General features: G+C 46.0%; 2 protein-coding genes and 1 long non-coding RNA gene across 4 annotated transcripts; 2 read left to right on the forward strand and 1 right to left on the reverse strand.

The window, feature by feature from the left end:
- Nucleotides 1–100,276: 100,276 nt before the first annotated feature.
- LOC109251984 (uncharacterized) lies at nt 100,277–127,093 on the reverse strand. 2 transcript variants are annotated; one of them, XR_002073808.2, is made up of 3 exons: nt 126,998–127,093; nt 118,014–118,120; nt 100,277–101,235 (listed from the first exon to the last, which is right to left on the reverse strand). It is a non-coding gene; the product is annotated as an uncharacterized LOC109251984 (long non-coding RNA). The 2 variants fall into 2 exon arrangements; XR_002073807.2 differs by lacking the exon at nt 100,277–101,235 and having other exon boundaries at nt 116,768–118,120.
- A 60-nt stretch (nt 127,094–127,153) lies between these two features.
- Nucleotides 127,154–135,101, forward strand: LHX1 (LIM homeobox 1). The gene is made up of 5 exons (XM_019424039.2): nt 127,154–128,784; nt 130,735–130,961; nt 131,056–131,333; nt 132,688–132,853; nt 133,171–135,101. Exons 1-5 carry the CDS (start codon nt 128,615–128,617, stop codon nt 133,548–133,550), a joined length of 1,221 nt encoding a protein of 406 aa, XP_019279584.1. The 5' UTR covers nt 127,154–128,614; the 3' UTR covers nt 133,551–135,101.
- Nucleotides 135,102–139,508: 4,407 nt separating this feature from the next.
- AATF (apoptosis antagonizing transcription factor) lies at nt 139,509–243,317 on the forward strand. Its single transcript, XM_019424038.2, has 12 exons — nt 139,509–139,777; nt 140,729–140,920; nt 143,954–144,391; nt 144,846–144,983; nt 177,861–177,975; nt 179,618–179,819; nt 180,409–180,573; nt 182,072–182,155; nt 208,397–208,464; nt 210,310–210,390; nt 218,030–218,101; nt 242,977–243,317. Exons 1-12 carry the CDS (start codon nt 139,687–139,689, stop codon nt 243,038–243,040), a joined length of 1,710 nt encoding a protein of 569 aa, XP_019279583.1. The 5' UTR covers nt 139,509–139,686; the 3' UTR covers nt 243,041–243,317.
- The last annotated feature ends 476 nt before the right edge of the window (nt 243,318–243,793 follow it).

A 243,793-nucleotide genomic window follows, 5' to 3' on the forward strand; every position in this document is an offset into this window, starting at 1 on the left:
CACCTTCTGACTTGTGTTTCTGTGCATATTATCTCCTGCCCTGGACCATGAGCTCCTCAAGTTGTATCTCATTTAGTCCCTCTGGCCCAACCTCACCACCTGAGGAAGGAAGCTCCCTCACCACTTACTTAATGTGGACTTTGAAAGGGCTTTGTTTCTCCTTGCCTAGAATGGACTCCCTTTGATTCCTTGGATGAATTCCCTGGAGGAAGGTAGAGAGACTGAAAACCACAGTGGAAGGAAATGGCCACTAACGCTGACTGATAACAGTCCTGGCGTTGCTCTGGACTGGCCTCATTGGCCAAAATCCCCTGGTGAACACGGCAGACCCTGGGATGGAGCAGGATGCCTATAATAGAAGTGAAGGAAGACAGATTAGGGGCTATTCTTCTGGCTTTAACTTGTGTGGGCTTGCTGGGTTCCTTTAGTTCCATGTTAACCCTTCATCACACACCATATATGTGTGTTAGAACTCTTGGTTGCCAGTAACAGAAAGACCTCCTTAAACTGGCTTCAGAAAATGGGGAGTTATTGGCTCTCATAATGGAATAGAATTTAGGTATAGGTCTGGCATTAGGTGCAGTTTGACCCAGGGCCCAAGTGACATCACCAGAATCCATCTCTCAGTCCGGTTGCCCATGGTTGTCTCCATTCTTCAGCTCCATAAGGTGGTAGAAATAGCTGTTCTGCACTAGGACAGATACCAACCCACTAGAGTGGAAAAGAGAGAACTTCCCTTTCCCAGAAGCCCCCACATTTCATCGGCTCTGATTCGTTTATATGCTCATCCTTGAGTCAGTCACTGTGGCTGGAGGTAAGGGTGAGGAGACGCAAAGATTAAATTAATCCAGAGCCCATTCTTGAAGCTTGGGGTGATACAGTCTCATCAAACCACCCAGGGGATAGGGAAGAAGTAATGACCCAAAGAGAATTTGGGCTTTGGTTTGAGAAGGGGCAGCCACCAGCAGTGTCCCCCACCATCTCCTGCAGCAGAGACTAATCCCCCTCCTCAGTCACTCATTGGTTGTGGGCTGCCCAGGCATGTGTAATCTCTCAGGGGAGGCAGCTCTCATTTGCCAACGGTGATGCTCCAGAGATGGGGGCAGCTAAGAGCTATTAGCACCTAGAACTCATAGCAGCCAAGAGGATTTAGGCATAGTGTCCACTACAGGTTCCTTGCCTTGACCTTCAGACTGAATACTTAGTCCCGTTTCCTTGGCAATGACCTGACTCCCTCAGTGCCCCCCCTCCCAGGCTAAATCACCTTTATACTCCTCTGGTTACTTATAAATGCCTCTCTAAGTTGGCGGGCTCTAAGGGCCTCCTACTTTTGACACTGCCCCTCCAGGTGGCCCATGTTCCCACCTGGCCCCTGGATCAAGAACCAACCAGAGATAGCTGCTCCACATTGGGATGGCCCTGCTGCGGAAGCAATATTTATAAGGGTCACAGTCCCTGGCCTCCTGGTTTTCTCTGCCTCTCTCCTCCCTAATCTGCCCTTCATGTACTTCTTCAGCATTGAGATTCCTAGGATATCTCCTGCCCCCTTCCAATAGATGCATTTGAACCTGTGTCCAGGATGGACAATTCTGTCGGCCCTTCTGTTCCCAGCCCTGGTTTCTTTGTTAGGCAGCTGATCCCCTCTGACAAGAGCAGTTAAAGTTAACAGTCTTGCCAGGCACCAACTGCTTCTGAAGGGCTTATACTGTGCCTTGTTTGGAGACTTTGCTTACCTTGTTTTAAGGGTGGCCACCCTACATACTTAAAGGAGAGACAACAAAGGTTTGGAGACATACAACAAAGGGTTAATGCTGTAATATACAAAAAGGTTTTTTATAAATCAATAACAAAATATTTGAATGCTGCAATTAAAAAATTGGTCAAAGGGCTTGAACAGGCAATATTACAAAAGAGGAAGTAGAAGTAGTCAAAATGCATATGAGAAGGTGCTTGACCTCACTTGGAATCAAAGAAATTCAAATTAAAGCAGCAGTGAGGAATCACTTTTTTCCACTTTTCCAATTGGCAAATATCCCAATAAAGGTGTAGTGAAATGGCCATCCTCATGCCCCATCGATGAGACAATAGGAGTATATAGAGATACATTTCTGGAAGGCAATTTAGATGCCCTTGGCAAGCCTTAAAAATGTTCATAACCTTAGAACCCACAATTAGACTTCTTGGAATTTATCCTAAGGAAATACTGGAAGATGTGCCCGAGGATGTATGTGCAGTGATGTTTATCTCACACTGTTCATAATAGCAAAAAAAGGGGGGGGGGATTACATAACGATCCACCAATACAGAATTAATTGAATCAATTATGGTTCGTCATATAATGGAATCTCATGCAGCTATTAAAAATGATGGCAGACATCTGTGTCCACTGATATCAAAAGAGCCCCATTATCCATTAAATTTAAAAAAGTTACGAAATATCATGTAGAATGTGCTTAATGCTGAATTTTATGCCTACATGTGTACATAGTCCCAGGAAGGTGTCTGGAAGGATGTTCACCAGTTACTGGGCAGTAGGAATAGTGGGTTCTGTGGTTTGTGCCTTTGGGTAACCAGTGACCCACTGGGCTTGCCGCTCACCCCTCTTCTCATTCTGGTGGAATTGATTCACCCTAAGTTCTGAATGACTAGCTATGCTCCTTGTATAGGATCAAGGGGATTAACCACAGGGACCCAAACCAACGTGGATTATTCTGGAGCTCCTGAGAAAACACCAATTACATAATAAAACCTACTGGTATAAAACAACATGCATTTTATAACACATTCTTTTGTTAGGAATTTGGAGAGTGCACAACTGGAACCGCTCCTCTGTGCTCCCACAAAGTCTGCTCCCTCAGCTGGGAAGTTGTAGGTGACTTGAACAGCTGGAGTCATTTGGAGAGTTCTTCACTTACAGGTCTGACTCCTGGGATGACGTGAAGTCTGGGATTAGCTGGAAGTGTTGACCAGAGCACCTACTTGTGGGCTGCACATGGCTTGGGCTTTTCACAGCATGGCAGCCAGGTTCCAAGGGGGAATGTCTTCAAGAACGGAGAATCTAGAGAGTATTTCAAGTGATGAAGGCAAAAGCTATAAAGCTGCTTCTGACTTAGCCTCAGAAACCATATTGGCGTCATTTCTGTCACATTCTATTGGTTACAAGGGAGTCATTAAAGCCAGCTCAGAACCATAGGGGAGGGGCATTAGACTCCACCTCTTGATGGGAAAGTGCAAGGTCACATTGCAGAAGGGCATGTGAGATAGGAAACATTGTGGCCTCCTATGGAAAAGACAATCTGCCATAGACAGTCTTTCTTCTCCGCTGGACTCAAAGCTGAGAAATGTGAGATTTGGAATAGTTGCAGCCACCTTGGAACCATAAAGAGGAAGCCTGTGTATAAAGGCAGCTTGGAGGAGAGCCAAAGGATGCAGGGGAACAAAAAGGGGGGGGGGGGGAGAGAGAGAGAGAGAGAGAGAGAAGGTCCAGAGGTCATCATCTGAAGCCAGCCCCACCCCTGACTCCTTAGCCCCTGGAGCCAATAATCGCCTTATGCTTAAGCCAGTTTGAGCTGGGTTTTCTATCTCTTGTAGAAGAATAGTCCTAATCAATACAAGGGGATTTTACAAGAATCTTACTCTCTTTTTTATACTTTTCCACATTGCTTGAATTTTCTACAGTGAGTCTGTTACATTTTCAGTGTTTTTAAAAACTTTAAGCAGCCATTTGTGAGTCACCGATAGCAATAACCATGACTTTAGTAACCTCATATTTTGATCAATCTGGAAACTAAAGTCCTTTGCCTACCATTATCTTTTGTTTGTCAGAACGCAGTATCCACACTCCTGTCCCAGCATCCCCCACTAATTCCTAAGTTTGCTTTATGCTTCAAGTTCCTTCCAGCTAGTCTATTCAATACAGCCAGCTGGTGGGAAGGGTCCTGGCACAGAATAGTTCCTGGCCCCCAGAAGCCCTTGGTCTAGGCAGGAGATACATGATTCTGATCAAGGGCCTTAGGTGTTAAAATGGAAGTATAATGTGCTGTGGAAAGATATGGAGAAAGAGACAAAAATCTCCCTAGAATGGAGATAAAGGGGGCATTTCAGGCAGAGGGACCAGCTTAAGCAAAGGCCTGGTAGTGAGACCATACAGGATGTATGGTTACCATAATATAGAACAAGTGATTGCAAAATAGGGAGATGATAGGATGAGGTGGGGCTTTAACCTGAAGATAATGGGGAGCCACTGGAGGGATTCAAACAGAGAAGTATCATGATCAGATTTTGAGTTTGGAAGTTATTTCTGATGATGGTATAGATGATGGTTGGGAGAGACATGAGACCAGGTAAGCAGCTGCTGTAGTAGTCCAAGCGATCAATAGTGAGGGCCTATGTTGCCTTGCATTTATGTAGCTACTCTGTCCAAGTCTTACCCAAGAGTAGGCTTTCCTCACTGTTTATATCCAGCGCCCATGCTTGGGGAGAGAGGTCATTCTGGTATTTTCCAGAGGCATGCTCTCCACTTGGTCAGAGACCCTGTCCTGCCAGGACCCCTTCTTCGGTTTCCCGACTATACTCAGATCCTGGCTCTAGTCAGGGTATGTGGGAGGCAGGGGGGTGTCCATATCTACCCTCATTCAACCCACCTGACTGCCGAATACCCAGACTGGAAGCAAGTCTTCAAATAATAACAGCTAAAATAATAATAATAAATCAAGAACAGCCATCATATGCTGCAAGATGGTATAAACGCCTGACATGGATTATCCCGTGTAATATTCTCAACAGCCCTGTGAGGCAGATTCCATTGCTGTGTCCACATCACAGATGAGAAAACTGAAATCTCTGAGGCATTACTGTAAGAGCCACTTGCTCTGGAGGCTCCCACACAAATTTGGTCTCCCACAGAGCATTACCCAAAGATTCCACCCCCAACAGCTAGGAGGTCCTTGGTCTTTACAGCCGGAATGCAGCGGCTTGCTTTCTATTGCTGCCCATCTGTCCAAATTCAGCAAGGATGTTCCTTATTCTAGGAAGCCCAACCACTTCACCCCCCATCACCACCCCCAGCTGGGGGCAGGTTTCCTATTTCCTGTCCTCCTTGCCCCAGCATTCACTTCACTGACCATCATGGTTGCTTGGCTATACTAGAGGCCAGCTTCCCAGGGTTAAGCAGGCAGCTCTCACTCACCCTGGGGTCCTGGCCCCAGCACAGAGCAGGCTTGCAGTAAGAGGTCAGATGTCGTGGTGAGGGGTAGGAGCCTCCCTGCTTCCTCACCTGCTGTGGGACCTTCTGGCTCTCCAGAGGGTTGGGCTACCTCCCTAGACTCCCCTGAAACCTGCGTCTGCTGCTGCATGGAGGTCTCCCCCAAGTTGTGTGTCTCTAGTCATTGCTACCACCGCCCCCCACCCCTGCCTTCACTTTTGCAAATAAGGATCCAGTTTCAAAGACTGATGATGTCTGAATGAGGAGGAGTGGGTGCTGGCTCAGACTCCTAGACCAGGGTGAGGACAGAAAGAAGGTGAGGGATGATATGGGCACCGAGCTGGAGGCAGATGACCAAGCCAGAGAGCCAAGTGCCCCCACTGGAGTCGGGACACTTAGAGATGAGGGAGTTGGAACAGCCTCAACAGACAAAATGGAGCAGTTGTGGACGGGTGGTGGCCTGTGGTACTTACGTGCAATAGCTGATCTAATCACTGGTTCGTTCTCTGGGAAGCTTTTTGCAGCATTTTAGCACAGAAAAGTGCTGCCTTTCTTTTGTGGCTCGAGCTGCTATTTAAGAAAGAAAAAAAATCGATATGCCTTCTCTGCCTTTCAGTCTTTTCCCCCCAAAAGGTGTTTCTTTGGGGAAGGGGTAGGGGGGTGGCGAGAAGCGTTTTTGTCATTCATAAGCTGTGGTGACAAATCCTTGACATCATTCGCAGTTCCTATCGATCAGCTCCATCCGCGGCACCAGAGGACAAATAGAAATCATTTGTCTGTCTTGGCTCCCAAACAGCCGGAGACAAAGGGCTCCGCGGCAATCAGCAGCTGGAGGTATTAGCAGTGGGTCAAGTTCGGAGGTCAGAGGTCAAACAGGTTGTCATCAGTTTCTCACAGCTATCAGAGCAAGGGCAGGGGAGGGGGCAAGTAAAACCCACCAACAACACAGCTGGTTCTTATTAGCCAAATCCTGCCTGCCTGTAAAGAGAGACAGGCCAGCCGGGTCCACACCCACCCCAGGGACACCCTGGGGTGCTGGGTTTCATGGGGTGGCAGCAGGGCTGGGGGTGGCAAGGGGCCAGGAAGAAAAGAAGCAAGATCTGAGCTCTGTCTCCCACTATTCATCCTCCCTTTTCCCAGGGGGAAGCTCTGAGTTATTCTGTCCTGGGCCCTGGAAGAGAGTGAGAAAGAGAGAGAGAGAGAGAGAGAGAGAGAGAGAGAGAGAGAGAGAGAGAGACCGACCTTGGGTTTCATTGGGAGTCTGAGCAAGCGAGTTAATCCTATAAAATTGGAAGTGGTTTAGATGGCCTGGGAAACAGGGTAGGCAGCCAGGGAATGGTTGCGTCATTTTAAGTCCCTGATTACACACCACCTGTTTTGGCTTCTACTCCCACCCTTGGAAGAGAGAAACTCAACTCTTAAGGCGATTAATCTAGAGAAAAATATGTTAAGAGGAGGGTGGCAGATCCATCCCCAGGGGAGTGACATGTATAGAGGTGACTCAGGAATGCAGAAACATAACAAATAGGATGACAGCTAACAACCCTTTCATTGAGCACACAGCACCAAGGCTCTGGGCCTACTGCAGAGTTATCTTAAGCACTGAGAGAGCCCTGTGAGGGCTTATTGGTTCCATTTTACAGAGGGGGAGACTGAGGCTCAGGGAGTTTAGATCACCAGTATTGTTGATGCCTTAAGGGATCCCAGTACATATCTGAGAAGTGGACCTCCATGGGACAAAGGAAGAGGCATCTTTGGTGGGGAACACTTTAGGGAATACAAGTCCCCTTGGTGGGAACATGGCTGTAGATCCCTGATCCTACCAGCTGCTCCCTTGGCATGTTCCCAATACCCAAGGGCTGTGTTGTCTCATGAAGAGGAAAGGACCCAAAGCTGGGCATTGCAGCTCCAAGGAGGACCCCTACTCAGAGTCAGAAAGGTGACTCAGGAGACGTGGGAGCTGGCCCAGACTAAACCACAGGGCCACACTAAACCAGGTGGTAAATCCAGCCCTTGGGAGCCAACCGTCCCTTCCAATCACGTAACAAGCATGGTGTTTCTCTTCAGTAGCACAGTCACAGAGAGGCAGGAATGGGCGGGTTTTGTGCATGTCTGAAGACAGGAGAGACTTGCTACTCAGAGCTCTCCACTCTGGGGAGAGTCCAGAGGCCCCCAAGGGACATGAGGACATGCTCTAGTGGAGATAAGTAGGGGATTCTCTGATGCACCTGTTACTTGTTCCAACTCTCCAAGGGACTTTTAATGTGTGGGAGAGGAAAAAAGGTAAATGGGGTAATAGGGTTGGGTAGATTGGAAAGTTTGAAAGAACCTCAGTGATCCATGGGATAAATGTCCTTCTGAAACAGAAGCCCTTAAAAAGAACTAAGGGCTCTGGCTATAAAAGGGTAGCATGAGGGATCTACAGATATGCACAGGGAATAAAACTGCACAGAACTAAATACATATACATGTGCATGCAAAACTGGTGAAATCTGCATAGGGTCAATGGATTGTACCAATGACAATTTCCCATTTGGGATATCATACTATCAATATTAATATCAATTAAGGTATTACCATTGGGGGAAACTGGATGAAAGGTACAATGAGACCTCTCAGTATCATTTCCTACAGTTGCATGTCAGTCTACAATTATCTCAAAAGAAAAAAAGTATAGAAGGGGAAAAAAATAATACCAAGCATTCTGTTCCCTTAACAGAGCTCTGTTCTCTGCTGTTTGACAGAAACAGGGGAAAGCATGGGCAGAAAAGAGACACGCCCTCCATCCAGAAGCTCTTATAATGTAGAACACAGATAAGAACGACCCACATTATTTTTATCACACATTATTATCCCATTTTTGAGAGGAAAACTGAGGTTCAGGACAGTGTATTCACTGGTCTGCAGACACCATGGCTAAGCTGGCACCCTATTTCCAGTTGGCTGACTCCAAAGTCTGACTTTTTCCACCATACTGCTGAGTTGATAGTGTTCCTGTTTCCAGACCCCCATAAAGAATGCTCTCCAGGGGTGCCTGGGTGTCTCAGTTGGTTAAGCATCCAACTTCAGCTCAGGTCATGATCTCACAGTCCGTGAGTTTGAGCCACATGTCAGGCTCTGTGCTGACAGCTCAGAGCCTGGAGCCTACTTCAGATTCTGTGTCTCCCTCTCATTCTCTCTGCCCCTCCCTGCTCATGCTCTGTCTCTTTCTGTCTCAAAAATAAATAAAAACATCTAAAAAATTAAAAAAAAAAAAAAAGAATGCTCTCCAAAGGTAGACTTAACCCAGGAAGCAAAATGTGGTAATACCATCAAGTACCCACTAAGCACTTTGCCACCAAGAGTATGGAGTTAAAAAACAAAAACAGAGGCCCTGTCCTCAAGAATCTGAGTCTGTGGTTGTGCACAGGAGACCAACACACCTAGGGGTGAGCTGGACTCTCATAAGAGTGACACAGGGTCGGAGAGGGGAGCTTTGGGGAGTGCTCAGGTACAGAGGGCCTCTTGGAAAGTGGCAGCTACCCCAATTTTTAAAAATGTTTTAACATTTATTTATTTTTGAGAGAGAGAGAGAGAGAGCACAAGCTGGGGAGGGGTAGGGAGAGGGGGAGACACAGAATCCAAAGCAGGCTCCAGGCTCCGAGCTGTCAGCACAGAGTCCGACGCGGGGCCCGAATTCACGAATCTCGAGATCATGACCTGAGCCAAAGTTGGCTGCTTAACCAACTGAGCCACCCAGGCACCCCTACCCCAATTTTTTTTAAATTGTGGTAAAATACACATAACAAAATTAATATCTTAATAATATATAGGTGTACAGTTCAGAAATAGTAAGTACATTCATGATTTCATGCTGCCATTGCCACCAGCCATATCTGGAACTCTTTTCATCTTGCAAAACTGAAACTCCACACCTATTAAACAAAAGCTCTTCCAACCTCCTCCCAGCTCCCAGCAACCACCATCTACTTTCTGTCTCCAGAAAGTAGCTCTCTTGTAGTGACTTTGACCACTCTAAGTACTTCCTTTAGGAGGAATCACACTTGTCTAAGTACTTGTCTTTTTGTGACTGGTTTATTTCACTCAGCACAACGGCCTCCAGGTTCACCCATGTTGTAGCAGTGTCCGTATTTCTTTCCTTTTTAAGGCTGAATGATATTCCCTTGTATGGATGCTCCACATTTTGCTTATCTCTTCATCTGTTGATGAACACTTGGGTTGCTTCCATGTTTCAGCTATTGTGAATAAGGCTGCTGTGAGCTTCAGTGTACAAGTATTTCTTCGAGACCCGACTTTCCATTTTTGTTAAATTTTTTTAATGTTTTTATTTTATTTTTGAGACAGAGAGAGACAGAGCATGAGCATGGGAGGGGCAGAGAGAGGGGGAGACGCGAACCCACAAACTGTGAGATCATGACCTGAGCCAAAGTCAGATGCTCAACCGACTGAGCCACCCAGGTGCCCCTCAATTTTTTGATTGTATAATCAGAAGTGAAATTGCTGGATCATATGGTAATTCTATTTTTAATTTTTTTGAGGAAAGAGAGCAGCTCTGTCTTAAAGATCATAAGGTTTTGGTTTTTAGGGGTGGTTTGGGGTTTTTTTGGCTTTTTGTTTTTAAATAAGGATATATGTACATACGATCTACAATTCAGAAGGTCCAGAAAGGTAGACAGTGAAAAGTCTCCCTCCCACCCCCTTTCCTTTGTCACTCAACGTTCCTATCTGGAGGCAGCCAATGTTAGCAGGTTCTTGCTTATTCTTCAAGAGAGACTTCAGATGTGTACAGATGCATACGTATATCTATTAGGAGGATTTTGATAGGTAGCGAAGGAAGAAGGGGCACCAGGTAGGATAGAATTGTCATGGAAAACTCATGCTTGTACTCTTAAATTTTTTCTTTGTTTTAGGTTTATCTAATTTTCTTTAAAAATTTTAAGTTTATTTATTTATTTGAGAGAGAGAGTCAGCATGAGTGGGGGAGGGGCAGAAAGAGAGGGAGAGAGAGAGAATCCCAAGTAGCCTCCACAGCACGATCAATGCAGAGCCGGCTACAGGGCTCAAACCCACAAAACCAGGAGATCATATCCTGAGCTGAAACCAAGAATCAGATGCTTAACTGACTGAGCCACCCAGCCACACCTGTTTTAGGTGTATCTCTTACAAACAGCATATACTTTTAGTTTTGACTCAATCTTTAGGTTTTTGATAAGGAGGTTTTACCCATTCATGTTTTGTTTTGTTTTGTTTTGTTTTGGAGGTTGTTGTTATTGTTGTTACTGTTGTTTGGTTTTTTGGTTTGGGGGGTTTTTGTTTTTGTTTGTTTGTTTTTTGGTATTTAGGTGATTCGGTCTTCTTGACAGACTGAAGGGAAAGAATTCCTTTGGCAAAAACAAATGTCTCTTGGTTTTACCTCCCAGTTAGTTTTTATTCTTCCTTTCAAGGATTCTGATCTAATCTCCACTTCCCCTTTTACCTTTCTTCCCTAGTGTTTTGGAAGAAATTTTTATTCCATCACTGGTAAAATTTTGTTTAAAAAATTTTACTTGCAGTCATTTAATATTTTTATTTTGAGGTCCCCAAACTATAAAGAAATACATGAAGATTAGTGTAACCAACATGTATATTCCCCCTATCCATAACTAATGTGCCAGTTATCAGTGTATTGCCTCTCAGCTCCCAATCTACTATTCTTTGCCCTGCTTTGTGATACTGGAGCTGGACCCTGTACATAGAGAAGTCTTTTATCAGCCGACACAATGTAAAGCTTTGTGAGGAGAGGGCATGAAGGACACTGCATGGCATAGTGGGTAGAAGGGGCGGGGGGCTTCTTTTCCTTGCTCCTGTATGTAATTCTTGCTCCCAACTGCCATAAGCAAATGGGAGACCCTGTGTTGCTCACCCCATACCCCCGTGAGTTACAGTAGCACTCCTATGGACAGGTTCCTGCCAGCTAGAGCCTGCTGGCTATTGTCCAGCTCTGGCTGAAGCACCTCAGTGGACTTCTCTGTGGGGTCCAAAGCCACACCTTCCCTCAGGCCTGAATCTCAGTCTTAGGTGTGGGTGTCCTTTTCCAAGTGTGTTTCATCCTTGGGTACTCTTTCTTAGCCCTGGACATAGCAGCTGCTCCCCATGTCTTTTCCTTTTTTTTTTTTTTAAGTTTATTTATTTATTTTGAGAAAGACAGAGATAGCGTGAGTAGGGAGGGGGCAGAGAGAGGGGAGACAGAGAATCGCAAGCAGGCTCCATGCCGTCAGCACAGAGCCTGACATGGGGCTCAAACCCACTAACCGTGAGATCATGACCTGAGCTGAAACCAAGAATCAGATGCCTGAGTGAGCCACCCAGGTGCCCCTCCCATGTCTATTCCTTCAGAGGTATCATTTACTCCTCTTAGAACTTAACCACACTTCACTAGTTAATTTAAAAAAAATTTTTTTACATTTTTATTTATTTTTGAGAGACAGAGAAAGAGCACACATGGGGGAGGGGTAGAGAGAGAATGAGACACAAAATCCAAAGCAGTCTCTAGGCTCTGAGCTGTCAGCACGGAGCCCAATGTGGGGCTTGAACTTACAAACTGTGAGATCATGAGCTGAGCTGAAGTCGGACGCTTAACCGACAGAGCCACCCAGGCTCTCCAAGTTAATTCTTTTATATTAAATTTTCCCTGTGTAGTTCCCGTCTCCCGATTGGACCCTGACTGATACATTTAATAGTTCACCATATTTGCTTGCTTCTCTTTTAAGTAAACGACACATTACAGGGGTGAGGTCCCTTCTAACTGCCATTCCCAGTTCTATCTATACCCTTTCTCCAAGAAGGAACCATTATTCTGAGCCTGGGGTGACTCCTTCCATTTAAAAAAATGTTGCTATGCATTCATATGTACTCAGAAATGCATATAAGTAGTATATTTTCCAAATCATTCTGAATCTTCTTTTTATCCACCCAGTATGGCATTATTTAAAACTATCCATGTGCATATGTATAGATCTAACTCATTCTTCTTAAACTGTTGTATAATATCATAAAACATATGTCATCAGTTCACTCCCCTATATTTATTTTTTTTTGTTTCCAGTATTTGGCCCCATGTAGACAGTAATGTAGTATATATCGAGTGTATACATATGCCAGAATTTCTCCAGGAAACATACCTAGAAATTGAATTTTCTGAATAGGTCATAGGGTATGTGCAATTTTCAACATTATTAGATGTTACTTGTTTGCTCTCTGGCAAAATTTACACCTCAACCAGCCATGTATACACGTTATTTTCCTCACATCCTCCTCAACACTTTATATTACTAGGCCTCTTAATTTTTCCTAATCTGATGGGTGAAAAATGGTATCTCATTTTTCTTTTCGTGGCTGTAGTGGCCATTTGAATATCCTCTTCTGTGAACTGTCTGTTTATACTGTTTCCTGCTTTTCTGTTGGGTTCTTTGTCTTTTTCTTACAGATTATGGGAGTTCTTTATACATTCTAATAGATATATATTGCAAATATCTCCCAGTAAATTGCCTGCTTTTTAATCTTACTTATATTTTGCCTTAGATAAGATGTAATTTTAATAAAGTTAAGTAAATCTGTACTTTATAGATTATTCTTATTGTATCTTCTTTGTTTGGGAAGTCTTTCTCTATCTTGGGTTATGAAAAATATTTTCCTCTAATTTTTTTCCATTTGGGTCACTAAAACATCTACATTTTATTTTACTTCATTTTATTTTATTTTTAAAGTAACCTTTACACCCAACTTAGGGCTCAAGCTCACAATCCCAAGGTCAAAAGTCGTACACTCTACTGACTGAACCAGCCAGGCACCCCTAAAACATCTACATGTTAGTTTTGTGAATGATGTGTCATTGCTCTATTGTTAAAGAGTCTTTCTTTTCCCTGGTGGTTAGTGATTCCCCCACTAATCTATCTCTAACATATGCCATGTTCCCATACGTAGATATGAACATGTTCCTGGGCTCTCTATTCTGATTTATTGGTTTATTTATCCATGCCAGTGTTAATTAGGATTAAAAGAAAAAAACAAGCAGCTATAGTAGAAGTTCCAACAAAGACTTAAAGAACGAAGTTTATATTTTATGCACATAATAGTCCAAGGTGAGCTCTGCTCCATGGATCCATTCAGGAACCCATGTTTTTCCATCTTGGGGCATAACCATTCTCTGTTGAAATCTAGGTCACTGCTACATTTGGGTTCCAGTCTGCAGGAAGGACAAAGAAAGAACACAGAGAAGAAATACTCCTGCTGTTTTAAGACTTCTAGCCCAGAAGGGGAACATATTACTTATGCTCATGTTCCATTGGCCAAACATTCTCACAGCCTCACCTAACTGCAAAAAGGACTGGAAAATGTAGTGCCCAGCTGGCCTGCCATGTGCCTAACTACTACTCTATTACCATGCAAAAAGAAGAGATTGAATTTTGGTGGACAGCTAACATCTCCATCACAAACCTTGGCCAGTGTCACAGTTTTATGTTAGTTCCCTTCATGTTGGCAAATGGCTACCATGGCTCCAAGTGTCTTATCCTTATGTACTGTTCATTAGTTATCCATTGCTGCTTTATAAATTACCTCAAAACTTGGTGGCTTAAACAATAAACTTACAACTGAAGATGGCAGAGCAGAAAGAACATCACTGAGCCTTTGAATTAACTAATCCTGCCTCAGAACATCTTGTTATAGAGATAATAAATGCCCTTTATAGTTTAGAATAATTTGAACTGGGTTTTCTGTTACTTAATAGCTGAAAGCAACCTACCTGCTACATATTTTTAAATACATTCAATATCAGGGGGCGCCTGGGTGGTACAGTCAGTTAAGTGTCCAACTCATGATCTCATGGTTTGTGAGTTCAGGCCCTGCAGCGGGCTCTGAGCTGGTGATGTGGAGCCTACTTGGGATTCTGTCTCTCCTCTGTCCCCTCCCCGACTTGTGTGCTTATGCGTGCTCTCTCTCTCTCTCAAAATAAATACATACATACATACATACATACATACATACATGCAATATCAAGATAAGCTAAATTATGCTTCTGTAATACCCAGCAAAATCCCAGCAGTTTAATAGAGTAAAGGCTTATTTCTTTCTCATACTGCTGATCCATCACAAGCTGTCTAGGGGCTCTGCCCTATGCCATGCTTGCTCTGGACCACCAGCTAGGGGAGCAGCTGATATCTGAAATATTGGTGTTTGCAATAAATAGCAGAGAGAAAGAGATCACTGGATGGTCTTATGCCAGTGATTAAATGTTCCCTCCTGGAAGTGACACAAATCACTTTATCTCACAGTTCATTGCCCTCATGTGGCCTAAAGAGACCAGGAAGTATAGTCCTATCAAAGTCCAGCCAAAGCACTGGAAGTATCTGGTGAACAGCACTACTGACTGTGAAACATGCATTTAAGTTTATAAATTTCCCTCGAAATACTGCTTTAACTGCTCATTACAAAATTTACCTAGTACTTTCATTATCATTCTTAAATAAACTTGTAATGTTAGAATAGTGTTAGATTTATGGAAAAATTGTGAAGATGTACCTAGAATGTTCCCATATACCCCACACCCAAATTCCCCTATATCATTGTTTTATATTAGTATGGTACATTTTCACAATTGATGGACCAATATTGATACATTATTATTAACTGAAGCTCATATTTTATTCAGCTTTCCTTAGTTTTTACCTAATGTCCTTTTTCTGCTCCGGGATCCCATCCAGTACACCACATTACCTAAATCATTATGTCTCTTGAGACTCTATTTGTCTGTGACAGTTTCTCAGGCTCTCCTTGTTTTTCATGATCTTAACAGTTTTAAGGAGTATTAGTAATGTATTTTGTAAAATGTTACTCAACTGGGATTAATCTGATGTTTACCTCGTGATTAGACTGGGGTATGGGTTTTTGACAGGTTGACCTAAGAGGCAAAAGGCCATTCTCATCATATCATACCAAAGTGCATACTATCAACATGACTTATCACTGCTGATGTTGACCTTGACCACCAGGCTGAAGTAGTGCTTGTCATATTTCTTCACCATGAAGTAACCCTTTTTTCTCCCTTTCCATATTCTTTGGAAGAAAGTCACTATATACAGCCCACACTTAAGGAGTAAGGAATTAAGCTCCACCTCCTGGAGGGCAGAGCATCTACATAAATTATTTGGAATTTTTCTGCATAGGAGATATGTCTATTTTTCCTATTGATTCAATCCTTTATACCAGTATGGACTTGTGGATATTTGTTTACTTTGGGTTATAATTCAATACTGTTATTTATTTTGTTGCTCAAATTGTTCCAGCTTTGGCCACTAGGAGCTCTCAGTTGGCTCCTTTGTCTCCTGGACACTCTCCATCCATGTGAGTTGTTTCCTATTTGGTTACTTTCTTACTTTCTGGCACTACAAAATGCTCTAGGATCATCTTATATATTTCCCGCCCCAGCTCTAGAATCAACCATTTCTCCAAGGAACCCTGGTTCCTTTTATTGAAGAATGGTGTTAGAAACTAAAATCTGGGTGCCAGGTGTGACCGTTGCTACTGGGGTCATTCCTTCCAGGCTCTCTCAGCTGGCAGAGCAAGGAAATATGTGTGTATACTAACCCACGTGAGCACACTTATCCCTATAAAATTCCATATGTAACCATCTGTATTTAAACTAAATGTAACTTCATTCTGATTATCTTCAACTCTAAACCACTACCACATGGATCATTCTAGCCTCAACTCCTTGTTTATTTGTAACCTCCCACTACCCACAGTGAGAAGCCCTGGCTCCTACCCATTCACATACATGCTCGATTCCAACCTGCATTTATAGTGGTTCAGGGGAGCATGGGTGGCTCAGTCAGTTGAGTGTCTGACTCTTGGTTTTAGCTTGGGTCATGATCTCACAGTTTGTGGGTTCGAGCCCCGCATCAGGCTTCGTGCTGACAGTGTGAAGCCTGCTTGGGATTCTCTCTCCCTCTCTCTCCCTCTCTCTCTGCTCCTCCCCCACTCGCTCTCTTTGTCTCTCTCTCTCTCAAAATAAACAAACTTGAAAAAAAAGTATAGTGGCTCAGAATCATTCATCCTTTCACTATCATTTAATTCTAAATATTTAATTAATGTTCATCAATTTACTCTTTATGAATTATTTTGAAGTTTGGCTTGTAGTTTCAAGAGATAGAAGATATTGTTAGCTCTCTTTCTGTGGTTTTCTAATTTTCTCGCATTGTGGTCTGAAAACATGTCCTAGATAGTGTTGATTCTCTGGAACGTTTTGAGACTTCCTCTGTGATCTAACAGTTCCATATGTGACTGCGAAAATGTATAAATTTTGTACATCTACTCTGTTCCATTAAAAACATCATTATGAAAATGCAGAAAGTATACAAATGTTTGAGATAATGTGAAATGGAAAAAAAACCACTAAACACATGCTATATTTGCAGCAATGTAAACTATTCAGGCATAAAAACAAAGACTGGGGGAAAAAAACCAAAGACTGGGAAAGAATAAGCAAAAATGAAAATAAGTCTCAACGTATAGTGGTGGGAGTCCAGATAATTTTTTTTCTCTTTTCAAACTTGTATTTAATGTTGTATTGTTGTTTTTATAATTTATAAAACTCTAAAAAATTTCCCAGAAAATACTGCTTTGATAAATTAACAAAAGATCAAAAGTATTTAATTCAACAGTTTTTGAGCCCTTACTAGGTTGGGCACTGTGTTGGATCCTAGAGATCCAGGAATGAGATGTCAAGATCACACACACACAATCTCACTGCTATTTTACCTATATCTGTGCTACTTACCTGTGAGGCAGATGTTACTATTTTTGGACCCATTTTTCCAGACTTGGAAACTGAGGTTCAGAGAGGGGAGGAAACTTGTCCAAGGTTATACAATTAGTGACAGAGCCAGGACTCAGGTACTTTTCTAGCTCCAGGTAGAGGCTCCTTCATGTAAACCCTATCAGAAAGCAACTACTTTGCAATGCACTTAGAGCCCTAAAAAAGAGAAATGTCCTCTGGAGAAGCAACTACTGGGAAAGCAGAAATTGAGGACCAGAGAATTAAGCTAGGTGCGCAGCTAGGCAGACACAAAATCTAGTTGAATGTTTTATGGAGCTAGCCTCTTGTCCTTTGTTGACCACAGAAAGGCCCCATCCAACTGCCCCAGAGGCACCAAACTGCAGGGCTGGGAGTTCAGAGCCACTGCACTCCATATGAGTTGTTTGAGTTGGGTAACTGTATTATATCCAATTTTAAAAATATAGTCTATACATTTTGGTATATCAGTGTGTATCAATACCATTAAAAGGATTATTGAAAGATGGTAAGACTGGAAAGATGAAATAGCAGCCCAGGAGAAGAGCATTCCATGCTGAGGGAAGAGAATGTGTGAAGGTCTTAGGAGAGAAAGTAGCTGGGGGCTCTGGAGGCATTGAGAGCCCAAAGCTGGCAGTGTGGCTGGAGCCAGAGAGAGGTGGAAGCAGACAAGCTGTGGTAAGCGTGAGGTAGGCAGGGCCAATGTGTAGGAATACACATGAATAATAACTGAGTTGCATTATAAAATAGGGATAGGAATGCACATACGTGAATAATAGCTGAGTTGCATCGTAAAAGCCAATTATTACTTCCAGGCTGCTACCCTCCTCTTCCCAAAAAGTACAGTGCAGCACAGACTTCATCCTGAGCTGATCTGGGGTCAGAAAGACAACTCAGGAGGCTGACAGCGCATTCCCTGATTCCCAGTGGCCATGCTTGATTCCTTGGCGCTGGCCTCAGCCCCAGCTTCCTCACCTGGGGCTGATAGTGTCAAGGCTGAGAGTTCAAGGGAGATAATGGCTAGAAGGCCTGCCTCATAACAGGTGTGCACAACGGCCAGCACTCTGCCTCTGTCCTGCTTCTGTGTGCTTGCCACGACTTGGGGCACTGCTGGTAAGTGAAGATCCAGCGAGATCGCGTGGAGCGCTCAGGTGTGGGTCATGCCTGCGTGCGAATGTCACCACTCTGTTAGCAGTCTCTGGACCAGCAGAGACTCCGTGTGTGCACCCGTGAAAATGGGGACGATCTCTAGATCCACCTCCAGTTCGGGGGGGGGGGGGGGGGGGCGGCGCTAAGTAAGGGAATAATTCATTTAAAGCACCTGGCATTGAACCCGGCACATAAGCACTGGATAAACGTGCGTGTTATTTCTACCCCACTGCTATTGCTGGGTGAATAGTAACCAGGACAGGACGTGGTCAGCAGCCGCTGGTTAGGGGCCTCTGTGGGGGCATCCCTCCCACCTCGCCCCGCGTCCTCATCCCTCCCGCCTGGCCAAGGGCAGCGCCAAGGGCAGCCAGCGAGGAAGCAGCTGCCCGGGTGGAGAGAGCCACCCCCACCCTGTGGGGCGCAGATCCTCCCCGAGCATCCAACTTCATTTCCACTTCAATTTTATCAGCGGGCGGGAGAGCCGGGCAGGAGATAGGAGACCGGCCCTGACACGAATTAGCCCGGAGATCACCGGATAGGCTGGGCCGGCTCCGGTGCCCACGAGCTCGCCTCCCTCGCCTTTCTTTGTGTCCGCCTGGCCACTGCCGACCTCGCCGCCCTCCGTTCCCGCTGTGCAGGCGGGGCCCGCGGGTTTGTTTGCATTTGGCCGCGTCTTTCAGACCCAGGCGGGCAGCGGCGCGGGCTCCCACCCCCACAGAGCCAGGCAAGGTCACCCTGGGGCCTGGCGCTGGGGCCAGGCTGCTGCTGCGGCGTAGCCCCTCTCTACGTAGTTCCCTCACCCTCCTGGGGAACCTCTCCCCGAGCAGGGCCCTGTACACATCATCCCATTTAATCTTCCCAAGAACCCAGTGAGGAGAAAAGGAAACTGAGGCTCAGAGAGGCAAGGATACTCGCCCAAGGTCACGCTGTGCATAAGTGGTTCCATTAGGATTTGGACTCAAATCTGTTCATGCCAAGAGCCTTGGGTGAAGGGCAGGTTGGGCATATTTACACAACTGGTATTTTCTCCTTTTTCTACTACAGAAGTCGTGGGAATTATTCCCCAAATGTATGCCAAGAGAGGAGGCCATGTGAGATGGGGGGCGATGGAGGTGCTCAGTTTCCAAAGGGGATAAGGTAAGGACTTCCTCCTACTCCTTCTGTCCCCACCTCCCCCCCCAAGACCCCTCCCCACTTTCCCCTATGGCCCCCACCCCCTCATTCCAGACTCAACCCAGAGAAAACACTTTGCTGTGTTCCATTCAGCTAGACTAATGGCAGAGTCCCAGGAACTCGCTCTGGGACCCATGGGGTCTTTCCTCAGTACCTTCCCAGGGCTTGGGGGAGGGGAGGCTAGCCCTGCCCTGCTCCCACCTCCATTTCCGGGGTGCTGCTGGGGAAAATTGATGTCCCTCTCAGGTTTAGGAACCGATCCCACACTAAAAAGAAAGAAGAAAGAGAGAAAGAAATGATGTTAATTTTTTTTAGGTCCAGAAATGAAGCAGAAGTGAGTAAATTTTAATGAAACGGTGCAAAAATGACATCATTTACTCAGAAATCATTAATTTGTCAGCATTAATATTTCAGCTACAACATTGCCTGTCATTTTGTGCCTGCAATGACTGATAAATCTATAAAAGCGTGCTGCTAATTTACTGAATATTTATGTGCAGTGTCATTTGCAGAGTAAGAATGGAATTTATTTCGTGCCGAGTTCTGCGGGAGAACATTCCCCACAAACCTTCACCCTGGTGGGTGGGGGAGGGCAGAAGGAGACTCCAAACTTCCTGGAAAACTGGTGATAGGATGGCGACAAAGGGGGCCCCAGGGCTCAGCACCCCCAACCCTCCAACGCACTTGGGAGGAACCACCTCACTTTTGCTCTGGTTTTGCAAAGGTACTTTTGTAATGCCCTTCCCTACCCCCACCTTGGCAAGTCCAAATTTTACCTCTCCTTCATGGTCCTCTTCAAATGTTTCTGCTCCCAGATAGGCACCCTGGATTCTGCTGCCCCTGCACTGCTGTGGGGTGGGGCTGGCCTCTAGTAGAGAGGATGGCAGGGCAGGTAGGCTCCAGGTCTGGGTGAATTATCAGAAGAAGGGATCAGAGAAGAGGTTAAGTGCTAGATGTGGGAGTCAGGCAGCCTGAATTCCAATTCTGGCTTTGTGAATGAATGGTCTCAGAAATCTGGGTCTCAGTGTCCCTATCTGGAAAATGGAGATACTACCAATACTTGTTCTTGGAGACTCTGAGGATTGATGGACCTAATGCACATAAAGCTACTAGCTGAGGACTCAGGAAACATTAGTGGCTGCCATAGGTGAAGGAATCACTGCCACAGTCCCTGCTCCCAAAGAGCCCCTTTCCTGGCTCCGTTTTCCCAGATGGGAAGAAGGAGGCCCTGAGACCCCATCCCCGCAGCCCTGAGAGGAATGCAACCCTGACTGGGCTCCTAGCTTCCCTATGTGGGTCTGTCTCCCCAGCATCCAAAGACAGCCCATCCCCTCTCTCCACACCCTCCTAATTTCCACATGCTTGAATGACCAGAATTCTGGAGTATCTGTCCAGAAGCACCTTTCTGAAGCATCCAGCTGGTGTTTGCTTGCCCCTGGGAGCTCTTTGGGGAAAAGGGGTGTCTTTTTGAAATGCCTCCATTTTACAGAGAGCAAAATTGAGCCTCTGAGAGGGTCACCAGAGCCTAATGACCCCTCACCCCCACATCCCCATCCCCCCCCCCCAACAAGAGCACAAATCACAAGACTTCAAGTTTTGCACAATTTTGCTCAATTTCCTGCCTGAATGGCACAGGGCCTGACCCTCTGCAGGTGCTCAGGAAATGTTCATGAAATCAATAAAGAACAGCTAAATCTCCCATCTTCTGAGCGCTCTTTGTCTCCTCCCCCACTCCTGATCCCCACACTCCATCAGGGGCCAGCTCCTGCATCTTCCTCTGTAATGCCTCTCAAATTGTTCCTGTTTCTTCTTTGCTGCCACCAATGCTCTAGCAGAGTCCTTCATTAATGCTTACCTGGACTACTGCAGTAGTTGGCTCACAGATCTCCCTGCCTCCATTTCCCCCTCCGATGCCATGAGCACAAAGCCGCTAGAGCTTTTTATGGAGCAGTCTTGAGAGTGCCACTCTCCAACTCAAAGCTCAAGGAGCTCCCATGGCTCCCTGCTGCCAGAGAGTGGCGGGGGGGGGGGGGGGGCAGGGAGAAATGGCATCAAGGGCCCCTCTAGGTCCATCCTGACCTGCTCCTCTTCTCACGCTCTCTGTTTTTAATGTACATGTCCCATGCTTTCCAATCTCCAAGCCTTTGTGATCCCTTCTGCCAATATCCCTCCATTCCTCACAGCCAAATCCAATCTACACTTCAAGGCTCATCCCAGCCACTCTAGAAAGCTTCCCGATCCCTTCAGAAGAATTCCTCCTCATTCCAATCAGGGACCCTGCACAGGGGACCACCTTCTCTCCCAAACAGGGAGGCCCAGGGTGGGAGAACCTGTCAGCCAGAGGAGGCAGTGGCTACCCATTGTCTGAATCCAGGGAAGGACACTGGATTAGCAGTCAGGGGGCCTGGGCTCTCAGCTTCACAGTTAAACATTGTGTGGCCTTGACCTCACCATCCTCTGTCTATGAAAGGAGCTGGTCCAGCTCTCTTCAGTCCAGACTTAGTCTGTCGTGTTCATGGCTACATCCTGGCAACAAGTATAGTGCTAGGCATACAGTAGTTGCTCAGTAAATACTCCCTGAATGACCTCCATGCCAGGGTTCCAAGGTTCTGGGCCTCAGTGTTGTCCAGGCAGATCTTTGAGGGCCCACCCAGGGACAGAGTTGGGGGAAGCTGTAATAGTAACATTAAAGAGCAATACGCTTTGGGGGCACCTGGGTGGCTTATTTGGTTAAGCGTTTGACTTCAGCTCAGGTCGTGATCTCATGGTTTGTGAGTCATGATCTCATGGTTCTTGAGTTCAAGCCCCACATCAGGATCTCTGCTGTCAGCACAGAGACTGCTTTGGATCCTCAGATCCTCTGCCCCCTTCTCTCTCTGCCCCACCCCTGCTCATGTTCTATCTCTCAAAACTAAATAAACACACAAAAAAAAAGCAATATGCTCTCACATAAATGATGTTATTTAACCTTCATAGCTTCCCTGTGAGCAGACTTTCCTGTGCCCATTTCACAGATAAGGAAGGTGAGGCTAGAAGGTTAAGTCACCTGCTCAGGGCTTACACCTAGCCTCTTGGCTTCAAATCCAGTGCTCTTCCTGCTTTCTTAGAATAAACCCCAAGTTCTCTGTGACCCATGAGGTCCCTGTGATGGTCTCTAAGCTCACTCCCTGCTGAGTTGGAGCCACACTGACCTTCTGGCTACTCCCTAGACACTCTAAGCTCATTCCTACCTCTGGGCCTTTGCACTTGCCATTTCCTTGACCTGGAAAGTTTATCCTCACCATCTGGATATCAGCACTAATGTCACCTTCTCAGAGAAGCCTTCCTTGCCCACCCAAACTAAAACAGGCATTTTATTTTCCCCATATACCATGTGAAAGAGTCTTACACGTCTGTGTGCTCCATGATGGTGGGGACCTTGCTGCCCTGTAGGTTCAGTGCCTGGCTAGGTGTGGCAAGTGGTGAGATGAATCTATGCTTTGTTGCACTGTCTGGGTGTGTTAGAAAGTAAAACTGTGAACTCTCATCTTCTAGGAGAAGAGGTGGGGGCTCTGGGACTGGTGGAGAGGTAAGGGTGGTTGGGGGCAGGAATATGGTAGGCTGGGAACATCGGAAACAGAAGACACAGCCTGCTACCAGAAGCTGGATCCAAGAGAGGCTGAAGAAAGGAGGTGACCCCCCACCCTTGTCCTCACCATTACGCACCCCCCTGCACCCCGCCCCCCCGCCTGTGCCTCACACTCATTTCCTTCCTGGAGTCAGTCTCATTTGCTTTCCCTAAAAGCCGCTGGAGGAGCCAATATGTACGTGATGAATATTTCATCTCCTGAGTGTGGGTTTGCGGGAGAGCTGTGATCACCCAGGGAGGGAGTGCTGCCCAGCCGTGCCTGGGAAGGAGAGGCCCTGTGGGGGGCAGGGGAGGACACTGGCAATAGGAAGGGTGTCTCAAAGATGCAGATTCAAGGGCCCACCCACCTGCTCCTGTGGACACCCCTGGCATTGGGAGTCTCAGAGCTGGTAGGGCAATCCTGAATCTGGGGCATTCCAGATTCCAATCCTGAACCTGCTCCCTGGAGGTCCGAGCCCTTTCTTGGGGTTCACCTCTGGCTAGGGCAGATTTTGTCATGAGCTCAGAGGCTCAAGTTGCTCAGACTGAAGGCTCCATTGGCATGGCAATGACCAAAGGTGCGGAGTCTGTCCTGGTCGTCATATACAGTAGCTTCTTAGCTAGGATCCTGCAAATGATCTCATCCCAGGGACTGAGGCTGGGAGCCTACAGACTGAGAAAGGAAGGAGGGTACAGATAAAACACTCAGCAGTAGGGAAGAGCAAGGCATGTGAACAGTCAGTCCCTCCTGTGCCATGCCCATCCTTAACCCCTCCATGGCTCTCTCCCCTCAGCCTTGACCATGGCATCCCCACAGCAATGGTCAAACTGAGCTTCTCCAGTGCTGGAATCTGATGGTCCTGGCTGCCAGTCCTCTGCTCCTTCACCAGTTGTGAAGGAGCCTGAGCTCCTCGGTTTCCCCATCTGAAAAATGGTGTTGGTCATGCCACGTGGCAGGGTGATTCTGAGGGGTGAGCAGAGTGTGCCTGACACACTTGCGTGCATGTGCGTGCACACACGCCACCATTACACTTCTCTAGCATCCGTCTCCAGCCAGAAAACAAAGGACCATTCCTTCCCTCCTCCTTCACCTGAGTTCTCTCTCTTCTTCCCACCACCATGCCACTCCACAACCTTGAACCTCTGCTCCCCAAGGAATTGGGAGTTGCAGGGGAGGAAGGCACCTTGCCTCCTGGGCTTTCAGCCAGTCGTGGGTCCAGACGACCCCCTGAAGTGGACCCTGAGCCCCCCAGCCCCAACCCTCTGCAGCCAGCTCCTGTCCCTCCCCCACTGGCCAGGAGCAACCCCATCACTCTCATCCCCACCCACCACATTACCCTCTGAATACTCTCATTATACCATTACTAATTAGGGCTGCTCAGCAAATTGGCGGCTGCATTAGAGGGAGACAGTGTGCGGGAGCATATGGCATAATATCGTATTAATGAACACTCTAAATTCAAACCCGGGTCAGCTGCTCGCTTCTCGCCGGTGTCACCCACGCTAAAGGGGGGGTGGGGGGAAGCAGTCAACCTTTCCCTCGCTTTCCTTGCCTCTCTCCAAACACACATTCCCCAGCGTGGGCTGGGCCGGCGGAGGTTTTTATCATATCTGGCAAGTGGGGAGAGAAATAAAAGATTCTGGGCCTACACGGGGGCTGCAGAAGGACCTCACCCTCTCCAGTCATGTATAAGATTATGCTTAGCATGGTCGTGAAACATAATAATTAATAATAATAAACCAGGGCCTGTGGGCCCAGCTTTACACCCAGATTGTCTCTGCCTTCCAATATCCTTTGCAGGGGATTTTAGCACAGAGGGGCAAACTGTGGGCCACCAGGGGTCACGGAGCTTTCTCCAGATTGCAAGGTGGTTGAGCAGGACAGTCCAGGGGAAAGGGACCAGCCTGAGGAAACTCAAGAAAACCCCAGGACAAGACACTTCCCCCACTGCTGCCAGCCTCTCTCACAGCCCAGTAGCACCCATATGCCCACAGAATGCCAAGGTCACTGGTTTTACCAGGGGTAAGGGATTCTGAGGTCACCCACAGGGAATTCAGAGACAGAACTGACATAGGCTTCCTTCTTATTTAAAAAAAAAATTTTAATGTTTATTTATTTGTGAGACAGAGCATGAGCGGGGAAGGGGCAGAGAGAGAGACACATACAGAATCTAAAGCAGGCTCCAGGCTCTGAGCTGTCAGCACAGAGCCCAACACAAGGCTCGAGCTCACAAACTGTGAGATCATGCTCTGAGCCGAAGTCAGACGCTCAACCGACTAAGCCACCCAAGCGCTGCCCCCTTATTATTTTTTAAGTAAGCTCTAGGCCCAACGTGGAGCTTGAACTCACCACCCCAAGATCAAGAATCTCATGCTCTACTGACTTCAGCCAGCCAGGCACTCCTAGCCTTCATTATTTTTAAGTCCCTGGGGTGATGCTGGGGGTCCATTTCCCACCCCACATGCACCACAGGTGAGAATGTGGCTTCTAGAGCTCAAACTGGCAACCCAGGAGTGGACAAAGGGTCTCTCCTCTGCTCCTCTCTCTCTTGACTCTGTACCATGTTCCTCTGAAGAATGCAGAATGACAGATCTGAGCGCTGGTCTGTGAGTCTTGGAGGTGCCCTCCTGCCTCCTGGAAACCTGGGAGGAGGATGTGGTGGGGAGACATTTGTGAGTGGGGCTATGTTGGGGTCAGTCTGAGGAGACCTTGAAGAAAAGATGAGCTCTGACCAGAGCTCCTGAGTGGGATGGAAAGCCCTGAACTAAAGCTGCCTTCTCCCCATCTCCCCTAGCCAAGGGGGCAGTGCACCCTGATTCTGGGCCTGAGCCTGTCCAAGGCACCCTGACTGGCAGTTTTGAGCCAGGCATGAGCTGAAAGGACCTCCCCGTGCCATCCATCTCTCTGCCTGATGGGGTGATGTCAGTGATCCTTTAACAAAAACCAGTTTCCTGAGCTCCTGATTCCTCACTTCCCCTCAGAATGAAGGGCTGTTCTGTTCCCCTTGCCTGCTGAGTCCAGAGACTGGGGAGGAGGTAAGGGGTGGTCCCCTCAGGCACAAGTCGCCCATCTTGATGGCTGGTCCTGGCCCTGCTCAAAGCATCCCTCCATTCTGCCTCCCCTGGGAAACTTTCCCGAAGATCCCAGAATCCTCAGCATCTGAGAGTATCTTAGAGATTCATTTTATGTGATTGTTCCCGATTGAGGACCAAATCGCTCTCTCAGAGAAGGCAGGGGTAGGAGAATCTGGTCAGATTCCAAACAAAACAAAACAAAACAAAACAATTCCTCCTCCCTCTGCCCACCCCAACCCAACTCTGGGAGCCCAGTTTCCTAGCATGAGGCATCATTTGACTGTCAGGTATGTGTATGGGTGCTCTGGGCCAGGAGTCAAGGTGGATTTGAACTCCAAATGAGTCACAGGGCAAACAAACCTCTTTTGGCTCCTTCTCTGACTTCAATCTTTGTGAATTCTCTTCCTGTCACTCTCCCTGTCTTCCTTGCTCCAGGGGTTGTGAAGATCAGCAGATGTTCCCTGTCTATGAAAGGGTTTATTAGGACATGTTGTTTGGGGGACTCTTGTCAGAACATTGGAGCCCACAGGAGGAGGCCCTCCTCTCCCAAGTTTGAGGGGCACCTGGAGTTCCTACCCCTCTCTGGATGTATGTGATGTGCATGTAGGGGAGGGATTAGAGGTGATGGGGTGCTGACTTCCTTCCAGGTTCCCAGTGGGGAATCAGGGGAGAAGTCACCTGAGCTCTACCCCACCATGCTGCTGCAGGACTCTGTTTACTTTTCCATCTGTGAAATGGATGTATTGACAGTAGCTTAGCCAGGATTGGGGATGCTTCTGTGAAGATTTGAGGCTCTGGCTCAGCTGAGTAGCCGCCCCCTCCTCGCCAGTTAGTTCCATTGTAAAAAAAAAAAAAAAGCGGGGGCGCCTGGGTGGCTCAGTCAGTTAAGCGGTTAAGCATTAGACTCAGGTCATGATCTCACCGTTGGTGGGCTCCAGCCCCATGTAGGGCTGTGTTGACAGCTCAGAGCCTGGAGCTGCTTCGGATTCTGTGTCTCCCTCTCTCTCTCTGCTCCTCCCCTACTCGTTCTCTCTCTCTCTCTCTCAAAAATAAATAAGTGTTAAAAAATTAATTAAAAAACAAAAGCGACTACCACTGGGCGGTTGGACAAGGCGGAGGCTGGGGATACCTCTACAACTATGCTCCCAGACTAGCAGGCTGCAAGGCTTCCTGCTCCAACGGGGTGGAGGGGGAGGCGGTGAGAGGCCCCTTCCCCCACAGACCTGCAGCCTCCTGGAGAGACGCCCTTCCCCCACCCCCACACGGTGGGGGTGGGGCACTAGAGCCCAACTCGGGGGGCGGGGCAAAGGGGGTGGGACCCAGGAGGCACTCTTGGCCACGTGGCGCTGTGGCCAAGGACTGTGCGTGCACGCTCTGCACCCGCACCTCCCCAGCCTTAGCCACCCTACCAACCCTGGTCCAGAGTCCGCCCCACTCTCTCCAGTCCCCGCCACTCGTGTGCGGTCATAGGATCATTTTCCTTTGTCTCCAGAAACCGCACTTCGGGCTTCCTCCTCCCATTGCTCTCCTGGTAGGGAAGCCCAGGAGGAGTAAATAATTGTCGCCCCTCCCAGCCTTGACTAGCCAGGCGGAACACGGCAGGGTGGGGGGTGGTTGCTATCAAGCCCTGGATACCAATTACTTTATCTGCCCCACTCCCCAAGCCATAACAGCCACCCCCCAAAGCAGCCAGAGTCCCCCACCACCCCCTAGTAGTGGAGTAAACAAACCCGGGAAAGGTGTTGGCTGGTCTCTGGATTTTAGAAGCAGCCTGTGGAGACTTGCCTCCGAGTGGCCACGGAGCAACGCCTGGGCTCCATCTCTCCAGAGGGAATAATGTTGCTCGGTGTTGATGCTCTAGCTGTGTGTGTGTGTGTGTGTGTGTGTGTGTGTGTGTATACACCAAGATTACAGGGAGGTTTGGCCTCTTCCCAGGGAGAAGTGACTGAGCTGGAAAGGAGCATAGAGCTCATCTCCTTGGAAGCCTGAACTTGGGACCCAGAGAGGTTAGGTGACTTGCTGAGGTGACAAAGACAGCAGACCAGAACCCCAGGTCTGAGTAAAGTGCACTTTCCATAAGTGACCCCTGTTGCTAGAGCCCTGTCCAGGGACCCCCTAAAGAACAGAACTGCAAACTCACACTTTGCACACAGACTTGTCCCACTAGCTCCATGTCAAGGGCAAGAACATGACCTGCTATATCATTTGGGGTGCCTGGTGCAAAATGAAAAAGCAGAGCCCCTTGTTCAAAAGCATTAAGACTTCCAAGATGGCGATAGAAGAGCATTAAACCATTAATGCTTCTGAGCATAGGACCCTGAGCACATGTCACTGTCCATGAACTAGGCCCACTTGCCCTGGACTAGGACCATGTCAGTCTACTTCCTCTGCAGCTGTGAAGGCCTTCGGTAAAGTCCCCACACACATTCTAGAAACCCCTCTGCCTAGAGTCAGCACTCTATAGCCACAGTGACCCCACCACAGTCCCTGCTAGGTACAGTCAGCCCAGCACCTCCAGCCTGGAGAGGGGAAAACAGCATCCTGGGTCTGCACTGACCCCCAGAATCAGGGGAGGCTGGCCTGGGGACCAGATTGGATCTGGCTCCTGCAGGAGACAGTGGGCACAGGCTCTGGCATCCAAGGGAGAAGCTACCCAGAGCCGAGGCCCTGTGGATTTGAGAAAAGGGCAGGGGCCAGGGCTTCCTTGGGGGCTGTGCTTCTTTGGTGTTTCCATGTGTCTTGTAGAGGACTTGGCCCATGCAGTGTTGTTCCCTTCTGTGGGTAGACAGCGTTGTGTGTGCAGGCAGGCCTGGGCTGGGTGTTCCTGGTGTTCATACACCTGTACATGCACTTTTAGAGTCTGAGTACCAGGCGGGCAGGCTTACCCCGCCCAACCAGTGCTGCCCCCATGGGTGCCCTGGCCTCTGTTATGGAGGGCATGTTCCTATCCTCGGGCATTCCACATTGGAATTCAGGCCCTTGCCAGCCTGTTCTCTGCTTGCTAACTATAAACTATCTGATTTATATTCATTAACCAGTACTAGACAGCGGCAGGCGTAGCAAACTTCAGTGGGGGACTTGGCTCCATCGACAGGCGGACTGCACTTCAGTTAATTAAGGGGCTGTAATTGTTGTCCAGGACAAGGGTCCCCAGGGCACAGGCTTTGTAAATAACAACCCTTACTGCCCCTACCTCTCACCCTGCCACTCCCTCCCTCCGTCACTTCTTCCTGGACCTCAGAAGCCAGGTAAAGGGAGCTGGGGCCAGAGATGGGGGGTGAAGACCTGGATGTGGGGGGACGTGCCCTTCCTACATCCCTGCCCCACAAAGGCCACATAAGTCTAGGGCTCAGGTGGGCGGGAGGAGTTCTGGGCAGAACATGGTGGGGCTGGGTCATAGAAACCTGGATTTTGCTGCCCAAACTGGCTCAGGCCAGGAAGGCAGGACCCACCTGCATACGTGCACTGGTTTACGTGCACCCACACACACCAGCACCCCTCCAGGTTGTTTATGCTGTTTGGCCCTCATCTGCCTACATACCTACCCTGGGAGCTTAACCCTGGAACCTGAGCCCTGGGCAGCCTTTCTGGAATCTGTTGGGCACTGGGCAGGGAGGCTAGCAGAGAGCTAAACAAAAAGGAGGGGTCATCTCACTAGCCCATACAAATGGAGGGACCTCTTACTAAATCTAGGGAGGAAGACTCATCCCCTCTAGGGCTCAGATCAGCAGGAGAACTTCTAGTCTGACAGGGAGGTGAAGTATAGTCCAACAGCTCCCTGGGAGAGAGGATGGGAGAGAGGATCCCTCCTCCCAAGAAGTTCTTGATGTAGAGTGGGGAGTAGGGGCTAGTCTGGGAAGACAAAAGTCTGAGGAAGGTATGTGTTAAAGACATCAGCAGCATCCAGTCTAAATAGATATCCTGCAGGTGAGTGGGCAATCCTTGAGAACACCTCCTGGAAGAAGGGAGTCTTGAGCAGAGCTTTCAATTAAGGGATGATCCAACCATGTGATCATGTGCCCCACCATGTGCCCGAGGTGATTTCTCAGCACCAAGAAGGCCTCTTCTTTACATGGACCGTCCGAGTGCCACTAATGTGCCAGGGCTAAAATGGCAAATAAGATCAGCAGGTTCCCCGCCCTCCCAGAGAACAAAAAGGGTGGGAGACAGTGTGTGTACTCATGTGTACACATGCCTGTGTACATGCAGGTCAGGTGTGTGTATATGCATGTGCTCTTTGTGCATATTTTCTAAATATCAAGTGCTTGCTACATTTTAAACACACTAGAAGGCACAGGAGAAAACTACAGGCGGGACAGTGGTCAGTGGTCCTGTCCTCATGGGACTTATATTGGCCTGTGTACACGTGTATGCACGTGAGCACACAGTATGTGTTCATGCGCTCGTGTCTGTGTGCGCAGGCCCCTGAAAGGGAACTTGCCTCTGCCCACTTAGGACTCGAGACCAGGATTCATACTACCTTGTGACCATACAACTTGGTGACCATTCCCAGCCAGCTCTCGCAATTATCCTCTGACATCTTGGACCTGTGACCACTTCTACTCGCACCCAACCCCACCCCACCCCTTGCTGTGGATCCAGAGAACCCACGCATGTTTTGTTTTCAACCTGAAAAGGTATCCGCTGCCCTTAAATCACTGAATAATCACCATAGGGCAAATTAGAATTGATTTTTGTTAACCTCACTTGCAGTTTGGGACAATCTGTAACCCCTCCTCCACCCCGTCCCAGGCCTGAATCTCAGGGTTGACCACAACCCTTAAAGTGACTTTTGACAAGATGCTCCCGGGAGTAGGTATTTCACTTGGATCTATCTAGATAGACTCAAGCACAGAAGAGAAAATAAGTTTCCATGTCCCTACCCTCCCCCACCTCCACTCCCCCCATTTCCACCTATCAGCCCTTATCTGAAAGAAAAATTAGGGAGTTATTAGGAGTTTCATTAGAGGTGAGCAGGTTGGTAATGAAATTACATTCCAGCTCCTTCTCAGCCCCTGTAAGTATTAAGTGGTTTGATCAATGGTGTTCACACAATTAATTCTGCCTGATTGCTGAAAGTGACTGTATCGACAGTTGGGTTTCACACCTCGAACTTCGTCTCTTAGCCAAAACGTGCCTTTAGGAAGCTTGGAGGGCGAGGGTGGGGCCCCCTGTCCGTGAAGGCCTTTGCTGAAAGCCACCTTCAAGCTCATATAGATTATTTTTTCTTTAAGCTTAAAGGAAATTTAGGTATCACACCAAAATTAAATCATTGAATTGGAGACCAGGAGAGACAAGATAACCCGCCCTCCGGCCTCCAGCTTGTTCAGCAAACCAGCACTCTGGGAGTACTGGTGCCCGAGCTCAGAGCTAATCCGGTGCAGTCTTCTTTCCCAGGACAGGGCAGTGCAGCCCTCCTCCCTCAGCCTCATCTGCACGTTATCCCAGGCTATCAAGAGAGCCTTCCTTGTATCCTGCTCAAATCTCTGCTGCTTTAATTTAATCCTCTGACTCTTGTTGGGTCTTCAGGGGATACGGAAGGCTGCTCAGTATGGCCCTTTGTAAAACAGCTCTGCCTATGACAAAGGTTGGACCCTTGAAGCTAGAGAATCTCCAAGTGCTGGCTCCCTGCCCCCTCCCCAGGACATGTCCTTCCTGTCACCCCCACCACACCTCCCATGGCTTTCTGGACACACTACTCCGATGGGGCTGGGAGGCCCTAACACCAGGGCTTATGACTTGTGGTGGTTCTTTATACAATTCTGGAGTAAGTCCTGCCTCTTGGTAATGTGTCCTGTGGGAGAGCCCAAGTTTAGAAAAAGTGTTGGGAACAAGCAGATGCTGGGAAGGGGGTGGAGGGAGAGGTTATAACAGTGGTGGCAGCTGCATTTTTGAACCTCACTAAGGGGTATGTGCTGTTTTACAAGCGTGTTTTCATTGTCTGTCCCAACTGCCCAAGGAAGCAGGTGCCGTTTCATCCCCCTTTAGCAGGTGAGAAAACTGAGGCTCACACGAGTTCAGGTCTTTCCCCAGGTCCCATCACTAGGAACTGTTGGAACTTGCAGAGAAGGGTGGGAAAAAAATCCCATTTTCCTCACTCAGCTGGGCCCACCCTATTGCCCCAGAGACCACCTGCATCTCCAAGAAGCCCTCCTCCAGCAGACACAGAAACAGAAACAGGGCCGCAGCCCCTGGGCACCCCCATCCCTCATCCCTGCCTGCACTGTTTTTCTCAGCACCCAGAAGGTTTCCACTTCTTGCTGGCCTCTCTGCCTGTGTGTCTTGAGTGTTTCTGTTGGGTCACTTGTCTGGTTCTGACAGCAATAAGCAAATTATAGCATCCGTCCCCTAGTACGGCAAAGGAAAAGTTAGCAAAGGAACACCAACGAAGAAAAATTTCTGTGCTCCCTATCAGGACGTACCGAGTAATGAAGCCAGCTGGTCAAAGCCTTACATGAGGGGCTTCTGGGCCAGAGAGTGGCCTTTTACCAGGGGGGCTGAAAAGAAAGGTAAGGAAATGGTTATTAGGCCTTCCTTCTCTTCATGGTAAACCTGTACTCTAGACCCTCAGCTCAACAACCATAATGACCAACAGTAAAGGATTTAGGTCACCCACCTCCATACCTTCGCCTGATGGAATATTATGAGGCCACCAACAATACACAAGAACACGGGGACAGCAGGACGGGACATCACAGAACATCAAGGGAGAAAATCAGCCTGCAAACAGTACAAGTTCAGTTCAGGAGAGGTATGTGCGTGAGACTCTGTGGCAAGACCAGGTGCTGAGCAGTATCCACACCTCATCTTGCTTCCTCCTCCTCATAAGCCTGTAGGGGGTGATAATATTTTTTCTTATAAATATGGAAACTGAGGCTCAGAGCAGTTCGGTAGCTCACCTGAGACTGCACAGACAGCTGGTAAAGTTGGGATTCCGTTCCAGATACTAGCTCCAGCCCCTGTGCTCTTAACCACTGCCCTATAACAATCATGTGTCATTGGCCAATCTTTCTCACCTCGCAAGGTGCTTTAATGTTTATGATCTTCATAAAAATATTCATAACTACTCTGTGAGCCCCTGTTAGTGAGCCCATTTTATAGATAAAGAAACTGAGGCTCAGAGAAGTTTAAAAAGGCTTGCCCAAAGTCACAGCACTTATCCACTCTGACAAAAGAAGGGCCCAAACCCAGGTCTATACCTGAGCCCTGCACTATTTCAAGGCAAGAACAGAAACAGACAAGAAACTCCTATATGGACGGACATCAAAACAGACACAGCAGAGACAGTGAAGCAGGGAGCTGAAAAGGGGGAGGAAAAGCATTTGCCCTCCTTTGCCTGTCTCTACTCAAATGTAGATGGAGAAAATCATTTTAAGCAGGTGCCTTACAGCCTTGCATTTAAGAAAAATGCATGGCATTAAGTTCCTAAAAAAGCTAGGAAAGCTGAACCAAACCATCATTGGGGCTTGAAATGAGATTTTATGTTTTCCCCATTCTGGGCACTAAGCCATCAGTGGTGCCACGTGCCAGGCTGGTGAGGACCACTTGTTCCTTAGGGGCACCAGGGGCTGGTGGCCGTCCGCCCAGCCTGGCTCTACCCTGGTGAGGGCCAGATGCTTGCAGGCACGGCCAAGGGCTGGGCTCAAAGAACAGCCCTGAGGGTGTTCTAGCTCTTTGCTGCCCGTGGTGTGGTCCACAGACCAGCAGCATCACCTGAGAGAGTTTGTTAGCAATGCGGTATCTGGCCTACCTAGCGGATCAGAATTTGTATTTGAACAAGATGTGGTGGTGATGTGTCTGCCCACTGCAGTTTGAGAAGCCCTGCTCTAGGTGCACTCTGAGTAGAGGAAGGACAGCCCAGGTCTCAAGGGCCCCTGTCTTCCCCCTGGCCTGGGCCCCCAAGTTCTAAGCAGCTAACACAGACCCTAGGATTGCTGAAGCCTGATGGTGTGTGGCCCTGGGCACAGGAGAAGGGAAGGAGGAACCCCACCCCCCACCCCGCACTCTCCCCCCCACCCCAACCTGAACTGCTAAAGGTGCCTGCCAGCCACAGCCAGAGAGGGTGGGAGTGGGGAAGTTTGTCTCAGTCAGCAGATCTTTCTGGAAGGAGAGTCAAGGTGCCCCGAGTTCCCTCCCCTCCCACGTGGGGACCCAGTGTAAGAATGCAGTGTGCAAGGACGCCAGGGCAGGTGGCCAAGGCCACTGGGTTCACCTTCCCCAAAGGCACCACTGTTTCCATGGCTTGTCCCTACCCCTTCTGATCCTGCACTCCCAGAGCTGGCCCCAGAGGGTCAGACCAAGGAGCTGCTTCTCTCCAGAAAAGAGGAATCTCAGTCCTCTGCTCCACCTGTACCCCGCCCCCCCCCCCCCAGGCCTGAAGGAGTTTCCCTTCCTCTCTGCCTGCCTTTGGAAGTTTGCCTCTCAGGCTCCTGCTGAGACACCTGCCCCTCCCCAGCTTTTTCCAGGCCACCTGGCCTGCAGGGCTGGGCCCTCTGCTGGCTCCCCGTGCACCATCTCCTTAAAGAGATAGCTGCTTCATGTTTCTTAGCAAAGTAACCACCCCATGTAGTCCCTGAGCCTGGGGAAGAAGCTGTCATCTAGCCCAAGGGTTCTCAACCCTGACTCACACTTAAATCACCTAGGGAGCTTTAAGAAAACCTATGCCTACTGCCCAGACCAGGCCAGTTAAATCAGAATTTCTTGGACTAGGTGAGGGGTCAGACGAGGCATCAGTATTTTTTAAATACTGACTGATGTGCAGCCAGGGTCAAAAGAACCTCTGAGCCAGTTCATCAGCCTCACTTTACCAATGAGGAAGGGTGGCCCAGATAATAACAGCAGTGCCCTGGGTCCAAAGAGAAGGGCCTGCTCCGGGTCCACAGCAGAGCCACGCCTGGAACATTCCCGGCAACACAATGGGCTCTGAGCGCTAACAGGCCTACTAACCTCGCAGCGCAGCTGTGTGACCTTGGGTGAGCCCCTAACCTCTCTCTCAGTTTCCTCACGCATAAGATGAGGATAATAAGACCTAAATTATAGGCCTGTGTTGATGAGTCCTGGCGCAAGTAGGTGTTCAGTAAAATGTTGCTGGCCAAATGAATGAATGGACCCTGGGGCCCTTCCCTGGGAGAGGAATGGGGTGGTCCACTTAGTCATCTAAGAGCTGCAAACCAATCCCAAGAGACTGGTTGTCCAAGGTTCCAGAACTTTTGAAACTTCTACTGGGAGGGTTGGAGGCAGGGGGCCAGGCAGTGAGAGGCTGTTCTCCAAAGGGCAGAGTTTATGCGCATGGTTGAGGCCCCAGGATTTCAGGCCCAAGTGTGGGTAACTTGACAGAAGAATGAGCACTTCATCCATCTTCCAGCCACCTCCTGCCCCAGCCCTGTTCCACTGGAGTGACTCTGGCTCCACTGCGGGAGGGGCTGGGATGCTCACCTTCCCTTCACCCCTCTCCCCCGCTGGAGCCCAGCCAGGGCACCTGTGGGGTCACCCAGATGCTGGCTACTGCCTCCCCCCTTCCTGTGCAGATCAGGGTGGGGTTGAGCCAGGGAAGAAAGAGGAGGGGAGGGACCTCTCAGGTCTGGTGACAGGGAAGGGGCCTCCTATGGGGGCTGGAGGAGGGAGGGGGAAGGGAAGTCCCTCCCAGCCTCCCCCCACCACCGGCCCCAGGCAGGCACCTCTCTTCTGGCACTCCCAGCCAATTTCCTGGTTCTCAGCCCTCTCCGCTTCACTGCGGCTGCTCCCCCGCCCATTAAAGCAGCAGTTCCTGGCCTACGTGCCTTCTCATTCCCAGTCCCATCGCTTGTTGCCATAACCCCCAGGGTAGCCCAGGCCACAGGTGAGCCCAGCAGGGCCCACCCTAATCAAGCCCTTCATCACTGCTTTGATGAGATGGAATCCTAAGGATGGAGAGGTCACACTAACTGTATTGGGGCATGAAGTGGGCAGGGAATATCTCGTGGGATCTGAGCTGCCATCCTGGGGCAGGAGGGGGCACTGGCTGGTTTGCCTTCCTCGAGCAGGTACAAAAGAAGTCACATTAACAGAGTCCTGCCTTTGAAGCATGCCTTTGAAACCTGGATTCCTGGGTCTGAGCCAAGCAAGCCCAGACGCCTCCAGTGCCCTCTCGCCTCTCCCACCCTGCCCAGCCCACCAGAGATGCCCCTGTGGCTTCCAGCCTGTGAGATCAAAGGGTCCTGGCTTTCTCCCCACTGAGCAGTGAGACCCCTGGGTTTGGAGTGACCCTCAGGGTGGGATGTACAGGGTGCCCCACCGGAGTTCAAGCTCAGATTTCAGAGGGTTCCAGAGTGCATTTGCCCCTAAACACGTATCAGGGTATCTACACAGATGGTGAGACTCCTTTCTTCTTCCCAGTTATTGTGTCCTGGGCCCCATTGTACAGAGGCTTTGAGAAGTTAAATAGTCTTATTCATGGAATTAGGATTGGAAAGCTGATCCCCAACCCAGGACTGTCTCCCCACTGGAAACTCCTATACCTCACCCCAAAGATGAAGAAAACATTCAATTCCTGGTCACCAACCCAGTTATATGCTTCAGTCCCCAAAGCCAACAGCTCACAAAAGGCTGCCTCTTTCCTGTTTCAATTTTTTTTTTCAACGTTTTTTATTTATTTTTGGGACAGAGAGAGACAGAGCATGAACGGGGGAGGGGCAGAGAGAGAGGGAGACACAGAATCGGAAACAGGCTCCAGGCTCTGAGCCATCAGCCCAGAGCCTGACGCGGGGCTCGAACTCACGGACCGCGAGATCGTGACCTGGCTGAAGTCGGACGCTTAACCGACTGCGCCACCCAGGCGCCCCTACCTCTTTCCTGTTTCAAAGTGTGCTAATTTCAGGGGCCCATTTCCTTCCTCTGCCACCTGCACAGGCAGGACAGGCATCCAGGGGTCCCCACCAGGGAGTTCATTTCCCTTCTCCTCCAGGCACATCGGTCCTCGCTTTGCCTTTGTATTTTCTGGATGGCAGCAGGGACTGGAGAGCTGGTGGTGGGGTTGAGCAAGGGTACCCAGTCTCACCACTGAACACCACCTTAGAATAATGGAAGGGTGGGAGGGTCCGGCCCCTAGGCAGGGACTCAGCTCTCCCTCTGATGGAGATTAGCAGGTGGGAGACACCCTCCCATTTCAGGCCACACACCCCCCCACATCCCACTGCAGCTCCGGCAGCTGCCTCTCCCACCTGATCACTCACCTGTCCCTCTGCTTCCTCCTTCCTCCCACCATCCTACCTCCTGGCCTTTCACCTCACTCCAGACTACCTGATCAAAGGCAAGAATCTGGGAGCCATTAACGATCACCTCCTCCTCCTCCTTCCTCTGTCTCCCCTCCCCACCCCTACCACTGCTCTTCCTGCCAGGACACAAATAACTGTTTCCTGAGGTGGAACCAGACTGGGTCAGAGATGCAAGGGCCTTCCCCACCAGCTCTGTCATTTTACAGCTGAGCAGGCTGACGCTCATAGAGAGGGGGACTTTCTTAAGGTCGCACAGAGAATTAGTGGCAACATGTAGACCTTTGGAAGTCAAAATAATGAAGAGATTTTGTTTCTCCCCTGGCACAGGTGTTTCAAAACAGAAGCAGTGTGAAACTGTAAAGCATAGAAGTAGTAAAAATTAGCACTGTCCAATAGAACTTTCTGCAGTGATGAAAATGTCTATATTTGTGCTGTCCCATAACGGTAGCCAGTGGCCACATGGGGCTATTTAAGCATTTGAAATGTGGCTAGTGGGACTGAGGGTATGAACTTTTTATTTATTTAAATTATTTATTTTATTTTATTTAAAAGGATCTACATTTACATTGAAATAGCTATATGTGGCTACTAGCTGTTGAATTGGACAGCTCAGAGTTTCCACTTCATTCTAGAGTTTTTGCTTATAAAATTCCAGGTATGTCCATCAAAGCTAAACTTCCGTATTTAGGTTTTATTTTAAGAGCACCCTAAACCACTCGTTCTGCCTATTGAGTCATCTTGCCCTATCTAGAACACAAATTTGGGCCTGTAAAAGGTGACAAATGGTACAAGGAAAATTCTGTAAGGTGCCAGAAGAGGGGTCGATTGCATCTAGTATGGGGGTAGGAGGGCCACCTGAGGGAGAGTTTCATGGAGGGGCCATGGAGGTGGACCTTAGAGACAGCAGGAACAGCATAAACAAAAGGCACGAGACAGGAAATTCAGGGTAGGGGTCAGTGTATCAGAGTCAATATTTAGGCAATGTCCATGTCCATCTTCAGTCAATGTCCAGTGCACAGGTTATATATAGGCTCAGCAGGAGAAAGATTTCCCAGTCCTCTGAGCTGCAGTCTCTTTCACCTTGTCATGCTCTGTCATTGTCCAGTTTTCCCAGAGCGGGCTATGGTAGTCTTAAGTGCTAGAGGAAGAGGCCCATCTGAAGTGATGGGAAGGGAAGGAACAAGCAAGGAGGGAAGTCAAGTGGCTATGGGCTCAGCCCCAGGACCCCCCGTCCACACCCTGACTCTGGCAAAGACACTTGGAGGGCAGGACAAGTGCTAAGGCCATTTAGAGTCACAGCTGAAAGAATCTTAGCATACCAAATTCCCCACCTAAGTTCCTGCGCCATGGTCCTCCATAACAGCCTTCTATTCCAGAAGATTGAGAGTAAGAAGACGTTCCCAACAAGGTCAAGTTAAACACGCAAGAATGGGGAGCAGAAAATACAAACAACTACAAGTTAGTATGACAAAAAAAAGAACTTGACAGAAAGAGGGGCAAAAGATAGGAACAGGTAATTCACCAGAGAGAAAACCCAGATAAATAATTGATAAACAGGAAAAAAATCAACTTGGACATGTTGTACACCTGGAGCATATACAATGTTATATGTCAATTATATCTTAATAAAGCCTGGGGGGAAAAAAAGAATACCCAATGCCACTAGCACAGGACAATGCAATTAAATAATAGCTTTCACATCCATTCGATTGGCAAAAATCAAAAGTCTGGCAATATTCACGTATTGGTGTGGATATAGAACAACCCAGATGCCTTTGGGAGGGGACTGTACAAGAGTTGGGAGATATAAATTGATACTACCTTTGGGGAGCCATTTGGTAATATCTCATAAACTTGATGATGTTTTGCCCTATTGTGGGCAGTCCCCAGTGAATCATCCACTCCCACAGTGAGCGCTCAGTCTGGCCATGTGACTTACTTTGGCCAATGGGTTATTAGCAGAAGTGAGGCAAGCAGAGGCTTAATAAGCACAATATGACTTGTCCTTTGGAATCCTGAGACTACCCTGCTGTGGGGAAGCCCAACAGGGAGAGGCAATGCGGAGGAAAAGTGAGGAACACATCTGACAGTGCCACACATAGGGCTTCAGGTGAACTGTCCCAGATGTTCAAGCTGCCCAGGCTGAGACCCAGACATTGTAGAAATAGACCAGCTGTCGCCACTGTGCCCTGCTTGAATTCCTAATCCACGGAATTGTGAGCAAATAGAAAGGATGCTGTTTTAAACCACTAAGTTTTGGGGTGGTTTATGAGGAAGCAATAGAAAACAAACAAACCAGGGCACCAGGGTGGCTCAGGCCATTAAGCAACTGACTCTTGATTTCAGCTCAAGTCATGATCTCATGGTTTGTGAGTTCAAGCCCTGCATCGGGCTCTGCGCTGACAGTGTGGAGCCTGCTTGGGATTCTCTCTCTCCCTCTCTCTCTCTCTCTCTCTCCCTCTGTCTGCCACTCCCCAACTTGTGCTTGCTCTCTAAATAAATAAGTAAATAAATAAGTTTAAAAACAAAAGAAAAGAGACAAACCCGTCACCAGCAATTCCATTCCTGACTGCTCCAGAGAAACCTTTGCACATGTGTGCATGGAGGAGATATGCACAAGGGTGTTTATTGCAGCCTATCAATAAGTAAGGGATCAGTTGAGGCATAGACCTTCCTTCAATGAGTATGGCACAGAGCCACATGTAACAACAGAAATAAAATAAAACATGCTGAACTAAACCCCCAAGGTGCAGAAGTTCCCATATAGGATGCGACTTATATAAAGTTTAGAAGCATGTAAACTCATACACTGTGGTGCTTATGTACTTACAATCTGTACTTAGAAATTGCATGGAAAGAATAAACCCTAAATTCAGTAGGGTGGTTCCTCTGGGAAGCGAGGGAGGAATGAGCCTTGGGAGGAACAGACCAGGGTTTCCATTGTATCTATGATGTTTTGTTTCTTTAAAAAAATAAATCCAAAGCAACTATGGCAAAATGTTAAGATTTAACAAGGCTGGGTAGAAGATACATGGGTGTTCATTATATTATTTGTAGTTTTCTGTGTTAGAAATATTTCATAATAAAAAAGATAATTTAAAAAATAAAAATGAGGGTGGGAGGCTTGGAATGGTGAATGATAATTTAAGAGGAAGTAGATAGGGAAAGAAGGTTCTGATACCTCCTAGGCCTGGTCCCCCCTCCCCCTCCCCAGACCAGCTGTACTTCTGCCCATGTGTTCCTCAAGTCCTCTCTGGACCCTTATTGTAGAGACTCCCCCCACTCTTTTCTATTAAGACAACAGGGAGGCAAACTGTTACTGGGGCACCTGACCAGGAGTTAGGAGACCTGAGTGTGGGTCCCAACACTTTCACGACTGCCTGTGTGACCTTGCACAAGGTGTTTCTCCGCCTCAGTTTCCTCATGTGCAGTATGAGATTAGCGGAATAGATCGGTCAACAGGGCAGAGCTATCAGAATCAATACCCGCACCCTCACACCCAGCCAAGGACACCCAGAGTCTCTCTGCATGGTGTGGGGGGAAGAGCAGTCATCTGAAAAAGCCCCTGGGGATTGTGGTTTCTACACCTGGCTCTCAGGACCCTCCAGTCCCAGTATTGTAGGGTGCTATGATGTGGCAGGTTCTATCCACAGCTGTACCTGCTTTCCCTCAGGCTAGTCTGTCCATCCATCCATCCACCCACCCACCCATTCAAGAAACATTTATTGAGTACTTACTATGTGCCAGGCACATGCAACATGTAGGAAACTCAACAGCGAACAAAATACACATAATAAAAATCAACACATAAATCTCAGGCCCACTTCTAAGCATTTTCCATTTATTTACTTTTTTATCCTCAACAACAGTTCTATGAAGTAGGCACTGTTATTATCCCATATTACAGATGGGAGAACCAAGGCACAGACCAATTAAGTGTCTCACCCAAGACCAGCAGAAATAGTCTTGGAAAGTCTGAGGTCCCATGTGGTTAAACACTTGGCAGCATCACCCTCATCACTCCTCTGGCCTCCCACTCAGGTCTCTCTTCCCAGGCTTTCTTCCCACACCTCTCTACACAGAAGAGCACCATTCTCTCATCCCCTATCTCCCGCCAGGCCCAGGGGCCTTTCTTGAGGCAGGAAGGAGGACTGTGAGCGACACAGGGGCCAACCAGGCAGGCCATGTGTTGGGAAGCAAGGTGCTTTGTCCCTTGGGTTTGGAGTCAGAGAGGGCTGCCCAGCTCCTGCACAGGGATAGAAGGGTGGATCCGTGATTTCCTCTTGGCAGAACCCAGAGGATGGGAGGAGCTGCAGCTTCCTGGAGGGAGGGGGGACAGGGCAACATGGTACCCAGAAGTCACCAGTCATAGTAACTACCTTTTACTGAGTGTCCAGCTGTGATTCAGGTGAATGCTTGACAAATATTGTCTTATTTAACTTCAGAATCTCCCATAAGGTAATAATTACTACTCTCACTTTGTAAGTGGGGCAACTGAGTTCAGAGAGGCTGGGTGACTTCACCAGGTTGCTAAGCTGGGGTCAGAACGGAGGCCCTCCACCTGCCTCAGTCCCTCCACAAATACTTCTTGTAGCAGCCAGGCACTGCTTCCGGTGCCGAGGACAGCGGCAGTGAGCACGGCAGTCAGGGTTTCTGTCCTAGCAGAGCCTACGCTGCAGTTGGAAAAGGCAGGCAGTTGGAAAAGGCAGCAAACAAATAAACAAATGATTATCATCATTCCAAGTAATGACAAGTGCTATAAAGACACTCAACCGGGAAATACGGCTGAGAGCACCAGAGGGACTTCCATCCCTCACCATTCAATGAGCTGGACCCCTACCAAAAAAAACCAAAAAAACACACACAAAAAGACCACACACACACACACACACACACAACACCTAAAAACTATGGGCAAAATAGAACAAACATCCCATTACAGGTACATCTGGGTGGCAAAAAAAAAAAAAAAGAAAAAAAAAAAAGAAAGAAAGAAAAAAGAATTGAAGGAAATCATGAGGTGTCTAAATCAAAGAAGAACCTGGAAACCTGAAGCTTCTGCTGATTTTGGCAACATGGAACTTTGAATTCCAAAGGTCTTGAGAGGGTCAGGAGACAAGGTAGGGAGATGGGATTGGACACTCATCTCCCACACACACCCATAAGGCCGAGACCCTGGAAACTCTACACTCTCAATAAAAGGGTGAATGAAAATGAAAAGGCCTGACCTGAGAATTCCATAACCACAGGGCTGAGTGGAGTGGGGCTCCTCTCTCCACCACTAACGAAGAGCTGGAAAACCCCAGGTAATAAATGAACTAAGTTCAGAGCCGCCTTTGGGTTGAGGCAAAGACAAATCCTCTTTGGTGGGACCTACCTCCGACCCAGGCATCATAAATAAAGCTTCTCAAACATGAGGCCACATTCCAAAACTATGCATCCCACAAGGAAATAAGCAACCGTGAGAGTCTGCCAAAATCATGAGCATCAGATTCAGGTCCCTGTAAGTTTCATCTAATGGAGCCATCAGGCTGAGTATATTTAACATGTTTAAAGAGGTACAAGAGTTGGGGTGCCTGGGTGGCTCAGTTGGTTGAGTGTCAGACTTCAGCTCAGGTCCTGATCTCATGGTTTATGAGTTCAAGTCCCGCATCAGGCTCTGTGCTGACAGTTCAGAGCCTGGAGCCTGCTTCAGATTCTGTGTCTCCCTCTCTTTCTGCCCATCCCCTGCTCACATTTTCTCTCTCTCTCTCAAACATAAATAAACATCAAGGAAGACATCCAGATGGCCAACCAGCACATCAAAAAATGCTCAACATCACTCATCATCAGGGAAATACAAATCAAAACCACAATGAGATACCACCATACACTTGTCAGAATGGCTAATATTAACAACTCAGGCAACAACAGAAGTTGGCGAGGATGCAGAGAAAGAGGATGTCTTTTGCATTGTTGGTGGCAATGCAAGCTGATGCAGCCACTCTGGAAAACAGTATGGAGGTTCCTCAAAAAATTAAAAATAGAACTACCCTATGACCCAGCAATTGCACTACTAGGCATTTATCCAAGGGATACAGGTATGCTGTTTCAAAGGGACACATGCACCCCAATGTTTATAGCAGCACTATCAACAATAGCCAAAGTATGGAAAGAGCCCAAATGTCCATCGATGGATGAATGGATAAAGAAGATGTGTGTGTGTGTATATATATATATATATATATATATATATATATATACACACACACAATGGAGTATTACTCGGAAATCAAAAAGAATGAAATCTTGCCACTTGCAACTACATGGATGGAACTGGAGGGTATTATGCTAAGTGAAATTAGTCAGTCAGAGAAAGACAAATATCATATGACTTCACTCATATGAGGACTTTAAGAGACAAAACAGATGAACATAAGGGAAGGGAAACAAAAATAATATAAAAACAGGGAGGGGCAAAACATAAGAGATTCTTAAATATAGAGACAAACAAAAAATTGCTGGAGGGGTTGTGGGAGGGGGGATGGGCTAAATGGGTAGGGGGCACTAAGGAATCTACTCCTGAAATCATTGTTGCACTATATGCTAACTAATTTGGATGTAAATTTTAAAAAAGAAAAAAGAATTTAAAAAATAATAAAATAAACAGTAAAAAAGTTTGAATAAAGAGATACAAGAGGATGACTAAAGAAGGTGATGTTGGATTGGTGGGCAGGGAAGAGCTTCTGAGAAGACTTTTGGATAAGACCTGAATAAGGAGAAGGAGTCAGCCATGCCAAGTTGACAGAGAAACACATCCCAAGCAGAGGAAACATCAAGTGCAAAGGTCCCTCGTGGCTTGTTGACCTGCAAAAGGCCAGTGTACTGCTGGGGTGAACTTGAGGGAATGTGATACGAGATCGAGATCGTGGTGCTGGGCAGGCTCTGTGGGCCTTGGTGAGGAGTCTGGCTTCTATTTAAGTGCAAGCCGAAGCCTACAGACTTTAAAGAGGAGCTTGATAGGATCTATTGTGCACTTTTAAAAGATCACTTTGGTCACCATGTGGAGAAAGGATGGTGACAGGGTCCTTGTTAGAGCCTAAGATTCCAGCTCTAATCATCTCCAGAAGAAGACCCTCTTCACCCAGAGAGGGATCCCAGAGGAGTATATGGAGACTAAGTGTGTGAGATGGGGAAGGGGGACTGTTGAGCAGCGAGCTCAGCCACAGAGACAGAAAGGTTGCTGAGCCTAGATAGCCCACTCTGACCAAGCCCCACTGCCCCAAATAATGACTTAATCTATTGATTCATTCATTCAGTAAAATACTGTAAAGTGCACCAGGTACTAGGTAACCACTACAGATGGAGAGCTGAGAGGCCTAGCCTCTGCCCCGAAAGAGTGTGCAGTCAGTAGACAATGATCACCCATGGGGGAAGGTTCTGGGCCAGCAAGAGCCTCTGGGAGCACAGAGGCAGAGTGAGAGCCTATTCTCAGGGAGGGACAGTGTCAGGAGTAATTTCTTAAAGGAGGGGACACGAGCTGTTCCCAGGACCCAGTGCATCTCCAGCCAAGACTTTTCGTGCCTCTCCCTATAAAAGGCAGAGTGTAGGGTGGTTGTACCTCTCTCACCAGGAGCCCCTAGTTAGAGAGAGAACTTCCCTGAGGGCGCCAAGGAAGGAAGAGAGGAGACAAAAGCTAATGACGCTGACCGCTGACTGTGAGCCTTAGATCTGGGCCTCCTTCATTTCCATTCCCCTGTTTGGTGATGTCAGCAGGGCAGGGATCATTATCCCACTTCACAGATGAAGAAACTGAGGCTCAGTGAAGCTGAGTGCCTTATTTAGGGCCTCACAGGTAAAGGCCCTGGACCTACCTCAGTACCAGGTGTTCTGTTCCAATGCTCTAAGAGGAATGTCCATGTGCGGCCTTCCTCCAGGCCTATGGCCTTCCCTCCCAGTCCCGCCTGAGCCCACTTGCCCTCGGCTCACCTACAGGGCTCTGGCAGTGAGAAAGCGGGACAGCCAAGCTCTGGCCAGGAGCAGGGAAACCCAGAGTAGCCTCACAAACTTCCCGCTCAGGGCATCCCAACTTCTCTACAAGTTCCCTGGGAAGAGTTCCTCGGAATGGGGTGCAGGGAGCGAACTTTATAAAATTCTCCACAACCAGCCAAGCGGAACCTATTTTCCCTCACAATGCAATTAACGGCACCAACATTTACAAAATATGATTACAAGCGCTTTGGTTAAGTAGAGGAAAGTATATTAGATAGCAGCGAGGGGTTGATCTTAATGTGCATTTTTTCGAGAGACTTGCATTTTCTTTGTGCAAATAAAGAGGCCCTAAATTCTCCATAGGCACTAAAATCAATGCAGTGGAACCATGATAACAAACACAGGCTCCACTTTTTGCTACATCCCCCAATTAATTAAGCCTTTCACGGGCATGTAATTAGGAACATTAGCAAGTCATAAAATTGCCGTGAGTCTTTAAATTATGTGCTGGCCCTCAGCAATTTGTTTTTAATTCCTTCTGAAGACAATGGCACTGCGGGGCCCGATAGATCTTCCTAGCGGCCTACTGTGCTCTCCTCTACGGAGGGAGGGCCGGCCAACCCCGGGCTCCCCTCCAGACAGCCAGGGTGCCCCAAGTTTGGCTCCCAGGGTCCAGCTCTTTCCTTTCTCTTCTTTGGCTTCACTTCCCCCTTATTTCTCCATTTCCCCTCCCTGCTGGCTCTTCCTTCTCTTTCCTACTTTCTTCTCTGTCCCTTTTGATCTCTTTTCCTCGCCCTCCTTTTTCCTTCTTTCCTTCCTCCTTCTTAACATCCACTGCTTTCCTCTCTCTCTTCCTCTATCTCCTCTTCCTTGCCTGACTTCCCCTTCCCCTCCCCGCCATGCCTCTTCCTGGGCGGCAGCATCAAGCTCCTCCCCGCCTTTCCCATGATCCCTCAGGAGCAGCGGCCAGCTGGGCTGCTGCCCCTCCCCCACCCTCCCACAGGACCCCGCTCTTGGCCTCTCCATTCCCATCCATGTTGTGAAGGACCTCAGAGGCCACCTAGCCTGACCTGCCACCTCTGTGATTTGTGGCATCAGTTACACTCCTTGGGAGCCAGACCCTGCCTGGAGCAATCCGGAGATGTTGGAGGGAATGAGGGGCAGGGGTTGTGACCCCACTCCCACCACTCCTCTGAGGAAAGGGGAGGTGGGAGGCAACGCAAAGTGCTGTGGGGTTTGCCTTGCTGGCAAAGTGTCCCTGAAAGGGTCTGCATTGGCCTTTCACTCATCTACCAGGACCCCCTGGGACCCAAGGCAACTGGAGAACCCCACTCTCCACCCTTATACCTCCTGCCCCCAAATTGTGGCCCTTCCAAACCTGCAGCCAGCAGCGTACAGACTTAGGGGACTTGGGTCTTTGGCTTGAGACATTCTAAACGCAGCACGTCCCTTCCCTTCCATCTTCCACCCAAGCCTGCCTTTTCTGCCAACCAGACATTATTAACTTATGAGTCCAGATCTACCAGAAGACCTCAATGTGGGGCCTGGAGTGGCAGCACCTCAACCCAACCCTTCTCCAAGGTTTGCTGAAATTCTAGGTAGGGAAGGCCCGACTTCTGGCTGGGGCCCCCTCCACCTTCTGGATACTAGCAGCATCTCCTCCCCACTCCCGGAGATCACGAGGCTTCTGTGAACTCTCAGAATCCCCAAGGTCTGGAACTGGCAGGAGCATCCCAAAAGAGCAACTAAATGCCACGCTAAGCCAGGAGACAGGAAGAGAAAGACCTGCTTGTTAGCAGCTAACCACTGTAACCATCTCTGGTTCATGGCCAGAGCCGTGACCACAGGGTCTGGGGCTCCTTCACTTCTCAGTCTCTTTCTCAGCTTCCCTCTCACCGAGAACTAGCTCTTTCTCTCTGTAGTTCCAAAATGCAATAGACATGGCCAGTGCTCAACAGTATCTGGGGTTTGTTGGCTCGCCTTCTGGGCACACAGGAAATCCCAGCCCCACGGAGGTCGGGCGAGGCTGCGTAACTTCTTTGGGCCGATGAAATGTGAATGGAAGTGGTATGTGTCACTTCCAGTTGAAGTATCTAAGAGCTGATGTACAGTCCTGCATGCCTCCTTTCCTGATCCCCACGGAAGCACTTGTCGGTATAGAGGTACTGTGGCAGAACTGGCCTGGAATGTTCACCCCCTCATGGTGGCTGCTGCTCTGGAGAGTTGCCCAGAACCAGCGGGGAATTTGCAGGAGCAGCAAGTAGATCTTGGTTGTGTTAAGCTCCTGAGATTTGGTGATGTTTGTTACTACAGTATAGCCTAGCCTGTTCTGACTAATCCACCAAGGAAGAGCCTCTGGCTGGTCCAGCAAATCTTTCTGCCCAGGCCAAGCCATGAATTGAACCATTGTGGAAATAGGTGCCTCTGGGTCAACTGCATACCCTGCCCAAATCAGGGTAAACAGTTCTTCAACTGTAAGTTCTCCATACTCAACAGAATAAATGTTTAACGTATTTTGGCCTACAAGGCTCTCTGCGAGTCAATCCCTGCATAGCCCTCCAACCACATATCCTGCTGCTCCCAACCCTGTTTCACATCTCAGACCCAGAGACTCTACACTTCTCCTCACTCCCTCATCACATCTAGCTCTGGCACAAGCCATCTCTTTATACATACTGTTCCCTTTGCCTAAAATGTTCTTCCACTCACATCTCCTCCTGAGGACATTCTAGTGACTTTTAAAGTCCCAGGTCAATATGTTTTCACTCATATGTGGATCTTGAGAAACTTAACAGAAGACCAGAGGGAGGGGAAGGGGGGAAAAAAGTTACAGAGAGGGAGGGAGGGAAACCATAAGAGACTCTTAAATACTGAGAACAAACTGAGGGTTGATGGGGGGTGGGGGAGAGGGGAAAGTGGGTGATGGGCATTGAGGAGGGCACCTGTTGGGATGAGCACTGGGTGTTGTAAGGAAACCAATTCGACAATAAATTATATTTTTAAAAAATTAAAAAAATAAATAAAGTCCCAGGTCAAATATTACCTGTTCTTTTAAGTCTTCCCCAGTCGATCCTGATCTGTACCCCTCGCAGCACTTGGCAATATTTCTACCATAGACTTATCGTGTGAACTTGCACTTATTTGCTTATCTGTCTGTATGCTTAGCCTCCCTAGACTGTAAGGTTCTCATGACATGGCCGGCACCTCATTCATCATTTGGTCTCCCCTCTCACTCCACACATGGCCAACAACACATTGCCTGACAGCAGCTACAACAAGGCCAACATTTTTGGATTACCTACCACGGCCCTGCCCTGAGCTGCACACCATACCTGGCTGAGCTCTCTTGTTATCTTCATTTTACATTCTAAGGCCTCCCCTTACCATCCCTGCAGTTTCTCAATAACGCTCTGTTGAATGAACGAATGTTGCCGCATGAAATTAGTGAATGAATAAGTGCATTCTGACTTCTACACCAAGAAGAAGCCAGGGCTTCGTGTATCACACCTGTGATCTGTGCTGCTTTTTGTAAACTGCCCGGGGAAACTGCGAACTTGTCTGCAGGGAGTCTGTGGGCCGCCAGCGGTGTCCCCAGGGGGAAGGACATGTATTCCTCCACCCCAGCCAACAAACACGGGCATTCCTTGTTCCTGGAGACTTGCAGCCCCAAGCAGGGCCCACCTGGGGGCCCAACACCAAGGGAGACAGGATGCCCCAGGAGCCCAGCCTGGGGCTCTGCTGGGCTTATTTCAGGCAGCTGCATTCCCTCAGGGCGGGTGGCTGTGATGGGAGCCTGGTGAGCAGAGCCTAACCTTGAGTAAGTGTTTTCTTGTTGTCATCTGCAGATCTAGCGCAAACCCTGCCGAGAATACGCGGTGGAGACATATATTACACCCAGAGCTTTTTATCTCGCACATGTGACCCTGCCCATCATGAGCTGTACATTTTATTCTTGCTAGTGGGACAAAATCCACCTCCCACTGCAGCATATATCAAGGGGAAGAATGTTGAACTTTCTTTGCATTAATATAAATAGCTGTTTAGGCCTCATTCCCCAGCCCGGGACCCTCTGTGCACCTGTCCTTCATCTACTCTATTTGGCATCTGGTTCAAGTTTGGTTTATTTAGAGCCCAGATCGGCGGGCTTTTACATATTAAAGGTGCATTTTAAAAGAGCATTTTCTATTCTAATTTGGGGGAGCCAAGCTCTTTAGGGCTTTCGAGAGCGGTGTCCACCTGATTTACATTTCCCCCACTGGAGCTGAGCCACAGACGCACATTAGAATGTAAATAATAGTGATGGATACATGTATCTTTAAAGATCCATTTTCTCTCCATTTTTTCTCTTTTTGCGGGGAGGGGGCAGGCCAGGGAGGAATGGAAGTACCCAGGCTGTGGGGGCAGAGGAAAGAAGGAGGAGGGAGGAAGGATGTAATGGGGTTTCTTGGGAAGGCTGGCTCCAAGACAGGAAAGATGGCAGTTCAGAGGCTGGAATGCCAGGCTTCCTGCAAGACAGCGGTCAGCACGCTTGGCAAAGTCAGTCCCTTCTTTGTCCAGGGCGAGGCTACTGTGTTACAGGTAAGCTAGCGGTTGACCGGTATTTGAATACTGGCTCCAGTGTGACTTTGGAAAATTCACCTAAACTCTCTGAGCCTTAGTGCACTTACCGGGCTGCAGGGATCATCATAAGCACCCAACAGAGGGCTGCCAGGAGGAATAAATGAGTTGAACCCATAAAGCACATGGCTCAGGGCCCAGCACACAGTAGGTGAGCAACTTAATACATGTTAGCTATTGTCTGTTGTTATTATCCTTGGAGATTTTGTCTTCCATCCCAAGCCTCAGTGTCCTACACGGGGTAGCCACTTGATTAGTGTGTGTTAGCTAGACTTCATCCACTCAACATCAAGAAATTGACCTGGTTCCTACTCTGGGCTGTCCTCACAGCACAAGGCCCTGGAGAAAGATGATGATTGAGGCACGGTTCGCCATCTCTACCCACCCACCACTCCTTCCAAAGGCTCTTGTCTTTCTTCACATCCCCATCTCAACCATGTACTTTCAAGCTTTCAATGTCCTCAGCCCAGCACCTCCTCTCTTCACCTTAATAAATCTCATTTGGAAGCCTTTCCAACTCTCCATGCAGGGTAAGGTCCCCTCCTTGGGAGTCCAAAGTGCCCTTCATTTCCCTCTGTCACATTGCTTCCCTTTGCCCATGATAACTCTCTTGTGGGTCTGTATCCCCTGCTAGAGTATAAGTCCCCAGAGGAGAGGAATTGTGTCTCTTTGGGCCACTATTACATCCCCAGCCTGGCACACAGTAGGTGCTCAACGAATGTTTGCTAAATAAAATGACAAAGTTGATGCTTTCACAGGATTCACAACCTCAGCAGGGATGGGCCCACATACAAGTTGTTACAGTGCAAAATGAACTTAGAAGGGGCAGTTGGATGAGTCAGGAAGGCTTCCTGGAGGAAGTGGCGGTTGAGTGGGGCCTTGAAGAATAAATAGGGGTTGTTCCAGAGAAAGAGAGAGAATTTGAAAGGAGTGGAGACTTTGATGGAAAAGAGACACTGACTGGTAACAAAAAGAGATAGAATTCTTTTCTGGATCCTAGACCAAGACATAGGATGGGATGGATCCATCTGGGAGGTGTTTCCCAGTTGTGGGCACTAAGCAGAACTAATTGTGGAGGGCAAGATGAGGTGGAGGGGAACAGGGAGAGGAGATGCCTGACCCCAGCCACAGCTGGGAGGGGGAGACAGAAGAGGAAGAGCATGCCCACGTCCTAACCCCAAAAGGAGACCTGGCTTAGGCACCCAGAGCCAGGGAATGCCCCTGTTCCCAGATTCTCTGAGGGACTAGGACAGCAAGGTTTGAGGAGGAGAAGGAAGGAGAGGAGGGGGCCTTCCTGGCCCCAGTTTCCTGGGTCAGGAAGCTTTAGCTGATATGATTGCTTCAGAAACCCCGGGGGAAGAAAGCCTGGGGCCTTTGCTCAGGTCATAAGCCATCACGGGGGAGTAGGGACCATGTCAGACGTAATGACAATGAAGAGGGGAGAAAATGGGAGAGGGGAGGAGAAAGAGTCAGGCACTATGAGAGCAGGAAATTATGGGGAGGGAGTGGGTGATGGGACAGCAGGGACAAGGTGGGGGTACAGGACAGGAGGCTGGGAGAGGTGAGGAGGTTTGTTTCTGGCAAGTGCTGGGAGAGCAGAAAGAGCAGGGAGGGAGGGAAGGGGGACGGGAGGCAGCGAAGGAGATGAAGACGTTCTTTCCTCTTCCTGGAGAGAAGGGGCCAGGCTGTGATAGGGAGAATGACGGAAAGTCTCATTGGAGCTGTTGGTTTGAAAGAATTTGTCTTTGGAACAAGCTTTTTATCAGTCAGCTTTAAAGATCAGGATTCCTTGCAGGCCACTCCATCTTCCTCTCGCTCAGTTTCTCTCTGTCTTAGCCTCCTTTCCCTGTTACCTCTGTCTCCCTTCACAGCTCACTCCCCTTTTTCCGGGGCCCTGTCTGTCCCTGTCTATGCTTTTTCCACTGCCTGAGAACCCCTCACCATCTTTTCCTGCCCTGTTTACAAGCTTGCTGACAGCAGGCACCCCTTTCAGAATCTCAGGGGGGCCGGGGGACAGAGACAGCAGCGGGCAAGGCTAGACTGGCAGAGCGTCTGTCCAGGCTGTGTGTCTTCTTTGACCAAATCATGGAACCTCTCTGGACCTCTGTCTCCTCCTCCACAAATGCCACGACCCTTAAGACTGAAGTGGTAGAGGGGCGCCTGAGTGGCTCCGTCGGTGAAGCGTCCGACTTCGGCTCAGGTCATGATCTTGCGGTCTGTGAGTTCGAGCCCCATGTCAGGCTCTGTGCTGACGGCCCGGAGCCTGGAGCCTATTTCAGATTCTGTGTCTCCCTCTCTCTCTGACCCTCCCCCGTTCATGCTCAGTCTCCCTCTGTCTCAAAAATAAATAAACATTAAAAAAAATTTTTTTAAAAGACTGAAGTGGTAAATAGGCAGGTGCAACAGTCCTCAAGGTGATGAGAGCCCTGAGGCTGTTCAGGAGAGGGGGTGCCTTAGAACTGGTGGGCCTTTACCGTCCTTTAGCAAATGAGTGCTGAGGAGGGGGGTGACATGCTGGGCCAGCTGTGCCAGCTGACACAAGAGCCCTGCCAAGTCAGGGCTGACAAACCTTGCCTGGGGTCTGGGCACTGGCACCACCTGTGATGGGGCCCCATTAAGACTTTTAGCTGCCCCTCCCCCAATGTAATTTTAAAACCCAACAACTCAGGGAAGTAGATGTAAGGAAGGCCAGCAAAAGTCCGAGTCCCCCGTATCACTTACATGTTTCCTTTGGAATATTAAATTCTCTCCCAAACTGCATTTAGGTGGCCCCACTTTGCTGGTGCTCTTGGCATGCGCTTGGCCCGCCCAGTGTGTGACCTGCAATCCACCAGCACATATCAAACTCAGAGATCATCAGTGAGCCAAGGGCACGACTACAAGACCCTCTTCCAAGATGTACATGAGGCGGTGAGGTTGGGAGAAAGGGGGACAGGCCCTCCTGAGGAAGATGCACTCTGGGCTAACCTGCCAGGCCCTGAGCCACAGGGAGGGAAAGCGTTGGGGACAGTCTGCAGGCCGCAGGACCCCTGCTGCACCCACCCCACCCCCCAAGCTAAAGCTGACTTTCCCATCAGGGCTAACTGCCCAGGTGTGGCTCTCACTTGTCCTGTGTCCACAGCAAAGGCAGGTTTGAAGAGCAGAAGGAGAAGAATTTGGTCCTGACACCCCTCAGCCCCCCAGCCACACCAGGCCTAGGAGTGGGTGGATGGCAGGAGCTGGCCTGAAAGGAGTTAAAAATATGTGTATATTCATGACACTTGTTAAAGATGGTAAGGCAGGCTTGATTCAAAACCATCACGATGAGTATAGGAACCACTGCTGTGGGATTTTGCAGGATTTGGGGCTCAGCTCCAAATACAGCATAGGCAAGTGGGAATTGATACCCAAAGAAGAGGGTGGGGGACAGTGGAAAATAAGAGGAAACATCAAGGGTGAGGGAGTGGGGTCCTGGATAAACCAACCTCACAGGATTCCTGCTGAGGACAGGCCAGGGTGATCAGACATCCCCTGGGGTGGGGGGCACCCGATCAGATATCACGGGTGGCTCTTGCCAAACTGACTTGGCAGGGCTTTTGCTAAAACTGGATTTTATAAGGGAGTGCACAGATGGGCCTAAAAGAAGGTTCCAGAGCCTGACTAAAGTTCAGTCAAGCAAAGAATCTTTGCCAAAGGGAGGGGAGGAATGGGAAATGTTTGGGAGCACCAGCATGAATGGAGTGTTTACAGTATGCCGGGTGCTCTCCCCACATTAGTGAAGGAGTCTTGTCCCCATTTTGCCTGGAGGAAACTGAGGCATTTGCCCAGTGTCAGGTGGTGAGTGGCATCCCGGCAGAATCCCGGCAGGAACAGAGGCTGGCTTGGAGGATGGAAGGAAGCCAAGCCAGAGAAGGTGGAGGACTGGGCTGCCTGCCTTTTCCGCTCGCCTCTCCTTGAGTATTAATATTTTATATTCCCTACCACCTTGGTCTAAGATAACCTGGCTCTTATCTGTGCCCTGCTGCCAGCCAGGAGGATGCTCACTTCCCACCCCTGGGTGTTAATGCTAGGATGTTAACGATTTGCGTTTCTTAGGAGGGCTTGGGCCTGGGGTCTGAGGTTTCCTTGGAAAGAGCCCCCTCTTCCTTCTTCCAATTTTGACTCAGGGCCCAAGGGCCCCCAACCCAGGAGAAGGAGAGAGAAAATGGTGGTGTGGGTGTCAGGCCTGAGCTGCAGCTCCAGAAGCCCCACCTCTGGGCTGGCAACTCAAAGCCATCTCTGAGGTGCCAGTCTATACCTGACCCTGCAGCATTTGGGGGTGACCCTCTGAGGCACCCAAGTCCCCTTCCCATGCCCAGCCCTACTTTCCCAGGCGCCTGGGCTGGGAGGGGGCCGCGCTGGGAGGGCAGGGAGCGGGCCAGGCTGCGTGTACAGAGAGGCCTCAATTTCACAGGGCTTGCTCCTGAGTGAGTTTCGCATAAAAGGATTAAGGCGAGAGGAAGTGCAGAGGAAATGGGATGTTGGACACCTTGTTAAACGGGCTGTCAGGGCTCCCAGAGCGTGGGTGCTAACTCTATTCCCTGTCTCCGCTGAGAGCAGGCCAGGCCATTACCTGAGTGATCAAAGATAGGACCGCATGAGTCAGCGCCCGGAGGTCCCAGGCTGGACGGGCCAGAGGAGGGAGGCCTGGATGGCACCCTCCCTGGCCCCTCTCCTTCAGACCTCCTTCCTGAGGGCATTCCAAGGGATCAGCGAGAAGGGGAAATGGAGACTCAACAGTCTTCCCACCCGGGCCGGAGGGAGTGCAGGGCTGGGGGAATCATCTGACCTAATGATGTGTGGATTATCATTTCCTCCCTTATCTTAGTACTGAGAGACATTCTTTTTCCTGAGCCCAGGGAATTGGCTCAGTTTGTGAATGAGTCTGATCAGATCAGCACTTTTCCTAAAGAGATAAGGGGGTTATCAGGATGGGGGAAGTACTCCGATGGGGGAGAAGGGCCCCCTGAGGATCTGAGCGGAGGGTGGGGGGGGGGCAGAATGTGCTGTGGGGAGGGTCCCAGTGGCCTGCATGCCCAGGCAGCTTACACATCCGTGCAGGGAATCCCTGCCTTTGTCCCTATCTATTCCTGTCCTGCCTGGACCACCTCCTGTCCACTTCACCCAGGCAATGCCTATTCCTCCTTTAGAGGGTTCGCAGCCAGGGTTGAACATTCAGATTACCTGGGAGACTTTAAAAACTTACCCGTGCCCAGGATCCACTTGAGATGGATGGAACCAGAATCCCTGGGGTGGTGGGGGGGTGGGGGGGTGAGGGGGGTGGGGAGGTGCTCAGATGTCAGCATGGTTTTCAAAGCCCTCTTGGTGATTTTCAAGTGTGGCTGGGGTTAAGCTCTATTTGTCCAGGAAGCTTTCCCTAAGGGCCCCAGCTGGGGGGAGGTTCCTGCCCCCTCTGTCTACACCTCTGCTCCCTGGGGTGTGTGTCCACGAGTCACCCCTTCTGCATGGTGGTTTTCTGTTTACCTGTCTGTCTAGACCTCCCACCCCAGACTGTGAACACCCTGAGTGAAGGGGCAAGGGGCATTCACCATTGTCACCTGGGGCTTAATCCTGCACGTGGTGGGCTGCCCTACTGTAAGAAGAGGGACTTAGTCTCTTTCCATCTTCACTCCCTATCGAGGGGCTGATTAGTTCGTGCTTAACTGTAAGTCCCTGATGAGCACATTTCCTTCTGAGATGTGTGGATGAGGGAAGAAGCAGGAGACAGGGCTTTGGGACAATGCCTCGTCTGTTCCCCACCACCACCAATTGACTTTTAAATGCAATGCTTTCAATTGGGCAAAATGAGAGTTTAGATCAAGAGTTGACAAACTTTTTCTATCAAGGGCCAGAGAGTAAATATTTTCAGCTCTGTCTCTGTCTCAACTACTCGGCAGTGATAGCTCAAAAGCAGTGCAGATGACCCCTAAGTGGGCGGGCGTGACTGTGTTCCAAGAACACTTTATTTACAGACCCCGGGATTTGAACTTCATCTGATTTTCAAATGTCACAAACACTCTTCTTTTGACTTTTTCAGCCTTCTCAAATTTCATTCTTAGCTCGTACAATTAGCTGTACAATGGGCTGGTAGTTTGGGCCAATGCGCTGGTCTTTGCGGATTCCTGATTCAGATGAAATTGGTGGTGGTGGTTTCCCAATCGCAAGCTTAGAGCTGAACACTGCTCTCCACCCACGCGCCCCTGTGGTCACCAGGGACCGGGGCCACACTAGCTGCCCCTAGCTGCCCCTCGATAAGATAGAGGTGTGTGTGAGGGGACACCAGCGGCAAGCCCTGATCCCTGCAGGGAAGGGGGCGGGGGCGTGAAGGCTGCAAATCCCAGAGACACACTGATAAGTAATGTGGCTTCACTTCAGGTCATTTCCTGAAAGTCAGATCCACTTTGCACGTAAGGACAAGAGCAGGAGCTTCAGAATTCACTCTTGGGGCCTCCAAATTAAAAGCCAAATAGGATGTAGCTTTTGCCTGGGCTGCGTCTTCATCTGTCAAGAGCTGTTATCTTCATTGTCCTCCACTGGGGCGGGCTACTGTCAGTCACCCCTCTGGTGCCCGCATCGTTACCTCTCTCCGCATGGCACACCCAGCAGGGGCCTGTATCCACTACTGGGCCCAGGATCCCACTGTTATTCACACAGGGAGGGAGGTGAGACCGGGAGCCCCAGGGAGTCTTTAAAGGAACCTCCCACCTCTGGCCCAAACTCCCAGCTAGAGCCTTGCCACTTGCCTGTGCCAGCCCCTGAAGGTTCTCTCTGGAGAAAGGGTTGGGGGTTCTCCATAAAGGCCCAGTTCTCTGGGGGAGGGGAATGGTACAGCCTGGTGCCCAGAAACTGCCAGCTCCAGCCCCTGGAAGAGAGATAGATGGTGGCAGAGAGGACCCCAAAAGCAAGGGCCTCCAAATTACCCCCTCAGTTCTAGTCCCAGCTCAGACCTTTACTTGCTGTGTTTCTCTGGGCCAAAGGTTTCACCTCTCTGAGTTTCAGCTTCTTCAACTGGACCGTCTTAACGAGCCATGCCCCTTCCAAGATTGTACATTTCCAGGCTAACAAGAAGCTGCAGAGAGCGTCCTATAGACCCTGAAATGCCATTCTTGTTCAGGGCTGTGAGTCTGTGTGTCCTGGAGGAGAGCCTGGGAGCAGTGGGTGCTGCAGTGGGCCCACAAAATCCACAGGGGCCCCGGCTTTCTCCCTGATGTTCCCCCACAGCTATGTGCGGGAGGAGGCTTGGAAGCTGCCTTGGACTGTTCCTTTGTCCCCATGGTGGCCCTGAACTCTCAGACAAATTGGCCTCCTAGAAAAAGACACTTTGGTTTTTTGGGTTTTTTTTTTCTTTCTTTATTTATTTTTGAGAGGGAGAGAGAGTGCAAGAGGGGCAGAGAGAGAAGGACATAGAGAATACCAAGCAGGCCCTGCACTGTTAGCACAGAGCCTGACACAGGGCTCGAACCCATGAACCATGAGATCATGACCTGAGCAGAAATTAAGAGCCGGTCACTTAACTGATTGAGTCACCCAGGCACCTCTAGGAAAAAAAAAAACAAAAACACTTTGTAATTGGACGACTTGGCTGTAAGATTCCTCTCCTCACTAGTGTGATTTCTGGCAAATTCACCTCTCTGAGCCTTGAGATTCTCATCTGTAAAATGGGGATAACATCCCATCGGGCTGTTGGTGACAAATCTTGAGGAATGTGAAAGTGCTTTGGAAATATAATGGGTCACCCACATGATCATGCAGGTTTATATACCCCCTCCTCTCTCCAGCCCGTCACAGGGGTCTCACCTAGTCATACTGCCATCATCTCCCAGCCCACCCCAGCCCCCAGGCCCTTTGTCAATGCCAGAGTCCACTCACAACTTGCTAGACTTGATTCACTGGAGAACGAGGGCTCTTTTCCACTGATTGGAGCCATCCCTGGGGGCCCCTCACCCGCTGTGGCTGAGCCAGGCCAGGTTGCAGTTTTCAGCTCTGTTCTCCCTACCTAGCAGCTCTGGCCCATCTCCTCCACCACCATCCTGTCATGCAAGGCCTTGAATCTGGCCTGTCTGCCTTGCTGTCTGACAGTCCCATGCCCCCAAGACTACTGAAGTCTGGGAGAGGGAGCAGGCCTCCACACACCTTCTCCCAAGCCTCTTGCAAACGGGCACCATGCCATCCTGGTAAAAGAAATTCAATATTGTTTGAAAACTTACAAGAGCAAAACATTCTCCTTAGGAAACGTTTAAACACAGGAATGTACAGAAAAAGAAAGGCAGAAATGCCCCTGCTTTCCTCCTTTTCCCCTCTGCCCCGTCTCTGTGATGGGTTCTGGGATCTGCCCCTGCTGGAGCCCACCCGACTCAGCTCTGCTCCCAGCTCACGGAGCCTCTTGTCTCTGCCCCTCCCAGCACTGTGCCCACAGTAGGTGCTCAGTAAGTGTTGGCCAACAATTGAGGGCATATTTCCTTGGACTTTGGTATAATCCTGTTGAGAGCTGGAGGGATATAGTTGCCTTGCTCTTGGGGGGCCAGAAGGATTTAGATACCAGTAGGGGTTCAGAAATTAAGATGTGGGGTAGAATGACTCCATATCAGCAAGATAATGATCCTTTTATTGATGAGCTGATGGGGACTCTCAGGCCCTGGTTCTTTTCCAGGGGTAGAAAGTGATATGCTGTCTCTTTTGAATGGATTTTTTTCCATTCATTCATGCACTTGACAAATACGGAATTCCCACCATGTGCCAGCCTGCAGGTTCTCAGCAGTGGAGAGAGAAGGGCAATCAAATAAAGAAAACATGGCCTCCCAGCTATTAAAAAGTCAGGATATTTTCCTGAAGGAAAAGAAATGCTGACTGAAGGCAGGGGAAGGCAGGGAGGAGAGGGGGGCTGAGTAGCCAGGACCCTCAAGCCCCACCCCCACTGTGCCCCCCCCCCCCCCCCACCATGGTCATGGTGGGCAGTGAGTGTGGGCAGGGCCTGGAATGAACCTCCCTGACCGTCCCTAACCCACTTACCATTCCTTTTGCTGACCTTCTCCAAGTGAGAGCTGGCCTAGCCACTAGAAAATGGCTGGTTGGATCCAGAAATCCAGTGATGCTGGGTGGGGGTGGGGCAGGGGACTGGTTTGATCTGAGTTAGCCCCTCTGGGCCTGGAGGTAGGCAGGAAGAAGAGAGAATGTAGTTTAGACTTAAAACAAAACAAAACAAAACAAAACAAAACAAAACAAAAAAACCTTTGTGGCTGAGAGTTCTTCATTAGAACAGCCTGACGGCTGGGCACCAAACCAGGAGGTAGAGTCACATACAGGCAGGCCCCGGGATCTGGCAACCTTTCTTTGCCCTGAGGAAGGCTTTGGGGTGGTGGGGAAGGCCACTGCTCCCTGCCCAGGCCAGCCTCCAGAGCTCTGCCTTTTCTGTCTTCCTCCAGCCTTATGTCTCATTAGGCTACTAAGTCTGGGGCCTCAGAGAGAGGACCTAGGCCCAGGGACTTCTAGCATGGAAGGGGGTGAATTCTCACTACACGTGCCCAGCTAGGCCTTAACGTCTACTGCTCCCGACCTCTGCGAAGCAGCCCCATGTCAGTTCAATGCCAGCATGAAGCACCAAGGATGCAAAAACAATAAAGTCGGTCCTACCCCTATAGACCTCAGCAGGGCACAGAAGCTACTCGAGGCAGTATGAGCAGTGCCATGGCGATGGCTTCTACAGATACTGTGTAGGCTCAGAGACAGGAACGGTTCCCTCTCCCTGGAACTAGAGAGAGGAGGGGGGTTATCAAGTAGGGTCTTGATGGTCGAGTAGGAGTTTGACAGGCAGAGAACTGGCGGGAGGGCATTCTTGGCAGAGACAAGCATGAGACAAGCAACCGGTGGAGATGAAGAAAGCGGGTTTGAGACCCTGTGAGCCCACTGTACAGGAGTAGAACCACAATGCCCATGTTTGAGGTCCAGCCTCACTTTTTAGCTGTGTATCTTTGGGCAGTTCCCTTAACCTCTCTGTGCCACAAGTGCTAATAATAGTTGTGGTAACCATCAGTGTTACTTGCCAAACACTGGCTGCCTCCCCTTCCAGGCACAGGTAGCAGTGCATTTTCTGCTGCTCCTGTGGTTAGGTGGAATCATGTAACTAGTCCAGGCCAATGAGTTGTGAGCCCAAGTGTCAATTCCAGGCCTGAACATCAGTGGGAGAGCCTCCAGAGCACTCTCTCCATTTTTTTTTTTTTTTCTAGCACAGTGCAGTGCCCAACAAGATCGTGATGTGACATGACTATCCCCAGGTCTCCCCAGTGAACAGAGTCCTTGACGACACACACTGGATACATAGCTTTGGCAGGACACGAACCTTGGTCGTTGAAGTCACTGAAGCTTGGGAGCTATTTGTTATCACAGCGTAACTTAGCCCATGCTGATCAGGGCTTGTGGCGGACACATGAGTTAATACAGGGAAAGCACTTTACACTCAATAAATGGTGGCTGCTAATACTATAGCATTGCTAGAGAGGTGGAGAGGAGTGGTCGCAGAAGAGGCTGCAAAGAGAAGTAGAAGCCTGCCTGTGAGAGCCTTAACCACCGGGTTCAGAAGCTTGGAACTGAGCCTGGAGCGCCTGGCTGGCTCAGTCGATTGGGCGTCCGACTCTCAATTTTGGCTCAGGTCATGATCTCGTGGTTTGTGAGTTCGAGCGCCGTGTCGGGCTCTGTGCTAACAGCAGGGAGTCTGCTTGGGATTCTCTCTCTCTCTGTCTCTCTCTCTCTCTCTCTGTCTCTCTCTCTCTCTCTGCATTCCCCCTACCCTCCTCTCTCTCAAAATAAGTAAACTTTAAAAAGTTAAGAAAAAAAAAAATAGCTTAGGATTGATCCTGAAAGCAGCAGGGAAGCATTAGAGATTTTTTAAAATAGAAGAGTGACATGCTTTATAATTCACTCCAGGACCTGGCAAACAGCAGGCATTTAATAAATACTTCTTGAATGAATGAACGAATAGAGCTTGGAGGAAGAGGAACCAGTGAGGAGGCCATTTCAGCCACCCAGGTATCCCATGGTGAGTACTGGCCCCAGCTGGGTGGGAGCCACAGCCAGGCACCGGGCCCCCATGCCCACCCCCAGCCCAACCTGGGCAGGCAGCTTCGTTGGCACGGCTGCTGGTGTGTAGCACACAATGGTGCCTCATAACTCACTGTGTTTATGATGAAGCGGAGCGGTTGTTTAGGAAGACAGCCACTCTGATACCCAACAGCCCCCAGGGCTATTCCTGATGTTTCTCTTCCACCATCCACTGCTTAACATGCCAGCTCTTTCTCCCTCACCCTACTCCCCACACCTCCCACCAATGGCACCGATCTTCCCCCCTCATATGCACACACCCCTCCGCCTGCCTCTCAGCACTGCAGCCACGAGAAATTTATTGCAGCCCCAGACTGCTATGGGCAAATACTAATAAAATGCTGTTTTGCTGCAATTTGTTTAATTGGCCACAGAAGAGACGTCTTGAGCATGTGCAGGCTCTGCCCGCACCCACCTGCCTGCCCGGCTCACAGATGCTCCCTCATCCCTGGGCCTTGTCCCTCTGTCTGTGACCACTGAGTGCAGAACGGTGGAAAGAAGGGAGATGGGAAGGGATGCAGAAGGAGGCTGCTGGGCTGGAGGGCTCAGGAAGGAGCCCACCTCTGTTTATTCTTCCAGCACTTTCCCGAGCCCTCCACCCACAAACCTTGGGATCCTTGTGATCAGCCAGACTGCCTGGATTTAAATCCCACTGCTTCCTCTTAGCTGTGTGACCTTAGGCAAGTTCCAGAACCTCTCTGTGCCCCCAGTTTCCTCATCTGTAAAATGGGAGTGATACTAACACCATTGTGAGGATTAAGTGAGCTAATCCATATGAAACACTCAAAACAATGCCTGGCCTATAGGAAGCACAAAAGCAATGTTAAGAATTTAGACTGCTTGGGTTCTAATCCCAGCTCTGCCATTTACCCGCAGTGTGATCTTGGGCAAGTTACTTAACCGCTTGGTAGATCAGTTTCTCCAGCTGTGAAATGGGGATAATAGCTGCACCTGCCTTATAGAGTCAGGTAAGGAGTAAATGAGTTAACTGGTGGTAGTGCTGCAGAAGTAGGGTTGTTGCTGCTCGATAGACTGTGGCAGTACAGTGAGCTGGGGATCTGGGTTAGGGTGTTTGGGACGCCTTTGGACCCCATGTTCCTTCACGGGAGTGAGTTGTGAGGCAGGGTAAGACAATTCCCGATGATAAAAAAAAAAAAAGCTCATTCCTGGTGATGGCTGGCAGGGTAGTGGAAGACCTTTACTCAGAGTCTCAGGGGTTGGGAGGTGCAGTGACCCTCCTGCAGCAACCCAGACAGAGCCTCTGTGTTCCCCCTGTGGCCCCTGGCACCCATACCCCAGGTGGGCACCTTGCCACCCACCCAATGGCACCAGCAGAGGCTGGAGCATGGGGGTGGGGCAGGGAGGGTTAGGCCAGGCTACAGGAGCTGGGCACCCAGTTCTTGGGACAGATAGACTTGTATCTGTTCCCTGCACAGGTTGCCTGGGGCAGGTCGGGGCCAGGCCCCTCCTCACGACAAAGCTGGGCTTCATGATTTCCCCATGACTTCCCCATGTGGTGGCCAGAAGAGTCAAGAGTCGGGAGTCAGGAGTCCCCAGGTGGGTCCCTTCCCTTCTCTGAATCTGTTCCTCATCTGGAAAAGAAAGGGTTGTGCTAGATGATTTATCTGATAACCCTGGTGAGATGGTTAGCCTGACTCCTGGGGCACATTAAGCCCTCAACTGGTGGGTTATTGTCATTATTTCACAACAGAAAAGAGGTTGAAATTGTGGACTCAGGGGTCAGACAACCTGAATTCAAATCCTGACTCTACCACTTTTCAGCTGTGTGACCTTGGGCAAGTGACTTAACCTCTCTGTGCCTTGTTCTCCATCTGTAAATGGACTAATGATGTAAGGTACCTCAGAGAGTGTTGTGAGGATTAAATAAAATAGTACTGAGGGGTGCCTGGGTGGCTCAGTCAGTTGAACATCTTGATTTTGGCTCAGGTCATGATCCCAGGGTCATGGGATCAAGCCCTGTGTTGGGTTCCAAGCTGATACAGAACCTGCTTGGGATTCTCTCTTTCTCTCCCTCGGCCCCTCTCTCCTTCTCCCTCTCCCCACCCCCAGCATGTTCTCACTTTCTCTCTCAAATTTTTTGTAATTAAAAAAAATAGTATCAGATCCTTTACTTTGTGTCCTGGGTTTGTTTGTTTGTTTGTTTTTTAGATGACAAAACTGAGGGTCAGAGAAGAGAAGCCACTTGCCCAAGCTCTCATGACCATGTAAGTGGAAGTCTGGCAGCCATTGTAGTCCAGTGTTCTATATCTAACCCTGTCTTCCCCTTACCTGGGGCTCCTGGTTGATGGCTATCTGATGCCCAAAAGATGAGGTGCATATATACCTTCATACATGCACACACACCCACACACGTATATGTTCTATGTGTTTCTGGTAACCTTAGTCCAGCTGGCTGAGGAACCTTTGCCAGAGAAAACTTGCCCCTCCTGAAGAAAGCTTTGACCCTGACCTTTAGGTCATAAATGCCACGGTATTGCCCCAGGGTAACCTTCCCAGGGTACCACAAGCAGTACAGGATTTACATATGGCTTTGAAGTCGGATCTACTGGGATTAGACTTGGGTGGGCAAGTTACTTAACTACTCTGAGCTCTGCTTCCCTCTTCTGTAGGACGTGGAGAAGGTATTTAAGGAGACAGGTGCCCTGAGGTGTCTTTCTCTGGATTTCCTGGACACAGAAGTTGGAGGAGTGCTCTGGAGCCAGAGAGCCAAGTTTGAATGCAGGCTCTTCTCCTGGGAGTTCGGCTGTGTGCTCTTGGGCAGCAACTTCGCCTCTCTGTACCTCACTTTTCCTTATCTATAAAATGAGGGTGATGACAATAGTGTCTGCCTCAGAGGGGGATTGTGAAGGTTAAAAATGAGTTAATACCTGCAAAGTGCCAGACAAGGCATGGAACATAGGCATTCCATATACCTGGGCCACTCAGTTACTCTGACCTGCCAGTGTGGAGGCTCTTGGCCCTGCTGGTTCATGGAGGACGGTGCCATTTACAGGCCCAGAGCAGTCCCGCCTCAGCCCTGCCTGAGGGAAGGGTCCTCCACACTGCAGCCTGGGCAGGTGCTCTGGGTTTCCTTCCCCTCTAGACTTTTCCCACAGCCTCCTCCCTGCAGCCTCTCTGCCTCTGACTGCTCCCCTACCCTGCACAGGCATAATCTCCTCAAGCAGGCGTCCAGGCCTGGCCCCCCACCAGCCTTTCCCACGACTCCCAGGAGCTGCTCAGTGGAGTGAGGACACCCTCTCTGGCCTGTCAAGGCCTTTCCCCGTGAGGTGAGAGCCTTCCTGAAGCAGCCTATACTTCATTGTCCAGAAGAGAAAACGGAGGCCCCAGAAGGGTTGATTGGTGCCCCCTCTCACGGTCCTGAGTGAAGGCAGCCAGAAGAGCTGGAGCTCAGGAATTCAAGAAAGAGGGACAGAGGGGATGCCCTCAGTCTGAGCCTGGAACTGAACAAACGTGTCCTGTCCCCAGCCAGAAACCTCCCCAGGTTCTGTTTGCCCTCTTCCAATCTCAGGCATTGGGGCTAGTGGGGAGGGCAGAGCCCAATGCAGCCAGCTGTGGCAAGCAACAGCTGGATACACACACCAGGATGCACGGTCCCACGCCCTCTGCCAGGGCCCGGCAGTTGGAGAGGGCCGGGAGGGCCAGGGCCCAGGCAAATGCCGGGGGGCCGGGGGGGGGGGGAGGGCAGTGCAGCAGCTTATGAGGCTGGAACCAGGGGATGCTGAGAAGGGGAGGCCTGGTGAGCACTCAGCCAGCCCTACAGCCCCAGACCTCCTCCAGGAGGCCCCTGGGACTCAGGCAACCACACCCTGTCTGATGAGTGACTTTAGGGTTTCTGTAGAGGCAACCCTGACCGGGGGCAGCCTTGTCCCCCATGCTCCACCTCTGGGGGGTAGGCTGCAGTGTGGCAGCCGGGGGTGGGTAGATGTGCACAAGATAGGACAGATCCCAGGAATGGGTGGGGAAGATAATCGTTAAGAACAAGCCAGGTTGAAATAGCAAAAAACTGGAAACAACCAAAGAATGAATACACAAATTGAGATATGGCCAAACAGAATACCACGCATACTTTAAAAAAGATGTATCGGGGTGCCGGCGTGGCTCAGTCGATTAAACATCCGACTCAGTCTTGGCTCAGATCATGATCTCACGGTTCGTGAGTTCAAGTCCTGCATCAGTATTTGAGCTGGCAGTGCAGTGCCTGCTTAGGATTCTCTCTCTCTGTCTCTACCCCTCCCCAACTCACACTCTGTCTCTCTCAAAATCAATCAATAAATAATTTTTTAAAAATTTAAAAAATAAAAATAAAAAGGATGCATCAACATGAGTGACTTTTAGTAGATAATGTTGAGTTAAAAAACAAGGAAGTCACAAAAGAATTCCCAAGGTATGATTTCCATTGTACATAGTTCAAAAATACATGAAATCAAATAATACATTGTTTAGGACTTGACCTTATGTGACAAAACTATAAAGAAAAGAACAAAATTAGGGAAATTGGTTACGTTTGGCGAGAAGGGGAAATGTGGTATGGGTAGGAGCTCATTCAGGCTTTGAAAGTTCTGGAACTATATTCTTCTTAAACTGGGATATGAGTACAGGGTTACTTGTATTATTACCATTATTCAAACAGTATGCGTATACTATTTGCATTTTTTGTACGTATCTATTTCATTTTTAAAATAAAAGTTAAAAGTTTAAAACGTATGTCACAAACATTAAAAGGCAAATGACCAAGTTAAAAAAAAAAAAAAAACAGTCTGAGTGGGCTCTATGACCTCTGTTCCTTATCCCCGGCAGCTCTCTGCCCAAGTCCCTCTGAGAACTTGAAGGAATCCAGGAAGACAGAGGATGTCATCAAGTACTTGTTTCTTCACAACCATTCCCTGAGAAAGGGCCTCAGAAAACCAGAACACAGGCCTTGCCTTCACGGAGCTTACAGTCTAACGGAAGAGACAGAAGGCAAGTTTACAGGCAATCCCCAGTCCACGTTGTAAGAGCTGTGACAGGTGCGTACAAAAACTTACATGGACCAGTGGGCACCTAACTTGGGAAGAGTCAGGGGAGGCTTCCTGGAGGAAGCAACACCAAACTGAGATCAGGAGGATGAGGAAGAGCCAGCCTTGAAGGGAACAAGGGCAAGGAGGGGTGTTCCTGACAGAGATCGGCACTTGCAAAGGCCCAGCAAGGAGGGGCATCCTGGAGAACCCAGGGCTCAGTGTGATCAGGAGCGGCAGGAAGTAAGGCTGGAGTGGTGGGCGGAGCCAGAACACAGGGAAATCAAGTCATCTCAACTTCATTTTGAAGACCTTGGAGGCCCTGGAAGGTTTAAGCAGAGGAGGGACAAGTTCAGGTTTGTATTTGAAAAAGACCACTCTGATTACAACAGAGAGCAGACTGGAGGTGGGGAGGCCAGTTAGGAGGCTGTTACAGTAGTCTGGGATGGCAGCCTCAGTGACCTGGTCTAAAAAGCATGTGTAAGATGCAGACTTAACAGGACTTGGCAGTGACAGGTCAGTGGGGTGAGGGAGCAGGAAGTGCCAAGGGGAACAAGGTGTGGCTACAGTGCCAGTCACCAAATATGGGACAGCAGGGAATGAGCAGGGCTCCTGCTGGGGATGGGGCAGGGTTTAACTTTGTGAGGTGCCAACTTCCCCAGTTGTGCTTATCCCCCGTGCTTCTTCCCACCCCATGTGCCAAGCTTCAGCCTCAGGTCCAAGTTTGAGCATTTGCTCACCAAACATCCTCAGCATGTCAGCAGGGAAGCCACAGAAATATACAACCACCTGGTTCTTGCCCTCAGGGACCCTCTGGTCAGCAGGAGAGGTGGGCCACATGTACAACAATAGCAGCAACACAAGGCCTGATCTGTCCAAGTCAGAACTTTATTGCTTTTGACCAAGGCTGTTTGTAAGGGCAGCAACCAGGCAAGGGCCACGTGGGTGGTGCACATGGTAAGTGTCTCAGCAGGTCAGAGGAAAGGGGGAGCCCTCCTTGTTAGGGCCTCGAGAATGTTACCCCCTCAGAGCCAGGAGGCTGGGTTTAAAGTCCCAGCTGTGCCCTAACATGGGTGACCTTGGCCAGAGATCTATATTCTCTCTAGGTTTCTGTTTTCTTGTCTGTAAAATGGGAACAACTCCCTATCCCCCAGGCCAGTGTGGGATCAACGGAGTGAACAGACCCAAACCATCTTGGAGAATAAGTGTCACTCCTTTGCCAGGGGTTGGGGTCCATAGGATGTGTTCTAGGGGTTCGTGCTTTTGGAAATCACGCAGACCAGAGTTCAGCCTCTGGTTCTGCCATTTTCTGGCCAGGCATAAACTGTCCAGGCCTCAGTGTCTGTAAAATGGGATGAATACTCCTGCCAACTGAGTGAATGAGATCACTGTCTATGCCTGACAAGGGCTCCTGCACTGATACCCATTGCGGTGGGGGTGGCCCCACATCCCTGGGACATGTTTACCCAAGCCCAAGCCCAAGCCCCGGATGCCCAAGGGCCCCGGCCATTCTTGACCATAAATCTTCCCAGCCACACAAGAGATCCTCAGTGCCCCTGTCCCTTGCCATCCTGAAGCTTCCCTTTCAGGGAGGGGGCCCCAAGTCCCCAGCCGCTCTGGCCCAGATAACACACACACCAGTGGGGCCCCTGGCCTGCGGAAGCTTTCCAGATAAACACTGCCTGCCCCAGATAACCGAGGCCTATCAGCCTGTCATCTTGTTCTCCAAACCACGTTGCTGGTGATAAAGGGATTGTGTGGGGCTGCATCTGCCTGGCCCAGGTGGGAGCTTCTCGCAGGTTTTTTTTTCCCCCTCTCACTCTTATTAACGACAAATGTTTGGCCCCTTCCAGGACAAAGCAGTCCTCTGGCAGCCAGTCTCCCCACTCAGCCTCCCCTCCCCTCTTTCTCTTGCATCTCTTTGCAAGAGGGCCATTTGTCCCCTTTGTTGGACTTCCACAGGAGGTGAAGGCCGCTAAGACAGGATTAGGCAGTGGCAGAGGGTAAGCTCTGTTTGGGGGTTGGTGTGCTTCTAAAGGCATGGAGTGGGGTGCCCTCATTCTAGAGACATCTATAACGACCAGCATTTCCCGAGAGTTTATCACGTATTAGGTACAGCTTATTTGATCCAATGGGAAAGGCCTATTGTCTCCTTTGTTTGCATTTCATGTGTAGGGTAACTGAGCCTCAGAAGGTCACAGACGTAACTGGTAAATAAAGCTGGAATTGAAGGCCAGGTCAGAAGGCTCCAAACCCTATGCGCTTGCCCTCTACACCCTATTCCCAAAGTCCACCCCTGCATCTGGCCATTTCTGGAGAGGAAACAGGTGGCTGATCTCCTCAGCACAAGCAGAGAAGTCTGAGCCGCAACTGGAAATCTAGCTTTGGGCCAGGGAAACCTGGGCCTGAAGGAGTCTTTCTGGTGCCCCAGCCAAGTCTTCACATCTTGGGACTGAAAGACCGTGGGAGGTCATCCTGAGCAAGGATCTCACAGGACGGATGGGAAGGCAGAAGTGAAGGGGAGAGTTGTGATGTGCCCAGGAACATCCAGCTAGCAAGTGCTCAGTTTGATGACATTGGGTTCCTGTGGTCCCAACTCACCAATTTTGCAGATGAGGAAACCAAGGCCCAGGAAGGAGGAATGACTTACAAAAGTCTCCACAGGTCATTAGAGCAGAGCTGGGAATCGAATCAATAGCAAGGAGCACTCGCCGCCAGATCCAGACACTCATAAAACATAGCCACACACCTTCAAGAACAGAGACTCAGAAGCACAAGTAAGGGGCCACCCAGATGGAAACAAGACTCGCACACACTTCCAAGTATACGTGCTCACACTGACACTCCCCGCCACTGTGTGGGACCCACTGTCCATCCCCCCCATCCGGGGCCCCAGGGGTGACACTATTTGTTTTCACTCCCCTCCACCTTACCCCCCATCCCTGCCAGAATAGCACCAAGCCAGGGAGCTCCACTCTGGGCTTAAAAAAGGGCACTGTATTTTTCATCCTTAAATGCTGGGATGCTCTTGTCTTCCAGCTTCGCCCAAACCCCTTGGTGGAGATGGATGGGGGCGCAGAACACAGTTATCAGAAAGATTAAGCTGGGACTTGTCATTTTTTTATATCATGGAGCAGTCAGCCCTACGAGTGATGTCCTCCACTCCGCCAGGATGAGTCCAGAACCTTTAGTGCCAGTAGTAAAAAAGACTATAAAAAACACCATCGGAGAAAGGGTAATGATGAAATTTAACTGCTCCCGATCACACACCTGGGGTCTGCTCGCCGCAGAACTGGGGGGTTCGGCCACATCATCCTTTACTGCCGTGCCCTTGTCTCAGAGTTTAAGGTCCTTCCGCTGAACCAGAACGTTGTGTCCACTGCTGAGACCCTGGGGTCCGTCTGCCCCACCCCACCCTGCCTGGCCAGGAGCACAGACAGAAGGAGCCAGGCCCAGGAGGGCTCTGTTGGCCTGGCAAGGGAGTCCTGTGGAGCCTTGGGGTTATGCAGGAGCTTCAGCCAGGGCTGCTGAGAAAGGTTAGTTCAACTTTTGTTTCCTTCCTTTCTTCTTCCTCCCTCCTCCTCCATCTCACTTTTATGTACCAGGTACTGTGTTATGTACATAAAGGCTACCAGGATCTTCTACTGCCCTTATTACGTAGCACTCTGCTTCCGTAAGTTCTAGCCATCCACCCACCCCTCCCTCTTGCATCACAACCCCCTACCACACGGCCCCTTTGTCTCTCCTAATGCTCTCTTCTTGCCGTATTGAAATCCTTCAAAGTGATTTGCTCTCTCCAGCCTTTGGGCTTTCACATGTGCTGTTCCCTCTGCCTGGAACACTCCTTGGCTAACTCTTACTCATCAGTACATCTCAACTGTAGCTTCCTCCAGGAAGCCCTCCCTGCCATTCTCCGGGTCCGTGTTAGGTTTTCTTGCTAAGAGCTCCTTTGGCTGCCTGTACTTCCTCTTCGAGATATGTATCCTCATGGTATCTTGTCATTATTTGTTTAATTATAAGGTCTGTGAAGGTCCTTGTTGAGGATACTATGCTGGGTCTAGGGATTTAATGGGGAACAAAACAGACAAAATCCCTGGCCTTCATGAAGCTCATGGTCCAGTGCAGGGGGTACAACAAGACTGTCTGTATTGTTCACCCTTCACGGACATGTCACTAAAGTAAAGTAAAGTAAAGGTGTGGTTGAGTTTAAGCCTCAAAAGGCCCTGCCAGATAGATAGTATTATCCTGACTACAACCAAGAGCCCTTAGGTCATCCAGTTAGGGAGCTGCAGGACCAAGACTTAAACCCAGGTCCGACGGCCACCTGAGTTGCAGGATCTCCACAAACTGCTTCCTCCTTGCTCACCTTGCTCAGGCTTTGCCGGCCTCCTTGCTAATTCTTAACTGGCCAGGCCTGCCCTTGCTCTGAGCCACCGTTCATGCTGTTCCCTCTGCCCGGAATACTCTTCCTGCTGATAACCTTAGGCTCACCCCCTCACCTCCTTCAAGTCTTTGCTTAGATGTCATTTTCTCAATAAAGTCTTCCCAGATACAACTGCACACATGCACGTGCACACACAGACACACACTCCTATGCCCCACCCCCATACTCCATATTTTACCTATTGTGTCTCCCCTTTACTAGAGTGTTAGTTCCCTGAAGGCAGGGATTTTGCCAATTGTGTTCATTGCCATAGCTCCAGTGCCTATAATAGGTGCTCAGTAAAGATTTGTTAGATGGATGGATGGGTGGATGAGCTTATGGATACAAGACACGCAGAGCTGAAAAAGGCTGGGTGCCTGCCCTTTTCGAAAAGCCTCAAAGTCCAGCCATAGGAGAGGGACTTTGTCATCTGGGTGGGAGGCATGTTCTAACAGAGGTGTGTACAGAGAAAGCAACACCCCCAACACCTGTCCCCTCCCCACCTCCAGACACAGCCCTCTCGGGAGACTCGCCTTTTCTCTGAACATGGAGGCTGTCAGTCTCTGGGCAGAGAGTGTGCCTTAATAGGCCCCACAGAGGGCGAGCTGGGAGGGGGCTGTGTGAGTTGGACCCCAACAGTCTCCCATCAGTTCTGGAGCATCCCCAGGGGAGCTAGGGAGAGGAAGGGCCATGAAAGCACAGGATAGGGAGCCCCCTGCCCTAGCCCTATTATGGAGGCAGCTCTTGCAACCAGAGACCACAAAGGGCCATCCCCCAGGAGCCAGAATACTCACGGCCAGCCCAAGAGCTCACCCCTGACCCACCAAGGTCCCTTGAGCAAGTCCCTTCTCTAAGCCCCAGTGTTTCCTCTCCTAGAAGATGAGACATTTTTATTGAAATACCATGTACATACAAAAGAGTACACACATTAACACTCAAGGATTTTCACAAATAAACATGTTTATATGACCAGCGTCGTGATCAAGAAATAACACCTTACCAGCTCCCCAGAGGCCCCCTTGGGACTCTTCTCCGTTCTGGTCTCCCCCAAAGGTAAAGATTCTCCTGATTTTTAACACTGTAGGTAAAGTTTTACCTGATCTTTTTTTTGAACCTTGAGGATCCCCTTTCAACCTCTACAAAATGCTCTTTTGATTTCAACAGTATCTGTGGTAGCCAGCCTCCAAGATGACCCCCAGCAGTGCTTGTCTGCTGGTATTCACACTCTTAATGTAGTCCCCTCCCACAATGAATCAGAGTGGTCTTTGCAACCAATACAGTATAGCAGAGGTGACAGCGTATGGCTTCTGAGGCTAGGTCATAAAAGGCATTGTGGCTTCTGCCTTGCTCCATCGGATCACTAGCTTAGAGAAAGCTAGCTGCCATGTTGTGAGCCATCTTGTGGAGAGCGCCACATGAAGAGGAACTGAGGCCTCCCGCCCACAGCCAGCACCAACGTGCCAACCATGTGAGAGCGCCATCTTGGAAACAGATCTTCCAACTCCAGTTAAGCTGGATGCAGGCCAGGCCAACATATGATTGTAGCCTCATGAGAACCCCTAAACCATAACTGCTAGCCAAGCCACTCCTGAATTCCTGACCCATAGAAACTATGAAAGATACTAAAACTTTATTATGGTTTTAAGCTAATAATTGGAGGGGGGGGGGCTGAGTTTGTTCACAGCAATAGATAAGTAATGCAGTATTCATTAAGCAAATATCCAATGAGCCAAACCTCCTAGACTTTCAGTAATCCTTTGCAGGAATCCTTTTAAGAATTATCTTCATGGCATCTACTCACACTTGAAAAAAGGGCCTTCATTGTGGTGCATGACAAAAACTTGGTTTAGGCTAAAGACTGTCATGACTTCAAGGACCCTCCATGGTCTGAGGCCCCTAGGACTGGGCCAGGGTGGGGAGCTATTGCTAACTCTCTTGGTTTCCACAGCTCTTTTCCTACTATAATTCTAGAATCAGAGACTTTCAGGTCTTTGGGGTCAAGCAGGCCTGTGTTCATTCAAATCCTGGCTGCTCTTCTTCCAAGATCCTGTGTGACCTCAAACAAGTAGCTGTACTTCTCTGAATCCCAGTGTTCTTCATCAGAAAACTCGGACACCAGATGCCTTGTTCATAGGTTGTTGCATAAAGTGGAAATCACACGTGCCTCATAATTGCCACACTGGAAACACTCAAGGGGCACAGCCGGCCTTAGTGATGGCCAAACCACAGCAGCGCAGCAGGCGCTCCCCAGGGTATCGGGTACTCCCAGGGATATCTTCCCGGGGTATGGGGTATCGGGAACGAATGTTCCCCTCCCCTCTCACAGAGGCCGAGGTGTGGCCCCATGGGGCTGCCTCACACGCTGCTGCACACCCTTGGCACATCCGCGCCCCAACAGCAAGTTTGAAGGGCCAGGTGAGCATATGGCCTCATGACAGAACTTGGCTGGAGACGGGTCTGCTTCCTCTCCCTCGTTAGTGTCGCCCAGGGGCCTGCGCCCTCCTTAGCAGAGGCCTGGGTAACGAAGGCCACAGCCTATTAATTGCAGTGACAGTGATAAAGGAAGGAGGGAGGCCGCTATTTGTCTTGCCCGTAACCTCTCGCATCATTCCAAGATGAATGAAAACTCATTTTCTGCTTTGATTCGGTCTAATTTCTCTGGGCCCCCTGGGCCTCATCGGGGGAAGGGACACACAGCCCCTGCTGAGAAGGAATTGAGAAGCGGAGGAGGAGGGGTCAGAGGTCACGAGGGAGGAGGACAGGCTCCACTAGGGAACCGAGAGCTTGTGGGGGGCATTGGTTGGAGCATTCATTCGGTAAGCATGGGCTAGCTGATTGGATTCACCATCCAGTCCCGTGGAGGAGGGAATCTGCTACCCATTGCATGGGTGGGGCAGATGGTGGCAGAGAGAATGTGGAATGTGGCTTGCACAAGGTCACACAGCTATGAGGACCACAGCAGGGCTTCAGTGGGGAGGGCCTGTCCAGAACCGTCACCAGCTCCGGTCATTCACCACATTGCCTCCCACCCGGATGAATGACTTCAGTCAGTATAGAAGCCCCTTGGAGGGTAAATGACCATCCAGGTTGGGGAGCCACCACCCCACCTGTCCATCTTCCCCCAGAGGACAGGGAGAGGAGAGGGAGGGAAAAGAATGGAGGGTGGACCTTTTTCTCCATCAAGGAGCAAAGACTGGATAAGAGCCTTGTGGGAATAGCCATTTTCTCTTTTGGAAGATAGAGGGAACAATGCCTGCCTCCTGGGACCACAGGCTGGCTGGAGGGCAGTGATGAGCATGTGTACTTTCTCTCTGTGGAAAGGCAGAGGGAGTCAGGAGCCCCCAGCAGTCTGAGCTGTGTTATCCCAGACTGGTTAACTTGCCTGCGAGTCCCTGCACCTGCCCTGTCTGGTTGCTTACTGGATCACTAGGGTCCCCTCTGATGATCGTGGGGTTCCATGAGGCCCAGAGTAGGATGGCCTGTCTGCTAAGGTGTCCTGGCGGCCCCAGAGAGCTACATGGGCTTTGAAGGAGGTAGGAGGCACACCCTGGTCCAGTTCACAGTAGAAACTCAGCAAAGCGCGTTGAATGCACTTCATACAATATCCTCCCAGGGCTTTGGGGCCGAAGGTGGAAAGGTTGCAATTGGGAGGGAGTTTTAGGCCCTGTGATACGTGAGTACAAATGTAGGCTCTGCAGTCAAGAGGTCTGTTGCGAATGCCAGCTCTGCTACTGATTGCTGTGTGATCCTAGGCAAGTTGCTTTGCCTCTCTGGACCTCATTTCCCTTATCTATAACATGTAATATGTATATGATATTACATATGATTATCAGTTAGCTCATGTAAAGTAGTCTTGGGTACAGGTCAGAGCCTGGGTCATGCTCCCAGGGGCAGCAGCCAGAAAAGGCTGGTCTGGGGTCAGGATATATGTGAGAAGTGAGGCAGTTGACTCCACCTGTGCCCCAGATCTGAAATGCAAATAGCCGTCCCTTCCCTCCTACTGCAGCTCCAGTTAGAACTGAGGGAGAGGAGTCCAGAAAAGACACATTCCTGCCTCTGTAGAATGACTATAGTCTGGCTTTGTCTCAAAGAGTTTGCAGGCAGAGCCCGCAGACTAAGGTCCCTTCCCGGCAGTCTGGGAAAAAGGAAGCAGTTAGAACCACCACCTAGCCTGGCATTCAAGGCCTTCACAGCTTGGTCCCACCTATTGTCTCTGCTCCTACCCCTTCCCACCCCCGTCCCAGTCTTACCCGTGCCTCCCACTACCCAATGAGGTGTATGCTATTGATGATCCCATTCTACAGACAGAAGGACAGAGACTCAGAGATGCTCATACCAGATGGTAGAGCTGGGATGCACAGCCATGTCTTGCTCATTCCAGAGCCCAGCCCTTAACAATTACCCTGCAAAATACATAGGAAAAATGAAGTCAGAGAGTCAGGAACTGTAATAAAGTCATAAAAGGAACTTCTACAGAAAGCCATTCATTTGCTGATATTTACCAAGCACCTACTAGGTGCTAGGCACTCAGAGATCATGATGATGAGAGTAACACCAGTGATAATAGTAATGTTAATGACAGTAATAATGTGAAAGCAGTTGCTAACATTTCCTGAGCTCCTACTATGTAGTTGGCACTGAGCTTATGTACTTGGCTACTGAGTCCTTATAGTAGCCCTTATGCAGTTACTATTATTGTGACTTATTATAGATGAGTCAGCTGAGGCTCCGAGAGGCCAAATGTCCAAGGTCACAGCGATTTCATGCACCTGAGTGAGAATTTGAACCCTGGCCTGACTTTGAATAGCCACAATGATGGTGATAAGCAGTCTAGCATGTGTTGGATACTTTTTATGTACCAAATGGTTTGCTAAACACTCAAAATAACATAAGCCTGAGGAGCAGTGACAAGTTGTAGACACATTAAGCCGATTCATTCATCTGCTTCCAAGCTTGCTGGGAGCTGCCTGCAGGGTTAGGCAGACCTGGGTTCGAATCCTGATCCCTCCACTATCTTTGGGACTTGGATGTGTTACCATGTCCTTGTCTGTAGAATGGGAAAATCCTACCCAAATCACAGGATGGTTGTGAACATCTGGAACATACCTTATTGGTAGGATTTATTTTTTCTTTCACCAAACTGTGGGTGGGGACATGGCAGAGACACTTGGAGTTTCAGGTAAAGGGAGAATCTGAGACCCAAGAGAAGCAGGAGAGGGGGAGGGGAGGGAAGAGAAGGGAAAGAGAGAAACCAGGAAGGATAGGAAATTGAGGTAAGATAGAAGAAAAAAAAAACAGAACCAAAAGATTGAGACAGTAAGGGACACAACAGAAATACAAAGATGGAGATAAAACACAGAAAGAACGAGAGAGAGGAAGAATGATCAGAAGCCACGAAGATGCCGCCACAGGGAAAGTGGGTCGGAAGGGAAGGGTCCCTCAAGCAGCTGGGCAAGGACAGAGACAAAGCTAACCCCCCTCGGCCCCCAGCTGAGCAAGGCTTTCAGCCCAGCTCCGCTGCTGAGAAGGAAAAGCCTCTTCTCCCACATTCGAATGAATTTGATATTCAATCAATGAAGATTAACTTGCCCAAGGTAAGGGGGTTTTTACATCCATAAGGAAGTCAAATACGATTATGCAGATGAGAAAATTATCCTGAGATGAAGAGCGGCTCATATATGATAATTCTGTGCAAGGGGGACTCCCATGCTGATTAGCATATCTTCAAGACCAGACCGAGATGGTGGAGGCGAGGACCCAGAGATGGGCACTTGGGGATGTGCTGACCAGGATTCCCACTGGGAGAAGTTGACCCGAGACACTTGCTCCCTGATGGCCTCTTCTGGAAAAAAAGGTTTTGTCAGTAAGGCACTGGCCAGTGAAGACCTTAATGAGAGCCTTGATCCTGCCATGTCCATTGTGACTCCCTGGACCTCGGCTGGCTCTTCTCTCAAACGAGAGTGCCCCAGAGCAGGGCTTCTCAAGCTTCAAGATGAGTACAAATCACCTGGTGATCCTCTTAAGATGCAGATTCTGATTCAGTGGGTCTGGGGTGAGGGTCTGCGTTCATAACAAGCTCCCAGGTGATGCTGAGCCTGTCGGTCCACAGGCCACACTTCAGAGGACCCGGCTCAGGGGTTCTGGTGACTATTCTAAAGTGTAGGCAGGGTTGAGCATTCCCAGTCTCCAGGGCACTCGGAGGCCACAGACCTGGGCTGGGGCCAGGGTGGGGGACATGGAAGAGGTGTGGAGGGATAGAAGATGGAGTGAGTAACCCAGAATGGGGAGGGGGAGGACAGTGCCCTTGGACTACCTGGGGAGCCTTGATGGTAACTGCTGAAACAAGTGCTTATTATATCTAAGCCATATATGTGGGTGAATATATATATATATATATTCTGTTTGGCCCTTAAGTGGAGATATTATCATTTCCATTTGAAGTTAGGAAGATGGGAAGTTAGGCTCAGAGAGGCAAAGTGATTTGCCCAAATTTGAGTCAGGATTCAAACCCAGCTTGGTCTGACCCCCAAAGTCCAGGCTTTCCACCTAGCCATTGCCTCCCACCCCCTGGGTGACCTCACCCAAGGAAGTTCATGGCTGGACCCTGGGCCTTAATGCCTGATGAAGCCAGGGAGTCCCTCCCTACCCACTATGTCTGAACTAGGCCGACCTCACATGGTGGAGGCGAGTGAGCAAGGGCTTGGAAGCCAGGTGGTCCTGGGTTCAGATCTCATTTCATTAACTCTGTGATCTTGGGCAAGTCGTATTCCTCCTATGAGTGTCAGATAGGTTCCTCCTTGGCCAAAGAGGTAGGATAAGACCAACTTCCAGGGTTGCCAAGAGTAGGAGATGAGGTCAGGTAGCATGTGTGTGGCCTGGAGTTCAGACAGAGTAAATTTTCCCCTTATGAAGGGATGGATGGAGGCTGGCTAAGCCAAGGCTCAAGGATTCTAGAACTCTTTACTCCCACCTTCAGGAGCCCAGAGACCAGGCTCCTCTTCCATTTTGTTGGTGTGACACCAATGCCAACATTAACCCAGTACTTCCCAAATAATGTGCCAGGGCCTGACCCAAGCCTGTCTGGGCCAGGACATCTTTGTGTCTGAGCAGAGTGTATGAGCATGTGCGAGTGTGAGTATCTGTGTGTCTCTGAGTGTCTGTGTGCATGTCTATATATCTGTGTATCTGTGCGGGCCTACACCTCTCCAGCCTCTGCCGCAGGGCCCCACTAGGGCAGATCTCCTCGGCCCTCCCCAAGAAACTTGGAATGTGGCCCTCAGTACCACTCCCACAACGGATGCCCCATTACCTGTTGGTGAGCAGGGATGGGACCCTTGAATTTCCCTCTGTAAAGAGAGGCAGTGGGTCTGAGCCATCTCCAAGGAAACTTCCAGCACCAGCAGCCTTCCTTTGCTCTCCCCGGAATTTGCCCTACATGAGGGGCCAAACGGGGCTGACACCCATTCCCTGATCTACTCACCAAGCAGAAGTGAGGGGTGTCCCAGTTCTCACTCTATCTATGTTTCTATCTCCATATTGCTCCCTGCCCAGCCAGGGCCAGCAAGGATGGGTGTGAGGAGAGACAGAGAAAGAAAGGGGAGGAATAGGGGTCTACAGAGATGGAAGCTGGAAGCTGCCTGCTGTGTTCACGCTCACGTGTCTCTGTTAATGTGAACTTCTCTGTTAAGGTGTCTGTGAGTCTATATTGTCTCTCTCTCTCCTGTCCATGTGTGCCGGGCACTTGTCTGGGCACCTGTGTACGTGTCTCAGTGTGTCCCTGTGACTTTGTGCCTGTGCATGTTGTAGATTTCTGTGTGTCCCTTGCTCTGTGTGTGCCTACCTATCTTTGATGTATGGGTCGGGATATGTGTGTGTGAATCGGGAGGTGTCTCTGCGTACACATGTTTCTGAATGGGAGCGTATAGTATATGCATATGTGCTTGTGTTCGCAGGTTTCAATAAGTGTGTGTCAGTACGTATGGGTGTGAGCGTGTGTCTGCAGTGTGGGTGTGCAGATCTGAATGTGTGTCCAGGTGAGTGTGTACTAGCACAGAGGAAGACTATTTGGGATAAATCAACACGTGTGTATGTGCCTTTGTGTGTGTGCATCTGTTTGGATGTGCATCCAGGTGTACAGGGGTGCAAGGATATGGGTGCCTATCAGTGCGGATGGCTGTAGCAGCTGTGTGTCTGGGTAGGTATGTATCAGTATGTGGGAGGGTATGAATGTGTGAGTGTGTGTCTGGGTGCACTTAATAGCTTGGAGGGTGAGTGTGTGCATGCCACCAAGTGTATCCGCTTATCAGTTTATGTGGTGCACAGTATGAGTGCGTGTGTGTGTGTGTGTGTGTTTGTGTGGCTGCTTGGGTTGTAGCAGTATGTGGGGGATGTACATCCTATGTAAGGCTGGCTGAGTGTATGGCAGTGTGTGGGATATGTATATTTGTGTGCATCCGTGTAGGTGTATCAGTATTTGCGGTGTGCATGGATCTCTGTGTGGATCTGACGGGTGTGTTTCAGTATGTAGGGAAGTGTGTATATCTGTGTATATCTGTGCACACTGTGAGAGTGTCTGCTTCTCAGCATCTGGAATGTAGGGGGTGTGTATCTTTGTGTCTGAGCAGGGTGTATGAGCGTGTGCGAGTGTGAGTATCTGTGTGTCTCTGAGCGTCTGTGTGCATGTCTATATATCTGTGTATCTGTGCGGGGCTACACCTCTCCAGCTTGGCTGGGCCCAGGCACTGTAAATCCATCAACTCCACATGATTTTGTCAATTCTGACAGCTAACTTCAACATGACGACAAATCTGGCCCCAGAGGATATTAAGCAAAGACACATGAGCCTATAATTTTCTGCTTCCACGTGTGAGATGCTATAATAATCAAAAGAAAATGAGTTTCTAACTACCCCAGCTCTTTGTGCTGTTGCCTTCATGCCGGCTGCACTAATTGAATCACCCGGCACCACTGTATCAATGGTAACTTGGGTATTGGGGGGTAATCAGGCGTGTGGGGGGGACCAGCTTGGAGAGGTATGGGGCTTTTGTGAAGGTCCCATCTGCCTCATGCACCAAAGCCGCCCGCTGCCCGCCCGCATTTGGCTGGACAAGCAAGCGACCGAAGGGCAGCCCCTCACCCAGGGGAGGGCCTGGGAGGGGATGCCTGGGGCGGGGGGGCACCTGTACCCAGATGCTGTGGCTCAGGCCCCTCGGTCCCAGGAGGAGAACTGTGAGAAAATAAAAATCCAGACTTTGGAAATGGGCCTACCTGGGTTCATTCGGATTAAGCTCTCCTAGTTGCCTCAAAGAGAGGAGGCACTTGGAAGTTGCCATTACCAAATGTTTACAGTGCTTTCCCACGCCTTAGCTGGCTATCTCGTCACCATATGAGCTAGGGCTCCGTATCTCAATCGGTATCTGAAGAAACAGGCTCCGAGAGGTTAAGTAACTTGGCCACCTGTGACACAGCTTTCTCTAAATACAGTTATGTGTAGCAATTTGAAGCAGGACGTGCATGTGTGTGCGTGTGTGTGTATGTGTTTGTGTGTGTGTTCAAAGAGGGAGGAAGAATCATTTCTGGTGGCTTCTGGAGGTCTTTCCACCAATAGTCCTGTGACAATAAAAATAATAGTTGCTCACCCTTGTATTGCACTCACCAAGGGCATTTACTGTGTATTAACTCACGTAACCCTCACACTGAGTTTACGAGGTACAAATGCAATTATCTGTTTCACAGATGAGACTAAAAGCACAGAGAGGCTGAGTAACTTGCCCAAGGTCACTTGGCTGGCAGGTGGTGAAACTGGGCTTCAAGCCTAGGAAGTCTGTCTCCACAGCCTTCATTTTTGTCTACCACCTGTTCTTCAAAGATCCAGGGGTACCCCCACACCGTCAACATCTTCTACACTGAGTCCGTCATTTGTCTCAGAGAAATACCCTTTCTGCTCACCCAAGGGACCATTCCTCTTGAAGTGAACCTCTGGAGAGGAATTGAAATTCTCCCACCCCAACTCCATTGTGCACCCCCAATCAAGGTGGGAGATCGCCCCATGTTGCTGTCTACTTGTGCCTCACTTCCAATCAGAGAGCAAATTTCCACCACGCAACTGCTATGGTCCCTGGGCAGGGAACTGAGGGCTACAAAGAGGAAATTATAATTCCACATATTTGTACAGCACTTTACTAGTGCTTGCAAAGCTTAGAGCAGTAGAAAGAGCACAAGGTTTAGAGCCAGGTAGATCTGGGTTCTGATTTTGGCATTGTTCCTGACTGCCCGGGGGTCCTTGGGCTTGTTACTGAACATCCGCAACTTGATTTTCTCAACTACAAAATGGGAACAGTTTTCCCCCTAATATCAGGAACAAGGCAAGGATGTCTGTTCTTACCACTTATATCCCACGCTGTACTGGAGATCCTGGCCAGTGCAATAGGACAAGAAGAAATAAAAGACATATAGATTGGAAAGGAAAAAGAAAAACCACCTTTATTCAGACATGATCATCTTCACAGAAAACCCAAAGAATCAACCCTCTCCCACACACACACACACAAAAGCTACTAGAACTAATAACTGTAGTAAAGCTGATGGATTCAAAGTCAATTTACAAAAATGAATTGTATTTCTACATGCTAACTATAAACTATTGGAAACTGAAATTAAAATGGGGACATCACAAGATTGTTGAAAGGAATAAAATGAGGCCATTTTTATCTAGGAGTACCTAGCTTACCTACTTCCTGATAGCTTTCTTGAGAGGGAGAGAAAGAAAGAGGCTGGTAGAGAATCACACCCAATACCCATCCCCTCCTGTCTGTGCCAAAACCACTGGGAGGGAGTATTCCTGATATGTCCTTAGTAGATGTGCCAATTAGAAATCTTAGGGCTTCATAAACTACAAATTTGGGGAGCAGGGGCTGGGGAGGTGGCTTATCCAAATCTGGGGACTCCCTGGGAATCATGTTGCTGTGAACACATGACCATTGTCCATCACATGGGCTGCTCAGAATAGGAACTGAGAGTCACAGCCTGTATGCATTCTCCCTTCCCCCCTCCACTTACCCTCCTCATCTTTCTATCATCCAGAAAGCACTAATTTGCAACAAAGTCTTTACAGAACTCTCTTGGACAAGCAGCAAAGTGGGGAAGGAAATTACATAGCACAGCAGACAGCAAAACTCTCTCAAAATCAGCGTGCCTGGCTGGCTCAGTCGGAGGGGTGTGTGGCTCTTAATCTCAGGGTTGTGAGTTCAAGCCCCACATTGGGTGCAAAGATTACTTTAAAATAAAATCCTAAATAAATAAATAAATAAATACCTCTTTCAAAATCATCTTTAGTCTTGTATTGCCCTGAAGTCTAATAGGTTGCTACCCTCTCACACCCCTTTTCCCTTTCTCCTTTATCTCTCCTAAAACTCCGGCTCTGCTTCCTCTTGCCTCCACCACTTGCCAAGTGGATCGATTCTATTCTGATCCAGCTTTTGCCACTGATGACTTTATGCTCTTTTTGAGTAGGAGGCTTCTTTACCTCCATATCTGACTCTGTCCCCCTGCTCAGCTCAAGGATGAGTGAGCATTCATTTGATGGGAGGACAGAGAGAAAGGGGAAAGTGACGAGCAGTTATGCTTCACCTCCTGGCACTTTATCTTCTTTATTACCAGCCCACCCCCAGTAGTCTTGTGAAGTGGGTATACATGAATAGTCCCATTTTACTGATTTGGAGATTGAGGTCCACAAAGAAATTCACCTTGTTAAAGTCACCCAGAGAGTAATCAGCACAGGTAGGATTGGACTCTGGTCTGTATGGCTTCAAAACCTTTATGATGGGCAGGTGGAGGGAGAGGAGGAGAAGTTCAAATAGCCCCTGTGTGTTGGGGGGGAGGTAAGGGTGGAAAAAGAGACAGGTCACTGAGGCATAGTGAGGAAACGGCAACATGCAGATTGGCAGGTATCACCACTTGTGGAAAAGGCAGCAAAGACTGTATGTGTTTGCTTATTTTTGCAGAACAGATACCCAAGAATACCCGAGCATCTGGGGATGTTGGTTGCCTTTGCAATGGGAACTGGGGGCTGTGGGAGCCTCCCAGGGACGCATGCAAGCATGGGAGGGAGCCATTTCACTCTCCCTTTTATGTTTTTTGAAATTTGAATCATGTGAATATGTTAGCTACTCAAAACATAAGTTGTTCTTAAAAGAGAAGAAACAAATAAGTAAAAGAAAAAAGCATTCTGCAGTAACACTAAATTTCAAGATGAAACAGTGCCCAGACATTGCCGTGCACTTGAGGGATCACGCAGTGGGTCGCCTCTAGCTTTGGCCCTGGTGGAGAAGGAATGCGTGTTGGGGATCAGGGAAGAGAGCCCCTTGCAAGTCTGAGGTAGCAATAAGGCCCTCTCAGCTCGCTGGCTCCCCAGACGCTCCGTCTCCAGTCTGATGGGTGAGGGGCTGGCAGAGGAGGAGAGGGTACAGAGAGACGTCGGAGATGGGACGGGACATTTGGGCAGTTGGGGCCGATTTGTCGCCATTTTCACGGGCAGACTTGGGAATTAAGTGGCATGAAATTGAGCGCAGACCAGGTTCCCCCCAGAGACAGGGCAGCCCTCGCCCAGGAGGGGAGAATGCCGAGGGGGCGGGGTGGGAGGGGTGGCCTGGGCCACGCTCGGCTGCTTCTGGGTGCAGATGGAGGGAGAATGGAAGGGGGCTGAGCCAGCTCCTCCTCCCCAGCCCCTCCCCGCCTTCCTGTCTCCTGACACGAGCAGAGGGTCTGCCAGACCCCAGCATCAGGCTGAGTCTGGGCTGACTCCCTTGGGCCCGAGGACCCCAGAGAGTCAAGGTTGGGGTGGCGACCAGGCCAGAGCCCCATTCGGTGGGTCTCTCAGACCCTTGGGCTTATCCCAGCATCTCTGCCGCCATTTTTGTTCAGTGCCCAGGAATGAGGACTAAGGAAGATAGAGGATCTGCCCCTGCTTCTTCTTTACTATTCCTGACTGGGACAAAGCATCAGTCAAGGAGCTAATGGGGGCCTGGGGTCCAGTTTGAGTTCCAATAGTGTGGCCTTGAGTGAGTCACTCATCCTCTTCTGAGCTTCCGTCTCCTTCTCTGTAAAATAATAGTGACACCCAGCATATCTATATGATGCTGACCACGTGCCTGGCGCCGGTCTAAGAGTCTTGTACACTGTGTGCCAACTCATTTGATCAGAAATACCTTATCAGTAGTACAGTTATCAATCACACTCTCATTGTACTGATGAGAAAACAGATCATCTGGCCAGTGAAAGATGAATATGGAAGTTGCTGTTTACCATTCTGCTACTTCAGGGAGTCAAGGGGAAGAGCAAATGAGACGGTGAACATTTTTAGTGCAACACATAGTCCACGTGTAATCCGTGTTAGTCACTGTCATCCCTTTAGGGAGAAGCAGGGCACTAGAATGCAGATCGTCAGAACCGGAAGGAATGGTCCAGATCGTCTCATCTGCACTCTCATGGATTTGACACATGGAAATCGAACGCCCAGGGAAGGGAAGTGACTTGCACAAGGCCACACATCAGGAGGGGACTGGGCTAAGACTGAAGGAATCAGTGACCCAAGCCCTCACTCTTCAGGGTCCTGAGGACAGCCTCTGGGCTTTGGAGAGGGCAGCCGACTTTCCCTTCCCATGAGGAGAGGATCAGTCTGGAAATCTCAATCCCTGTGGGTCCTGTGGGCTCCAAGTCCCCCCTCCCCAGGTGGAGTGAGACCTGGCCCTAGTTCTGGTAGGAGTAAGGGGAGTAGACAGCCTTGGTCTGCCAACCTGGGCACCACCTCCTGGGCAGAGCTTTGCCCTACAATTAGGAAGGCTGTGTTTGCCTCAGCGCCAGGCCCAAAAAGCCCATGAAAGCCATGAGGAGCCCCGCAGGTGGCCAGGGGGAGGACAGACCCCATGGTGCTTAATGGGACCTAATCTCCGCCAGTGTTGTTGGAAATGAAAATGAAAAACAGCCGCGATTTTGTGGTTTAAAAATTAGCATGTGTGCCTACATCATAAGCCCCTGGCCTGCATTACCATACAGATTTATCCCAGGCCCAGCACGCGGCCAAAATATGTAATTACACACAGGCTTGGGGTGGAAAAGTTGTTCTCCTCTTCGCTATCTATAGAATATGGATTTTTTTAAATGAGAGAGAGATCTGGAATTTTGTGAGGGCCCCACTTCATGAGGGACGATGCCAGTGGTGGATTTGGGGAAAGGGAGGGTCTCGGCCACATCAGCTGTATGGGGGTCCGGGGGTACACATGGATGTGCACATGGATGTGTGAACTTAAGAGCCATCTCCCTGGGCTAAGGGGGAAGGAAAGGAGTGAAAGGAAAGCCTTGGTATGAAAGTACTGCCGTCTCTATGCTTCAGGTCCCCATTCAGTGCTCTCACATCTATATTCTCACCTTTAATCTACACAGAAAACCTGAAAAGTCAGTGTCCTTATCCCCACTTGAAAGATGAGGAAACTGAGGCGAGTATTGGGTGAAATCTAGGATTCCAACTAAAGACTCCAGAGTCTGTGCTCTTTCCAATATGCTACGCATGGCCCCCAACTTCATTAGGCTCTCTTCACCTGACTGGTGACCACTGAGCTGAACTGAAGTCATTGGCAGAAGAATAGGGTGGTGGATGCAGGAACCTGGGTCTGTTTTCAGCCACGAATACTGAAGGGGAATTGGGGTCTTCACATGGGGACTGACAGTAGGAAGAGAAAGAAAAGCAGAGATCCTAATCATTAGCACAAAAACTGACACACAGTAGATGTAACAAATGAATGGTTGATAGAATGGATGGACCCTGAAATAAAAAGCAGTATCTTTTATTCAGGGTTGGGTGGTGGAGAATGTCCAGATACTGAGAGAGAAGAATAAATCGACATCCTAATGTGGGATCAATGTCTCAATCCAGAGTTGGAGGGGAAAGGAGTCCACATTCCAATGTAGGGATCAATACCCCAGTGAAGGTTTGGTTGATCCATGTAATCTGGTAATCAGTGTCCCATGTGGGAATCAATGTCCCAATAGAGTCGGTTGAGAGGAATCAATGTCCCACCATAGGAATGGGGAAGGGAATCAACATCCCAATGTAGAGATCAATGCCTCAATTCAGAGTTGGTTAAAGGGAATCAATGTCCCAGTATCAGGATCAATGGGAAGCAATGATATACAACAATGGGTGTGACAGTCAGTGTCCCAATGTGAGATCAATGATAGCCAAAGTCCCACTATCAGAATGGATAGGGTTCATGTCCCAATGTACACACCAGCTTGCCAATATTGGAGAACAGTAGGGTACCTATCCATGCCCTCTAAACTTCCCTAGGTGGCTTTTACTTCTCTTATTTGATCCAAAGTTACAGTTCCCGGACTCCCTTGCTCTTTCAACCCTCTGGCTAAGTCCTCCACTGCAGAAAAATGTGGGATGGGGTACGTGTTCTGCCTGTAACAGGGCCCAGACTGGTTATCCACAGCAGTTTTCCTTGGAGGACTCCTGTTTCCTATCCTGTCTCTGGAGTATTCCAGCCCAGAAGAGGCTACTTACTCTCTGGGGATTATTTCCTGCAGAAAGACCAGGCCTCAGGAGCCCCCCAGGCTGAGCCCAAACCCATAGCAGGTGAGATATAGTCACAACTAGTCAGTTCTTGCCTGATTGGTCAGATACATGTCTAAAAACCAGTTATTCATGTTATTCAACATTGTATTTGTCGTTTATATTTGTCATTATATTTGAACAATTGCTTCCCCCGTTTTACAGATGAGAACAGTGAGGCCACAGAGGAGTGGCAGAGATAGAACTACAAGCCTGATTTCCTGCCTGCTGGCTCAGCCCTTTTCCAGCTGCATTAGGTTGACATGACAGAATCCCCCCATCCCCTGCCAACACCACCACACCCTGACATAGGTGGGTTCTGGGAGTTTATCACACATTTTGGGCAAAGCTCCCCAGCCCAAACCTTCACCTTCCTGCATCGTCCCCATCACCTTCCAATTCCCAGAAGCTGGGGGTCAGGAGGAAGGCCCTTGTTGCTTTCCAGAGTTGGAGATGGAGACAGAGGGAGAGATGGGTAAACCCCCATCTTCAGCCGCCGCAGGGGCTAAAGGGGAGGGTGTGATTTTTCTCTCACTCAGACAAAAGCCTGGCCGTAGCATCTGTCGGCCGACTCTTGTGTCTCGCAGCTGCTCAACAGTCAGACCCAAGGCAGGTGCCAGTTTGGGGAGGGAGGGGACATGGACGCAGGCACTCACACCCCACTTCCTCCTCCTCCACACGCGCCCCTGCACATGCAATGCCTCCTGGTGCCCATCCCACCCTAGTAAGCCCACCCTGTACCTCTAAGACCCAGCACTTTGGGGACAGGACCCCCATCCCACATGGCCCCACTGGCCTTCCCCCATTTACTTGTGCTGCCAAGCCTGCTGCCGACGCCCTTGGGCACCTTTGCCCGGCCAAGGAGGAGCTAGGAGGAGGGGGTGTCTGGCAGGAGACGGGACCCTTGTGCCTGATGGGATGTCTGTCACTTAAGCTTCTCTCACTGGGGCCAGAGGGCTTTCTGGGACCTCCTAGGGGGTTGGAGGCTCTAGTTCTTCAGATTTGGGTTGCGGGGGAGAGCGGAAACCAGATACCCAAGCTCACAGAGATGGGCAGACACTGATGGTAGGAGAGAGAGGGAGAGGGTGGTGTCTTGTCAGGCTAAGCAAAAAAAGCAGAGAGTGTGTGCATCTCCATGTGAAAGTTACCCATGTGGGAACACACCCAGACAAACAGGCAGGTGTGTCCATGCACGTCTTTGCCCCCATACACGTGTGCATGCACACACACACGCACATACACACACAGAGCCATGTGACAAGTTGGAAGAGTGTTTCAAATGTCCGAACACTCAGAACTCTGTGGTCTCCATGTTTTCAAAAACATTTATTTATTTGTATACTTTATTTAAATCGCATTACCACCCGCACTCCCTCTGGAAGGAAAAATTTTAAGGCAGCTGAGCCTCCTTCACTTAGGCAACTAATTGTAAAATCTGTTTTATCGTCCACATATATTTTTTTTAATTCTATGGGCAGAGGAGAATGTGGTAAGGGCAGCGGGGAAGGGGAGTGGTGAGGGGTTGCCCTGTTAAGAAGATGAAGCAGGAGGAAAAGAGCATTTCCGTGAAAGCCGCTTGGAGGGGGAAAAATGTATAAATTTTATACAGAGATGCTTCTGGGCCCCTCCCTGGTGCGGTCCTCTTGACCTCTTCCTCCCCACTCCCAATCTCCCTGCTGCCTCCCTCTTTTCCTCCCTGCCTACCCAGGCTTCTCCTTCTTCCCTCCCTTGCTCCCTCCCTCCCTTGCAGCCCCCACCCCTCCCCAGGGCCCCCTCCTCAGATGCAATCCCCCTGCTGTAATTTCTGGGGGAATTGCTTCATCTCGGGTGCAGATATATTTGTGTCAAGGTGCAGCTGCACAGATAGCCTTCCTCTATGCATAGTAAGAGGGTTTCAGAGAGAGAGGTTGTGCCCAGAGCAAGGCCTTATCAGAGCAAGCTGCCTGCCATTTATCTGATTCCCCATCAAATAGGAAAACGGGCCTCAGGCTGCTGCTTCCACTTTCCTTGGGAAAGCCATGGGGGGAATAATAATTTACTCCAATCTTTTTGTTTCCAGCGCTCACCTTCAGCCTGACACAGCCCAGGGTCTCTCTACCACCTCCTGCACCCAGGAACGCCAGCCTCAGAGTACAGGGTTGAACCCCAGCCCCCAAGGGCCCACCTCGGGACACCCCCCCCCCCAGAAATGCCCTTGCTGGTTGAGTGGACCTTCATAATAGATTGGCATGAGCTGGAGAAGATACCCTTTGGCATCAGGGAGTGTAGATGCAGGGGCGGAGAGGCAGGGCCCCAGCGGGGAGTGGGGGAGGCTTGGCCTGGCTGCAGGGGGCCTGGCTCCCTTCCCAGCCCCCACACATATGCAGATCCCCCATGAACGCTCACTGTGTGTGTGTATACACGTGCATTTGTCAGACTTGACCCTTTAAGCATCCTTGTAGGAGGACCCATCGGTGCCTTCATCTGTGTGTGTCTGTCCATCTGGCTCTCTGTGTCTGTGGTGGAGATGCGTGGAAGACTGGGGGCAGTTTCTGTTCTGTGTCACAGATTCTGACCTCCCACCTCGGTTCACAATTCCAATGGCCAAGAACAAGCCCAAGACAGGATGACAGGGACTGTCTGAAAGCGGGTGAGCAGTGGGTGAGGGAGGGGTCCAAGTGGGGCCTGGCAACAGTCATCTTGCCTCACCCTCCCTAGTGGAGCTTCTCCGGGGGCAGCCGGCAGCCCATCTGGTGCAGGAGCCGCAGAGAGGTGGGGCAGGGGGGTCTCCCCACAGGCCAGCCATAAATCACAGTTATGTGGCCAGGGGGCAGGGAGGGGGGTGGCGGGGGCCAGGGGCCAGCCGCAGCAGCACACGCGGGACAGGGCAGAGAGGCCAGGGTCAGGTGCAGCTGTAAATTGTCACCTAAATGCTTGCAAGCAAAGGCTAATCAGGGCGCTGTGACAGAACACACCTGGCCCTGCCCAGCCCCAGTGGTCACGCTTACATCTGTGCAAGCACGTACACACTCACAGATACAAAAACACACTTGGACATGTTCCACGCCCAGAGCTGTGCACGCAAAGGTGTCACACCCATACCTGGCGTCACAAAGACACATGTGCATGCCAACCTCACTGCTGCCATGTGCGTGTACACACACACACACACACACACACACACACACACAGGCAGCTCTGCACCCACTCATGTTCACTCAGACCCAGGGACACAAAGATCTAGCTAATACGCCTCAACATATGCACACACACACAGATGGGGATGCAAAGCTATGGGCGGGTGTACAGCACAGAGAGCAAGTGCAGCTTGGAGGGCAAACCCCCCGCAGGACGGACATAAGAGCGAAAGGAGGTAGACACACAGGGCACCTGGGTGGCTCAGTCAGTTGAGGAGCTGACTTCGGCTCAAGTCACGATCTCACGCGGTTTGTGAGTTTGAGCCCTGCGTCAGGCTCTGTGCCAACAGCTCGGAGCCTGCTTGGGATTCTGTCTCCCTCTCTCTCTGCCCCTCCCCCATTCATGTTCTGTTTCTGTCTCTCTCAAAAATAAGCATTTAAAAACTAATGTAAAGAGGTAGACATGCTTAGTGGAGCCATGCCGCCCCCAGCCCCAGAACCCCAGTGCCTGGATTCTCCTCCCAGCCTCTCAGCCGTCACTGCTGCTTCTAGAAGGTCAGCCCTCATCTGTCAAGAGCTCACACCCTTGTTTGACCTCTCCCTGCACCCATGCAGCAGCGGCATTTATTAAACACCTACTCTGTGTCAGGCAGAGCCTAATATGCTAGGCTCTCGCAATAAGATCCCTGCCTTCAAACTTAAAACGTAGCAGAGAAGACGGACAAATGGGCAGACAATTACAGCACTCAGAGACTCTTGCTATGAGAGAGGCTGGCCCAGGGCAGTGGAGGCACAGAGTGGGGGTATCCAATCCAGTGTGGAGGGGGAGAAGGAAGGCTTTCTGGAGCAAGCTCTGTCCTGGCTGGGGCCCAATGACAGGCAGGAGCTGGCCAGGTAGAGAAGTGGAACAGGAAAAGGATGTGCCCAACCCCACCAGAGAACGTCAGTGGTAGAGGGTAAGTGCCAAGGGGATTTAATGGGCCCTTGACCTTGTGGTGGTGCACCCCGAGGTGTTCACCTTGGAGCCTTAATGCCAGCAATGACACTCACTGCACTCCCTCACCTGGACCCAGGAGGGAACTAAAAGCTGGACCCAGCCTTCCCAGCAGGTGCCACAATCGACTTGTGTACAGGGTGAGTGTGAGTGTGAGGGGGCTCACGAGGAGGACTGAGGGCAGTGCCTGCTAAGCCTGAGGACAAGGACATTGAGCCTCCTTGCTCAGGCCCCCTGGTTCTACTCAGATTCCTTCTCCACTCTGGAGCCTTTTCAGACCTGCTCAGTGTCCCTCTCTGAGTTCCACAGAGCCCTTCCTGGGACCAGGGGTGGTGCAGACGGGGGTTTAAAAGCAGGGCTCTGGAGGCCCCATTCTCAGTCTAACCAATGATCTGCTTGCCCTGTTGGACTCCCAAACAGCACTTCATTTGAACCAAGGACTCCAGGTGTGAAAAACGTTAATCCGTAAGACAAGATCCAAAGTCAGCTTGGCATTCAGAACCCTCCCCAACCTCTCCCTGCCCAGCCGCACTCCTGTGACTCAGTCTCCTGGTTCCCCCCACCCACCACACCACTGTACTCCCCCTTCCTTGCCAGCCCTTCCGTGCGCACCAGCTCCGTTCTCTCTCCTGTCCAGCCATACTCCAACTCATCATTTTTATTTTCAAACTTTTGAGTGCCGGCAACATCGCTGTAGACACATTATCTCGTTTTGTCTCCTTTATAAAATTCTGCAAGGTGTAGCCTCATTTTACAAGTGAGGAAACAGAGCTTAAGCGGTCTGCTCAAGGTCACGTCACCTTAAGAATGCTACGGGAAAGGTCATTCTAGGTCCAACCTGAGCCTCCAGGCCCGGGATCCAACCCCCTCTCTTCCCTCCCGCCCCGCAATGACAGTGGAGCAGGGGCCTTCTGGCCTCATTCTTGCACCAAGGCCACAGTAGTGGCCAGGAGAGGAGGAGGGAGAAGAGGATCCAGGCATCTTTGGAAGCAGAGAGAGGGGCAGGGAGTCCTAGCTGAGGACTGGAGACCCCAGGGCAGTCATTGCGGAAAAACAGTGCTTGCAGGCCACACGTTCAGAAGTGGAGGCCATGACCGGTTACCTCTTCTTCAGGGGTAAGTGTATTGTCTCCTCCCTTGTTGGAGGCCTCCTGAAGTCAGGCACCAGTGCCTCAGGGAAGCAGAACAGGAGAGAAGGGAGCAAAGCTCTGGGCTTTCGGCCAGGCTTCTGAACTTCTTAGAGCCTCAGTTTTCCCATCTCCTAAACAGGGATGATGGTATCTGCCCAAGACTGTAGAGAGAATTAAATGTGGCCGCGCCAGGAGTCTGCACATGGTACACCTTCCACAAATGCGGGCGGCTTGCTCCCACCCTGAGATCTTGGGGTGGACTACGTGTTTCTGGATTGATGGGGGTGGCTGGAGGTGGGTCACCGGGACTGCAGACGGCCTCTGTTCTGGGCCTGGCGTGCAGGTGACGGTGACGTGGAGGGGCGGGGTGAGGGGCCAGCGGCTCATTTTCCTCCTCCCTCCCCGCTGGCGAGCCTCTCTTACTCCGGGAAAGTAGCAGCCCCCTCAGAGTTTAAGCAGATAAAGAAGATCAGGAACACCAGGGCAGCCATTTTCTGGAGGAACTCAAGCTTGTTAAATGTCTGTCCCCCTGTGTCGGGCTGCCCCGCTGCCCACCCCAAAGCCGCACGGAGGCCTCTGGTGCCCCTCACGGACCACCGTGAGTGGGGCCAGGGCTCCCCATCACCAACGCAGACGGTGACCTGATCCAAATTGGCAGGCAAAGGATGTAGCAGTCGATATGGATTAGAAAGAAGGGCCTCCCCTGGCCTGGGACCTGGGGCCTGGGGCCCCCACTGCTCAGCTTCTTTGCCAAAGAAGCCAGCTTGGCAGGCAGCCAGTGGGCGCCCAGGGCGGGGCCACAGCCTCAGTCCACAGCTTCACCCTGCCACAGAGCCCTGAAGAGCTGAGGGCATCGAATGGGCAGAGGTGTGTAGAGAGGGGGAAGGAAGACAAGGAGGGGTAGGGGAGCGGAGAGGCGGGCAGCTGAGCCTCAGGCCCGACTGGCTTCACACCCCCCAGCCAAGCGAGTTTTCTTAGTGTTGAGAAAATGGTCAGCAGCTTGTCACAGTCCACTGACTCCAAACAGCTCTCTGGAAACATTGTTGAATTTAAATCCAAACATAGAGATACCCACATACATGCCTGTCACTCCTCCTGCCCCTTCCTCAAACACAAACATAGTTATCTCAGGGCTACATACACACTATGTGATTCAATTCAGTCCAAAAGCATTTATTGAGCGTGTCCAGGCGCTGCAACTACAAACGGCCTCATGCCCTAAAGGAACATATATTCTGAGAGGAGGGACAAACGTGGAAAGAGGTCATTATAGGGCAGGGGAACAGGTGCAGTTACAGGAATACAAGCCATGTACCGAGGAAAAGAGCAATTAACTCCAGGGTCAAAGGAGGGCACTTTCTCAGCAGGGTTTTTAAGGATGAATAGGAGTTTACCAAGTGGACAGAATGGCAAAGAGATCGTCATGATTGCCTGCCTCCTGTCATCTCTGACCACACATTGCACTTATCGTTTTGCTGACTATGCACTCTCCATTACGAGTTTCTCTTACTCCCTAGTCTCTACGCTGCTCCAATTGCCTGAAATGTTCTTCCCCTCCTTCCCATGACTATTCCCTATTTAACCTTTGAGACTTGCCTTAAAGAACTATCCTTTCCTCTGAGAGCGCTACAGCCCCCTTCTAGATGTTGCCATAGTGTCCTATGCCTCCCCTTTCCTAGTTCTCAACACACTTGCATGCACTTGTTTGTTCCATGAGGGCAAGGACTTGTGCTACCTACAGCATCAGAGACAGTGCCTGACACATTTCAGGAGCTTGTCAGATGGGTGTGTGGATTGATTATTTGGATGCATGGATGGATGGATGGATTGACAGACAGATGGATGATTTCTTCCAGGAGCTACAAGTAAATGAGAATGTAGGGCTGCAGAGGTAGGCAGAGTACAAGGGGGTGAGATGATGGTGGGAGAATCGTGGGAGATGGAAGGGAAGAGGCGGGCAGGAGTAGGAACGTGGAAGCCATGCCTACTGCACACTGACGTACAGAGTGAACTCTAGAACATTATCAGTACAACACTCCTTTGAGATAACAATAGTCCTAACCTTCATTTTATAAATGAGAAAGCTGAGGTCCAGAGAGGTGGGGTTTAAACCACTCAGAGGATGAATTAGTGACTTTGCTGGGATTATACCCCCAGGCTTGAGCTCCTGGTCCAGGGCACCCACAGACTCCTATACCCAATGGAGAGGTGTGGAGGTGATGAGACCGCCTCCCGCACACACAGCACTGTACCCATCAGAGCAAGTGCTTGAAACACAGCTCAGGTCCGATCCCTGTGGTCAGAAGGATGGGGCAGGATGGTCGGGACCTCGCGTCCACGCCGGAGAGCAGGAGAAGGCAAGGCACAGGACTGACAGCTCATTAAGTGACCTGGGAAGAGGGGGTCAGTACTCCAAAGGAAAGGGGTGCTGCTACCAGAAGAACAGGGAAGCAGTACCATCGTTGTCCTGGACAGCTGGGGCCTATTAGAAAGGGTACTTAGAAATAATAATAATGACAACAGTAATGGTAGTTTCCAGTATGCCATGCAAATCCCCTGCATGCACTGTCTCACTTAATCTCATTTAAACCTACTCAGCTTTGAGTCCCAGTTCTGTGACTTACCAGACCCTGGGCCTGTCACTGAACCCTTCCGACACTCTCCCTGTCTCTAAATTGGGAAGAACACAGCCCATCTTCCAGGAGCTGTTGGGGGGTTCTCTGTCAACTGTGAACAACCTGTGTGATGTTGGGGGTAGCAGAGGTTCACAGTACTGCTTGTGCATTGATCCCAAGTGGAGACAAGAACAGGGAGAGGGTCTGAACCAACCAGAAGGTGTTCCAGGCCAAGAAAGCAGCAGGCTGGCTTCCAGTCTGACTTGGCAGGAGGAACATGTCCACCCAGGGCACAGGAAGCTCTGTTCTGGGACCCCCCCTGGCCTGGCCACTCTCCTCCCCTCCCAGAAAAAGGGGGTGAAAAGAGGAGTTAATGGATGACAGGGCTGGTCAGGAAGAAGAGAGGATTTTTCATCTTAAAATGTTCTGAAATAATTCATATTTGCTTTGCAGGACGGCATTGTATGCTTGTCAGCACTGTAATAACTTCTGGGCCTTTATTTATTGTTTTGCCTTAATGATTTCGTGTTGCTCTGGCGTGGAGAATTCGCAGTGTCTTGTAACACATAATGGCAGAGAAGGCCCAGGCCGTGGCAGGCCCTGGTGGAAGGGGGGTCATGCTCCCCACCCAGACCCTGCCCATCCCCCTGGAGACGGCAGAGCCTAGAGCAGGAGACAGCAGTGGGCAAGCTCTGTGGAAGGTGCTTTATCCTGGAGGGCCAATTCTCACAACACCCCGCGGAGCTGACCCTTTGATCCCATTTTACAGAAGTGAAAACTGAGCCTTTGAGAGATCGCAAGACTTGCCACCTGTCTTTGTGTGAGCAAGCTAAGATTCAAACACAGGCCTGGGGGTGCCTGGCTGGCTCAGGCGGTGGCGCGTATGACTCTTGATCTCGGGGGTGTCCGTTTGAGCCCCATGTTGGCTGGAGAGATTACTTAAAAATAAAATCTTTAAAAATAATAATAAAATAAACACAGGTCTGTTGTATTTCAGCCTTCTGGATACGGGGCGGCTGGTGGGGGTGGTGGTCTCCAAATGTGGTGTGTGTAGGACTAACCAACCTGGGGAGAATCTCTGAAATACAGGTTCCTAGGACCCAACTCTGGAGATTGGGCTTGAGTAGGTCTAACATGGTGCCTGAGGCTGTGTATTTACCCAGTCACCCAGATCAATCGCAGCCACGTTTGGGGACTCAACTGGTGACTGAGGCCACACTAGTCACACACTTGGCCCCTGTTCCTCAAGAGTTGTGGTCCCACAATCGGCCATCTTTCGCACAAACGCCCTGTCAGCCACTCTCCTGTGTGCCTGTCGTACCCCATCCTGCATCATTGAGAGCTTGGACTCCCCACCAGACCTCTGGCCCCTTCAGTGAAGCCAGGAAAGGAAGGGAGGGGAGGGAGGGGAGGCTTTCTTGGTTGCCATGGTGATTCTCCACCTCCCAGTCTGTGGGGGGAGGCAGTTTCATTGTGAGCCTCCAGCCAAGGCCTGGAGGGAAGCAAGCTGTCCTGGGCAGGGAGGAGGCAGAGGGGTGGGAAGAGGACTCTAGTCGCTGGGGAGAGGGAAGAGAGGAAGGAGGGGTGGGGAACAGGGCTGGGGACCCCAGGCCCAGGGCCGGAGTAGAGAGCCAGCCCCTCCAGATGCTGGGGCCGCCAGCCTTCAGCCAGGGGGTGGAGAGGGGTGTGTGCAGAAGCTGAGGCTGACAGCGCCTGATGCTTTCTGAGCCCAGAGCTGGCAGGAGCCCCCGGGCAGGTGGTGGCAGAGATGTAGGGACAGAGAGACAGCCAGAGGCTGGCACAGACCAGAGTCAGAGCCCCAGGGCTGGGAAGACCTGGGCTCCAAAAGCAAACAGGAGATATGGAAAAATAAAAGTGGCAGAACCCTTCACAGACCCCGGACTGTAGCCCACTCCCACCCCGAGCAGGGCCAGAGCTGGCACAGCCTGGGATCCCAGCCTGCTGGGCTGGGCTGGGCTGGGCTGGGCTGGCAGGCCGGATGGCACAGACTGTGGCAGAGGCAGATGGAGCGAGGAGGGGGCCTGACCCCCAGCCCACCAGGGAATAGCTGGGATTGTCTGTTCTTTGGAGCCCTCCCACTGCCCGCCCCCCAAACCTCCCGCCTCTGGGAGCATGGCTAGGGAAACGGGAAAGAAAGAAGCCACATTTCCGAGCCAGCGTCTCTACCTCCTCCTGCTCCCTTTGGCTCGCTTTCCCTGCCTATGGCATGCACTGCCTGCGCCCAGCCTGGCTCTGGCAAAGACCAGGATGTTGTGGGTTGCGGGGGAGGGGGGGGCCGGGGGGGGGAAGCTCAATGTGAGGGAGAGAGGGGAGGAGGGAGAGAAGCTGGGAGCTGAGCAAAGAGTCTTGGTGGGTGCCATTCCCCTCCCCACCATTTGTTAAGCCAGCATTTACTTTGTGCCCCGCTCCATTGAGCACTTTGCCTGTATTCACTCATTCAGCCCTCAAGAAACTGAGGCAGAGAGAGGTTGCATGGCCTGCCCAAGTCCACAAGCTAGGGATCGGCAGAAGGAGGGCTCCACCCAGGAGAGGTTCGCATTCATGCTCTTAGCCCCCACACTCGACTGCCTTTCACCCTTCCCCCACATTTTTAGTCTTTAAACGTCTTTTTCCTTTTTTGCCCCATCTTTTCTCAGATTTTTTCTGCCCAGCCTTTATTCCTTCTGACAGCGTGCTCTAGTCTACCCAGGCCAACACTATTGTGTGAATGGCCATACGCAAACGTACACGTGTGTGAACACGTGGACACTCACGTGGACACTCCCATGCATGACCCCTGGGGAGCCCGCAGGCATGTGAGTGGACACGCACACCTCTACACAATAAGCACACACATCCAGGTGTCTGTGTACCTGTGCACAGTCCATTCACGTGTGTATCCACCATATACACCACGCCCTGGGTGGGTCTCGACTTCTCACAGAGTGTTAACTGTGGCAAAATAATCCCAAACAATGGTGGAGCCAAAAAAAATCTGTTTGGCTTTGCAATAAAGTGCTGCTTGGCATATGGGGTTTTTGGCAATCCATTTACCTTTCTAGGTTTAGTTTGGGCTGATGTGACTTCCTGAACGTCTGTGGCTTGGCAGCCCTGGGTTCTGGGTAATCAGCCCCTGAGAACCTGCCAGATGCCAGGCCTACAGCCTACCAGACACTCTCTTGAGTCCTCACAGCAGCACATGAGGCAGGCCTTGATGTTCCCATATCATAGGTGAGGACCCTGAGGTTCATAGAATTGCCATTTGCACAGTCACAGAGAGAGTGAGGACTCGAACCCCAGGTCAGCCTGAGGGTCCGTAAAGCTTGAGTGCCTGCAGGTGGGTTGGTGAGCCAGACATGTGACTTGCCAGGCGTGCCTCATCCGTCTGGAATGTGGCTGCCTCACCGTCTGGTCACGTCTGGGCCCCTCTTCTGCCGCCAGGCTGGTGGGCGTGGATGGGCTGCAGTGGGTTCATGCTGAGCCGCTCTCCAGAAGGCCCCACACAGGCCATGCACAAGTAGGTCTGCAAAAGGCTTTTCCCTGGTGATGACGAGGATGATAATGATGGCTCAGACGATACAAAGACCAGACAGACTTACCCACCCCCTAGACTTAGGGCTATGCATTCCTTCAGCATTTCTTGAATACCTATTATGTGCCTGACATTTCACTGGAGTCTGAGGACAATACAAACAGGAATCAAACTTGAACTCTGCCTTCTTTCCAATAGCGTAGAACAGTTTTCAGGTATGGAAATAGCTTTCATATAAGGCTAAAAGAAACCTAAATGCTGTAAGAGAGATGCAGATAAAAAGTGAGAGGCCGCTTCCAGCTTGAGACATCAAGGAAGCCCTCCTGGAGGAAGAGGTGTGTGATGAGTCTTAAAGAGTGGGGATGATTTGCAGCTGTGAAGGAGAGGGGTTCTTGATTTCCCAATAAGTATAGTCCAAGGTGCAGCTGGAATGCTGGCAGGTGCATTGAAAGAGCATTTTTCGTGCGAAGGCCATGTCAGATGACAGCAGGTCCAGAGACCCAGGACAGGGAGTTTGGACGTTTATAGACAATAGGGAGCCATCAAAGATTATTGAGCAAGGGAAGTCCTCACAAGCTGTGTTCATTTAGGAAGGCTAAACCACAGTCGTGAGCAAAGGAAATTGGAATTGTACGTGCGTGCATGCATACACATACACGTACATCCTTGGAGATGTGCAGATACGTGCATGCACGAGTGTAGAGGCCCAAAAGCACAGGGTTCATTCCTGAGCCTGGCTCAAGGAATTTAAATTTTGAATTGTATTCATTGATTTGAATAGGTAGTACACTTGCCTGACCTAAAATTCAAAGGAATCTCAGTGAATAAACGGAAAAAGTAAAGCTACTCCCAACACCATGCACCACGACCCCAGTTCCTCTATCCAAAAGCAAGCACAGTGGCCACTTTGGGAACTTAATTCCAGAGATGTTCTATACATAGACAAGCAAATATCCAGGTGTGTTCTTATTACATACGTTGTACTGCACCCTGATTTTCTCACATACTAGGATTAACATCTTGGAGGTCCATACACATCAACACATGGAGAGGTGCCTGGATCTTTTTAACAGCAGTATTATATTCCATAATCATTGGACACTTACATTATTTCTGGGGTTTGGCTCTCACCGAAAATTTTGCAATAAATAACTTGGAATATATGTCATTTTACATACTCATTCATTCATTCATTCATTCATTAAACAGCCATTTATTGAGTACCACTATGTACTGGGCAGCAATTCAGGTGGCAAATATAGAAAAGGGAACAAAACAGGCAAAATATCCTGGCCTTGTCGAGTATGCTTTCCGATGTGCATGTGTAAGTAAATCTGCAGGACACATTCCTAGAGGTGGAATCCCAAATCAGAATCTCCCTGCATTTTTAAATTTTAGTAGATAAAGCCACATTTCCCCCCAGAGAGGTCGTCCCAGGTTTTACCCCTGCAATGTAGGAGGAGAGTGTCTGTTTCCTCACCCTTTACTGACAAAACATTATCACGTTTTTTTATCTCTGCCAATGTGACATGTTAAAAGTTTGCATTTCTCTTATGATTAATGAAATTAAACATCTTTTGATATATTTAGCAACAATTTTCAGGTCCTTTTCTATCAATTATCTATCCTTTGCTCCTATTTCTTTTAGGTTGTGGATCTTTCTCCTATTGATTTGTGGATTCTCTATATCTGTTAAGGAAATTAGCCTATGATATGAATTACAAATAATTTTTCCCTAGCCTGTCATTTGTAGTTGGACTTGTTTATAGTGTTTTTTTTTTCTTTTTGCAGACTTTTTTTTTAATGTAAAATAAAATTTAAGAAGAATTCTGCTCATTCCCAGCTTTGTCTTCCATGGTGAAATGCTTGCTAGAGTTGAGAGAGATACAGGTCCCAATAACATGATCTTGGGTTCCAACCTGGATTCTTTCTTTAATTATTATTAAGTTTATTTATTTACCTTGAGAATGAGAGAATGCACAGAAGGGGTAGAGAGAGGGAGGGAGAGAGAGAACCCCAAGCAGGTGCTGTCAGCACAGAGCCTGATGCAGGGCTTGAACACACGAACCGTGAGATCATGACCTGAGCTGAAACCAAGAGTCAGACACTCAACCAACCCAGCTGCCCAGGTGCCCCCCAACCGGATGTTAATAGAAGTACAGATTCTAGGCAAAGGAAGGTTATAGACTATCCTGTTCTGATGCTCCATCTCAAGAGGTCTCTGGACAAAGGGGAACAAGCTTAGAGGAGGGTAACAAAGGGGGTGAATGGGCTTGAACTTAATTCACGGTGATGGTGATGGGGCTGTGTCTGCAGGCCTGAGGCAGATCATCATCTATGAATATCTTCTTGGGCAATGGGCCTGGCTGCATGATGCAGAACAAGGCTCTATAATGGGAGTTCTGGAAAGCCAAATGTCAGATAAGGGGCTCTCTTTGAAGGCAGAGCTGTCTGAAAATAGAATGGCCTACTTTGTGAAGAAGTGAGCTTCTTGGCATTAGAGATGTATGAACCAGAACCAGATGAACATCTATCGGAGATGCCAGGGGTTAGACCAGATGCCTGTCAAGACTTCTTCTAATCCTGAAGGCCCATAATTCTATACACCACAAGGAATCTTAAAATTCCCATTTTACAGATGAAAAAAGGGAGGTGGGAAACTAACATGCACTGAGCACCCGCTTTGTCCCAGGCACTTTGACACATAAAACCTGATTTTAAAGGATAAGGACTAGAGAGGCTGAGTGATTCACATAAGGCCACGCAGCAATCTAGTGGCAGAGCTAGAACTGGAATCCAGTTCCCGGTTTCCAAATCAGGGCTCTCTCCACTGAACCATCTGTTCCTGGTCAATAACTAAACCCATGTTTATTGCATGTCTATTGCATACCTACACTGAATGGCCGCTAAGGTGGCCAATGAGAGCACATTATATGCAGGCTTTTAGCAAAGTTACAGGGTCTTTGCTTTGCAGAAGGTCACTGTCTAGTGGGCAAGTACGGGCACCATCTCTGCATTGCCTTCCTCAATGTGAATGTCACCCTCTAGAGTTGGGCAACGTGGTAGCCCCGAGTAGATCTATAATGAATTTGCAAGTGCAGTGATAAAATATATACAAAATCCTATGCGAACAGAGAAGGCATGATTCATCCTACCAGGGAAGGAAATTCAGGAAAGCTGTCCAGAGGAGGTAGCATTTGGGCAGGACCTTGAAGGATATGTAAAAGAACAGAGAGCAAAAGGGAGTAATTTCTATATTCATCCCACACACATTTACTGAGTACATCCAGGTTGCCAGAAGAGATAAGTAATTCACAGCCCAGTAGTGGGGGACAGACAAATCACCAATCAATTGCCATCCAGTATAAGCACAACAGTGGAGATATGCTTATGGTACAAAAGTGAAGATAACTTCTTCTGGAATAAAGTAGAGGCGTTGAGGCAGGGCAGGGGCTGGGGCATCTGGGAAGGCTCCCGGAGACACAAGAACTGAAATTGTGGGAAGGGAAATAGAAAATTTGCAGGCTGATGATAAGAGAGTTGGGAGAGAGGGAAAGGTGTTCCCAGCAAAGGGAAGGGCATGGGCAAAGTTACTGAGTCTTGAAGGATCATCCTGGCTTCAGATACCCAAGGCAGATCTGAAAGGCTTCAGTGTAAAACGCTGGGGTGGTGGGCAGCCAGGCGGGAGGTAGGAATGACACACAGGCTTTTAGGCAGGACCTAGCAGGTTTCCAGATGAATGGGGTGTTGGTGTGCACTAGGATTTAGCAGGCTTAGCGACCTCCTTTCAAAGCCATGCCCCAGATTGAGAGCTGGAAGAGAAAAGTGTGAGCCATAAATCCCCAGCTCCTCCTGCTGTGCCCAGCGCTGCAGAGCGGGAGTCTCCACGGCTCTCCAGTCCCACCGCTGCGACCCCGGCTAATCCAGCCTCCTGGCCCATCTGACACACACTTCCACTTAACATTTTGTTAGCGACTCTATAAACGAGCTCTCCCTGACCTTCAATCCCTGGCTAATTGCTGGTTTCATGTACAAGACTAGCTTAATTTTACGTGATAATTACCTGAGAGTGGCAATACATATGGCATTGCATGTTCGAAATGTCAGGCCTGGAAAACTACCAAGTGGCCGTAGTCGGGGGCAAAAGGAGGAGGCAGCTGGGTGGCGGGGGACTGGGAGAGGCAGACAGGGAATGAGGCCACGAGGAGAGAGGGAAGATGCCTGGTGCAGACAGAGCTCTGGAGAACCGGGGCCCCGGCCTGCAACGGGGCCCAGAACCCCCTCCTTGCCCAGCGCACCCAGGGGCACAGGCCACAGGAGTACACACGCATTGCTAAGTCACACACACACGCAGTGGAGAACGGGCCAGATCAGAGGCGCCACTCATACGTGCTCAGTCACCCGTTCACAAAATGCTCCCAGAACACCTACCATGTGCCAGGCAGTGTGTGGGCACTTGTCTTGGTCTCAAACCCCCACTCCAATTGAGAAGGTTGGAAACATGTAAAGAGCACGTTTGGGTTATCACAATTACTTGGAGACATGCTCCCGGTACTAAATAAGCAAGCCAGGAATGCTAAAAGGCTTGCAATTCCCAGTAGAGTCCCATCCAATGAAGAATCGCCCACCCCAAACCCAGTAAGAAACCCCCACAGCAAAACCACAGCCACAGCCATGAAGAAGCCAAGTGGCTCCCACCTTCTTGGAGTTTACAGTCAGGGAAGCACGACCGTGGACCACGGCAAGGGGTTCCAGTGTGTGAGATCCGAGTCAGGAAAGAGGACCCCAGAGGGGCATTTAGCAGGTGAACTCATAAAGTCCAGGGTTCAGAAGAGACCTCCCTTAAAAGGTGCTGTCTATGCCCCCAGTGTGTTTCCAATTCATGCCTAGAAAAGTGCTTGCCACAAAGTCAGACGAATACCAAATGGTGTCTGTGTGTGTGTCTATATCACAGGCCATACACCTGGGTGCACGCACACTCTATAGACAGATGGCTTTGGTTCACTTTTTTCTCATCATCCCACGGTACGGGACGAAGCAGGTGGAGTCCAGGGCCCTGGGTGGTGGGACAGGGGAGTATAGGCTAAGAAGGAGAAAGGGTGCCCCTGGCCAGCTGGAGGGGCCCTTCCACAGGAGGTGCATGTCGTGCACACCCACTCACATGCTCACCCAGTCACATGCACGCGCGCGCACACACACACACACACAGGCCACGGGACAAAGTAAGACACACAATCCCCAGATGAAGGCGAGTTCTAAAAACCCCTTTAGCCTCTTCACCCGTAGAATTGTGGACTCCTGAGCTGTGTTGGAGTAAATTACTTGCTTAATGAGATTTCAATTAACAAAAACAAATCAAAATCACTTTGGTAATTAAGCTGCTGTGAACCTTGCCAGCAGCTCTCCCTCAGACCTCAGATTTTCATGGGGGAGGGGGCCAGGAATGTGGGTGTCCACTTGGCAATGCTGCTGAGGCCTAAGCGGGGCCAGGAGCTCCCGGCCTCGGGGACAGTTATCCCAGGAGCCACAGCTTCCTGGAGCCATTCTGCAGGCACCAAAAAATGTGGGCAGGAGAAAGGGGCAGCACATAGCAGCCAAACTTTGGTTCAAACTGTAGCTCTGCCATTTGGCTGTGTGCAAGGATACATAATTGACCTCTCTGAGCCTCAGTTTCCTTATCTGTGAAATGGGGATAATAATAGTGCCTGCATCTTTGGGTTGGGGGAGGATTAAGTGTAAAACAGAAGAGGGCTTGTCTCAAAGCAAAGGCTTTTAATCCACTTTCCCCTCTGTGGGGCCATGCCCCTCACAGGGCAATCTTTCCAACATTGAATCCCAAACCCCTTCAGGGCAGCCCTATTTCCTTGAGTTAGGTGAATAAGGAACTACCACAGAGGTCCCGTTAGAGGAGAGGTTTCTGCCAGGTTCTGCCCCACTCAGGCCCCTATCTCTTTCCATCAGAGCCAGTAGTTCAGATCTAGGAGCTAGAAAGGCTTTTCTTCTCAAGTGGCCTGGAAAATACTCCTTTCCTTGGGTTACAAAATCACCCACACTTCCCACATGAGAGACCTGGAGAGTTAGTGTAAGTATCTGTAGCCACATTACACAGATGAGAAAATTGGCTGCAGAATTTACCCAGTGGTTGAAAGAAGGAAGAACAATTCTCAATTCTCAATTTAGTCTTGTGAATTTCTAATAGTAAACTTTTAGTTTTAATGGTTGAGTCACTGTTTGCTACCTTCATTCAGAGGGACTGAAACAGAAATTTGAAATTAAAACATTATTATTCAAAATTCACAAAATTAAAGAAGTGGACGACAGATCTAAATAATTAAAGTTCTAAATGATTTCTTTGGTTTTTAAAGTTTGGAACACTGATGCTTTTAAAGTTGTTAGAGCAGGGGCACCTGGGTGGCTCAGTCGGTTAAGCATCTGACTTCAGCTCAGGTCATGATCTCACAGTTCCCAAGTTTGAGCTCCACATCGGACTGCGTGCTGCCAGCTGGGAGCCTTGGAGCCTACTTTGGATTCTGTGTCTCTGTCTCTCTCTGTCCCTCCCCTACTCACGCTCTGTCTCTCTCTCTCTCTCAAAAATAAATAAAACATTAAAAAAAATTAAAGTTGTTGGAGCAAAAACTGCATTAAGCTTTTTGGGAAAGGTATTCATGTTATGTGTATGGGTTTGATATATATAACATATTTTATTTATATATAAAATGTAAATATACACACACCACACAAACGTTGTTTTCTCTGCGGTGGTTGAAATTAACAATGGCTTTGTGTTATGTGTTCATTCATTTGTTCAACAAATGTGTTTTCATCCCACATATTATTTTTTAAATTTTTTTAATGTTTATTTTTGAGAGAGACAGAATACAAGTGGGGGAAAGGCAGAGAGAGAGGGAGACACAGAATCTGAAGCAGGCTCTGGGCTCTGAGCTGTCAGCACAGAGCCTGATGCGGGGCTCAAACTCACAAACCACGAGATCATGACCTGAGCCTAAGTTGGACGCTTAACTGACCAAGCCACCCAGGCACCCCCATCCCACATATTATTTAACTCACTAGCAGCTTTTTTAGTGCCCATGAAGTGCCACAGTGAACAAGCCAGATTCAAACCCTGCTTTTAGAGAACTTGTAGCTTGTTGATGAAGACGGACATTGGACATGATGCGGTAAAGTCAATGTTGCAGAAAAGGAAAGGCAGGGCCTTAGAAGCCTATTACAGGAAGGGTGATCTTGGACAGGGGATTGGGGGGATGTCTGCAGTAAATATTTGTTTTTTTGTAATTGGACTAAAAACAATTTATATATATTTTAATGAACCCAAGAGTCTCATAGCTAGTTGGTAACAGAAGTGAAAGTAAACCTAAAAGCTTTCTGGTTCCCAGGCAAGTGATTTTTTTTTTTTTTAATCCGACACCAATACCCTGGATAATTTGATCATCCCAATCTTGAGTGAAAAACATCCTAAAATGGACAAAAGAGATGCCTGACAGAGATGGCCCCACCATCTCTGTGTCTGTCAGACCAAGGAGGTGTCCCCATTCACACATCAGTGTCAGATAGAGGAGGTCAACATCCACACACCTTTGTCGGACAGAGGAGGAGTATGTGTGTGTCCGTTTGTCTGTGTGTCTGTGTGCATGCACCACACAGGACTTGAACTGATGGGTGTCTCACCCTCCACCATCTTTGAAGGAGGAGTCTAAACACTGGTCTCAGCAGCCTCACCCTCCCTGCCAGGCTGACCTCTAGCGTGCCCTTTCAACCCACACTGGGAGCCAGGCCCAGGGGAGAACCTCCCAACAGTCAGACTCTCCCACTCCCTGAGAAGTGTTAACCTTGCAGCCCTTACCCCTGCAGACCCCCCTGCCCTGGGGAGGGAGAGGGCGGGGTGCCATCCTCCAAGCACCCAGCTTGGGTGAGCACTGCCCCCGACATGGAGATGTCTCCAGAAGGGTAGTCCTCTCCCTGCCCAGACCTCACATATTGTATTTTGTGCTGACTTCAGGCAACCAAGAGAGGAGGACACAGAGTTAGTTGTACTTTCCAAGTAGCTGGAAACCCTTAATCAATGTTAATTGGATCTAATTAGCATATGTTAATTAATGATATTTACTACAAATTAAAGGTATGAGTGTTCCCAGAGGGTTTCCTGTTCATCCAATTAGTGCCAATTAGTTGCAATTAACACGTGTAAATGAGATTCCATTGAACCCAAAACAAACAGCATAGAATCTCTCAGATTCCCTCTTGCACCTTTCCAGCAGGCCTGGGAGCTGGGGGTGGAGGGTGAGAAGTGAGGATGGCAGTGGGGAGAAAGACCCACCTGCGGCAAGATGCTGACTCTGCGCACCAGGGAGGAGAGAAGGAAGAGCCAAGCAAGCTGCTGGACCAGCCCGGCTGCCCCGAGGGCAGCCTCCTGATGCCTTGACCATGCTCTTGACCATGCCTTGGGCATCTCTGTACCTGCCAGGAGCTTACCCAATGCATAGGCATATAGTAGGTGCTCAGTAAAAATTGGCGGAATGAAAGGTTGGTGCCTTTGCATCAAGGGCTAATATCTTTAGAAATAAAGTTGAAGGATGAATTGATTAGGAAAACATGCAGTGTCCTCTTCTCCATAAGGTCTCCCCAGGGGCTCTACCAAGGAGCAAGATAGTATTTGCCTTGGGGCCCCTGTGTGGCTCAGTTGGTTTCGGCTAAGGTCATGGTCTCATGGGTTCATGAGATTGAGCCCTGCATTGGGCTCTGTGCTAACAGTGCAGAGCCTGCTTGGGATTCTCTATCTCCCTCTCTCTCTGCCCCTTCCTCCCCACTCTTTCTCTCTCCCTCAAAATAAATAAAGATTTTTTTTTAAAGATAGTATTTGCCTCTGTAACATCTTTGAATATAATCTGCATAGATCTGCAAAGATATTATGCTACCACCAAGTGTTGCCATTTCCTCATTTTATTTCCTTTTTGCTTAACCACTATCTGAGGCCCAAACCTCTGGCACAGTGGTAACTGGAAATAAAAACAGCCAAAAAGGGCTCCCATGGACAATGAAATACTACCCCAAATTCTCTACTGCGCAGAACCATCTATGAGACTGTGATGTAAGATAAAGCTCCCAGTAAGTTGTTTATTGCTAACTCACTTTTGATATACCAAACCTTCCCTTAAAGTTGACCTTTATCATTTAAAAATATTTATTAGTCACTGTGTACCAGGGACAATCCGAGGGGCTGGGAATACAACAGTGAACAAATCATCTGTAAACCCCTGCCCCTGTGGAGCCCATATTCTACTGTGTATGTAATCCCTGCCACTTGGGATTTTGATGGATCCAGAGTCAGAAAGACGGGTTCATATCCCAGTTCTGCCTCTCACCAGCTGGGGTGAGGGGAGGGCCGGAGAGTTAATCTATGTGTGCCTCAGTTTATTTATCTGTATCATGGGTATAATAATACCTGTCTATTTTACAGTCATGTTATTGGATAATTAAGCTTCCTCTCTTGTCCCATCTTGGTGGGGTGAGGGCAGAATTTGGAATTAAGCCACAAGGAAGGTAAGAGAGGGAAGCAAAACTCAATCTGAGCCCACAAATCAAAGTCTGACTAAATTATCTCTACATCTGGAGCTCTGCATCCAGGCGGGCCACAAAAGTCCCTCCCACCTGTGCAGCACATCCTTACAAAGCTATTGCACAGCCAGCCTCTCACTCGGCACTCTGGACAGGGAGGAAACAGGCTCAGAGAGCCTCGGTCATATGCAGTTGCTGAGGCTGGAGCCCAGACTCTTGGCTCCTTTTGGCACAATGTCCTTTTTCCATGGCCTTTCTGAGTGATGAAAGGCACGAATGGGGTCCAGAAAGGGTCACTGCGGCTGGCCAGGGGCAGGGACTGACCCACCCCTGCTGGGACAAGACTCCAGGACTCCAGCAGGCCTCCCCTGGGACAGAGACCACAGTACCTGTAGCTTTTGTGTCCCTCCCTCACCATCTCGACTCTGCACTCCCATGGACTCTCAGGCAGGGTGTTTGATCATTTCAAATTGCTTCAGGGTCCCCTCTATAAAGCCAGAGAGTCTGCCTAGTCTCTAAAACCCTTTCAGACCTGCTGTTCTAGGATTCTGGATATCCTCTGAAGAATACAGGTCTCACCTCTGCAGTACAAGCCTCAACTTTCACAGCTGATGGACAACCAAAGCAAGCTGTGATATACCTCTTCCTTCAGGGAGCCCTCTCACCAGTAACAGCCTCGGTCCCCCAATCCCCAGGGCTTTGCCATCACTCTACTTCATCCTCCACCTCCACCCCAACTTTCTTCTGTAGGGTGATGAACCACCAGGCCTCGGAAAAAGTTCTCCCTCTCTCTGATCAAATCCAAAGTCTATTTGGAGGCCCGTGGGAGGAATGGAACTGATTTAGTTTAATTAAAAAAAAAAAAAAAAAAAAGAGCATGGGGAGCTTGGGTGTCTCGGTTGGTTGAGTGTCCAACTTCAGGTCAGGTCATGATCTCGTAGTTCATGAGTTCGAGCCCCGAGTCAGGCTCTGTGCTGATAGCTTAGAGCCTGGAACCTGCTTCAGATTCTGTGTCTCCCTCTCTTCCTGACTGCTTGCTCGCTGTCTCTCACTCTCTCTCTCTCTCTCCCTCCCTCTCAAAAATAAACATTTAAAAAAATTTTTTTAATTAAAAAAAAAAAAAAAGAGCTCAGCTGGGTTATCTTCCAGGAGCGATGTGTGATTGTGGAACAGAAGTCTGCACCAAAGCATCTTGGGGCTCAGTATTTCTTTCCTACCACTGTACCCCACCCCAGGGCCAGTAGGATATGTTGCGGGGGGGGGGGGTCTGGAAGCAAGTGGAAAAGACTTTTTTCTGATTGCTCTTCCCTCCAGCAAAAAATAAAAGCAGCACTATTGGATGCCCACCATGTGCCAGGCATAGAGCTAGGACTTCACTCACATTATTTCCACTTAGAGAGGAGGGCATTTGCTGAGTTCATCTCCAGGTGCCCTGGCATCTTGGGCTAGGTCTGGAGAGCTTTGGGACCAATAATCAGCCAAAGTTGGCCATGAAAGCAGAGCAGAAAGGTTGCAGTGAAAGGTGAGGGAGGTGGCTGTGTCCCCACAGCCAGTGTGTGCACGCGCACACAGGCGCAAAAGCACACATGTCCTTCCTCTCTCTTGGCCAGATGGACGCGGGCTTCACTAGTCGACAGAGGATATAGATCCAGGGGAAGAGGCTGCCACTAGAAGTTTGAACGTAAGAAGCCCGAGATGCAGTGAGGTGAATTTTTAGCTTTCAAGGACAAGAATGTTGCCTCTAGACCAGGAGTTCTGGGAGCCCTGGAAACTCTGGCATGAGGAAAAGGGACACAGGCAAAGTGTCTGCTTTTTATCCCACTAATGCCTCTTGAGAAATGATATCTCTCGAAAGCCAAAGTTCCTCCGATGAGGCTTAACATGGCCACTTTGGAAAAAAACCCTCTGCTCCAGGAATGTAACAACAGAAAATAATTAAGGTCTAATAAGGTCAGTGTTCCACCTTAACACCTTTTCAGTTCCAGTTAAAACCTCTACTAATTTGCCAAGAAAAACCAGCCTCACTGGGGTCTTATTATTTGAATCACGTCCTGTCTCTTAATTTAAACGAGAGACTCACATAAGGATTTTTTTTATTTTAAATTACAATGCCGACTTTCTTCCAGTTGATTACGGTATATGACTCTCTGTTGGAAGGCCATTATTTTTTGCTATGATTTACAAAGCATTTAAAGAGAAATCAATGTAATAAATATTGAAGTATTGTAATAGATAATTCCATATATTTAACCAGAGACACAGCGCAGCCCTGGTCTGGGCATCCGGGAGAGGAGCAGGGGAAAAAATGGAGAGGGAGAGTGACCTGGTATTAACACGGAGAGCGACATCTCCGCCTTTCTCCTGGATTCATTTGCTGGGATTCACCGAGTGCTCTTCTGTACACTGGATGTGGGACCATGGGAATTGTGGGGTGCCCAAGTGATGTCCTCTGGGTGCCGCACACTCTGGAGAAATTTCCCTGCAATGGAGAGGACGAAGTGGAGGCCGCCAGAGCCTGTGCAGGGAGCTCTGTGATGGGAAGGGGGTTTGGCAGAGGGAAGAGGCCTCTGGGGAAGGGAGCTGGGACAGACAAGTCAGGAAAGGCCTTCCCTAGCTTCTCCCCTTCCTCCGCTCCCCTCCTCAGCATTTCTTCCCTCTCCTTCCTCTTCCTCCTCCCTCTCTGAGCTGAGTGGTCTCTAGACCTCTGGCTGCAGCCAGTGTCTGCCAGCCTCTGAGCTGGCCAAGCTCAGCTCCATGCAAACAACCCGGCATTCACAGCCCAGGAAGCTCACCATGGGGGGAGAGCTGCGAAGGGGGAGATGGCGCCTCAGTCTCCACTGGTCCTCTCGTGCTCACCTCCTGGTACAGACCCTACAGCAAGGAGATGTCCACGCTCCAGGCTCTCTACACGTAAGGAGTCAGGTTTTGCAGCTTATTGCATCTCTCCGGGGCGCCAGGCTGGAGCACCGCATCCACAGTGCAGGCCAAGATGACTTCCCTGTCCGGGGCCTACTCTCCCCAGGGACAGGAGCTTTGGTGTCTCTTAAGGGCAAACTTTTTTTTTTAACGCCTATTTACTGAGAAAGAGAGAGACAGAGTGCGAGTAGGGGAGAGGCAGAGAGAGGGAGACACAGAATCCAAAGCAGGCTCCAGGCTCCACACTGGCAGCACAGAGCCTGACTCGAACTCACCAACTGTGAGATCATGACCTGAGCCAAAGTGGGACACTTAACCGACTGAGCCACCCAGACACCCCATTAAAGGCAAACTTTAAGCTGCTTTCCTACCTGCCTCCCTAATCTCAAAAAGTACCCAGGAGCAGTTCCTTTCCAGCTGCCCCCTGCCCCATGGGGAGCCCCCTGCTTCTTCCCATCCTCCAAGGTTGCATATGGCTCACAGGTCTGTTCCCAAAGGGCTCTGCCCCCAGGTTCCTGGCTTGATTCAGAAATTCACAGCCACCAGTGAGGAAAGCACACATGGGGCACCAGCCTCTGGGGTGGCTCCCATAACACACCTCGAGTGCAGACAATATGCTCTGTCTGCAAAGCCATTAGAGTGCCATGGAGGTCTTAATAAAGATTTTGCGGTGTATACACTGCAGGCTTGCGATGGAGCATGGGTAGTGCTCACACACACACGTACACACACAGTTAGCAGATCTCAGAGGAGGAAGATGTATTGTCCCTTGCCTTCCCACCCCAAGCCTGAACCCAAGGCCCGAGTCCCTAGCTCTGGACATTTTCCACCATAAATCCTAGGAGGGGACATGCAGAGGGAAAGGGAGCAGAGAGAGGAGATTTACAGCAAACTTGCTTCCTGACACCTCTTTGGCCCATCCCATAAAATAACAATATCACCAGATAAATCACACAGTGTCTCAGGGGACGTTACCCTTGTCCTTGTGAGGTCTTTGGTGGAAGTCAGTGGGTCATGGTCAGAGGATTCTACCCACCTGTGTTCTCCCTGACAATATCAGTCCTGTACAGGATTGGGGGGGGGGGTGTCTCAGATCTAACCCCTGGAGTTTGGTGGGGGGGGGGGGTGTTGAGAATGGGGTGGAGGTTGGAGAGCACTGGCCATCATCATCCAAGATAGAGCATGGCATGAACAAATCCCATCTCAAATTCCTAGCTGTGTGAATTTGGACAAGGTACTTAATGTCTCTGGGCCTTGGTTTATGTCTCTGTAAATGCAGGACATAGAATATCCCTCTGACAGGATATGTGTAAAGATTTACTGAGAACGATATATGTCAAAGTTCCTGGCATGTGCTCAGAATGTGGTTAACTACTGTAGTCACAAATGTCTTCCCTCACTTAGGATACAAAACGCCATGGCAGTGTTTCCAGCAGAACAGATCGAATGTCGGCCCTCTCCAGAGAGACATCAGGCTGCCCCCATTCCTTTTTGGCTGTTGTTTCCACGTTAGCCCATGACGTTAGAAAGGCAGGGCTCCCCGTTAACTCACAATGTGACTGTAAGCAAGCTCCTTCTCCTCTCTAGGCCTCAGTTTCCCATCTGTAAAGCGAAGGGATAGGAAACACTTGGTCTTTAAGGCCCTGTCCATCATAACATCATAAAACCCAACAATTAGGACCAATTCCCCAAGAGGAGCAGGCAGGATAGAGGCCACAGGCCGTGAGCCAGCTAAGGTGGGCATGGGCATGAGGACCAGGAAGAAGCAGTCACCATCCTGGGAAGGAAATGAAGGGTCCCACCTGGCTGGTCTTCACAGCCCTGACCGTCACAAGCAAGAGACCGTGGATACAGCTACCAGGGCACTAATCTGTGGCCTCCTGGGGCTTGCCCTTCAGCCAAAGGGAGGGCTATGCTCCCAGAGGTGGAGCTGGGGGGTGGGGCCCCATCCAGCCTCATCCTGCACACCTGGGGAGACCTGGGCTTCTGGCAGCAGGTGCAGCCCCCTAACCCCCCACCCTCCTCCTTCCATGGATCCTCCTCCTTTCCTTTCCTTCCTCTCTCTTCTTCCTATGTCCCCTCTTTCCCTCTCTCACTGTTGCTTCTTAGTTTCATTTTTCCTTCTTTTTCTCCCCCCACTTCATTTCTTCTGTTCTCATCCTCCTCCTGGTCCTCCTGCCGGCTCCTTCCCTCCTTCATTTTCTTCCTTCTGGGTATGTTCCTACAGCCGAGGTGGCCCTATCCTGAGGGCATGAGTATGTGGGGGGCTGGGGGCCAGGGAGCTGGGAGGGGGCACGCTCTGGCCTGACCACCACCCCCCAGGGTCTCTCCAGACACAGGAGGATCAGGAGTTCACCCGCAGGGCAGCTGTCAGCGGCTCAGGAGACGGATGAGTGAAAGTGTAGGGGGTAGGGAGGCGAAGGTGCTGGGGAGGGAGCCGTCTTCAAATAAAAATGAAAGGAACATGCTGGATGAAATAATGGGGCTGTTTAATAATAAGCCCTGCCCAAGGCACCTCTGCCCCGGGACCCAGCCCTCCTGCCCCTGTCCCCGTCCCTGAAGTTCCCCTTAGCACAGAGGCCAATCAGTGTCCCTGATCCTTTGGGTAGGCCAGAGAGTAGGAGACCCCACACACACAAGTCGCCAGACCCCTGCCCCCTCCCACCCTTTCCCATCTTCCACAGAGGGGCAGCTGGGATTGGGACCCCTGGCAACCTGTTCTCAGAGTGATATCTGGGCAGATTAGCACCCCAAAGCTGGCAGGCCTATTAGGAGGCCTTTGTGGGGGAGGGTGCTGGGGGAAGAGAAGGGGATTTTCCATTCTCCAAGCAACTGGATTACACAGTCAGGGGATCAGGAAAGAACTTGCTGCTTAAGCTGCCTCTTCACAGCCCAGCCTTTGCCCTGGCTCTCCGCCTCCCGCTCTCAGCAGGGATCTGAGCCAGCCTAGCCTTGCCTGCTTTTGACAGGTCTTTTTCGTGACCTGAGTCAGCCTTGAGGGCAAAACCAAGTCTCATCTCATCTCCCCCCCCTACACCCCCCAGAGCTGTGACACCACAGAGGGACTCAAAAGAGGTCAGCTAGCTTGCCACCACCTCCACCAAAGCTCACCTTCCATAAAGACCTCAGGTCTGGAGATGGCTCCAGAGGGTGTGGCTCAGAGAGGTGAGGTAAATTGCTCTGGGTCACACAGCAAATAACGGGCAACCAAGATGGTTTCCTGACTCTGGCAGGATTTATGGGAGCACATTCTCTGTGAACTGAGCCAGGACTATGCCAGGGACCAGAGGAGCCCTAGACTCTGATGTTCTCTCTTATTAGAAAAGACGTTTGCTCATGAACTTTCCTGAGTCCCACCATGAGCTTTAGAGAGAAGGGAGCCCTGTTCCCATTTGGTCACGAGGACCAGACCAAACCAGGTGGTGGAGGGGAGAGGAGGGGGGAAGGAGATTAGGTGCAAAGAACCCAAAGTCTTAAGGTCTAGTCCCGGCCTTACCACTAACTTGCTGTGTGACCTTAGGCAAACCACCTCCCCTCTCTGAGCTTCAGTTTGTCTTCTCTGCCAAATGGAGATCACATCTCTTTCAAGATTGTTTTGAAGGTACTGGAAGAGCATTGGGCTTAGCACCTGGTATAACCTAGCTGCTCCAAATAATGGTGGAAGCAGAATTTTATTTCCTTTGCCCAGAGCTGTGTGGGGGAGTGGTCCCCCAAACAAGAGGCTCGACTGCACATTCAAGCAACTGGTTCTTCCCACCGGGAGGGCAAATCCATCATGTTCAGCAAACTATCGCCCACCCCTTGTAAGGTTATTGGGGGGTCATGCCCCCACACCCTGTGTCCACTTTCTAGAAAGAGACCCAAAGCTCCCTACCCTAGCTCCATGTGGCACTTAGAGGCCTTTTGCTGACAAAGGGTCATCTCTGACCTTCCTAATGGCCTATGTTCTTTCCAGCCAGAAAATTCTATGATCCTGTGACCCCTAAAAGCCCTGTCCTGCTAATGGTTTTATGATCTTTCCTAGGCATCCTCTCTGTGCCCTCCCTAACCCCCAATCCCCTTTCAGTAGGTCCTAGTCAAAATAAACAACATTTATGACCAGAGCAGGATTCAAGGTCTGCATTGCAAACAAATGTGGAGTCCTTTGAAGGCGCCTGGGGAATCCATCACATCCTGGGGTGTGATGCTCCCCAGGCCCAAGGGGAGATGGGCCCTGGGAAGGGGCACAGGCGTGGGAAGCTGGGCTCTGGCCCTAGATTTAGAATCTGAGGATCTTGTGCTGTGTCTGGGGCTCCCTCCTTAGCACCAGGCCTGCCCTCCGTGCAAGGGAAGTGAGGGAAGAGGAGGAAGGGGAGCACGGCCCAAGGTGTCTGCTGTGATCAGCCACCTTTTCCGCCCTACGTGCAGGCCTCTCTGGGGGCCAAGACCCAACCCGGCATGTCATCGGTGGGGGAAAGGGGACAAAATGAAAGAGAGGGGAAAAAATAAAGAGGGAAATGGAGAAATCGTTAGCAAGCATGGAGGAGAGGCTTCGAGCTGAACCCACAGAGGCCTCAGGCCCCAACATGAGCTGCAGGGCCCATGTGGATAGTGAGGCAACAGTAGCCACACTGGAATGTCCCTAAAGAAAACTAGTCCAAATGCCTTCAAGAGAAAACCCAGCCTAGCCTTCTTCGTGAGCCAGCCAGCAGAGCTGAAGAGAGAGAGGGGGAGAGTGGGAGAGAGAGAGAGAGAGAGAGAGAACGAGCCAGTTCTGAGTTTCTCTGGGAGGGGCCCAAACATCAACTTTGGGGAGTGCCAGCACTGAGGGAGAAGTGGAGGCCCCCCATCTGGAATGAACCCTCCCCCTCCCCCATCCCCAAGTGAAAGGCAGAACCCCTGCCCCTACTCTCCTTAGCATCCCCACCTTGAGAAAGTGGCAGCCCACTTGTCCTGGCTGTGCTTTCCACCTGCCATGTGGGTGAGGCGCCCCAGCTGGGCTCAGCCTCCTTTGACAGGTACGGCTGCGAGCAGATTTGTTTTCAAGGGGGGACTGGCTCTGCCTGGGGAACGGTTGTTGGAGAATATTAAGGTAGGATTCCCAAAGGCCCAAGTCTGAGCGCAGCTTTCTAGGACACGCAGCTCAAGGCTTTCTTCAGCCACCTCACCAGCCTCCAGAACTGGGGCACGGGCCGAGGGGCTGCTATTCTCTGACTCAGGGCTGGGGGAGGGAGAAAACATTCCCCCCGGGGGGCCTGTGCCTTGTCATTTACCCTGCTAAAAATACGGTGCTGCTGGACAGGTTGGGTGGGGAGCTAGACATGAAGTATGTGCAGGTAGCAAGGTATCTATCACAGTTATCATGCACCCACTTATAGCATCTGCGTATATGGCGTATAATTAATGTTTGATGAGTGAGAGAGTCTGAGAGATGGAAGATTGGAACAAAGATGGAGGGAAACAAAGAGACAACTGGAAACACGGGCATGAGTTTTTATAGGATAAATACAGTTTGTTCAAAAATGATCCTCTTCCGGAACTGAAAGATGAATGACTTTAATGGCTTTGCATGATCTCAAGCAAGTGAATTAGAATTTTCAGCAGAGTACCCTGGTGCCCAGCATGGTGCTTTATATATAAAAGTTCCCTCTATAGTGCAGAGTTTGGGGGCGAGACAGGTCTTAGAGAGTATCTAGGCCAGTGGGTCTCAACATTGGTTGAATATAGAATCACCTGGGGTGCTTTTAAAAAAATAAGATGCTGGGCACCCACCTCCAGAGATTCTGATCTAATTGGTCTGAGATGGAACCCAGGTGTCTGTATTTTTTTTTAAAAAAGCTCCCCAGATGATTCTATTGTGTACCTGGGGCTGAAAGCCACTGGTCTGGGCCAACACTTCACTTTCCAGAGGCAGAAGATGAGGCCCAGAGAGCAGGTTACCTAAGCTCACACAGATAACTGGCAGCAGAAACAGGCCCCCAGAGGCCACTCAGGTGTCCTGACATTAAATGAGTGAATAAAAGATTGATCCCCTTTTGGAGGCATCTCTGTCTGCAGAGACAAACTACCCGACCCTCTTCTCCTATCCCCCACGGTTTCATACTATTTTCCTCAGAGGCCAGGCACGCTGGCATCTTGACCCTGTTCCTCTGGCCTTCCATTCTGAAGGCCTCAGGGCTCATACAGGGCAAACGACCAATTCAAATAGCGTCCACCCTGTCTGGAACCTCCAAGAATAACAGGGCAGCTGTTACACCATGGTTGTATGGGGTGTCCTCAGTGTATACCCCAGAGCAGGGGCGTGTGTGTGTACAAATGCGCACAGGTGCACAGAGGCACGCTTATGTAGTCTTCTCCTGCGTGTGGGCACTCATTCTTCTCGGTTCATGAGAATCTGCATTGATAATGCTTACCTGTGTACATATCAATGCCCACATATGGGATGGTCTACGTGTTCATATCAGCATCTGTCTATGCAGCAGCATGGGAGAACACACGTGTGAATGTACCAAAGATTCTAAAACGCTGGTATATGTGTGCATTATCGTGTACAAGTGCATACAGCTGGATCTACACTTATAGGATCGACATTGACACTTACCCGTGGAGGTCCGTATATGACAGTATGTGCGTGGCTGGCTGGCCACGTGAATATGTGTTCCTGGCAGTCTGTGTGTGCAGAGAAGAGGTTTCTGCCGCTCCCATCACATTTCTTCTAAGTAATCATTAGGAAATATATGTGTTGGAAAACTCTATCTTTCATGGTTAAATATATCTCGGCATACATAAATGAAACATGATATTGTGCCAGCTGAGATGCTACACATTAACATTGTTTATCACTGATAGAATTAAATAACCCATGCAAGGCCCTGGTAGCATTTCTTACGATTTTATTTAACACTGTTTTGGCCAAGCAGCATTTGGCAAATGCCAACCTATACACTGTAGATTACCGCAGCCAATGCGTAATTTGTAGGAGATCTATCATATACAACACACAAGAAGTACAACAGAGGAGCGTCCTCTAACGTTCTGACTCTCCCTACCTTTCTTTGAGTTCAACTTCCTCTCCTTTCCCCAAACCTGATTAAGACCCATCCCTTCACACTTCCCTAGGAGGTCTCTGCATTTGCAATAAGGACAGATAACATGGAGGGTGAGGATTTGGGGTAGGGGAAGAGATAACATTCTAAGACCAGGTCTTTGGAATGTTTCTGCTCCTCCCTGGGTTTGTCAGAGGCTGACAGCCCCAAGCCCCAGTATGTGTTAAAACAGGGAGACCAAAGGAAGCATTTTTATAGGTTTTGCAGACCCTCGGGTTGACTGGCAAAGTTATTCATCCAGAATGAGTAAAAAGAGCACAGAACTTATCAAATTAGTAGTAAATCCTTCATTAAAAGATTCACAGAAATGGCTCCCTGCTGCTTTTTTAAGGGGAAGCTGTATCGTCCCTTGAGCCCAAATGAGAACAACCTCGCCCGTAGTTACAGGCCTGCCCAGCTCACCTCTCAGAATGTGTGCCGACCCATGGCCTAGGCTGTTGGCTAAATTATGAATGGCCTGGGAGGAAAGAAAATTCAAGAGCTGGGAAGGCTGGGGGTCTTCATCTGCAAGTCCAAACTGGAACGTGAACGAGAAAATGGCAGAACCACAAATGAGGCTCATACAAGCCAGAAATGCACGGTACCAGCCAGTAGGCAGCGAAAAGAGATTACATTTACTCCCCGAAGATTACGAATAAATGGAACTTCTAGGTCTTTCCACAACTTGCAAAGGACTTCTTAATCTTCCAGCAACCAGGGCCAAGGTCCCACATGGAACCCAAAAACCCTGCTCTGTTGTATCTGTTTACCATCCCTGGGCTTCATTTTAGCATGGCAGTACTAAGACTGAGCCAAGGAACTCCCTCCACCTGTCTTCCTGTGTTCTAAGTTTCTCTAACTTCTCCCCTACTGAGATCCCCAAGGCCTCTGAGATAAACAGAGCCCAATGTAGTTTGAACAGCAATTCACCCAGCCCCATTCCCCAAATCCTCTGCCACCCCCAATGAAGCAGTCATCAGAACTATCTTTCCAGATAGCCCCCGGCCCCTCTCCACCAAGCAGGGATATCAGCCAACCTCTTTGGGGGACAGCTGAAGGCCAGCACCAAAAAAGTATCGTATCGTCTTCACACCGCTGAAGTCAGGAAGTGGGCTCTCCGGAGGCTGGTGCCGTGGGCTGTCTCCTGAGTAAATACAGAAAAAGAAAAGTTTCCTAACATTTGAATTTAGAAGTAGGAATGGTGAAAAGCACCCATCAACATATCCGCCTCTCTGCAACACACACACACACACACACACACACACACACACACACACTCTCTCTCTCTCTCTCTCTCTCTCTCTCTCTCATACACATGCCCTGTCCATGCAGACAAATCATGAATCATCTCCGTGGCTGAACATTTTAGCGTTCAACAATATTCTTGGAGGCCCGAGGTTTTCAGGCAAATCCCAGGTCTGTGCACAAGGACACTGCATAAATCCCTCCCCTTATGAAAGGCCAGTCTGAGCAGATGGGGACCAGTCTTAAGTAAACTGTGGAGCCCTCCCTCCGTCCACCTCAGGAGGAACGGCAGGGGGGCTGGCCCTACCAGCCCAGAGAGTGAGAGTGGCAGGAGCTGCTCATTCTGGGATTCTGGGACTAACGTTAGCATCCCCAACTTATCTCTCTGAGGGAGGCATCCGTTAGACCACACAATCCTCCCTCCCCTCTCACAAGGGGAAATCAGATCGTGGAAGTCAGATTGGAGAAGGCCGCTGCAGACCAAGCGGTGGCCAGAGTTGAGAAAGCAAACATGAGCATTGGCGAGAGAGCGGGGGTGGGGGTGGGGGGGGTAGGAGGAGGTAAGAGGCAAAAGGGGCCCCTCATACCCAATCGCTCTCCATGCTGAGTGTGGGGAAGTAACCTCACAGCAACTCGACTTTCTGAGAACCTGCTTCATTAATATATATTAAACAAGAGATTTTCTTTTTTTTTTTTTTTAAGAAAAAGGAAAGGCCAAATAATTAAACACTCAGTGGAGGTAGAGGATTCCTCCGCTCTGTTCTCTGTCGGCCCCCACCCCACCCCCCCACCCTCCAGCCTAGGCCAAATATGTGCACTGCTCTGTCTACCTCCCCAGCCCTACCCATCTCCCCAGGTGTGTCAAGAAGACATGAGGCAGGTGGATGGAGAGAGAGACAGACTCGGGCACCCCAGGTGCTCACCAGGAAATGCATGGACTGTGAAATTACACCAGGGCTGGACAACTTACCACCACACTGGAACCCTTCGGATACTGAAATAATTAACTTGCTAATCAGCTACACCTTGCTCTTCCCTTTCTTCCTGGAAAAAACCATCGCAGATCGCCTTCACATCAGGTTCCTATGTCAGTCACTTGGAGACAAATGATGCTTTAGAAGAAATATACTCTCTGCCTCCACGTGGACTGACATGCGTCATATGAAGTCAGGCCTCCTCTTCTTCCCCACCCCTTCCGACCAGGCCTGGGGGGCACACAGAGACAGAATGTTTCTGGAGGTGCCGGGTTTTTTTCTGTCCATGCCACAGAGCTTTTCCATCTCTGCTAAGCTTTCTCGCTTTCAGCCCTCTTTAGCCTGCTTGCTGGCGCTAAACAGCCAAGATCCATGTGGAGAAAAGAGGATTGATTAGAATCGTATAATAATCCCTGGCATTCGTCCAGCTTTAGCGTTTACAAAATGTTTTCACACATTATCTCATTCGGTCGATGCTGGAAGGAACCTTAGCAATCACTTAGCCCAATACATATGGGGAAACTGAGGCCCAGAAAGGCTAAATGCCTTCCCCAAAGGCCACAGCTCAGGACAGTGTGGCTGGGTCCCCCATGTTCATTGTCTAGAGATCCAAAGCCGCCTCTCATCCCCCTTGCAAAGAGGAAAAGAGCATGATCTCCTTTCTGTGCCACAGTGGTTATAGACCAAGAAATTAAAAAAAAAAAAAAAAATTGGAAAAGTAGGACCTGAGAATGAATAAAAGCAACTCTTGTAAAAAATGGTTTGGGGGGTTGGAAGTAGGGAGACTAGTCCAAGTCCTGAATGGCACATGTACATTAACACACCTCCCTATCTCTCTTTGTCCCCTCACCTCCCCCTTCTCTCTGGTTCAAAAATACGAACATGAACGTTATGCAGTTTGGGATCTAAGGCTTAATTCGAGCCACAGGTCCCAGGTGGGGGGAGCTGCAGGGAGTGGGGCACTTTTCTTGGATTGAAACCTGGCATCCCCACCCTCTGGATTCGCAGCATGATGGGCTCATGTGTGCATATGTCTGTCCACCCAAGACATTGGATTTAGCGGTGAAAAACAGGCATCTTGATCCTTTCACAGATCAGATGATTTGCAAATTAATAGCTCTTTCCCCCTAAGGCTCTGAGGAGGTGGAAAAAAGATTTCTGATGAACAGGGGGAAGAAAAAGGTGGAAAAATATAAAACGGGGAAAGGAAGCACAATGACAGTGGATTCTGGAGGAAGACACTGCCTCGCGAACGGCACATGTGCGTTTGGATGTGGGTCTCTGCTTTTCCACAGGGCCACCTTGCTCCCGTGGCCCCAGCCTGTCGGAAGGGAAGCAGCTCCTTTGTGTGTTCATTTATTTCTAAGCCCAACTCTTTTCCCTCTAAAACTCCTTCTTCTCCCTGTTGAGCTGACCATGCTTCTGGATTTATGAAGAGAGATGTTTTAGCAGAAATCCCCCAGAGTGTCCCATCAGCCCTAAATCCCAGGCCCGCTCACCCCCCCAAGACCCCATGACACACAGCATGCCAACACGGCTTCCTCTTGCCTATGCATTAGCCATCCATTGTGGCAACCTGACATCTCTCACACATAAAACCGTAAGAGAGAAATAAAATATCTGTCTCTTGGCGAAAATAAAGCTTTGCCTCCCTCCTGATGTATAGGATATAAAATAAAGCCGCGGCTCCAATAGTGGCTTTTCCTTATGCCGGAGTTGCCTTAGCACACACGGAGACAATGAAGACGGATGGTTTGGGACGAGGCCCAGCCTCCTGGGGCCGCCTTCACCCTTTTTTATTAGCGTGTCTCCCCCCCACACCCCACCCCCGCCTTTTTCTTTCTTCCTTCACTTTCTTTTCTTCCTGATTTGGATTTGCCTTTTATATGCCCTTCTCTTTCTTTCCTCTGGAACTTTATTCCTCTTGTTCACTTTCTTTCTAAAGCATGACAGAGACAGGGAGAGAAGAGCCAAGTTTCTCACCTCCTCAGACATGCCCACCATCTCTCCCACCTCCCCCTTCCCAGACCCCCAGCTCTCTCAGGACTGCCAGCCCCTATGACGAATTCTGCTGTTACTGCTTGGGGATTTGCTTTGGTCAAATGTACAAATGTTCCCAAGGGACAATTAAGAATGTGTTTAGTGGGGGAGGGGGAAGTGAATTTTTTTTTTCCTGGGGAGCTGTCCTTCCCTGCTCCTTCTTCTCCCTAGGCTAAGCAGGTTATGGATCTCAGCAATTAATTATTTATTTAGCCCCTGAGGAGGGCTGCCACCTCAATGGGGTGAGAGTTGACATTCACCTCCCAAACCCAAGCCTCAAAGCTGCATCACCAAACAGACTATGGGCCCCGGGCCCCTTCTGCCCAACTCCACTATCAAGGGGTTGATCTAAGTCCAATACTCTCTTCACTGCCTCCTCCCCCAGCCCTGAGAACTGAGGGTGTTATAGGAGAAATTAAAAGGGGCCCCTCCCCATGCTCACACACTGATGGAACTGTTCCCCTCACAGTCACTGAGACATGGTCATCTGCCTGCCTTCCCACACACTTGATGCTCTCTCCCATGGTGCACGGTGTCTACCTTTTTTTTCTACTCTGTCCCCAGAGGCCTCATTCTTGCCAGGTGCACTGCTCTCCCCTGGGCTTCTGTGTCTCTCCACCTGTGTCTGAATGAGTTTGGTTCTAGAAGCTTCTTCCTATCCTTGCCCTGACCTCAACTCTCCTGCCGGTCTCCCTCCATCTACCCAAGGCTGCTTCCCAGCCCATTCAAAACTTCCACCTGCTCTACTAAGAGCTGCAGGACACAACCCAGGCTCTGGGGAAGACAAAGTCATGACAGAGAGAATGCAGGGCCTGGGCTTCTGGGGGAACAGTGGGGCAGGGGGAGCCTTGGTGTTGCCTAAAGGTAGGAAATGTCCGGCAGAGGTGTAAGTGGGTGGCTTTCAGCCTGAGATTGATGAAGGGCTTCAGCGCATATGTGGACGATTCCTGGCCATCCCTAATAGGAGGAGATTTTCATTAATGCAAACATGGAGAGACTGGTGAGGCAGCAACATCTATTGAACTCTGCCCCCACGGGGGGAGGATTTCGAGCTGCCAAGTCCAGAGAGAATTCAATCCCAGTCCCAAAAGTAGTTAGCTTTGGGGGTCCCCCCTCTTTGATATCTCTCCAGATGTTGGCACTGACCACCACCATTAGGTAAGGGGAGAGAGTCAATTAGTGAGAGGATTAATTACTCTGAGGCGCGAGCCCCGTTTGTCTTCCTTACCGGGTGTGAGTGTGTGTTCAGACACAGGAACACGGGCACGCACCCAAATACACATTGTTGTCACGCCGCTTAGACGTTTTATTTATTTGTTGGATTCCTGCCCAGAGCCGCTCACACGCTTTTCCACGGGCGCTGAGTCGCCCACCAAACACTCTGCCTCCTTTTCTCCCGCCTACGAGCACGACTGTCACACACCCTCGCACCCTCGAGTCCTGCCAGATGTCCCCCCCAGCACCTGCGGGTGCTCGGCTGCGCACCTCTCCCTGCCCGCCGCTTTTTTTATGTCGCCTGGGTGTGGGTGTCTTTTTGGGTCTCTTCTCTTTTCCTCTGCTCCTCCCAGCATTGCCCCCAGCGCCCCTTCCCTCCTTTTATCCCTGCATGCGTTTCCGCATTGCTTTTCTTTTCCCTAGTTTTCTGTCCTTATTCCCTCTCTCTGTCCCTCTCCACTCACTTCTGTCCCTCTCTCTCTCCCCTCCGTGACTATCAACGACCGGTCTTTGCTCCGCGGCGCTGCCTTCCATCTGAGATCGCCACGCTTGACCTTGCCCGCCCCACCCCCCAGCCGCGGCCCAGGGTACCCCCCCTCCCCAGCCCTCGTGGGAAGCCAGCCTTGTTTACCCAGCCAGAGCGCTCACACCGTGAAGCCCCGGCCGGATGCTGCCCTTTCCCGGCCCCGCGGTCCCCCACCCTCTCCCATCCCCAACTTGGAAGCCACCGCTGGGGCAAAGTGCACAGCAATCCAAGGTGACAAGCCCCAACCCCAAATTTCTCACCTTCAGCAGTGCCCTGGCTCAGGGATCTCGGGCAAACCCCCTAACTTGGCTCTCTTTCCTGGGGAAAAAGAAGCTAAAACCAATCCCCCTCCTACTATGCGGTTCAGGGGAGATAGTGATATAAACTGTAAAGTGGTGCACACACGTAGATCATCACCAGGAGTGAGTGATGGAGTGAGATTAGGACAACCTGAGTCAGGAGCAAAGGGAAAGGAGAGAGCTGGAGAAGTAGGATCAGATCCAAGGGCCCTGGGCCAAAGTTTCCCGTGCCCATCCGCGACGTCCTACCGGGTCTGTGCGCAGTTTGTGCGGCCTCCCGGACCACTCGAGACGACCCGCTCGCTCTCTCCTCTCTCTGCCTGCACCGGCGAGGCTGGTTGCGCCCCACTCCTACCGCCCCGCAAAGTTAACCGCCTAGAGTCCGCTCCGCCCCAAGCGCCTCCTTTGACGGCCTCGCCGCCCTTTTCTGGGGCTGGTGGGCTGCACAGTGAGTGAGTGGGCGAGGAGGGAAGCGGCCAGGGGCGGGCGCGGCTCTCGATCTACAGCAGCTGACCGTGCGGGGCAGGCTTGGGTTCTTGGGCCGCGCAAGCCACTCGAGAACGTCAGGGAGCCAGGCGATCTAGGGCTTGGAACCACGGAGGTCGCGGGAGGAAAGCGGACTGCAAGAGAGGACGCCTTCAACCCTCTCAAACTGCAGGGCGGCTGGGGAGGGCTAGCAGAACCCCCTCCAACCCCAGCTCCCCAGCGGGGTCCGGCCTCTCGGACTGATCCTCAAGGCGCTTCTCAGAAGGGAGACTGGAACTGTGAAAGGCGCTTCCTGGCCCCTCTGGGGCCTTTTCCAAGAAAGCCTGGGGATGAAGTGGAGAGGATTATTCCGCTGCCACCGAGCGAAAACTCCGCCTCGAAACTGACTCTCACAGCACCCGCGCAGAGTTTACAGGCCCTGGGGCGGTGTGCGTGGTTGTGGTTCTGTGCGACTTGGAGGTCCTGGCGTAGGAAAGCGCTGTGTACTTCAGGAAGCTGGCAGGAAGTGTGGCGGTGAGAGTAAGGAGGGGAGGTTGGCGCTCTTCACGGAGCAGCCATTGGTTTAAATACAGAGCTGGGCTGCGAACCTTCAGAAGCGGCTAATTTGGAAAGCTGGGTCCGTTTTCTGTCCATGTCTATACGACTAAATACGTTTTAAAATAAAAGCTCAATGGAAACGAGAAAAAAAAACCGCATTAATACAGAGTGCTGTCGCCACGGAGGCATTAAATCGGGACTAGAATCAGGAGCCAAGAGGCGCGCCTAGAGTTGCGCTGCCGGACTCTGTGGTAGCCGCCAGGGCTGGTTCCCGCAGACCTGTTTAGTGAACCATCTGGACACAGGGACAAACAGAGCCTGATGCCCCAGAGCCTGCATCCTGTCCTCGTCCTCTCAACTCCCCTACCGCGTTGGTCCCCAGCAGGGAGGGGCCCTCTTCCCCCGGCCTATGCCGATGTCCCTAGATCCCTGCACCCCTAAACGGGTGGAGCAACCCCCTGCTGTCCACTCGAAGGGAGACAGCGGGCCTTGGGTTCAGGAAGGGCCGGCAGCCGGGTCCAGCTGTCTCCCCGTAGGTCCCTGTCGACCGCCCTCCACCCCCGCGGCCCCTCTGCTTTGCATGAGAAGGAGCCCAGCTGGGACGGGGGCGGGGGTTGAGCCACTCGGGACTCCGAGGCTTTAGATTCCAGAAAGGGGCGGTTTGGTCGAGGGCGCTGCGGCGAGAACCAGGACAGCTGGGGGGGGGGGGGGGGAGAGCGTGGGGATGGCTCGACTGGACCAGCTCCTCCCCGCGGGCCCCATCCAACCCAGCGGGCTGGGGAGGCACCTCGGGCTCCAAGGGGAGGAGATGGGGACCCCTGAGCCAAGCAGCTCCTAGCGCCTCCGCACGTGCTGGAGCACTGGGTGCGAATCGGCTTGTCCCGCTGGGTCTGCCCCAGGAGCACGAAAACCCAGTCGGATCTCGCGAAGCTGGGCTGCCCGGTTAGAGAACTGCTCTCCCTTCTTACCCCTCCCCTGAGCCGGGCCCTGAGAGAGGCCCACAGGGGGGGTCTTGATTAGAGAGAGATAACCAGCCCCAACACCGCCTTCCCTGCATCCGGGAGCCCCAGCCCAGGTGTGTGTGGAGGGGCTGTCGAGAAGCTGTTAGAGGCCCGGCAACCAGAGGTCAGGATGCGCGGAGCGCCAAAAAGGCGCACACCGCCTCGGCTTTGGCTCCTGATGAAAAGGTGAAGCAGGAGGCAAGGTGGAGGCTGACGGCGGCCTCGAGATTGCAGGGTGGTGTGGGCAGAAGCTCGAAGGCAGAGAAGGGGCGTGGGCGGAGCCCTAAAACTCCACTCCCACAGAGCGCAAACCAAATTCGCTGTAGCGGCTACCCGGTTCGTCCGAAGAGGGTATTCGGTTTGCTGAGAGCTGGATCCCAGGCCCGCTCAGGTTCGTTGTAATTGCGTTTCAGCGCGCATTTCCCCCAACTTAGTCCCCGGCCGTTGTGTGGAATCTCTGAGTCCCACACCACTAGTGGGATCGAAAGGCCAATTCCAAAATGCCAGCTAGACCTGGCTGGCTGCCGTCCTTATTTTCTTCCACGGTAGGGCTGAATGCGTCTTCTTAGCACCCCCCCCCCCAGCAAAACAAAACAAAACAAAACAAAAACAAAAACAAAAAACGAGGAGCAAAAACAGGACTGCCCAGCCCTGACACCTTCAGACCTCAGGGGAAATCCCGGTTTGGCACAGAAGTAGTGCTGTCGGAAAGGAATTTGGAATTTGACTGATCTCGGCCAGGGAAATAGAGTGACTCTTGGAGGCTGAGGTTCCCAGGACCCGCACCTGAACCCCACATTTGGAATAACCGGCCCTGGGGCAGTGGTCCCGAGGGTCATATTCGGAATTCGGGAAGGAAGGGCTCCCTGAAGAGTGAACTACAGGGGGTGTGGTCTGCGGTGGTCTCGGGAAGCTGTGGCAAGCCCAGAGCCTGGAACGCGGGAGGAGGGGAGCCGGGCCCACTCTGCCCTCACGCTGCACACCCGAATCCATTGCAGCCTCTCAGTGCAGCTCCAGACGGAGCTTCCCGCTGCCATACCACCACCCACCAGCCGCCACTGATGCCCTGCGGTTTCCCGCCTAGTCGTTTGTTTTTTGTATGTAAAAGGTGTCTCCGGATCACAGTTTTCTCACAACTTCTCGCCTGGGTTGCAACTCCTCACCCGAGGCGCTTCCCCACCCACTCCTTTCCCCCTCCCGGGCGCCGCGCCTCCGGTCTCCCCCGCCCCCACCAGGAAACCGCCGGAATCAACTTTCCAAGACCGCGCTGCGGGCAACAGACACCCAGATCTCCGGGAGACCAAGACCCGTGGACTCTGGATGCACTGGGGGAAGAGGCACTGGAGGGACCGGAGGAGAAGATTCTGCTGCCAAACGCCCTCCCTCCCCCACTCCCCCAAAGACGCGCGCTGTGCCCGGGACAAACTTCTAGGCCAAGAAAGCGAGAAGGGGGGGGGGGGGGGGGAGAGGAGAGAGAGAGAGAGAGAGAGAGAGAGAGAGAGAGAGAGAAAAGCCCAACACCCGCTGAACTGCAAAGTCAAACAGTGCACCAGGGCCGCCGGGGCTCCCGGACCCAGCTGCACCCCAACCTTCAACAAGGCTCAACCTTAGATTAATCCCACCTTCCAATTGTAGTCTACCCTCCGCCTGCTCCTACTCCCGCGCTCTCAGTCCTTCCCATCGAAACCGAGGCCTTACCGGAGCAGGAGGGGCTCGGGCACCTCGCTGCCCGCCGCCCGCACCGCGCCCGGCCGCGGATGCGGCCGCCACTGATCCTCTAAACGCGGTCTCCCGGCACTCTCCCCGGCCGGGGGATGCAGAATGGTTTACAGAGGGACCGCGAGCCGCTGATTGGTCGCAGGCCGCGGTGACGTCGGCGGGCGCTGCATTAAGGCGAGGGGGCTTCCAGAGCTCAGCCAACAGCCAGGAGCAGTGACCGAGCCGCCGGAGCTGGGGAGAGACGCGCCAGGGCGGCGGACTGGGCCAGGAGACCAGGGACAGAGGGACGCTTGTCCGGGGACAGCCAGCAACGAACTGCGGCCTGGGCGGCGACAGCAGCGGCCCTTGCTGAGCTGTTCCAGCCTCGCAGAACTGTAGCTGCTGCACCAGGACTTTTTTTTTTTTTAAAGCTCTCCAAGCTACTCCCCCTCCCCCTGACTCCTCCCGCTGCAAAAGAAAAAAAAAGGAAGGAAGGAAGGAAAGGCTAGAAAGGAAACCCAGATTTGCCACCACAACGAAAAAAGGGGGAAAAGGAAAAGAAAGTCGCGCGACTGTGGGGTTGGACGCAGGCAGCCCGAGCGCGGGCCGAGCGATGCGGGGCTGCGCGCCCAGGCGGCCGCGAGTTGTGACTGGAGCCACGATGCACGGCCAGGCGCGGTGAGGAGCCAGACCGTATCACCTCCCCGAAGGAGTCCAGGAGCAGGGAGGGCCGTCCCGAAAACACGGAGGCCGCCAGGCAGGCCACGGGCCGAGGTGACGGGGCTGGGGCGGTGGGGAGTGAGCCAGCGCACCTGGCTGCGTCCGCCTGGAGTTGTCCCTCTGCAATCTCGACTGACACAAACACTTCTCCAAACGGGGGGGAACCTAAGCCGCAACAACCATCAACAACGAGATCTTCCTCCTGCCTTGCCCTCCCTCCCTCCCCCCTCCCTTGGCCTGCCCCCGCCCCCTCCCCCAGGCCCACGGCGGGCGCCCGGCGCGTTCGGACCCGCTGCGCGATGCCGGCAGTTTAGGATCCAAAGCTTCTCTACTCGTTTTGTTCTTTTCTTTTATAAAAAGAGGAGGGGAAATCCCGGTGGCAGGCAGCCCGGCACACACACACCCGCCCTCATACTCCGACAAAAGCAGATGCACTTTGACTTCTGACAGCTCTACCTCAAGCCCAAGAGAACTCCACGGCGCTCTCCCTGCGACCCGAGCTCGCTGCGTCGTCCTTTTCCTTCTCCGTCTCCGTTTTATTTATTTCTGTTCCCGTCGCCGTTCTCGGTGACCTTCACTCCTCCGCGGGCTCTGGGCAGAAGAGTGGCTTTCTCGCCGGCCCGAGACTCTTCCTCGCCCCGGGAGCTTCGGCGGGGCTGCGGTGCCCCGGGGCCCTGGGACTCCCAGGCTGCACACTCCACCGAGGTGCCCTCCGCCCCGCATCAGCCTCATTTTCACCCCCTTCTGGTTTCCTGGTGCGGGTTTTGGCCCGCACCCCCAGTGTGTCTCCTCTTTTCTGGAGGGGCTGGGGAGCTCTTGCTATCGTCTTTGGGAGGCATCCCCTAGGCTCTCCCTGCTCTTCTCTCTCCCGGCCTCACCCGACCAAAACCAAAGACCATGGTGCACTGTGCCGGCTGCAAAAGGCCCATCCTGGACCGCTTCCTCTTGAATGTGCTGGACAGGGCCTGGCATGTCAAGTGCGTCCAGTGCTGTGAATGTAAATGCAACCTGACCGAGAAGTGCTTCTCCCGGGAAGGCAAGCTCTACTGCAAGAACGACTTTTTCCGGTGAGTACTTCCCTGGGGCACCTCTGCTGCTCCCTCCCCGAGGGCCCTTGCCGGCCAGATTCGGATGAGAGGTCAGCGTGGCCGAAGCAACCGCGTTAGGAGCAGCCTTTGGAGAGGGCAGCCAAGTCCCACGGGCACCCGCCTCTTCGTCAGCTGGTGCACAGGGCACCCGGGAGGTGGCCCTGCTTGCCTCCTGGAAATTGTGGGTCTGGGCTTAGCTGCACGTGCCTGGGAAGAAAGGTTCTGAATCCACTTCCGCCTAGAAGCCCCTCCAAGCCTAGAAAGGGGCAGCACAGCCTCCGGCGTTGTAACCCCACCTCTGGTCTTTCCCCGCTCTGAGCTCTCCAACAACTGCATTCTCCGAGCCTCCCAGGTTGCTTGCCCTCCAGGCTGGGCTTAGAAGCCCGGGCTACATCCAAGCCACTTCTTTTTGCCTCCAAAAAGAAGAAGTGGTTCTTGGCGGGAACCACAGAGGCTTCTGCGTAAAGTGTCTGAGTCCTGTGCCTTGGTGGCGGCAGGGAAAAACCCAGCCCTAATGCCAATCCTGCATATCCCAGGGTGTTCTTGAAACCCCGAACAGCCTCCCAGCGCCGGCCTAGGCAAGTTGCTAGGTGCTTGTGAAATGCCCCAAGGCTCCAGCCTCCGGGAAGACCCTTCCCTGGGCTTCCCGGCTGCCTGGGTTGGCGGGAGGTTCGGTCTCCGCCCAACGCGAACCTCGGCTTTGTGGCGTAGGCTCCGCTTGGAGCTCTCCCAGGCACTGCCCGCCTTCCCTTCGCCCCACCACCTCCTTGCTGAAACTGGGAAAAACCGAGGCCGGCTCGTGTGAGCCGGGAGATTTCTCCAGACGCCCCTCCTTAGTTTAGCGTTTTAATTTATTCTCTTAAACTATCTTGCCCGAAATCCACACAAACACACAAGTTAACCGAGAAGAACAGAAGCAAATGCGAATTTTAATTCCTCTGTACTGGTTTGAAACCTCTCAGTTTACTCGATTGACTTGGTCTCTGCTTTTCTCTGAGTTTCTGGTGACAGATCAAACTGGGAGAAGGGGTGGGGGTGCGAGGCCATCCAGGTCGCTTTGCTCAGAGGCCCAGAACGCGCTGTCCCCAACACTGTCCCCGGGAAGCGTGGCTCTGATTGCGGGGAACCATGGAGAAAAGCGCTGTGCAGGCTGGTTTTGCCCGGAGCAAGCGCGGGCTGAGCCTCTGAACCTCGGTTGACCGCACCTGGTGTCCCCAATACTGGCTGGAGCCGAACCGGAGAACAGCGAACGGTGCCAGCTGCCAGTGGGCCCCAAAGGCCTGGCTCCCGCAAAGCGCAGCCCAGCACCTAGAGCCCCGCGGTGACTCTAGCTTGTGCCAACCTGCCGGGCTTTGGGCTTGAACGTGGCGGCGGCCCAGCTGCAGCCGTCTGCGTGCTCCGCGGCTGTTTCTTCACCCGCGGTGGGACTGGACTTTGCCAACCCCCAGCCTATGCGCAGGTTCTTGTGCAGTGAAAGAGAGGCGACGCCAGGAGAGAAAAGCGGCGCTCGGGTCGCGTTTACATGGAGCTCTAATTAAAATTTGACTGTTCTCTGAATCTAATAAGAAAAGAAGTGCCTCCCTCCCCGTTCCCATAGCCGCCTTGCCGCCTTCTTCCGCGGCGCTCTTTTCCTCTGGGACAGCACTGGGCATGAGGCCTGGTGGGGGAGGGGAGCAGCTTGGGCCCCTCGCTCTCTCACCGTAACCATGTGTATCTCCCCCATTGACTTTTCACTGGTGCCCCGCGCTCTCTCCGGCCTTCTTGCCTGCTTGATCGGCATTCTGCCTCTTTTTTTTGGCTGTCTCTCTTCTTTTCCCCCATCCTTTTCTTCATCCTCCACTTTCTATTTCTCTCTTTCTCTAACGTCTTTTTCCCGGCCTCTCCCCGCCCGCCCTGCTCCTCACCAACCCGTCCTCTTCCACTCCGCAGATGTTTCGGTACCAAATGCGCCGGCTGCGCGCAGGGCATCTCCCCTAGCGACCTGGTGCGGCGAGCGCGGAGCAAAGTGTTTCACCTAAACTGCTTCACCTGCATGATGTGTAACAAGCAGCTGTCCACTGGTGAGGAGCTCTATATCATCGACGAGAACAAGTTTGTCTGCAAAGAGGATTACCTAAGCAATAGCAGTGTCGCCAAAGAGAACAGCCTCCACTCGGGTGAGGCCCCAATTCCCAACTCGCTAGGGGTGGGGTTCCTGGGGGAAGGAGGCCCACTAAGGCCGCTGCTCACCTGTCCCTTCCCTCTCCCCAGCCACCACGGGCAGCGACCCCAGTTTGTCTCCAGACTCCCAAGACCCATCACAGGATGATGCCAAGGACTCGGAGAGCGCCAACGTATCCGACAAGGAAGGGGGCAGCAATGAGAATGATGACCAGAACCTGGGCGCCAAGCGGCGGGGGCCCCGCACCACCATCAAGGCGAAGCAGCTGGAAACTCTGAAGGCAGCCTTTGCTGCCACTCCCAAGCCCACGCGCCATATCCGGGAGCAGCTGGCTCAGGAGACTGGCCTCAACATGCGTGTCATCCAGGTCGGGGCCTGGGCATGCTACTCAGTTCCCCTTGAGACCTACAGGCTCCTCTACACCAGCATCCAGGCCTAGCTGGGGAAACCCAGCCTCGAGCAGGGTTGCGGGTTCAGGGAGGCTGGAGGGGGAGGAGTGGAGAGGCCCAGACACACCCCTACCCTGGCGACCTGTGAGGTGCGGCCTGTGGCATAGAGCATCTGGAAATCCCTAGGCCTGCTCCACTTCCCAATCCAAAGCTGGTGGTGGTAGTGGCAGAGTGGGGGGGGACGGTGAGCTCAGCAAGTGTCCGGGGGAGGGGACATTGTTGGACACTGCAAGGGGAGTTGGGACCCTTTCTTCTGCAGAGATGAGGAACGCAGAGTTCTCTGAGCATGCCGGAGTGAGTCAGTTCCAGTGGCTCCTCCACAACACTGATCTCCCTCTGTGTCCCCCTCCCCTGTTTTGTGGGTCTCTTGCCGCGGTTAGATAAGCCCCAGAGCTTCTCCCGAGAGAGGTGGGGGGGGAGTCCTGGTTTGAAGAGGAAAAGGTCCGAGCTGGAGTCAGCTCAGCGTCTGGCGGTCTAAAGTGGGATGGGGTAGGGGGAAGGTGGGCATCTGGGCAGCTGTGCCAGTGTGTTGTGAGGACTCCAGGCTGCGTATGATTTGGGCCTGAGACTCAGGCCCAAGGTTAGGTGTCTGGTTCACCCGTGGAGGCTCTGCAAGGATGTGGGTGGATGTGCCTGGGAGGCTGGGAGGCACACACAGCCAGGCCGCCACGCTCCTTGCAGCCTCTGAGAGGCTGTGCCAACATGTGCATAGTGAAGGGAAGTTTGCGTGTCTGTGTTTTCAGTGAGAGGCTGAGGATAAGTATATTCGGCACTGGGAGATTTTGCGTGGATTTGAAAAGGAGATTGTGGGTTTTAGTGTCACTATCATTGGCAGACTGGGTGTCAGCAGGAGGCTGTTTAGTTCTCTCTCACCGTCATGGGGGAGGGGGCTGCCAGGGACCCTGGACGGGAAACCGCGTGTGTCTGACACTATTTGGGGAGGTTGAGTGTCTATGTGTGTACAGCCCCCAGAAGATGTAACTGTGACAGTGTGATATTGGAAACAACTCCGACTGCCTCACGTCGGGCAGGGCTGCTTGCCCAGGTCCCCAGTCGGGAATCCTGTATACCATTGGCTCAGGGGCCGCCCTTGGCGTTCCTACTCAGACATAACCCCCACGCACCACAACACACACACAGCCGCGCGCGCGCGGAGCCCTGAGTCCAGCTAGCGGTTAGAGGAGTTAGGGGCCGATCGGCCCCCGCACCCGAAATGTGTGTGTGTGTGGGGGGGTGTCTCCCGAGCCTCACCCCGCCGCGTGTCTGCTTCAGGTCTGGTTCCAGAACAGACGCTCCAAGGAACGGAGGATGAAGCAGCTGAGCGCGTTGGGAGCCCGGCGCCACGCCTTCTTCCGCAGTCCGCGCCGGATGCGGCCGCTCGTGGACCGCCTGGAGCCGGGCGAGCTCATCCCCAACGGACCCTTCTCCTTCTACGGAGGTGAGTGTGCAGCCCAGAGGCGGGGAGCGGCCAGCCGGGCTTGGCTTCGTTGGAAGCGGGTGGCAGCGCGGGAGGCGCTTCGAGTGGGGGAGATGGGGAAGGCCGGAGGGTAAATCAAGAGGAGGTAGTCCAGAGCGAGGGCCGAATTCCCGACCGCGAACGAGGCGGGCGAGCTGGCCGGGAGCAGCTCCGCTGTTTGCACCAAGCCTCCTCCCCGCGGCCAGCGCCGCAGGGGAGCCCGCGACGGCGAGTTCCCCGAGTTGTCTTTCGCGTCCTTTCTCCGCCGTCCTGACACCCTCCTCCCCGCCGCTCCGCAGATTACCAGAGCGAGTACTACGGGCCCGGGGGCAACTATGACTTCTTCCCGCAAGGCCCCCCGTCCTCGCAGGCTCAGACGCCGGTGGACCTGCCCTTCGTGCCGTCGTCCGGGCCCTCCGGGACGCCCCTGGGCGGCCTGGAGCACCCGCTGCCGGGCCACCACCCGTCGAGCGAGGCGCAGCGGTTCACTGACATCCTGGCGCACCCCCCCGGGGACTCGCCCAGCCCTGAGCCCAGCCTGCCCGGGCCTCTACACTCAATGTCGGCTGAGGTCTTCGGGCCCAGCCCGCCCTTCTCATCACTGTCGGTCAACGGCGGGGCAAGCTACGGGAACCACCTGTCTCACCCGCCCGAAATGAACGAGGCGGCCGTGTGGTAGCGGGGTCTCGCACGGTCCGCGGAGTTCGTGGTTGTACAGAAATGAACCTTTATTTAAGAAAAATAGAAAAAAGAAGAAAAAAAAAAACATAAAAGCAAGTCACCCCCCCCACCCCCCATACACACACACTTCCTTCAGCCTCGGGGACCATTTTCCGTCTGGCGAGTCCAGACGGGAAAGGGGGACAAGAAACAGAATCCAAATCCTCCTGGAAGTAGAACTGGGATCCGTGCTCTGACTGGCAAGGTGCAGAACTGGGGCTCCGGAAGAGATATTCAGACGTCTCCCCATCTTCCACCTGGACCCGGATCCAGGGGCAGGACTCTTCGAGCCTGCGCACCTGGCCAGAGGGCTGCAGAGAAACAGCCACGGAGGCGGCGGGGGCGCACAGCCAGTGGTGACGCCGGGAGCCGCGGGGAGGGAGGCCGAGGCGCAGCCGGGTGAGGGAGGTGGAGCAGCCCGGGGCGCTCCCGGGCCAGCCAGGAGGGTTCTGGCTCTGGGAAATTCACTAGTGTTGTCTCAGAGTTCAGCAACAGCGACAACAAACTCTTATAGTTCAGAAACGCCGACCTGCTGTGCATCAGGTGGGACTATATATATATATATTTTTTGTCTATCTGGGTTTTTGGTTTTTGTTTTTGCGAAAATTGCAAAATTCTAAATGTAAAGCCCTCAGTATCAACTCTTCTACCTTCACAAAGCTCTACACACACACACACACACACACACACACACACACACACACACACAGATACACACAGACACCCTCGATAAGGATGGTCTCTAGCCAGACCTCTCAGTAAAATGACTTGAACATCAACTGTACAAGAAAGTATTCTACCTTCACACATACAAAAAAAAAAAAAAAAAAAAAAGTAAAAAAAAAAAAAGACTATTGAACTAAAAACAGTCAACTGTTTACGTATAATGTTAAATTCAGGAGTTCAGTGTTTTATTAATATATCCTGTTTTGAAACCTCTTGTTCAAAAACAAAATGTTTTGAGCAATCAACCAAAATTGTTCATTTTCTTTTCCTGTAGATGTTCTGACAGATTTGCAGGGCTCGCAGCTCACTGTGCTAGTATGTAAAAAGGTGTTGTTTACACAAGGCAAAGAGAAAACATGATATTCAGACACTTGCCAAATAGAATAATTATAGCACAAATACTGTAAAGGTGCCTGGCACCACAACCTGAGAAAGTGTTAAAAAAAAAAAGAAAAAAAGTGTTACAAGGTTTAAAAAAAAAAACATCTTTGCTAATTTTTAGTCCTGTTGAACATTCATGGAATTGTTAATATGACTTATATAGACCCACACAGGTTTTATTTTTGTGTCTTTAAAATAAAAGTCCAAAATATTTAAATTTTATGGTCAAATATGCAGTCAACAGCTGCTACTTTTTTCTTTATATATTAAATTTCTCATATGTCTTTTATTGTTCTGATAAACCTAAGCTTGTGTGACCTCCAGTGCATATTAGACCATTCACTGTATGAAAGAAAACATGTTGAATAAATTTGTGAGTTTTTAATAAAAATAGAAAATCTGATGTTTAGATATTTGGTGTGTTATTTGATGTTTTAACAAGTAGAGGTGAGGCCTGATGGGGAGCTGAATGACACCTCAGAACCCAGAGGGAAGAGAAGCAGGACTGGGCTATGTTTTTACCTTGGCTATGGCTGAATCCCCTTGCTAATGCCAGCCAAGCTTTTCTCCGTGGCTTCCCGCTGTTATTAACTACCGATTTGCATTCTGTGGATTTAACTGATACAGTTGAAGAGCTGTTTGCTGATAAATTAATATAGAATTTGAAATAGAAATCAAATCCATGGCTAAAAATGAGTGGTCCTGGTCCGGGTATGATTAGGCATGAGAGCCCATGCACTGTCTCTATCCCCCATTCTGCACGTGCAAAACTGGACTTGTGATAGTCAGTTACTTGTAAATATATAGTTAGAGGTGGTCCTTTTCAGTTTCAATTCACTTCCCATAGATAATCCTGCTCTCCAATTTGGTGGTTTAAAAGATAACGTAAAATGAATGTAGGGTACAGCTAGAAATGAAATACTTTAATCCCTTTCAGAGAACTGATATGAAGTAGTTGTTTTATAGTATTTGTTACATTTGAAGTTTTCTAGAAGGAAAACTATTTCATCTGGCACAAGATACATATTACCTTTCTCTGAAAGATGAGCAAAAATAACCAATAAAGAAATCAAATTTTACCTGGGAGTTGCCAATAGGTTCTGAAAAGTACTTCAATCCCTCCCAAGCCTTCATTAAACATGGAAGGAATTTAAATATTTATCTACTATGAAATACGTGTGTGTTTTTAATATTAGATGCTATTTGAGTTCCAGAATTTCATTTCTATATCACCTAGATTTCAGTCTGGGTTATTTATTTCATTTTAAAAATCAAAGGTTTTACGTTAAATGGCACATAATTTCCGTTGTCATTTTCATATTTTGTTAAAACACAACCAAGTGTATCTTTCCTGCAGAGAAGCCTTTAAAATAAGCAATATTTTACTGCATCCATATGACGGCTTATCTAATGGGAGGACTGTCAGCAAGGAACCTGACAGTATTCTTTCAAAAATCCAAATTTATGAAATATGGGGAGACTTTTGAAACTCCTAGCCTCTGCATGCAGCACATTTCTTTATCTGCTTTGTATCCAATCACTGGATCAGCTGTTTTTGCCCTTTTAGCGTTTATATACATTAAATCACAGCCAACTTATTCATTATGGCCACCCCCTTTAAAGACATTCATTTAACTGAACGTACGCTCATGCTCATGGGAAGCTGCATTCTCCTATCAAGGCTGCTGAATTATTTAGCAGCTTTATTGTGGAATCGGGTACTTGTTAAGAAGCGTTTTGAGTTGGGCGCTCAGTGTGGACTCATTTCCTCTCTCTCACTCGGTGGCAGCAGGGCAGTCTTTCCCTCTTGGCTCTGGATACTGAACCCTAATAAGTACCTGAACAGGTGGCAAAGCTTAGTAGTCAAATTTGGAGCCACCTGAGAGGAGGAGGTCTAGAGATATCAGGGACTATTCTCCTTCCCATCAGAGCAGCGATGCCCACCTCTGGCCCTAAGCTGCAGAGAAGCGCTGCACCACTCCCAGGCAGCCCAGCTGGGGGCTCCCGGGAGAGGCTCAAGGGCCACAGAGGAGCAACAAGGTGGTCCCCTCCCTCCTAGGAGGGCAGTCTCCTCTCTAGTTGGGCTTGGCAGTTTGCTTTCTCCCTGCAGCCATCTTAAAGCTGCCACCTCTGTGCCTCTGGCCATCTGCCCTCAGGGCTCCAGCCTCAGGAAGCTACCATCTGCCCTGGGCTGGGGAGCCGAAGCTCACCCACCAACTTCTCCAGGCTGAAGGAGACTGGGGACTGCTTTAGGGCTGTACAAAGTGAAGGGAAACTATTCCTGGAGACCAGGACAGGCATTGGTAGGGACCTGGGACCTGGAGATTGATGGCATCTGAGAAGAGAGGCAGGTAAGAACCTGGTTTCCCTAACCTCTTGAAACTCCTGGTCATAGGAATTGATTGGGACAGTGGTGGGGGGCAATCCAATGTCACTCCTGCCCATCTTCTGCTATCCCTACATCTCTCTGTCACTTTGCAGCCCTTAGGCAGCAGCACTGTGAATGGGGAGACCCTCTGACTGCCTCTGGAGAAGACTGTTCTTTGGGGAGAGTGCTCCCGGTCATTCCCATCCTTCTGATCTTCACATCAGCTCTCACGCCCAGAGCAGTTAGAGGCTTAAGTTTCTTCTAGGAGGCATAGTCTTTGAAGTATCCTCTCTTGTAGTCCACCCTCCATCTCCAGATCTGTTCCCATCAGGAAAATCCCTCCTCATTTCTCTAGATACTGGAACGCAGGCAGGGAGGGCCCCCTAGAGAGAGCATTCAGGAGGATGCTCTCCAGCCCCAGGTCTCAACGTCTCTCGGCTGCATCTTAAGTCCTAGAATTCTTTCCTCTTTCTTTCCCTCTCTCCCCTCAGTATGGGGTAAGAAAGCAGAAGCATTTGGGGGACCCTGGGATGTGTGTGACTGGAGTAGCGTAGTCTTGATTCCTTCATCCAAAGGCTTCCCAAGTCAGAGGAGACCAGGACAGTGAAGGGAGAGTATAGACAAGCAGGACTAGGGCGTTTTCTGCCCAGAGCCAGCCACCAGTGTGTCTTGTTTGCACGACAGCTTAGAGGTGGTCTCTGACCTGTCTTGTTTCCCCTTCCCCCTTCTCTCCCTTTTCTTTACCCTGAAGGCAAGGATTCTAAGCACTATTGTTCAAAATAGGAACAGAAGAGGATTGGGGGAAGTAGCTTCCTAAATGTGGAGAGATACATTTTTGTCTTTTGAAGCCCAGGGCAATGGCTCCCTGTTGCAGCCTGAGGGGCATGCTTTTGCTTTGGAGGCTCCAGACAGCAGGCACCAGGCTGCAATTACGGAGAATATGTTAACAAAATAAGGGGGGGAGGGCGGGGGAGCTGTTTTCTAGCCTGAATTTTCTTGCTGCTGGTAAAAAGCAGTTTGCTTTTGCCTGAGTCCCCTACCTAGGTGCTCCTGTCCTAGGTTGGCATTCTTTCAAGTCTGAAGGAATCTGCCCTAAGACTGGTTCTCCTTCCCTTCTGCAGCCACCTGGGAAGGGGACATGAAACAAGCCACACTAAAGGGATGGGTCTCTCATTGCTCTTGACCTTGAGGGCATATTAAGACTGTGAAAGTCAGGGACCCTCACTTCCCTTAAATTCCACAGGAAACACTGGTGAGCTGAGGGTTCCCAGGCTGTCAGCTGTGGGATCCAACTGCTCTGGCACCCTTAACGTCTCTTTTCTTGACTCTTTTGATGCAGTTTCTGTTTGAGGGGGGTTGTTCAAGGTTTCTACAGGTGACCTCAAACAGATACTGGAAGGAACAGACCACTTTGTACTCACCCTTATCCCTTATTGCCAGTTCTGTTTACAAGTTTGTCTGCCCCCCCGCCCCCGCCGCCCCCCTTGGGGGGGGGGGCTGATCACTGTCAGGAGAGAATTTAACTTGCTCATCTTTGTATCTCATCTAGCAGTGCCTGCCACACAGCGGGCAGTTAGGGAATGCTTCATGAAGAAAGAATATAAAGGGATAGCATCTTTCCGTGTGGCTGGGTGTAATTAAATTGATCCTATTAAGTCTCTATATTTTGAGTCTACCTGTGCCTCTCATACAGTAGACATGAGTTTTTCTGCATTTGTGCACCAGTTTCAAGTGTCTGAGTATATTCTCACCTTTGAACAGATATCAATAATGAGGGTATGCAATAGAGTAATCGCCACCATCACCCCCCTTTTCCCTAAGACAAGGCTACTTGGAGAAACTACAGAACGATCTTTATTTAGGCACAACCATCGCTTCTCGGCCTTTTGGCTAAGATCAAGTGTATTTAGGCACAACCATAGCTATTTCTAATTATTCCTGTGAATAAGGACGCCAACAGTTCGCCGTACACTTACACATGCACATCGCTGACGTAGGATTCTTAAATCCCGACCACCGCAGGGTCAGAGGCGTGTGCCCGGCCCCAGACTCCTCCAGACTGTTAAACCGCTAAATGTCAAACCTATTTTGGTCCCAGTGCCCGAAAGCGCACCTGAGGCTGGAAGTGCTTACCCTTTATTTACTCCCTCCTCTTTTCATAACAGCCACCATAGATAGGCCATGGCTACACCACACTTTATTTCTAAGCGAATCTCGGACAAATCTTGAAGCATATTTTATACGAGGGGACAAGGGTCGCGCGCAAAGCAACGTCGGTTCAGCGCCAACGGCGGCCACGTGCCCTGGCGCGCTCCCGGACCACCTCACACACCCCTTCGGCGCACGCGCACGCGCGCCGGGATGGCGACAATCCCTTCAGCCTTCCGCGCGCTTCCGCCTTCTTCCTAGCAACGCCTGTAGTGACGCGCAGGCCCCGCCCCCTCGCGCGCGCCTCCCGGAAGTGGCCGGCCCCGAGCGAGAGCGGGGTTGTCTGCGGTCCCTGGCTGTTCGGGGGAGTAGTCTCTGGGCAACAGGGCCCGGCGGGGAGAGAGCGTCCGGGCCGGGGCCAGGGCTGGGGCTGCACGTTGACGGGCACGGCGCAGAGCGAGACCTGGTGACGATGGCGGGGCCGCAGCCCCTGGCGCTGCAGCTGGAACAATTGTTGAACCCGCGCCCGCGCGAGGCGGATCCTGAGGCCGACCCGGAGGAGGGTGAGGCCTGACTGGGGAAAAGCCACGTGCGGAGCGGTGGGTCCAGCGTCGGGCAGACCCGGGCGGCGCGAGAGAGGCCGGCAGCCAGGCCTCGCCGCCTGGCCTACTCGGCTCATCCTGGCGTAGAGGAAAACGGCCTCCCGGGAGGGTTGGCCGGGCTCAGGAGGAGGACTTCGGCTTCCTTCTGAGCCGCACTCCAGACTTGGTGCTCGGGTGGCTGGAGCATCCCAGGGACTTGGAGGGCTGTAGCAGGGAACAGGGGGTCTGGTAGTTGGTTGGAAGTTATCTTTTCAGGATGCGCTTACCGGTATTAAGTTAGAAATGAGAAGGAAGTCTCACCGTTTTTTAAGTCGGCCTGCCCCTAGGAACTTACTAGGAGATTGAAGGAAGCAGTGGGATTCCATGGGGCTGTTTAAGCCTCCCTAGGCCTCAAGACATTTGCTCAGGGGCTGACGAATGGGACGGCTGTTCTGTAAGCTGATGTTCAAGGTCTAGTTGGGAGTAATCCTGCTTTAGACTTGAATCAGAGAAGTGTGAGGAAGGAAGAATAAGGAAGGATAAATGTGAGTGCTGGACCGTGTTTTAGGAATATCAGTTGAAGAAGTTAGGGCTGTTGAGCCAGGATAAGCAGACTCCCTTAGGGATGGGATGGAGTGAGGATAGATGGCTGACTTAAATATTTGAGCGACTGTCACAAATGGAAGAGGAGTTAGGCTAGTTTTTATAATCCAAGGCATAGAAATATGTCCAACTAGTAGGCGCAGAGGTCAACTTTCTGTTCAAGAACAGCAGTAAGACTGTGGTCTATCTTGAGAGGTAATGAGTTTCCTGTTCCTGGAAGTTGGTGGGGATTTTGTAGAGTGTGAGTTGAAAGGGTTGAACAGGGTTACTCTTAAAGTTCCTTCTAACCTGGAGATACTGATTACTCTCCCCCCAACCCCTCCCCTACAGCCACTGCTGCCAGAGTGATTGACAGGTTTGATGAAGGGGAAGATGGGGAAGGTGATTTTCTGGCAGTGGGTAGCATTAGAAAATTGGCATCAGCCTCCCTCTTGGACACAGACAAAAGGTATTCTGGCAAGACTACCTCTAGAAAAGCTTGGAAGGAAGACCCCTGGGAGCAGACACTACCAGGTTCATCTGGTGAGTAGACGTATTTGCATGTTGCTTTCTCTTTCTTTCCTAATATTTTAGGGTTAAAGTTGCGGGGTTTTGTCTTTGTTTTTGTTTTGGATGATTAGTCTGTGTGTGTGCCCCCACTTACTGTCTTAGGAGAGACCATGGATTTGGCATTAGAAAGGACCTTAAGAGGTAGTTAATTTCAGTTCCTAAGGATTCTAAAGCTCAAAGCTATTAAGTTTATATAATCCTTATGTTTAGGTTAATGGTTCACCATAAAATGGAAAGAAAAGATAATGGATATTGGACAGGGCTATGTGTTGAGAAAGAATTGCGTCTGATGAGCGTGCTACTCATGGATTTTGACCCTTTTCCTTTGGTTTTTCGAGTCTTGCATTGGGTCACTATATAATTCAATACTAGTTTGTGAAACTCATTTTTTGCCATTGTAAAAATAATAAAATCCTTCCCTCTCCCCTGCAAGGGCCTTAGGAGGATGTGAGGACATGAGCTTATAGTTTTATTTTTTATTATTTCTTTTTATGAAATTTTTAAAATGTAATCTCTACATCCAACATGAGACTTGAACTCTCAACCCCAAGATTAAGAGTTGCATGCTCTTCTAACTGAGCCAGCCAGGTGCCCCATCAGCTTATAGTTTTAAAGCATTAGCGTTGTAAGTTTCTCAATGGAAGAAGGGGCTGGATATGGTGGTTACTTAGTGGATGCCATTTTTCCCCCCCTTTAGAGAGGTTAGAGGTGCCAGGCTGAGAATGCACAGATGATATAAAAAAAACTATCATTCAGGTCATGATATCCATGATTAGTTGGATAAATGGATGATTACCCGTTATGGTTCTGGGGGCTCCTGGTAAGCCCATTTCACATTCTTTGCCTAGAGACTGATAGAGGGGCCAATTGTGAGACAAATATTATAATACTTATTGGGCTTCACCATGTGTCAGGCATTGTGGTAGCTCTTTAAGTTCTAAGAGACTAGAACACAGTTTTCAAAAGATGTTGTTACTGTTATCATTACATGTATCATCTCATTTGATACTCTCAATAACTTATGAAGTTGCTAGTATTTGTCCCCATTTTATTTATTTTTTTTTAAGTTTGTTTTTGAGAGAGAGGGGGGCACAAGTTGAGAGGGGCAGAGAGAGAGGGAGACACAGAATGTGATGCAGCCTCCAGGCTCAGAGCTGTCAGCACAGAGCCCGATACAAGGCTCGAACTCAACGAATCATGAGATCATGACCTGAGCTGAGGTCGGACGCTTAACTGACTGAGCCAACCTAGGCGCCCTGTATCCCCATTTTAAAGGTAAGGAAATTGAGGGACAGATTGGTTGTGTAACTTGCTCAAGGTCATAGAGCTAGTAAGTGGAAGAGCCAGGACTCACATAAGGTAGTCTGGCTCCAAGTCTGACTCTTAACTGCTACTCTGTGAATATTCCTTAATCTGAGAAATGGCATACATTTAAAGAATTTAAAGGAGGGCGCCTGGGTGGCTCAGTCGGTTAAGCGTCCGACTTCGGCTCAGGTCACGATCTCGCGGTCCGTGAGTTCGAGCCCCGCGTCAGGCTCTGGGCTGACAGCTCAGAGCCTGGAGCCTGCTTCAGATTCTGTGTCTCCCTCTCATTCTGACCCTCCCCCATTCATGCTCTGTCTCTCTCTGTCTCAAAAATAAATAAATAAAAAAAAAAATTTAAAAAAAAAAAAAAAGAATTTAAAGGATTAATTTCTTTTTTTTAATTTATTTTATTTTTTTAAATGTTTAATTTTTGAGAGAGAGACAGAGTACGAGCGGGGAAGGGGCAGAGAGAGAGAGAGTGAGACACAGAATCTGAAGCAGGCTCCCAACTCTGAGCTGTCAGCACAGAGCCCAATGTGGGGCTCAAACCCACAGACCGTGAGGTCATGACTGAGCCAAAGTCAGGCGCCTAACCAACTGAGCCACCCAGGTGCCCCTATATGTAGTTTTTTTTAAAGAAGTACTGAAGACCTATCACATCAGCTGTTACTTATGCTTAATGAATAAAATTATAGTATCTCCTGTACATGAAGCTATTCCTTATCCTTCCCAGCATGTTAGTTGGATCCTCTTCCATACACTGTGTACTAATGGCACTAGGATTTTTTTTTTAATTTTTATTTAAATTCCATTTAGTTAGGTGATGAATGACTAAATTATATTCCTGAAATAGTCATTACACTATATATTAACTAACTTGGATTAAAATGAAATAAAATAAGATACGCACTGAAAAAAGACTTTTTAAATAAAAAATAAATTCCATTTAGTTAACAGATAGTGTGATATTAGTTTCAGGTACACAATTTAGTGACTCAAGACATGTAACACCCGGTGCTCATCACAAGTCCACTCCTTAATCCCCATCATCTGTTTTACCCATCCCCTCACTCACCTCCAATACACTGTGTACGGATGATGCTGTAATGATAATAGTGATATGAATATTGTCAAACATATCTACCACTCTTACCAGACTGTGACACCCCACAGGTGTTACGTTGTATTTGTCATTCCTTAGCTTTTATGTACACCTGGCTGATAATAGGTGCTTAAGTAAGTAATAAATAGGGTGTACTGGTGTGAGAGAGATTGTACATTGGGGTTAGTTAATGATAAATTATATTTCAGATATAGGTTTGGGAAAACTGTTAATTCCCTTATTTGAAATCTTACCATTCTTCAAGGTCCAGACCTTGCCCCACAGTTAAAATTTCTCCCTCCTCTGGGTTATCAAAACTTTGTCAGTTCTTGTCTGTATTTGATGGGTCTGTCTTTCCCACTAGAACCTTTTGTTAGGGTAGGACCTACGTTTTGTTCATCTTTGCTTTTCCCTTAGCCTCTTATAGGTAGTAGATGTATAATATATATTTGAATTGAGTACAACCATACATTTTATTTTTTTGATGGATGCTGCAGCCCTTTACTTGAAATGAAAGGTGTGGCCTAATATTTGTCTCAAAGTAACATCTGTTTTTTTGGGTTTTTTTTTTTTTTCTTCTTCTTTCTGCTCTTGTTCAGACAAGGAAATAATATCTGATGAGGATGAGTCTGGAGATGGAGGTTCAGAGGGGCTGGGTCTGGAGGGATCTGATGAGGATGCCACGAGTGCTGCTGAGGAAGAGGAGTGTGGTGATGACAGGGACAGTAGTCTGGCCTGGAAGAAGAGGATCAAAAGCTGCTCTGAGAACACACCGGGTTTTAGTGTCCAGAGCATCAGTGACTTTGAAAAATTCACCAAGGGAATGGATGACCTTGGTAGCAGCGAGGAGGAGGAGGAAGATGAAGAGGAGGAGCCTGGTATGGAAGAAGGGGACGGGGAGGAAGACTCCACAAATGAGAGAGAGGAAGACAGGGCTGAAGGCAGGAATAGTGAAGATGACGGAGTAGTGATGACCTTCTCCAGTGTCAGAGTTTCCGAGGAAGTGGAGAAAGGAAGAGCTGTGAAGAACCAGATAGGTTTGTACATGGTTTGCTGGTGGCTTATTTTTCACAGTGTCTGCATTTGATCTCCTGTTTGTGTTTTTGTTTGTTTTGGCTCTTCCTTTTCTCTTGTGTCCTTCCAATTAATTTGTGCCCCACCTACCTAGGGGCCTAAAGCCCCATTCTTCTGTGCGTAGCCAGCCTTTTCTACATTGAGCCGCTTAGCTGGTTCTGTTCTCATACTTTGGCGGCTGTGGAATACTGAGGGGAAAACAGTTTTCTCCTCTCTTTGGGCTTCAGCCTACCCCTCTCTCGTAGCAAATATTTGCTTCCCAGATACTGAGTTTTTTTCCTGTAACGGAGAGTATTTTCATGGCGTGAAGCTGTGATAAAGCTGTGCTTTGCAGAGACTCGTGTGATTTCTTGTCTCTCCCTATCTGTCCCACTGGGAAGATTTTTGTAACGAATGATATTCTTTTCTCTTTCTCAGCTCTGTGGGACCAGCTCTTGGAAGGAAGGATCAAGCTTCAAAAAGCTCTGTTGACTACCAATCAGCTTCCTCAACCAGATGTTTTCCCTATTTTCAGGGACAAAGGTGGCCCAGAATTTGCCAGCGCCCTAAAAAATAGTAAGAATATTTATGGCATATGGAGATACTTTAGAACCACTGGGATACATTGGGATACACTGGGACTGTATTTGCAGCACCACAGAATTGAAGAAGAGAGTATTTGGTTTTAGTGATAATATAGTACAGAGTAGTTTTTTAACTTTTTTTTTTTAAGGTTATGTATTTATTTTGAGAGGGGGGCAGAGAGAGACAGCCCTTGGGTGCCCTGCGCAAGCAAGAGAGGGGCAGAGAGAGAATCTCAAGCAGTTTCCACGCTGTCAGTGCAGAGCCCATCTTCGGGCTCAAGAGATGGCTCTCACGAACCGATCTCCTGATTTGTGAGAGCTTTACCTGAACTGAAATCAAGAGCTGGATGCTTAACCAACTGAGCCACCCAGGCCCCTAGTTTTTACCTTAAAAAAAAAAAAAGCATTATAACTCTTATTAAACAAAGACAGTTTTGACTGAAATGGTTTGAGTTCTAAGTGATGCCAATTCCACTTTTCTCTTACCTGCCCTCACTTCCCTCCCCCACTTGCCTTTGGCTTTCTGAGTTACTTCTTTAATGCTCAGAGAACACTATGTGCAAACCCACAGGTATAGAACAAGAGATAAGGGATGGCTGATCCCAGTTCATTAAAAGTGGTTGTATCATGTGCTTAAGAGATGCCTTTCTTGGGGTGCCTGGGTGGTTCAGTTGGTTAAACGTCTTACTCTTGATTTCAGCTCAGGTCATGATCTCACGGTTCATGAGTTCAAGCCCCACATGGGGCTCCATGCTGATGGTGTGGAGCCCACTTGGGATTCTCTCTCTCTCTCCCAGTCTTTCTCCCCCTCCTGTGTGCTTTCTTTCTCTCAAAATAGATAAAATATATTTTTAAAAAAAGATGCCTTTGTTAGAAGGTTTCTAGAAAACATGCTAAGATGGTCTTATTTATGTCTCCCTTTGGGTTACACAGAGTGAGGAAAGGTGATGACTGCAGAGGGAGGAAAAATTTTGGGAGAGAAGTGCTGAGCTATAAAGCCTGAGAATTATGGAAGAGGAATTTAGAAATTACTTGGTTCTCAGGCCCCTGATTTTACAAGTGAGAAAACCAGGGCCCAGATTATAGCACTTGTTCATGCACAGCAGACCAAACTCCAGCTTTCCTGCCTTATGGTCTAGAAGTCTCCCTTCTGTACCACACTGCCTCCTGTGGTCTGTGTGCTATGTGCCCAAGGGCCCTAAAGGATGGGGGCAGAGGGCGATTTGGGCCGAGTGCACTGTGGTTGGATTGGAATTGCTATTCCTTATCTGCATGTTGAGACTTAAGTGTTTTCATTTGCTCTTTAAAACTTCTTTTTAGAGGCCCCTGGTGGCTCAGTTGGTTAAGTGCTGACTCCGGCTCAGGTCATGATCTCGGTGGTTCATGAGTTCAAGCCACGCATCCAGCTATGTGCTGACAGCTCAGAGCCTGGAGCCTGCTTCAGATTCTGTGTCTCCCTCTCTCTCTGCTTCTCACCCGCTCATTCTCTCTCTCTCTCTCTCTCTCTCGTCTGTCTCTCTCTCAAAAATAAACATTTTTTAAAAAATTAAAAAAAAAAAGCAACTTATTTTTATAGTATCATGGATTAGAGTTGGAAGGGACCCGAGAAGGACATCTGATTCCAGATAGGATCACCTCAAACTTCGAAGTATATATGTAGGATTTTTAGGGTAGGGGGTTCTGCAAAGCTTTCTTATGAGAGAATACTTGCTTGTTGTTGTTGTTGTTGTTGTTGTTGTTGTTTATTTATTTATTTTGGGGCAGTCAGGGGAAGAGAAAGAGAAGGAGTAAGAGAATCCCAGGAAGGCTTTGTGCTGTTAGTGCAGAGCCCAGTGTGGGGCTCGAGCCCATGAACCATGACATTATGACCTGAGCTGAAATCAAGAGTCAGACGCTCAACTGAGTGAGCCACCCAGCCACCCCTACCTGGTTTTTTTTTTTTAAAGTGAACTCTGTGCCACACATGGAGCTCAAGCTGACGACCCGAAGATTAAGAGTTGCACGTTCTACTGACTGAGCCAGCCAGGCACCCCAAAATACCCGCTTTAATTAGGAATTTTTTCCTAGGGTCTAGCTTTTAGATGTCCTGTCGTACTTGAAGTCAGGAACCCTGCAAACTCACCTTTTGCCTCTACCTCCCTTAAATAAAAGATAGGCTGGCAGTTTTCAAAATTTGTGAGATTTTTGGATTACTTATCTGCTATTTTCTTTTAATTTTTTTTTTTTTTTTTTGAAGTAAACTCTCCACCCCGCATGGACTCGAACTCATGATCCCAAGATCAAGAGTTGTATGTTCTGCTGACTAAGCCAGCCGGGTGCCCCATTTCTCTACTATTTTTAATGCCTTGGTACCCTAATTTCTGGTATGCTTTGGGATGGGACCTAATTGCTCTAGGTTAAATGTTTGAAGTGTTTGGTGAGGAGACCTTTCCCATTTTGTAACTTGTTACTCTTCTTGCTTGAGCCTTTCCCTTTTTTTTTTGATTCATCTTAAAATATTGATATTTTAAGGGTTAGTTAGTGTCAGGTGGACATATTCTTGGGTACCAATTTAGTTCCTTTACTTTAATATTATTTAACTTTTATTTTGCAACTATTATGAATTTTTTTTTTAATGTTTGTTTATTTTTGAGACAGAGAGAGACAGAGCATGAACGGGGAAGGAACAGAGAGAGAGAGGGAGACACAGAATCTGAAGCAGGCTCCAGGCTCTGAGCTGTCAGCACAGAGCCCGACGCGGGGCTCGAACTCACGGACCATGAGCTTGTGACCTGAGCCGAAGTCGGACGCTTAACCGACTGAGCCACCCAGTCGCCCCATTATGAATTTTTTTAATGTTTGTTTATTTTTGAGAGAGAGGGTGTGGAGGAAGGTCGGGGCCAGGTACGGAGAGGGGACAGAGGATCCAAAGCAGGCTTCGCATTGACAGCAGCGAGCCCGATGTGAGGCTCTAACTCATGAACTGTGAGATCATGACCTGAGCTGAAGTTGGACACACTCAACTGACTGAGCCACCCAGGCACCCCTGTAACTATTCTGATCTTAATCTGCCTTTTTTTGTACTTAACCAAATTGCCTCTTTGCCTCATTGGTGAATTCCAGTTAATGTGACAGATGTCTATGAATCTGACAGGGTGGGTTGCAGTGGAGGAGGAAGAAGAAAGGAACATTTGTTTGGTGTCACATATATTCTAAGATAGGAGAGTGAAAATACTAGTATTATCTAATACTAGTATTTCTGTACATCTGAAGGGTGGCTAATTTTTGTTCTTAAGATTTTATTTTTTAAGTCATCTCTACACCCAAGGTGGGGCTCGAAACTGATGACCCCAAAATCAAAAGTTGCATGCTCTATGGACTAAGCCAGCCAGGCACCCCAGGGTAGCTTTTTTTTTGTTTATTTTCAATCTTCTTATGACAGTATGACATAATACGTTGTGTACCTCCCTGTGTTGAGAAACAGTTTAAGAAAAATTTCTGGGCTACATTACTTTGGATGCACCATAAACTGTGCTGTATAGCTGGTGTGGAACATAGGCTGAATTTGTACTGACCCCACAATAGGCACTGGAACTTACTGTCTTTAATTAAATCGCCTGTCAGTTTGCTTGGCCTTCTAGGAGTTAAAGTTAGACTGCCTAGCTTTAGATTCCATCTCAGCAATGGATTAACTGTGACCTTGGCAAGATTCCTTAACTTCGCAGTAAAATGGTGATGGTACGGTCGTGAGAATTAATGGGCATGATCAACGGAAAGCGTTAGCACAGTGTCTGGCACATTGCACCCCACAACTGTTAGGTGTGGATATTTTTCTGCTGAAGGTGGTGTTTGGTAATGATCAGCCATGTGAATGATGGTTATCAGTGTAATATGCATCAGTGTAATAATATCAGTGTAATAACCATCATCCCCACTGTCTTCAGTGTTTTTTGACTTTTTATTAGAATTCAAACCTCCTACATAACTTATGCATTTGCTCTGGAAAGTGTAGTGCTACATTCTTCTGTAATGCTTATAATTCAGCCCCTGTCTCGTGACTACAGAAAGATAACCAGAGATTTCCTTGTCACCAAACCCAGCCACTGCCTCCTTGAAGCATTCAACTTTTCCTTGAAATACTTCCCTTTGGCTTTAGTGACACTACGAATGCTGTTTGGGTTCTCCTGCCTTTCTGATTTCTTCTCACCTCAGACTCTTGTTTTATTCTCTCAATGCCCGTTTCATCGTGTGCAGGAACCTGTTCTCAGGTTGGGTTTTCTTGATGTATTCTGTCCTTGGCGTTGCCGTTTACTCTTACGTAGTAATGGTAGCCTCTAGCACAGCAGATTTTAGCCACAGTAAACTCCTGAGCTGCATGCCATTCTTACTTCAGCACCCTCAACTCTACTTTTCTGAGACTAAACAGGTTATCTCCTTCCTTCCCCAACACACACGCACTTAGTCCCCGATCACCTTGGTGTTACGTGTTGGTAATTACAGCTCTGGAAGCGTTAGGTAGTTTCAAAGACATTTTTTGGTATTTTAAGAGTTGCATAAGTGGTAAGTCATAAAGTAACCTTAGCAAAATTAAGGGATTTTTCAGTGGGCAAGACTGTTTCTCTGAAGAGATTACCTTTTCCTCTCTGTTTTTCTGCAGTTCTGCAGTATTAGGAGGCAGGTCTTTTATGTTGCTGGCAGCAGTGTATAAGGAAGAAGCAAGTTACTTAAGGAAACCTCAGCATGACTTATTTAAAAATTATTATGAGATATATCAAACTTGTACCAAAGCGTGGAGAATTGCGCAGTGAACCCACATACCATTACGAGCTAAGCAGTCATCAATTCCTGACCAATCTTATTTCATCTATATACTAACTCTCCCCCTATTTCTGGATTAGTTTGAAGCAAATACTAGGTATTCTATCATTTTATCAATAAATCAGCATGTAACTCTAAAAGAGTTTCTTAAAAAAATTACAATACTATTATTTCACATACAAACATTAACAGTGATTTCTTAATAAGCATAACTGATATTAATGGATGAGAGAATTGAGAGAGCATTTCTGTAACAGGCGCACTGTACGATCTTTTCCAGAGTTTGCTCTATCGCTTTAAATGAAGTGATTAAAAGGAAAGCCAAACTTCAGCCATAATAAGTTGACCTTTTAGTGAAATGCATGTTATTAATGTATTTAATGAGATGCATTACAAACTGCAGTGAGCACCATGTTTCATTACAGGTCTAAAATGCAGTATCATTAAAGACCTTTAATAGAAACAATGGTTGACATTTTGCTATTTCCCATAAGCAAAAAAATCCAAGAACATAGCATAATGTAATATAAATATAGAGGAAGTGTTGGAATTCTTTACTTGCCTACAAGTATAAAACCAAATTCCACTATTAATAAATTACATTGTATTTGCTCCCCCCATCTTCACCGTCTCCTCGCTCTATGGCCCTTCCCCCAGGCCTTCAACTATTTTGACCTGAACAGACTAAAATTTTTAATGTTAATTTGACCTCAGCACTAGTAGACACCTTAAGAATAACTTTTTAGATTTTGAGTAAGTCATGGGCATTCATGGAGTCTTTATAGATGTTTCTGTTTTGTTTTTTAAGTTTTATTTATTTTTAAAGTAGGAAGTAGATTCACAGCACTCAAAATATAAAAGATACCAAATAGCTGTGTAGAGAAAATTTTGTTTGCCACCCTCGTTCCATTCAGGAACTGCCACCCAGTTCCCCATCCCATAGGCAACTAATATTATCAGTGAAACTCCCCCACCTTTTAAAATTACTTAGTTGCTTTAAGTGACAAATGCGTGAACATCTATTTCTGCGTTCTCTCAGTTAACACCTTATGGGTCCATGGCAGATTTTTCACAAATGATATGTAGAACCCTGAAACATTCTTTATTGGGATAAGTTCAAGTATAGCTTGGGACAGAGGTACTTGCAAGTGTCTCTTAATGTAGCATTGTGTAGGATTAAGGACCCTTGTTACTGTAGACTTCATCTAGCAAAAATGAGATAAGCCTGAACTTTTTGTTTCAGCTGATGGCTCATTTTTAAAAATATCGTTATTTCATTTATAAAATTATGTCATGCTTACTTTAGAAATTCAGAAAATACATAAAAGCATAAAGAAGAAAATAAGGATTACTTGTAATCCTACTGCCCAGAGGTAACCACGGTTGTCATTTTGATGAATAACCTTTCAGACCTTTTTCTGTGCTTACACACACATGCTCACACACACGTGCTCCCTTAAAAAAAAGAAAAAGGAATCTTATAAATATGTACTATTTTGTAAGCTTATTTTTTTTCTACCTAATATATCATTTCATGTCAGTATATTTAGATGTACATCAGCATTTTCAGTGGCTACAGAATATTCCATTTTATAGATTTACTGCAATTTATTTAACCAGTCTGTATTGATGGATGCTTAGGTTTATTCTAGTTTTTCACATTTATAAAGTGTGCTTTGATAAACATCCTTGTACATACATATTTGTGCAATTTGTCTAAAAGTAGCCCTTCCAGTAGGAATATAATGTAAGCCACATATGTAATTTAAAATTTTCTAGTAACTGCATTAAAAAAAGTCTAAGAAAACAGGTGAAATTAGCTTGTGGTATATTTTATTTAACCCCATATATCAAAAATATTTTAACATGTAGTCAATATACAAATATTAATGAGGTATTTTATGTATCTTTTTTCATGTTAAATCTTTGAAGTCCTGAGTGTATTCTACATTTATGGCTCATCTCAATTTGGACTAAGCACACTTCAAGAGCTCAATAGCCACATGTGGCTAATGGGTACTGTACTGGACAGCACAGATCTATATTCCCTGGAAATGCAATTGCTGGGACAAAGAGATTGTGTTTTGTTTTGTTTTGTTTTGTTTTTTTAAGGCTTTCGGGATATATTGCCAAATTGGCCCTTAGAAGAAATGTAACAATTGAAATTCTCATCTGTGACTGTTGTTTTCCTATTCTCCTGCCACCACAGCATTATTGATCTCTTATTTTTCCTCAACTGTAGGTGGGAAATGAAGGCAGTCATTTCTTGATAAACTTCTGTCTGATATTTACATAATACCTGTTGATTTAGCATTGAAATATGTGCTATGTTTTGTTTATTAGAGAATGAGTTTTATGTAGGAAGATTTTTAGACCCTACTGACTAGTACTTAATTTGTCCAACCTGGCTAATTAGGCGTTTATATTCTATAGAGAGTGAGATTGGATCACGGAGCAAGTGCTTTTCCGAAGTGAGCAAGCGATGGGACCTGGAGGAGAGTGTCAGATTCCTAGGCAGTGACTCCACCTACCCTGGAGAGATGAGCCCTAGATGGATCACTGAGCTGTGGAAGCTCGAAAACAGCTGAAACCAGTCTAGTCAGAAAATGTATTTTATTGCTTTGGGTTTCTTAGGAATTAGGGTTGTCTTTGGCCACAGGAGCAGGAAGCAACCCTGACTTGTAGTAGCTGGTAATAGCAGTGGTTCCCTAATAGGATTACTCAACCTGCTGTATTCACGGGGAAGCTGTGCAAATCACTGTATGTTGGAGCCTCATTATACGGACATATAATGAACCCACTATTTTTCAAGTTTTTATTTATTTATTTATTTAGCACCAGCAGGGGAGGGACAGAGATAGAGGGGGACAGAGGAACTGAAGCAGGCTCTGTGCTGACAGCAGAGAGCCCAACGTGGGGCTCCAGCTCACAAACCATGAGATCATGACCTGAGCAGAAGTGAGATGCTTAACCGACTGAGTTACCCAGGCGCCCCAATGAACCCACTTTTAACTATAGATGTCTGGCCAAATAAGAAGAGGGAGAAACAACTTAAATAGTGACAGAAATTCTGCTGGCCATTGTATCCAGTGAGCCAGTGCCCCCAACTAAGCCTGAACCTCTCCAGGGAGCATCTTGTCAGACAGACTGAATCTGCTTTTTAAACTTACAGAATGCAGTCTTTGTACAGCATGGTCCCTAAATGTACTCATCTGTATTTAATTGCTGAAATAACTGTGTGCCCTAGAGTTTGAGGGGGCGGAACTGCCTGTGTCGAACTTGCTTAGAGACCGTACAGTGCTGAACTTTAGGAGCCGTTTTAGCGATTTTCAAGTAGTTTTATCAGAACTTGATTTTTGCTTTATGCTCAGACTTGAGAACCTAACCACTGCCTAAGATGCTACTGTCCTTTGTTATTGTTATTGTCTTAAAACTATGCTTAAATCATTTCATTAATATCATACAGGAATGAACAAGTAGTACAGAAGCATTCAGGAAGACAACAGTGGCCCTTTGCCTTGCATTTAGTCTCATTCTTTTTCTGTTTGCTTCTATAATTTTAGGTAGCTTGTTTATATCTCTGTTTCTTGCTTCATTTATTCTCTGGTATGAAAGATGAGAATGCTACCGACAGGTTAAAAAGGACTGAAAATTGACCATTTCATTTAGCAACACAGTGGTCCGCTGTGACCTTGGTGAGCAGTTTTGGTGGAGTGGGAAGGATACAGGCTTGACGGGAATGGGTTTGCATGAGGATGGGAAAAAGGGATCTGAGAGTGTAAACTCTTTCTAGGGATATGGCTTTAAAAGGGAGCAGAGAAATGGGATGTTAGGTGGAGAAGGATATGGAGTCAAGAAAGAAGTGTTTTTTGTTTATTTTGAGACGGGGAAGTAACAGCGTGTTTTCATGTTGATAAGAGTGATCCATCTGCTGTAGCAATGCCCTTGAGTAGGTAAGTGGAGATGGGACTAGTGCACAGGAAGGGTGGCCTTCGATAGCAGTATGGACAGTTTAACTGTAGTGACAGGCGGGGAGGTAGTGTATAAATAGACACCGATAGGTAGGAGTCTGAAAATTCTCTTTTGATTGTTCTATTTTCTTCGAAATAGAAACCAAGGTCATAAATTGTGAATGAGGAATAGGGGATGAGATAGCAGAAACTTTGAGGAAGATGTATGAAATAGTCATTCCATCTTCTTTCCACTGCAGTTTTACAGTCTGCCTGCAGCTGCAACCAGGAGCCCAGTGTTTTATCCGTGTGTTGACCCCAGGAGTTGAAAAACCAATAAACTGCGTTTACAGTGTTATTACCATGCAAGTAAGGTATAATTGCTGGGCAGGGAAGAACTGGAGACTTACACTTTTTTCCTGTGTGTTCAGAGTCACGGTTCCTGGGCCACTGAAAGGACAGCGTTCTTAGTGTGGTTCAAGTTCCTAGTTCAAGTAGATCTTTTATTAGTAACCCTGTATCAGCTGCTTAAAACCATGCTGCATTTTCATTTGCTTCACATTCAGACTGTTAATTTATTACATCATTTTCTCCTTAGGTCTCTAATCCTCACTTCCCCTAACCCGCTGACCCTGTAGCTCAGTTTCAGCTCAGTCTTTTTTCCCCAAACTTCAAATCTGCGCCATCTCTTCTGTTGTGTTTTCTCAGTTTGAACTGGTTATTGTTTCTTGGGACTAGTGCACAGTTGTACACCTGGAATTTTTTTTTCGTTGCTCTTCTTGGATAAAGCTATTTTTGGGCTCTCTTGTCTTCCTTTATCTCAGTTTACTTTGTCAGTTTGTGGCCAAAAAATGTGTGGGGAGTAAATTATTTGAGTTCTTGTAGATTTAAAAACACTCTGCCCCCATTCTTCCTTGCTATATTCTTTTATTTTATTTTTTTAATTTTTTAACATTTATTTATTATTGAGAGAGACAGAGCATGAGCAAGGGAGGGGCAGAGAGAGAGGGGGAGACACAGAATCTGAAGCAGGCTCCAGGCTCTGAGCTGTTAGCACAGTGCCCAATGCGGGGCTCAAACCCATAAACAGCAAGATCATGACCTGAGCCAAAGTCGGATGATTAACCGATTGAGCCACCCAGACGCCCCTTCATTGTGTATATTAGGCACAAATTTCTAGGTTGAAAATGACTTTCCCTCACAATTCTAAAGTACTGCTCTGTATTAGTTTGCCATTGCTACCACAGCAAATCACCACAAGCTTGGTGGCTTCAAACAGCATGCAATTATTTATTTTTTATCTTACAGTTCTGGAGGTGAGAAGTCCTAAAACCAGGGCATCAGCAGGGCTGTGCTCCTTCTGCAGGCTTCAGGGGAGAATGTTGATTTGGCATTTCCAGCTTCTAGAAGCTGCCCACATTCCTTGGCTCATGGCTCTATTCCGTCTTCAAAACCAGCGGTGTCATTCTTCTAACCTCTCTTTTTGTGACTCTGACCCTACTACTTTTCATTTACAAGGCCTTCGTGACCCCATTGGGCCCACCTGGCTAATTCAGGATAATTTTCCCATCTCAGATCCTTATTCACATCTGCAAAGGCCTTTTGCCATGTCAGGTAACATAGTCATGGGTTCTGGGGATTAGGATGTGAACCTCTTTGGGGGACCATTCAGCCTACCACACAGTCTCTTGTTTTTTGTCATCAGAGTATTGTCGATGAGAAGGTAGATGCTGCTCTGAGTTTCATTCCTTTGTGACTGGCTTGTTTTGCTCTCCGGAAGTGTTTGGGATCTTTCCTTTACTTTTGGTTTTCTCAAATTACCTGAAGAGATGTCTAGGTATGGGTCCTTTTTTATTCATTGTGCTGAGTACTTCCTGGGCCCTGTTAGCCTGAACACTGGGGTCCTTCAGTTTGGGGAAAATCCTCTTCTAATCTTTCTTTGATAATTTTCTTTCTTTCATTTTCTCTTCTCTGTTTTAGATACTAAACCTGGGTCGTGTCTCTTATGTGTTTCTTTAGCATTTTCCATCTTTTTGTGATTTTCCATGTCCTAAAAGATTTTGAGTTTGATTTCTAGTTCTTTTTTGTGTGTGATCATATTTTAATCTGTAAGAGGCCTTTTGTTTTCTGAATGTTCCTTTTCTTTTTTTTTTTATTTATTTATTTTTTTAACGTTTATTTATTTTTGAGACAGAGAGACACAGCATGAACGGGGGAGGGGCAGAGAGAGAGGGAGACACAGAATCAGAAGCAAGCTCCAGGCTCTGAGCCATCAGCCCAGAGCCCGACGCGGGGCTCGAACTCGCGGACCGCGAGATCATGACCCGAGCCGAAGTCGGACACTCAACCGACTGAGCCACCCAGGCACCCCTTTAATTTTTTTTTTTAACATTTATTTATTTTTGAGACAGAGAGAGACAGAGCATGAACGGGGGAGGGGCAGAGAGAGAAGGAGACACAGAATCTGAAGCAGGCTCCAGGCTCTAAGCCATCAGCCCAGAGCCTGACGCGGGGCTCGAACTCACGGACCGCGAGATCGTGACCTGAGCCGAAGTCGGACGCTTAACCGACTGAGCCACCCAGGCGCCCCTGAATGTTCCTTTTCTATATAATTAGCATACTTAGAGTATATTATATACATTTAAAAGTTTTTGTTTTTGTTTTATATTTACTTTAGTTCCTAGAATTGTTCCTATCTCCACCAGCTTTTCTGTTTCCCTTGGACTTTTTCCTCTTTAAAAACTTTTTTAAACAATTTATGTATTATTTTTTAAAGTAATCTCTATACCCAATGTGGAGCTTGAATTCATGACCCCAGTATAAAGAGTCTCATGCTCGGGGCACCTGGGTGGCTTAGTCGGTTGAGCTTGTGGCTTTGGTCAGGTCCTGATCTTGCAGTTCGTGAGTTCAAACCCCACATCCATTTCACTGCTGTCAGCGTGGAGGCACTTTGGATCCTCTGTCCCCCTCTCGCTAGTCCTCCCCCGCTTGCAGGCATGCGCACACGTGGTCTCTCTCAAAAATAAACAAACATTAAAAAAAAGAGTCTCATATTCTATGACCAACTGAGCCAGCCAGCCATCTCTTTCCTCATTTTTTATTTTTATTTTTATCTTTTTTATTTTAGAGAGAGAGAGAGCATGTGAGTAGGGGCAAGGGACAGAGCGAGATAGAAAATCTTAAGCAGGCTCCGTGCCCAACATGGGGCTCGATCCTACAACCCTGGGATCATGACTTGAGCTGAAATCCAGAGACAGATGCTCAACCAATCTGGCACTCCCCCCATTTTTAAAAAAAATTTTAAGAATTTTTACCTCTTTCTTCTTTCAGATTTTTACACAATTTTTATATGTATATAATTTAGAGAGTCAATTTTATAAAGCGTGATATGAAAACCAATTCCTGCTGCCTGTGGACTACTACTCCCTTGCCAGAACCTACTATGCCAAAGCAGCAATTCCATTTTTATTTTTTTATTTTTTATTTTTTTTTAAATTTTTTTTTTCAATGTTTTTTATTTATTTTTGGGACAGAGAGAGACAGAGCATGAAAGGGGGAGGGGCAGAGAGAGAGGGAGACACAGAATCGGAAACAGGCTCCAGGCTCTGAGCCATCAGCCCAGAGCCCGACGCGGGGCTCGAACTCACGGACCGCGAGATCGTGACCTGGCTGAAGTCGGAGGCTTAACCGACTGCGCCACCCAGGCGCCCCAGCAATTCCATTTTTAATTATTTTGTTGTATTTTTTTGGAATCCATAGATTTCTGTTCATATCTCTAATTAACATGTTTTGTTTCTGCTTGATTTTTCAGTTTTAGGCATTATCTGTTGGTGCTTCATATGAAAATGAGGACTTAGCTCTCGTTCCTACTACACTCATAGATAACTTCTATCCCTCTATGGTTGTATATTGTAATTTGGTTAGATCAATAGTCAGTATTTACATGATTATGTCTGTGTAAACACTGTTCACAGCAGAGCCATGTAATATATATACTATGGTTATTTGTCTGTTCCCACACATCATTTTGTCTTCTAGAGTTAATAATTGTTACATTTTTGTTTGTATTGACTTCTCTGCAGTTATTCAAGCCCAAACTTTTCTCTAGTTGTCTAAATCTCCCCTCAAGATACTCAGTTGTATCAGAGATTCTGCCAATTTATCTTTCTGAAGAAGTGTCTCCCAGAGCCTTTTGACCTGCTCTAATCTGGACTGTTTACCTTCCCCGATGCCCAGCTATCATGCTGGTTTCTCCCTTTATCACCCGGGGGACAACCTTAGCTTCTCACTTAAAAAAAAAAAAAAAAATTTTTATGTTTGTTTATTTTTGAGAGCAAGAGAGACAGAGCGCGAGCTGGGACGGGGGGTGGGGGGTGGAGGGGCACAGAGAGGGAGACACAGAAACCAAAGCAGGCTCCAGGCTCCAGGCTCCAAGCTGTCAGTACAGAGCCTGACATGGGGCTCGAACTCCTGGACCGTGAGATCATGACCTCAGCCAAAGTCAGACGCTTAACCGACTGAGCCATCCAGGCGCCCCTAGCTTTTCACTTCTGTGCAGCCCCTCTTTTAGGATTTTTCTTGCTTATTTCCTTATTTTGGTGAAGTGCATCCGCCAGTAGTTTGCTGAGAAATGGTGCAGGAGAGGTAAACTATTTAGATCTTGATTGTCTGAAAATATCTTTATTCTGTCATCACAATTGATTGATTACCTATAGAATTCTGTAACATATTCCATTTCCTTCCCCTCTTCAAAGTTGGCTTTTGATAAGTCAGAAGCCATTCTGATTCCTGATCTTACTTTTTCTTTCTCCCCTTTTGGAAACTGGGGACTTCTCTATGTCTGCAGAATTCTGAAATTTCATGGTGTTGCACCAACAGACCTTGGTGTAGGTCGGTCTTATCCAGTGTGTGGAATACTCACAGTGCCTTTTCTACCTGGATATTCACCTTTCAGTCCTGGAAATTTCCTTGAAATTATTTTATTAGTGATCTTCTGTCCTCTATTTTTCTCTTTTTTTTTTGGAAGACCTATCATTTGATGTTAATCTGTTCCTCTGATTCCCTTCTTTTTCCCTCTTCAATTTTCTGTTCTTTTCTTTCTTTTTTGTGGTCTTTCTTTCTTTCTTTCTTTCTTTAAAGATTTTATTTTTAAGTAATCTCTATACCCAATGTGGGGCTCAAGCTCATGACCCCAAGATCAAGAGTCATTTGTTCCACTGACAGACCCAGCCAAGTGCCCCTGGTTCTACTCTCTAAGACACTTCCTCAGCTTTATTATCAAACCCTTCCATCCAGTATTTTAATTTCTTCTGTCATTTCAATGTTACTTCTCTGAGGATATACATGATATATAATTTCTTAGGTGTTCTTTCTACATAGCCTGTGCTCTCTAGGCTTTCTTTTCTTTTGTTTTAACACCTGTATAACATGATAGATGTTTTTCTTAGATGTTTGGTGATCCTTTGCTCTCTGTTCACTTTTAAGAGTAGGGTACCGGGGCACCTGGCTGGCTCAGTCAGAAGAGCATGTAACTCTTGATCTCAGGTTATGAGTTCAAGCCACAGGTTGGGTGTAGAGTTTGCTTAAATAAGTAAAACTTAAAGAGTAGAGTACCGAAACATTGATTAGAAGTTTTGTATGTTTGAATAGGTCTCTTCTGTGTTTTCCATTGTAAGGTAATCTATGTGGACCATATTTGGTGAACCCCAGTGTCAGTATCTTTACATCTTTGCTCTTTATGGGATCATAGTAGCTAGAGGACTTTCTGTCTCTTCCCTGGCTGCTGGCATTCTAGCAGGTGGGCAGGTTGGGGATCTCAGCATCCAATCTCTGAACTTCAGTTTACTCCCTCTGTTTTTAATATTAGGCCCTTGCCCCCTACCATGTCTTGTGTCCTCCTGTCTAGAGATGCTATGTTTAACTCTCTTGAGAGAATAAAGCTCTTAGCTTCTGCCTACGGGAAAGGATCTAGTGTACTGACTACTTTTAGCCTTGTCTTGCTCTCCTCTTCTAGAGGTGCCCAGCACTGCCAGTTCATGAATCTTCTGCGGTTTTTTTCACGGACCGTAAGGGGACTGCTTCTCATTCTTCTTCACTGCTAACACCAGAATCAGCCTCAGGTTTGTTATGTCCATTATTAATTTGACTTTTTAAAAAACCTGGTTTACTGGGGCTCCTGAGTGGCTCAGTCATTTGAGTGTTCAATTCTTGATTTCAGCTTGGGTCATGATCTCACGGTTCGTGAGGTTGAGCCTCACGTTGGGCTCTGCACTGACAGCACGGGGCCTGATTGGGATTCTCTCTCCCTCTATCCTCCTCAAAATAAATAAATTTAAAAAAAGAAAAACTTAAAAACAGACAGGCCTGGTTTCTTGAGGTATAATTGGCATATGATAAACTATGGGTCCCGTTTCTCTGCTCCCCTCTAAAGCCACATCCCGAGAAAGAATTGTCTGTATTCATGATCTCAGATCCCTTTTTCCTATTCTCTCATGAACCTATTCCAGTCAAGCCATTCTATCCAAACTGCTCACCAGGGTCACAGATGACCCCCATGTTGCTAAATGAAATGGTCAGTTCTCAGTCCTCAGCTTACTTAACCTGTCAGCATTTGTACAATTTGACATGTGTATACACCCATGAAACCATCACCACAATGAAGATAATGAACATATTACTCATCCCCAGAAGTTTCCTCAGCTTCTTTAGAGTCTTTCTTTCCTGCCTCGCTGTCCCTAAGCAACCACTATTCTGTTTTCTGTCACTGTTTGTGTCTTCTAGAATTTTATACAAATGGAATTATATGGTTGTACTTTTTTTTTTTTGGTCTTTTGTCGGTCTTTTCTCTCAGTGTAATTATTTTGAGATTTATCATATATTTTTGCATATGTCAATGGTTTATTGCCTGTTGCTGAACAGTGTTTCATTAAGGATATACACATTTTGTTTTATTTCCAGTTATTGCTATTACAGATAAAGTTGCTGTGAACATTTGTGTATATGTTTTAATATGTACATGTACTTTCATTTCTCCTGGATAACTAAAAATGGAATGGCTGAGTCAATGGTTAGTGTATGTTTAACTTTTTTTTTTAATATTTATTTTTGAGAGAGAGAGAGAGAGAGAGAGAGAGAGAGAGAGCGCGCGCAGGGGAGGGGCAGAGAGAGAAGGAGACCGAGAATGTGAAAGCGGGCCCTGCGCTGACAGCTGAGAACGCGATGTGGGGCTCCAACTCACTAACTGTGAGATCATGACCTCAGCCGAAGTTGGATGCTTAACTGACTGAGCCACCCAGGCGCCCCTAACTTTTTTAAAATTCTTTTTATTATTTAAGTAATCTCTGTACCCAGTGTGGGGCTTGCTCACAGTATCAAGATTCAGAGTTGCATGTTCTACCAAAAGAGCCAGCCAGGTGCCCCAGTATATGTTTAACTTTTAGAGAAACTGCTAAGCTGTTTTCCAAAGTGGTTGTACCACTTTACAGCCCCCCAGCAGAGTATAAGAGTTCCAGTTGCTCCACATCCTCATAAACAATTAGTGTGGTCAGTCTTTTAAAATTTAGACATTCTAATAACTCTGTAATAGTTCTACTGATTTTTTAGCTTAAGGAATCTTCTCTAAGCTAAGCTAAGGAATCTCTTAGCTTAAGCTGTCTTCTCTCTCATACTTTGTCCTTTCTTTTTGTGGATTTATTCCTTTTAATCAGTGGAATAGAATAGAGTTGAGAAATAGATTCACACAAATATGGACCATTGACTTTGTACAAAGTTGCAAAGTCAGTTCAGTGAAGAAGGGATAGTCTTTTCAACAAAAGGTATTACAACAATAGTACATTTATTTGCCAAAGAATGAACTTCAACCTGTAGCTCATACTTTATACAAAAATCAACACAAAATAGATCAGTAACTTAAAAGTAAAACCAAACTGTAAAATGTTTCAAAGAAAATGTGGGAGAAAAATCTTGATGACCTTGGGTGAGGCAAAGTGTTTTTAGATAATGGCATCAAAAGTGTAGTCCATAAAAGAACAAATTGATGGGCTCAAAATTAAAATCTCTTGCTCTGTGAAAGATGTGTTAATGGAATGAAAAGACAGGTTACGGACTTAGAGAAAATATTTGCAAAATAGAAACATCTGACAAAGGACTTCCATCCAGAATATATGAAGAACTCCCAAAACTGAACAATAAAAAAATACCTATTAAAAAAGCAGGGGGGGGGGCAGAAGATTTGAACAGAAACTTAACTGAGGAAAGCATATGATGGCAGAGAGGTGCATGAAAAAATATTTAACATAATCATTAGTGTTGAGGGAAATGCAAGGTAAAACTGCAATGAGATGCCCCTGCCTTTTAGATGCCTCTTAGAATGACTCAAAACAAACCCCTGACCACACCAAGTGACAACACAGATGGAGGGCAACTCGAACTTTCACATATTGTTGGTGGGAATGCAAAATAGTCCAGGAACTTTGGATAAGAGTTGAGTGGTTTTGTTTTTAAAGTTAAACATTTTTTACCAGATGTCCAGCAGTCCTGCTTAGATATATACCATAGGGAAATGAAAGCTTGCCTGCACACAAAGACTCGTATGTGCATGTTTATAGCAGCTTTATTCATAATCACCAAAAACTGGAAACAGCCCAAATATCCTTCAGTAGGCAAATAAATAAATTGTGTTCCATTACTCAACAATAAAAAGGAACCAACTATTGATAAACGCAAAAATGTGGATGAATCTCAAAGGTCTTATGGTAAGGTGAAAGATGCCAGTCTCAATACTTTACAATTCCATTTATATGCCTTTCTGGAAAAGGTAAAACTGTAAGGATGGAGAACACGTGAGGGTCTGGCAGAGGTTAGGGGCAGATGAAGGGTCTGACTACAAAGGGGCAGCCCTGCTTTCTTTGTTCCTGTAAGTTTCTATTTTCCTCTTCAGTAGACTCATTTCCTTGGAGTGTTTCCCACCTGATTTTCCACAGTGGCTCACCACTGAACCCTTTAGGTTGGCTTGATTGTGAGCATTTTGCTTGGATTGAGGGAGTGGGGGGAAATGGTTGTGTGCTTATTCCCAGATAAGTCTGGGAATATTTCTTATGGTAATGGATACGTGATACAGTACTCCTAGGGATGGGAGAATGGGCTACATCACCCTATAGTGTCATTCTTGCTTGAAAAATATATCTTTGCTACTAAAACCTTACCCAGAAGAGAATAATAGATTACACAGAGCTTCTAGATTTTGATGTGGGTTAGAACTGAAAAATGAGATGTCCTTAAACTCTTTTTCCTTCTCTCTTTGATAAGTGATATAATGTGGTTTGGACACTCAGAGATTCCTAAGATTCCAGGTTCTGGTTGATGATTTACTGCAAAATTGCTTATAAATTGAAGTAGAAAATGTTTTGCAGACCTGGCAGCTTTCTGGCTTCACACCCATTTGTCACCCAGCATTTCCCTTTGTGTATAGAACAAGAATTAATTAGGCTGCACTGCAGGAAAAGTTTATGGCTATAATTTATATAGGATGAATTTCTTTTTAAAGAGACAGCATTGTTTTGTTATACCTATATACATATAAGTGTGTGTATATATAAAGTGATTTTTTTTTTCTCTTAAAGCAGTGTCGAGCTTCTGGAGTAAGCATTCATTTTTCTGCTTAACGCAAGACATTGGTGGACTAGATGCTTTTATAGTGATTGCCTTCTGATCAAACTGTTGGTTGGTTTTCTGTTTCTTGTTTTTAAATTCATTGTGTGCTAGTGAGCAGCACTCAGTTGTAGGTTTGCATTTTCAACATCGGTCAGACTTGTTTGGTTTCCAGAGCTTTGTATTCTTTTGGTCTCTTCGAAGGCTTAGGCTTCTGCCTTTTTTTTAGGGTCTTGCTCATTCAATTAATGTTTTCATAATCAATGCAAGTCAGAACTTGCAATTTGTTCCTGATTTGCACATTAAAGAGCTCCATTAATTAAGGATCCTGGTGTTTGGCATGTTCCCGCAGGATCTGTGCATTATTTACATGGTGAAAGTGTAAGATGCACGCTTCGCAGTTGTAGTGGCAATTGCAGTTAATCCTGCTTTTTCTCTTTCTTTCTTCTTCTTTTTTTCTTTTTGCTTGTGAATAACAATTAATTCACAACTCATTGAAACTCCTGAGGGATACATTGGACCAAAATAGGAACAAGTGATCCAAATGAGAGGGCCACAGTGGAAGAGTAGAAAGTAAATCCTTTGTTTAAAAGGGAAAAATCCCCCTGGAAGACATAGAGAATTTATGTGTTTGGTTTTTGTTGGTTGTTGCACTTGGCTGAATGTAGGAGGCATAATAGCGTGGAGTCGTAATTGTTTACTCAGATTTTGCAGACTTTTTTTTTCCCTCTGCGTAATAGTAGTTATATTGATAAATGAGGTTACCTTTCATAACCCACATGACCCCAGAGATTTAGACAAACATACCCCCTGTGCTTATGTCAACTAAGCTGTTTCACAATATTCCTCTTTTTAGTTGCTTTTTCATGAAATCACTTTCCATAGTGTTTGGGTTCTATTATAACCATTTCTTTTGGACGCCTAGTCTGGGCAAAGGTGATCTCCATCTTGTTGTGTAGGAGAGTATAAAAAGCAGTTGGAAGCATGGAATCAGATCACTGGTTCAGCAGGTTCCTCCTTTCTGGTCTCAGCCATGGCTAATGCTTATCTATTCGTAATGCATTTTCCTAATAGTAGTCTAGTTTTAAAAATACTATGAGAAGCTGCAAAGCATTTTCAGGAGTAGAGACATTTTTTTCTCTGATATTTATGAAACTTGCTAGGGATTTTGTGGGACTTAAGTTTGTCCTTATGTTCTTCTGTTACTATAGGTGTGCATGTGTGTGTGTGTGTGTGTGTGTGTAAAATCTTTACATATATTTTTTTAAGTGTGTGTATATGTAATATTCACAGTAATATTCACTGTAAATATGTAATATTCACTGTGTGCGTGTGTATATGTAGGTATGTAAAGGAAAAAGTGAAAGTTCTCCCACTTTCCCAAATCCTTCTCAGAAAAAACAATGAGGTTTATTATTCCAGACATTTTAATATGTATATATTTTCTTCTATGTATATTTTTTTTCCGTTGAGTTTTAGTGGAAGTTTGATGAGGAGAGGGATTGGGGAGACCAGTCTGAGAAAAAAAAAAAATACATAGGCTGTAAGGTTACTTAAGAATTACCTTTAACTTGACCCCAGGTAAGTTTGTCCGTATGATTTGCTTTGAAAGTTTCCTATACCTGAACTGCACTTAACTTTAACTTGAGTTCTTTGGTAATTTTTAATTAGCTTTCATATAATATTGATTGTTTTGCTTGGCGTTTAATTTCAGATCTACCACATTCTGTTTTTTCTTGAGGCAGTTGGATAAATTAGCCTCTGGATAATATCCAGAATGCTACTATTTTGAAAAGAGTTCTTACTAGCTATTTATACTATTTCATACAAGCAATATATACATTTTTTTATTTTTTTTAAGTAATTTTTATGCTCAATGTGGGGCTCAAACTCACAACCCCAAGATCAAGAGTTGCATGCTCCACCAACTGAGCCAGCTAGGTGCCCCATACAAGGAAGATTTATATAAGTAGACAAGCTGTTTAGACAGTCTTAAAGAGTCTTACATTCTAAAGATGGTACCTAGGGGCGCCTGGGTGGCTCAGTCGTTGAGTTTCTGACTCTTGATTTCAGCTCGGTCATGATCTCACATTTCATGGGATCAAGCCCCTGATTGGGCTCTGGTTGACAGCAGGGAGCCTGGTTGGGATTCTCTCTCTCTTTGCCCCTTCCCCACTCATGTGTTTCCTCTTTCTCTCAAAATAAGTAAATAAACATTAAAAAAAATAAAGATGGTACATAAATGTTATGTGGTGAGGGTTGGGGGCAAGGGCAGAGACAAACGTTGTAACTCAAGTTCTAATTAGAAAGCACTTCTGGTGTCCTCAGTAAGGTTTATAAGGTATAAGAACATGAGTGAAAAGAAATCAAATACAACAATTTGAGAACCAGGATGATCAGTTTACTTCTATCTTGGTATTATTGTGCAAGTACAATGCCAGATGCCTTTATACTTACAAATAATAAAAACAGCTCCCATTTAGTACTTTTGCACTATTGTTCAGGCACTGTATTAAGTTCTTCACAAATGTCTCCTTTAGTCCCCACAGCAGCCTGTGAAACAGGTGCTAATGACTGTGTTACACATGGAAGAAGTGAAATCTTGGAGAGGGTTAAGTAACTTGCTTAAGGTCACCCAGTTCGTTGGAGGCAGAGGCAGTGTGGAATCCAGGGTCTCCTCCGCTTCACAACCTCTGCTCTTTGGCCACACCACTCAATCACAGCGCACGCAGTTTAACTCTCTTGTCTGTTGTTGTTGTTGTTGTTGTTGTTTTTTAAGTATGAGGGAATAAAGAAGTGGAATAAAGGCCAGAGCTTGAAGGATCATTGAGGCAGGAGCAATATGGAGATGAATTTGTTGTAAAACAGAAGTTTTAGAGTGAGTAGTAATTATATCCTTCAGTTTTTCTCAGATCTTTCCCACACACTGCCTTTCAGTAGGAGAGCCAGAAGGGTCCTGGGGGTCAGCTCATCTAGTCCCTCTCCTGTAGGTGGTAAGCCTTTTTTTGTTTTTTTAAATGACAGAGAAATAGATCACTAGGGTTTTCCTTATAACTATGATATACATTCCTTATATAAAATTCAGTAAATGGCCAAAGCAAAAGTAAGTAAATAATCTTCCCTAATCCCAGCATACTTTTAGCCCTTTGTTGTATGGTATGTATCTTTTCCGATTTTCCCCCCATCGTGAGTATGTAGTTAGAACTAAAGTGGAGCCATATTCTATATTCTGTTTTGCAATATATATAATAATTTTAAAATAATTTTAAAATTAATTACAGTCATCATGCCAGTTTGCCATTTCTATATTCTGGTTTTTTCTACTTAGCAAAGATTATTAATATTTTTCCGTGTCATTAAATATTGTTCTACAGCATTATTTTTAATGGCAGCATAGACTTTGCATCATCTGGATAGTTTAACCAGTTCTTTATTGTTGGACATTTGGATTGTTTCCAGTTTTTCATTTTTATAAATAATGTAATAAACATCATTATTACTAAATCTTTACTGACATCCATGATCAGTTTGTTGCATGAAATAAATTTTTAGATGTGGAATAGTAGGTGTTCTAAGGATATGTGAAATTTTAAGGCTTTTGATCTATATTGCTGGGTCACCCCCCAGAAAGGTGGTATCACTTTAACATTCTTACCTTCTTTATATGAATGTCAGTTTCCTATATCCTTGTCAACACTGGATTTTATTGTTTTGTTTCATCTTTGTCACTTTGATAAATAGAAAATGGTTTCTGCTTATTTCAGTTCACCTTTTTTTTTTTTTTTTTTTTTTAACATTTATTTAGTTTTGAGAGAGACAGAGCACAAAGAGGAGAGGGAGCCCCAGAATCTGAAGCAGGCTCCAGGCTCCATGCTCCAAGCTGTCAGCCCAGAGCCTGACGTGGGGCTTGAACTCACAAATTGCGAGATCATGACCTGAGCCAAAGTCAGTCACTCAACCAACTGAGCCACCAAGGTGCCCCTTTAGTTCACATTTTTAAAAATTTACACTTCCCAGTGTTTCATGAGGGTAAACATTTTTTTCCTTACATTTATTGGTCCTTGGCATTTCTTTTGCGAATTATACAGGGGAAATTTTAAACTAGTACTAGGGATAGCTGATCCCCTTATCAATCAAACTTATGACTACCTCTAATTTCCCTGGCCTTTGTTTTAATCTGTTTCTCCTTATTTGATTTTCTGTGGACAGGAAGAATTACTTTACCTCAGAAGACCTCTTTGTATTATTGAATATATATATTTAATCTTCATTACGTTAATAGTCATAAAAGTAAAATGTGTAGTAAAAATACCTTTTTTTCTTTTTTTTTTCAACGTTTATTTATTTTTGAGACAGAGAGAGACAGAGCATGAATGGGGGAGGGTCAGAGAGAAAGAGACACAGAATCTGAAACAGGCTCCAGGCTCTGAGCTGTCAGCACAGAGCCCGACGCGGGGCTTGAACTCATGGACCGCGAGATCATGACCTGAGCCGAAGTCGGCCGCTTAACCAACTGAGCCACCCAGGCGCCCCAAAATACCTTTTTTTCAAACAGTATTGTTCCCCCTCCTCCCCAACAGTACTGAAATATGTAACATGGACTCTGAAAGTCTTCTTTTTTCCCTACTGTCAACAGTACTCTTCAGAGATAACCAGTTTTAGCAATTTGGTGTATATCCTTCTAGACATTTTATGTCCATTTAAACTTAAAAAAAATATTTTTTTTTTTTATGTTTATTTTTGAGAGAGAGACAGACAGACAGTGCTAGAAGCAGAGGGGCAGAGAGAGAGGGAGACACAGAATCCTAAGCAGGCTCCAGGCTCTGGACTGTCAGCACAGAGCCCAACATGGGGCTCGAACCTACAAACCATGAGATCATGCCCTGAGCCGAAGTCGGACACTCAACCAGCTAGCCACTCAGGTGCCCCTAAACTGTTTTTAAACCATAAATGACATCACACTTTACATCTTTCCATGTTAATGAATATAAATCTACCTTTTCTTCCTTTAAAAAAAAAAAAAAAAAAAGCTTGGCTATCTTTGTTTTCTTTTTCCTGAAGTATTTTAGAATTAATTACAGTCATCATGCCAGTTTGCCTCTAAATACTTCTTTTTTTTTTTTTTTTAAATGTTTATTTAATTTTGAGAGAGAGAGAGACAGTATGAGTGGAGGAGGGCCAGAGAGAGGGAGACACAGAACTGGAAGCATTGCCTCTAAATACTTCTATAAATGGCTCTTAAAAAATGAGAATGTTTCTTACATTGTCATCTCACCTAACCAAATTAATACTTCCTAATAATCCTAATGATATGCCCTCTCCACATTCAGATTATTTCAGTTATTCTCAAAAGTATTTTATAACTTAGTTTATTCAGAACAAGTTCCATTTATAATTATCCTTTTCAACAGCTACATAGAAAGTTATCTGGCTAAACTAAATTAATTTAACCAGTCCCCTATAAATGGACACTTAAAATGTTTGCAGGTTTTTATCTGTTATAAACAATGCTAAAAATAGTGTTTTTGAACTTGCCTCTTTGCTTTCTTATCTGATTACTTTGTTAAGATTAATTTCTAGAAATGGAATAGTAGGGTCAGGTGGTATACGTGTGTAAACCTTTGATACATTTTGCCAGGTTGCTTTCTGGATATGTTGTGCTAATTAAACTCTTATCAGTTGTATATGGAGAGAGCCCTTTTCCTCCCATTCTTGCCAGCCTCAAGTAGTATCAGAAAATATCATGTTGTTTTAAGTCATGGGGTGTGTGTGTGTTTGGATGTGTGTGTGTTTTTAATTTAAGTGAGGCCAAGCATCTTTTCTGATTTCTGATATGTTTAGCCACTTGAATTTTGGACACTATTAATCATTTTTTAACATTATCTTTTTCAGATTAAGCAAATATCCCTTTACTTTGCCTTATTAGACTTGCCTTCTGTCCATATGATTTGGCCTTCTTTTGCCCACTTTGTTTTTTCTAATGCAGAAATCAAATTTGGACATAACATTTTAACAGAGCCTCACTAGTACTTTGGTTTGTGTTTCATTTTAATCATGTAGTGGTATTGGGGAGGGCAGTTTTATCATCTTATAATTGAAAATTGCATTATACTTTGTTTTCCAGGTAGTTTTTGACACGTAACCATTTAAGGATACATTGATCTAGAAAATGAAAAATATGTAGTTCTTTCTAAAGCTTGTAGTAGTATTTCATCTTCTTCATCAGTGTGATGGCAGTATAATAGTACCCACCTCAAAGGGTTATTGTGAGGGTTGAAGCGAGATATGTAATGACTAGGTAGGAAAGTGCCTAGGCTAGTGCCTGCCACTTTATGGGTTCTGTGTTGTTAACTGTTAACAGTGATAGTACCATCTTTTCTTAGGCTGTAGCATCATGGCCAGGTATTTGTTTCTTTCTTCTTAAAAGGGTTATGTAAGCGAATACCAATATTATACTTATGGTTACTTTTTGAAGGCTTGAAATGCACATATAAACGCATGCCAAGAAAATTATTAGGATGCCATTTTTATTCAGTTATTCATTCAGCAACTTGCAGCCTGCCATTTGCCAACACCAGTTATACCAAGGTGATTTGTTTACAATCCTTGCCTCAAGGAGCTCATAGTAGGGTGTGGAGATAGATAAACCTTTTTTTTTTTTTAATTTTTTTATTAAAAATTTTTTTTAACATTTATTCATTTTTGAAAGAGAGAGCGCAAACAGGGGAGGGCCAGTGAGAGAGGGAGACACAGAATCTGAAGCAGTCTCCAGGCTCCAAGCTTGTCAGCACAGAGCCTGACGCGGGGCTTGAATTCACGGACCGCGAGATCGTGACCTGAGCTGAAGTCGGCCGCCCAACCGACTGAGCCACCCAGGTGCCCCCCTTTTTTTTTTTTAAGTTTATTTATTTACTTTTGAGAGAGAGAGAGCACAAGCAGGGGAAGGGCAGGGAGAGAGAGAGGAAGACACAGAATCCGAAGCAGGCTCCAGGTTCTGAGTCCGACACGGGGCTTGAACCCACCAATCACGAGTTCATGACCTGAGCCGAAGTTGGACACGTAACTGACTGAGCCACCCAGGTGCCCCTCGATAAACCATGTTTAAGGCATAAATATTTAAGTGTTTTTACATGAAGGCAACCTCTCAAAGTTTCCATTTCAGGTTGGCAAATGAATAATGCCTAGTCTTCCTAGTATTAAAAGAAACACAAATAAAAGCAATCTTTTATTTTCTGAGCCTCATTTTAACCATCCAAGTGGTGATTACTATGTCTTCATGTGAATGCATTGTAACATTTGTTAAATTCTTAAATCTGATACGATGGTCTTGAGACTCTTGGAAGTAGCCTGTACATCTTCTAGTTACAGGAAAAAAAGTTCAGTTTGATTACTGTTGCTTTTGTTAACAAAAGTCAGTTTGTTGAGGAAACATGCTTGTTGACGTTAGCAAATATGTAGTTCACATTTTGTTGGCTTGTCAGCACTTAGATTTGGAAATGATAGTGTAATTGGAAGTTCTGCCATGTAACTTTGGCATCATTTCTCTGGAGCAAACATATTTGTTGAATACTTCTTATGGCCCAGGAGATGTGTTGGATGCCAGAGTGACAGGACGAGGTCCGTGCTCTCAAGTAGCTTACGACGTGGCAAAGTCAGACTCTGTACAATATGACATGTGCTGTAGCCGTAGTGTGACTGAGACTGAGAGAGGAGTGACCCATTCAGCCTGGGAATCCCTGTTTTCAGACTCATCCTATAGAGAGAATTTGGACATTTATGTGAGGAGTAGTTTCACTGCCTAAGAGGCTGGTTGTTTAAAGGCTTTTTAATTAGAAAGGATCAGACTATTTTATATGAAAGAGACAGGGTTATGTGGATTGTGATTCTAATTTTATTTTGAATAAGTTTTCTTCAGTTTACTTTAAATTTCAATAATATTTTAAATTATAAGAGTAATATATGCTTATAAAATATTTGAACAGTTCAAAAATGTACCCAACAAAAATGAAAGTATCCCTTCTCTCCCTTGGTAACTCTCGTTAGACAGTGTAAACAATTATTTGTATATAAGCTTGGGTTTTAAGTACCTTGTATTTTCAGCATTTATTCTTTAATTTAATGGGGAAAAATAAATTTCCCTTTTTAGGAAAGTACCGTGGAGCAGTGGAGGTTGTCTGGGGCCTGTTGAGTGGAAGGTAACTGTAGTGGATTTCTGGAAGTACATTGATCAGTTAGATTGCTGTGTCCTATAGGGCTTTTTAAGGATTTATTGACACACTTCATCAAGGTATTTGAGAGAGTATTCAGGGAAACCTAAGAAATTCTGCAGTTCTTTTCCCTTCCTTATAAATTCATGCCTGGTCAGAAATTACAGCTTGAGTGGGATGTCCCTCCACAGAACTCAAATGCACACTATCTATCATGTTACTTAGTGTGGCAGTAATGTAAAATGTTAAGGATTTTTTTTTTTGTTTTGTTTTTTGCTTTTTGCTTCTCTCCATGAGGGGACTCACCCAACATATTTTATCATACGTCTCTTCCTCTCTCCCTTATTTCAACTTCCACTTACTCCCCCAATTCCCCACATCATTCTCTTAAGAGAAAAAAATAAGTTTTGTCCACTGAGTCCTCTTTCTTACTTGATTTAATATGTCTTGGGTTGAATGTTTCTCACAAAAACACTTTGCATTCAGAATTAGCCTATCAAACCGTTTCCTCCATAGACTCCTCCATAGACTGCACGCCTTCCACTCTGGTGCCCCCTGAGGTATGAAAACTCAGGGCTGCCTTTGGCTTAGCCATCATGCTTTTAGAATATAAGTCCCCGTGCTCTGCTTTGAAAAGTTATCCTGGTGGATATTTTGGACCATTAAAAAAAAAAATTCTACTTTTGGTCCACAGAACCAACCAACCAGCAGAGACAGAACTCCTTATACTATTCCAGTAAAAACCATAGTCCTCATGATGACACATCTACTTACCCAAATCTGGGAGTGCATATATGCACACGCCCGCACGTGTGCAGGATACATGGATATATCAGAATTCTAGTTGCACACACATTGGAGATGATAGCAACTCATCCATATGGTTGGTGTGCAGGAATTTGTAACCTGCAGTACTCTTTCTTCCTGGTGACGCCATTCTGCTTGGGGAATATAGAACAAGCCCAAACAGTAATACTGACAGAGTTCGGAATTATGATACAGTGGAGCCTTCACGTAATTCTTTGTTGAAGAAGTTAGGGCCTAAATGTTAAGGCTTATTGTTATTCTGAGTTGATAATCTCTGCCTTGCTTTAATAATTTTTCCTCATGCCTGGGTAGCCCGCGAGTTGCACAATAATCACTCACACAGCTTTGTAATCAATGCCCAAAGTAATAGGATTCCTCTGGCCACCGGCAATTAATAAATTTGTGTCTTTTTTAAAACACTAGCAAGTCGGGCCTGAAATACGACTGACTGGCTCTCCTCATTTGCATATTTATTGCAGTGGAAAAATTCTTACCAGATGATTGATGCCGAGCCTGCCTCTTGAATTCCAAGCAGCACATTATTATGAAATGAAAAATGCTGGCCATACAGTTGATTAAAGTTGAAGACAGTGGAATCGGTGTTTTTTAAGATTGTGGGAGAATTAAAGGCATATTTTAATAGATGTTGACAAGAAGTGAACTAACAAAAGCAAAGCAAAGGATTTGCTTGAAAAGATTTAATCAAACGTCTTTCTTGGGGGATTAATTGCCGGGGATGACTAGTGCAAGTGGCAGGCTTGTGTGGATTTGAATGAAAAGTATTGTTCTCAGACCAATATATCGTGTGTCATTTTGACCTATAGTTTAGCTCTGGTTCTAGAGTTACTTTTGAAGGAGAAAAAAATGCTCTTGTAATCTATACATCCTAGTTCATAGTATTTATCTGGGGTAATGGGAATGTGGGAGTTATGTATACTTGTACATAAATAATTGTATGTTTTCATGTTTATTTTAAAAATAACTGTATGGATATTTAAAAACTGATAAAGTAAGCTTTATTTTAGTTATAAATTCACTGTCGCCATTCCCCCTCCAATCCCCTTGCCAGAAGTTGTGTTATTGGTTTATAATCTAATTAATGAACTGTGTGCCTGTGTCCAAACTTATTCTCTGCCTACAGTTTTGTTTATGTTGAACAGCCAAGATGAATCAGGGAAAAAAATAAAGCTGTTAGGTGAAAATGGTTTTTAGATTGGTGACATTTTATATATAGAATGCTTGCATATGGGTAGCATGTAAATGAACACTTAATACAGGAATCTGAATACCAGTTCAGTCCTAGCACTGTCGAGCAGCATAAGTGGAACTTAAAGATATTCACCATGTGAAAGCTGATGATTTTTTTGATAGTCATACACTTTATGTCCACGGCATTTAAAAATGTATAAAATGCCTTAACCTGTAAAAGACATGTTTCTTATTTTTCACCTAAATTCTGTGAGATACACAGGCAAAGCATTATCTACATTTTACAGATGAAAAAATTGAGACTCAGAGATTAAATTGGTCCACTCAGTATAAAATGACTAGTTAGTAATCGTTGTCAGTTAGCATACAGGGCTCCCGACCCTTAGTAAAGTACTCTTTCCATTGATTCTCTACTTAGAAAATCATTCCTAAAGCCAGTGCCCAGACGCTGAGGTTGTATCTTGATAATATGGTGAGGCATATGTCCTTCTTAATCTCCTCTTAAGGGAAAGGCCTCTGGAAGTGGACCATGTAGGACAAAATAAACGTATATATCCTTGACAGTCTCCATTTGTTTTGTGGCCCTGTGCCAAAAGGGAGAGAGAAGAAAGTATATGCTTCTTTGCTGCTTTTTTAACTGCTAACTCTGACAGTAATTAGGGAAAAATTAGAGGTGAATTAGAAACCATTGGTTCCATTCTCTTTATTTTTCATAGGGTTGAACAAATAGAATTTAGTCCGATATGAATGACAAAAAGAGGGTAGGGTTTGGTTTAGTTTATTTTTTAGGCTGGGAAGAATCACCATTGGATTTGAATCTCCGGGAAAGTCTTTCCTCACTCTTGTCAATTGTGGCTATGAGGAGGCCTGCCGCATCCAGCAAAGGATTGTCCATTGTCTCTTCAGATTTTACATAAAATCTTACCAGAAGAAAATGTAACCCTAATATTGCAAAGAAATGAGAATTGGGTTCTTTTCTTTTCTTCCATATCCCTTTACAGGAAGCTGTCCATGTGTTGGCCACTGGTGACTTTACTTTGATAAACATTTTTTTCTTTTTCTTTATTTCTTCTTTTCTTCTTCTTCTTCTTCTTCTTCTTCTTCTTCTTCTTCTTCTTCCTCTTCTTCTTCTTCTTCTTCTTCCTCTTCCTCTTCCTCTTCCTCTTCTGTGTGTGTGTGTGTGTGTGTGTGTGTGTGTATGTGGTTAGAAGCACAGAATTGCAGATTTCATCTCTTGTAGGTCTCTTGACACTTTGATGCATTGTGGTGCTATCCCTGAATGGAGCTTAAATACTTCAGGGCTACTTTCTGACTGGGTGAAGGGGTGTATAAAATGAGAACATATGAGAGAGTATTAACAGAAAGGCACACTTTGATTTACTGATATTGGCTCTCTGCTTTCTTGTTGGATTGATATGCTGTCTAATATATCTGCAATGGATTTTTTTAAACTGACTTGAACAAAATAAAAAGGCTTGTATAGCTACTTGAAAGTGGCCCTTAAAAGTAGTAGTCTTTTCGTTGGATGTTTTCACACTTCTTGGTTATGCTACATGTTAGAGTCAAATTATGACTTGCTCTTGGGGGCAAGCAGCTATAAACATTACAGACTCTGCTTTGCAGCTTCTTCCCTGCATGGTTCTTGATTTCATATTTTAGATCATGGACACATGATACCTCAAGGAAGTCAGGGACAGACACTTGGCTTTTCTTGTTCTTTTAAATTTTTTATTGTAAAAAACACATATCCTAAAATTTACCTAACATAAAATTTATCGTGACCATTTTTTTAATTTTTAAATTTATTTCTAATTTTAATTCTAGTATAGTTAACATATAGTGTTATATTAGTTTCAGGTGTACAGCATAGTGATTCAGCAATTTATCCTGACCATTTCTGAGTGTACAATAGTGCTCAGTAGTGTTAAGTACATTCACATTGTTGTGTCACCAATCTCCAGAACTTTTTCCATCTCATAAACCTAAAACTGTATACCCATTAAAGTCTGTATTCCCCTTTCCCCCAACCCCCGGTAACCCCCATTTTACTTTCTGTCTCTATGGATTTGACTACTCTAGGTACCTCATAGAAGTGGAATGATATAGTACTTGTCTTTTTATGACTGGTTTATTTCACTCAGCATAATGTTCTCAGGGTTTATCCATGTGTTGTAACAAGTGTCAGAATTTCCATCTTTTTAAGGGCTGAATAATATTTCGTTGTTTTTCTTGTTCTTTTTTGACTAAGCTCAAGATTGAAGGATTATAGATGATTTTTTTCTATACAGAGATGAACGGGGATGATAGAATCATTTATTATCCTCTGGTCTTGGGATCACTTGAAAGTGTTTTCTTTTTCAGTTATGGTAAAATGTACATGACATAAATTCCCCAGTTTAACCATTTATAAATGTATTGTTCAGTATCAAAGTCCATTCACACGGTTGTCCAGCATCACCACCATCCATCTCCGGAACTTTCTCATCTCAGTCAGAAACTCTTATCTATTCCCCTCTCCCCCGTACCCCTGGCAACCAGCATTCAGTTTTCTTCAATGAATTTGACTATTCTAGGTCCCTCATGTAAGTGGCATCACACAGTACTTGTGCTTTTGCAACTGGCTTATTTTACTTAAGATTTTCAAGGTTAGGTCTTGGGAGTTTTAAAAACTACTTTGCAAATGTGAAATAAGTTTCTGGTTTCCCTTTGGAAAATACGGGCTCTGTCTCAAGATGTAGCCTTTTCTAGAAAAGACATTAAAAACTGATTAACGCTAACTGAAGTTTGTGTGGGCTGAAGTCCCTATCGAATGTAAAATAAAAATGAATGTAGGCATTGCTAAATGAAAGTAGGGATGCTTGTGAGGTTACAGTTATTTAAGGGAAAGGGGGAAGGAGTGATAGAAGCATGGCCAGAGATGAATGGACAGCTATTAGTAATAATAAGAATGGAAAATCACACGATTTAGCAATGGATTAAATCTATAGAATAAGGGCACCAAAATGTCAGTGATCTATGAAAACACATTATAGAGAAGAGAAAATCAGACAAGGGAGAAGTATTAGGTAGGAAGAGAAAAGTTCTGTTTCTGATGTGGTATATTTGGAGGACTGATGGAGCATCCATGCGAAGATTTTCTTGCAGTTGCTGGAAGTGTGGAAGCTCGATAATAGGAGAGACGTCTGAGTGCTATCAACGCATAAATAGTGATTATCAGTGTCTAGTTAGCCCCTTTAGTAGGCTTAGGCTGACAAAGAAGGTAAGAGTTCAGTTCTCAGAGGGCCAGTTTTTATTCTGAAAGTTCTTAGCCATAGACTGTGTACTTAATCCTGACCAGCTTTATTACAAACGCATCCTGTCGGCTACGAGAAGAACCAGGTAAGAACATGTTCTAGATGTGAAAATTTTTAATACAGAATTCAGTACTGCAAACAGTAAGTCATTAGCTTGGGTTTTCATATGTGAACAAGAACTTTTCATGTGCGAGAGAGGGGCACCTGGGTGGGTGGCTCAGTCAGTTGAGCATCTGACTTCGTCTCAGGTCACGATCTCGCAGTTCGTGGGTTCGAGCCCCGCATCGGGCTCTGTGCTGACAGCTCAGAGCCTGGAGCCTGCTTCAGATTCTGTGTCTCCCTCTCCCTCTCTTTGACCCTCCCCTGCTCGCACTCTGTTTCTCTGTCTCTTGAAAATAAATAAACATTAAAGAAATTAAAAAATGAAAGAATATGTATGAGAGATTGAGTGAATGACTTGGCACCTCAGACCATAGGCAAATGAGATCTCCTGTAGGAGGGTGGTGGCGGCGGTGACAGTGGTGGAGGTAGGGATCCCAGGACAAAGTTGTGCTGTTTGGAAGAGAAGGAATTGCTTAAGGAATTGATTGATAGAGGGATAATCCAGGAGGTTGGTGGCTTGTAGAAACTAACACCATAGGGGAAAATGACTGGTTATGATGACAGGGAAGGAATTTGTCAATCTGACTAAATTTAAGAACCCACAATTTATTGCAGACCCTTCCCTACACACCTTATGTATGTTACCTCGCCTGTTCCTCACAACAAGCCTGTGAGTTAGGCACTGTTATTATCTCCTTTCAGGAATTTGGTATTTCAGAGAATTCTTAGTCTGTGGGTACCCTGTGCCTGCCCCCCATCCTGGCCAGAACTGCTCAGGAGTCATGGGTTATAGTCGTTGCCTATTTTGGAGAATTGTAGATAATAAATTGTTCCTTCTCTGTGCTCTATTTCCCAGGTCACAAGGCCCTTAAAGCATTGTTGAGGTCATTGGTAGATCTTCAGGAAGAGTTACTTTTCCAGTACCCAGACACTAGATATCTAGTAGATGGGACAAAGGCCAAAGCAGTAAGGTAAGGAAAGAATGGAACTATGGAGTTGCTTATTTTAATCTGAATAGTTTCCCATCATTTATGAAAAAGCCAAATCCTCTGCAGGCAGATGTCAGACTTACTGTTAGTAAAACAGAAAGAGGGGTGCCTGGGTGGCTCATTCGGTTGAGCGCCGACTTCGGCTCAGGTCACGATCTCGCGGTCCGTGAGTTCGAGCCCCGCATCAGGCCCCTGTGCTGACAGCTCAGAGCCCGGAGCCTGTTTCAGATTCTGTGTCTCCCTCTCTCTGACCCTCCCCCATTCATGCTCTGTCTCTCTCTGTCTCAAAAATAAATAAAAACGTTAAAAAAAAAAAATTAAAACAGAAAGAGCCTCTTATATTTAACTGGTGGCCAGGATAGCACATAAATTGGGAATAGGGTTTTTCATTTTTATATTTACTTGGACTTGCTCCCCTTTGTGGGCATCTGCAAAACGCTTGCCTTCTCTTTAGATCTGTTTAAATTGGGAGATGAAAGCACATTGTTAATATTCTTTTTTTTTTTTTTAATTTTTTTTATGTTTATTTATTTTTGAGAGACATAGCACAAGTTGGGGAGGGGCAGAGAGAGAGGGAGATACAGAATCTGAAGCAGGCTCCAGGCTCCGAGCTGTGAGCACAGAGCCCAACGCCAGGCTCAAACCCACAAACCATGAGATCATGACCTGAGCTGAAGTCGGACGCTCAGGCAACTGAGCCACCCAGGCACCCCAATATTCTTAATTAATGTTTATGAAGCGCTTTGTGCCAATACCATGGAATTGCTGGTCACAACCATTTCCTTTTCAGTGAGGGAAGAAGTAGTTATTTTGAAGGGTAGAAATTTTTCAGAAAAGAGCAGAGTAAACCTGTTTTCTGAAATTGTCACATTTGATGAAGGATTTCCCCACACCCCCCTGTACCACCCATTGTTTGAACTTGCTGTGTATGGTACCTGCTTGCTTTTTTTTCCCCTGGGCTTATCTTTTGCTCCATTCTTTTCCACTGAGTTAGTTGCAGGGATAATAAGTAGGCTCACATTTATTGGGCACCTACTATGTATTGGGGTCAGTAGTCCATTGAGGGCAATTGGCTTGATAGGTGGAGGTTGTATTACTTTCTCATGGAAGTTGCATTTATTGCAACATACTTTCCGTTCTGCTGCCTACCCCTTTGAGTTTTCTTCACATTTGGCTCTCTTCCTGTGATTAGACTACTATTATTCAGCTTTCCTGAACAATTTGTTGCAGGGAGACACATTGCCCTTATTGATTTGGGGATTAAGGTCATAAAAGTATGATTATGTGTTTAATTTTTAAAGACCATCTTGTAAGAGTAGAGGCCTGGTTCATATGCATTTCTAATAATGTTTTTACAACCTCATTTATTTTTACGGTTTGCTTACCTCTTTAAAAAAATATTTCTAAGCTAGTAGTTTTTATATTTATTTGAAAAGTTACATGAGTTTTTGATTGACCTCATGAACATTCTTTTCAAACAGAAAAAGCCATCCTCACATCTATGATGTTATTGAAAATGTAGACAGAATAGGGAAGGCCTAAATACTCGACATCATGTGAGCTTAGCTTTTTATTTGGGTAATGTTTGTTTTCATTGGACTTAGTGTTCTTATTGGTTTTCTAGTGAGGAAGAGATTTCCAGTGAAGATGAAGAACTAGTAGAAGAGAAGAAGAAGCAGAGAAAGGCCCCACCAAAGAGGAAGCTAGAAACGGAGGACTATCCCAGTTTCATGGCTAAGCGTTTTGCCGACTTCACAGTCTATAGGAACCGCACACTTCAGAAATGGCATGATAAAACCAAGCTGGCTTCTGGAAAACTGGGGAAGGTGTGTGTGTGTGTGTGTGTGTGTGTGTGTGTGTGTGTGTGTGTATGTGTGTGCGTGCGCGCATGTAAGTACACGTGTGTAACAGAGGTTGTGGCCACCTGAAGCAGTTTTAAGAAATTGGAACTACAGCTCATGTATCTTATATTTATGTAGCTCATTATAATGTCATGATGTAATAGTAATCGGTCATTACTGTAGAAAATTTACTGAACTCCCACCATTGGGGTTTATACTATTCAGACCTGGGATTTTAACTTTATTAGAAAGAATATTTTATTCTAGAAATTATGGCCTCATAAGTGTTCAGATGTTTGGGAACACAAACTACTTAAAGAAGTAGATTTTTAAACAGTTATGAAAGATGCAGAAGTTACTCTCTGGGTATAGGAAAGTAATACAACCTGCATAAGACTAATTTTTTTTTTTTCCTGAGAACAGTTACAGCCATTCAGAAACTCGGTCTGTAATACAAAGTCCCTCCTGAGAGGAGGATCGTCTGTTTCTCTGCTGACACAGAAAGATAGAGAAACCAACGTAGCTGCCTTCAGCACACACTTTCTGCATTATCTGACACTGGTTAATGTTGCAGGGTTTTGGTGCCTTTGAACGCTCAATCTTGACTCAGATCGATCATATTCTGATGGACAAAGAAAGATTACTTCGAAGGACACAGACCAAGCGCTCCATCTACCGAGTTCTTGGCAAACCTGAACCATCAGCGCAGCCTGTCCCGGAGAGTTTGCCAGGACAACCGGTAAGAGCTCTGTGATGCTGGGTGATTACCGTGAATAGTTTCTATGAGGCTAATTAGCTGAAAAATCTGATCACCTGCTTGTAGATGTCATTCTTGGTATAAGAAGTTAGTGAAAGGAAGGGAAAAAGCACTACTTTACTAGATTGTTGACAAAGAGTATATGGAAGGACAAAATTCTTTTAAAATGGAGCTATTGTTAACTTCTGTGTAGTCTTCTCTTATTTTTGAGTTTGATAGGAGTCTGGTAATGGAAGCATTCATAATCCAGTTTTTATAATTCAGTTTTAAAGCTACTTCTTTGGAAATGTCAGTATTGAAGTGAGTGTGTACTTTAGGCTTTATATTGGACATGTAGATACTACAGAAAAGGATCCAAAATTAGAACAAATTCTTTTGTTTAAAGGAAACTTTTATTTATAGAAATATATACTTAATAATTTTTTTCAAAATTCAAAAGAATTTAAAATGAAAAGTAAAATTCCGCTTCTTAGATTGAACCAATGTTCAGTTATAACAAGCTTTTTCTATTCATATAACTATATACACATATAACACATATATCTATGTAGAAATATGGTTACATATTTTTAATTAAATGGAATGGATATGTGTATTTATAAATATATAAAATATTATAAACTATATGTAAAATCTTACAATTTTTAAATTTAAATTTTCCTAGAGATCGATTATCTAGAGATCAATTTCATTTTTCCTAATGGCTACTGAACATTCCTTCTTATGGGTGTGTACTATAATTTATTTAAACAGCGGATATTTTTGTTGTCTCCAGCTTTAGAAACAGTGCTATTGGAAACATTCATGAGCATTTATAATATGTGTATTTGTGTGGACATATGGATAGATTTCTCAAAGTGGAAATAGCAAATCAAAGAGAGTACACGTTTTTTTTAAAGTTTATTTATTTAGGGAGAGAAAGCATGAGTGGGGGAGGGGCAGAGAGAGAGAGAGAGAGAGAGAGAGAGAGAGAGAGAGAGAGAGAATCCCAAGCAGGCTCCACACTGTCAGCACAGACCCCAACGTGGGGTTCAAACCCACAAAGTGCGAGATCATGACCTGAACCGAAGTTGTATGCTTAACTTAACCCAGGCGCCCCCACATTTTAAATCCTGACACGTGTTACTGATTCCCTCCAGAAAGGTTGTATTAGTTCCCATTTCCACCAGCTGGGTTTTCTGGCACTGATTGTTGCCAGTTTTAGAAGTGAAAAATGGTGTCTTCTTATTTTAATTTTCATGTATTTAATTAGAATGAGGTTAAACATTTTTATATGATTATTGATCGTTTATGTTTCTTTTTCTGTCAAGTGCCTATTAATGTTTTTGTCTACTTTTTTATTGGAATGTTTTTCTTTAATTTAAGAGCTCTTTATATCTTAAGGAAAAGTGTTTTGACTGTTATACACATTATATGTAGTAGCTACATTACTTCAATAACCTTTTTGGATTCACTCCTTCCTGTTTTCTCCTTGATTCAGGAGATCCTTCCTCAAGCCCCTGCCAATGCCCACCTGAAGGACTTGGATGGAGAAATCTTTGATGACGATGACTTTTACCACCAGGTATAATTTTCATACTCTTTTCTTTTGTTACAGATCAGGTGTTAGCATTTTAAAACAGCTCATAGAATTCTCTGGTCTGCTTTGGAAGGAGGATCGAGTCAGGGAGTTAGAAGTGCTGTCTTCAGAATTGACTTACTGTGTAGTTCTGAATCTGTTTTTCCTTTCCTGTCTTGTATTTTTCCTTTTGAAATGAAAACAACTACAGCTACTTTGTTAGTTGCTGCAGAGTATAAATTATGTGTAAAACAGCTGAGCTTCTTCAAGTCAGGTGGTTCATTCTTTCTCAGACATTTTTGAGAATATTAATGTAATAGAGGACTTTTTGCTAGTTATTTGGTTTCTTGTACTATTACTGTTAGATTGGGATATGGAGCTAAAGGGCTGGGATCCCAGAGTTCTTGAATTGAACTTCTGGTTCTATTACCTATTAAGTCTCTTGTGTTTTGTGTGTGTGTATGTGGGGGGGGGGGGGGGGGGTGTGCCTCTTCAAATCAGTTAAATATGTATTGAGATTGTCTGCTACCATTGATTATAATTACAGTGTAATGTTTTGAAGACAGAAAGAATTGGTAGAAGTCGAAATATGGCCCAGCTGTTGATACCTCTTTGCAAATGTCCCTCAGTTCTTTCCCTTGATATTATTGTCTGCTGGCATGCTGCTCTTTTTAATGATGCTGGTGACTCTGAATGTAGTTTGGGCTATTCTAAAGAACTAAAATATTTTCCTGTAATCCTGGGTCTCTGGGTAAGTTATACTTAATGAAATCTGCTTTAGGATATACCCTTTCTAGCTCTGGGAATCAAGGAGGCTATTCAGCAGTGATGCACCAGCTTTTGTTGAGCCATTATTTATCGAGATACCCTTTTTTTCTCTGCTGAATTTTTAGTGTATTAACTTTGCCAAGGAATTTCAACTGCTTGTTGAAGGTTTAGCCATGATGTATTATGTATTGGGAATATGAAGGAAAAAATTTGGGAAAATTACACTACAGGGCCAATAGAACAGGTGATTCTATGTAGGGGATACCTCTGAGTCTTTGCCATTAGAAGAGAAAGAGACTCTCTAATAATCTTTCTATTCACTCTGGAGTGTTCAATGAAATTATTGCCATAAGTGAGCCTTAAAAGTAATGATGAGAGGGTGTAAGAAAGAGGATTGGTGTGGCCTCAGGTGTTCCTAGTCAGAGGTCCTGATTCTTTTTTCCTTTTCTTCTCTTATTATATCCATTTGTCAGAAGAGTAGGGAACTCTATTTTGTTCTAGAGTGTCTATAAGGAATTACCTGATATGGGATATTAATGCTGTATAACTGTGTGAGATCATGGGAGACAATCAAAAATGCTCCAGTCTTCATTAATTGAAGTGTACATTGTTCGATGGAAAGTGCATCATAAATTAAATAGGCTTAATAAAATAAACTGAAATTACTGGGGAGAAAGAAGTTGCTTCCACTGGCAATCCTTGGTCTGATTTTTTTTTTTTTTCCTAGAGGTCTGTTTAAAAAGAAATAGCATTACTTGATTGGCCCTTCATCCCAATTAATAATTTTACCTTCGATAAATTCTGATTTCAGAGTTATGACTAGTCACATCTTAGCTTTTCCCCTTGCTGGTTAATTGGGGTGCTGGGGTTAATCTAAATTAAAACTTAAACTAATAGAGGTCAGCAAGGCAGCTGAAACACCTGAGTGAAACAAATGGGGCTGCCAGGCGCAACTTTATCTTGGCCGTTTCCCAAGAGGGAAGTGGCAGCAAATTGGAGTTGTTTCAGCCTTCTGTAAAGGTGAATGATGGGTGACACTTGTTAATGTACAGCATCTCCGGAAGCATTCCAGATTGCTTTGCTGCTGCACCAACTGCTGCCATCCATGCACAGTCAGTAGGAACTGGACCAGTTGCCAACATCTGGCAGCACAGCAAGGAATGGGTGCAAGTCCTGAAACCCCGCAGATTCTAAATATGGTGCTTAGAACTGTGCAGGCTTTAATCACTTACCACTCTTTGGCAGCGGGCTCCGACAGCTTATCCTAGCCTCGTACATCACATCCCGACATCTGCTGAGCCGCAAGGCAGCTGCACATTCATTTTCTCTTCTTGCCTTTTCTCTTTGCCTCCTATTCCTCTTATTCTTCCCACTTTCCCCCCGCCTCCCTTCAGTTTTCCTCTCCCTCCCCAATATACTTCTTGGGAGAGATGATCTGTGAAGATTACTGCTTCATTGTGTGCAAGTAATTGTGGTGATGCCAGGCCCTTGACAGACACAGCACAGCACCTGTTCTGCTGACCTGGTTAATTTCTTCTGTTGAGTGGGATTTGCCCGAGATTGGAGCTGAAGCCAATTCAATGATAAGGCTAAAGAAAATGGCTGTATGTTTTCTGTCACCTCCCAATTAAATTGGCTTCATAAAGTGCTTTCCTTTATTTGTCAGGGTAGTAAGCCTGAGCTAAGTGTTGCATTCAGAAGTGGCACAATGTATTACAATGGGCCTGTGAGTTTTCATTTGTGTTTTTTTTTTAATGTGGTCATATGGAAGAGCTGGGTGGTGAATATAATACACTTCGCCTTTTTTTTTTTTTTTCTTTTAACCATACTTGAAGCCAGACTCTTTGGGTCCGTGTTTTGTAAGGAAGAGATTATAGCCACATTGAATTTTAATGTTTCATTGTAAGGGTTTAAAGGCTTACTTGGTTAATTCAAGCTGTGTAAATGCCCTAACTACTGAGAATGATATTCAGGGTCAGAATACCCAACATACACACACACACACACATTCATTCATTCATTCTCTCTCTCCCTTTGTTTCATAATGGGCCTTTAATTACTACAACTTTGAAAATATATCTGTATTATTTAATAAAGCGACATGTGTATGTGTATACATACTCAGACACTGAAGAGTATCAGATATCATAAGTAATCATATCATTTTTGAGCTGAAAGAACCTTAAAAGAAACTGCATCCCTGAGAAGTTAAGTAACTTCCTGGAAGCTGTATAGTAAATGGCGACATGAATGCTTGATCTCAAGATTTCTTAGACCGAGTCCTGTTCTTTCTGTACCTTTATTTCTTACATATTTCATTCTTGAGCCATAAAAAGACTTCACTATAGTATTATACCTTTTGGTTTGTAAATAAGCATCATTTTCTTATAACCAGAAGAAATATTATCTGTGTTGGAAAGTCATTTTTTTCTTCTTAGAAGGCAAATGATTTATTGAACTCCTGTTACTTAACAATTCTGATGAAAAAATTAGCTTTATAGTTGTGTTACTGGTTTGTCTGGAAACTGGAATTGCTGAAAGCTTGAAGTATACCCAGTGGAAAGATTTCATGAGAGAAACTGTTCACCTGCTGTAGGCATTGCAGTTTCCCTCTCAAGTGGAATTAGTTTGCACTTGGCCTATTTCTTATCAAAGCTCATCCCTAAAGACAATTTCACAAAACAGGACGGTTGTAAATGACCACAAAGGATGAGCCACTGAGAAATGTTTTCAGTGTCTGTTTTTCATTTTCATTATCCTGTGTGCTGAGTTCTAGAAGATACGTTGTCTATATCACCATGTAAGGTTTTTCTTTGCTTTGATTTGCTTTTTTAAACCATCAGTTGATCTTTGACTTGGTAAGTCTGCATCCTTTAACGATTTGAGGAAGGACTAACATTTACTGAACATTGGTTATGTGCCATCTCCTTGGCTTAGTAGATAGGTACTTGACATACATCTTTATTTAATCCCCACAATATCTCCAGGTTGAGATATGACTGCACTTAACAATAAGCTATATAAAGTGACTGCTTTTATTCTTTTCATATCCCAGACCTCAAACTACTTTCTTGTCACTTCATGAGGTATTTTGTTCTGAAAGGGCTAATTGAGCTTAGATATTGACAAATCGATTCCTGGATTTCTAAGGGTACATTAGGATTTTGTATGTTGCTTCTGGCTCTGTTTGGTTTTGATCTGGTTTGTCCTGTCACTTTGAATTTAACCAGGAGTGTCTAGAGAAAGGCATAATAGGTTTTGCTCTTTCGACGACCACTTTGATGGGTTAAATTTCTCCTTTCACATGCCATCAGGACATGTCTATAACTGACCTTGCCACATGCTGGACTTCTGTATCCAACACATTTGATAGTGGCATAAGCAAGTAATTACTAATTCGTTGAACTATAAAAGTCGATAATGTTAAGAAAGAGAGAAGAGGCAAGCTTTCTGACAAGATGGTTTACCTTAATTAAATTGGTGAGTGATTAATATGGACAGTTGATATGGTGGCTTTAATTGCATACATTTAGATCTTAGTGTGAGTAAGATGTCTCAAGCCATTCCTATGGTTAATGGCAATACAATATTCTTACTGTTGGCATGTATCTTTCCAGTGGTTCAGTTGATGGTTAATAATATACTTCAAAGTTTAATTTGAACCTGTTCCTTTTAATTAGTTGTCAAAAAACAGATACCTTTGTTCAGAGCAGTATTTCATTTTTAATTTTACTTTTAGATGTTACTCTTACTTGAAACATGAGTTATGTTTCTTGAAAATTTGATAAAATTTGGGGCACCTGGGGCTAAGCATCCAAATTTGGCTCAAGTCATGATCTCATGGTTTGCCTGGAGCCTGCTTTGGGTTCTGTGTCTCCCTCTCTCTCTGCCCCTGCCCCGCTCGTACTCCATCTCTCTCTCTCCCTCTCTCTCTCTCTCTCTCTCACACTTACACACACACAAAAAAATAAATATAACATTTTTAAAAAATTTAGGGGTGCCTGGGTGGTTTAGTCGGTTAAGTGTCTGACTTCGGCTCAGGTCATGATCTCATAGTTCATAAGTTCCAGCCCCAGGTCGGGCTCTGCACTGACGGCTCAGAGCCTGCTTAGGATTCTGTCTCTCTCTCTCTCTCTCTCTGCCTTTCCCCCACTTGCTCTCTATCTCTCTCTCAAAATAAATAAAAATAGGGGCGCCTGGGTGGCTCAGTCGGTTGAGCCTCTGACTTCGGCTCAGGTCATGATCTTGCGGTTCGTGAGTTTGAGCCCCGCGTCGGGCTTTGTGCTGACAGCTCGGAGCCTGGAGCCTACTTCAGATTCTGTGTCTCCCTCTCTCTCTGGACCTTCCCCTCTTGAGCTCTGTCCCTGTCTCTCTCTCTCTCTCAAAAATAAATAAACATTAAAAAACATTTTTTAAAATTTTTTTCTTAAATAGATAGATAAAAATAAGCTTAAAAATTTTGATAAGACTTACTACACATAGACCTTTATGATTATTTTAGAGCGGACTTACATATGAAATACATAAACTTGAAAATTGATATCATGGCTAAACATGTAGCAGAGAATTAATCAGCTAGGTTTCTTGAGGCATAGTATAGATGTTTAAAAAAAAAAAAAAACCCAAACCAAATACCAGTGTCCAATTCAACTCTAGTTTTACTAATTACAAGATTATTTTGTGTACCATGTATAAGAATTTTATTTGAGATACATTCTAACTTATGTGCTGCCATTGTTGATCTGTCAGTGTTTAGACCCAAAGTCAGCATCAATATTGGCATTTGACTGCTAGCCTGGGCTTGTTATTGTGGAAGCTGCACGAAATAGGAGGCCAAAAACCACATTTTATTTTATTTTATTTTTAAGTTTATTTATTTATTTTGAGAGAGCGTGCATGGGAGGGGCAGTGGGAGAGGGAGAGAGAATCCCAAGCAGGCTCTGCACTGTTAGCACAGAGCCTGATGTGGGGCTCGAACCCACAAACTGCAAGATCATGACCTAAGCCAACACCAAGAGTCAGACGCTCAACCGACTAAGCCACCCAGGCACCCCTCAAAGCCACATTTTAAATGCAAGGTCCAGAAATTTCATCCAACAGTAATGTCAAGGGAAGGTTTACATGGCTGGCCCTCATTTCTTTCTGTTTCCTTGCTTTGAAAAACATCAGAGCACGACTTTAGTAATACTACCTCGTTTAACAAAGGCAAAACCTCAGAAAAAAACCTGAAACAGTACATTTTATGGAGCCAGCTAGGAAAGAGATAAGAATTGGCTTAGAACTGTTGAAGAAACTTTTTCAAACATAGGTGGTATCTTGGGAATTTACTAGGCAAATATGTGGCCAAAATTGCCTTTTCTGTACTAATAAGCACAAAGTCATCCAGTTGAGTGTAAATCAAACATAGGACTCCAGCAGTATTTTAGTGGCCCCAAGTGAAGAATTTGGTACTTCTCAAGAAACAGGGAACACTACTTCCCTGAAGTAGGTTATGATGTCTTCATATTAAATCACCTGCAATGTAAAGCTCCTTTAAGGTAAATTTTAGGGGAAACGATCTAGCATAGAAAGAAGTTAATAAGCATCTTTTAAAATTTTTGTGTATTGGGGATCTAGGATAGAACATAATTGCTTTAAAGTTAGATAGCATCTTTGAAGAACATCAAGGCCAAACTGTCTTTTTACAAACTGGAGCCTAAAGCAAGTATATGACTAGTATAAGGATCACCCCACCTAGTGAGTTAGAACATTGAGATCCAAGAATTCGTACTCCGGGTTTGATTTTTGTTTTCAGCATATTAAACTGCGTTTTGATCTGACATGTTGAAAATCCTTTTGAAAATTTCCTTTTCAGAATATATCTGTTTAGGGAAGGTCCAGTGTATCTGTTTGCACTCTGACAGTTCATATGTATCACTTTTATGCAATTATGAACTTCATTCAATTAACATTTATTATACCAGGTGATAGGTTTTTAAAGACTAAGAAGACAAAATCCCTACCCAAGGAATTTGTGTCATCTTACAAGAGTGAAGTTCTCTCTTAATTTGTATGGTCACATAGCTCCTCCTTTAAGAGTGTGACTTCATTAAAATTTATGTGGAGAAAGTAAATGGTGGAAGAGAGTAATCAGGTCCTTGATATAAAAACATACATGTATGTGTCTGCCTCAAGCACTGATTTGCATACCAGTTTTTCCCCCAACATATATCTGATCTGATTGCTAAAGTCATTTCTCTATAATCTCTTCAAGACCATGAGAGATGCTGTTTGATATAAACTCTGGATAATATAAATTCTCTATTTTCCAAGAATATGGTAATTGTTAGAAGCTGAATTGAGATGTCAGTATCCACTGAAACTTATTTCAGGTTAGAAGAGCCTTCAAGTTGGTGATTGGTATTGGAGGGTTCATTTTGCTATGTCCTACTTTTGTGTATTTCTGAAGTTTTATATAATAAAAAGTTAAGGAGAAAAAAACCTTCAGATTTCTTTCTTCCTTCCATCATTCATTCAATAAATATTTGCATACCTACTATGTATTTTTGACTAACTGCTATTTTAGGCTGTGCTGTGCTAGCCAATGCGGTAGCTACTAGCCACATGTAGTATTTAAATTTAAATTAATTAAAATAGAATAAAGCTAAAAATTCAGTTCCTCATTCATACTGGCCACATTTCAAGTGGCCACATGTGCTAGTGGCTATGGTATGGGACAATGCAAATACAGAATATTTCCTCATCATAGAAAGTTCTCTTGGAGCTCTGTTAGAGGCTACAACAAAGCAAAGTTCTGTCCATGTGAGCATCCATTCTAGCTCAGAGATAGGATGAAAGGGGAAATATATTGTGACTGTACAGTAGAAGATTCTAAAACCTGGCATGGGTGAAAGGAATACCAGGGTAGAGATAGGACAGTCACTGTTTTTTTGTAGGATGTTCAGGGGATAAGGTTGTGTTTGTGCAGAGACTTGAAGGAAACAAATAACAGTCATGCAAGTATCTGGAGGAAGAGTGTTGGGAACAAAGGGAATGGCAAGTACAAAGGCTCTGAGGCACGGTGGAGGCTAGCATGTTCTAGGAAATTCATGGAGGCCAGTGTCGTTGGGGTAGACTAGGCAAGAAACAGTGATAGAGGAGGAAAGAGAGGTAATGGAGGGCCAGGTACTATAGGACCTGTAAGCCACTGTAACATTTTGGCTTTTATTGCAACTAAGATGGGAAATCACTAAAGGGTTTTGAACAGAGGAGTCACATGATTGGACTAATGTTTTAAAAGAATCACTCTGCTGTCTGTGTTGAGAATAAACTGTAGGGGCATAAGGTGGTAAACAAGAAGCCAGTTAAGAGACTCTAGTGATGATCCAGGCAAGAGATGGTGGTAGTTGGGACTAGGGTGGTTTTGGAAGGAGTGCAAAGTAGTTGGATTCTGAACTTACGTTAAAGTTGAACTGACAGAATTTGCCATTGAATTTCATATGGGGTGTGGAAAGCAAGGAGTCCAAATTACTTTAAGGTTTTTGGGCTGAGCAGTGGGAAGGATGAAATTGCTATTTACTGCGATGGGGAAAACAATGAGAGAAGCTAATCTGGAGGAGAAAGCTGGAACTCAGTTTTGGTTTTATTAAGCTTCCCCCCACCCCCCCCCCCCCCATAGACTTGTTTTGGCTTTAATTATTTTGATTATCAGTTATATTAAGTTTAGATTACTTCGGAAACATTCATGTGGAGTTGTTGAAGAGGTAGTTATATGTATAATTTTGGAGTCCGTAGGAAGATCTGGGCTTGAAGGTATAAATTTGAGAGCCATCAGCATATAGATTGTATTTAATGCAATGAGACTGAACAAGATCACCTAGAGAATGAAGTGAGAGAGAAAAAAAGAATTGATTCAAACTTTGATCCTGGGACATTCAAACATTTAGAGGTTGGGGAGATACAGGGCAGCCAGCAAAGGTGATTGAGAAAGAGCAACCAGTAAGAGAGTGAAGGAAGAGTGATTTCCCAGGTTCCATGTAAAAGTGTTTCAAGAAGGAGGAAATGTGGTATCATCTTGAAACCAAAACCAGACAAAAGCAGCACAAGAAAATTCCAGACCAGTATCTCTTATGAATATAAATGCAAAGGTCCATAAAGTAAGTACTAGCAGACTCAATCCAGCAGCACATAAAAAAGATGATGTACCATAACCAAATGGAATTTAGTCCATGAATACAAGGTTGGTTTAACATCAAAAATCAATCAATGTAATACACCATATCTATAGAAAAAGGACAAAACCATGTGGTCACCTCAATAGATGAAGAAAAAACATTTGGCCCTTTTATGATAAAAACACATGCAAACCAGGGAGAGAAGGGAACTTTTTACTTGATAAAGAACATCTGTGAAAACCCACTTTCACCTACTCATTGGTGAAAGAAGGAATGCTTTTTCTCTAGGATTAGGAATGTGACAAGGATGTCTTCTCTTGCCACTAGCATTCAACATTGTACCGGAGGCTCTAGACGGGGCAGTTAGACAAGAAAAAGAAATAAAGTCATCCACATTGGAAAGGATGAAGTAAAACTGTCTCTTATTTGCAGATGGCATGATCCTATATATAGAGAATCCCAAAGAAGCCACCAAAAAACCACCAGAGCTAATAAATGAATTTAGCAAAATTGGACCCAAGATGAGCATGCAAAACTCCACTGTGTTTCTGTACACCAGCTGTGAGCAATCTGAAAAGGGAAACTGTTACATTTACAATAGTATCCAAAAGAATAAAATACCTGGGGATAAATTTAACCAAGGAGGTGAAAGATTTGTACACTGAAAACTATAAACATTGCTGAGAGAAATTTGAAAAGACCTGAATACACTGAGTACAAAGTCATCTCATGTTCATGGACTAGAGGAGTTAATATTGTTGAGATGGTGGTACTCCCCAAACTGATCTTCATACTCAACACAGTCCCTATCAGAATTACAACTGCCTCTGTAGAAATTGATAAGCTGATCCTAAAATTCACATGGAAATGCAAAGGACCCAGAATAGCCAAAACCATCTTGAAAAAGAACAGAACTGGAAGACTCCTACTTCCTAATTTCAAAACTCACTACCAAGCTACAATAATCAAGATGTTGTAGTACTGACACAAAGTTAGGTATATAGAGAGACACCTGAGTGGCTCAGTCAGTTAAGCATCCAACTTTGGCTCAGGTTATGATCTCCCAGTTCGTGGGCTCAAGCCCCACGTCAGGCTCTCTGCTGTCAGAGTGGAGCCCGCTTCAGATCCTCTGTCTCCCTCTCTCTGCCCCTGCCCTGTGCATGCGTGCTCTCTCAAAAATAAATAAACATTAAAAAAGAAAAAAGAAAAAAAGGTATAGAGGTCAGTGGAATACAATTGAGAATCCAGAAACAAACCCTTACATTTATGGTCATCCAACAAGGGTGCCAAGGCAGTGCAATGGGAAGTGAACTGTCTTTTCAACAAATAAGGCTGGGACAAATGGATATCCACGTGCAAAAGAATGTTGGTGCCTTCCCTCACACCTACACAAAAAATAATTTAAAATGGATCACATACCTAAATGTAAAAGCTAAAAGTATAAAACTTGTAGAAGAACACATAGGAGTAAATCTTCATGAGCTTTAGTTGGGAAATGGTTTCTTAGATATGACTTAAAAAGTGCAAGTGACAAAAGAAAATAGATAAATTGGACTTGATTGAAATAAAAAACTTTGGTCCTACAAAACGTACCCTCTGGCAAGTGAAAAGACCCACAAAAACGTTTGTGGGAGAAAATATTTATAAATCATATATCTGATAAAAGACTGTTGTTTAGAATTTATAAAGAATTCTTACAACATAATAATAAAAGATAAATAACTCAATAAAAAATGGCAAAGGATCTGAGTATACATTTCTCCAAAGAAGATACTTAAATTACCAGTAACCACAGGAAAAGGTGCTCAACATCATTAGTCTTGAGGGAAATACAAATCAAAAGCAGAATACATGCCACCTTACACTACTAAGATGGCTATAATCAAAAAGATGATAGCAAGTGTTGGCAAAGATATGGAAAATTTGGAACCTTCACACATTGCTGGTGGGCATATAAATTGGTGCAGCCTCTGTGGAAAAGTTTGGCTGTTCCTCAAAACATTAAACTTAGAGTTACCCTATGACGTGGCAGTTTCACTGTTAAGTGTATACTCAAGAGAAATGAAAGCATTTGCCCACACTAAGACTTGTACATGAGTATTCACGGCATTATTCATGATAGCCACAAAGGAAGCAGCCCAAATGTCCCTCAACTGATAAATGGTTGGACAAAGTGTATACCCATGCAATAGAGTGGTATTCAGCTATAAAAAGGCATGAAGTGCCGATGACTTGCTGCAACATGGATAAGCCTTGGAAACAGTATGCTAAGTGAAAGAAGTCAGTGACAAAAGACTACTATTGTATGATCTGTGTATATGAGATACCCAGAGTAGGCACATCTGCATTGAGAGAGAGTGGATTAATGGTTGCCTAGGGTTGGGGGTCATAGGAGGAAAATGCAAGTGAAAAGTAATGGGTAATGGGTTTCTTTTGAAAGTGATGAAAATATTCTGAAATTGATTGTGGTGATGGTTGCACAAGTCTGTGACTATACAAAACCATTGAATCATACAGTTTAAATTGGTGAATTGTATGGTCTGTGAATTATATCTGAATAAAGCTTTTTTTTTTTTTTTTTAAGAAGAGAATGACCTATGTCAAGTGTGCACAAGTGACATAAGGACTGAAAAATTGACCATTGGTGTCAGCAAGGTGGAAATCATGGTGACCTTGACAAGAACTGTTTTGGTAGAATGATAAAGTGGGTTCAAAAAGGAATGGTAGGAGAAAAATTGGAGATGCTGAGTCTAGGCAGCTCTTGAGTAGGCTTGCTGTTAAGAGAATAGAGAAATGGAGCAGCTGAAAGGGAAAGTTTGGGAGAGTGTTTTGTTTTGTTTTAAGAGAGGAAATGTACTTTGCTGGTGGAAATGATTCAGTGGAGGGAAAATGGAGGTGAGAATTGGTGGTGAGTATTCAAGTCCAGAGAAGTTGTTCTGACAAACATTTCATCCATACATAGAGGAGGGAAGGCAGAGTATACGGGTACACTTGCAAGGAGATACTGTGGAATCATGTGGAAATGCTCATCAAGGTGCTTTTGTCTCCTTTTGTCTTACTTTATGAGTCAAGAAGCTGGGAGAAGATGTGGCAGAGGCTGGAGGTTTGAGAAAAGAGGAGGCATGGCAGAGTCCCCCAACAGAGTGGGAGAGTGAGTAGAAGGGAAACCCACAGGGGAGTTGTCAGGTAGCACAGAAGATCCACATGAGGTCAGGGTTAATGACTTTCAAATGGGGGATCCCATTCACATGGTCTTGTCTTTTTCTCCAGGCAGTTCAGCTGCATGGATGCACGTTTAACATGGTTGGGGTGGGGCGGGGGTGGGGGGGGGGGGGGCGGCTTGCCAAGGGAGTACAGGTACTTAATCCTTTACCTGCAATTCTGAAATGTAAAAAGTTCTGAAAACTCAGTTTGTTGTTTTTGTTTGTTGGTTGGTTTGTTTGGTTTGTTTGTTTTTAGTAAGTTTGGCAAACTTTTGTGGTGGCAACATCTGACCTGAAGCTATTATAAACTTGTTAGGCTTTAATTTATCCCGCTTAGTGGGGATGATTCCTGTATTTTGCTGCAGAAATATTCATGTGCTTGATTTTAGGTTGCTATCCCAGACTCTGCTGGGGCATTTGTATTTTATTTAACACTGTATTATCTTCCTCATATCCTAAAAGTTCTGAATTCCAAGACCCATCAGTTCCCAAGGGATCGTGAATCTGTTTGACAAAGGGACAGCATGCAAGGGAGTTGAGAATGTATACCAAGAGTGATTTTCCTGATGGCCTGTGGAATCACTTCCACCTGAGGAAGGAGGGAAGTGAGCATGTGAGAAGAGGCAGGCTGCTGAAAAGGTGGCAGAATCAATGGGTTATTGATCCTGGTGGGGCTGAAGAATTATTGGAGTATGAATGCTAGAGGCAGAATGCCGGAAAGACAGGGAAAGCTTTGTTTCAGCTGGGCTTCACATCCTAAAGGACATCATTACGGAACACAAGTTAGTACTACCCTTCCGGTTTCTTACTTGTGAATCCCTGTAGTAAAATCTTCTCTAGTTCTGAATGACTTCCTCTTTATTCTTCCAAGACAAATGATATATTGTTTGGTGCCATTAAAAGAAACTTGCCCAAGAGTGCCCCAGAATAGTCAGTGACTGAACTGAGCTCCCAAAGGATATTTAACTCTTCTGTTAACCTTTATTAAATATGGAAGGGAAAAAAGATACACACCAGAAGGATGTTCTGACCAAGGGACAGAATACTGGAAATGGGAACTGTTGGAAATTTCAAACAATAGAACTTTCTGTACATTGTTACTTTTGTTATGGATTAGGAAGAGTGGCTTAATGTAGCCACTTGATGCTTGTAAAATTCTTTTTATTTTTAAGAAAAAGAAAGGAAAAGCAAATTGGCAAAAAAGAAATTCTTTAGCATCCGAATTGCTTAATTCTTACCCTGTCTGCACACATCAGGACCTAATACTGATTGTGATTTACTTACAGTCCTCGTTAATAATTAGACATTGGGAGACATTATATATCATGCCTAATGGAATACATGGGATCTGATGAGCAAGTTTTCTGTTTTGACTAATAAATTTTAACCCCAATGGCCAAGGCTAGTGAAATACCACAGCCTTTGAAATATTTTAGAACTTGTGCTGAGAAAACAGTGTTACTTTATTTAGTCGATGAATTTATCATCCCTTCCAAATCACAGGCCTTACTTAGCTCTAGCTCTGGAGTGGAGGCATGATGTAGCACTGAATCAGAAGGTGGAAAAACTAATCAAATCTTTAAAGACCAAGGGCAGCGAGGCAGAGTCAGGCTGACTTTTTCAGTGGTAGCCTGTAGCTATACATTTTCTTATTTTAGTAACCAAAGGCAGGCTATTTGTAACGTCAGTATTAAGATGCTTCTTGAATTCTATTCACACATCATGATTTCTCTCCATTCTTCTCTGTACCACTCTTCCTGTAAATATTGTACTTGTCATTACAGAAGCTGGATACTGTTCATCCTTGATTACAGGATCGACAAGAATGCTTGCTACTTAACTCTGTCATTTTAGAAATGTTATTGAATAATTGCTGTGTGCAAGGCAGTGCACAGAGTTCTGTGGGAGGTGAGAATTTGAGTCTGACTGTAACCTGCCTTCAGGATGCTTACAGCCAGGCAAAGGAAATGACGAAAACATAACCAACCAGCATGCTTGGTGAGGGGGTCTGAAAGAATTTAGAAGAGGGAGAAATTAAAAATAGTTTGAGGGAGTTGAAGAAGGCTGCAGGGAGGAGGAGATGGCATGTGATCCAGGTCTTCAGAGAACTTTAATGGCTGGGGGAAGTGCTAAGTGTAGGGGATCATGTGGCCAGAATTGCAGGTCACAGGGAATAGCAGTTAGTTGTTAAAATGGAACAAATGATGAAGGAGAGGATCACTTTTGCTCCAATTTATCATGGTCCAGTTTGGAAAAGTTCTACCACCAGTAGCATACTTTTCAAATAGTGACTTACCATTTTTGTGAATTTTCAGTGCATTTTACATTTTCTTCATTCTACTTTTTCTTCATTTCATATCTAATCAGTAGAAATGAAAACGGAATTATTGTACTTGTTCGTTATTAGCATCTATGGTGGTGGTGATTTAGCTAGGGGGGTGGGGGGTTGAGTTTTTTGTCCCAAGTGAGATTTGGTGGATTATTGGTGAGTATTGTTATCTGATGCTGACAATATTATTATTTATTTATTTATATTTGTTTATAGTTTATTTATTTATTTTTTAACCTTTATTTATTTTTGAGACAGAGAGAGACAGAGCATGAATGGGGGAGGGTCAGAGAGAGAGAGACACAGAATCTGAAACAGGCTCCAGGCTCTGAGCTGTCAGCACAGAGCCCAACGCGGGGCTCAAACTCATGGACCACGAGATCACAACCTGAGCTGAAGTTGGACTCTTAACCGACTGAGCCACCCAGGCGCCCCTATAGTTTATTTTTTGAGAGAGAGAGCATGAATGGAGGAGGGACAGAGAGTGGGGGGAGACAGGATCCCAAGCAGGCCCCGCACTGTCAGCACAGGGCTCGAACTCACAAGCCATGAAATCATGACCTGAGCTGAAATCAAGAGTTGGGCACTTAATCAGTTGTGCCACCCAGGCACCCCAGTATTTCTGTTTATTGAATACTTATATTTTGCTTAAGTGTATTACTTTCATCATCTTCTAAAATACCAAATGAAATTTATGAGATAAAATTATTACTATTTTATGAAAGGAAACTGAGTCTCTGGAGAGGTCAGATAACTTGTCCCAGATTAAACAGCTAGTAAGGGGCATAGTTTGGATTCGGAACCCAGATCTGTCAGACACCAAAGCCATGGTATTATACTGACTCGTGGGCAGATATTTACAGTTACACTGAACCATGCAGCACACTATCTAGAATCATTAGATCTTAGAAAATGGGAGATGGGAACCTGAAATTTGGAATTTGAAAAACGTATTTTGTAAATAAAAAAGTTTATTTATTTTTTAATAAAAAAATGTTTAAATAAAAAACACTATCTTGAGGGGTGCCTGGGGTGGCGCCTGGGTAGTTCAGTCGGTTGAGCGTCTGACTTCGGTTCAGGTCAGGATCTCGCAGTTCGTGAGTTCAATCCCCACGTCAGGCTCTGTGCTGACAGCTCAGAGCCTGGAGCCTATTTCAGATTCTGTGTCTCCCTCTCTCTGCCCCTTCCCCGCTCATGCTCTGTCCTTCTCTGTCTCTCAAAAATGAATAAACGTTGAGGGGTGCGTGGGTGGCTCAGGTGATTAAGCGTCCAACTCTTGGTTTTGGCTCAGGTCATGATCTCACAGTTCATGAGTTTAAGTCCTGCATCAGGCTCTGCACTGTCAGGGTGGCATTCTGTCTCCCTCTCTTTCTGCCTCTCCCCCGCTCACTCTGTATTTCTCAAAAACACTATATTGAAATTAATTCAGGTTTTTATTATGAAGATGTCAAGACACCTTTCTTATAATAAAAGGACCAACTCAAAGAGATTGCAGAAAGAGGGTCTGGATGGTTTAGAGGAAGCACAAAAGGTCTGTTCCTTCTCTTTTCCAGAGAAGAACCAACACTTCCTTTAGGAAATGAGATCCAAGAGGGAGAATAGGTCTACATGATTTTAACATGAATAGAATGAGAAGTGATTTAAAATCTTTTAATTCATTTAGATTAATTTTTTGTTTTTGTACTTTTAATTCAAGTACTCTTAGGATGGTTTAAAAAAAGGATGATTCTTGGGGTACCTGAGTGGCTCAGTTGGTTAAACATCCGACTTGTCTCAGGTCATGATCACATGGTTTATGAGTTCGAGCCCCGTGTCAGGCTCTGTGCTGACAGCTCAGAGCCTGGAGCCTGCTTCCGATTCTGTGTTTCCCTCTCTGTCTGCCTTTCCCCCTCATGCTCTGTCTCCCTCTGTCTCTCAAAAATGAATAAAAATGTTTAAAAAATGTTTTAAAAAGGTGATTCTTGAGATGATGCAAGGAAATGGATTAATTTATATTTGCAGTGCTGGGGGTGCACTGCACAAAGAGAGTTAGTTCTGTAGCTTGTACAAAGTAAATTTTCATGGACATATTCAAATCTTCAAGGATCTTGGTTTTATTTTCCTAATTCATGCACATTGACTATATTATTAATGAATCAATAAATAGGTCAAGAACAGTGTATTAAATGAAGAGGAAAAAACACCCACTTAAAACAAACCACCCACTTCTCTGGGCCCTCTGTAAGACATGTGAGAAGAATATTGTTCGGGGAGGAGGATTTGCTGATAATGGTAATGACAAAAAACAAAACAATTGCTTAGGTAGATAGTGGTACTCTCGATAAGAGGAGGAGATAGGCATTAATCAAGTAATCCACTAACAAGTGTAGATTAAGTACGAGCGTAGTGTGTATGTGTGTGGAGGGTGGGGTTAAGAAAGACTTTCCTAAGAGGGTGCCTGGGTGGTTCAGTCAGTTAAGCATCCGACTTCGCTCAGGTCATGATGTCGACGTTCATGAGTTTGAGCTCTGCAGCGCAGAGCCTGCTTCAGATTCTCTGCTTCCCTCTTTTTCTTCACCCCCATAAAAAAATAAATAAATATTAAAAAAAGAAAGGTTTCCTTAAGGAAGAGATGATTAAACTGCCATTAATGAATGGAGAAGGAGGCGGGGTGTAAGCAGGTAAATGGTTAGGGAAGCACACCTGTGGCAGGGCTCCTGCATAAAGGGCTCTGTGGCGGGAGTGCACCTGGGAGCATTTCAGGTACGGAAAGAAGACTGGTGGGACAGGAGCACGGAGGTGGAAGGTTAGGCTGGAGAGGTAGATAAGGGACCAGACCATATTGGGCCTTTAGGCTGCAATAAGAATTTTATCCTCTGGCATATTTGCATTTAAAAAATATTACTCTGGCTCTAATTAGGAGACCAGAATGGAGGAGGGGCAAGAGTAAATGTGCGGAAATCATATACTAACTCAGGTGAGTCCGTGTCTGTTTTATTTTACATTGTCTTCCCAGGGTACTCAATACATATTTATGGAATGTATGAAGACGATGATAGCCTATAGTAGGATATAGACAGTGGAGATAGATAAAAATGGACAGATTCATGAATGAGTGGATCACATACAAAGGACTTGGAGACAGATTAGATATTGAATGTAAAGGAAAAGGAATTCCAGGGGTAGCTCTTGTATCATTGAAGTCTTGAGAATAGAATGTAACTCTTGGGGAAAGTGTATAGAGTGAGAGAAAAAGGCAGCTTGGAACTGAGTCTTAAAGAATGCTAGCATGCAATGTTTGGGCAGAGGAGATGGCTGAATATGGAGTAAAAACAGGGAGGTGCCTCAAAGATGGCAAGAAAGAGTGTTTCAGGAAGGTAAGAATGTACAGTATCACTTGCTGCTTCAAGAAATCTGGTAGGAGGGGTAGGGGTGCCTGGGTGGTTCATTTGGTTAAGCATCTGACTCTTGGTTTTGGCTCAGGTTGTGATCTCACGGTTTGTGGGTTCGAGCCCCACCTTGGGCTCTGCACTGGTAGTGTGGAGCCTGCTTGGGATTCTATCTCTCTCCTCTCTCTGTCTCTCTCCCCCTCTCAAAATAAATAAATAAATTTAAAAAAAGAAGTCTAGTAGGATGAGTCATGACAGATGTCCATTAGACATGGAGATCTGGAGACCTTGGCATGAGTTGTTTCATTAGGACAATGGAGACAGAAATTTAGGTGTTATGGAGTTGGTTGAGGAGTGAGTGGGCAATGTGGAAAGAAAACAGAAAAAATAGTTACCTGTGGGGAGTGGGTCACCTTCTGGCAGTTTTATACTATAGGCATGTACAGTAATTCCTACCCAGCTATTTGAAATTATAGTGTATGTGGATTTATTTTTTGCATACTTTAAATATAGCATATAAAAATTGAAAGTGGGGGGGTTAATTTGAAAGACTGGAGAGCTGAGAACAGAAACATTTAGTAAAGCAAGAGGCAGAACAGAAACATACATTTTCACTAAGATTTCTTGTGGAGCTGAAGAGGAAACGGAAGGAAGAGTAAAGCCAAGCATTATGAGTCTGCTTTTTGTAGCTCAGGGAGAGAGGGACTGAAATACATGTAAGAGAAGTTGACTGTACTTGTTTCCTATGCAGTCTATGTATTGGGGACAGAGTTTGAAAAATCCTGACTCAGCTAGGCTGAGTAAGTTGGAGAGAGTTGTCCCAAGGTTTTTCCATCTTAAGAATCTGGCTATGAACCATAGAAGCCTGAGCGGTATAAGAATCAATAACTGTAGGTCACAAATTTGGAAAGCCAGTGAATATATGGCCATAAAACCAAATGTTACAAATTACTTGTTTTGGGGTGCCTGGGTGGCTCAGTCAGCTAAGCATCCAACTCCTAATCTCAGCTCAGGTCTTAATCTCAGGGTCATGATTTCAAGCTCTGTGCTGGGCATGAAGCCTATTTAAAAAGTAAATAAAACAAAAATTTACAAATCACTTGTTTTTTGGCAAGAGCGCCAAAACAGTTCAATGGAGAAAAGAATAATCTCTTGGCAAATGGTGCAGTTGGATATACACACACAAAAGAATGAAGTTGGACCCCTACATCACACCATATACAAAAATTAGCTCAAAATGGATCTAGATCTAAATACAAGAGCTGAAGTTATAAAACTCTTAGAAGAGAACACAGAAGTAGATATTCATGACCTTGGATTATGAATTAATTTCTTAGATACAACACCAAAAGTACAAATGACAAGAGAAAAAACTGGACTTGCATCAAAATTAAAAACTTTTCTATTGCAAATGATACCATCAAGAAAGTGAAAAGACAGCCTAAAGAAAGGGAGTTGATAAGGGACTGGTGTCTAGAATATATAAAGAACTCTTACAGCTTAATAATAAAGAGACAACCTACTAAAAGAATGGGAAAAGCATCTGAATAGACATTTCTCCAAAGAAGATACACAGATGACCAGTAATCACAAGAGGATGCCAACCTCATTAGCTAGCCATCAGGGAAATGCAAATCAGAACCACAATGAAATAATACTTTACACCCACTAGGATGGCTATAATCAAAAAGTCAGGTAATAACAAGTGCTGATGAGGATGTCAAAAAGTTGGACCTGTCAAACATGGCTGGTGAGAATGTAGTGGTGCACCTGCTTTGGAAAACAGCCTAGCAGTTCCTCAAAATGTTAACCATAGCAGTTTCACTTGTAGGTATATACCCAAGAGAAATGAAAGCATATGTCCACACAAAAGCTTGTAATGAATGTCCATAGGAGCATTACTCACAATAACCATGAAGTGAAAACAACCAAATGTCCTTCAACTAATGAATAGATAAAATATGGTATATAATGGAATATCATTCAGCCATAAAAAAGAAGGAAGTACTGACATATATTACAATGTGGATAAACCTTGGAACACATGTTAGTTAAGTGAAACAAGCTAGTCATAAAAAACCATAAATTAAATTACATTTATATGAAATGTCCGGAATGGGCACATCATAAAGACATAAAGGTTAGTGATTGCTTAGGGATATGGGAGTATGGGGGTGGGGGGACAGAGAGGTATACTGGGGATGATAGCTAATAGGTTTGGGGTTTCTTTTAGGTGGGATGAAATTGTTCTAAGATTAAATGTGGTGGTGACTGCACCACTCTGTGAATTTACTAAAATACACTGAATTATATATATTGTGCATAGGTGAATTGTATAGTAAGTGAATTGTATCTCAATAAAATTGTTAACAATTACTTGGCATCAGCAGCAAGTCAAAATAAATGTTATTGGTATTTCTAGTGTGTTGCCATGTTTTAATTTAGGGAGCAGAAAAATATTCAGAAGAGCTTTCATCAGTAGATCCTTGATCATCCCGTCCTTTTTCCCCCGTAGGAATTATGAAATTTTTCAGTGTGAATTTGCAAACTTTCAAGATTTTTCAGAATACCTACACTGTTCCCCCCCCTTATCCATAGGGGATATGATCCAAAACTCCCAGTGGATGCCTGAAACCGTGGATAGTACTGCACCCTAAATATACTGTGCTTGTTTTTGCATATACATACCTGTGATAAAGTTTAATTTATAAGTCAGGCACAGGAAGAGAATAACAATAGCTAATAATAAAATAGAACAATTATAACAATATACTGTAATAAAAATAATGTGAATATGGTCTCTCTCTAAACACCTTAGTGTACTGTACTCATCCTTCTTATGATGATGTGAAATGATAAGATGCCTATGTGATGAGAGGAAGTGAGGTGAATGACGTACGCGTGTGATGTAGCGTTAGGCTACATCTATCTCATGATCCATCAGAAGGGGGCTCATCTGCTTCCAGACCGTAGTTGGCAGCAGGTAACTAAAACCGAGGATAAGGCAGGGGACTACTGTATCCTCTTTCCTCCAGACATTGCTAAATAAATAACTGACGAATTCTTCTTGGGTCATCTATTGTTTAAAAAATGGTAAAATATGGTGCTGAGAAGTTTTGGAAAGGAAAAACTTCCACTGCTTTAGGTTTTTTATTACTTGCATATTTTAAATAGTATGTTTATACTATTGTTGATTTATCAACAGTCATTTATCAAATCATCTCTTGACTTCCCATTATGGTAGTGAGGTCCTAGCCCTTCTGTACTTACTACCTCCACACTTCTGTCCTCCATTTTCTTAAAGTACTTATTGTCACAGTTTTGTGAAGATTTATTGTTTACAATATGATGACTAAATGTTCACATGTACTATGATTATATTTCCTTACATGCTTGTTTTTTCCTAGAATAATAAGGCCTGTTTTTAAAAATAGACTTTGTGTTCTGTGTATCTGTTTCCACCCCACATACACCAAATAAATGCCTTGAATACATAAACTACATTCCCCCACCCACCCACCCTTTTCCCTGGAGACCTTATTTCTAGAGCTCTCTGGACTCTGTTCTTTTTGGAATGGTTGCTCTCTGGGCCCCTGCCATCAGTAGTCTTGGGACCTGCCTTTGCTGCTTTCCTGAGTTAGACCTATTTTCTGACGTCTCCTGTCTTTCCCTTTCTTGCTGTTACATGCTCATTTTACTCAAGCACATCTTCCTGTGAAAGAGTGTGTGGAAAGAAAATTGTTGAATTCTTGCATGTGTGAAAATGTCTCCATGTAACTTTCATACTTGGTAATACTTTGTGGATGGAATTTTGAGGTTGAAAGTGATTTTCCTCAGAATTTTGAAGGCATCGCTCTGCAATCCTTCCGTACCTGCTATTGCTGTTGAAATGTCTAATCCCATTTAGTTTTCATTCCTTAATATGTAGGGTGACTGTATAATTTATTGTCAAAACTGGGACATTTGAGGTGCTAGCCTGAAAGAATACTAGGACAACAGGCATAAACCCAGGACTCTCTGGGGTAAACTGGGACATGTGGTCACCCTCTTTATATGTGACCTATTTTTTCTGTAAGCATTTAGGATCTTCTCTTTACTTCCAGTGTTCCACATTTCATGATGATGTGTCTTGGGAAAGGTCTTTTTTCATTCATTGTACTAGATTTTTGCAGGCTCATTCCTGTCCTTCAATTTGGGAAATTGTCATTACCGTTTCTTTAATTATGTTCTCCTAGCCTTAACAAAGTCAGATGTTTGACATTCTGGATTGTCCTCTAAATTTTTTTCTTCTCTTACATACAAGCAAGGGGAAAAAAAACACGCCAAAAACACAAATAAGCAGGAGGATGTTATCTTTTTGCCTTTTTGTTTCAGATCTGAAAGATTTTTGCACATTTATCTTCCAGTTCTTTGCAATTTAAATTTTTTTTGTTTCGTGTTGAATTTCTTATTTTACTCTTTTCTCATAGCCTCCTGTTCTTAGGGAAGTGTATCTTCTTTCACTTCTCCGACAGTGTCTATTCTTCTTCCTTTCCTTAGGTTTCTTTTGTTTTCCACATTGCTTTGTTGTGTCCCCTTTTTTCCGTCCTATTTTGGTCTCTGTCTGAGCCTTTCCTCAGATGCCAGTGATCCTTAACTCTCTTCATATTTAGTAAGACATTCCAAGTGTCTCTGAAACCTGAGCTATACTGTGAACAAACCTCCTGTTTGGAATTGTCTTCAAATGGCAGAACTTGGAGATGTGATTTTCTGGGGAGAGGAGGGATCAGCGATGGAGTTTCTCCCAGGGAGGACCCGCCCCTCCCCCCCACTCTCCTGCCTGGGAGGTTTTGTGTCTGGGTGCCGGCATTCTGTGTGTAGGGTCAGGGAATGAGGCAGAAGATGGGCATCACCTTTCCCTTCTGCATCCCAGCCTTTGCTACCTCATAGCCTTACATCTGGAGCTTCTGGGGCTCATTTTTTCCAGAGAAGAAAACTTTTCTCCACGTGAGAGGGGTTGGTAGAGGGGTTAGTCACTTGTGGGATAGTCAGGGCCCAGTGGCACCGTCCCTCCCACTTCTGCCACTGTGCCTCCTCCTGGGGATTCTATGGGCCTAATTAGTTCCACCCTCACCTCTTATTCCCTCTGGGCACTTTGGTGATAACTACCTTCTACTCTTCTATCTCCTGACTGTCTCTGAAAAATTTATGAAAATCTGCTCTCATTAACTCTCCCTTCCTCTTCTTTCTCATGGGTTAATACATTTGTTTTATTCCTCTCCTGTCTTTTAGAGGGGTTGAGAAGGGAGAAGAGATAAACTAATGTGTTCAGTCTGCCATTTTTAACTGATTCTGGCATGCATTTTTCTAGACAAAGTATTATAAATGCTGATTAGATGCTGAACAGCACTATCAGGGCTATTTCTCATGTATGTTGTTACAGGTTAAATAGGTTTTTGTGGGCTGACCTGGAAACCTAACTACATCTGTGATTTTCCCCTAGAACTAGAGAAACAATCAAGCTTTTGTGAGCTGACTCTGGAATTAAAACAGACTGGGACAAAAATATTTCACGCATGTCCCCATTTTCCTAGTCACAAAGAAAATTACAAATATTGTGTCATTATTGTTGGAATAAAAAGCTCCAATAACTGTAACAGAAACCTGTATTTTAATGGGGAAGTTTATTCATAAAGTTAAGCTACAAAAATTGAACTGAGAGGCAAAATTAAATTCTTCAGCAATATTCCTAAAGCTTAATTTTTCAGCAACTTCTTCGAAAGCAGTTTTCCTAATTAAATTAAAACCCAGTGATTGCGTCAGCTGTGGGAAATAGCAAGCACCATGGGAATGGTTTGTTCACTTGTATTTTCTCGCTACTTTCTTATTCCTACCTTGCACACAACAGGATCTTCTGAAACACCAGACTGAATAAACTAGACTTGGCCAGATTGACCAGTAAAATCATCTTCCTTGTCATGAATGGCTAAGAACAGCTGTGCAGGGCACTTGGGTAGTGAAAATGCAGCCCAGAATATGGAAAGTACACAGAGTGCTTGAAAGAAATGCTGCACCAACGTGGTGTTTGAATTGCAGAGACCACTGCAAATGTAATAGATCCACTGTGGTTGTGCAGCTTCAATTTCCAGCCTTCGGGAAGGGCATATGGGGCTTTCTTCCAGAGGATCACCCCTGTTGTGCTGGGGCAGCCTTCCATGAGCACTTGCTCCCAGGGGCCATGACAGCCCCAGTCTCAAGGGATCAGAGACGATTAGGAAAACCAGGAACAGTTGTTATAATCTCTTCTGTGGCCGGAACAAGGTAAGGGCAATGAGATGCAGTCATTCCGTTATTTCCCTTCCTTTCTTAGTGTTTTCTTTCTATTCTTTTTCTTCTCCTTCTTCTGGTTTTATTATTAACCTCTCCCCCTCTACCCCCACCACCTTGCTTCTGACAGAATATTGACTAGGAACCAGAAGCCCATTTTGGCTTAGCCTTCAGGGCAGCCGTTTACAGAGTAGCAGTGCTACATAGGTTTACTGTGTCGTATGTCTGTGTAACACTGGATTTGGATCTTGTATTTAGCTGCCAGAAGTGACTGTGATGAAGTAGGAGAGATAAACTGATAGATTGGCTGCCAGAAAGATGTTGGGAATCAATCAGATAAACAGGGTAGAGAAATAGCTTGCTGTTTTCTAGTGATAATAAACCAGTGGCCTCTGGTCCCCACATTTTTAAACGTAATTGCTGTAGTAATAATGTCCAAAATAAGCAAATGAAAAAGCATCACAGGAGGTTTTTTAATTGCGATTGAGATATCCTTTTCCCTTTTGCAATAAAGATTCATCTTATATGGAGATGAACATTTCTATAAATTTGTTTTACTTCTTCTAGTGCCTACTTACATAAACAAATGAAAATTAGAGAGTGAACTACTTTCATAGGAATTTATTCCTCCTTCTTTACCCTCCCACAGACTTCAGCTGTTTAACTTGGTGAAATATCTGTATTGCTACCATGCCTCACCTACAAAATAATGACCTTTTTTGGTGAAGAAACACATTGTAAAGTCAAACCTATATTATTGACAGATGATTAGCAGGATTATATTAGTGTCTTCGCTTAGATTTCTCTCAGAAGACTTTTGGGATTTTAATCTCTGTTGCTATTTCCCTACACATAGCACTTGTATAGGAGAGATGATATCTAGATTTTTTTTAATAGTAATTTAAAACTGTCCTCCCTTAATGTTTAACCTTTCTTCATTTTTGAGCAGGCTACACGCCCAACCTGGGGCTTGAACTCATGCCCCTGAGATCAAAAGTCACATGCTCTAGCGACTGAGCCTGCCAGGCACCCCTAATGTTTAACTTTTAAACATTACTCCTCTTCACCTAGTAGGACTTTAAGATCCAATGCAGATTCTTAAGTCTGTGTGAAAGTTACAGGTTTACACTCGGGTCAGATGAGTAGACTGCCCAGGACTAAGCGGAGAGTAGGAGAGTAATGTAGAGTTCTCATGGAGCTCACTGTATGGGACGAGAGACTGGTTCTCCCATATTTGCAGTACACAAGTGTGACTTTCGTTAGGTTCCCTCTTATAATTGTCATGGCCGTGAATGTGTGAGTGTCATATGTGGTTGAATCGCTTCATGGTAAGCATGGTGGAGTACCAGCCATGGAAAGCAAGAGAATGAAGTTCACACTTTTAATTACATGTAATAAAGGCTTTTGCCTGAGGATGACCTTCCTGGCTGTTGGAGGTTATAGGTCAGAAGTTAACCATGTACCATTATCCTATTGGTGAGAAGCTGATGCATTTTCCTTTTTGCCATACAGCCTTTTCCACCTGACCTTTTAAAGATTCTCCATCGGTATCGATGAGATGGACAAAACTAATCATAAAAACAATGAAGGGAATGTTGCACACTCATTGATCCTTTTGAAATGAACTGCAGTACAATAAGTCTTCCAAATGGACTTCTGTTCTCAGCTATTGCTATAGCCACCTTTTTAAAGATATATAAATATGAAAGGGTTAATGGGAATTCAGTCATGCTTTTGCCACTGGGTTGTCCCTTATTGATTGTAGTTTTAGAGCAGTCACTATGCCATTCAGAATTCCTACTATGCCCTTTGTTTTGTTTTGTTTTGTTTTTAATTTTTTTTTAACATTTATTTATTTTTGAGACAGAGAGAGACAGAGCATGAACAGGGGAGGAGCAGAGAGAGAGGGAGACACAGAATCTGAAACAGGCTCCAGGCTCTGAGCTGTCAGCACAGAGCCCAACGCGGGGCTCAAACTCACGGACTGTGAGATCATGACCTGAGCCGAAGTCAGACGCTTAACCGACCAAGCCACCCAGGCGCCCCCCTACTATGCCCTTTTAAAGTCAGTTGGTGCTGGGAGATGATAAATAAATCAGTTGCTTTCCTTTTTCCACAAGCTCCTTCGAGAACTCATAGAACGAAAGACCAGCTCCTTGGATCCCAATGATCAAGTGGCCATGGGAAGGTAATTTAGATACGGCTTTCTATTCATGCAAGCAGCCCTATATAATAGTTTCTCTCTTTCAGTCCCTTTAATTCTGCCTCAAAGGCAGTGATCAGCCCTGTAACTATAAAAGTTAAGCAAGATAATAAGAGCTAGAGAGACAAAGCGATGGAAATCCTGTTTACCCTACCCTGCCTTAAGTGCAGTTTGAATGAGAGATTATAAAACACCTATATGCATTTGTTTTAGAGTGTGTTTTTCAGAGTCCTCCTTATGCCCTTTGCTCTCTGATTTGGGCGGTGATTGTATCTGTATCAACCTCTGACCAGTGGATAAAAAGTAACCACCCAAATGTGTGCTCTCGGCCCTCAGAACGTGACACTGTGCACAACAGGTTCCTTGCTCATAGTTGAATCTGCTTTGTTTGAGTCTGCCCTAATTTAGACCTCCACCCCTTCAGTAAAAGCTTCGGCACAATTAGAAATGGAACGTGGCAGCATTACCCAGATGTCAGGGTAGAATGTAAAGTAGTGAAGGAAGGCTCTTGTGTGTATGCTTCATCCTGTGGTTGGAAAATAAAAAGGGCATTTAGAGTGCTACCTAATGAATAGTGTACATTTAAATAGCCGTGAGCTATAATTTGCAAAAGCATGAAAGGAAACAAAAGCTGCAAGTGCCAGGATGGGATTCTGGGCAGAGCAGCATTTTGAGAATGCAATGAAAAATTTGTGTTGATGAAATAATTTTATTTGAGTAAAACATTCTTTGAGTTTTAGGGGTAGGATATTGTTGATGTTTTGTGTATCTCTGGAAGGCTATAGAGAGCTGCTCACTATAAATTTAATGTGATACAGCAAATTGCATTTAAGTGGTGATTATATTGTACATTTATCTGACTTTACAATAAAATAGATTATGGTAATTAAGATTATATTAAGATTACAGTAATTGGATTTCCCTAGATTATTTTTTTCTGATGTTGAGTTTCCGTTGTATAAATCAGGTAAGATGACTTAGCTGCTGCTGCTTCTCCTTTTTTTTACATTTGTTCATGTGAGGAATTTGTTCATGTGAGGAATCTATGAAGATTTTCTTAGTCCAGTATCCTTTTTTTGAAAGATTAATTCCTTTTAATCTAAAAGGACTATAGAATATGTGAATATTGGGCCATGATTTGAACAGACTAACTGTAAAATTGAGATGATCTGGGAAATTTGAAGACTGACTCCATATTTGATAGTAAAGGATTACTGTTCACTTTTTTGTAAGTGTGACAAGTCATATTGAGATTATATGGGAGGGAAAGAACCCTTACCTCTCAGCAGCACATTCTTAAATACCACAGGTGAAATGAAAGTTAAATAAACAAAATGGCTGTAAAACTAGTGTCAGTAGTGGATAATTCTAAAAAATTAGCAAAAATTGGAAAGTGCAAGAAAAAACACACGGGCATTAACAAAGGGAAAATTGAAGAATTCGTGTATTCAGGCTGAATAGCAGTTGCAGTAATAGTAATAGAACATGCTGTGCAGCTAAAACACTGAAAGCAAACCCAAGCAGCTATACCCAGTTTGATGGGTTTTCCTGCAGACTGCTGGATTTAGTGCTTGTCACAGCAACTCTAGACACTAAGGAGCATTGTTAACCAAATTCGCTGTAGAATTTCCCAGCTGCCATTTGTTTTTTTACCATTGCACAAATCCTCTTCAATTGATTAGTCACTTTGGCCCCAGACTATCTTGAGGAACTTGATGTAGGTTGATGATTTCTTTCTGCAAGGTTGTTAGTGAGAAAAATTCCAATTTGTCAATAGGTATAACTATTTCTGTTTGTGATGATGCATAACATTGCTTGTGAATTTCCCAGGCAGTGGCTTGCGATCCAGAAATTGCGAAGCAAAATCCACAAGAAAGTAGATAGGAAAGCCAGCAAAGGAAGGAAACTTCGGTGAGTTACTTTGTAGAACAAATTTTCACATGTTACATTACATCTTTTGTATTTTAAAGGCTGTTATATCATTTCTCTATTTCTTCTGATGATTCTGTTTTTAAGGATCAGAAAAATAACTAAAACAATACTGGTGGCTTTTCATGAGGCTCAATTTTTCTCACTCTAATACCATACTCTAAGACTATAGTTTCTGTTCCTTTTTGCTGTTGTGAAGGGATGGGTTAAATAATGCCTGCCTTTTCCTGAAAGAGAAATAAGAAAACAAGATAGGATAGTTGAAATTGTCTTATATTTAAAAAGCGATTTCTATAGAACAATTTACCAATTTTACTTTGGATGCTTATTTAGAATAGAATTGGTCCATTTTCATGATGTCATACATGTATACACTATGCAAAGAATATATAAACGAAGATTCCAGAGAATGTTAACAATGTGCTTAAATGAGATGAGAAATATAATTTTTTTTAAGATTTTATTTTTCAGCAATCACTACACCCAGAGTGAGGCTCAAACTCATGACCCTGAGATCAAGAGTCACATGCTCAGCTGACTGAGCCAGCCAGGCGCCGAGAAATACAATTTTTATGAGAAAACATATTTCTGACTATAGGAAACCCCTCAATCCTGTGTGTGTGAGTGTGTGTGTGTGTGTGTGTGTGTGTGTGTGTGTACACAGATACATGATATTATACGCCCGCTATGTAATATTCTTACAAAGCCTGCATGTCAAAGAAACTTCTTGTAATTGGTGTGCACATGGAAGAAAAATCTTAAACTCATTGTGTTAGGACAATTTAGACAGATAGCTAATCCCATATCCTTATTAGAGCCTGCCTGTCATTGGATTGCCTTTAGACAAATGTGGATCTATCTCATTTTTAAATAACTTCAGAGAAGCAGATTTCACAACTACTTTATTTTTTTTCACAACTACTTTAATTAACCTGTTAATTTAAGTTAAACTCACCAGGAAATATGTAGTTCTCTTTAACTTTGCAGAAGCGCAAAGCAGCTTTTCATCATCTTTTTATTCAAAGTCACTTTCTTAAATTTCAGGTTCTATTTTACAGTTTGTTTAACTTTTTTAATATGTCAGAATTTCCAAGTCTTCGTACTTCTCCAGGTTTGTTTTTAGTGGGATGATTCCAAGAACATGGACTACAGAGCCAGACTTACTCTTTAACGTAGATCAGATTTTTCTCCAGTACTGTGCTTTTATTTCTTTGTTTTTTGAGAGAAGCAAGGATGTGAGTGAAGGGGGGAACGGGCAGGGCAGAAGGGAGGGAGAAAGAGAATCCCAAGCAGGCTCCACACTCAGTGTGGAGCCCGACGTGGGGCTCAATCTCAAGAATGTGAGATTATGACCTGAGCTGAAATCCAGAGTCAGATGCTCACCTGACTGAGCCATCCAGGCATTCTTCCAGTACCGTGCTTTTAAAACTGTAGCTTTATGAGGCTATAAATGTTCTCTAGTGGGAGGAACCCAGAATCCTGGGAGTTGGGTTCAAATTCTGGCTTTGTCTGGCCACACAATTTTGGTTGTTCTTTATTCTCTGGACCTCACTTTTCTTATTTACTAAGTAGAGATAATAATCCCTACTTTATAGGGACGCCTGGGTGGCTCAGTTGGTTAAGCATCCGACTTAAGCTCAGGTCATGATCTCGCAGTCCGTGAGTTCAAGACCCATGTTGGGCTCTGTGCTAACAGCTCATAGCTTGGAGCCTGCTTTGGATTCTGTGTCTCCCTCTCTCTCTCCCCCTCCCCCACTCATGCTTGCTCTTGCTCTCTGTCTCTGTGTCTCTCTGTCTCTCTCTCAAAAATAAACATTAAAAAAAATTTTTTTTTTAAATCGTGTAAATGTCTGGTATGTAGAAAGCATTCGAAAGTATTAATTTCTTTGGTTTCTCTTGTACTTACCTATTGGTATTGCTGTTGCAAATATACAGTCATTAGAAGAATTGAGAGAGGAGAAAATCTCTTTTCTACATTACTGTTATGAATTTTATATTGGGGCAAGTACCTATATGTATGCGCCCCTTGAGAGCAAGAATTGTGCTCCCTTATTCTTTAAGACAATTCCAACCGTATCTATCTATTGTAATTCCTTGTAGACATTAGTCAGCCAGAAATGTTTTTTGGATAATTATGTCATTAAAATTAACATGCTCACTAGGTAAGAAGGAATGGCTATAACGTAAACATAGCACAGAGTAAGAAGTCCGGGTGAGTGTTAGAGAACCGAGTACTTTTCTAGCATGGCAAATAACTTAGAAGAACATGAGTCTTTTGTTTCCCAAATCAAAATATACTTATCACAGTTATTATTTATTAAGTTGAAAGAAAAAAACCAGGATTTTATTTTAATAGCAACCGTTTTTTGTATGTTAATAGACTCATCTCATTAAACTGTTCATTAGAGTTGCAAGTATGTAGATCTGGTTTCATAGCATTTTGATAGTGATTTAGATTTACACATCCCCATAAATCCAGAGACATTGACAATCTTATTCTGGCAACAGACAAGTGGGAGACAGATATTCTATTTAATAAACCAGGTTAAACATTAAAATGTAAGAAGTGGTTAATTAAAATATAAAAAGGATTCCTTCTGAAATTCTAGGAACCATATGAGGTGCCAGGTAAAACCCATTCTGCCCTGAAGGAGTATGTCCTCAGGAGAGGATGGCAAGCAATAAGTGGACAGTGATGCTGTTGGTGGATCCCTGGTGTAGTGGTCACCCCATTGCCCATGGGGAGATGTAGGCTGCTCAGGAAGACTTCCTGTAAGATACCATCCACATTTCACACTGAGCACGCTAGGAGAGTTAGCCTAGTGAAAGGCCAAAGAGAGTACCATTTGCAAAAACACAGACTTGAGAGTGTACATACCATTTTAGGAGCTGTAATTTAATTTATTTTGACAGGAACTTAAAGTGAATATGGGGGAATGGCAGGAGATGAAGGAGGCTGTATGAGTAGCTGAGTGCTAGGTCATGACCATGCTAAGAATTCGGACTTTATTCTGTAGACTGTAGTGAGTCACTGAAAAACAAAGGAAGACTGAAGAACTCTCATAGAGTGAAGGAGACTAAGGAGACGTTGCAAGTATGTGCAATTTGGGGTCTTAAATTAGATCCTGGGAAAGAAAAAAGACTCTCAGATAAATAGAAATTTGAATAAGCTGTGTAATTTGGGTAGTAGGATTGTATCAATGCTAATTTCCTGATTTTGATAATCCACTATGTTTATGTAAATTGTTAACAGAGGAAGGTGGGTGAGGGAATGCGTAAACTCTCTACTATTTTTGCAGTCTTTCTTTTTTTTTTTTTTTTTAGTCTTTTTAAATTTATTTTTGAGAAAGAGAAAGAGAGGAAGAGTGCACGTGGGAGGGGCAGAGAGAGGGGGGAACAGAGGAGCCAAAGCAGGCTCTGTGCTGACAGACATAGGGCTCGAACTCACAAACCACAAGATCATGACCCGAGCCGAAGTTAGATGCTTAACCAACTGTGCCACTCAGGCACTCCTGCAATCTTTCTATAAGTCTAAAATTAATACAAATTAATTATTGAATTAAAACATTTTAAAAAAGGTCATATGTTTTGCATTGTCTTGTAGTTTTAGCATCCATATTCATCTTGCTTTCCTGTGACCAGGAATATGAAGGATGTGGTCAGAATCAGAGAGTGTTCTTTATTAATAGCAATAGTGATAACCAGCATTTGTAAAACTCACTGTCAGGTACTGCTATGCAGTTTATGTGCAGAGAGAACAAAAAACACAGACTGTAGAGCTAGACTGTCAGATTGAACTGAGTCTTCTACTTACCAACCTGGAGACCTTGGGCAAGTCAGTTCACATCTCTGTGCTTCAGTTTCCTCATCTGTGAAATGAGTATATTAATAAAAATCGCATCTTGGAGGGTGTTATCAGATTAGATGAGCTAATTTCTGTAAAGTGCTTAGAGAAGGTAACTCACATGGCCCATACAGAGCTGGTAAGTAGCAAATTGGGGTTTGAGTTAACTGGTCTGATTGCAGAGCCCATGCTTCTATCTGTCTTTTGTTTTGAGAGAGTGTGTACACACATGCAAGCGAGGAAGAGGCAGAGACAGGGAGAGAGAATCCCAAGCAGACTCCATGCTGTCAGTGCAGAGCCTGATGTGGGGCTCCATCTCACAAACCATGAGATCATGACCTGAGCCGAAATCAAGAGTTGGACACTTACTCCGACTAAGCCACCCAGGCGCTCCACAGAGCCCATGCTTCTAACCTGTGGCCTGTTTTCTTTCTCTGGGCAGGACACACTGGCCTATACGGGTACTAAAATGACGCAATGGCTACATTAGCATTCTGGCCCAAAGGATTAAACATGTGGCCCAGGCCGCATGGGAATATTATAAATAACTTCCTTAAATTAGACCTCAAGAAGAGCTGGTAGGTGTCCCAGCTGTCATCACCGATACTAGGTCCATTAGTGAGCAAGTTTTCTCTTTTGTTTGTGATAGAGTTGGAGAGAGAAGATTTCCAGAAATGTTATAGCAAAGATGAACATTAACTTGTGAAAACATCAGTTTAAATGATAGCAGGTCAGTGGCATCAGCCTTGTCAGACTGGACTTGGCAACTTGTTAGTTGGGTGCTAGAAAGTAACTTATTTTTAAAAAAGGAATATTTTGGTTTGGGAAAATAATTGTAATTATCGATTATCAGTACTTTTACTGAGCATTATATGTAAGTAGATCTGATCATGATTTAATCAGAATTCCTAGTGTAAATAAATTAAACTCAGGCCTTTAATAACAGGATGTCTTACTGTGTTTGTCTGTTCTTCTGCAGTAAAATTACATTTGTCTTTTCTTGGTATGGTTGTTAAAAGGTGTTTTTAATACTAAAACATGCATCCATCCTCAGCAGCACTGAGATTAGATGAAATCTATTGCATTAAGTACACATTATTAAATCATCTTTAATGTGATTACTTCTTAAAGTCTGTCTTTCATCATGCTGTTAATAGTTATTGAATATACTGTATTAAAATGTAAAAGTATTCCACAGAGCAGTATCATCCAATAAGAATATGTATTACATATATAATGTTAAATGTTCTAGTGGCCACATTTAAAAAGTAAAAAGAATGAGATGGACTTAAGCTTAATAATATATTTCATTTAACCCAATATCAAAAATATTACTCAGTATTTCAACAATTTATTAATTTATTATTTTAAAATTATTAATGGTATATTTTATATTCTTTTTTCCATCTCAAGTCTTCAAAATCTGGTGCACTTTTCTCATTTAGGCACATTTGCAGCAGTCAGACTAGCCATGTTTCGAGTGCTTAAGTAACTGCATGTGGCCAGTGACTACTGGATTGGACAATACAACTGTGGAGTAGAGTTCATCATAGTCTTTGTCCAGAGAGTGAATTAAACCTCTCTTTGGATACAGCCAAGAACAGTATTCATGTTTTCAGGTGGACACCAAGGTTTGGTGAAGCCTAAAGACATTAAAATGCATTTATTAATAGTACTTATGCTTTATTACTTAAAAGGTGATGTGAGTGTTTATAGTCTCATATATTAACATAACCTTTTGGAGGGTATTTTGGCTCCGTGTTTCAGCTTTCACTATGTATATACCTTTTGATTCACCAGCAATTTCACATCTCAAAATCTGCCCGAAGGAAATTTATGTGAACAAACATACAATAATTAATGTATAAGAATTTTCACTTTAACACTATTTAGTATGGTTTTTAAAGGGGGGCAGTGTATGTAAATGCCCATCAATAGGAGATTAAATAAATTATATTAACAATGGAATGTTTTACAACTATGGAAAAGAATAGAATATGGCAAGGTTCAGTGGAAAAAAGCATAATGCAGAATATCAAGTATATTACAACCTCCCTTTTATGTGAAAACCGTGTTAAGTTTATTTTTGTCTTATATATAGAAAATTCTATAGCCATACTTAACAGTTTTAATTAATAGTGTTTATTTCTGGGGTGTAAGGCTGAAGGAGGCTTGTCAGTTTTCTATACATTTCTGTATTTGGATTCTTTTTGTAAGAATTATATATTACTTTTTATAATTAGGAGGTGGCAAACATTTAAAAAAACAGATATGCATAGAGATTTTGTTTTTGCATCTTATGAAACATGAAGAATTGGGAGCATATACGTGTTCAAAAATGTATTATAGTATTTCCACTCCTGGAATTGTATTCAGCTATTCTGATACTGTTATGGGACAATGTTTACAATGCTAAGTTAAAAAAAGAAGTTACAAAATTTATGTGTGTGTATGTGTGTGGGTAAATAACAGCGTCACTATGAAAAACAAACATAACTAATCAAAATGTTAACAACTGTCTGTAGGTGGAGGAACTATACATTTTGTGTGTGCTTCATTGGTTTTTTTCCATATTTTCTATAATGAATTTATACATTTTCTATTACTCTTGTAATGAAGGAAATCTCGTTACTATTATTCTTGTAAAATTCATTTGTTAAAAAAAAGAATGAAATTTGGGAGGCTCAGCTGTGGGTGGTACTGTAGAGAATCAAATTATTTGATACGTGTAAAAATATTTTTAACACTGTAAAGCTAATATTATGTACACGAAAATATCATATTTTTGTTTGTGGATAGTGTTCTGTTCAAGTAAAATTTTGTGGGTTTTTTAAAAGATTTTTTTAAAGTGATCTCTACACCCGATGTGGGGCTCGAACTTACAACCCCGAGATCAAGAATCACATCTACCGACTGAGCCAGCCAAATGCCCCCCAAGTAGAGTTTTTTGGTTAGAATTTTATAATATGCATATTTGTCGTACATCCTCTTCTATTATAATGAACAGAAAGGGCTAGCTGCTTTTAATTCTCTTCTGTATAATTTGGTCTGTATAAGGTCATATAGTTGTTCGGCTCCTTTCTCTGGAGGATCTCGAAGCACTCCATACAAAAATACCCTTTTTTCCTGTTGGTGGGAAGTGGAAGTGATGTTATTTAAATTTCCATAACACCATGACTTGGAAGATCTAGGGATCAAACTTGTTATGTACTCAGATATAATCCTTCATTTAAGGATGGGGGAAATGAAAAACTGGGTCTAGTAAGTAGAGATGGTGTGGAATTCTAGAAGCCTTCTCTGACTCAGGGAACTAGTGCTAGTGAGTGATGGTGGTGGTGAGGCATTGTAACTTGGGTGTTGTACTACTACCTACACTAGTAACTACTAGTAATGACACCAAAAATGATGAGGATATACTTAGAGGAGGAAAACGGGGTATTCAAGTCCTTATTGTCTTCTGTCTGGAGTAATGTTTGAGGATTAGTATATTGCTCAAGAGCGTAAGTGTGTCTACTCTTTCTGGGGACTGTGATGTAAATGAATCTGTGTTGAACTACTGTCATTTACAATGTGCTTTTATCAGACTTCTGTAATATAAAAGAACTAGAGGGAAATACAGTTGTGATTAGTATGTGCCAATGAATTGTTCCCTATTTTCATTCTGGAGCCAAATGCTTCTGTGGTCAGTTCTGGAGTTTGTTAGCTCATAGAATGTGTTTCCTTTTCTAGGTTAATAGTTACTAATGTTGCTGCCTGTTTGTTTCCTGCTTTATTTAGGTTTCACGTCCTTAGCAAGCTACTAAGCTTCATGGCACCTATTGACCAAACTACAATGAATGATGATGCCAGGTGAGTAATAGATTAATTATGTGTCTCAAATGGCTCCATGACAGCCTGATATTGACCTGTTCTACAGCCTGTCGCTCTCTCCATTTCTTCTTATCAGTTAACCATTTGTCATTGGCATCATAGCAAGGGTCCTTGTCACATCTCTTCACCCCATAATTACTGTAAAACCAAAACAAAATTTCTGTAAATATCAGTGCTGCCTCTGGTGGGTTTTTGTTTGTTTTTGCTATTTTGTTTTTAACTTTAGCCACCTGCCTAAGACATCTGGGCTTTTCTCTAGGACAGACAGACGGGTCAGGACAGCACTTGTACTTGCTCTGTGTGTTTGTGGGTTTTGTGCGTATGCTCTCCTTTAAAAAAAATTTTTTTTTTAATTTTTTTTTTTAATGTTTTATTTGTTTTTTGAGACAGAGAGAGACAGAGAGAAACAGAGCATGAACGGGGGAGGGTCAGAGAGAGAGGGAGACACAGAATCTGAAGCAGGCTCCAGGCTCTGAGCTGTCAGCACAGAGCTCAACACGGGGCTCGAACTCACGGACCGTGAGATCATGACCTGAGCCGAAGTCGGACGCTTAACCGACTGAGCCACCCAGGCACCCCTAAAAATATTTTTTTTAATGTTTATTTATTTTTGAGAGAGAGAGAGAGGGAGACACAGAATCTGAAGCAGGCTCCAGGCTCTGAGCTGTCAGCACAGAGCCTGACACAGGACTCAAACCTATAAGCCATAAGATCATGACCTGAGCCTAAGTCAGACGCTTAACTGACTGAGCCACCCAGGTGCTCCTGCTCTCCTTTTTTAAAATGGCTTGATACTGCTCTAGAGATGTGTATTAAGTTGTGTTTGTTCAGACTGCCATTGAGGATTTCCTTAGTATTTTTACAAAAGAAGTACATGCTCATTTTATAAAACTGAAACAAAATAGAAATATATCCAAGAAATGTATCCTCATAATATAACAATTAATAATTAGCCATTTTTTAGAGAATAATTCCTTCTATATTTATTAGTTGGCATTCTACATTATAATATGTTTATAATATTGCTTATTTAGCCATATCCCTTCTCTTTCATTTATTTGTCATTCATTATATTAGTATGAACTCCTGCTTTTTTTTATTCAGTGAATTATAATCTATTACTATCATTTATTTTGTTTTAAAATTGTTCAGCTTATTGAAGCCCTTACAAGCTGGCTTTTGTCCTTTTGAAATATCCCCATTCCTTGAGTACATTCTTACTTTCTAACAGGATATTCTAGGCTTGTCTTATACTTTCCCTGTTCCAACCCTGGAGTCTGTCTTTCTCCAAGGAACCCTGATTCTTTTTTGTGGATTGTGGTATTTAGAAACCAAGATCTGTGTGCTAAGGGTGTTCATTGTCACTGGGTTTCACTGTTGCTAGGTTCTCTCAGCATAGGCAGCTAGGAAATGTGTGTATGTAAGTATGTACACATGCAGGAGGGAGCCACTGTAGCATCTTTGAATATTTCCTTTCAGTCTTTTTTTTTTTTTTTAATTTTCTTAAACATTTCATTTTATTTATTTATTTATTTTAAAGTAATCTCTCTACCCAAATTGGGGCTTGAACTCATGACCCCAAAATCAAGAGTAATATGTTCCGCTGACTGAGCTGGCCAGCTTTCAGTCTTTATGAGTTCCCTTCGAGTATATTCTTATTTTTCTTTAGAATATAACTAAAATTATATTCTGTTGTGAATTTTTCATTTAAATATTTTGTATACTGTGAGCATATTCATGTCACTAAAATGACTATAATATTTTTATGTTCCTTATTTAACCATTCACTAGTTGTTGGACAGTTATTTTTAATTATTGCTGTAAATAATGCTGTGGTAGACATTTGTAAACATAAATCTTTACCAAGTGAAATTATTAGTCCTAGGGTAAATACATAATAGTCTGCCAGTTTTATTTCTCAAGGTACATTTGACCTTTTTATATGAGAGTGTTGTTTGCTACTAAACCACATCAGATTTTCCCTCCTGGCCTGAAAAGTAGTAGATCTGCAAGTTTACGTGAACACAGTGATTACTTATTTTTTGTTTGCCCTTGTTCAGTATCCCGAAGTACAAAAGAGCTTATGGAAGGTTCTAAATTCATTTCCGGTCAGAACTTTGTGACTATGCATGCTCGCCTATGCTTTTTGCAAGTGAATGCTTTTGTCTGGCTGGCTGGGGTTTTTTGTTTGTTTGTTTATTTCCGCTTATTTCTGGATCCAGTCTGTTTTTTAAAATTACAGAGTAAATTGAGTGCAACTTAAAATCCCTGTCAAGACAACATGAAAGGTACATCAAAGGAAAAGAAAACTAGATGTTTAAAACTAAAACAAACCCATTTAAGGAAACATTATTCCCCCAGGCATAAAGTGAAACCCAGTTTAAATATTAGTGCCATCTTTTGAATATAGTACTACTACTAGATCATTTAGAAATCAACTTTTTGTCCTTCTTAGTTGGGATTTTTCTTGAATTACCTAATATCCCAGGGGCACTTCGTTTTCTTAAATCTTACTTATTCACTTAAAATATCTGAGGGTTGCAACCACATGTTAGCCAAAGATTACTTGAAAATGGCTCTTTTATTTAGGATCATGTTGGACTTTGTCTGTAAGAAACTTAAAACCTGCCTGCAGAGGCATAAGCAAGTGAGCGGTTGTTTTTTGGGTTGTTTTTTTTTTTGTTTGTTTGTTTGTTTTTTTTTCTGACAGAAAAATTGTAGGTGTAGCATGCAATTCCTGCCAGTGGTTTTCCCTTCTCAATGATATAAGGGCCAGCATCTCTTGGTCTTTCTCTTGTGGTCCCAAGATGGCGGCTACAGTTTCAGCCATCAGACATGTTCAGGGCAGGAAGAAGAGAGGAAAGAAGTGATGTCAGATTTACCTACTTTCTTTTATTAGAAAAGTAAACAACAACAACAAAGAAAAAACAAAAGAAAAGAAAAGAAAGGGAAAAGCTTCCCCAGAATCCCTTCTAAACTTATTCTTATATCTCATTGGATAGAATGTGCTAAGTTGCTCCTTCAGGTAGAGCAGGCAAGGGAGAAGGGGTTGGGAACATTTGTTGGGTGATAGTCCTTCCGGCGTTCAGTTTTGGTGGGGGGAAAAGGTTGTCTCTTGTGGACTGATTGCTTATTATCAGCATTGTTCTCCAGCTTGTTGAGCCCACTTAATAAGGAATTTAATAAAAGTCTTGTAGCTGGACAACTGAGCATGTGTTTTTACTGCAGCACACTCCATTCCCTTTGTGCTTCCCAGGGATAGGAGGCATTTATCCACATAACTGCTCATGCTCCATAGTCTGAATAAGCCAGGTTGACTATGGGTAGAGTAACTGCATTATTAGCTCTCTCTGCTTCTAGTATGCAAACTCTCAGGGCCAATAGGTGTTGTACTTTATCTTAAGAAAGAGGTAGTCATGGCTTGGCCTATTTTGTTTTTCTTCGAGTAATTCCATAACTGGAGACTATCTGCTACTGTACTGTTTTGTCTCTTACTTTGTACATAACAAAATATACTGAAGGATGGGAAACTTTTATAATTGTTAAAATATCAGTATCAGTGTATACCACTTTTTCTCAAATGAATAGTTTTGGTTTTGCTAAGTTACAGATACGTCGTTCTTGGTGTGCATATATGAATAGAGAATTTTTTTATGATTTTGAGGTAGAAAAGGGCTTTGTAAGCATGACACCAAGGCCAGAAATTGTAAGGAAAAATATTTATAGATCTGACTGCCTTAAGTCACATTGAAAAAGACTTTGAAACAGAGTGGTAAGTAAATGACAAACTGGCAAGGAAAAGTTCAAAATATGATATTTTTCTTTACTATGTAAAATACTATGTAAAGAGTTTTTAGAAGTGTCTAAGAATATCCCAGTAAAAATAATGGGCAAAGCATGTCAACAAGCAAACTTAGAAATCATTTTTAAAAAATCTCAAAAACGTAAAGACTGTCAATCTCATTCATCAAAGAAATGCAAATTAGGGGCACCTGGGTGGCTTAGTTGGTTAAGTATCCCACTGTTGATCTTGGATCAGGTCATGATCTCATAGGATCATGAGATCAAGCCCTGGATCGTATTCTGTGCTAACAGTGCAGAGCCTGCTTGGGATTCTCTCTCCCTCTCTCTCTGCCCCTCCCCTGCTTACACTGCCTGCCTGCCTGCCTGCCTGCCTCTCTCTCTCTCTCTGTCTCTCTCACACACATAGGATAAATTAAAAAAAAAAAAAAAAATGCAAGTTAAAATGATATTTCATTGTTTTCCTTATAAAATTACAAAACATTAAAAGCTTGGTAACCCTCAGTGTGGATGGTATGGGGAAACACTTTCATATACCGTTGTCGGGAATGTAATTGGCAAAAATCATTTTGGAGGGCCATTTGGCAATGTGTTTCAGAATTTTAAATGTATACTTACCTGTTGACCCAGAAAAATCTACTTCTAGGAATTGACCTAAGGAAATAGCAAGTCGGCAAATATATTTGCATCAAGAATCTTTACATTGTGTGTCAGCTATATTTCAGTAAAAGAATAAATAGGAAATACAAAACAAAATAAAAATGTTTGTTGCAACATGGTTTATAATGGAGGAAAATAAGAAACTAAATGACCAATAAGCAACTAGTTAAATAAATCACAGTGAAATTATAAAGAGCTTTTAAAGGACAAAGTAGTGCTGTAGGTATTAACATAATGTTCAATGGAAAAGTAGGCTATAAAATACTATACTAGAATCCGCCTTTTTGAAAATAGATACATGTGATAGAAAAAAAAGTGATACTTTAAAAAACCAATTGTGCTGTCATGGATTTCCAGGTTATTTTGTTGACTGGAAAAAGAAACCGTGCTTGTAACACCATCCACTTGTTTTAAAAATAAAGATAAAAACAGGCATATATGTACATACATGTATATAAACGTTACAGTGCTTAGGGAAATGTTTGGCAAGACCATACATCATAATATCTACAGTGTTTACCTCTGGGAAAGGAATGGCATGAGGGAAGGGGTGAGGGAGACTCCCAATGTTTTGTTTTCTGTACTTGTGTTTTGGTCCAGTCCTTTGCCATGAGGATAGACTCATAGAAGTTCCACTACAAAGTAAGAAGCTCTGACGCAGTGTACAGCAGCCGCACCACGTATTTGTTGCTGGGTGGCAGGGAGGAGAAAACACATTTACTTTTTGGTCTGTGTATTTCCATGGTGTTCGGAATTTTTCTACAATAAGCTTACACTGCTTTTTATCACCAGGAAAAAAGGACATTTTCCGTCAGAAAATTATATCAATAATATGGAGAAGAAATGGGAAGGTCTTGATTGTTTCTGTATTAAAGTCTGTGAATGGAAGATCTCTCCCTTATGGTTTCTGCCCTATGGACCATGTGGATAAAACTGGCTTTTTCATCCCTGACTAGTACCCTCCACCCCCTTTTTTAATCATGGTAAAACACACATACATTTTCTAGCCCTTTGATTTCTCATTCCCAGAGGCAGCTCCACCTGTGGTTCCCACCTTAGCCAAGTCTGGGGAGAGAACCCCTTCTCTTTTCTTTGTTTCTCGGTTCCAGTTTATTGTGTCACACATATGCCTGAATTTCCCAATGCTTGGGGGGTTTTTTGGAGGAGAAGCGAGGCAGAATCTGAGTGTTGTTTACCCGTCCTTGGATCCCCAATTTGAGCTAAAATCATCCAGTTTGAGCTAAAAAATAATTTGCACTCGGTCAAATTTGAATTGAAACTGGAACGTAGTTCTCATTAAGGGAGAGAATAGAAGAGATCTTTAACCCTGGCTATTAAAATACCCTTAGTGGAGAAAGAAGTGCTATCTTTAAAAGGATCTTTAAAAAGGCAGTGGCATCTTCATTTTGTGTCTCCTGTGATGTGGTCTATGTAGTGTTGTCTATTTAGTTAATTTCTGCTGATACATATTCTTTTCTCGTGCTAGCAGTTTTTATATTCAAGCAATATGTTTTTTAAAAAAAACACCTTTTAAATGCAAAGTAGCCCAGTTTATGCCCCTGTGTTACCAAATTTTCCTTTGGGGGCATTTTTTCTGGATAAACTTTGTATACTAATTTAATGCCTTTATGTGCTTTTATGCCTTTATGTGTCTCCTATGTTAGAAAGTCACGCGTAACTCGAGATACTTCATTTGTGCTGGTCCAGTAGACCTTTACAACATTAGGAGGTAGGAAGGTGGTTTCTGTTGCAGGCCTGATGAACATCCCCCGTACCGAGAGAAAACAAAAGAAATCCCACTTTGCCAATGTATTCCATGTTTGCATGCAAGGAAGGAGGTTACTATGACCCTAACAATGATCACTGACTTTGGCAAGCCCTTGATACGGGGCAGCTCAGCTCTCAGAGCAGCTACTGTTTGCTCTTTGAGTCATCTTTGCTAAGAGGGCAAAGTATCCTATGATATTGTAGAGACGACAGGGTTATCCATGGGCTAAGGAGGAGAAAAGGTTTGGTGTCTCTTTGGGAGAGAATCCCTCTAAGTATATTGTTACCACTGAGAACAGGTCAGGGTGCTACTTGCATGATTTACAGGATTGCTGTTCAGCCTCTCTGATGACTAAAGTTATTCTGAGCTTATCAACATTTTAGAAACAGCTTACTTTACGTGGTGTGAATCCCCTGGAGTGATGTTAGACCAAAGAGAGTCTGAAGTAAAAATTCAGATGATCTCTTATTATAGTTGCAACAAAATGAAGAATTTGGAGGTTGTGGAAATAATCATCTGGGGTTATTTTGCCTGTGTTTTTGAAAGACCCTCTCAGGCAGACTTTTAAAGAAGTTAATTCTTGTTTTTCTGTTGTGTTGATGTGGGTCAGATGGTAAAATGCTGGTGTAACAGGGAGAAGCAAATTCTGAGGGAGACCTCAGAGACAGGTCCAGAGATGTTCCTCATACTGGCTGCCACCTCACATTTGGGAAGGGAGTCCACATGTGCCATGTTCTCTGTTGCCATGGTGTGCCCCTCCACAGAGCATTCTGGCTGTCAGCATGGTGGGGGGGGGGGGTCTCAGCATCAACTAGCAGCTCGAATGCGCCAAAGAAACTTGGTGTTTGCAGCATTAACTGCTGCTTCAGACAACTGTTCTTATATAAACCCAATTCTAGTACCCTCTGTTACAAGGCTAGGTTATTGCATTTTCTTGAGAAACTTGTTGTTGTTGTTGTTCTTGTTGTTGTTTGAAGCTTTGTTTCTTATTACAAAAATGGTAACACTATTAACACTTTATAGTTCCCCATTCCTTTGCAAAGAACTTAAGGAAATTCTCAATAGAAACTAAGATTTTCCATGTTAGCCCCCATTTTCTCCCCTACAATAAAAAAACGCTTTTCCCTACTCCTGTTATGAAGCTTGCTGGCGTTACAAAAGAACAAAGAGGGGTGCCTGGGTATCTCAGTTAAGTGTCCAACTTCAGCTCAGGTCATGATCTCACAGCTGGTGAGTTCAAGCCCCACGTCATGCTCTGTGATGACAGCTCAGAGCTTAGAGTCAGCTTTGGATTCTGTCTCTGCCTCTCTCTCTGCCCCTCCACAACTCACGCCATATGTATGTGTGTCACACACGCATATATATATATATATATATATATATATATATATATATATATATTAAACATTAAAACAAAATTAAAAAAAAAAAACAAGGAGAGGATCCTTTAATGAAAACTAGGCACCAAATACATTATTGTTTTACATTTGGAGTTCTAGAAAAGAAACGTACAAAGGTAATCCAGCATTGTAAAGTGCTTTGTCAACATCACTGCCACGTTGTTCTTGAGGTGTCTTGGTATAATAGAATTTGTACAGGCAATTTATCTTCCGCTTGCCATTTTTGTGTGTGTGGGTCTGCACCCTAAATATGGGCACATTCTACCACTCTACTGATGATATTCTTCTCCCCCTAATTGGTAACCCAGAGGTTACTTAGACCATTTTTGACTCCCCTTTGCCTACTTTACCCCTTTATTTAAGAGAATTTGGCATTGAATCATGGTGATATATTCTGGTGTAGTTTGCTCTGCATTTGAGAGCACATCAGCTAATAACCCCAGAAGTACCCTCCACAGAGCATTTTTCGCTGGTTAAAAACTGGCAAGCAAGAATGGTTAAGATACAGATGCTTTCTCTGAGGCTTCTTATCTCCTAAAAAGACACAGGTTATTCTGACAGGTGAAACAAGTCCAGGCAAATATGCAACATTGATCTAATCAGCAGGAACGAGAGCAATATTTTCACTGGTGCTGCCTTTTACCAGCGTCATTAAAGGCTCCCATTACTCTTTTATTAGAGGCTCCCTCTCTTTCTTATCAGATTACAGAATGAACATAACTCACAGCAGTGATTTGATCTCTTGTTAAAGAGGATTACAGCTTTGCATTAACTCGGATTGACACAGTTTATAATTCGCTTGTTGATACTCAGGCGGGCAGCATCACATGTTTGACCCCCCAGCAGCGCTGAGGGGAAAGGACCTCCATACATCATCATTAAAGATGGCGTCCAGCACAGAGATAGGAGGCCTGGGGCCTTCCTCCTCCAGTAATGTCAGAAAGGACAAAGGAAACATTCTCAAGTTCAAACCTGAGACGTGGGCCACAGAGTTTTAAAACTGGATTGAAAACTGCCATTGTTTTTTTCTGTTTTTCCTGATTTGCTACTGTTCAGTCTTACACAATTCTAGTGAATTTGCATTCTCAAATTGAAGCCTTGGTTCCAAGCAGGATATAGAGTGATAAAAGCACATCTTCTAGAAAGAGATTGTAGATGCTGAACAGATAAATCTGTCCTCAAAATGGGGTTTCTTGACTATAGTTCTCATTTCGGTTAAATTCCTATCATTTCTTCAGAGGATTGTGAGTCCGTTTTTTCCCCCAAAGGGATCTTTCACATTCTTTAAAGTGAATGTAAATGTTTCTCTTAAGGACTTCCTGTTTTTAAGTTCTGGTGTTTTATTATTACTATCTTTTAAAATATAATATCTTATAATATTGTATTAATCACATCTAAGTATCCTGCAGGGGCTAAATGTTTTCACGTTACTTTTGTATTTCCCTCAATGATCACTGAGCCAGCGTTAGGTTGCTAAGATATCTAGACCATTTCTGTTTCTAAGTGCATTCATCCTTTGCTCTGAGTTATCCACCCTAAGTCTGCAGTGAAATGACACAGAGTAATAACATCATATTCCATTTATTGAGTATTTACTATATACCAGAAATGGTGCTAAGCTGTTCATGTACCTTTTCATTCAGTTCTTAAAAGAAACCACTGAAGTGGTTGACATTATCTGCATTTTATGATAAGAATACTGAGGCATAGAGCAATTAAGTAACTTGCCCAAGTTAAATAGCAAATAAGTAGTGGAGCTGGTATATGCATTTAGGAATGTGAATTAAAACCTGCTGCTGTCTCCAAGACATGAGCAAGCTTTTAGAGATATGTGGGATAATGTGCCAAAGTGAAGCTGCTTCTCCCCATTCTCAATATGTATACAAGAACCTTTCTGTCAATTAAAAACTTGTTGGGGGGGGGGGCTTATTTGGATTAAAATGATGTTTTGTTTTCCTTTTTTAAATTTTATAATAGAGATGCTTTTTATATAGGGGAGGTTTGCCTAATAAGTCATTCACATTTTAGTATGAATCACAGGATAACATGCCATTATGGTTACACTTTTCTTCTGATTACAAAGACCCTAAATCTTGGGGCACCTGGGTGGCTCAGTCAGTTGAGCGTCCAACTTTGGCTCAGGTCATGATCTCATAGCTTGTGGGTTCGGGCCCCATGTTGGGCTCTGTGCTGATGGCTCAGCCTGGAGCCTGCTTTGGATTCTGTGCCTCCCTCTCTCTCTGTCTCTCCCCTGCTCGTGCTCTGTCTCTCAAGAATAAATAAACATTAAAAAAAAAATTTTTTTAAACAAAGACCCTAAACCTTATAATCAGCTTTGAAATCTGATATATTCTATCAGCTTGCTTTTATAGTTCTACACCTGCCGTATTCAGGTCATCTACTTTCTTTATAGACAGTATCTTTTTTTCCCCCTGTAATAAAAACAATACATGCATATGGGAGAAAATTTGGAAAATACAGTAAGGACAAAGAAAAATTCATGTTATATGCTATTGAGAGTTGAACATTAATGCTTTTATATGTTTTGTTTGTTTGTTTTGTTTTGAAAGAGAGTGTGTGAGAGGTAGAGGAAGGGAGGGAGAGAATGTTAAGGCTCCACACCTAGCACAGAGCCTTATGTGGGGCTCAATCTAACGACCCTGAGATCATTCATGACCTGAGTCGAAATCAAGATTCACACGTTTAACCTCCTGAGCCACCCAGAATCCCCTTTATATGTTTTCTTGGAGAATTTTTGTGTGTGTGTATTTTATAAAGATAGATGCATATATGTTTGAATCCCTTTTTCTGGTTAACTTTATATTTAAGCATTTTAACACCATTTTTTTAAAGGTATTTGAATAGCTCTATAATATTAAATTATGGAATATTGGACATTTAGATTGTTTCTAATTATTTTTATTTCTTTGTAAGTAATGCTGCAGTGAACATATTTGTACAGAATTCTGTGTTCTGGGGTGTCCCACATCAGGCTCCACACTGAGCGTGGAGCCTGCCTACAGTTCTCTCTGTTTCTGTCTGCCCGCTCCCACACTTGTATGCTCTCTCTGTCTCACTCTCTCTCTAAAAAAAAAAAAAAAAATTTTTTTTTTAAATCTGTGTTCTAAGTTTTGCTAGAGTCTTTAGAATACATTCTTGGAAGGGTAATTCCTGGATCAAAGGCATAAACCTCCTAATGATCTTGATTAGTTGTACTAATTTGCATGCTCCTGCTCCCTCACCGGTTAAGGTTTGTCATTATACCTTTGCTAATATGGAGGGTTATGTTTCAAAAGTGTTATCTATTATGATGTGCTAAAAGTTATTTACTGCTTTATAAGCTAGTAACAAGTGACACTTGACTGACCTACACTGTGCTAGCCACTGAACTAAGTATCTAATGTTTATTTTCTCATTTAATAGTGAACTTGAAGTGTATGTATATTTATTAATCATTCATATTTCTGTTTTATACTCTGCTTATTTTCCTTTTAGTTTTTCTTTGCAATTTGTATGAGTAATATCTATTATGGTTCTATACTGTATTTCATTCCAACAAGATAGGGAAAAAAATCCTATCTTGTTTGCCTGTTGATGTTAATGATTTTCATTGGTCACATATAATTTTTCCTTTTTTTAAAAAAAATTTTTTAACGTTTATTCATATTTTGAGAGACAGAGCATGAGTGGGGGAGGGGCAGAGAGAGAGGAAGACAGAATCCAAAGAAGGCTCCAGGCTCTGGACTGACAGCACAGAGCCCAACACGGGGCTCAGACTCACAGACCTGATCATGACCTGAGCTGAAGTCAGAGGCTTAACCGACTGAGCCACCCAGACGCCCCAATATAATTTTTCCTTTTTTATGTAATCAAATATATAAAACCTTTTTTCTTTAGAATATTTCCATTGCTTTTATGATTAGCCAGTCAAGCCCTGCTGTATCCAAGGATCAGATATTCACCTGTGTTCTCCTTGGTTTCATCTGATTTTTTTTTCTTACTTTTAATCTGCTTGGAACTTTAATATTCTGTTCAATGGTCCCTATTTACCATTTCTGCTTCTTTTTGAGTCCAACCGTTTTTGCTCCTTCCCATGTGGACTGTTGCACCAGCAGGCTCTTAACCGCTCGGTGTCATGTGGTCAGGCCTGTGGATTGTTGCCAGAGTGAACCTTCCCAGAACAGTGGAGCTGCTCTGTTGTTTGTCGTCTACAGAACTCAAGCCGTACTGTTCGGCCCTGCCCCTCATGGTCCTCACCGGTGTCAGCCTGCCCTCCGTGTGCTGCCCCCACAGCCCCTCCTCCACCCACTCCTGCTTGCGTCTCTTGACTCTGCTCTCTTAACCGGGGCATCTCCTCACCCCTTCCCACCCTCAGTCCTTTCCTGTTGGAATGAATGTTCATAGTCCTTGACCGACCCCACCAGGGAGGCCTAGGTTCACCTCTCCATCCCACACTGGGCTGTGGGGCTCGCTCTTCCTGGAGTCTCTACTTGTTCCTCTGGAACAGTATTTATCACAGCTCACAAAAGCACTTGATAGGGGTTTTCTTCTCACTAAGAATGCTTACCTGTCAGGTGCCTGGCTGGCTCAGTCGGAGAAGCATAGGACTCTTGATCTCAGGGGTGTGGGTTTGAGCCCCATGTTGGGTGTAGAGACTACTTAAATAAACTATTTAAAAATGGGAAAAAAATGAATGTTTAACTTGTAAGTCAAAGTAGTACACATATATTTACTGTAATCTTGTACTTGGTTTTGTGTCAAGGTTTTATGCTCGTACATTTGGAATAATTTGATTCCAGTTTTATCTTGCCTTAATTATATAACATTTTTGTAGCACAAGTATTATTTGCAAAACCGTTTATTTAAGGTCTCTTCCCAGTGATGCCAGCCTCTCTCAGCTAGAGGGTTGATGCAGGAGAGTGCTTGTGTGTGTGTTTTGCACTAACACTCATCCAGTGCCACCCCAAAGAAGGCTTCCCTATGTGGCTCAGTCTCCTTTACAAAGCAAAAATAGTCCTTCTTGTTTATGAGAGTCTTTTTTTTTTTTTTTTTAATGTTTGTGTATTTTTGAGAGAGAGAGAGTATGTGAGCAGGGGAGGGGCAGAGAGAGAGGGAGACACAGAATCTGAATGAAGCAGGCTCCAGGCTCTGAGCTGTCAGCACAGAGCCCGACATGGGGCTCAAACTCACGAACCTTGAGATCATGACCTGAGCTGAAGTCAGACGTTCAACCAACTAAGCCACTCGGGCACTTGCTCATGAGAGTCTTGAGAATGAAACGTTCTTTTAAATTTTTGTTTCTGAGAAGGACTGTTTTAAATGTAATCCATACAGTTATTTAAATAAACAAAATGTGGGGCTCCTGGGTGGGTCAGTTGGTTAAGGATCCAACTCTTGATCACGGCTCAGGTCATGATCTCGCATTTTATGAGGTTGAGCCCCACATTGGGCTCTGCACTTGCCGGTATGGAGCCTGCTTGGGACGCTCTCTCTCCCTCTCTCTGCCTCTTCCCCGCTTGCTCTCTCGCTCTCAAAATAAATAAACTTTTTAAAAAATTAAATAATAAACAAAATGCATGTTTTCACATGGGTAAATATTAGGTCATTGTCCCTTTGCCTGCAGCAGAAGCATATCCATTTCTGTGCAAACCTGAAAAGAGTTGGCTGTAGATCTCCTGTCTGAAATGCCTTTAAAGGCTTTCAGCTTATAAGTCTATTTACAATTTGCTGGTAAGACTATTTTTGCAAACAGTCCTATAAGACAGATGAGGAAAAGCTTTTGCCTCTTTTACTGAAATCTCTCCAAATCATCTAACTCCTTTAATATACTCTCCCCTGCTCCCTTAGCACTTTGTACTTGTCCATATTACATGTCGCATTTACCACCAGGCCATGCCCTAATTAGCTGTGGGTTACATCTCCATGCTAAAACACGGCACTGCTTGAGGGCCAGCTCTATATTTTCTTCTTAGCTCTTGGCCATGTTGGGAGATCCTCAGAAATGAAGAGTCCAGCTCTAGGACCTCTCATTCCCAACCCTTTACTTAGAGAGGTTTTGAGGTCATTTTTACGGAGAATGAGCCTCGGGAAAAGATCTTTCAGGAATACTCGTGTATTTCCATCACTTCCAGGACCACACACATAAATAAACTTTGTATTCTACTGTAGGTTTCCTCCTTGGCTGTGATATCTACACTAGGTTTGGTTTCTGTGGCCCTCCTATAAATTGTTAGTTACTATGGAAATGTGAAGACTATAGACCAGGCTCTGTCATGACCAGCTGTAGCTTTAGGTCAGTTTTTTGGACTGCTTTCAGGATTTGTTTGGTTTCAGAAGAAAACAGTTGTGGAATGGATTCTTTTTTTTTTTTTTTTTATGTTTATTTATTTTTGAGAGAGAGACAAAGTGCGAATAGGGGAGGGGCAGAGAGAGAGGGAGACACAGAATCCAAAGCAGGCTCCAGACTCTGAGCCGTCAGCACAGAGCCCGACGTGGGGCTCGAACCCATGAACCATGAGATCACAACCTGAGTCAAAAGTCTGACCAACCCACTGAGCCACCCAGGCACCCCCGGAATGGATTCTGTGTGTGCATTAACAAGGCATAATAGCCCCTGGTTACCTATTGTCATTTTTAGTGTTGGTAGTAAGTGTCAAACCAAAAAAGGATATTTAAATAAAGGGCATTGCCTCATCCTACTTTGAGTTCAAGGTGCTGGGAAGCTCTGCATTTGTAATGGGAAGCTATTACTAACTACCCTGGAAATGAGGTCTTGAATGAGCCATAACCACACCTTGTGTTTTATCCATTGTCTCCCTCTGGGGAGCTGAACACTTTATAAACATTAACTCTTTTACCCTCTGGGCACCTCCACTTAAAAGGTAAATAAGACTGAAGGCTCTTTCTTCTCCAATATAGATGAGGCGGCATCAGCCCAGTGAGGGAAATGACTTGATCTGAGGCGGGGGAGGCGTTCATGGCCTGAGGTGTTTGGAGTCCCAGCAGTGGACCCTGACGCGTGGTAGCCGCTGACACACCCCCAGGAGACGCAGCGCTGCGTGGTTCCCCTCTCTGCTTCTCAGGCGGGTGGGGGTTGGGCCTTTGTCTCACGTGGAATGTGAAATGCTGCAGGGACACGCAATTGTTCTTCAGCGCTTTGTGCTCCTTTATAAGAAAGAAGAAATCGATACGCATTTTCTCCTGCACGCACTTGGCAGCACACTGCCTCCTCGCCTACCTCTCCTACCTCTCTGTCCTGCAGGGGAGGCGCAGCCGTGCCTCACAACAGACTCTGCCGGGTTCCAGGCACAGAGGGGCACACTACTCCGTTTGCACTTAGCAAGTAGGCTTTCTAAAACTAGCCTTCTAACTGGGATCGGTCGTCAGACTGCTGAGTTCAGTGACTGGTTGGTGAACGAAGCAGGGCGCGATGGCCCTGTTGCAGACATCTGGAGGCCACGGGATCCTGGTCACTACTCCTGGGGAAAGTTAGGTGGCAGGTGTCTTGGACAAACCTTTTTTCCGGGGTGCCTGGGTGACTCAGTTGGTTAAGCGTCTGATTTCAGCCGAGGTCATGATCTCACAGTTTGGTTTGTGAGTTCGAGCCCCGCATCAGGCTCTGTGCTGACAGCTCGGAGCCTGGAGCCTCCTTTGGATTCTGTGTCTCCCATTCTCTCTCTCTCTGCCCCTACCTGCTTGCGCACACTCTCTCTCTCACTCATAAATAAATAAACAATAAAAATGCCTTTTTCCTACAGAAAAGAGGAAGAAGTACTTTGAAGGATACTATTAAGAGCCAAAATAGACTGACAGTTGGAGGGCATCAATTTGTATTCTATCAATTAATATAAGTAAACTGCCCAAGCCAGAGCTCTGTCTCAGGGCATATTCTATTTTTGAATCAGAAAATGTGGTATTGGGGTGTCTGGGTGGTCCAGTCGGTTAAGCTCCCAATGCTTGATTTCATCTCAGGTCGTGATGGAGCCCCACATCGAGCTCTGTGCTGACAGCACAGAGCCTGCTTGGGGTTCTCATTCTCTCTCTCTCTCTCTCTCTCTCTCCCTCCCTCCCTCCCTCCCTCCCTCCCTCCCCCTCTCCCTCTCTTCCCCTCCCCTCCCTCTCTCCCCCCCACTTGTGTGCTGGCTCTCAAAATAAGCATTTTTTTTAAAAGAAAATATTTATTAAAAAAAAGAAAGAAAATGTGGTATCGATACCTGTAATTTTGTAGCTTCCTGCCATTAAGCAGTTAAGTGTGGGCCTTGAATGATAGAGAATTTGCTGCCCTTATTAACAAATGGCAGTTTAGGTGACAGCAAGCCTAGCCTGCGGGGCCAGGGCATGCAATGCCCGTCTAGGTGAGGGTGCCAGAGCCACGGCCATGGGTGTCCTGCCCACCGGAGATTGTTAGTGCTGAGAGCGTGGATGAGATTGCCAGGGGAGAGTGGGAGAGGGAAGAGAGGAGAGCCAAGAATAGAAGCGAGGAAAAGGTCTACACCCCTGGCCAGGAGGAAGATGAAAAGACAAAGAGGGAGGAGGAGCAGGGGAGAGCACAAGATCCTTGCACCCCAGGGAGGAGAGTGTCAGGACTTGCCCCGAGGGCCCAGAGTACCTCACACCACCAGGTGCCTGGTGTTTGTGTGCTCGGTGCTCACTGCTTTTGTTTGGAATGGTGCTGGTTATTTTAGTCAAATACGTCCTCCAGCTGATTACCAGAAGCAATAGAATGCCTTGCTGAAACTCTGTGGGTTGCCAGTAAATACCTTCACTAATTTCCATGTGTTTTGACCCCCAAAAGTAGGAGTTAAACTGGAGCTGAGAGATGCGGCACACGCTGCCCCCCAGGCCCCGGGTCGCTGGGCAGCAGCCTTGATAGGGACACAAATGTAACTCGCGTGTCAGTCTCCTCTTCAGTGCGGTTGGAGGAAGTGATTCACGTCTAAGCAGTGAAGCATCCCCTGGCTTTTAACAGGAGCTGTTAGAGGGGCTGCTGTTTGAACAAGGAGCTTCATCTTCCTGAAGCCAGCAGTCACAAAACCGTAAACACAACACTGGCCAACTCTATTGCCGGGATCGTGGTGGCTTGACGTTAATATTAAACATCTCCAGCAAGGCAGAGAGCTCTGCAGCCCAGCTACAGAATAAAAATAAATAAAAATAAAGAGAAAACCCTGCTAAAAGCAGTGAGATGATTTGTCGTCTTTCCTTAGCGAGGCCATTTGTCTTCTCTCGCATCAAATCTGTTATAAAACAGTCAAACTGTGAAAGTGGAAATCATCCCAGGAATATGGAATATTAATGCACAGGAAAGGAGGCAACATCCCTTTTGTCTAGAGTGCCACTGTCCCCACCCCCCCCCATCTCCACCACCCTTATTTTTTGCCAGTCCACCAAGGTAAATTATTTTTCTTTAAAAGAATTTGAAAGACTCAAAGCTAGCGGTAGGAATGACAGAAGTTTCAAGTATTTTTCTTCCTTTGTTCGAGTGGAGTGAGTGTAGCCGACTTGGGAACCAGAACAGAGCACAAGTGAGGAAACCGGGACAGATTCCACCCCTTGTTCGTCTCGTCTCCCTGGCCCTCTGCCCTCGCCTTCCTTTCCCCAGCCTTTCAGTTCCTTTGTTTGGGCCCTCAACCTGCTTCCTTGAACATTTATAAATCTCGAGTCTGTCTGATCTTTAGGAGACAGGCCAGAGGCCACATGTCACCATCTGTAATTTAAAGCTGCAGGGCTAAAAGCATTTGCAGAGGTTTGAAGGACCTAGTTCTGACCTGACCAAAAGAGCGAATTGGAACAGACCTTCTAGAGTCTCCTTCAAGCCCAGGGAGGATGGTGATGAGAGCAGACACACTAGGTAATTTATGGGCGCAGTTTGCCGCGAGCCACACCACTGGCCGAGTCCTTAGAACCACGTCGTGTACTGCCACCTCGTGGCGGATTTGGGTGGCTGCGGTTCAGCCCGCGGCTGCTTAGAGACTTGCCTGGTCTCCAGATTTAGGTAATTAGTGATGGATGTGGGCCTCCTCGGAGTCCTCTCTGGTACTTTGCTAACTTGATCCTCTTAAGAAATAAGTCCTAGGTAAGAGAAGGCTGCTTTCTTTTCTTTTAACTTCATTTCGTGTGTGTGTGTGTGTGTGTGTGTGTGTGTGTGTGTGTGTGTGTGTGTGTTGGGTTTTGGTATGGAATTGTGATGAGATTTCAGGAAAGGAGCCTGTGAACCACTTTTTGTTGCTGGGGGATGTTGGGAGGAGAGTAGGGGAGAGAGTTAAGGGCTGACCTTTGGGCTATATTCAGGATCCAAATTTTCTGTCGTGATTTCTGTCTGTTGTCCTGACTAACTGACACTGCCTCCTTATAAGGGCTGCGTGTGTGTCTTCACTTGGATTGCGTCCCTAACAGTCCAGTCTCAGAGACCCGTTCCAGCATGTGTCTGCCTCGGATGCCATTCCTGTGACATGCTGGGGTTCACCCTCTGCCACAGCCCCCAAGGAGCACAGGGCAATTGCTTGCCGTTTGGATCAATATATTTCCCCTGTTAGGCCACAGAAACATTTCTCAAGTGACTTTCTCTCACTCGTAAAGTCACTGATATGGATGAAATGGATTTGGGTCAGAAGAAGCAGAAGGAAAAAGATTAAAGGAAGGTACTATTTTGTGTCTTACGTTTTGGGGAGCAGATCACAAAGCATTCAGAGGGGCAGGAGGACCGCTTTGTTTGGTGTCATTGATCGGGGCCAAGGAATAATTGGCAAGATATCTTGTTCAGTCGATATTTGGAAGAGAGTGGAAGCTCCATGAAGGCAGGGGAAGTGTGAGAACAGAGGAGGGAATAGAGTCGCCTGTTCTGCCCACTTTGGATTAACTAGGCTGCACCAGGCGCATCAGGATTAGCTCAGAGGATCTGAGGGCCTTACTGTCGAGAGAACTCCAGATTTCATCACAGCAGGAATGAACTGTTTCTTTTCACCCAGCAAAGAACAGATTTAGTTAGGAGAAGCCGTCAAATAATTGAAATGCTGCCACAGGGAAGGGCAGTCAGCTCTGTCTTCTCTCTTGGCTCCGGAGGGCCAGGGGCCCATGGGTGGCAGTCACAGAATGGCAGAATTGGGTTCAGTGTGAGGAAGAACGTTCATACGTCTCTCCCAGTGGAGCAGGTCCGTCTAACTAGACACATTTACTGGGTCCATTCGCCTTCCCAACTCAGCTTCCGCTGTGTCATTCACAGCCTCCTTATTCCTACAAAGTCTAATGAAGCTCACGTAGGCATCCGGATAGGTGTGAGGCGCATATCATACGTTTGTGTTGTGTTTTGAGGCAGGGACCTCCTCTAACCGTGTTCATGAGCTTCCACAGCACGAGTAAGTACATTGTTTTCAGAACACAAACGTGAAAAAAGGCAGGCTTCAGTTACATCGCCAATGATTTTCCCTGCTGGCCAGTGTGAATTTCTGTTCCGGCTGTTCCTACACTGACCCCTAAGGATTCGGATTTGATCAGGATTCTGCTGGTTGGAACCCTTAGTCTCTCTTTCCCTTTGTGTGTTTCATCATGTTTTTATTCTTAAATGGCTACCTAAGGGCTTGAGTGAAGTGGCAGCAAATGCTAGACCACTTTTGTGTGCAGCACAAGGTCCTCAGGGTGCAGAGAGAGGGAGAGGCTAGAAAGGAGGAGGGGCCAGGACGCATTCTGGGATGCGTCTTGTGTATTTGGGAAGACACTACCCCCCCCCCCCCCGCCCCAGCCACAAAGCAACAAATGAACAATTTCAAATTAATCAAGGGCAAATTATGTGTATAATGTTAATCAGGAAAGCAGCGATACTGTCTCCGCTGGCACATTTGGAAGCCTGGCTTCCAGCTCCTGCCTGTAATACTTGCTCGGGGAACACGATGTACTTTGGGGACTGTGCAGGCTCCTTCAGGGAGCAGTGGCATTGCTGCTTTCTCAGTGCCTGCCTCTGGCCACGGGGACAGAGGGGGTTCTTGACAGCTTTGGGGTTTCCGGGCCACAGGAGGAGGAGTGCGGTGTTCTGGAGCACAGCCAGTACAATTGTTTCCGTATCCCAGTGCTGCAAGCTACTGACCTAGCAAATTGAAAGCCCCACACAGATCATGTGCAGGTTTAACGTGTCTCTTCGTGCCGATTGCCCGAACAACAGCATGAAAGGCTCCGGTTTGTGTTGCGGTGGGAGGTGCACACGAGGAACCGAGGGGAGCACACTGAGGTGCACACACTTGGGGCTGCAGTCTTCTGTACACACGCTGCCCCCCACTTCACCTCGGGCCGCCACGAGGCTTGCCCACCACCCGAGTGACCGTGCTGCACGGATCGCTCAGCTGTGGTACTTTGAGTGTCTTCAGGAGAATCCTGTAATAAATAAACCTAATCCTGATACACACACACACACACACACACACACACACACACACACACACACATTCTGTCTTTATGGAAAATGGCTGCTAATCCATGATCATTTTTTTTTCCAGAAACAGGTTTTATGATAATATAGTAAAAATATTAAATTAGAAAATGCCTCACTAAGGGTTATAAAACCTTACTACACTAGAGATAGGTAATTATCCCCTCTACAGCCTAAATGACAGTTTAAAAGAAATAAAAATGTTAGTGCTCATTACTTGCTTTTGTAGGTTGCAATAAAGGGTAAGTTAAATTTTAATTCAAGGAAGAGCCCCTGCTATCGACCTTCTACCTTAGGTCCAAGTCTTGTTAATTACTCCGTGGGTTATTCTCCTGCATGACACGAACATTAATACATTTTCCACAGTGGACGTTCCCACTGGCCACTGAGGCTGGGAGTGTGGGGGGAAGGGAACAAAGAGGGGAAGGCGGTGCAGCTCAGTGATTCAAATCTTGATTCTTGAAGTGATAGGGAGCAGGAATTACGTGGGTTTTTTTTTTTTTTTAAACCAAGTTCATTATGCATAGCCTTAAGGGGACCTCAAGTATTAAACTATACACTTACCCTAGAGAATCAGATGAAGACAAGGTTAACCTGAAGGATTGATAGTTTAGCTTCTCTGCATGGCTAAATCCTGGTTAGGAAAGATGCTGCAGGGAAAAATGTTCCATGCAGCAGAAGGCAGTCTGACCCTCTGTCCCATGGTGCCTTTTTATTACCTAGTTTTATTTTTAGTTTTGTTTTCCTTGGGATGGGGAAAGGGGATGTGGACATGTTCCTTTTCAGATGCTTTTATCTTCCCCCCCGCACTGGCACCACATCACACGCCTGTCTGGGTTTGGGGGAAGTATGCAGTGCTCCCCCGCCCCTGAGTCTTCACACTGGGGTGCGCAGAGACTCCCCAAGGGGAAAGTAGACGCGCATTTTTTGAGAGTCGATTTCCAGATGTGTGCTCTTTCCCGAAGTGGGGCTGCTTAGGAATGCACCTGAGCAGGGGCTGTGGGTCTCCCTCACCTGACACACAGCCCGCCCGAGCCCCTCCTCTCTGAGGCGGAGGCTTTCTGCCCACTCCAGGCCCCCTAGCAAGAGCATGGCTCCGTACTGGTGTGGGATGGAGAACGGAGGGCACTGGGCCTGGGTAACCAGCCCCTGTGGGTCAGATGGTCCCAGATCTTTATTTTCAACAAAATTGCAAGAGAACCTAATTGAGCTGTCAGCTCGAAGATCATTAAAACCAGTTTTTGGTGGTAGATCACTATGTGCTTTGGGGGGGCATGTAATTCAGAAGAAATTGAAAGAATTGGGTGACCTTGCCGTAACGAAACTCTCTGATGCCCATCTACTTGTTCACGTGACTTTTCTCCTTACTTGTGTCTGCAAAAACCAACAAGCAGGGATAGACTGGATGCTGAGCACTCTTTCATTCTGGCACTAAGTGCTGTTCACCACGGGTACATGAAAAGCCTCATCCATATCATGAAGGCATGCAGTTCCAGTAACATTTTATATATTTACGTGTATTAAATGTTCACCAAAATTATGTTTTATTATACCATGGTATATGTCGATTTTATCATAATAATTATGTAATAATAACACAATCCAGAAGTACTTTTTAATTACCTAGAGCCTTATGGTGTCAAGAAATTAAAACGTTTTCATTTCAGGGGCCACCCAGGTGGCTCAGTCGGTTAAGCGTCCGACTTCGGCTCAGGTCATGATCTCACGGTTCATGCTTTCGAGACCTGTGTCAGGTTCTGTGCTGACAGCTCGGAGCCTGGAGCCTGCTTCGGGTTCTGTGTCTCCCTCTCTCTCTGCCCCTCCCCTGCTTGTGCTCTGTCTCTCGCTGTCTCTCAAAAAATGAATAAACATTAAAAAAAAATTTTTTAATACTTTCATTTCAACTTCTGAAATTTCAAAATGTGTTTCAATTTACATACTTGTTTTTTGTGGCCAAGAAGTATTAATAGGGTGATCAATAAAAGACTTTCAAGCATAAAACAATTAGGACAAAAATCTGTAGGGAAGAATCAAATGGAAATACGAGTTTAAAAAGGAGAGGATGCTGTAAAATTTCCAAGTTGAAGAGTATGTTTATGTGTTATTTAAATGAATGATGATGAGTATCGAGTCAGTATGGCATATAGTTTCCATTGGGTGCATTACAAAAAAAATGTAAGAGTTTTATTTCAAAAGTTAGTATTCACTATGTTCTGGTAATTATATCCTCTGTAACTATTAAATTTATTGAGAAAAATTTTGTGTCAGCTTACAAAATGTGTGAGGGGGCTGCATGGTTTTGTGAAACTCTGGGGCTCAGAGCGGCCACGGTGTCCAGCCTGGCATGTCCTGCCGCACAGAGCCTCTGCGGGAAAGACGCACTGGGGCCACACTGAGCAGAGCAGTTGGAGCCTGGGGGCTTCTTCCCGGTGGTGCCACGGTGCTGGGGCTGAGAAACAGAGGGCTGGGCAGAGAAGGGAACAGGAAAGTCTGTTCGAGGCCGTCACCGTATTCTTGGTAAGCGATGGTAAGACTGGAATGGCTAGTGGAGGCCTCGAGGGACGGGGGAATCTGAGATGCTTTGAGGGTAGAGACGATCCCTGATTGGTGGCAGGTGATGAGGAAGGCACGGAGCTGCAATTACTAGGAGGTTTTAGATTGGAATAATCCCTTACTCCTAGTCTCTCTCAAACTATTTTGAGATCCCAGACCCCTCAGCTTTCCAAGTTGCTTTGCCACTAACAGCTGCATATGTTTGTCAGCTTTGTCCACTTGAGTGTGAAATGATGTTCTATCAAAACATGGGTTTCTGCATTTCACTCTCTGCTCCCAACATGTGAACCCTGCTGCGGCCAGTAACTGCTGCCTTGGTCCAGGCGCTTCCCTGCGATTGCAGCGCCGAATGAAAGCATTTGCTGGGCGGTAATGATGGGGTCTGGGGCAGGCGAGCAGGGAGCAGGGAGAGGTGGGAAAGGGTGTGATTGCCAAGGCCTGAATAGCAATCCCTCTTGCCAGCCAGTGCAGCCTTAAAGCCATACTAATCCTTTCTGTCGTGGCCACTCCCCCCCCTCCCCCCCGCCCCCCCCCCCCGCCGCTTATTGCCATTGAATTTTTTGCGTTGAAATGGCGAGAGAGGCTTGTGCTTATTGGCAAATAGGCCACGGTGCGATACGGGGAAGCATCTTTCATGTGATGGAGCTGGTGATTCGGAAGCCACTGCCTTTGGAAGCGAGGCTGCCTGCCTCTCGTTTGCATCTGGTCAGAAGCGGCCCGCCAGCCTTGTGCTCTCCGGCTGGCCAGGCCGAGCAGGCAGGTGTACAAAGCACAGGAACAAAAGAAACAACGGAGCCCCTGGTCAACCTGAGGCCTTTGTAGGCCTCAGAGCTGGCTGGTGGTTCAGGGTGAGGGGGAGATTCCTGTGATAATACTAAAGACCCACGGTTTCCTAAGCCACACACCTCTGCCCACACTATGGTCCCCAGTATGATGGGGTTTGGCTACGTTCTGGGCCACTGGACTTTCTTCTTTCGGATCTTTACTTTTTTAAAAAAAAAGTTTTAATATGCTATTTTTATTGCTGGGTTTTCTAACGATCGTACCTCTGTTCCCACCCACAACCACAGCCACCGCAAGATGACTTCAAAAACAGACTCCTAAGTTTTTGTGTTGAAGTCTTACTGAACCCGCACAGCTGTTTGAGGGGTGGTGGTTTGGTGTTTTGTTTTGTTTTGAAAAGCAGATTTGCTGAAGATGGCTCTCCGATTATGAGGCCACTTGTAAAAGCCTGTTTTCTTAGCCACGACAGCTGGCTGTCTTTTTATGGTTCGATCTCGAGAGTGTGAAACAGCAGGCACAGCTTTCTTCTGGGGTCGTTCCCTCACTGGCACAGGACCTCAGCCCTGTGTGCCTGCTGTCCCTCCGTGAGGATTAGTGGCCGGGCCATCACACGGAGTGCAGCCATGGGTCACCTGCCTTAGGCGGGCCGAGTTTCCTCCCTCCGTGGCTCTCCACCCTCCTCAGATCCCGCAGGGAGAACCTGCCCTCTGTCCACAGGGGAAGTGTCCTGGAGCTCCTGTGACCATGGCAGGAGGGACCCCACCCCTTTTTAGATTGCCAGGCCTTGACACGTAGCTTTGGCCAGGTGGCTGGATGTGTGTTGCATTTGATAACAGAAACAGAGGTTGGAAGTGATACTTTATTTTCCAGGGCCCAAGACCCTGGCATACTATCATTTTCTAAATTTCGAAACCCAGCTCTAGAAATAAATTAGCCAATCGAATTATTTATTAGATTGAAAATAGATAAAAGGGGCCAGGGGAGTGGGGAAGAGCCTTGCTTCTATCACCAAACAGCTGCACATGTGATAGTAATTGGAATCTTGTTGCTGGGTCATTTTCATTGTTTTTCAAGTACTTCCAAGTCCAAGAAAATGTATGAAAACTAAATCATATCCCCCTACATCCCATGTCTGATTGAATCCTCCTCGTCGTGCGGCAGTCTCATACATCCTATTAAAATATTCAATCTTGTTTTCTTACTTGAAGAGCCTGTCTGTAAAGGGCAAACTTATAGAAAACCCATTCCCTGGAGACAGGTATCTAGCCACACCGGACTATTTACATATTTTACTATTTGATTGGCGCTTCTAGGTTCTTCCTTCCTTTGTATTTGTGAGTAAGGGCTGTGGGATGCATTTTTAATTACAGGGCTGTGTTTGCAATTGAAGAAACCGATTGGGGCATTTCCCAGCTTCTTAGTTCTTGTTTAACCTTGCAAAGTTAACCAGTTTGTTTTGTTTGTCTTCCAGGACAGAGTTGTATCGATCTCTTTTTGGGCAGCTCCGCCCTCCTGACGAAGGCCAGAGGGACTGACAGTGCCCATCTCTGTCGCTGCGGGCCTGAGGCAGGGCCTCTGAACACCACGGCGCCTTAGCCAGGTCGGCTCCTCGTCGAGCCCCGAGTGGAGGAAGCCATCGGCCAGCAGGGTCGAGCACATTGGGAAGTCCCAGGAAGGGGTGCGTGCAGAGCACATGCCTGCTAAGTCCCGGGAAGCCTGGAACCAAATGTCCCATGTCTTCCCTGCCCCAGTCTGCCAAGGACCGGTGCCCCACGCCCTTTCACCATCACAAATAAAGAGTATTGTCACTGCCGCGCTGCCACATGTGATTTCTTAAGCAGCAGAGTAAGTCTGACTCAGGGCTCTAGAGGGGTGATGGTGTTTGTTGGGAGGGTTTTCACTTTTTTTTCTAGTCAGCCTCCTCTCGCAATACAAAACCTCACAGGAGCAATAATTCTGGGCTGAAATGCTGCTTTCGGGGTGGATAACATTTGGTGATTGATCATGGCTCTGAGGAGCAAGGAATCCCCAAAAACCTATGAACTATGCCCACGAGACTTTGTAACATGGAGGTATTTTCTTCTTTGTTGCAAATACAAATCCCTGCCTTCTTTAGTTTTACCCATAAAGATTCTTCCAGAGCCCTTTTCCATTCTCTCCATTCCTAAGTCACTTTATTGAGATCAGCTCTGGTGTAAATCTAGCAGGAGGAAATGATTCACTTGTTTTTCATCCAGAGGTCAAAAGCTGGAAATTAAATCCCCATAAGGGGGATTTATTGGCATGCT

Source organism: Panthera pardus, unplaced genomic scaffold (assembly GCF_024362965.1).
Source record: "Panthera pardus isolate Hobbes unplaced genomic scaffold, ASM2436296v1 HiC_scaffold_3, whole genome shotgun sequence".
Classification (NCBI taxonomy): domain Eukaryota; kingdom Metazoa; phylum Chordata; class Mammalia; order Carnivora; family Felidae; genus Panthera; species Panthera pardus.

Excerpts from the sequence above, each read along its gene's own strand:
- LHX1 (XM_019424039.2), top strand. The coding sequence starts at position 128,615 with ATGGTGCACTGTGCCGGCTGCAAAAGGCCCATCCTGGACCGCTTCCTC. Across the intron at positions 130,962-131,055 it reads AGAGAACAGCCTCCACTCGG|CCACCACGGGCAGCGACCCC; the intron begins GTGAGGCCCCAA and ends CCCTCTCCCCAG. Across the intron at positions 132,854-133,170 it reads ACCCTTCTCCTTCTACGGAG|ATTACCAGAGCGAGTACTAC; the intron begins GTGAGTGTGCAG and ends GCCGCTCCGCAG.
- AATF (XM_019424038.2), top strand. The coding sequence starts at position 139,687 with ATGGCGGGGCCGCAGCCCCTGGCGCTGCAGCTGGAACAATTGTTGAAC. Across the intron at positions 177,976-179,617 it reads ACAAAGGCCAAAGCAGTAAG|TGAGGAAGAGATTTCCAGTG; the intron begins GTAAGGAAAGAA and ends TTGGTTTTCTAG. Across the intron at positions 218,102-242,976 it reads ACAATGAATGATGATGCCAG|GACAGAGTTGTATCGATCTC; the intron begins GTGAGTAATAGA and ends TTTGTCTTCCAG.